The sequence below is a fragment of the Ranitomeya imitator genome, chromosome 10, assembly GCF_032444005.1.
Source record: "Ranitomeya imitator isolate aRanImi1 chromosome 10, aRanImi1.pri, whole genome shotgun sequence".
NCBI classification, from domain to species: Eukaryota; Metazoa; Chordata; class Amphibia; order Anura; family Dendrobatidae; genus Ranitomeya; species Ranitomeya imitator.
In genome coordinates, this window is record NC_091291.1 from 123629025 (window position 1) to 123851398 (window position 222374).

At 42.8% G+C, this 222374-nt stretch overlaps 1 protein-coding gene across 1 annotated transcript; it reads right to left on the reverse strand.

Annotated features, from left to right (window-relative positions):
- Positions 1-99013: 99013 nt before the first annotated feature.
- On the reverse strand, positions 99014-205947 carry TTC12 (tetratricopeptide repeat domain 12). Its single transcript, XM_069742862.1, has 25 exons — positions 205868-205947; positions 203983-204063; positions 193413-193474; positions 188731-188894; positions 186194-186212; positions 184543-184620; positions 178736-178857; positions 176362-176421; positions 172840-172869; positions 170113-170122; positions 165685-165698; positions 155818-155896; positions 151414-151602; positions 150099-150168; positions 124023-124111; positions 123754-123922; positions 119186-119278; positions 117958-118021; positions 116173-116313; positions 115928-116032; positions 114786-114854; positions 110508-110609; positions 105983-106082; positions 101563-101788; positions 99014-99216 (listed from the first exon to the last, which is right to left on the reverse strand). The coding sequence occupies exons 3-25, from the start codon at positions 193462-193464 to the stop codon at positions 99147-99149; spliced, it is 2115 nt and encodes a 704-aa protein (XP_069598963.1). The 5' UTR covers positions 193465-193474; positions 203983-204063; positions 205868-205947; the 3' UTR covers positions 99014-99146.
- Between the last annotated feature and the right edge of the window lie 16427 nt (positions 205948-222374).

The window sequence follows — 222374 nt, forward strand, 5'->3', positions numbered from 1 at the left end:
AGCTAGGCCGCGAGGCAGCCGCAGTTACCGAACCCCAACAGTCCTACAGGGGGAGCTGGGCCTACTGGCACTACAGAACCAGCCTTGACTACCAGTTCACGCAGCCCACATAGGAAGCTCCTAAACTGGAGGCACCCTGGAGTTGGCTAACTCGACCGCCCCACGACGGGGCAAGCATAGGCGTCTCAGTGAAGTTGACACAACCCGGAAACAGCTGACGGTGCTGAAACCAGGCTTGGCACGAGGGAGTACCTGTGACAAGAACACTGCCGAGAACCAGCTGGCGGTGCTGGAACCCGGATGCGTTGCCCCAGTGTGCAAGAGCCAATGGCACGACCGAGGACCAGCTGACGGTGCTGGAACCCGGTTACTAAGCTGTAGGTGCCCGCGCTTAAAAGCACTACCAAGGACCGCCTGGCGTTGGCGGAACTCGGATACCCAGGAGGAGGCACCTAAGCCAAAGGCTCGGCCCGGAACCAGCTGACGGTGCTGGAACCAGGTGGTGGACCCGAAGGCCCACAGGAGAGGAGAGAACAGCTAGGCCGTGAGGCAGCCGCAGTTACCGAACCCCAACAGTCCTACAGGGGGAGCTGGGCCTACTGGCACTACAGAACCAGCCTTGACTACCAGTTCACGCAGCCCACATAGGAAGCTCCTAAACTGGAGGCACCCTGGAGTTGGCTAACTCGACCGCACCACGACGGGGCAAGCATAGGCGTCTCAGTGAAGTTGACACAACCCGGAAACAGCTGACGGTGCTGAAACCAGGCTTGGCACGAGGGAGTACCTGTGACAAGAACACTGCCGAGAACCAGCTGGCGGTGCTGGAACCCGGATGCATTGCCCCAGTGTGCAAGAGCCAATGGCACGACCGAGGACCAGCTGACGGTGCTGGAACCCGGTTACTAAGCTGTAGGTGCCCGCGCTTAAAAGCACTACCAAGGACCGCCTGGCGTTGGCGGAACTCGGATACCCAGGAGGAGGCACCTAAGCCAAAGGCTCGGCCCGGAACCAGCTGACGGTGCTGGAACCAGGTGGTGGACCCGAAGGCCCACAGGAGAGGAGAGAACAGCTAGGCCGCGAGGCAGCCGCAGTTACCGAACCCCAACAGTCCTACAGGGGGAGCTGGGCCTACTGGCACTACAGAACCAGCCTTGACTACCAGTTCACGCAGCCCACATAGGAAGCTCCTAAACTGGAGGCACCCTGGAGTTGGCTAACTCGACCGCCCCACGACGGGGCAAGCATAGGCGTCTCAGTGAAGTTGACACAACCCGGAAACAGCTGACGGTGCTGAAACCAGGCTTGGCACGAGGGAGTACCTGTGACAAGAACACTGCCGAGAACCAGCTGGCGGTGCTGGAACCCGGATGCGTTGCCTTGCCTATTAAAGATTGTCTTCCTAGAGCCCCAACTAGCGGTGTTGGAGCAAAGGGTAAGCAGGGGGAGATGAGTGTAGGCCGAAGCCTGCACTGGAGGCAGCTTTGTGTCTGCGTTGCGTTTGCAGGACACTTTGCCGGCTACACACTGGGGGAACAGCTGGCGTTGCTGAACCCCACTAACACAATGGCGTGTGTTTTTATCTGTGCAGCTAGCACTTGCGGGCAAAAACTTGCGATGTTAGAGCCCGTGTTGAAGCAGGAGGAGGAGGAGAGGAGCAGAGTGTAGGCCGAAGCCTAGTTGAACCAATTTCAAAGGAAACCTTTAACCCCCCCCTCAGGTGTTACAAAGTACAAGAGACACACCTTGTGCAGTATTAATGCTGCACAAGTGAAAGGTTGCTCTATTAATTTGTCTACTTGCACACGCTGAATGAAAGACATACACAATTTACCCCATTCTACAGTAAAACTGTAGTGGATGCGTGACTTGGTTTTTTGATGAGACGCAGCACAGGTGTCCAAAATAACGCCTTGGTGCTTGGCGCAGCTTCCTGAGCGTTGTTATTTGCTGTACAGGAGTCTGCGCTCTTGTGTTATCCCTTGGCAATGCCCTGTTAGCGCTGCCCATCTTATGACCTCATTTCATGTTGGCCGTTGCGGTTAACGATGGCCATAAATCCCCAGACCCACAGTGGCTTTTCCTAAAGTCACACTGCGGTGCTGGGATTCGTGGCCTTGAGCAGTAAATATTTTGGCCGCTCACACACGTCCTTACACCTGCTTCAGACTGGGCGGCCTCTGCTGATCCCTTCTCGCATGCCGCGGCCATGAGGCTGCACAGTCTGAAGAAGGCGGAAGGAGATGAGTTAAGACAGGCGAAGATATGCACTGCTCGTGCCCATCAATCACACCCTCGCAGTCAAAATAATTAAGACAACGAGGAGCATTTTATTCAGGCAGGGCGGACGAACAGGCGCAAGTAGCCAACCAATGATGTCAGAAGACGGGAAGCGCTACCAAGGGGGGTGCTGCGTATCATTAGAAAGGAAAGTCACACCTCAGGGACAGTGGAATGGTCTCAAAGAGACACATTTTGTACGTGTTGAGTTCCACGTGGGCAAGGAGAAAACGTCAGCCACCTTGTACAAATGCAGCAGTACTGCTGTACAAGGTGGCTGTTATACATAGAAACACCTGGGGGGGTGGGGGGCAGGCTCCCTTCAATTTCAGTTCATGTGCCTGCGTGGCGTTTGCAGGTCACGTTGCAAGCTACACAGCAGGGGAACAGCTGGCGTTGCTGAACCCCACTGACACAATTGACTGGTGTTTTTCTCTGTGCAGATTGCATGTCCGGGCAAAAACTAGCGGTGTTAGAGCCCAGGGTCAGCAGGAGGAGGAGGAGAGGAGCAAAGTGTAGGCCGAAGCCTGCACTGGTGGCAGCTTTTGGTCGGTTGTGCCAGCGTGGCTTGTGCTGGACACGATGCCGGCTACACAGCGGGGGAACAGCTGGCGGTGCTGAACCACACTAACACATTGGCTGGTGTTTTTCTCTGTGCAGCTAGCATGTCCGGGCAGAAACTGGCGTTGTTTGAGCCCAGGGTCAGCAGGAGGAGGAGAGGAGCAAAGTGTAGGCCGAAGCCTGCACTGGTGGCAGCTTTTGTTCTGTTGTGCCAGCGTGGCTTGTGCTGGACACGTTGCCGACTACACAGCAGGGGAACAGCTGGCGGTGCTGAACCCCACTAACACATTGGCTGGTGTTTTTCTCTGTGCAGCTAGCATTTCCGGGCAAAAACTAGCGGTGTTTGAGCCCAGGGTCAGCAGGAGGAGTAGAGGAGCAGAGTGTAGGCCGAAGCCTAGTTGAACCAATTTCAAAGGTTACCTTTAACCCCCCCCTCAGGTGTTGCAAGGTACAAGAGCCACACCTTGAACAGCATTAATGATGCACAAGTCAAAGGTTGCTCTATTTAATTTTGCTCCTTGCACACGCTGAATTAAACACGTACACTATTTAGCCCATTATACTGTCAAACAGTTGTGGAGGCGTGACTTGTCTTTTTAACGAGACGCAGCACAGGTGTCAAAATTTGCACCTAGGTACTGGGCGCAGATTCCTGAGCGTTGTTATTTGCTGTACAGGAGTCTGCGCTCTTGTGTTATCCCTTGGCAATACCCTGTTAGTGCAGGCCGTCTCATGACCTCATTTCATGTTGGCCGGTGCGGTTAACGATGGCCATAAATCCCAGACCCACAGTGGCTTTTCCTAAAGTCACACTGCGGTGCTGGGATTCGTGGCCTTGTGCAGTAAATATGTTCGCCGCTCACACATGTCCTTACACCTGCTTCAGACTGGGCGGCCTCAGCTGATCCCTTATCGCATGCCGCGGCCATGAGGCCGCACAGTCAGAAGAAGGCGGAAGGAGGGGAGTGAAAACAGGGGAACATATGCACTGCTCGTGCCCATCAATCACACCCCTCGCAGTCAAAATATATGAGACAACGGGGGGCGTTGTGTCGGGCAGGGGGGACGCACAGGCACAGCCAGCCAACCAATGATGTCAGGAGACGGGCAGCGCTAACAATGGGGGTGCTGCGTGTCATTACAAAGGAAAGTCACACCTCAGGGACATTGTAATGGTCTCTAATGAGACACATTTTTTACGTGTTGAGTTCCACGTGGGCAAGGAGAAAAAGTCAGCCACCTCGTACAAATGCAGCAGTACTGCTGTACAAGGTGGCTGATATACATAGAAACACCTGTGGGTGGGGGGCAGGCTCCCTTCAATTTCAGTTCATGTGCCTGCGTGGCGTTTGCAGGTCACGTTGCAAGCTGCACAGCAGGGGAACAGCTGGCGGTGCTGAACCCCACTAACACATTGGCTGGTGTTTTTCTCTGTGCAGCTAGCATGTCCGGGCAGAAACTGGCGTTGTTTGAGCCCAGGGTCAGCAGGAGGAGGAGAGGAGCAAAGTGTAGGCCGAAGCCTGCACTGGTGGCAGCTTTTGTTCTGTTGTGCCAGCGTGGCTTGTGCTGGACACGTTGCCGACTACACAGCAGGGGAACAGCTGGCGGTGCTGAACCCCACTAACACATTGGCTGGTGTTTTTCTCTGTGCAGCTAGCATTTCCGGGCAAAAACTAGCGGTGTTTGAGCCCAGGGTCAGCAGGAGGAGTAGAGGAGCAGAGTGTAGGCCGAAGCCTAGTTGAACCAATTTCAAAGGTTACCTTTAACCCCCCCCTCAGGTGTTGCAAGGTACAAGAGCCACACCTTGAACAGCATTAATGATGCACAAGTCAAAGGTTGCTCTATTTAATTTTGCTCCTTGCACACGCTGAATTAAACACGTACACTATTTAGCCCATTATACTGTCAAACAGTTGTGGAGGCGTGACTTGTCTTTTTAACGAGACGCAGCACAGGTGTCAAAATTTGCACCTAGGTACTGGGCGCAGATTCCTGAGCGTTGTTATTTGCTGTACAGGAGTCTGCGCTCTTGTGTTATCCCTTGGCAATACCCTGTTAGTGCAGGCCGTCTCATGACCTCATTTCATGTTGGCCGGTGCGGTTAACGATGGCCATAAATCCCAGACCCACAGTGGCTTTTCCTAAAGTCACACTGCGGTGCTGGGATTCGTGGCCTTGAGCAGTAAATATTTTGGCCGCTCACACACGTCCTTACACCTGCTTCAGACTGGGCGGCCTCTGCTGATCCCTTCTCGCATGCCGCGGCCATGAGGCTGCACAGTCTGAAGAAGGCGGAAGGAGATGAGTTAAGACAGGCGAAGATATGCACTGCTCGTGCCCATCAATCACACCCTCGCAGTCAAAATAATTAAGACAACGAGGAGCATTTTATTCAGGCAGGGCGGACGAACAGGCGCAAGTAGCCAACCAATGATGTCAGAAGACGGGAAGCGCTACCAAGGGGGGTGCTGCGTATCATTAGAAAGGAAAGTCACACCTCAGGGACAGTGGAATGGTCTCAAAGAGACACATTTTGTACGTGTTGAGTTCCACGTGGGCAAGGAGAAAACGTCAGCCACCTTGTACAAATGCAGCAGTACTGCTGTACAAGGTGGCTGTTATACATAGAAACACCTGGGGGGGTGGGGGGCAGGCTCCCTTCAATTTCAGTTCATGTGCCTGCGTGGCGTTTGCAGGTCACGTTGCAAGCTACACAGCAGGGGAACAGCTGGCGTTGCTGAACCCCACTGACACATTGACTGGTGTTTTTCTCTGTGCAGATTGCATGTCCGGGCAAAAACTAGCGGTGTTAGAGCCCAGGGTCAGCAGGAGGAGGAGGAGAGGAGCAAAGTGTAGGCCGAAGCCTGCACTGGTGGCAGCTTTTGGTCGGTTGTGCCAGCGTGGCTTGTGCTGGACACGATGCCGGCTACACAGCGGGGGAACAGCTGGCGGTGCTGAACCACACTAACACATTGGCTGGTGTTTTTCTCTGTGCAGCTAGCATGTCCGGGCAGAAACTGGCGTTGTTTGAGCCCAGGGTCAGCAGGAGGAGGAGAGGAGCAAAGTGTAGGCCGAAGCCTGCACTGGTGGCAGCTTTTGTTCTGTTGTGCCAGCGTGGCTTGTGCTGGACACGTTGCCGACTACACAGCAGGGGAACAGCTGGCGGTGCTGAACCCCACTAACACATTGGCTGGTGTTTTTCTCTGTGCAGCTAGCATTTCCGGGCAAAAACTAGCGGTGTTTGAGCCCAGGGTCAGCAGGAGGAGTAGAGGAGCAGAGTGTAGGCCGAAGCCTAGTTGAACCAATTTCAAAGGTTACCTTTAACCCCCCCCTCAGGTGTTGCAAGGTACAAGAGCCACACCTTGAACAGCATTAATGATGCACAAGTCAAAGGTTGCTCTATTTAATTTTGCTCCTTGCACACGCTGAATTAAACACGTACACTATTTAGCCCATTATACTGTCAAACAGTTGTGGAGGCGTGACTTGTCTTTTTAACGAGACGCAGCACAGGTGTCAAAATTTGCACCTAGGTACTGGGCGCAGATTCCTGAGCGTTGTTATTTGCTGTACAGGAGTCTGCGCTCTTGTGTTATCCCTTGGCAATACCCTGTTAGTGCAGGCCGTCTCATGACCTCATTTCATGTTGGCCGGTGCGGTTAACGATGGCCATAAATCCCAGACCCACAGTGGCTTTTCCTAAAGTCACACTGCGGTGCTGGGATTCGTGGCCTTGTGCAGTAAATATGTTCGCCGCTCACACATGTCCTTACACCTGCTTCAGACTGGGCGGCCTCAGCTGATCCCTTATCGCATGCCGCGGCCATGAGGCCGCACAGTCAGAAGAAGGCGGAAGGAGGGGAGTGAAAACAGGGGAACATATGCACTGCTCGTGCCCATCAATCACACCCTCGCAGTCAAAATATATGAGACAACGGGGGGCGTTGTGTCGGGCAGGGGGGACGCACAGGCACAGCCAGCCAACCAATGATGTCAGGAGACGGGCAGCGCTAACAATGGGGGTGCTGCGTGTCATTACAAAGGAAAGTCACACCTCAGGGACATTGTAATGGTCTCTAATGAGACACATTTTGTACGTGTTGAGTTCCACGTGGGCAAGGAGAAAAAGTCAGCCACCTCGTACAAATGCAGCAGTACTGCTGTACAAGGTGGCTGATATACATAGAAACACCTGTGGGTGGGGGGCAGGCTCCCTTCAATTTCAGTTCATGTGCCTGCGTGGCGTTTGCAGGTCACGTTGCAAGCTGCACAGCAGGGGAACAGCTGGCGGTGCTGAACCCCACTAACACATTGGCTGGTGTTTTTCTCTGTGCAGCTAGCATGTCCGGGCAGAAACTGGCGTTGTTTGAGCCCAGGGTCAGCAGGAGGAGGAGAGGAGCAAAGTGTAGGCCGAAGCCTGCACTGGTGGCAGCTTTTGTTCTGTTGTGCCAGCGTGGCTTGTGCTGGACACGTTGCCGACTACACAGCAGGGGAACAGCTGGCGGTGCTGAACCCCACTAACACATTGGCTGGTGTTTTTCTCTGTGCAGCTAGCATTTCCGGGCAAAAAACTAGCGGTGTTTGAGCCCAGGGTCAGCAGGAGGAGTAGAGGAGCAGAGTGTAGGCCGAAGCCTAGTTGAACCAATTTCAAAGGTTACCTTTAACCCCCCCCTCAGGTGTTGCAAGGTACAAGAGCCACACCTTGAACAGCATTAATGATGCACAAGTCAAAGGTTGCTCTATTTAATTTTGCTCCTTGCACACGCTGAATTAAACACGTACACTATTTAGCCCATTATACTGTCAAACAGTAGTGGAGGCGTGACTTGTCTTTTTAACGAGACGCAGCACAGGTGTCAAAATTTGCACCTAGGTACTGGGCGCAGATTCCTGAGCGTTGTTATTTGCTGTACAGGAGTCTGCGCTATTGTGATCCCTTGGCCATGCGCTGTGAGCGCTTCCTGTCTTCTGACCTCATTTCATGTCGGCCGTTGCGGTTAGCGATGGACATGAATCCCAGACCCACAGTGTGTTTTTAAAAAATCACACTGCGGTGCTGGGATTCGTGCCCTGGTGCACTAAATATGTTTGCCGCTCACACATGTCCTTACACCTGCTTCAGACTGGGCGGCCTCATCTGATCCCTTATCGCCTGCCGCGGCCATGAGGACACCCAGTCTGAAGAAGGCGGAAGGAGATGAGTGAACACAGGCAAACATATGCACTGCACATGCCCATCAATCACACCCTCGCTGTCCAAAAAAATAAGACACCGAGGGCCGTTGTTTCGAGCAGGGGAGATGCACAGGCGCAGCCAGCTAACCAATGATGTCAAAAGACGGGCAGCGCTAACAAGGGTGGTGCTGCGTGTCATTACAAAGGAAAGTCACACCTCAGGGACATTGTAATGGTCTCTAATGAGACACATTTTGTACGTGTTGAGTTCCACGTGGGCAAGGAGAAAAAGTCAGCCACCTCGTACAAATGCAGCAGTACTGCTGTACAAGGTGGCTGATATACATAGAAACACCTGTGGGTGGGGGGCAGGCTCCCTTCAATTTCAGTTCATGTGCCTGCGTGGCGTTTGCAGGTCACGTTGCAAGCTACACAGCAGGGGAACAGCTGGCGTTGCTGAACCCCACTGACACATTGACTGGTGTTTTTCTCTGTGCAGATTGCATGTCCGGGCAAAAACTAGCGGTGTTAGAGCCCAGGGTCAGCAGGAGGAGGAGGAGAGGAGCAAAGTGTAGGCCGAAGCCTGCACTGGTGGCAGCTTTTGGTCGGTTGTGCCAGCGTGGCTTGTGCTGGACACGATGCCGGCTACACAGCGGGGGAACAGCAGGCGGTGCTGAACCCCACTAACACATTGGCTGGTGTTTTTCTCTGTGCAGCTAGCATGTCCGGGCAGAAACTGGCGTTGTTTGAGCCCAGGGTCAGCAGGAGGAGGAGAGGAGCAAAGTGTAGGCCGAAGCCTGCACTGGTGGCAGCTTTTGGTCGGTTGTGCCAGCGTGGCTTGTGCTGGACACGTTGCCGACTACACAGCAGGGGAACAGCTGGCGGTGCTGAACCCCACTAACACATTGGCTGGTGTTTTTCTCTGTGCAGCTAGCATTTCCGGGCAAAAACTAGCGGTGTTTGAGCCCAGGGTCAGCAGGAGGAGGAGAGGAGCAGAGTGTAGGCCGAAGCCTAGTTGAACCAATTTCAAAGGTTACCTTTAACCCCCCCCTCAGGTGTTGCAAGGTACAAGAGCCACACCTTGTGCAGCATTAATGCTGCACAAGTAAAAGGTTGCTCTATTTGTTTTGCTCCTTGCACACGCTGACTAAAACACGTACACTATTTAGCCCATTATACTGTCAAACAGTTGTGGAGGCGTGACTTGTCTTTTTAACGAGACGCAGCACAGGTGTCAAAATTTGCACCTAGGTACTGGGCGCAGATTCCTGAGCGTTGTTATTTGCTGTACAGGAGTCTGCGCTATTGTGATCCCTTGGCCATGCGCTGTGAGCGCTTCCTGTCTTCTGACCTCATTTCATGTCGGCCGTTGCGGTTAGCGATGGACATGAATCCCAGACCCACAGTGTGTTTTCAAAAAATCACACTGCGTGGCTGGGATTCGTGGCCTTGTGCAGTAAATAGGTTTGCCGCTTACACATGTCCTTACACCTGCTCCAGACTGGGCGGCCTCAGCTGATCCCTTATCGCCTACCACGGCCAGGAGGCCGCACAGTCTGAAGAAGGCGGAAGGAGATGAGTTAAGACAGGCGAACATATGCACTGCTCGTGCCCATAAACCACACCCTCGCTGACAAAATAAATATGACAACGAGGGGCGTTGTTTCTAGCAGGGCGGATGCACAGGCGCAGCCAGCTAACCATGATGACAAAAGACGGGAAACGCTACCAAGGGGGGTGCTGCGTATCATTACAAAGGAAAGTCACACCTCAGGGACAGTGGAATGGTCTCAATGAGACACATTTTGTACGTGTTGAGTTCCACGTGGGCAAGGAGAAAAAGTCAGCCACCTTGTACAAATGCAGCAGTACTGCTGTACTAGGTGGCTGTTATACATAGAAACACCTGGGGGGGTGGGGCCAGGTTCCCTTTTAATTTCAGTTCCTGTGCCTGCATGGCGTTTGCAGGTCACGTTGCCGGCTACACAGCAGGGGAACAGCTGGCGTTGCTGAACCCCACTAACACATTGGCTGGTGTTTTTCTCTGTGCAGCTAGCACTTCCGGGCAAAAACTAGCGGTGTTTGAGCCCAGGGTCAGCAGGAGGAGGAGAGGAGCAGAGTGTAGGCCGAAGCCTGCACTGGTGGCAGCTTTTGTTCTGTTGTGCCAGCGTGGCTTGTGCTGGACACGTTGCCGACTACACAGCAGGGGAACAGCTGGCGGTGCTGAACCCCACTGACACATCACCTAGTGTTTTTTTCTGTGTAGACAACACTTCCAGGTGGCAACTGACAGTGTTGAAACCCAGGGAATCAAAGAGGAGCAGAGTGTAGGCCGAAGCCTGCAGTGGAGCAAGTTGAAAGGGAACCTTTAACCCCCCCCCCCAGGCATTTGTTGCTGAAAGAGCCATCTTGTACAGCAGTAATACTGCACATGGAAAATGGTGGCTCCGAAAATTATGCTCCTTGCAAACGCTGAAGTACACACTCATATAATGTGTCCCCTCACACCGTCAAACCATCCCGGAAGTGGGACTTTCCTTTGTAATGTGACACAGCACAGCCGTCATTCCAACCCCCTTGGTGCCGGGCACCACCTCCTCAACGTTGTTTGGTTCTGTCACGGAGCCCGCACTGTAATGTTATCCCTTGGCCATGCACAGTTAGCGGTGCCCGTCTTCTGACATCATGTAGGTGTCAGGCTGGCAGTGCCTGTGCGTCCAAGCTGCCCGAGATCCAACCTTGCAGTGTCATCTAATGTAGTCCCACTGCGGGCCAGGGATCCATGGGCATGCGCAGTGCATATCATCGCCTCTCACTCACCTCCTTCCTGCTTCTTCAGACTGTGCGGCGTCACGGCCGTGGCATGCTATTAGGGATCAGCTGACGCCGCCTAGTCTGAAGAAGCGTGAAGAAGGGGAGTGAGAGGCTAGTATATGCACTGCGCATGGCCATGGATACCAGGCCCACTGTGGGATCACATTAGACGACACTGCGAGGTGTGATTTCGGGCAGCGTGGACGCACAGGCGCAGCCAGGACGACAACAAATGATGTCAGAGGACGGGCAGCGCAAACTGTGCATGGCCAAGGGATAACATAACAGCGCAGGGTCCATGACGGAATCAAACAACGCTAAGGAGGCAGCGCACGGTGCCAAGGGGGTAGCAATGACGGCTGTGCTGCGTCACATTACAAAGGAAAGTCCCACCTCCAGGACGGTTGGACGGTGTGAGGGGACACATTACATGAGTGTGTAGTTCAGCGTTTGCAAGGAGCATAATTTCAAGAGCGACCTTTCCCTTGTGCAGTATTAGTGCTGCACATGGTGGCTCTTTCAGTAACAAACGCCTAGGGGGGGGGGGGGGGGACAGGTCCCCTTACATTTTAGTTGTGCCAGCGTGGCGGTCGCATGACACGTTGCCGGATACACAGCTGGGGATCAGCTGACGTTACTGAACCCCAATAACAGAGGAGCGACTGTTGACTGTGCACACAGCACTTCCAGGCACCAACTGGCGGTGTTAGAGCCCAGGGACAGCAGGAGGAGCAGATTGGAGGTATTGCCGCACACACAGCTGGGGATCAGCTGACGTTACTGAACCCCAATAACAGAGGAGCGACTGTTGACTGTGCACACAGCACTTCCAGGCACCAACTGGCGGTGTTAGAGCCCAGGGACAGCAGGAGGAGCAGATTGGAGGTATTGCCGCACACACAGCTGGGGATCAGCTGACGTTACTGAACCCCAATAACAGAGGAGCGACTGTTGACTGTGCACACAGCACTTCCAGGCACCAACTGGCGGTGTTAGAGCCCAGGGACAGCAGGAGGAGCAGAGGAACAGAGTGTAGGCCGAAGCCTGATTGGAGCAAGTTGAAAGGAAACCTTTAACCCCCCCCCCCAAGACGTTTGTAGCTGAAAGAGCCATGTTGTGCAGCACTAAGGATGCAAAAGGAAAAGGTTGCTCTTTTAATTATGCTCCTTGCAAACACCGAAGTAAACACTAAAAATGTGTCCCTTTATACCGTTAAACCGTTCCGGAGGTGCGAATTTCCTTCGTAATGGGACACAGCACAGCTGTCATTCCTATCCCCTTGATGCCGTGCGCTGCCTCCTCAGCGTTGTTTTAAGCTGCCACGGAGCCTGCGCTGTTCTGTTAGCCCTTGGCCATGCCCAATTAGCGCTGCCTGTCTTCTGACATAATTTGGTGTCAGGCTGTCAGTGCCTGTGCGTCCACGCTGCTCCAGATCCCACCTCGCAGTCTCATCTAACGTAATCCCACTGCGGGCCTTGGAACCATGGGCATGCACAGTGCATAACCTCGACTCTCACTCCCCTCCTTCCCTCTTCTTCAGACTGTGCGGTGTCACGGCCGTGGCATGCTAGGGATCAGCTGACGGCGCACAGTCTAAAGAAGGCGGAGGGAAATGAGCGAGAGCCCGAGGGGAAGATATGCACTGCGCATGCCCATGGATCCCAGGCCCGCAGTGTGACTCAATCAGAAGACACTGCGAGGCGGGATCTCGGGCACCGCGGCCGCACAGGCGCAGCCAGCCTGACACCAAATTATGTCAGAAGACAGGCAGCGCAAATAGGGCATGCCCAAGGGATAACAGAACAGCGCAGGCTCCGTGACAGCTTAAAACAACGCTGAGGAGGCAGCGCATGGCACCAAGGGGGTAGGAATGACGGCTGTGCTGCGTCACATTACGAAGGAAAGTCCCAGCTCCGGGACGGTATAACGGTATCAGTGAACACATTTTATAAGTGTTAAGTTCTGCGTGTGCAAAGAGCTAAAAAAAAAGAGCTACCTTTTCCTTGTGCAGCATTACTGCTGCACAAGATGGCTCTTTCAGTAACAAACGACGGGGGGGGTGGGGGGACAGGTTCCCTTACATTTAGGTTGTTGTGCCAGCGTGGCGGTCGCAGGACACATTGCCGGCTACACAGCTGGGGATCAGCTGACGTTACTGAAACCCAATAACACTGGGTCGTATGTTTTTACTGTGCAGCCTGCACTTCTGAGCCGCAACTGGCGGTGTTGGAGCCCAGGAATAGCAGTTCAGGTGGTAGAAAGATGAACACAGCAGGAGACCTGGATGACACCCAATTACTTAATCAGGCAGAGGAGTGGCAAATTCCTGCGAGATCCAGGCCTGGTTCATTTTCAGGAAAGTAAGCCGGTCAACGTTATCGGAGGATAGTCGCATGCGACGGTCTGTTAGTACACCACCTGCGGCACTAAAGACACGTTCCGATAAGACACTAGCCGCAGGGCAAGCCAGCACCTCCAATGCATACTGGCTTAGCTCTGGCCATGTATCCAGCTTAGAGACCCAAAACTTGAACGGGGAAGAGCCGTCTGGGAGTACAGTAAGAGGGCAAGCCATGTAGTCTGTCACCATCTGACGGAACCGTTGCCTCCTGCTGACTGGAGCCGCCGGTGATGGTGTAGACATTTGGGGCGGGCACACAAAAGTGTGCCAGAGTTGTGCCATACTGGGCTTGCCTTGGGCAGAGGCACTGCTTCTGCTCCCTCTTTGGGCAGAGCCTCCCCCACTGCCTCGACGCACTGAGCTGCTTTGTAAAGCACTAGCAGCACTCCTCTCAGTTGGACAGGAGAAGATGATGGAATTCACCAGTGTGTCGTGGTACTCCCGCAATTTACGCTCCCGGGTCAACGCAGGGATGAGGTTTTGGACGTTGTCCCGGTAGCGAGGATCGAGGAGGGTGAACACCCAATAATCAGGCATGTTGAGAATGTGGTCGATGCGGCGGTCGTTTCTCAGGCACTGCAGCATGAAATCCACCATGTGCTGCAGAGTGCCAACCGGCCCAGAAACGCTGTCCCCTGCTTGAGACATGATCTCTGCCCGCTCGTCATCACCCCACCCTCGCTGTACACACTGACCACTGGACAATTGTGTCGCTCCCTCCTCTGGACGGAGCTCTTCCTCCTCCATTGACTCCTCCTCATCCTCCTCACAAATTGGCCCCTGCGTACCCCTTTGTGAGGAACCACGTGGCGCTGACTCTCCAGAAGCTGATGGAAAAGGTGACTCCTCATCCTCCACCTCTTCCACCACATCATCCCTTAACCCTTGCAAAGTTTGCTGAAGCAGGCAGATAAGGGGGACAGTCATGCTGACTAGTGCATCATCTGCACTTGCCATCCGCGTGGAATAATCAAAAGGACGCAAAACCTGGCAGACGTCCTTCATAGTGGCCCACTCTGTGGTTGTGAAGTCTGATCGGCGCTGACTGCGACTTCTTTGCGCCTGATGCAGCTGGTACTCCATAACTGCTTGCTGCTGCTCACACAACCGCTCCAACATATGTAACGTGGAATTCCACCGGGTAGGTAGGTCACATATGATGCGGTGTTCCGGAAGGCGGAATCGGCGCTGCAGAGCAGCAATGCGGGATCTGGCCAAGCTGGAACGCCGCAAGTGAGCACACTCTAGGCGGACCTTGTGCAGCAGGGCATCAAGATCCGGATAGTCCCTCAGAAAACTCTGCACAACCAAATTGAGCACATGTGCCAGACATGGGATGTGAGTGAGGTTGCCAAGGGCCAAAGCTGCCACCAGATTTCGGCCATTGTCACACACTACCATGCCTGGCTGGAGATTCGCTGGCAGTAACCACACATCGCTCTCCTGCTTTATGGCATTCCAGAGCTCCTGCGCTGTGTGGCTTCGATGCCCCAATGAAACTAGTTTCAAGACGGCCTGCTGACGTTTGGCCACGGCTGTGCTCATGTCGGTCATAGGTAAACGTTCACGGGTCCATGTGGGGGTGGACTGTGACGGATCCTGCAGAGAGGAATCAGAGGAACTGGTGTAAGAGGAGGAGTCGATGCGTACAGACTGGATTCCTGCAATCCTTGGAGTGGGCAGGACACGTCCTGCGCCACTCGCACGATCTGTACCTGGCTCAACAACATTAACCCAATGGGCAGTGAGGGAAACATATCGCCCCTGTCCATGCTGACTGGTCCACGCATCGGTGGTGAGGTGGACCTTGCTACTGACGGCGTTCAGTAGCGCATGTTTTATGTTTGCCTCAACATGCCTGTGCAGGGCAGGGACAGCCTGCCTGCTGAAGTAAAAGCGGCTGGGCACCTTGTACTGTGGGACTGCCAATGCCATCAAGTCACGGAAGCTGTCAGTCTCCACCAGCCTGAACGAGAGCATTTCCAGGGACAACAGTTTGGCAATGCCTGCATTCAGAGCCTGTGCTCGGGGGTGGTTGGCCGAGAATGCCCGCCTTTTCTCCCATGCCTGTACTACCGATGGCTGTAGAGTAGACTGGGAGTGTGAGGATGACTGGGAAGGTGGTGCTGTGGGTGGAATTACACAAGGTCTCTGGGAGGAAGCCAAACCAGCTGTGCGTGAGCTGGAGGAAGAGGCAACACGAGCTGAAGAGGTGGTAGCTGCCGCTGTTGGTTGGCCTACATCTTCAGTGTGTTTCTGTAACTCCACCGCGTGCCTGGTCCGCACATGTTTCCACATATTTGTGGTATTGAGGTTGCTGACATTTTTCCCTCTTTTTACTTTATGATGACACAGCTTGCATTTGACAAAACAAATGTTATCTGCAACTGTGTCAAAAAAGGACCAGGCACTGCAAGTCTTGGGAGCGCCCTTTTTGGCTTTGGAAAGAGACAGGCTCCTAACGGGTGCCAAAGTGGAGGCTCCAGGCTCCGCAGTCTTCCCCCTCCCTCTCCCTCTTTGGCCCGTAAGAGGAAGCTCTTCCTCTGAGCTGCTCCCACCACCTTCCTGTTCCTCACGCCACGATGGGTCAAGGACCTCATCATCTCCACTACCCTCTGCCACCAACTGCTCCTCCTGGGTAGTCTCAGCAGCACAGTACGCACGAGAAAGCGGCACCTGAGTTTCATCATCAGATGCGTACTGCGCTGTGGTCACCGGAGGCACTGGCCCACCTGCCTCTTCAGAGTCAGAGAGAAAAAGGTGTTGGGCATCACTGCACACTGCCTCTTCTTCCATTTCTCCAATGCTGCTTGGCTGGCCCCCTGTTTCCAAGCCAAGAGATTCAGAGAACAGAAGTAGAGACGGCTCCTGTCCTGGGCTCTCTGACTGCCTGGCCAATTTGGCAGGTGGTGAAGAGACAGATGGCTGCTCTCCAGTGCTCTGTGCCTGAGAGGATGTGGCACTAACTGAAGTCGATGCCGAGGCGTTAGCTGCCATCCACCCGACAACGGCTTCAATTTGGTCTTCACGCAGCAGCGGTGCACGGCGCTCTCCGACAAAGCTGCGCATGAAGGACTGTTCCCTGCTGAAACTGAGTGACGACGAGTCACCGGCGCCCGCAGCAGGCACAGAATCACCACGTCCTCTCCCTGCTCCTCTCCCTGCTCCGCGCCCACGCCCACGTGCCTTACTCCCTGCCCTCTTCATCTTGGTTGACAGATAAAGATAAGCAGAAAAGTACTAAGGCCTTAGTGTGCTTATTCCTGTAATGCTCCTCCTAACAGGTGTAAGAAACACTAATGTTGTAAATTGTGGACTAAACTTTATTATTTTGCAAATGTGGCCTACACAAGTGTAAGTTGTGTTTGGTGAACTTAACCTTTTTTTTGGTGCAGATCGGGCTACAGAGCTAGTTTAAATCACACGGAGACCGTGCAGACAGCCGTAAACGGCGCTGCAAGGCCAAGAAACCCTCCTCTCGGTTATCCTATATAGTGTTTTTCCACTATTTAGCTGGATACGAGTGGAAAGACACTAATAGGAATTTTTTTTTTCAAATTTTAAACTGGCTGCACTATTTGAAAAAAAGGAAATTGTTTTTCAAGGTATGAGGCAGTAACGCACCCTGAGCTGAATCCAACCGGCTATGGCTGCACACAGACTACAGGGCGAGCTGCGCTCACACAGAGACCGTGCAGACAGCCGTAAACGGCGCTGCAAGGCCAAAAAACCCTCCTCTAGGTTATCCTATATAGTGTTTTTCCACTATTTAGCTGGATACGAGTGGAAAGACACTAATAGGAATTTTTTTTTTCAAATTTTAAACAGGCTGCACTATTTGAAAAAAAGGAAAATTTTTCTCAAGGTATGAGCCAGTAACGAACCCTGAGCTGAATCCAACCGGCTATGGCTGCACACAGACTACAGGGCGAGCTGGGCTCACACGGAGACCGTGCAGACAGCCGTAAACGGCGCTGCAAGGCCAAAAAACCCTCCTCTCGGTTATCCTATATAGTGTTTTTCCACTATTTAGCTGGATACGAGTGGAAAGACACTAATAGGAATTTTTTTTTTCAGATTTTAAACAGGCTGCACTATTTGAAAAAAAGGAAAATTTTTCTCAAGGTATGAGCCAGTAACGAACCCTGAGCTGAATCCAACCGGCTATGGCTGCACACAGACTACAGGGCGAGCTGGGCTCACACGGAGACCGTGCAGACAGCCGTAAACGGCGCTGCAAGGCCAAAAAACCCTCCTCTAGGTTATCCTATATAGTGTTTTTCCACTATTTAGCTGGATACGAGTGGAAAGACACTAATAGGAATTTTTTTTTTCAAATTTTAAACAGGCTGCACTATTTGAAAAAAAGGAAAATTTTTCTCAAGGTATGAGCCAGTAACGAACCCTGAGCTGAATCCAACCGGCTATGGCTGCACACAGACTACAGGGCGAGCTGGGCTCACACGGAGACCGTGCAGACAGCCGTAAACGGCGCTGCAAGGCCCAAAAACCCCCCTCTAGGTTATCCTATGTAGTGTTTTTCCACAATAGAGCTGGAGACTGGTGGAAAAACACTAATAGGAAATTTGAGAAAAAATGTGCAGCAGGCTGCACTAAGAGCAAAAAAGAACAACTGTGTGAGGCAGTGTGAACCCCCCCTGAGCTGAATACAACCGGGTATATGGCTGCACACAGACTACAGAGTGAGCTGCACACACACACACACACAGAGACCTTGCAGAACGCTGTTAAAACAGCGCTGCAAGGCAAGAGCAAGGTGAACAGTGAAGAACACACAGCGTTTTGCTAAATTAGCCTTTGGAAAGGAAAATAAAGCAATTAGCTAGCTCGACTGGCCCTCAGTTAGAACACAGCGTCCTGTCCCTAACTGAAATCACAGCAGAGTGAGCGCAAAATGGCGGCAGCGCTTTTTTATAGTGCAGAGTGACATCATTTCAGCAGCCAATCCCAGCCTTGCCAGTACTTACATGCCCACCATGCTAAACAGGATGTGCCCACACTTTCATTCATTCCTCATTGGCTGCTGCGTTCAATTTGAATTCTGGGAACTTCCGATTCCGGTATCCGATACGCGGGAAGTATCGGAATTCAGTATCGGAATTCCGATACCGCAAATATCGGCCGATACCCGATACTTGCGGTATCGGAATGCTCAACACTAGTCACGGCAAAACAACCATGACCAATCAGCGACGGGCACAGTCCGGAAGAAAATGGCCGCTCCTTACTCCCCGCAGTCAGCGTCCGGCGCCCGCATACTCCCCTCCGGTCACCGCTCACATACGGTTAATGCCGGCGGTAACGGACTGCGTTATGCCGCAGGTAACTCACTCCGTGACCGCCGCTATTAACCCTGTGTGACCAAGTTTTTACTATTGATGCTGCCTGTGCAGCGTCAATAGTAAAAGGATCTAATGTTAAAAATAATAAAAAAAATAAAAAAAACATTATATACTCACCTTCCATCCAAGGGTGGTATGCAACAAGGACCTGCCATGACATCACGGTCATGTGACCGCGACGTCATCACGGGTCCTGCGCTACCAACCCTGGGAACGGAAGCTGCCGAGTGCACCGCACACAGGTACAGGACTACTAGGGCTCCTTTGGAAGGTGAGTATATGTTTATTTTTTAACCTGTGACATACGTGGCTGGGCAATATACTACGTGGCTCTGTGCTGTATACTACGTCACTGGGCAATATACTACGTAACTGGGCAATATACTACGTCACTGGGCAATATACTACGTAACTGGGCAATATACTACATGACTGGGCAATATACTACGTCACTGGGCAATATACTAGGTGGCTGGGCAATATACTACGTGGCTGGGCAGTATACTACGTGGCTGGGCAGTATACTACGTGGTTCTGTGCTGTATACTACGTAACTGGGCAATATACTACGTAACTGGGCAATAAACTATGTGGCTGGGCAATATACTACGTGGCTGTGCTGTATACTACGTCACTGGGCAATATACTACGTAGCTGGGCAATATACTACGTGGCTCTGTGCTGTATACTACGTCGTTGGCCAATATACTACGTAGCTGGGCAATATACTACGTGGCTCTGTGCTGTATATTACGTCACTGGGCAATATACTACGTAACTGGGCAATAAACTGCATGGCTGGGCAATATACTATGTGAGTGGGCAATATACTACATGGCTCTGTGCTGTATACTATGTCGCTGTGCAATATACTACGTGGCTCTGTGCTGTATACTACATGGCTCTGTGCTGTATACTACGTCACTGGGCAATATACTATGTGGCTGGGCAATAGCCCTGAAACCTGGCTCACCCCTTCTGACACAGCCTCCCCTGCGGCACTCTCTTACGGTGGCTTCCACCTTTCTCACACACCCCGCCCCAGCAGCAAGCATGGCGGAGGAGTTGGTTTTCTCCTGTCAGATAACTGCTCCTTCACCCCAATCCCACTGCCACCCTCTGTTACCCTCCCTTCCTTTGAGGTGCACTCTGTGCGCATCTACTCCCCCTCCAACCTCCAACTGGCTGTCATCTACCGTCCCCCAGGGCCAGCCACCACCTTCTTTGACCACTTCACCACCTGGCTACTCCATTTCCTCGCCGCTGACATCCCCACTATCATCATGGGCGACTTCAACATCCCCATTGACACTTCCCTCTCAGCTGCCACTAAACTTCTATCTCTCACTTCTTCCTTTGGCCTCACTCAATGGTCTACAGCCACCCACAAAGATGGTCACACACTGGACCTCATTTTCACCCGCCTCTGCTCCCTATCTAACCTCTCAAACTCACCTCTTACTCTTTCTGACCACAACCTACTTACATTCTCTTCCCTTTCCACTCCTTGTCTACAACCCCCACCCCACAAACTCTCACACCCTCGCAGAAATCTTAAACACCTTGATCTTCACTCACTCTCTGAATCCCTCCTCCCTCTCACAGACATAAGCTCCCTACAAAATGTGAATGATGCTGCCGCTCTATATAACACCACAATAGCTGCAGCTTTGGAATCTCTTGCCCCTCTCACACATACCAAAGCTCGCAAAATCAACAGACAACCCTGGCACACCAGCATGACCAAAGAACTGAGGCGAGCTTCCAGAGCTGCTGAGCGCAGATGGAAAAGATCCCACTCCAACGAGCACTTCATCGCATTCAAACAGTCCCTCACTACTTTCAAAACCATGCTCGCCACAGCAAAACAAACCTACTTCTCATCTCTCATATCCTCCCTGTCTCACAACCCCAAACAGTTATTCAACACCTTCAACTCTCTCCTCCGTCCCCCAGCACCTCCTCCCTCCCCACTCATCTCAGCTGAAGACTTTGCCTCATTTTTCAAGCAGAAAATTGAGAACATCACAGACAGTTTTAGTAAACAACCCCCAGAACCCTTCCTCCCAACTACCCAGCCCTCCACCTCCAAAACCAACTTCTCCACCATTACAGAAGACGGACTCTCCACTCTACTCTCAAGATCGCATCTCACCACCTGTGCACTTGACCCACTCCCATTCCACTTCATCCCAAACCTCACCACAGTCTTCATCCCAACCCTAACCCATCTCTTCAACCTATCACTAATAACTGGCATTTTCCCCTCAAGCTTTAAACATGCCTCAATCACACCTATCCTCAAAAAGCCCTCTCTTGACCCATCCTCTGTATCTAGCTATCGCCCTATATCACTTCTCCCCTTTGCCTCAAAACTACTGGAACAACATGTCCATCTTGAACTGTCCTCCCATCTATCTTCCTGCTCCTTCTTCGACCGCTTTCAATCAGGCTTCCGGTCACACCACTCCACTGAAACTGCCCTAACTAAGGTCACCAATGACCTATTAACCGCCAAGAGCAAGCGACACTACTCTATCTTCCTCCTCCTGGACCTGTCCTCTGCCTTTGACACAGTGGACCATTCCCTGCTGCTGCAGACCCTCTCATCCCTTGGAATCACAGAATTGGCCCTATCCTGGATCTCATCATACCTAACTGACCGTACATTCAGCGTCTCCCACTCACACACCACCTCCTCACCTCGCCCCCTATCTGTCGGAGTCCCGCAAGGTTCAGTTCTAGGACCCCTGCTCTTCTCCATCTACACCTTTGGCCTGGGACAGCTCATAGAATCTCACGGCTTTCAGTATCATCTCTATGCTGATGACACACAGATCTACATCTCTGGACCAGATATCACCTCCCTACTAACCAGAATCCCTCAATGTCTGTCTGCTATTTCATCCTTCTTCTCCACTAGATTTCTAAAACTTAACATGGACAAAACAGAATTCATCATCTTTCCCCCATCTCACGCGACCTCCCCAACGAACCTATCCATTACAGTAAACGGCTGCCCACTCTCCCCAGTCCCACAAGCCCGCTGTCTTGGGGTAATCCTTGACACTGATCTCTCCTTTAAACCACATATCCAAACCCTTTCCACTTCCTGCCGCCTCCAACTCAAAAATATTTCACGGATCCGCACATTCCTAAACCAAAAATCTGCAAAGACCCTAGTCCATGCCCTCATCATCTCCCGCCTTGACTACTGTAACCTCCTGCTCTGTGGCCTCCCATCTAACACTCTTGCACCCCTCCAATCTATTCTAAACTCTGCTGCCCGACTAATCCACCTGTCCCCCCGCTATTCCCCGGCCTCTCCCCTCTGTCAATCCCTGCACTGGCTCCCCATCACCCAGAGACTCCAGTACAAAAACCTAACCATGACATACAAAGCCATCCACAACCTGTCTCCTCCATACATCTGCGACCTTGTCTCCCGGTACTCTCCTGCACGCAACCTCCGATCCTCACAAGATCTCCTTCTCTACTCCCCTATTATCTCCTCTTCCCACAATCGCATACAAGATTTCTCTCGTGCATCCCCCTACTTTGGAATGCTCTACCACAACATATCAGACTCTCGCCTACCATCGAAACCTTCAAAAAGAACCTGAAGACCCACCTCTTCCGACAAGCCTACAACCTGCAGTAACCACCGATTGACCAAACCGCTGCACGGCCAGCTCTACCCTCACCTACTGTATCCTCACCCATCCCTTGTAGATTGTGAGCCCTCGCGGGCAGGTTCCTCTCTCCTCCAGTACCAGTTGTGACTTGTATTGTTCAAGATTATTGTACCTGTTTTTATTATGTATACCCCTCCTCACATGTAAAGCGCCATGGAATAAATGGTGCTATAATAATTAATAATAATAATAATAATATACTACATGGCTGGGCAATATACTACGTGGCTGGGCAATATACTACGTGACTGGGCAATATACTACATCACTGGGCAATATACTACGTAGCTGGGCAATATACTACATGACTGGCCAATATACTATGTCACTGGGCAATATACTACGTGGCTCTGTGCTGTATACTACGTTACTGTGCAATATACTACGTGGCTCTGTGCTGTATACTACGTCAGTGGGCAATATACTATGTAACTGGGCAATATACTATACAGTAAACGGCTGCCCGCTCTCCCCAGTCCCACAAGCCCGCTGTCTTTGGGTAATCCTTGACACTGATCTCTCCTTTAAACCACATATCCAAACCCTTTCCACTTCCTGCCGCCTCCAACTCAAAAATATTTCACGGATCCGCACATTCCTAAACCAAGAATCTGCAAAGACCCTAGTCCATGCCCTCATCATCTCCCGCCTTGACTACTGTAACCTCCTGCTCTGTGGCCTCCCCTCTAACACTCTTGCACCCCTCCAATCTATTCTAAACTCTGCTGCCCGACTAATCCACCTGTCCCCTCGCTATTCCCCGGCCTCTCCCCTCTGTCAATCCCTGCACTGGCTCCCCATCACCCAGAGACTCCAGTACAAAAGCCTAACCATGACATACAAAGCCATCCACAACCTGTCTCCTCCATACATCTGCGACCTCGTCTCCCGGTACTTTCCTGCACGCAACCTCCGATCCTCACAAGATCTCCTTCTCTACTCCCCTATTATCTCCTCTTCCCACAATCGCATACAAGATTTCTCTCGTGCATCCCCCCTACTCTGGAATTCTCTACCACAACATATCAGACTCTCGTCTACCATCGAAACCTTCAAAAAGAACCTGAAGACCCACCTCTTCCGACAAGCCTACAACCTGCAGTAACCACCGATTGACCAAACCGCTGCACGGCCAGCTCTACCCTCACCTACTGTATCCTCACCCATCCCTTGTAGATTGTGAGCCCTCGCGGGCAGGTTCCTCTCTCCTCCAGTACCAGTTGTGACTTGTATTGTTCAAGATTATTGTACCTGTTTTTATTATGTATACCCCTCCTCACATGTAAAGCGCCATGGAATAAATGGTGCTATAATAATTAATAATAATAATAATATACTACATGGCTGGGCAATATACTACGTGGCTGGGCAATATACTACGTGACTGGGCAATATACTACATCACTGGGCAATATACTACGTAGCTGGGCAATATACTACATGACTGGCCAATATACTATGTCACTGGGCAATATACTACGTGGCTCTGTGCTGTATACTACGTTACTGTGCAATATACTACGTGGCTCTGTGCTGTATACTACGTCAGTGGGCAATATACTATGTAACTGGGCAATATACTATATAACTGGGCAATATACTACATGACTGGCCAATATACTACATCACTGGGCAATATACTACGTGGCTCTGTGCTGTATACTACGTTGCTGTGCAATATACTACGTGGCTCTGTGCTGTATACTACGTCACTGGGCAATATACTATGTAACTGGGCAATATACTACGTGACTGGGCAATATACAACGTGGCTGGGCAATATACTACATGGTTGGGCAATATACTACATGGCTGGGCAATACTACATGGCTCTGTGCTGTATACTACGTCACTGGGCAATATACTATGTGGCTGGGCAATATACTATGTGGCTGGACAATATACTATGTGGCTGGGCAATATACTATGTGGCTGGGCAATATACTATGTGGCTGGGCAATATACTACGTGGCTGGGCAATATACTACATGGCTGGGCAATATACTACGTGACTGTGCAATATACTACGTAACTGGGCAATATACTACGTGACTGGCCAATATACTACGTCACTGGGCAATATACTATGTGGCTCTGTGCTGTATACTACATCAGTGGGCAATATACTACGTGACTGGGCAATATACTGCGTAACTGGGCAATATACTACGTGGCTGGGCAATATACTACGTGACTGGGCAATATACTACGTGGCTGGGCAATATACTATGTGACTGGGCAATATACTATGTAACTGGGCAATATACTACGTGACTGGGCAATATACTACGTGGCTGGGCAATATACTACGTGACTGGGCAATATACTATGTGGCTGGGCAATATACTACGTGGCTGGGCAATATACTACGTGGCTGAGCAATATACTACATGGCTGGGCAATATACTACGTGACTGGGCAATATACTACGTTACTGGGCAATATAATATGTGGCTGGGCAATATACTACGTGGCTGGGCAATATAGTGCAATATACTACATGGACATGCATATTCTAGAATACTTGATGCGTTAGAATCGGGCCACCATCTAGATTACTATAAAATAGGCCAAAAAAAGAAAATAATAGAATCCTATGTTTTTCACAACCTGCATAATAAGGAATAACTATGAGTCAAAGTTTTAACGCATCGGATATTAGAACACATTATATGCCTGGGCATAGTAAATATCTGTGGTTAGTTATAGCACCTCACTTCTCTTATTTTCCCATCACGCCTCTCATTCCCCCTCACTCCTCTCATTCCCCCTAACACTTGTCATTTCGACCTCACATCTGTCATTTTCCAATCACTCCACTATTTTCCCTCACTCCTCTCATTTTGCACTCACACCTCTCATTTTCCCCTCAGTGTATACATGTTTATCATCTCCCTTATATATAGTATACACCTGTATGTCATCTCCTGTATATAGTATACACCTGTATGTCATCTCCTGTATATAGTACAGTTAGGTCCATATATTTTTGGACAGAGACAACATTTTTCTAATTTTGGTTATAGACATTGCCACAATGAATTTTAAACAAAACAATTCAGATGCAGTTGAAGTTCAGACTTTCAGCTTTCATTTGAGGGCATCCACATTAAAATTGGATGAAGGGTTTAGGAATTTCAGCTCTTTAACATGTACCACCCTGTTTTTAAATGGACCAAAAGTAATTGGACAGATTCAATAATTTTAAATAAAATGTTCATTTTTAGTACTTGATTGAAAACCCTTTTTTGGCAATGACTGCCTGAAGTCTTGAACTCGTGGACATCACCAGACGCTGTGTTTCCTCCTTTTTGATGCTCTGCCAGGCCTTCACTGCGGTGGTTTTCAGTTGCTGTTTGTTTGTGGGCCTTTCTGTCTGAAGTTTAGTCTTTAACAAGTGAAATGCTGCTCAATTGGGTTGAGATCAGGTGACTGACTTGGCCATTCAAGAATATTCCACTTCTTTGCTTTAATAAACTCCTGGGTTGCTTTGGCATTATGTTTTTGGTCATAGGTCGTCGTTTCATACTACAAATGGACAATCAGTTTGGCTGCATTTGGCTGGATCTGAGCACACAGTATGGCGGCTCTGAAGACCTCAGAATTCATTCTGCTGCTTCTGTCCTGTGTCACATCATCAATAAACACTAGTGACCCAGTGCCACTGGCAGCCATGCATGCCCAAGCCATCACACTGCCTCCGCCGGGTTTTACAGATGATGTGGTATGCTTTGGATCATGAGCTGTACCACGCCTTCGCCATACTTTTCTCTTTCCATCATTCTGGTAGAGGTTGATCTTGGTTTCATCTGTCCAAAGAATGTTCTTCCAGAACTGTGCTGGCTTTTTTAGATGTTTTTTTTTATCAAAGTCCAGTCTAGTCTTTTTATTCTTGATGCTTATGAGTGGCTGCACCGTGCAGTGAACCTTCTGTATTTACTTTCATGCAGTCTTCTCTTTATGGTAGATTTGGATATTGATACGCCGACCTCCTGGAGAGTGTTGGTCACTTGGTCGGCTGTTGTGAAGGGGTTTTTCTTCACCATGGAGATTATTCTGCAATCATCCACCACTGTTGTCTTCCGTGGGCGCCCAGGTCTTTTTGCATTGATGAGTTCACCAGTGCTTTCTTTCTTTCTCAGGATGTACCAAACTGTAGATTTTGCCACTCCTAATATTATAGCAATTTCTTGGATGGGTTTTTTCTGTTTTCTCAGCTTAGGGATGGCTTGTTTCTACCCGCATAGAGAGCTCCTTTGACCGCATGTTTACTTCACAGCAAAACTTCCAAATGCAAGCACCACACCTCAAATCAACTCCAGGCCTTTTATCTGCTTAATTGAGAATGACAGAACGAAGGGATTGCCCACACCTGTCCATGAAATAGCATTGGAGTCAATTGTCCAATTACTTTTGGTCCTTTTAAAAACAGGGTGGCACATGTTAAGGAGCTGAAACTCCTAAACCCTTCATCCAATTTTAATGTGGATACCCTCAAATGAAAGCTGAAAGTCTGAACTTCAACTGCATCTGATTTGTTTTGTTTAAAATTCATTGTGGTAATGTCTATAACCAAAATTAGAAAAATGTTGTCTCTGTCCAAATACAGTGGGGCAAAAAAGTATTTAGTCAGTCAGCAATAGTGCTAGTTCCACCACTTAAAAAGATGAGAGGCGTCTGTAATTTACATCATAGGTAGACCTCAACTATGGGAGACAAACTGAGAAAAAAAAATCCAGAAAATCACATTGTCTGTTTTTTTATCATTTTTTTTGCATATTATGGTGGAAAATAAGTATTTGGTCAGAAACAAACAATCAAGATTTCTGGCTCTCACAGACCTGTAACTTCTTCTTTAAGAGTCTCCTCTTTACTCCACTCATTACCTGTAGTAATGGCACCTGTTTAAACTTGTTATCAGTATAAAAAGACACCTGTGCACACCCTCAAACAGTCTGACTCCAAAGTCCACTATGGTGAAGACCAAAGAGCTGTCAAAGGACACCAGAAACAAAATTGTAGCCCTGCACCAGGCTGGGAAGACTGAATCTGCAATAGCCAACCAGATTGGAGTGAAGAAATCAACAGTGGGAGCAATAATTAGAAAATGGAAGACATACAAGACCACTGATAATCTCCCTCGATCTGGGGCTCCACGCAAAATCCCACCCCGTGGGGTCAGAATGATCACAAGAACGGTGACCAAAAATCCCAGAACCACGCGGGGGGACCTAGTGAATGAACTGCAGAGAGCTGGGACCAATGTAACAAGGCCTACCATAAGTAACACACTACGCCACCATGGACTCAGATCCCGCAGTGCCAGACGTGTCCCACTGCTTAAGCCAGTACATGTCCGGGCCCGTCTGAAGTTTGCTAGAGAGCATTTGGATGATCCAGAGGAGTTTTGGGAGAATGTCCTATGGTCTGATGAAACCAAACTGGAACTGTTTGGTAGAAACACAACTTGTCGTGTTTGGAGGAAAAAGAATACTGAGTTGCATCCATCAAACACCATACCTACTGTAAAGCATGGTGGTGGAAACATCATGCTTTGGGGCTGTTTCTCTGCAAAGGGGCCAGGACGACTGATCCGGGTACATGAAAGAATGAATGGGGCCATGTATCGTGAGATTTTGAGTGCAAACCTCCTTCCATCAGCAAGGGCATTGAAGATGAAACGTGGCTGGGTCTTTCAACATGACAATGATCCAAAGCACACCGCCAGGGCAACGAAGGAGTGGCTTCGTAAGAAGCATTTCAAGGTCCTGGAGTGGCCTAGCCAGTCTCCAGATCTCAACCCTATAGAAAACCTTTGGAGGGAGTTGAAAGTCCGTGTTGCCAAGCGAAAAGCCAAAAACATCACTGCTCTAGAGGAGATCTGCATGGAGGAATGGGCCAACATACCAACAACAGTATGTGGCAACCTTGTGAAGACTTACAGAAAACGTTTGACCTCTGTCATTGCCAACAAAGGATATATTACAAAGTATTGAGATGAAATTTTGTTTCTGACCAAATACTTATTTTCCACCATAATATGCAAATAAAATGTTAAAAAAACAGACAATGTGATTTTCTGGATTTTTTTTTCTCAGTTTGTCTCCCATAGTTGAGGTCTACCTATGATGTAAATTACAGACGCCTCTCATCTTTTTAAGTGGTGGAACTTGCACTATTGCTGACTGACTAAATACTTTTTTGCCTCACTGTATATATGGACCTAACTGTATATACCTGGATGTAATTTCCCCTGTATATAGTATATACCTGTATGTCATCTCCCCTGTAAATAGTATATACCTGCTGTATGTCATCTTCTTCTGTATATTGTATATACCTATGTGTCATCTCCTCCTGTATATAGTATATACCTGTATGTCATCTCCTCTGTATATAGTATATACCTGTATGTCATCTCCTCCTGTATATAGTATATACCTGTATGTCATCTCCTCCTGTATATAGTATATACCTGTGTCATCTCCCCTCTATATAGTATATACCTGTATGTCATCTCCTCCTGTATATAGTATATACCTGTGTCATCTTTTCTGTATATAGTAGAATATACCTGCTGTATGTCATCTCCTCCTCTATATACCTATGTGTCATCTCCTCTTTTATATAGTATATACTGTACCTGTATGTCATCTCCTCCTGTATATAGTATATACCTGTATGTCATCTCCTATACATAGTATACAGTGGGGCAAAAAAGTATTTAGTCAGTCAGCAATAGTGCAAGTTCCACCACTTAAAAAGATGAGAGGCGTCTGTAATTTACATCATAGGTAGACCTCAACTATGGGAGACAAACTGAGAAAAAAAAATCCAGAAAATCACATTGTCTGTTTTTTTTATCATTTTTTTTGCATTTTATGGTGGAAAATAAGTATTTGGTCAGAAACAAACAATCAAGATTTCTGGCTCTCACAGACCTGTAACTTCTTCTTTAAGAGTCTCCTCTTTCCTCCACTCATTACCTGTAGTAATGGCACCTGTTTAAACTTGTTATCAGTATAAAAAGACACCTGTGCACACCCTCAAACAGTCTGACTCCAAATTCCACTATGGTGAAGACCAAAGAGCTGTCAAAGGACACCAGAAACAAAATTGTAGCCCTGCACCAGGCTGGGAAGACTGAATCTGCAATAGCCAACCAGCTTGGAGTGAAGAAATCAACAGTGGGAGCAATAATTAGAAAATGGAAGACATACAAGACCACTGATAATCTCCCTCGATCTGGGGCTCCACGCAAAATCCCACCCCGTGGGGTCAGAATGATCACAAGAACGGTGAGCAAAAATCCCAGAACCACGCGGGGGTACCTAGTGAATGAACTGCAGAGAGCTGGGACAAATGTAACAAGGCCTACCATAAGTAACACACTACGCCACCATGGACTCAGATCCTGCAGTGCCAGACGTGTCCCACTGCTTAAGCCAGTACATGTCCGGTCCCGTCTGAAGTTTGCTAGAGAGCATTTGGATGATCCAGAGGAGTTTTGGGAGAATGTCCTATGGTCTGATGAAACCAAACTGGAACTGTTTGTTAGAAACACAACTTGTCGTGTTTGGAGGAAAAAGAATACTGAGTTGCATCCATCAAACACCATACCTACTGTAAAGCATGGTGGTGGAAACATCATGCTTTGGGGCTGTTTCTCTGCAAAGGGGCCAGGACGACTGATCCAAGTACATGAAAGAATGAATGGGGCCATGTATCGTGAGATTTTGAGTGCAAACCTCCTTCCATCAGCAAGGGCATTGAAGATGAAACGTGGCTGGGTCTTTCAACATGACAATGATCCAAAGCACACCGCCAGGGCAACGAAGGAGTGGCTTCGTAAGAAGCATTTCAAGGTCCTGGAGTGGCCTAGCCAGTCTCCAGATCTCAACCCTATAGAAAACCTTTGGAGGGAGTTGAAAGTCCGTGTTGCCAAGCGAAAAGCCAAAAACATCACTGCTCTAGAGGAGATCTGCATGGAGGAATGGGCCAACATACCAACAACAGTATGTGGCAACCTTGTGAAGACTTACAGAAAACGTTTGACCTCTGTCATTGCCAACAAAGGATATATTACAAAGTATTGAGATGAAATTTTGTTTCTGACCAAATACTTATTTTCCACCATAATATGCAAATAAAATGTTAAAAAAACAGACAATGTGATTTTCTGGATTTTTTTTTCTCAGTTTGTCTCACATAGTTGAGGTCTACCTATGATGTAAATTACAGACGCCTCTCATCTTTTTAAGTGGTGGAACTTGCACTATTGCTGACTGACTAAATACTTTTTTGCCCCACTGTATATCTGTATGTCATCTCCTCCTGTACATAGTATATACCTGTAAGTCATCTCCTCCTGTATATAATATATACCTGTGTTATCTGCTCCTGTATATAGTATATATCTGTGTGCCATCTCCCCTGTATATAGTATATACCTGTATGTCATCTCCTCCTGTATATAGTATATACCTGTATGTCATCTCCTCCTGTATATAGTATATACCTGTGTCATCTCCCCTCTATATAGTATATACCTGTATGTCATCTCCTCCTGTATATAGTATATACCTGTGTCATCTTTTCTGTATATAGTAGAATATACCTGCTGTATGTCATCTCCTCCTCTATATACCTATGTGTCATCTCCTCTTTTATATAGTATATACTGTACCTGTATGTCATCTCCTCCTGTATATAGTATATACCTGTGTCATCTTTTCTGTATATAGTAGAATATACCTGCTGTATGTCATCTCCTTCTCTATATACCTATGTGTCATCTCCTCTTTTATATAGTATATACTGTACCTGTATGTCATCTCCTCCTATACATAGTATATATCTGTATGTCATCTCCTCCTGTACATAGTATATACCTGTAAGTCATCTCCTCCTGTATATAATATATACCTGTGTTATCTGCTCCTGTATATAGTATATATCTGTGTGCCATCTCCCCTGTATATAGTATATACCTGTATGTCATCTCCTCCTGTATATAGTATACACCTGTATATCATATTTTCTGTATATAGTAGTATATACCTGCTCTATCATCTCCTCCTCTATATACCTATGTGTCATCTCCTCTTTTATATAGTATATACTGTACCTGTATGTCATCTCCTGTATATAGCATATACCTGTATATCCTCTTCTCCTGTATATAGTATATACCTGTAAGTTATCTCCTCCTGTATATAGTATATACGTGTGTCATCTCCTCCTGTATATAGTATATACCTGTGTGTCATCTGCTCCGGTATATAGTATATATCTGTGTGTTATCTGCTCCTGTATATAGTATATACCTGTGTGTCATCTGCTCCTGTATATGCGTGTCATCTCCCCTGTATATAGTATATACCTGTATGTCATCTCCTCCTGTATATAGTATATACGTGTGCCATCTCCTCCTGTATATAGTATATACTTGTAAGTCATTTCCTCCTGTATATAGTATATACGTGTGTCATCTCCTCCTGTATATAGTATATACCTGTGTGTCATCTTCCCTGTATATAGTATATACCTGTATGTCATCTCCTCTTGCATATAGTATAAACCTGTAAGTCATCTCCTCCTGTATATAGTATATACGTGTGTCATCTCCTCCTGTATATAGTATTTACCTGTGTGTCTTCTCCTCCTGTATATAGTATATATTTGTGTGTCGTCATCTCCTGTATATAGTATGTACCTGTATGTCATCTCCTCCTGTATATAGTGTATACATGTCATCTGCTCCTGTATATAGTATATACCTGTGTGTCATCTGCTCCTATATATAGTATATATGTGTGTCATCTCCCCTGTATATAGTATGTACTTGTGTCATCTGCTCCTATATATAGTATATACCTGTATGTCATCTCCTCCTTTATATAGTATATATCCGTGTGTCATCTGTTCCTGTATATAGTGTCCTCTCCTCCTGTATATAGTATATACCTATGTGTCTTCTCCTCCTGTATATAATATATATCTGTGTGTCGTCATCTCCTGTATATAGTATGTACCTGTATGTCATCTCTTCCTGTATATAGTATATACCTGTGTGTCTGTGTGTCATCTGCTCCTGTATATAGTATATACCTGTGTCATCTGCTCCTGTATATAGTATATACATATCTGTGTGTCATCTTTTCCTGTATATAGTATATACGTGTGTCATCTCCTCCAGTATATAGTATATACCTGTGCGTCTTCTCCTCCTGTATATAATATATATCTGTGTCGTCATCTCCTGTAGGTAGTATGTACCTGTATGTCATCTCCTCCTGTATATAGTATATACCTGTGTGTCATCTCCTCCTGTATATAGTATATACCTGTGTGTCATCTCCCCTGTATATAATATATACCTGTGTCATCTCCCCTATATATAGTATATACGTGTGTCATTTCCCCTGTATATAGTATGTACCTGTATGTCATCTCCCCTGTATATAGTATATACCTGTATGTCATCTGTCCTGTATATAGTATATACATGTGTCATCTGCTCCTGTATATAGTATATACCTGTATGTCATCTCCTCCTGTGTATAGTATATATCTGTGTGTCATCTGTTCCTGTATATAGTATGTACCTGTATGTCATCTCCTCCTGTATTAGACCTCGTTCACACGTTATTTGGTCAGTATTTTTACCTCAGTATTTGTAAGCTAAATTGGCAGTCTGATAAATCCCCAGCCAACAGGAAGCCCTCCCCCCTGGCAGTATATATTAGCTCACACATACACATAATAGACAGGTCAAGTGACTGACAGCTGCCATATTTCACATATGGTACATTTGTTGCTCTTGTAGATTGTCTGCTTATTAATCAGATTTTTATTTTTGAAGGATAATACCAGACTTGTGTGTGTTTAGGGCAAGGTTCATGTGTCAAGCTGTGTGTGTTGAGTTGCGTGTGGCGACATGCATGTAGCGACTTTTGTGAGATGAGTTTTGTGTGGCGACATGCGTGTAGCTACTTTTTGTGTGTCGAGTTGCATTTGACAGGTTAGTGTAGCAAGTTGTGTGCAGCAAGTTTTGCGCATGGCGAGTTTTGCGCGTGGCGAGTTTTATGTGTGGTGCGTTTTGAGTATGTGCAAGTTTTGTGTGAGGCAACTTTTGCATGTGTTCCAACTCTTGTGCATGTGGCAATTTTTCCGCATGTAGCAAGTTTTCCATGAGGTGAGTTTTGCACGTGTGGCGAGTTCTGCGTGAGCCGTTTTGCATGTGGCGAGTTTTGCGCGTGGCGAGTTTTGAGCGGCGACTTTTGTGTTTCGACTTTTATGTGGCGAGGTTGGTGTATGTGTGGTGAAATGTGTGCTGAGGGTGGTATATGTGTTCAAGCACGTGGTACTGTGTGGCGCATTTTGTGTGTGTGTGTTCATATCCCCGTGTGTGGTGAGTATCCCATGTCGGGGCCCCACCTTAGCAACTGTACGGTATATACTCTTTGGCGCCATCGCTCTCACTCTTTAAGTCCCCCTTGTTCACATCTGGCAGCTGTCAATTTGCCTTCAACACTTTTCCTTTCACTTTCTCCCCATTATGTAGATAGGGGCAAAATTGTTTGGTGACTTGGAAAGTGCAGGGTTAAAATTTCGCCTCACAACATAGCCTATGTCGCTGTCGGGGTCCAGACATGTGACTGTGCAAAATTTTGTGGCTGTAACTGCGACGGTGCAGATGCCAATTCCCGGACACACACACACACACACACACACACACACACACACACACACACGGCTTTATATATTAAATATATTATACATTATATATTTTATTTTTTTTACATTTTTTTCTTACTACTTTACAAAGAAACTATGTATGTGTATATATATATAAACTTTATAACTTTTTAAAGTAGCAAAAAAATGGCAAAATATATATATTGTATGTGTGTGTATACAGTATATAAAATATATAGGAATATATATATAAACGTATATGATAAATATATATAAGTGTATATTTTTTCAACCTGTTTACAGTACTAGGAAAAATATTAAAAAAAACCCATATCTACTATATAGTTGTCTAAGGGTCACTTCCGTCTGTCTGTCTGTGTCTGTCTGTCTTTCTGTCTGTCTATCTTTCTGTCTGTCTGTCACGGATATTCATTGGTTGCAGCCTCTGTCTGTCATGGAAATCCAAGTCGCTGATTGGTCATGGCAAAACGCCCAAGACCATTGCCACGACCAATCAGCGACGGCCAGAGTCTGGCAGCGAAATGGCTGCTGCTTTACTGCCCTGCAGTCAGCACTGACTGGTCACACAGGGTTAATGCCAAAGTTAACGGACCGCGCTGTAATGCACTCCGTTAACGCAGCTATTAACCCTGTGTGACCAACTTTTTACGTAAAACGATCTAATGATAAAAATAATAATAATAAAAAAAAGGTTATTCTCACACTTCGACGTGGCGCCCTGTCCTCGGCAGTGCAAGCGGCAGGTTCTGGTGCCAAGGATGCTAAGCGAGAAGGACCTTCCATGACATCACGTGACCGCGACATCATCACAGGTCCTGCGCTCATACCAACCCTGGGACCGGAAGCTGCCGCGTGCACCGTACACAGGCACCAGGACTACAAGGGGCCCTCGGAAGGTGAGTATATGTTTATTTTTTATTTTAAGTCTTTTTTAACCACGCATATAGTGCCCACATTGCTATATACTACGTGGGCTGTGTTACATACTGCGTGGGCTCTGTTATATACTACATCTCTATGGTATATACTATGTCGCTGGGCAATATACAACGTGATTGTGCAATATACAACGTGACTGTCCAATATACTACGTGCTATATACTACGTAGCTGTGCAATATACTATGTGGCTGTGTCGGTTCTGCTATATACTACGTCAACTGTGCAATATACTACGTGGCTCTGTTATATACTACGTGGCAGTGCAATACACTACGATATATGACGTGGCTATGTTATATACAGTACTACGTGGCTGACCAATATACTACGTGCCTGTGCAATACACTACGTGGCTATGTTATATACTACGTGGCTGTTTTATATACTATGTAGCTCTGCTATATACTAGGTATGCTGTGTTACATACTACGTAGCTCTGTTATATACTACGTTGGTTGTGTTATATACTACATCACTGTGCAATATAGTACGTAGCCTGCGCTATATACTACCTACATACTCTAGAATACCCAATACGTTAGAATCGGGTCACCCTCTAGTAAATATATAAGCAGTGTTTCTGCTATTGCGACTTTTTTTGTTTGTCTTCACCATATGAGATAAATATTTTATATTTTATTAGTTTAGACAACTACACACACAATGATTTTACATACTTGTTTTTATTTTATTTTATTATCTTTTTTAGCATATTTTCAACTTGCTATTTGCATTAAAGGAGAAGGTAGATGTTTAAAACTTTTAGATTTTACTGGTGGGGGTGTAAGTATATATATATATATATATATATATATATATATATATATATATATATATATATATATATACTAGATGGTGGCACGATTCTAACGCATCGGGTATTCTAGAATATGCATGTCCACGTAGTATATTGCCCAGCCACGCAGTATATTGCCCAGCCACGTAGTATATTGCACAGCGACATAGTATATTGCCCAGTCACGTAGTATATTGCCCAGTCACGTAGTATATTGCCCAGCTACGTAGTATATTGCCCAGTCACGTAGTATATTGCCCAGCTACGTAGTATATTGCCCAGTCACGTAGTATATTGCCCAGCCACGTAGTATATTGCCCAGCCACGTAGTATGTTGCCCAGTCACGTAGTATATTGCCCAGCCACGTAGTATATTGCCCAACCACATAGTATATAGCAGAGCCACGTAGTACGGTACATTGCCCAGTCACGTAGTATATTGCCCAGCCACATAGTATATAGCAGAGCCACGTAGTATATTGCCCAGCGATGGAGTATATTGTCCAGCCACGTAGTATATAGCAGAGCCACGTAGTATATTTCCCAGCACAGAGCCACGTAGTATAGAGATTGAAAAAAAATGTATATATATACTCACCTTCCGAAGGGCCGTTGAAGTCCTGCTATACTCACCACGCTCCCGGGACCGCTCCATTGCAAGCGGCAGCTTCCGGTCCCAGGGCTGGTGTGAGCAGGACCTATGATGACGTTGCGGTCACATGACCGTGATGTCACGGCAGGTCCTTGTCGCACACCAGCCCTGGGACGGGACCGGAAGCTGCCGCTTGCAATGGAGCGGTCCCGGGAGTGTGGCGAGGAGCGGGAAAGGCGGCGGCTGGTGAGTATAGCAGGTTTTTTTTACTATTTTTAACATGACATATTTTTACTATTGATGCTGCATAGGCAGCATCAATAGTAAATAGTTGGGGACACACAGGGTTAATAGCAGCGGTAACGGAGTTCGTTACACCGCGGGCCGTTACCACTGCCAGTGGAGGGGATTATGGAGCGGGCGCCAGGCAGTGAGTGCAGGGGAGGGACTAATCGGACTGTGGCCGTCGCTGATTGGTCGCGGCAGCCATGACAGGCAGCTGCTGAGACCAATCAGCGAATGAATAACCGTGACAGAAGGACAGACAGACAGACGGAGTGACCCTTAGACAATTATATAGTAGATATATATATATATATTTTTTTTTTTACATGTTTATTAAAGATATTCCTTCACAAATGTTACTCTGGTAAACAGGGCCAGCATTAGAGGTAGGGAGACCAGGCAGCCCCCTAGACCCCCGCTCCTCCAGGATACCCCAGCCAGTGGCATGCTGCTAATAGCGACTGATCACGCGGCCGCTATGGGCCCCTGAATAAGAGGGGCCCGGCGCACCCCCCATCACGCATTCACCTTATCGGTGCTATACTGTGTGTGTTTGTGCAGGGGCTGCATTATACTGTGTGTGGGGCTGCATTATACTCTGAGGGCGCTACGTTATACTCTTAGGGGGCTGCATTATTCTGTGTGTGGTGGGACTGCATTATACTGTGTGTGGTGGGGCTGCATTATACTGTGTGTGTGGGGCTGCATTATACTGAGGGGGCTGCATTATACTTTGAGGGGGTTGCATTATACTCTGAAGGGACCGCATTATACTCTGAAAGGGCTGCATTGTATTTAGAGTGGGGGGCTGCATTATACTGTGTAATGGGGGCTGCATTATACTGTGTGTGTGAGGGGATTGTACTGTTCTGTGTGTGTGTTTGCTGGGGGGCTGAATTATACTGTGTGTGTGGGGCTGCATTATACTCTGAGGGGGCAGCATTATACTCTGAAAGGGCTGCATTATACTGTGTGGGGGACTGCATTACAGTCTGTGGGGGCTGCATTATACTCTGAGGGTTGTATTCTACTCTAAGAGGGGCTGCATTATGCTCTGAGGGGACTACATTACACTCTGAGGTGGGCTACATTATACTCTATCGATGACCATGGGGAGTGCATTTTACTATATGTATTATATGGAAACTGCATTATACTGTATCGTGGACTATCTGTACCAATCATCCTTCCTCAGCCAGAGTAAGGGTAGGTGCACACAATAAGTAAATGATGCGGGTTGGACGCTGCGTACTTGTGCAGCGTTGAGATGTTACAGCATAGTGGATGGGATTTCAAGAAATGCCATGGCCACTATGCGTCCAGACACCCGCAGCTCACCCACAGAGACGGACATGCGGCGCGTCTCTCCATACTGCAGCATGTCTGTAAGATTTATTTCACCTGTACAATGTATTGGACGCGGTGAATCTGCACGGTTCTATGAACACAGAGGATTCACTTGCGTTCAATAGCCGGCAGTGCTTTGGACACAGTGGACAAAGCGCTGCCAATTAATGACTGTGTGCACATACCCTAAAGATGCCGAGAAACAAGCATCGACAACTTCAATATTGTCGATTGCGCTCGTTTAGCGGCGTGAACTTAGTGCATGTAAATACAGCAGAAATGTTTCTGTGTGATGGTGCAATATGTGAGCATTTGGGGCCCCACTTTGTCTAAAACCGGCCCTACTGGTAATGTCGGCTGTGCGTTGCAGCCGCCACCTGTGTGGTCAGTTTTGGGCTCTGCTGCACGGAGTGTACAAAGCTCCTATACAGTAAATGTTCGATGGATGTCGCTAAAGGGTTAAACCAACCAGAGCGCACGTATTGTACAAATAATTTGTTTATATTCAGTATTTACTTTAATAAGCCGCTTTTTACTTGGCTGCCATGGAGCTTCATTATGTACCTGCATAGGAAATTATTTACTTATAGGGAGTGAAAATTGAAAGAGTGCCATAGTGAAAAACTTGGCAGAACTTATCTCCACAATCTCTTTTCATTACTCTATGGTGGATGACGAATAAATAAAAATGTGCAATAATATTTACCATTTGATATTTTGAAGGACACAAAGAATATAATTTACATTTTATTAAAGAGGTCGCCCACTACTTTTACATTGATTGCCTATCCTTAGGATAAGTCATCAATGTCTGATCGGCCGGGGTCCAACACCCACTCCAATCAGTCGTCACTGATGTCAGCAGCGGTCGGCCGGAAGTACCCAGTTGGCGAGCTGCTCCATCTACTTATAATGGCTGTGGCCGGGTACGGCACATCCGCCTCCTATTGATTTGAATAAGAGGTGGATGTGCAGAACGAAGACCTGGCCAGTACAAGTAGATGGAGCAGCTCGCCAACTTGGTACTTCCGGCCGGCACCGACCGCGGTAACAGCTGATTGGCACGGGTGCCAGATCCCGGCAGATCAGACATTGATGACCTTTCCTAAGGATATGATGACGAGAAGACCCTGGAAATGAATATGAAAACTTTCCCAGCAGAACAAAAACTCGTCAAATACTGAAATCATTTCACCTGAAGATACCAGGTATCAGCAATACAAGAGGGGATAGCCATTGGCTAGTCATAACTGGCTACTGGATATGATTGCAGACAACCATTTGGACCTGTTGCATGATCTCCTGGCCAATGAAGAGGGTTTCCATTTAACTAGGGGTGGTAATTTGTAGAACAATAAGACCTAGTACACACATCATTATACAAAAATTGACGTTTGGCCATTTATACACATTATACACAACAATTTTTGACAATGTGAGCATAGCCGTGTATTTTTTCGTCTTTCAGCAATTCAATACACAAGTAACTGATCACAAGAGTCAGGATTCACTTTAGTGGAGATGTCATGGTACCTGTGCTTGTGGAAATGAAGAATCCTCAATATAAAATAATGGTTTTTATGAACCAACGTGCTTCGGCACCGGACTGACACGGTTTTCGAGGTAAGAAAACTAATGCCGAAATGCGTTGGTTAATAAAAACAATTAATTTATACTATTGAGGATTCTTCATTCCCTCAAGCACAGCCCAAGTCCCATGATATATCCACTTAATGTCCCTGTAAATTTGCCATTAAACGGCATAGATCTTGTGTGGTCCCATTGCAGAAGGCTGAAAATATTCCAGATTCTCAAATGACTAGAATCCATCCACCTTCATAGTAACTGTTCTCCTGGTGATGTGAGGACATGGGCAACAATCTCAGCAAATCCCTGTGTACGGGAAATGACTATTTGGTGAAATGGATTATTATTATAGCCTCCGCAGTGGCTGATGTGTCGGAGCCCGAAGCGCGTTTATCAGACTTCTCATTGTTTGTTGGAATGAATGCACAGCGCTGGGTATTGTGTGGCTTTAATAACTTTACCTTCATTGTTCATCAGTACAAACCTCACAGACGGCCGTTATGAGCATTTTGTGATCAGCAATGAGATGCAAATTGTGACTTTGTAATTAGCAGAGACTTGTAAGAGGGCTGAAAACTGCTCTGCTTTCCAAATACCCTCTTAGGCCATGTTCACATGGCCGTATTTTCAGTCCAAACGTGATCCGAAAAAATGTTAGATCGCACTCAGACCAATGCTAGCCTATGGGGCCGAGCACATGTCTGATTCTTTTTTCTCTGACCCAGTTGGTGCTAGGTAAAGATCGCTGCATGCCCAAATTTGATCCAATATTTGGCCATCCAAGGCAATAAGACCGTGGAAACCATCAAACTGCACCCAGATGACATCTGAGTGTAGTCCGATTTCCACAGACTGCCAGAATGGATAAGATGGAGAATTATTTTTCTCCATTTTCAAAGTCCCCTCTAAAATGTAAAGTGCTGCGGAATATGTTGGCTCTACAGAAATAAAATTATTATTATTACTAGATGCAGCAAATGCCAAAAACATGGATGTCATAATATATTACACTGGTCTACAAAAAAAAAAAATTCTGGCATGGACTTTAAGAACAGTTTTAGACTAATTTGAGGGTGCTGAATTCAAATCTGATCTTATAATTTCTCTATCACATCACACTTTTGTGCTACAGGTATATAGCCAATTTTCATGAATTCCATGATAAATATAAGTAGTGTATGAAAAGTGTCGGTTTATACGGTTCACTAAGGTAAATTTAGTTTTCATTTAGTCTCCCAATAAATGTGAGAATATCTTTGTTTTCTTTGAACATGCATAATTCCCATTTGTTATGATAACACCCTTGTTTTCTGTGCTACTGGGACAGTAGAGCTACAGCAGAGCATTGGGTGAAAACTGAATGGCCTCAGCGGCAGAGTTTGGCATCTGGCGATAAGAATGTCATCCATGATCCTCTAGTGGACAGGAAGGAAATTGTCTTTCCTCCCTTACACATAAAACGTGGATTGATGAAGCAGTTCGTCAAAGCTCTCAATCACGGTGGAGAATGCTTTATCTATATATGTTCAAATTTTCCTGGTCTTAGTGAAGAGAAGAAAAACGCTGGAATATTTGATGGACCTCAAATAAGAACACTTATGAGAGACCCAAATTTCATCACATCAATGAATGAGACAGAAGAAAGAGCTTGGAGGCATTTTGTAATGTGGTGCAGAATTTTCTAGGGAATAAGAAAGTAGACAACTATGAAGAGATTGTTGAAGAGCTACTAATGAGTCTGCGAAATCTTGGATGTAGAATGAGTATGAAGATTCACTATTTACACAGCCATTTGGACTTTTTTCCAGAGAACCTTGGGGATGTGAGCGAGGAACAAGGGGAGCGTTTTCATCAGGACAATGGAAGAACGGTATCAAGGCCGGTGGGACTCACATATGATGGCCGACTATTGCTGGAGCTTGATGAGAGAAAACCCAGAAGCCGTACATCACAGATCAGCCAAGAAAAGAAAGTTCAAATAATAACGGCCATTAGTCATTCATCTGTGTGCCATATATATGTGTTTTATATTTTATAGTTTAATTCTGTAAGTATATTTGATTTGCTGTACATAGACTTTGTAATCTTTGTTATTTCTGGATTAAAAATATACAAAATATAGTACCGAAAATCATGTGTGTTTATCATAAAACATTAGGAATAATTTTCATCAAAAATTGAAAATATCTCGAAATCCTGATGTGATAGCCAAAAACGGAGTTCATATTCGTAATCAGCAGCCAAAATTGACTTAAAATATGTATTAAAACCTTTTGCCAGAAAAATTGCGTTGACCAGTGTTATAAGCACAGCTCCCACACTGATGTCCTATGGTGTTGTTTTATTACAGGAAAAGCCACACAAAATAACATTGTATGTTGCTGATGAAATCCTCATTCTCTGGAAGATGTCCAAGTACACGGCTGTGTTCACACTTTAATCACAGAATATGGAGCGCACAATCCATGCACCCATGGCCGCGCACCAGATGATGATCTTTGGATCATGAAGTGGTGGGTGAATTTTCTGTGTGCCTTCCTCATCTTCCATTACATCCGGAAGTCAATTATATTTGAGGTTGTCCCCCTCGATTAAATTACGCGCTGCTGACTGTCGGGGGCATTGGGTGAAGGGACATGGCGACATGTTTGTTCTGATAACGAGTTCCTGCTGGGATCATTTCCTTAATTTCCTGGGGCTTCTCATACTCCTCATAGAACACGCTACCATGAGAGATGATGAGTTCTCCTTCAATGGAATTCTTCAAACAGAGGCTGGACAGACATCTGTCTGAGATGGTTTAGTGACTCCTACATTGAGCAGGGGGTTGCACACGATGACCTTGGAGGTCCCTTCCCACTCTAACATTGGATCCTCTCCTGGATGACTGAAACAATGACAAATATCTGAGCACGTGATTATCTATTTTTTTACGTCTGGTATGGATCCTGTGTTTCACCACTTCTACCTCAAACCATCCATACTGCTTTTTGCCAGAAAAGGAAAGAAATGGACAGGCAAAACAGTTGTGGCCTTCTATGAGTGATCATGTTTGTACATAGGCCTCTGCAATCCCAATACGCCATGTTGGACACACTCACATAACACTTCTGTCCTTAAAGAAAAACAGCACGATAGACAGTGAAGGATACAAGGAGCCTCGTTCCTATCTTACTCTGTTTGGTTAAATGTGAACCGAGCTTGGGTTGGTTTGGCTTGATGCTCAAAGAATGAGGCCCGATAAGCATCAAGCCTGTGTAAATTTGGAAAATCTACACAAGGGGATCCTGCACCCAGGACCTCGTTTTGAGGCAAAGTGGAGAGGCACCAAAGAAAGACCCCGTACTTATGGATCTGGCCCATCCTCGTTCATCATCAGCTATTCATGTGAAGGTCGGCCACTACATTTCCACTGTCTACTGGTTAGTATACACACTTCTTAGAGTAGAGGTTGACTAGTCAAAGGGAAGTGTCATAGAAAATAGGTTTCCTTGAGATAATCTAAAAATATCTTGGAAAAAAAAATCCAAAATCCTCCCACACATGTCCCGATCCTCCTGCAATACTTTGTGTTATTGTTGACCAGGAAATATAAGTGTAATAAATCCACCTCCGAGAATCTATTTCTAGAACTAATCAAGATCCTCTATTTTGCAAGCAGTAGCTGTTGCACAATCAAGTCTGGGTTTCATCCTGTAATCCAGCAGGTGCTACAATTATAACATTGTGCTATCCGTGAAACTTGTAGGAATTTAGACACACTCACATATCATTAGCACAATGTTTAGATTACTGATACGTAATGTGTTGCTATAGAGGGTGTAGAGAACAGGGGATTATTTGTATTTTTGCCACGAATTCATCTGGAATATGGTTTCTAAAGAAGGATGTCAGAGTGAATTGGAAGGACACTGCACTCTGGTGTCCTTTCATTTACTAAAAAGACCTTATGCCCATTTCATATTTTTCTTAGCCTTTCACAGAATGAAAAACAGCTTTTTGTTAAAAAAAAAATTATTATGATCCACAATATGAGGATCAAAATAAACAAAAAGCACCAAGATTATGTTGGTATGTAACTCTGTTTGTCCTTTACTGTACACTGCCCTTGTTAAAGGAGTTATTCCAAAATCGCAAGTTATTCCCTATTTATATGATGCATAACATGCTGCTGATCACTGGGAGTCTGACTGTTGTAACCCCTGGGACCCTGGGAAGTAGACTTCAAAAACCCTGAGAAAGGAGTAGAGGTCTAGATGCCAAGCTTACACCATATTCATTGTCTAAGGGACTGCCCTAACAAAATGTCAGTGAATAGTAGGATTGATATCCGATTTGAAGGCTACCGACAATATAAATTCATTGACAGAGCAAAATTAATATTTACATGTCTGTTCATGCCCTGTGGAGGTGCATACAGAGTGAATTCTCCTTTGTTGCTTTTGCTTGAGCTTAGAAGGGTTCAAGCAAAAACAAGAAAGAAACTTGTGTCTCTGTGAAGGAACTGCTGCTGAAGTGTTTGCTAGCAACGAGATGAAAGTACTATCAGTGTCACCAGTGTTCGCTTATTGCTATGTACCACCAATCTATGTCTATTCAAGCCTATTACCTCTTCAGGAGACTTAACGAGTATCGAGCTAGTTGCTTCCTTGTAACTTATTCAAGGTCCAGAACAACCCCTGCTTGGCTTCTCAGTGCATAGCTGTAGATAATTGACAGTTCTCCACTAAAGTTATCACATACCATAGGAGTGATTATCAATCAAATAGAGCACAAGCCTAGTTAGGAGCCTCCCTATGGTCCTCGGCCGGGTCTTCAGACTATATTTTCTCTGAAATGCGGTCACAATGCCAGACTATTATTCATGATGCCTGTGGTTTAGGCAACATGGATTGACCGACAGCTTCCCTTTAAGTTCGAAACTGTAGATCACTTATTTATTAGTACAACAACCACAACCACTGTTGCTGTCTCCACAGTGTTTTCCCTTGACAGATAACTACACCTCTTCCTTGCTTCACACTTGTACACAGTGCTAAACACATACCCAATGATGTAGGACTATCCGTGGAGCTCAACAACAGTGCAGAAAACCTCACCATCAGCTATAAGGACCATATTACGTGTCAGATACCTCCCATAAAGCAACTGCTGCCTCAAGCCCCAATTCATACACAACGGGAAAGTAACAAGCAAACCTGACAAATGCTAAAACTGAAAGTCTTCAGCATGTGCCTGCTTGACTCTCATTGTGTTGAGTACTCTTCCCTTCTCCTCCTACCTCCACAAAGTTTAATATCCTGTGAAACCTGACCCCTCATTAGTCCTTCAATTTTTAGAAGGGTTTGATATCTGTTTTGAGAGTAGATGATCAGTGAAGGAGGCAAGGGGAAGGGATGAAGTAACTCATAAGTGGAGAAAAAAAACACATTTTTATGATCAAATATGTTACAAAATTTTTTTATTTGCTTGTACTATTGATTCTGTGTACATATTCTGTGTAACCTGACTCCTCACTGTATGGCCAGCCCTTCTTGCTTTTAGACAGATCTGATCTGTGTTTTGAGAGTGGATGATGAGTAAAGGAGGCAAGAGGAAGGGAAGAAGTAGCTCATAAATGGAGAAAAAACACATTTCTATGATTAAATATATTACAAAGTGTGTTTTTTTTAATTTGCTTGTATTATTGATTATATGTACTTATTCTGTGTAACCTGACCCCTCACTGTATTGCCAGCCCTTCTTCATTTTAGACAGATTTGGTGTGTTTTTTTAGGAGTGGATGATGACTAAAGGAGGCATGGCTAGAGGAAGAAGTGGCTCGTAAGTGGAGACAGAAGCAAATTTCTATAATAAGATATATTACAAAGGGGTTTTCTTTTATATTCGCTTGTACTATTGATTCTGTGTGTATATTCTCTGTAACCTGACCTCTCACTGTACTACAAGCCCATCTGGTCTTTAGATGGGTTACATGTTTTTTTTAGAGTGGATAATGAGTAAATGATGCAAGGGGAGGGAAAGAAATGTCTCATAAGTGGAGGAAGGAACACATTTTTATAAGACACTATAAAGTTTTTATATTTGACTACATTATTATTTAACCCTAGAACGCATACCTGGGGCCTCGCAGGCCTGCCAGGTTACTTGTTTTCTATTTTCTGTAAAAGTACTTTAGTTAGAATTTTGAAAATCTAGGTAATCCTCAGGTATATAGTTGTTAGCAATTTCCAGTTATTCATATATTTTTATGTTACAGACATTTCGGTATAACAACCTTTTTTTGGGACTACCCCATATTCACGCACCTGGGGCCTTTTAGGTCTGTACTAGGTATACATGTGATACTCAGTCTTTTTGTCTGTATTGTTGCTGGGGAAGAACTTTTATGACTCTGCTATTGCTGGGAAGAGTGTGGATTCTGCATGACAACATGGTCATGTGATCTTGGAAGGGAGGCAGATCCACACTACAAAGCTACTATGTCCATCAATAGATTTGAGGGTATTCGGAGATGCCTTTGTTTTGATGAAAAGAGAACTCGCCCTGTGAGGTTGGCAACCGATAAATTAGCCCCTATTAGCTATATCTGGAATCTTTTTATCAAGAACTGTACAAAGCTTTACCATTCCAGTGATAGTATGACAGTGGACGAGCAACTTCTTGCCTTTAGGGGACGTTGCAAATTCATTCAGTATATGCCCAGTAAGCCAGCTAAGCATGGCATAAAAATTTTCTGGATGTGCGATTCAGCAAGATATTATGGGATGAATGGTCTTATTTACTGTGGCAAAGAAGCTGATGCTCCAGTCCAGAAAGACCTATGTTCCGACATAGTAAAAACACTTGCTCTACCAATTTTCAATTCAGGAAAAAATATTACAATGGATACTTTACCAATTTTGAAATGGCCAACTTTTTGCTTCAAAAGTAACTTACACTTGTTGGTACTATGAGGCCAAACCGCCGCAAAATTCCTCCAATCATGAAGCACAATGCACAGCAAACAATCTACGAGAGTGTATTCAGTTTCTGCAATCAAGGAACAATGGTGTCTTATAAAGCCAAGAAAGAAAAATCTGTGATATTACTGAGTACAATGCATCATGATGGAAGTATTGACACCAATGACAGGAAAAAAAATACCTGAAATCATACTGCATTATAATAAGACAAAAGGAGGTGTCAACAAGATGGACGAAATGATTGGAGAGTATTCGTGGAAAAGGCAGACTAAACGTTGGCCTGTTACCCTTTTCTCCAATATCCTTGATGTGTCAGCCCTCAATAGCTACATTGTTTATTGTCAAACTAATCCAGAATTCCATGCCAACAGGAAAGACAAGAGACGTCTATTTTTGACAGAACTTTGTTATGAACTTTTGATGCCTACTATGATGGAGAGAAGCAGCATGATATGCTTATCAAGGCAAATTACGGAGGCAATGATCCGATGTGAAATACGCTTTCTGGAACATCCAGAGCAAAGAGAAAAAAAAAGAAAGCGCTGCTATATTTGTCCAGCAAAGAAGGAAAGAAAATCGTAGTGTTTCTGTTCTACTTGCAGACAAAATGTATGCAAGGAACATTCAGCCGAAAAAATAATATGCGAGAATTGTCGGGGGAATATGTAAAGTTACAAATAAATATTCCTGCACCAAGTTTGCTACAACCAAAAAATGTTTTTATAAAAAAATTGCATATAGAATGCCTATATTTGGCGTGCCCGTTTACTTACTTTTTTGTTGTTTTATGCACATAATTATGTTTTGAAATATACACATCTTAGGCTGTGTTCCCAGAAGCGAAGGGGATCCATAATGGATCTGACCTCCTGGTAACTCCAGCTAAGGCTGCCGGAATGGCGGGATTCCGCCAGCCTTAGCTGAGGTCACCAGGAGGTCAGATCCATTACGGATCCCCTCCTGGTGGACCCCAGCGCTAGTTGGAATGCATCCTTACCTTGCAATTGTAAAATAAATTTTGAAAAGTATTTTTATTTGAGTTATTCCATGTTATTTGCACAGAGGCCTAAAAGGCCCCAGGTGCGTGAATATGGGGTAGTCCCAAAAAAAGGTTGTTATACCGAAATGCATATAACATAAAAATATATGAACAACTGGAAATTACTAACAACTATATACCTGAGGAATACTTAGAGTTTCAAAATTCTAACTAAAGTAATTTTACAGAAAATAGAAAACAAGTAACCTGGCAGGCCTGCGAGGCCCAAGGTATGCGTCCGCCAGTCTTAGCTGGGGTCACCAGGAGGTCAGATCCATTACGGAATCCCATCCTGGCGGACCCCTGCGCTAGTGGGAATTGGCAATAAACTTTGAAAAGTATTTTTATTTGAGTTATTCCATGATAATTGTAAACAGACCTAAAAGGCCCCAGGTACATGAATGTGTAGATTTCTATGGGTATGCCTTCTAGGGTTAATGATTTATGCAAAGTTAGTTGAAATGTCAGTGACCATTTCTATTGGCCCATGTTCCAGGCACATCCCCCAGAGAAAAAAAACTTGCCCTTTTTTGTATTTTACTCTGACGACCCCATGAAAGAAAGTATAGCATCTGTTTTTGCACAGCATACTTTATAGAAATATCTGAAGTACACATGCATTGAAATAAAATAATTACCGTATATAAAAAAAAACCTATGCTAAAATGGCTAATTTGAATTATGAAGATATATCATCCTAATTATTTCTCGCTATTTAAATGTTATTGTGTTATGCTGGATTAATAGTCCTGTCTTATTCTTTCCTTGCCTTGCATTCCATATTAATCATTCACCCAGAAGACGGTTCCCAGAGTCAATCGTATGAAAGAATACATTCTAATTAGCTCTCACGTGTTTGTAAGCTGCAATAATTAACCTTGATGCTATGGTGGAAGTCTGATTACAGTAAACAGCCATTTACAATAATAACAATAGACCAATAGCCGCCATCACAGTACTGTCTTATGCGCTGCTATCCCATGCACATCTAGGCGCATTTTTACCAAGGATTAATACCAGTAATGATGATTTACCTGCTCATATTACATACAGAAGTGCTTTATAGCTGTGCATGGTTTTTTTTATTGTACCTGTCATGATCCAGACTGCGTTTTGAGTCCTGTTTTCCCTTTTTCCCGGTCTGGTCATGTCAAGAGTTAACCTTACACAGTCTCAGTCTGGGCTCAGGTTGGCTATTTATCACCGCTGCTTCCTGCAAGCGATGTCCATTATAGCTTTTGCCTTCTGCTGCTGTAGCTGACTCTGATTGCTCTGATTTGTCCTGCTGCATTTGCTGTCTGAACCCATGTCTCTGTTTTCCCCTGTTCCCGTCTTGTCTCAGTTTTTCCGTTTAGTGTGCAGATGCCCTGGTTTTGACTTGGCTCATATCCTGTTTCTATTCTTTGTCTTTTGGCTTATCCGCTCCTGACCATTACTGACCCCCGGCTTGTCTCTGACTGTGAGTTTGCTTATTCTTTTGGTACTGCGCTACAGTCTAGGATTTGACCCGGCTTGTTTGACTATTCGGCTACCACCTGTGGTGCTGCACTGCATGTCAACTCTGTTTAGGTGCAGACCTGCTTCCTCTCTACTGCCATCTAGTGAAGCCTGCATCTACCTGCATTGCAGCAGCATGACAGTACCTCCATGTGGCTCAAATTTCATAAGAAGGTATGTTAGGAGTCGAGTTCCTGCTGCTGTGCCCATTCCCGTGTCATCCACCGATTCTATGGTGGCAGACTGGGCAGTGGAGGCACGTGACATTTGGGACTGCACACAGGATTCCATCCGGGCTTCCAAGGAGAGAATGAGGGTTTCTGCTGATACACACCGGCGCCCCGCTCCGACCTTTGCTCCTGGCGACTTAGTGTGGCTCTCTGCCCGTAACATCAGGCTGCGAGTTGAGTCCACTAAGTTTGCGCCTCGCTACATTGGACCGTTCAAGGTTCTGGAACAGGTCAACCCTGTGGTCTACCGTTTGGCCATTCCTCCACGCCTTGGTATCACTGACACTTTCCACATCTCTCTTAAAGCCCGTCCATTTGTCCCAGTTTTCCGAGTCATCTGCCAGGACGTCGGGTTCATCCTCGGATGAGTTTGAGGTCAATGCTATCGTGGGGTGCAAGGTGGTACGTGGCAAGAAATTTTATCTGGTGGACTGGAAGGGTCACGGCCCAGAGGACAGAACCTGGGAACCTGTGGAGCACATTCGGGCTCCGCTACTCATTGCAGCTTTTGAGCGTAGCGAGGCTCAAGGAGGGGGCAATGTTAGGAGTCGAGTTCCCGCTGCTGCACAGGGGGAATCTCGAGCGATGTCTGCTGCGGTCTCCCATTCTGCATCAGCCGCAGTGGAGCCTGCTCAGCGGAGACGTCGGTCCCAGCGTCTCACTGAATCTGGTACTGTGCAAAGGGTTACTGCTGCCTCTCCAGGCTCTCCTATTGTACCCTGCACTGGTTTGCGGCGAGCCGGCTTTTCTGGGACTAAGTCCTGCTTTGCACACACTGAGCATGCCCAGGGTAAGTTCTCTCAATGGAGATCAAGGGTCACATGCTCAGGTACTGCAGCAACTTCCATTGGTCCTCCAGGAAGGCCCTGTACCTGATCAAGTTCTGTGGAAGTCTTTTAATGGTCCTTCTCGGAAGGTCCTGGAGTTACTGCAGCTATAAAAGGTTCTCATGACCGCACGGCCATGCGCTGGTATCAAATATATACGAGCTCAGCGCCATTGTGGTTGTGTATGTGGTCAGGGACCCGGCTGAAATAAGCACATAGAATGCTGGCACCTCCGGCGAGGAGTTTTGTGTGTATGCAGTCAGGGACCCGGCTGAAATAAGCCCCTAGAATGCTGGCACCTCCGGCGAGGAGTTTCTTATGTGTGAATTCAGGGCTGGCTAATAGCCATTAGAATTCCGGCTCCACCGGAGAGGAGCTGCGTGTTTGGTTTGGACTGCATGACCACTCTCGGCTCAACTCTGTAGCTGTGTCTCCTGTGAGCTAAACAGGGCACAGCGTTCTCTTTTCTACGGGCTCTGTGAAATAACAGAGTTTGTTTATTCTAATTTACTTCATCGCCTTACTTAGCAGCAGGTTCTTTCCTGCACAGTGGATCTCGGATTGCGAACGCACCTATCTCACTTAATAAATATATTCGGTGCGTTCCGCCAACCCTAACAAGGTATTTAATGGGATACTCCATAGAATGCTAATAAATTAAGGGGCTGTTCCAGAAGATAAAAGTAATCAAATCATCAATCCAGATCCAGATATGTAGAGGTCCCACCAATTGGCGTGTCAATGCGTATGCTCAACTGTTCTACTGAGAAAAAATGGAGAGGCAAGCGAGCATGCGCACCCCTCTAAAGCAGATAAGTGCCTTTCGATGGAGATTGATTCAAGTCCATGTACAGTCCATATGCTGTGCAATAGGTCTTATGAAGCCTGTAATGCATGGAGGTTGTGTACCTCTGTACTAAAGGGATTGGTCACTGCCACAAGGCCTCCAGGCCAGTGTTCTTGCACCCTTGCTCAATTAACTTAGGACTTAAATATTGATGGCAAATCTTTCGATCAGTGGGTGTCACCTGGCACCCCAACCAATCAGGTGTTTGAAGCTTCTGATTTACACAGCGTATATAATCAGTACAATATGTAGTAGCCGTTCTTGGATACTTCAGCTCAGCTGCCATTCACTTCAACAGGAGCCATATCTGAGAACAACCATTACACAATGTACCACACAGCTGCACTGTCCAGGCTCTGTACGCTGTGAAAGCTACAAATTGGAGAGCTAAGAATAGGTCATCTAAGTCCTGGAAAATCCCTTTGTGTTTCAGCAGACACACCCATAAATGTTGATGGTGTACCTGAGATTAAGTCATCAGATTTAGAATGCATGGAAACCCTGTAAAAAGTACCTGTGATATAAGAAGAATCTACCTCTCTACCATATCAATGAAAAATATCACTGGGGTGAACATTTTGTTGGATATGAGAATGGTGGTGAAATAAAATCCTGCAAACTGTGGATATGATTGATATACAATATCATAAGTCACAGAATCAAGTCTAGAGAAGCCATCGATGGAGGTCTGAATATATGTGAAGCTCAAGTCCATCACAATCCTATACAGTATACTTTGTATAGCTGTCAACCTTGTCTTGGAAATTAGATCTTTGAGGTGGAAGAAGAAAGCTGGTGGAAATTGGATGACTTCATGGAAAAGAAGATTATCTTCACATCGGAGAAGTGAGGGATATGGTTGTTTATTATTTTGTTGTTTTTTTTTTACAGGGGACATGGGCATCGGTGGGTTAGACTTAAGGTGAGTATTATGGTTGTTTATTATTTTCTGTCTTTTAGAGGTGACATGGGCATCGGTGGATTAGGCATAAAGTGAGTATAATTGTGCTTTTCTATTTCAAATAAAGGAGTCTGTGTTTATCTCTTAATTAAAGGATTTTATTTTGGCTGTGTCTTTTTAACAATCTAAACATGCAGTTAGTAATGGGGGTGTCTTATAAAACAGCTGACATCAACCTCACAACCATTACCCCACTTGCCACAGCACCAGAGCAACTGGGATAAGCCAAGCAAAGCGCCAGAATTTATAGATGTGCCTTTTCTAGGGCAGCTGCGGGCTGCTATTTTTAGGCTGGGGAAGCCAATATCTATGGCCCCTTACCAGTCTAAAAACACCAGCGCCCAACTGTTTGCTTTAGCTTGGCTGGTTGTCAAAAATGAGGGGATCCCATGCCATTTCTGAAATTATTTATTGAAATAATTAAAAACCCATGACATGGGATCTCTCAATTCTTGATAACCAACCATGATAAAGCTGACAGCTGAGAGTTGCAGCCCGCAGCTGTCAGTTTTGCCTTCACTGGTTATCAAGTATAGAAGAGAACCCATGTCATTTATTTTCTATTTATTTACAGCACAGGCACTGGCTGATGAATACTGCTATTAGCGGCGCCTGCTCTCGCTGTTATCAGTGACAGCAGGCGTAGGTTGATGGGAGTAGTACTCTCTCATCAGCCAAAACGTGTGACTGGAAGTAACCTTTATACAGCTGATCAGAGCCCTTGTTTGACGCGCTGTCATGCAGATGACATTGTGGCAAACAACTGATGTTCGGGACCCCATTCAGATGAATGGGGTCTAGTGTCCAGGTACCGTTCTGGTACCCGAACCAAACTTTTTGCAGATGTTCGGCCGAACTCTCCAGTCCCAAACATCCATGGGTTAGCCCATCACTAGTCACAAGATCATGGATAAGATTGGCGCTACAAGGCTTTATCAGTAAAACAAAGCTGCTGGTAAGTTGTAGTTGCCGCCATGCTGGCTACAAACAGAGGAAAACTTTTGGGAAAAGGCATCCTTTTCAACTGTGTATCCTTATCTTACAAAAGGCATCACTTTAGGGTCAGTAATTGTCCACACTCTACTGAGTATGAAGGCGTCATAACACTAGGTCAGCACCTCGTCTCACTCTGTTTTACATACACATCGGTGCTGGTCAGATAATTATTTTTCTTAAATTTGATTAGGCATTTCAAATTTTTCAAGATACAAATTCTATATGTTGTCACGTCATGCTGGCTAAACTTTTTAGAGGCAGAAACTCGCATCACAATCACTGGCCACATGTGGGTGGCCACATATAGGTTAAACGTTTCCTGACCGAGTATTCCAAAATCGTGCATTTGTAAAAGCTTGGAGTCCGATATCATGCATCTCGTAATAACTTATTCAGGAGAAAAGTTAGCAAAAACATAATGGTACCAATTTAAATCACTGAAATGATGGATGCATTACTGATTATGTGCTGAGATTATTTTTGCAGTCAAGCAAAACCGAACTTTCTGTATTAAGAAATATAGATGAAAAGGATAAGGACCCACAGCCCACAATAATGCGACCTGATTCACAACAATGGAAAACAGTTAAGAGAGATTTGAGTTTAATTAGGGATTATCTGCAGCGTAATGATTTGATTTCAAGGTCTGTGAGAACACCTCCCGTATTCTTACTATTTAATTAGCTATTCTTGCCATGTCTTACACATAAGTAGATGGATATAGCCGTGGTGTTCACACTGCATAATAACAATGGTACCATCATGTGGTCACGAATGAGCTGGTATCTGAATCTACTGCATGGAAACAGACCCAGGATGAGAGAAATAAGCAATGGAGATCTGTAGATTCTCTTTTATGGGGGTGTTGGGGGTGGTAACTTAGATTTTTTTTACGTTTTAAACCCATAAAATTTTATTATGTCAATTATCAAATGGAATCCTACATCTTACTCATTGAATTCAGATATCACATCCCTCGGTTTATAACATGCAGCACCTCGCTCCCTCAGTGTATAACATCCAGCCCCATATTTCCCATTGTATAACATCCAGCCCCTCCCCACCTCCTGGGGTATAACATCCAGCCCCTCCCCACCTCCTGGGGTATAACATCCTGCCCCTTTTCCCTAGATGTATAACATGTGGCACCTCGCTCCCCCAGTGTATATCATCCAGCCCCTCGCCACTTCCTGGTGTATAACATCCAGCCCCATATTTCCCATTGTATAACATCCAGTCCCTCCCCACCTCCTGGGGTATAACATCCAGCCCCTTTTCCCTAGGTGTATAACATGCGGCACCTCGCTCCCCCAGTGTATAACATCCAGCCCCATATTTCCCATTGTATAACATCCAGCCCATCGCCACCTCCTGGTGTATAACATCCAGCCCCATATTTCCCATTGTATAACATCCAGCCCCTCCCCACCTCCTGGTGTATAACATCCAGTCCCATATTTCCCATTGTATAACATCCAGCCCCTCCCCACCTCCTGGTGTATAACATCCAGCCCCATATTTCCCATTGTATAACATCCAGCCCATCGCCACCTCCTGGTGTATAACATCCAGCCCCATATTTCCCATTGTATAACATCCAGCCTCTCCCCACCTCCTGGTGTATAACATCCAGTCCCATATTTCCCATTGTATATCATCCAGCCCCTCCCCACCTCCTGGGGTATAACATCCAGCCCCTTTTCCCTAGATGTATAACATGCGGCACCTCGCTCCCCCAGTGTATAACATCCAGCCCCATATCTCCTGTTGTATAATATCCAGCCTCTCCCCACCTCCTGGTGTATAACATCCAGCCCCATATTTCCCATTGTATAACATCCAGCCCCTCCCCACCTCCTGGTGTATAACATCCAGTCCCATATTTCCCATTGTATAACATCCAGCCCATCGCCACCTCCTGGGATATAACATCTGGCTCCTTGCTGCCCCCTGCTGCACAACTTCCATCCCCACGGTGTATAACATCCAGCACCTAACTCCTCTGTGTATAACCTCGTGCCTGTCACATGCCGTCTACCGTTACTAACATGTGACAGTGCGGCCGGTGGTCCAGAGCTCACTGATACCAGCGCAGTCCTGTAATAGGAACCAACCGGTGCAACAAGTCCGTTCATGACATTTCGTCCCCCTAAATCTTCCCCCATCACCTGTGAGTGATATTATTGAGAAGCGGAAGGCACCGCAGCCATGAAGTGGAGACCCCGTAATGTTACATAGAAGGGGGCGAGTGCTGTGGAACAGAGGGCAGAAAAGTCACCGATGCTCTGCTGAATCCATGGGTGCAGAGTCCAGACCTCCTCTGGTATAACATCAGTACAAACACTGCGCCCGCGCCTGGAGCTTCATGCCCGAGCAGCTGCATGCAGCCGTACATCACCAAGCACAATGCCGAGCGTCTGATGTAGTGGTGTAAAGCCGCCACCACTGGACTCTGGACGAGACGTGTTCCGTGCAGTGATTGACCAAGCTTCTATATCCATCGCCTGACAGATGAGTCTGGGTTTGGTGATTCCAGGAGAACGTTACCCCCTGACTGCATTGTGCCGCTGTACAGATGATTGAGGAGGATGATGCTACGGACTTCTTTTTCAGGAGCCAACTAAAGCCCCCTAATTTCCGGTGATGGAAAATTCTTCAGCAGACAATTATCACTATTAGAACAAAAGCCGAATTGAAATAACTTATTAAGTAAACCTCAGAGGACTATGCAAAACAGGCAGCAGCTTTGGGGGTGATTGGATGGGGGCACGTTTAGAGATTTAAAAAGAATATATAATGCTTTGCTTTTTATTATTTTTTTTAATTGTTTCCATACAGAGAACACACACATCACATCAAGGACTGAAGGTGGAATACATGTACTAAGGCTCCTTCTGTGGATACCCAGATATTCAACATTCCTTAATTGTTGGGAAGTATCAGCACTAAATTGCTATAAGTCGAGGATGTGCAATCATTTCCCTTCCACCTACACAAAAGTTTAATTAATTTGGGCTTGGTATATGTGATGTCACTGGAGAAACAAATCCCTGGCACCAAGCATTCACCCAGCCGTATGAATGGGAATGGAATATATTGAGCATTTCCAGCACAGTATGTGAAGATGCGGATCTTGTAGAGTTCACATTTATTGCACAGTAATGTAAAAAGTGCTATAGTGTCAGCAGATGGGATATGTCGTCTCGTTTCCCTCCGCGCCTTGTGTCTGGATACTATACAGGGTCTATCCTGTACATGGTTTAATATGCAGTAAATTAATGAAAGCGCTCCTCATGCGTGTCGTCTTGAGGAGCCGTCACAATTTTTTTTTTTTTTTTTGTAAAGCAGTGATCAGTACCTTTTAACTCCAGAACGGAAGGAACCCTTCTCTTTATGGTGTACAATATATATATATTAGAGGCAGGAGGTCTTCTTTTCTATGGGGCCATTTCTGAGGGCAGAGCCCCATTCGGGTTGTTTCCATCCCCACTTCTACCGCGTGGTGAGGTCCTGGAAGGGACTGGCTTCTTCTGTGATAATAACTTCTCGGCAGACAATGCTTAAGAGGCACGAACGGTCTCTACAAGATAGAAAGCCACCATATTGCAGGTCCTCTTTCTGATTTTCAATATTAGTTTCCATCTGTTCTGTGTATGCCACTTAGCGTCTTATATTCCAACTAGCTGAAGAGCCCGGCGTTGCCTGGGCATAGCAAATATCTGTGGTTAGTTATAGCACGTCACTTCTCTTATTTTCCCATCACGCCTCTCATTTTCCCAATCACATCTTTCATTTTCCCCCTCACATCTCTCATTTTCTCCCTCACACCTCTCATTTTCTCCCTCACACCTCTCATTTTCTCCCTCACTCCTCTCATTCCCCCCTAACACTTGTCATTTCAACCTCACATCTGTCATTTTCTGATCACTCCACTATTTTTCCTCACTTCTCTCATTTTGCACTCACACCTTTTCATTTTCACCTCACACCTCTCATTTTCACCTCATCACCTCAGTATATACATGTTTGTCATCTCCCTTATATATAGTATACATCTGTATGTCATCTCCTGTATATAGTATATACCTGTATGTCATCTCCCCTGTATATAGTATATACCTGCTGTGTGTCATCTCCCCTATATCTACTATATAAAGCTGAATGTGTGTGTGTGTGTGTGTATGTGTGTATGTCCGGGATTGGCATCTGCACCGTCGCAGCTACAGCCACAACATTTTGCACAGTCACACGTCTGGACCCCGAGAGCGTCATAGGCTACGTTGTGAGGTGAAATTTTAACCCCGCGCGTTCCAATTCACCAAGCAATTTTGCCCCTATCTACATAATGGGGAAAAAAGTGAAAGGAAAAGTGTTGGAAGCGTCGCAGCTACAGAAACAAAATTTTGCAGTCACACATCTGGACCCTGAGGGCGTCATAGGCTATGTTGTGAGGTGAAATTTTAACCCCGCGCTTTCCAATTCACCAAACAATTTTGCCCCTATCTACATAATGGGGAAAAAAGTGAAAGGAAAAGTGTTGGAGGCGTCGCAGCTACAGAAACAAAATTTTGCACAGCCACACGTCTGGACCCTGAGAGCGTCATAGGCTACGTTGTGAGGTGAAATTTTAACCCCGCGCTTTCCAATTCACCAAACAATTTTGCCCCTATCTACATAATGGGGAAAAAAGTGAAAGGAAAAGTGTTGGAGGCAAATTGACAGCTGCCAGATGTGAACAAGGGGGACTTAAAGAGTGAGAGCGATGGCGCCAAAGAGTATATACCATACAGTTGCTAAGGTAGGACCCCGACATGGGATACTCACCACACGGGGATATGAACACACACACACAAAATGCGCCACACAATACCACGTGCTTGAACACATATACCACCCTCAGCACACATTTCACCACACTTACGCCAACCTCGCCACATAAAAGTCAAAACACAAAAGTCGCCGCTCAAAACTCACCACGCGCAAAACTCGCCACATGCAAAAAATAAGCTCACGCAAAACTCGCCACAAGTGCAAAACTCACCTCATGGAAAACTCGCCACACGCAAAACTTGCACATGCGGAAAAATTGCCATATGCACAAAATTTGCAACACATGCAAAAGTTGCCTCACACAAAACTTGCACATACTCAAAAGGCACCAGACATAAAACTCACCACGCGCAAAACTCGCCATGCGCAAAACTTGCTGCACACAACTTGCTACACTAACCTGTCACATGCAACTCGACACACAAAAAGTTGCTACACGCATGTTGCCACACAAAACTCATCTCACAAAAGTTGCTACATGCATGTCGCCACACACAACTCAACACACACAACTTGACAAACGAAACTCGCCCTAAAACACACACAAGTCTGGTATTAGCCTTCAAAAATAAAATTCTGATTAATAAGCAGACAAACTACAAGAGCAACAAATGTACCATATAGGAAATACGGCAGCTGTCAGTCACATGACCTGTCTATTATGTGTATGTGTGAGCTAATATATACTGCCAGGGGGAGGGCTTCCTGTTGGCTAGGGATTTATCAGGCTGCCAATTTATCTTACAAATACTGAGGTAAAAATACTGAGCAAATAACGTGATAACGAGGTCTAATACAGGAGATCACACAGGTATATACTATATACAGGGGAGATGACACACAGATATATACTATATACAGGAGAGATGACGCACAGATATATACTATATAAAGGAGGAGATGACATACAGGTACATACTATATACAGGAGGAGATGACATACAGGTATATACTATATACAGGAGGAGATGACACACAGGTATATACTATATACAGGAGCAGATTACCTACAGCTATATTCTATATACAGGAGGAGATGACATACAGGTATATGCTATATATAGAAGATGACATACAGGTATATACTATATACAGGAGGAGATGACACACAGATATATACTATATACAGGGGAGATGACACACAGGTATATACTATATACAGGAGGAGATGACATACAGGTATATACTATATATAGAAGGAGATGACATACAGGTATATACTATATATAGGAGGAGATGACATACAGGTATATACTATATATAGGAGGAGATGACATACAGGTATATACTATATATAGGAGGAGATGACATACAGGTATATACTATATACAGGGGAGATGACACACAGCAGGTATATACTATATACAGGGGAGATGACATACAGGTATATACTATATGCAGGAGATGACATACAGGTGTATACTATATATAAGGGAGATGACAAACATGTATATACTGAGGTGAAAATAAGAGGTGTGAGGTGAAAATGAAAAGGAGTGAGTGCCAAATGAGAGGAGTGAGGGAAAATAGTGTAGTGATCGGAAAATGACAGATGTGAGGTCGAAATGACAAGTGTTAGGCGGGAGTGAGAGGAGTGAGGGAGAAAATGAGAGGTGTGAGGGAGAAAATGAGAGATGCGAGGGGGAAAATTAAAGATGTGATTGGGAAAATGAGAGGCGTAATGGGAAAATAAGAGAAGTGATGTGCTATAACTAACCACAGATATTTACTATGCCCAGGCAACGCCGGGCTCTTCAGCTAGTATAGTATATACCTGAATGTCATCTCCTTCTATATATAGTATATACCTGTATGTCATCTCCTCCTGTATATAGTATATACCTGTGTGTCATCTCCCCTGTATATAGTATATATCTGAGTGTCATCTCCTCCTGCATATAGTATATACCTGCATGTCATCTTCTATATATAGCATATACCTGTATGTCATCTCCTCCTGTATATAGTATATACCTGTGTGTCATCTCCCCTGTATACAGTATATATCTGAGTGTCATCTCCTCCTGCATATAGTATATACCTGCATGTCATCTTCTATATATAGCATATACCTGTATGTCATCTCCTCCTGTATATAGTATATACCTGTATGTCATCTCCTCCTGTATATATATGTACCTATATGTCATCTCCTCCTCTATATAGTATATACCTGTGTGTCATCTCTCCTGTATATAGTATATATCTGTGTGTCATCTCCCCTGTATATAGTATATACCTGTGTGTCATCTCCTCCTGTATTAGACGTCGTTCACACGTTATTTGCTCAGTATTTTTACCTCAGTATTTGTAAGCTAAATTGGCAGCCTGATAAATCCCCAGCCAACAGGAAGCCCTCCCCCTGGCAGTATATATTAGCTCACACATACACATAATAGACAGGTCATGTGACTGACAGCTGCCGTATTTCCTATATGGTGCAATTGTTGTAGTTTGTCTGCTTATTAATCAGATTTTTATTTTTGAAGGATAATACCAGACTTGTGTGTGTTTTAGGGCGAGTTTCGTTTGTCAAGTTGTGTGTGTTGAGTTGCGTGTGGTGACATGCATGTAGCGACTTTTGTGAGATGAGTTTTGTGTAGCAACATGCGTGTAGCAACTTTTTGTGTGTCGAGTTACATGTGACAGGTTAGTGTAGCAAGTTGTGTGCAGCAAGTTTTGCGCATGGCGAGTTTTGCGCGTTGCGAGTATTATGTGTGGTGCCTTTTGAGTATGTGCAAGTTTTGTGTGAGGCAACTTTTGCATGTGTTGCAACTTTTGTGCATGTGGCAATTTTTCCGCGTGTGCAAGTTTTGCGTGTGGCGAGTTTTTCATGAGGAGAATTTTGCACTTGTGGCGAGTTTTGCAAGAGCCTAGTTTTTGCATGTGGCGAGTTCTGCACGTGGCGAGTTTTGAGTGGCGACTTTTGTGTTTTGACTTTTATGTGGCGAGGTTGGTGTATTTGTGGTGAAATGTGTGCTGAGGGTAATATGTGTTCAAGCACGAGGTAGTGTGTGGTGCATTTTGTGTGTGTTCATATCCCCGTGTGTGGTGAGTATCCCATGTCGAGGCCCCACCTTAGCAACTGTACGGTATATACTCTTTGGCGCCATCGCTCTCATTCTTTAAGTCCCCCTTGTTCACATCTGGCAGCTGTCAATTTGCCTCCTACACTTTTCCTTTCATTTTTTCCCATTATGTAGATAGGGGCAAAATTGTTTGGTGAATTGGAAAGCGCGGGGTTAAAATTTCACCTCACAACATAGCCTATGACGCTCTCGGGGTCCAGACGTGTGACTGTGCAAAATTTTGTTGCTGTAGCTGCGACGCCTCCAACACTTTTCCTTTCACTTTTCCCCATTATGTAGATAGGGGCAAAATTGTTTGGTGAATTGGAACGCGCGGGGTTAAAATTTCGCCTCACAATATAGCCTATGACGCTCTCGGGGTCCAGACGTGTGACTGTGCAAAATTTTGTGGCTGTAGCTGCGACTCCTCCAACACTTTTCCTTTCACTTTTTCCCCATTATGTAGATAGGGGCAAAATTGTTTGGTGAATTGGAAAGCGCGGGGTTAAAATTTCACCTCACAACGTAGCCTATAATGCTCTCAGGGTCCAGACGTGTGACTGTGCAAAATTTTGTTGCTGTAGCTGCGACGCCTCCAACACTTTTCCTTTCACTTTTTTCCCCATTATGTAGATAGGGGCAAAATTGTTTGGTGAATTGGAACGCGCGGGGTTAAAATTTCGCCTCACAATATAGCCTATGACGCTCTCGGGGTCCAGACGTGTGACTGTGCAAAATTTTGTGGCTGTAGCTGCGACGGTGCAGATGCCAATCCCGGACATACACACATACACACACACACACATTCAGCTTTATATAGTAGATTGAAGGAAAGAACTTATATGATTATTAGTTGTAGTAAAGTTTCGATTATTTCTGAGATACAAATAAAAAATTGTTAAAATTGAGAACCTAACCAGAACCCCTACTAACACTTCTTCTTCAATCAGAGCGTAGGAGATCATCCTTAAAATTTACCAACATATGTCACATGTACATACATTACTATAAAGATTTTAGACCTGATGAGATTGTTGTTTGATGCCCACTAGGGCCGTGGGGTACTTGGTCCGGGTCGGGCAGTTCTTCAGGGGGTTGTTACGGCAGTAGTGGCCCTGGGCACACAATAAAAATGATGAGGGAGAGTTTGACAGAGACTGAACACTCTTGAAGTCATGAGTTTTCGAACATTAAAGCTGGACTCATAAAATGTTCATTTTTGTATCAAGATCAAACAGCAATTCTACCATTGATTTTCAAAGAGCGTACACCAATATTTTAAAATCTCTCGATGGATCCTGTTTAACTTATGGAAACCTAAAAAAAAAACAACCACACTGTATTTATATCACATCAGCAGACAATATAAAAAATGTATGAACTTTAAACTTAAATAATGTTGATGCAAGTTACACGGGTCACGTTTTTCCTTACTCCTTGCTCCCATATGAACATCTTTGTGGTTTTGCTGCCTTCAGACTGAATGTACAATGTGCACATTCCAAAAAGGAAAACATGAACATTGCATGAACAGATGTGTCCATACTTCCGACTGCTACTGTCTATCTAAATATCTATCTACAGGCGCTTCTCACAAAATTAGAATATCATCAAAAAGTTAATTTATTTCAGTTCTTCAATACAAAAAGTGAAACTCATATATTATACAGAGTCATTACAAACAGAGAGATCTATTTCTAGTGTTTATTTCTGTTAATGTTGATGATTATGGCTTACAGCCAATGAAAACCCAAAAGTCATTATCTCAGTAAATTAGAATCTATATATAAAAATGAGTGTATGTGTGTGTGTATCGACAATGATGTCATAATGGTTGCCATGGTAACGATGATATGAAAGGTTGCCATGGCGAAGATGATGTCATAATGGTTGCCATGGCAACAATGATATCATAATAGGTTGTGATGGTTATGTCATAATGGTTGCTATGTTGACGGAGATGTCATAATAGGTTGTAATGGTGACGGTTATGTCGTAATGGTTGCCATGGTGATGATGTCAGAATGGTTGCCATGGCAAAGATCATGCCATAATAGGTATATGGTACGAAACTATGGGATGGATGGAAGATGTGTGATGGGTATATGGGCACAACACTATGGGATGGAGGATAATCATTATAATTTGCTATAACTAACCACAGTTAGTTACTGTGCACAGGCAACGCTGCGCTCTTCAGCTAGTACTTTATAATACCAGCTTGAAAAATGATTTTAAAATCCGAAATGTTGGCATACTGAAATGCATATTCAGTAAATGCACTAAATACTTGGCCGAGGCTCCTTTTGCATCAATTCCTGCATCAATACGGCGTGGCATGGAGGCGATCAGCCTGTGGCACTGCTGAGGGGTTATGGAAGCCCAGGTTGCTTTGATAGCAGCCTTCAGCTCGTCTGCATTGTTGGGTCTGGCGTCTCTCAGCTTCCTCTTGACAATAACCCATAGATTCTCTATGGGGTTAAGGTCAGGTGCGTTTGCTGGCCAATCAAGCACAGTGATACTGTTGTATTTAAACCAGATACTGTTTTTTTTTGCAGTGTGGACAGGAGCCAAGTCCTGCTGGAGAATGAAATTTCCATCTCTAAAAAACTTGTCCGCAGAGGGAAGCATGAAGTGCTCTAAAATTTCCTGGTAGATGGCTAATGACGTTTTCCCAAACCATCATTGATTGTGAAACTTCACACTAGACCTCCAGCAGCTTGGATTGTGGCCTCTCCACTCTTCCTCCAGACTCTGGGACCTTGATTTCCAAGTGAAATGCAAATATTACTTTCATCAGAAAACACCACCATGAACCACTGAGAACAGTCCAGTTCTTTTCCTCCTTGGCCCAGGTAAGACGCTTCTGGCGTTGTCTATTGGTCATGAGTGGCTGACACAAGGAATGCGACACTTGTAGCCCATGTCCTGGATACATCTGTGTGTGGAGGCTCTTGGCACAATGACTGCGGCAGCAGTCCACTCCTTGTGAATCTCCACCAAATTTTTGAATGGCGTTTTCTTCACAATGCTTTCAAGGCTGCGGTTATCCCGGTTGCTTGTGCACCTTTTTCTACCACACTTTTTCCTTCCACTCAACTTTCCATTAATATGCTTGGATACAGCGCTCTGTGAACAGCCGGCTTCTTTAGCAATGACCTTTTGTGGCTTACCCTCCTTGTGGAGTGTGTCAATGACTGCTTTCTGGACATCTGTCAAGTCAGAAGTCTTCCCCTTGATTGTGGATCTTTTTAAATGCTTAGGAAGCCTTTGCAGGTGTTTTTTGTTAGTTATTCTAATTTACCAAGCTGAAGACTTCTGGGTTTTCATTGGCTGTAAGCCATAATCATTAACATTAACAGAAATAAACACTTGAAATAGATCTCTATCTTTGCAATGACTCTATATGAGTTTCACTTTTCGTATTGAAGAACTGAAATAAATTAACTTTTTAATGATATTCTAATTTAGTGAGAAGCCCTTGTATCTATCTATCACCAATGATTACACAATCATCATTATCACTGTCCCCATTGGAGCTAGCAAGCTAAATCCCCTACCAGTTTGTTTTTGAAGTGTGTGAGGAAACCGGGTTACTCGGAGAAAACCCATGCAAATATGGGAAGAACATACAAACTGTTGAACTTGGCGGGATCTAAACCCAGGACCCCAGTGTTGCAAGGCTACCACCTGAGACACTGTGATGTGTGCATATATATATATCTATATATCTATATATATAATTGTCTAAGGGTTTTTCTGTCTGTCTGTCTGTCCTGGAAATCCCGCGTCTCTGATTGGTCGAGGCCGCCAGGACTCGGCCAATCAGCGACGGGCACAGCATGGCGATGATTATGTCATAAAGGTTGCCTCGACCAATCAGCGACGGGCACAGTCTGCCGCGAATTCTGGAATCATCATTGTCCATATACTACGGGGACATGCATATTCTAGAATACCCGATGCGTTAGAATCGGGCCACAATCTAGTGTGTATGTATATATATATATATATATATATATATATATATATATATATATGTGTATATATATATATATATATATATATATATATATATATATATATATATACTGTAAATACCGCAATGCTTTTAGGCAACAACAGCTTTAGAATAAATCTTGAAGGTTATTCATAGTGATGTGTGTGAATTCAGAGGCGTTGAGGAGGATGTGTCAATGACGTAGACAAAGAAGAGTGAAATGTGTGTCATTCAGACATATCTGCGATGGGGACAGAGGGAGAAGTTAGAGAGGATTTTAGGCTAATTCAACTTTAGGGAACATGTGAGTCACTTTTATGTGTGTCACTTATAATATGCTGCATTTCCCAGAGATATAAGAGTTACAGGAGGGTTCTCATCTTCTTTCTTCAGTAGCACTCCGCTCCCCTGCCTTCCGGCTTCCTGCTTTCCAGGGGGGCAGTCTGCTCCTGATGATTGACAGCACAGACCAGAAGCATGGCCGCGCAGCTGATCCAAGCTCAGAACTCTCCCATGTGGCAAGCAGAGGCACGTTGACACGTTAGGATTGTAGAAGCACAGGGGCACTGAAGATGAATGAGGCCAGCCATGTCGCCAGGTTCAGAACTGCGCTTCCAGGCTCGAAAGCCAAGAGTTTACAAGTGCACGCTCCTTACCTAGGGAATCATCCACCCCTGATACATTGTATAATGGCTGGTAATATAGGTAACGATAACGAGTCATTAGAACCCAATACAAGTAGTAAAAGGTAAATTGCAAAGTTGCTTGTTTTTACATTTTGCTTTGCAATTTTTAGAATTTAATAACTTGAGACAATGCCATTAATACTGCAAAACGTGTCTTATATTATAATGCATGAAAATGGTAATAAACAGCTCGAAATAACAGAATAGCCATGAAATATAACGATATGGCGGGAGCCTGACCGGCAATGTATTACACTGGTGCCATCTGCTGCCTGGAATGTGTCACTGCTCTTAAAGAACCAGGAATCAATTATAAAGCTTCTGTGCTGCTCCTGAGACCTTTTGCTGAAGGAGAACAAGGCAGTGAAAACTGCTACCTACTGATACAAGCAATGCCATGTAAATTCTCCCAAATCAATGCAGAAACTGCTGGAGCTGCACAGTACGTGTGTATGCCGTATGTACACAGGGTTCTGGATTACATTTGTAGATGTCAGAACACTGAGTAGAATATTGATATAGACAGATATGAGCCGCAGATCTAGCAGACGGTATACTGAGCCAGGTAACAGGACATAGGGACGTCCGAGCACAGACAGAAGCAGATGGATGGGTGGATGGCCAACTGCTGAGAGACTGATAGTGAATTGATAGACAGATAGATAATAGATAGATAATTAATAGATAGATTGAAGATAGATAATAGATAATGGATAGATAGATAGATAGATTATTATTTATTTAAATAGCATCATTGATTCCATGGTGCTGTACATGAGAAAGGGGTTACATACAAGTTACAGATATCACTTACAGTAAACAAACTAACAATGACGGACTGATACAGAGGGGCGAGGACCCTGCCCTTGCGGGCTTACATTCTACAGGATTATGGGGAAGGAGACAGTAGGTCGGGGATTGCAGGAGCTCCGGTGTTGGTGAGGCGGTAGCTTCGGTAGTGATGAGGAGGCAGTGGGATCAGTGCAGGCTGTAGGCTTTCCTGAAGAGATGGGTTTCCAGGTTCCATCTGAAGGATCCAAATGTGGTTGATAGTCGGACGTGTTGGGGCAAAGAATTCCAGAGGATGGGGGATATTCGGGAGAAGTCTTGGAGGCGGTTGGGTGAGGAGCAAATAAGTGTGGAGGAGAGAAGGAGGTCTTGGGAGGACCGGAGGTCACGTGAGGGAAGATATCGGGAGATTAGTTCAGAGATATATGGAGGAGACAGGTTGTGGATGGCTTTGTAGGTCAGTATTAGTAATTTGAACTGAATACGCTGAGGGAATGGGAGCCAGTGAAGAGATTTGCAGAGGGGGGAAGCGGAGGAGTAGCGAGGAGAGAGATGAATTAGTCGCGCAGCAGAGTTAAGGATGAACTAGACCGGTGCAAGGGTGTTAGTGTAAGGAGGATGCTTTCCCTGCTCCTTACCTGGAACACTTAGTCAGACAGCTGAGTTGTCGGGGGGAAGACTTTCTGCCCTGGACAGAAAGGATCATGTGACTGCTGGGGACAGAGAGGAAGAGAGGGGGGTGTGGTCATAAAAGCAGAAGAGCAGCGCGCGCGAGAGAGAGGGGACAGCGCACCAGAGAGAAAGCAGGCTGCAGCGCCGCGCTCCCCATGTGAGAGAGTGCTCCCCGTGAGGGCACTGAGGCTGAGATACCAGCCGTAGTGCAGGCTGGATGTGAGAATGTGGACTTGGAAGCCTCCATAATCAGAGAAGACGTATCCCCTTACAGTGACCTGAGCGCAGCCCCGGTGACCGCAGTGACAAGCCAGGACCCCTGAGTGTGACAAAGTAAACTGCTCAGTGTGTGTGTAGCATTGCTGCTGCAGAGAGAGACTGCCAGCCTAATATACAGAGACTCGCAGCAGAATGGCTGTGTGACTTCCTGCTTCACTGGGAGAAAAGGCTGCAGAGACTTAACCCCGGAGCCTCCAGTTCCCAGGAGACAGAGGAGAGACTTCAGGATCTTCAAGCGCTGCTGGTGACTGTACCGACATTGGAATAAGGACCCTCCAGTCAGGACCACCCTGGATTGATAAGTTACAAGAACATTCTTTAACCGTTGCGGTTCCGCTTAACTGTTTACTTTATCTCTATTAACCCCCTGTTTACTCCCTGCAAGGAGAATCTTACTCCTGTTAATATATTTCCCTCAACAGTTGATCTGTCTGTTCCATGGTGACATACTCAACCCTGCACTCTATTACATTAGCAGGGAAAAAAACACAAAAATTGAGCTAAACTTGAGTTGGTACACATGCAGAGATTAAACGCATGTTCACATTGGCCACAAAACATTAAAACCTACAAGAGAAAAAAGTAAGCGAAAACCCTGATGTAACTAAGTAAAAAAGCAAAAGTGCATTTAAATAACACAGAGTTTTTAGTAATACTGTTTTTTGATAAAAAAAAATAGCACGAAAGCCATCCCAGTTGGTCTGTCTGTTCCGTGGTGACATACTCAACCCTGCACTCTATTACATTAGCAGGGAGGCCACAGAAAAGGATGTTGCAGTAGTCAAGGCGGGAGATGATGAGGACATGCACAAGCATTTTAGTAGATTGACGATAGATATGGCATAACTTGAAATTCATTGGCCCCGATGCGAAAGCTCCAATGGGGCCCCCATATATTTTAAAACTTTAATAGCAATAGTCTTTTTCTATAGGCCAAAAGGACTTTTAGGGCCCCCTAGGCTCCAGGGCCCGGGTTTGATTGCAACCCCTGCACCTGTTGAAGTTACACCCCTGGAGATAGATAGATAGATAGATAGATAGATAGATAGATAGATAGATAGATAGATAGATAGATAGATAGATAGATAGATAGATAGATAGATAGAAAAATATTGAAAATAGCCAGCACTCCAGTAACTACCAAAGATTTAAAGGACTTGAATTTAGCCCATGTGGAGTGGTTTTGTGCAAATGAACCTTTTTCAAGCTTGAGATAAGTTCATCTGAACCGAAACATCACCACGCCACATGGACTAAATAAAATCTTTGGTAATTACTGGAGTGCCGGCTATTTTTTCTATTTTCTATATTTTTGCAAAAATACGGAGGTTTTGTATGGTAGGCCTTGCACCCATCTGTTACAATGTTTTACCTTTGAATAGATATGACATAGATTTGAGATCAGTAATATATCGATAATAGATAGAAACTAACAGATAATAGATAAGAGATAGATAATAGATAAATGGATAATTGACAGATAATATATAGATGATAAATAGATAATAAAGATATATAGCTCATAGATAATAAGTAATAGATAGATAAGAAATAGGTAATAGATAGATCTATAAATAAGTGTAACGAGTTGAATAAATAATAGCTTAAAACTACATTCCGTGCCCCCCTTTATCAGTGCTCAGTACATGCACATAATTTACCTAATATCATTCTTTTTCGCACAGGTGATTAGTTGTCTGTATTTTATAATCATAATTTCCTAATGTATTCGAACATGACAGATAATCCGATAATCTTCATGCTCTGATGCTCCGTGAACCTGTGGTGGGCTTGTGTTAAGGCACAGCAGCCAATCCGGGGAGACAGAGCTGCAGCGGGAGGGAAAGAACAGCAGCCTGAACCAATCATGAGGAAGGAGGCGTGTCTAAGACTACCGCAGACTCCCTGTAGACATTGTAGCTGAGTGTCTGGAGTCACAGATCACAGTAAAGCATACAAGTAGCAAGATTAGAGGGAAATATAGCCGGCGGCCGCCTCCTGTAGGTAGAAACATTCCTAACATTTTTTCACTTCTTACTCGACAGTTGATTTTAATGGGTTATCCATTTGACAAGTCATTAATACAGTGGGGCAAAAAAGTATTTAGTCAGTCAGCAATAGTGCAAGTTCCCCCACTTAAAAAGATGAGAGGCGTCTGTAATTTACATCATAGGTAGACCTCAACTATGGGAGACAAACTGAGAAAAAAAAATCCAGAAAATCACATTGTCTGTTTTTTTAACAATTTATTTGAATATTATGGTGGAAAATAAGTATTTGGTCAGAAACAAAATTTCATCTCAATACTTTGTAATATATCCTTTGTTGGCAATGACAGAGGTCAAACGTTTTCTGTAAGTCTTCACAAGGTTGCCACACACTGTTGTTGGTATGTTGGCCCATTCCTCCATGCAGATCTCCTCTAGAGCAGTGATGTTTTTGGCTTTTCGCTTGGCAACACGGACTTTCAACTCCCTCCAAAGGTTTTCTATAGGGTTGAGATCTGGAGCCTGGCTAGGCCATTCCAGGACCTTGAAATGCTTCTTACGAAGCCACTCCTTCGTTGCCCTGGCGGTGTGCTTTGGATCATTATCATGTTGAAAGACCCAGCCACGTTTCATCTTCAATGCCCTTGCTGATTGAAGGAGGTTTGCACTCAAAATCTCACGATACATGGCCCCATTCATTCTTTCATGTACCCGGATCAGTCGTCCTGGCCCCTTTGCAGAGAAACAGCCCCAAAGCATGATGTTTCCACCACCATGCTTTACAGTAGGTATGGTGTTTGATGGATGCAACTCAGTATTCTTTTTCCTCCAAACACGACAAGTTGTGTTTCTACCAAACAGTTCCAGTTTGGTTTCATCAGACCATAGGACATTCTCCCAAAACTCCTCTGGATCATCCAAATGCTCTCTAGCAAACTTCAGACGGGCCCGGACATGTACTGGCTTAAGCAGTGGGACACGTCTGGCACTGCAGGATCTGAGTCCATGGTGGCGTAGTGTGTTACTTATGGTAGGCCTTGTTACATTGGTCCCAGCTCTCTGCAGTTCATTCACTAGGTCCCCCCGCGTGGTTCTGGGATTTTTGCTCACCGTTCTTGTGATCATTCTGACCCCACGGGGTGGGATTTTGCGTGGAGCCCCAGATCGAGGGAGATTATCAGTGGTCTTGTATGTCTTCCATTTTCTAATTATTGCTCCCACTGTTGATTTCTTCACTCCAAGCTGGTTGGCTATTGCAGATTCAGTCTTCCCAGCCTGGTGCAGGGCTACAATTTTGTTTCTGGTGTCCTTTGACAGCTCTTTGGTCTTCACCATAGTGGAGTTTGGAGTCAGACTGTTTGAGGGTGTGCACAGGTGTCTTTTTATACTGATAACAAGTTTAAACAGGTGCCATTACTACAGGTAATGAGTGGAGGAAAGAGGAGACTCTTAAAGAAGAAGTTACAGGTCTGTGAGAGCCAGAAATCTTGATTGTTTGTTTCTGGCCAAATACTTATTTTCCACCATAATATGCAAATAAAATGATAAAAAAACAGAAAATGTGATTTTCTGGATTTTTTTTTCTCAGTTTGTCTCCCATAGTTGAGGTCTACCTATGATGTAAATTACAGACGCCTCTCATCTTTTTAAGTGGTGGAACTTGCACTATTGCTGACTGACTAAATACTTTTTTGCCCCACTGTATCAGAATGACAGGAGGCCACAATTCATCAACCCGACCAATCAGCTGGTAGCTTTTTGCCTAGTTTAGTAGCCACTGTCAAATACTACAGTGTTTATCATCTCCGATTTAGAAGGGATTGGTCATCAAAATGTCAAAAAGTCTTGAACAGCCCCTTAAGCTAAGCACCTGGTTAGCGGTGTAACAGCCTTTCCCACACCAAGTCAGTTCTCAGTGTAAAAAGGTCAGTGCGTTTTTTTTTTTTAACTCCGTATGCCCTGGTAATAACTGCCCCTTCAGGTGACTTTCGGGAATAAGTCATGTGTACATGAGGAATATCACTATTTTTCTCTCTCCTATGACTTGTATTCTGTAATCTTTAGCAATTTCTGCAAGGTCTAGTCACTCGAAGACTCAACAGCTTTTCTTTGTCTCTTTTTCTTTCCACCTCCACAGACTTCTATCAATAGCAAGTGTACTCTTATCCCTTGCTAAAGACAGATCTATAGACAGCAGTTTTTGAGATGGAATGATCAGTGCAGAACAAAAGAAGTGACAAATGAGTGGGGCAAGAAGCATTTATCCTTCACTGAAGACAGATCTGTAGACAGATTGGAGACAGAATGATCAGTGCAGGAGAGAAGCATAATTTAAATAGTGATCACCCCTCCATGAATTGTTAGGTTGTGAGCTGTAGCCTCATCAGTATTTTGCACCTGTGTTACCGCCATCTTTACTCTATGGGTTTGCTGCATCCAGATAGCGCATTAGTTCTGAGATCTTGGCAGCTAAATACTGCTGCCCTTTTTGCTGTGTTAATTTTTGAATTTTTGGAGGATTTGTTTATCCTTTTTTTATTCTGCTTTTTGCTTTTAATTTCAGGAAAGAAGCCACAAATAGGTTTGGAAAGAAGCATTTTATGCTTCACTGAAGACAGATCTGTAGATGGATTTGAGAAGTTTTGGAGGCAGAAGGATCAGTGCAGGAGAGAAGCACAATTTTAATACGGAGCGATTGCCCCTCCATGAATTGGTAGGTTGTCTCATCAGTATTTTGCACCTGTGTTGCCGCCATCTTTAGTCTATGGGTTTGCTGCATCCAGAAAATGCATTCGTTCTTAGACCTTTGCAGGTAAATACTGCTGCCCTTTTTGCTGTATCAGTTCTTGAATTTTTGGATGATTTGTTTATACTTCTTTTTTTTTATTCTGGCTTTTGCTTTTAATTTCAGGAGAGAAGCCACAAATGGGTATGGAAATAAGCATTTTATCCTTCACTGAAGACAGATCTGTAGACAGATTTGAGCAATGTTTGAGACAGAATGATCAATAGAGGAAGAAGTGGCAAATAAGTGGAAGAAAAAGCATTTTATTCCTTGCTGGTGACATATTTGAGCATTTTTTGAGACGGAATGATCAGTGCAGGACAGAAGCGACAAGTAAGTGGGTAAAGAAGCCTTTTATCCCTCACTGAAGACAGATCTGTAGACATATTTAGGTAGTTTTTTGAGACTGAATGGTTAGTGCAGGAAGATGTAGCAAATAAGTGGAGAAAGAAAGAAGCTTTGTCTAATAAGATATGTAACAAGATTTCTTATGTTCACTTGCACAGTTTGAGAAAAAATAATTAAAAGTGTAGTTACAATTTAAAAGACACCTGATGCTGCTATGGTAGTTGGGGCCGGACACAGAGACTGGAATATGGTTATAAAGTTATCATTTTGTAAGTTTAGGATACATAAAATATAATAAAAATATATACATTGTGCCATGTAAACTCTGAACCCACCATCTCCATTATCTGTCCCCATAAGCACAGAATATATTTCATCTTCCTGGAATTCCAATTGTATATAGTGCACAGAATATTAATATACCAATGTATTATGTGCTACAGTGCAGGACAATGTTGGAACATTGGAATATGATTTAGGAAGTGTATAGCGATCAGTTACTATGAATCAATTGGAACAAAGGTTGCTTAGCAACAGCAGAGAAGCCATTGAAGGGAAGGATCTGATAACGACTGGAGAAAAGTCATTAACCTACAGCATAGGCTTCCGAGGCGATGAAGCTCACAAGCGAATGTACAATCTACGGACAAACAACCACAGAAGGGTGATACCCCTAGAAGATGCAATGGACATGCTCACAACCCCTCCTCCAATAAACTGCAGGTGATTAACCTTTCTACACTTGAACTTACCGTTTCCCAATTAGAAGTTTTGTGTTTGGGCCTTTCTTTTTCACCAACCTCCCCTTTTGATTCTTTTTTAGCCACTAAAGACCTCCAATTATTCGCCTGCAAATTAGTTTTGAAAAAACTACTTTGAAAAATCTCGTGTTGGGGAAAATTGGACTGAAAAGGAGTTGCAAGCTATTTCAGTTTTCGAGGAATTAAGGGATGATCAACAAGATAACACAACACATTTATTCCACCCATGCCAAAAGAAATTCCCTCCCATCAATTTATATTAAAACATTGAATTATTTGTAAAAATAGTCAGGAAAGAATTTGAACAAATTAGAAGTTTTGGAACCAGAGATAATCTCACACAAGCGCAAAAAAAAGCATTAAAGGAACTGAAAAATCTTAGAGGTTGTTATAAAATCGGCAGACAAAGGGGGCAATGTCGTAATTTGGCCAGTCAAAATGTATGAAAAGGAGGCCTTTAGACAATTAAGAGATGAGACTGGCAACAAAAAAATTGACTTTCAATGCTTCCTTGAGTTTTCAAGAAGAACTGCAGAATATTCTTGATTAGGCCTTTGATCATGGCATTATAACTAAAGATCTTAGAAACCATCTGATATCTCCCTATCCCAGAATGGCATGTATCTATCTCATCCCTAAAATGCACAAAAACTCCACTGCTCCACCTGGACGTCCCATAGTCTTCGAAAATGGAAACCTCTGTGAAAATATATGTAAATACTTAGAATTTAATCTTAAACCTCTGCTTTTCGATCTTCCTTCATATGTTAAGGACACTAGTGATGCTTTGAAAGAAAACCTCTTGATGAGGATATGTGGCTAGTTACCATGGGCGTTGAGTCCTTATATACATCCATTCAACACCATGATGGGATACTGGCAGTTAGGACTTTTCTAACAATGACCGAACACAACCTTGATTTCATTGAATTCCTCCTTACCTTGCTCAAATTTGCATTAGAACACAATTTTTTTATCTTCAAGGAGAGCATTTATTTACAAAAGCAAGGTACCGCGATGGGGGTGGCCTTGCATCATCTTATGCAAATGTGTTTTTAGGTATGTGGGAAAGAAACATTTTCTTTTCTAAACCCGTAGCCATCATCGAGAGGGTCTTGTTCTGGGCCCGCTACATAGATGACAACCTTCTTGTGTGGCAGGGCTCAGAGCGGAAGCTCCTTGAATTCCTGGAAATCTTGAATGGTAATACCCAAAACATGAAATTATCTTGTAAATATAGCCAATCCACCATTGACTTTTTAGACTTCCAAATACCAGGTGGAAAAGATGGTTTTCTAGAAACTAACATCTTCCAAAAGGAAACTGCTGTAAACTCCTTTCTTCTGGCCACATCGTCCCACCCAAGACCCCTTATGAATGGAATACCCACTGCGCAATTCCTCAGGGCAAAAAGAATCTGCTCGAATGAACAAAATTTTACTGAACAAGCTAATATTCTCTCTACCAGATTCCAAGAAAGGGGATACTCAAAAAGAAGCATAAAGAGGGGCCTCAAAATGGCTGGTAAAGCAAATCGAATTGATCTACTCCAATCGCATAAAAAGTCTACGAATGAATCAAAGGTGAGATTTATTACTACATACAACAGTGTGCTGGAATGAAAAACGTCTTTGAAAAATTCTGGCCAATGCTCAAATTAGATCACACCCTTTCCAAATACCATCCTGATGATCCATCTATCACCTACAAGAGATCATCCTATCTCAAGGATCTACTTGTTCACAGCTACTACTCTGGACCCAAATTGGAGAAAGGGCCAAAATGAGTTTTTTACTCCTGTGGCAGTTTCATTGCCTGACCCAACATGTGTTGTGCTAATAATTTTGAGTCAAGCGACAGTAGGACAAATTTTATAATCTCTCAGCATATCACATGTAACACCATAGGAGTGATTTATTAAGCTTTTTGACCATGCCCTAAAATCTACGTGGGCCTTACATCAAGGCCCCTTAAAACCAGAATAAGGCAACATGATATAGAGGACACAACATTTCCCAAACCAGTACCCACACATTTTAAGACCTTCCACGACTACAATGCCAAACTATTAAAGGTCATAGGCATAGATAAGGTATACATCGACATAAAAGGAGGCGATTGGAGTAAGTCTTGCTCAGTTAGAGGCCCGATGGATTTCTAAGATAGGGTCAGTCCAACCATTGGGTCTCAATGAAGTCTTAATTTTTGCCCCTTTTCATTAATTTAATATACTTTTTAAAAATATATATATTTTTTATTATTATTTTTGCTTTCATCATGTTTTAACTACTCTTTTTCTTATGACAGTACTTCTACATATATATGTGCTTACTGTTGATTTCGTTGGCAAGTCCTCCGGCTGTCGCCCTACTTGGACCTGTTGGTGCCTGTTGTTTTTGTTGGTGTTCCACCATCTTTTGTCTTTCTGCTATGTGTGCATTTGGACTTGAACTTGAAGGAAATAACAACATGCATACAGTATATTGGCTGCTATTGTAATGACAAGGACTTTTTGAAGAATAATCACCTTTTTACTTTATTTTATTGTATCTCTCTTTAATAATTAATTTTATTGACTTATTCTTCACAAATTTAATCAATGTTTTTTTCAGCTTACTATAGCATTTATTGAACTTTATACACTTTTCCACTTTATTATGGAATTAGCACTTTTCATTTATCACATTTACATTTTAAACCTTTTTGATGCTCCACTAATTTATTCTGTGCCACTTTTTGATATTATTATTATTATTTATTATTATAGCGCCATTTATTCCATGGCGCTTTACATGTGAGGAGGGGTATACATAGTAAAACGAGTACAATAATTTTTAACAATACAAGTCACAACTGGTACAGGAGGAGAGAGGACCCTGCCCGCGAGGGCTCACAATCTACAAGGGATGGGTGAGGATACAGTAGGTGAGGGTAGAGCTGGCCGTGCAGCGGTTTGGTCAATCGGTGGTTACTGCAGGTTGTAGGCTTGTCGGAAGAGGTGGGTCTTCAGGTTCTTTTTGAAGGTTTCGATGGTAGGCGAGAGTCTGATATGTTGTGGTAGAGCATTCCAAAGTAGGGGGGATGCACGAGAGAAATCTTGTATGCGATTGTGGGAAGAGGAGATAATAGGGGAGTAGAGAAGGAGATCTTGTGAGGATCGGAGGTTGCGTGCAGGAGAGTACCGGGAGACAAGGTCGCAGATGTATGGAGGAGACAGGTTGTGGATGGCTTTGTATGTCATGGTTAGGTTTTTGTACTGGAGTCTCTGGGTGATGGGGAGCCAGTGCAGGGATTGACAGAGGGGAGAGGCCGGGGAATAGCGGGGGGACAGGTGGATTAGTCGGGCAGCAGAGTTTAGAATAGATTGGAGGGGTGCAAGAGTGTTAGATGGGAGGCCACAGAGCAGGAGGTTACAGTAGTCAAGGCGGGAGATGATGAGGGCATGGACTAGGGTCTTTGCAGATTTTTGGTTTAGGAATGTGCGGATCCGTGAAATATTTTTGAGTTGGAGGCGGCAGGAAGTGGAAAGGGTTTGGATATGTGGTTTAAAGGAGAGATCAGTGTCAAGGATTACCCCAAGACAGCGGGCTTGTGGGACTGGGGAGAGTGGGCAGCCGTTTACTGTAATGGATAGGTTCGTTGGGGAGGTCGCGTGAGATGGGGGAAAGATGATGAATTCTGTTTTGTCCATGTTAAGTTTTAGAAATCTAGTGGAGAAGAAGGATGAAATAGCAGACAGACATTGAGGGATTCTGGTTAGTAGGGAGATGTAGATCTGTGTGTCATCAGCATAGAGATGATACTGAAAGCCGTGAGATTCTATGAGCTGTCCCAGGCCAAAGGTGTAGATGGAGAAGAGCAGGGGTCCTAGAACTGAACCTTGCGGGACTCCGACAGATAGGGGGCGAGGTGAGGAGGTGGTGTGTGAGTGGGAGACGCTGAATGTACGGTCAGTTAGGTATGATGAGATCCAGGATAGGGCCAATTCTGTGATTCCAAGGGATGAGAGGGTCTGCAGCAGCAGGGAATGGTCCACTGTGTCAAAGGCAGAGGACAGGTCCAGGAGGAGGAGGACAGAGAAGTGTCGCTTGCTCTTGGCGGTTAATAGGTCATTGGTGACCTTAGTTAGGGCAGTTTCAGTGGAGTGGTGTGACCGGAAGCCTGATTGAAAGCGGTCGAAGAAGGAGCAGGAAGATAGATGGGAGGACAGTTCAAGATGGACATGTTGTTCCAGTAGTTTTGAGGCAAAGGGGAGAAGTGATATAGGGCGATAGTTAGATACAGAGGATGGGTCAAGAGAGGGCTTTTTGAGGATAGGTGTGATTGAGGCATGTTTAAAGCTTGAGGGGAAAATGCCAGTTGTTAGCGATAGGTTAAAGAGATGGGTTAGGGTTGGGATGAAGACTGTGGTGAGGTTTGGGATGAAGTGGGATGGGAGTGGGTCAAGTGCACAGGTGGTGAGATGCGATCTTGAGAGTAGAGTGGAGAGTCCATCTTCTGTAATGGTGGAGAAGTTGGTTTTGGAGGTGGAGGGCTGGGTAGTTGGGAGGAAGGGTTCTGGGGGTTGTTTACTAAAATTGTCCCTGATGTTCTCAATTTTCTGCTTGAAAAATGAGGCAAAGTCTTCAGCTGAGATGAGTGGGGAGGGAGGAGGTGCTGGGGGACGGAGGAGAGAGTTGAAGGTGTTGAATAACTGTTTGGGGTTGTGAGACAGGGAGGATATGAGAGATGAGAAGTAGGTTTGTTTTGCTGTGGCGAGCGTGGTTTTGAAAGCAGTGAGGGACTGTTTGAATGCGATGAAGTGCTCGATGGAGTGGGATCTTTTCCATCTGCGCTCAGCAGCTCTGGAAGCTCGCCTCAGTTCTTTGGTCAGGCTGGTGTGCCAGGGTTGTCTGTTGATTTTGCGAGCTTTGGTATGTGTGAGAGGGGCAAGAGATTCCAAAGCTGCAGCTATTGTGGTGTTATATAGAGCGGCAGCATCATCCGCATTGTGTAGGAAGCTTATGTCTGTGAGAGGGAGGAGGGATTCAGAGAGTGAGTGAAGATCAAGGTGTTTAAGATTTCTGCGAGGGTGTGAGAGTTTGTGGGGTGGGGGTTGTAGACAAGGAGTGGAAAGGGAAGAGAATGTAAGTAGGTTGTGGTCAGAAAGAGGAAGAGGTGAGTTTGAGAGGTTAGATAGGGAGCAGAGGCGGGTGAGAATGAGGTCCAGTGTGTGACCATCTTTGTGGGTGGCTGTAGAAGACCATTGAGTAAGGCCAAAGGAGGAAGTGAGGGATAGAAGTTTAGTGGCAGCTGAGAGGGAAGTGTCAATGGGGATGTTGAAGTCACCCATGATGATAGTGGGGATGTCAGCGGCGAGGAAATGGAGTAGCCAGGTGGTGAAGTGGTCGAAGAAGGTGGTGGCTGGCCCTGGGGGACGGTAGATGACAGCCAGTTGGAGGTTGGAGGGGGAGTAGATGCGCACAGAGTGCACCTCAAAGGAAGGGAGGGTAACAGAGGGTGGCAGTGGGATTGGGGTGAAGGAGCAGTTATCTGACAGGAGAAAACCAACTCCTCCGCCATGCTTGCTGCTGGGGCGGGGTGTGTGAGAGAGGTGGAAGCCACCGTAAGAGAGTGCCGCAGGGGAGGCTGTGTCAGAAGGGGTGAGCCAGGTTTCAGTGATGCCGAGAAAGGAGAGTTTGTTATTGATAAAGAGGTCATGGATAAATGACAGTTTATTGCAGACAGAGCGTGCGTTCCATAGTGCTCCAGATAGGGAAATTGGGGGAGTGGGGGCTGGATGAATGGGTATGAGGTTACTGTGGTTGCGAGGATGTGTAGAGGATCGTGGCAGGGGATTAGAAATGAGTGTGGGGATGTGATGAGTAGGGCCAGGATTTGGGGATATGTCGCCAGCAATGAGGAGCAGCAGACAGAGCGTTAGAAGGTGTGAGCTGGATAGGTCATGATGTGGCCGTGTGTGCCTGGCGAGAAAGGATTGTATGTGGAGGAACAGTTCTGTGGAGGAGGTGAGGTGACTGGGGAGGATTGAGGAAGAAATGACTAGTTCCTTACTGGGTGGAGGGATTACAGGAGATAGGAAGAAATAAAGTAGTATGGGGGTGAATGTTAAAAGAAAACGAAACATTATAGTGGTTTTCTATTCCTTTACCTTCCAGTCAATTCCAGTCCAATTCTAGTCTAATTCATAGCAATTAAAAAACTGCAATTTAAAAATGCAATTTCTAAGATGGTCAGACACGTCTGGTCAGACTCATGGCTATGAATTTATGTGCACCTAAGGGCTCACAGCTGAGAGGGAGGATGTGGGCGTGTGTGTGTCTAGAGCACATGTTCACAGTTAATCCAGGTCATAAAGAGGTATAATATATGATATAATATTATATTTAATATATTTTATGCTCCCAATTTTTTCTTTTTCCATTTTGTCCTTTTTTCCATTCCTCACATTCACCATACCACACAAATGTACAAAACACCCCCCCCCCCCTTTTTTTAAACACATTTCATTCAGACACCATCCTGCATCATTACACTACCACCACCACCACATTCAACCTAGATACTATTTATTAATCTGGTTTTGATTAGGTCCATAAATTCATTTACTTTTGCCCAACCTCTTCAAAAAAGCGGTGTGCTCTTCAACTAGCTTCCTAATTTGGCTTTGCCTGGGAGACGCGTTTCCACTGTGGTCGGTCCCACCTCCCCGCTTTGATGCGCCGAGCGAGGATGTGATCCTGCATCACATGATGCTGACTCGTGGTGACGTCAGGCGGGCTCACTGGCGGAAGCGCCACAACACAGCCGCTAGCACCAATAATACAAACATGATATATAAGCACCCGAAATGGATGGACGGTCATACTCTCCCCTGGATAAAGCTACACATGAAACGTGCGTCGGGGTATCCACCACCATTTAAAAGTAATGTGCCCCTTATCCTATATTTATCCATGAACAGGCTTATTAAATGTATGTATACTCTATGAGCTACTGTATGATATTAATGCATATACAGTTTATATGTTTGATCACCTCTTTTGCCCATCTATTTCATTTTCTATGGGCACACTATTCTCGCTTATAGTTATGTTTTAACAGTTAAGAGCACCTGCTCTTTTAAATACCATTTTTTCATGAATTGTTCTTATTGTATTCATTTACTTGGCCAATCTCACTTATATAGGAAGTTCATTGCTAACTCCTAATTTACGCCCTTATGACCTTTAACTACCTCATACAAATACATTATCCATTGTTTGGAATTATATTTTTTGGCATCCTTGTTACATCTTATTATTATTATTACCTTTAAAGTGTGGCTTATTTTTGCACAATGTGTTCCCACTTATGTACCTGGTTTATGGCATTTTTTTTTAATTGTCTCGCTAAAACTCTATAATTTTATGGCATATAGCTTCTCTTTTCTTCTCTTTGGATTTCTTATCACAATGTCTGCTTGGTTAGCCAACACCTGCTTATCCGTCTGGATCTTGAAGCCCCACAGGATTTTAGCCCTTTCATTCACCACTTTTTCTGGGGTCTCCCACTGGGACTTAGCCCATATGCTGTGCAGATGTTCCTGCATGCAATTCCCGCTACTTGGTTGTGGCGTTCGGTATAAGCTGGTTCCTGCTTGCATTTTAGACCCTGCCACTATGTGCTGGACAGCTTCTGAGGTTTCTTTGCATAGTCTGCATCTTGGGTCTTGTATTGTGTGGTAGATTCCTGCTTCTATGGATCTGGTACTTAGTGCTTGCTCTTGTGTCGCTATGATTAGTGCCTCTGTGCTGTCTCGGAGTCCCGCTTTCTCCAGTCATTGGTAGGATTTCTCCATGTCAGCCACCTCCATTATCTGTCGATGGCACAGCCCATGCAGAGGTTGTCTTGCCAAGGCGCTTCATATTTCTGTTCTTCCTTCCAGATCTGATGTTGTTGCTGCCTTAGGCTTTTTCTCAGCATCTCATCTTTTGGTGCCATTTTTCTGATGTATTCCTGGATACTCCTTGTTTCATCCATGATGGTGGCTTGGCTGTTTATCAAGCCTCGCCCACCCTTCTTTCTGTTGGTATACAATCTTTGGGTGTTAGACATAGGGTGGAGACCTCTATGCATTGTGAGGAGCTTTTGTGTCTTCACTAGTGGTGAGCGAGTGTACTTGTTGCTCTGGTTTTCCGGAGCATGCTCGGGTGACCTCTGAGTATTTATGACTGCTTGGAGATTGTTTTCATAGCGGCAGCTCAATGATTTACAGCTACTAGCCTGCTTGATTACATGTGGGGATTCCCTAGCAACCAGGCAGCCACCACATGTACTCAGCCTGGCTAGTAGCTGTAAATCATTCAGCTGCCACGATGAAAATGAAATCTCCGAGCTGTCATAAATACTTGGAGGTCACTCGAGCGTGCTCAGGAAAACCCGAGCAACGAGTATACTCGCTCATCACTAGTCTTTACACTTGCAGCTTCCATCTCTTGTTTTGGCCAGCACACAATGCCAGCAGGGTATCTGATAACTGGCAGGGCATATGTATCGATGGCGCGGATTTTATTCTTCCCATTGAGCTGACTCTTCAGGACCTGTCTTACACTTTGATGGTATTTGGATGCTTTCCTTGCCTCCTCATCATGGTTACCGTATCCCTGTAGGATGCCAAGGTACTTGTAGCTTGTGTGTACATCTCTTATGTGCCCTGCTGGTAATTCCACTCCATCAGTCTTCACTACCTTGCCTCTCTTTATGACCAACCGGCCGCACGTGCTTCCACTCTTGAACTTGTATCCATAGCCAGACTCTGTAATTATCTGACTGAGGGGGTTCAAGCCTATACAGAACAGCAATGGGGACAGAGCATCATTTTGGTAAATGCCGCATTTGATGGTCACTTGTTCTAGCTGACTTCCAATGTTGTTTTCCATTGCCACATTGAGTTTCTGAGGAAGGTTCTTAATTTCCTGTTGACATTGTAGAGAGCCAAGCATTCACAGATCCATGTGTGTGGCATTGAGTCATATCCTTTCTTGTAGTCAAGCCAAGCTGTGCTGAGATTAGTCTGTCTGGATCTTGAGTAACTGCTTTATCTACTAGGAGCTGGTACTCAGAGCCTCTGGTGTCGGCCTCAATGCCTTTCTGAGCTGGATTCATATACTGGTTCATATGGTTCTGTAGTTTGGTGGCTATGATGCCTGATAGGAGTTTTCATATTGTTGTAAGGCAGGTTATTGGGTGGTAGTTGGATGGAACTGTTGCTTTGTGAGGATCCTTCACGATCAGCACTGTTTTTCCTTGTGGAAATCTGAGTGGTGGCCTGCTTCTAGCAGTTGGCTCATCTGCTTTGCCATACGTTCATGTACGGCTGTAAATATCTTTAGCCAGTAGGTGTGGATCATGTCTGGGCCAGGTGCTTTCCAGCTCTTCATGTTCTTGACCCGATGTTGGATGCCTGCTTCTGTAATGGTGACTGGTTCTTGGTCTAGATGGTTGCTGTGTTTCATTCTCAGATCTTGCAGCCACATTGCACTGGTGTAATGTGTGTTTTTTCCTTCACCCATATGTTCCTGCAGTATTATTCAGTCTCTGCTATTGGTGGGGTTGCTGCCTTTGTACTGTTGCTCTGTAGTTGGTAGTTCACCTTGGATGGTTCTTTTGAGAAAATGTCATTTATCTTCTTTGCTTCAGCTTCTCTAGTATATCTCCCTAGTCTTGCAGCGAGTGCTGTGAGCTTTGCTTAGTAGTTTCTATGGCTTTAGTTTGGATATACTGTATGTACATAAATACATATATGTATATGTATTATAAGGTGCCAGCTGGACAGGTTGTGGATGGAAGGTATGTGTCACTGAGGTGCCAAGCCTTGGTGATGTAGGACCTGGAGAAGCAGGATCCAGCACAAATAGTACTGAGAGGTATTTTAATGGTCCTGGAGTATGGGTCCAGATCTTAAAAGCAGCTGAAAGAGCTGGGGGGGGGGAATTTCAGCTGCTCACTTACCCTCAGTCTAACTCTTGGAATGTCTGATTTAAGGAAGCTGGGGCTGTCTCACTTTGTGTGTTTTACAAGCTGAGGAGTCCTTGCATGTGCTCTTCAGATCCTATTGAAGTCTGAGAAAAAAAGATTCATGTGTACACCGGTGAACCTGTGTTTTATATGAACTGGTTGTTTTGTGTCTTTTTCTGTTAAGGTATCTTCACACTGAACAATTTAACAACGATATCGCTAGCGATCCGTGACGTTGCAGCGTCCTGGATAGAGATATCGTTGTGTTTGACACGCAGAAGCGATCAGGATCCTGCTGTGAGATCGTTGGTCGGAGCAGAAAGGCCAGAACTTTATTTCGTCGCTGGATCTACCGCAGACATCGCTGAATCGGCGTGTGTGACGCCGATTCAGCGATGTCTTCACTGGTAACCAGGGTAAACATCGGGTTACTAAGCGCAGGGCCGCGCTTAGTAACCCGATGTTTACCCTGGTTACCAGTGTAAATGTAAAAAAAAAAAAAAAAAGACTTCATACTTACAGTCCGGTGTTTGTCCCCCGGCGCTCTGCTTCCCTACACTGTCAGCGCCGGCCGTAAAGCACAGCGGTGACGTCACCGCTCTGCTTTACGGCCGGCCGGCGCTCACAGTCAGTGCAGGAAGCAGAGCGCCGGGGGACAGACACCGGAATGTAAGTATGAAGTGTTTTTTTTTTTTTACATTTACACTGGTAACCAGGGTAAACATCGGGTTACTAAGCGCGGCCCTGAGCTTAGTAACCCGATGTTTACCCTGGTTACCAGGGGACTTCGCATAGTTGGTCGCTGGAGAGCTGTCTGTGTGATAGCTCTCCAGCGACCACACAGCGACGCTGCAGCGATCGGCATCGTTGTCTAGATCGCTGCAGCGTCGCTAAATGTGACAGTAACTTTAGCCTCTTCCAGATAAACAAAAAAGGTACATCTTATTTTTCTTCACCCTGACGGTTTCTGAATTTTTAATAAACCTTTTGTTTGTTTTGAATTGACAAACTAAGTCCATTGTGTGTAGCAGTGTCTACCACAGAGCGGATCCCTAACAATATATATATATTTATATTGTGATAAAGTTGCTTGTAAAGTTATTCGCTTCAGTCATTTGACACCTAGAAGTTTGCTCCAGCACACTGTGTTGTGAGGGGTTATTTGACCATTTTAAGGGCTGGGTTTTGGTGGACAAATAGAGCAGGTGGGAGGTTGTCCGCCTTATCGTCACCCCATGGTGTGGTCTGGGATTTAAATAGTTGGCCTCCTGGGGCATTTAGGGTCCAGTGTGTCTAGAGTGGCTACCTACAGAGAAGCGGTTGTTTGTGCTAACCTGAACTGAGTGTTTTTGCTAACCCTGATCCCGCAACCACAAAGACTGTGCTGTGAGTTATTACTAGGGCTGTCTTTATTTTTACTTCACCATGGTTTATGCGGAATATATATAATAAATCCGTGAAGATCTTAAAGAGACAGTGTTCCTGTGTCTACCTCCAATCACAGCAGAGTGAGCCGTTCTACTACAATATATTATTATTATTCTTTATTTATATAGCATCATTAATTTCATGGTGCTGTACATGAGACGGGGTTTCCTCAAAATACAAATATCACTTACAGTAAACAAACTAACAATGACAGACTGGTACAGAGGGAAGAGGACCCTGCCCTTGTGGGCTTACATTCTACAAGATTATGGGAAAGGAGACAGTAGGTCAGGGGTTGCAGTAGCTCTGATGGTGTTGAGGTGGCCACGTGGTCATTACAGGCTGTAAGCTTTTCCAAAGAGATGGGTTTTCAGGTGTCTGAAGGATCCAAATGTGGTGAATAACCGGACGTGTTGGGGCACAGAATTCCAGAGGATGGGGGAAATTTTGCCGAAATCTTGTAGGTGATTGGGTGAGGAGCAAATAAGTGTGAAGGAGAGAGGAGGTCTTGGGAGGACCGGCGATTACGTGAGGGAAGATATTGAGAGATTAGCTTGGAAATGTACAGAGGAGAAGGGTTATGGATGGCTTTGTAGTTCAGTGTTAGTAGTTTAAACTGGATACACTGCAAATCCCTTCACTGGCTCACAATTTCCCAAAGAGGGAAAGCTGGAGTGTAGTGAGGAGAGAGATTAATTAGTCGGGCAGCAGAGTTAAGGATGGACTGGAGGGGTGCAAGAGTGTTAGAGGGTAGGCCACAGAGGAGGATGTTGCAGTAGTCGAGGCGGGAGATGATTAGGGCATGCACAAGCATTTTGGTAGTGACGGTTGAGTAAAGGACGGATTCTGGAAATATTTTTGAGCTGGAGGTGTTGAGAGCTTGGATATGCGATTTGAAGGACAGGGCAGAGTCAAGGGTTACTCCAAGGCAGCAGAAAGTGTGATTTCATTTATTGTGATAGATAGATCAGGTAGGGAAGATATGCGAGATAATTAGTTCAGATTTGTTCACATTGAACTTGAGGAAACAAGAGGAGAAGAAGGAGGATATGACTGATAGACACTCCGGGATTCTGGAGAGCAGGGAGGTGACATCTGGGCCAGAGAGGTAAATCTGAGTGTCATCAGCATAGAGGTGGTACTGGAATCCATGGGACTTTGAGTTGTCCCAGGCCAAGTGTATAGATTGAGAAGAGTAGGGGTCCTAGGACAGAGCCTTGGGGGACACCAACAGAGAGAAAGTGAGATGAGGAGGTAGTGTGTGAGTAGGAAATGCTAAATGTGCATTTGGTAAGGTATGATAGGGCAAGGTCTTTGACAGCAAAGGAAGAGAGGATCTGTAGTAGAAGACAGTGTTCAACTGTGTCGAAGGCAGAGGACAGGTCTAGAAGGATGAATATAAAGAAATGTTGGTTAGCTTTGTCTGTAAGAAAGTCATTATTAAGTTTGTTTAGGGCAGACTCAGTGGAGTGGTGGTGATGATGGAAGCCAGATTGTAGGTTGTTGAAGAGTTGTATGCAAAGTGAGAGGAAAGTTCAGCGGGGATGTGCTGCTCAAGGAGTTTGGATGCAAAGATATGGGCCGATAGCTGGACATAGCGCTTTGGTCAAGGGATGGCTTTTTGAGGATAGGTGGGTTTGTGGCATGTTTGAAAGCAGAGGGGAAGGTACCAGAAGTTATTGATAGGTTAAAGAGATGGGTTAGGGATGGGCTAAGTGTAGTGATAAGTTTGGGGTGGAGGTGGGATGGGGTCAAGCGCACAAGTGGTGAGGTGTGATTTTTAGAGATGATGAGCAAGCTGTCCTTCAGTGATTTTTGTGAGGGAAGTTATGGGCTTAGGGTATTGGCCTGGTATACAATGGGGTTGTGGTGGTCGGACAACAAAGACTTGCCTTGTTTGGTCTGTCTTATTTTTGAAGTGTGTGTCAAAGTCCTCAGGAGAGATTAATGAAGTTGGAGGGGGCAGTGGTGAGTGGAAGAGGGAGTTAAGTGTTGACCAACTGTTTGGGGTTGTGGGATAAGGAAGATATAAGGGATGTAAAGTATACCTGTTTAGTTGAGGTGCGAGCTGATTTGAATGCAAGTGTAGTTTGTTTGAATGAGGTGAAGTTGACTTGTGAACATGTTTTCTTCCAAATCCGCTCTGTAATAGTGGCTACTTGCTGAAGCATTTTAGTGATGTTATTATGCCAGAGTTGTCTTTTGATTTGTTGTAGTCTGCTATGCAATGACAGGGGGGAGCGAGTTGATGGCTGATGCAAGAGTGGCATTGTGGAAACTAGTGGCAGTGTCAGTGTGGTGGAGTAAAACTATGGAGGACAGTGGTAGAATAGAGTCAGAGAGCGTGTGAGTATGTCGATGTGCAAGGTTCCTGCGTGTGTGTGCATGTTGCTGGACATGGATGACAGGTGAGGAGGATAGTGATGAGAAAGTGATGAAATGGTGGTCAGAGGGAGAGGGGAGGCTGTGAAGTTGGATAGGGAGCAGAAATGGGTGAACACAAGGACTAATGTGTGTCTGTCTGTGTGGGTGGCTGAGGAGGACCACTAAGTAAATTCAAAAGATGAAGTAAGGGACAGGAGTTTGGAGGCTGTTGACTGAAGGGTATCAGTTGGGATTTTGTAGTCACCCATGATGATATTGGGAATGTCAGCAGAGACAAAGTTAATAAGCCAGGTGGAGAACTGGTCAATAAAGGCATTGGAGGGGATTTGAGGTTGGTATATAACAGCTACTTCGAGGGAGACTAGATATGGAAAGAGTGGACTTGGAAAAAAAGGGCAGATAAGGGAGGGTAGAGGTGGGATTGGGTTAAAGGTTCAGTTTGAATAAAGGAGAAGGCCCACTCCTCCAACATGTCTGTTACCAGGGTGATGATTTGTGGTGAATTAAAGCCTGCTGTAACATAGCGCTCAAGAAAGGCTGTGTCAGAGGGTGTCAGGCATGTTTTGATGCTGTCCAGGCAGGAAAAGGTCCAAGAGGTAAAGAGGTTGTGTGTCACATGGAGTTTATTGAAGATGTAGTGGGCTTACCAGACTGATCCTGAGAGTGGTAGCGGGGGGGGCGGGGAAGGCGTCAATGGCGTGGATTATACATTTGCAAGAGTGTTTGTGTTTAGATTGGGTTGTGAGTGATAGGAGGGGGAGTTAATGGGAGGTATGAGCTGTGGGGGCTCTGGATTGGGAGATATGTTGCCAGCAGTTATGAGAAGCAGAGAGAGACAGAGCAAGTGGGAGGAGAATGGGTGGCTTTTTTTCTGTTTTAGTATGAGAGGTGTGATGTTATGGTGGAGATCAGGTGAGGAAGCAAGAGGGAAGGAGACATTCGGACTTGGTTAGAGGTTGCTGTGGTGTGCGGCTAGGGTATGAGAGTGACGAGTAATGGTTTTCCAATGGTTTGGTTGTCTGTGAGCATGGTGTTGTAAAGGTTAGAGAAGTTGCAAAGCTATTATTTACCTTCATTCAAAGTATTTAGTGTTTTGTTGTGTTCTGTCCTGGTTCTCTTTCTGGTAATATTTCTGCTGCATACTTAAGAGACATACTTACGTAGACAGACCACGGTCAGGCAGACCTAGGAGACTCAATTTACAGCAAGCTAAGTGAACAGGAAACCAGCAACATGTGATCAGGAGGGAGGGGCAGCAGGGAGACTGATCAAAACCACAGGAGAAGACAATTAGCAAACACAAGGGAAAATGCAAACAAGAAAGAGTCAAACCCAAATGGCCCCCCAAAAAAGTCTTGGCAACAAGGAATTAGGGTGACACACATGCAGAGAAGAGAGGAAAATATATATATATATATATATATATATGTACACACAGTGAGGAGATACAGGCAGATACCTATCTATCATGCAATACTATCAGGGAAGTGTCAGATTGGAGTAAAATATATTGGACAACAACCCCAAACTTGCAGCCAATGTCATTAAACGCTTAACGACCACCAACATGCCTTTTCATGACAGTAGTTAAGGCTACTTAAACCACACCACACCCCCAGAGTTGAATTTGCTCCGTTGTCTCAGCTGCCATGGGTAGCCAAGACCCCCAGAGAACATGATTTAGGTCCGTTTTTAAAAACCCCAAGGTTACAATTGCTCTTATTAACCATATAACAGCAACCACAAACAAAAAAAAAATAATAATTTAACTTCTCTGTCCTCTGATGTGATCACACATCAGAGGAAAGAGAAATAGGATCCCCCAATCCCCCCTCCCCTGGTACCTCCCAATGTCCGTGGGTCCTCCTGCTTCCCACCACAGCCACTGACATCTTATTCCAGTAAGAAAATGGCAGGCACATACACATGGGCCCACCAAGATCTCCCAGCCAGCACCCAGCAACAATAGGAGAATTGGTTCATTTTGATCACTGTGATAGTGTATATCACAGTGAACAAAATAAACAATTTGACAAATCAACCCACCCATTTATCAACCACTTACTTAGGGAACAATAATTACCATATATACTAGAGTATAAGCCAACCCCCTAATTTTGCCACAGAAAACTGGGAAAACTTAATGACTCAAGTATAAGCCTAGGTTGGAAAATGCAGCAGCGACCGGTAAATGTCAAAAATACAAATAGATACCAATGAGAGTAAAATGAATTGATACATCAGTAGGTTAAGTGTTTTTGAATATCCATATTTAATCAGGAGCCCCATATAATGCTCCATATTCAAATATGGCCCATATAATGCTGCACAAATGTTGATTATGGCTCCATATAGACGTTTGCCCCATTTGCTGTTGCTGCGATAAAAAAAAAAACACATACTCACCTCTCATCGCTCAGGCCCCCAGCACTTGATATATTCACCTGCTCCCCGTTCCACTGCCACTGTGTCTTCTGCATCCTCTGCACTGACTGACATTGCGCCCTCTGACCTGAGCGTCAGTGCAGAGGGCGGAGAAGACGCAGTGGTGGCCAGCAGTAGTGGAACAGGGAGCAGGTGAATATCGCACACTATATACTCACCTGCTCCTGGCGCGGTCCCTGGTGCCGGCAGCTTCTTCCTGTAGTGAGCGGTCACATGGTACCGCTCATTACAGTAATGAAAATGCAGCTCCACCCCTATGGGAGTGGAGTGGGGTCCATATTCATTACTGTAATGAGCGGTACCATGTGACCGCTCACTACAGGAAGAAGCTGCCAGCACCAGGGACCGCACCAGGAGCAGGTGAGTATGATTACACAGCTGCTGCTCCACCTCCCCTGCCGACCCCTGGATATGACTCAAGTATAAGCCGAGAGGGGCAATTTCAGCCTAAAAATGGGCTGAAATTCTCAACTTATACTTGAGTATATACGGTAAATAAAGAAAAAATATTTACTTCCATTTTTCCATTACGGATAGAGTCGGCCTAACATTAGGGTTAGGGGTGTGTTGGAGGTAAGGTTAGAATTAGTGAGTTTCCACTGTTTAGGCACATCAGGGGCTCTACAAACACAACATGGCGTCCCATCTCAATTCTGCATTGAAAAAGTCAAATGGCGCTCCTTCACTTCCGAGCTCTGCCATGCACCCAAACAGTGGTTTACACCCACATATGGAGTATCAGCATATTCACAACAAATTGCACAACAAATTTTGCCCTTCATTTTCTCTTTTTACATTTGAGAAAATTTAAAAAAATGTTGAAAATAAAATGTTGCAGAAAAAAAGGGAAATATTTATTTTTTCATTCAACATTGTTTCAGTTCTTGTAAAGCACATACAGAGTTAAGAAACTTCTTGAATGTGGTTTTGAGCACCTGGAGGGGTGCAGTTTTTACAATGGTGTCACTTTTGGGTATTTTCTGTCATGTACACCTCTCAAAATGACTATAAATGTGATGTGGTAAAAGGAAAAAAGGAATTGGTAAATTTTGTCATCAAAACAATAAATCACTGGTCAACTTTGAACCCTTATAACTTCATAAAAATAATTACAGTCAAAAATTATGATGTAAAGTAGACATGTGGCAAATTTTATTTAGTAACTATTTTGTGAGACATATCTCTACAATTTAAGAACATAAAAACATTAAAGTTTGAGAGTTTTAACAATTCTCACCATATTTCAACATGTTTTCAGAAATAAACGCAAGTCAGATCAAACAAATTTGAAAAAAAAAAAAAACATGAAGTACAGTATGTCTCAAAAAAACAGTCTCAACATCAGCTGGTTCCATTGAAGCGTTCCAGAGCTGTAACCTCATAAAGTGACCGTGGTCAAAATTGACTCTGTCACGAAGAGGTTAAGAACTATCTACAGAGCAGAAAAGCACAAGGAGTCCTGGAAAATATTAAAGGTCCCACAGGTAAAGCCACTTTCAGTTCATATAACCCCTGGAGGAAGATTCTCTGTAAGATCTATGTCCGGCTGTAGCGGGGCTCTGGTCAGTACTCATCTGCTGTGTCCCAGCACATTAAATGAAAGTGAGGGTCCTGGCTGGGTGTGTGGACTTTTACTCTGAGGGTGCTACACTTGTGCAGGCTGCATGGATCGGATGTTGTTGGTTTGCCAGGACAAGATGTGTCAAAGTTCAATAAGGGAGGCCACCATTCAAAACTAAACTCTTTACACAAGAAGAACGGAGTATGAACTACGTACAGCAGATAGTAGGCTTTTATTTTCAAGGACATTTCTTTAGCAACAGACCTCATCACACACATTTTCTTCCTTGGAAACACTCGATCTTCCCCGCCTATTTCCTGCACTCTTTGCACAGCCCAGCACACTATCTTAGGAGCTTCCATTTTCCTCTATGGGGACCACAGTGGTGGAGGTGTACCGTTACGGCCCCTCACAGCTACTCTCAGATCCCAGATGACTAATGAGGACCCCACACAGTGGGGTTCAACTGTACAGCTCCTCAATAGCACTTCACTTCCAAAGTCCAATCCACGTGAGTTAGAGACGCCACATATGTATCCTCTTTGTCTTGTTTCCCTTTACTTTGGCCTTCCATTACGTCTCTGGCCGCAGACTCCATACTGTACTGCTAGGCTTCCGGCCCTAGGCCCAGAGATTCTTTCTTTCTTTCTTTCTTTCACTCTCTCCATCTCTTCCCCAATTCTGGACCGCTGCCTACTTCTCTGCTCTCTCTTCTCTTCCAGGCTCTTACTATCTGCTCCGGCAGTTCCTCTCTTGCTATAGTGACACCCACCGCATGCAGCATTGCTCACACTAGACCTAAGCTCTTTTCTCTGCACTCTCTGGGCTGTTTCTACCTCACTACCAGGAAACTTTGTGTCTCATGACCCCTCTCACTCTGGGCTAGTCCTAAACTTAACTCAAACTGTCCCTATTACCCATCTGTTGCTGGGCAGAACACAGCCTCATCACCATCCCAGATCACTACACATACAAACATTATCAATGCATATCACTATTCACATTACACCATACAATAAAACTGGTTTCTTCAAGGTGGAACTTGGCCAACATGTCCCTCTCCCTACAAGACCCATAGATCTTAGAAGCTCATTTATATTTTCAGAAAATTTGGATTTCTCTGGAATAAGACTTTGGTTTACAGATATCAATATACCATTTTATTCATCTTCCTATGTCCTACATATCCATGTACATAGATTAGGAGGGTTGATCCTATTGGCAGATGCCGTTTAATGTTCCGCATAGTGGGGCAAATATCGAGGATATACTTACAGCGCAGATCAACAAGTAGTAACATTCGATTCCCAGGTGGCTTTATGTGTTGTGAATTCTGTGGCTGAGTTCACTTCTGTGGTCACAAGTGGTATTGCAGTCTCTGGGCTTCCTCCCTCAGGTGTTTTGGTGAGCTCGTTGGCTGCCTTGCTATTTAGCTCCACCTGAGTCTGTCTTCCTTGCTCCTTGTCAATGTTCCAGTGTTGGATCTGAGCTACTGCATCTTTCCTTGGGCCTGCTGCTCTGCTAGATAAGTGCTTCTAGTTTGTTTTCTGTTTTTTCTGTCCAGCTTGCTATTAACTTTTGCTGGAAGCTCTGAGAAGCAAAGGGGTGCACCGCCGTGCTGTTAGTTCGGCACGGTGGGTCTTTTTGCCCCTTTGCGTGGTTTTCGTTTTAGGGTTTTTTGTAGACTGCATAGTTCTCTTTGCTATCCTCGCTCTGTCTAGAATATCGGGCCTCACTTTGCTGAATCTATTTCATTCCTACGTTTGTCTTTTCATCTTGCTAACAGTCATTATATGTGGGGGGCTGCCTATTCCTTTGGGGTATTTCTCTGAGGTAAGTCAGGCTTGTATTTCTATCTTCAGGCTAGTCAGCTCCTCAGGCAGTGCCGAGTTGCATAGGTAGTTGTTAGGCGCAATCCACTGCTGCTTCCAGTTGTGTGAGGACAGTTCAGGTACTGCAGTCTACAGAGATTCCACGTCTCAGAGCTCATCCTATTGTTTTGGGTTTTTGCCAGATCTCTGTATGTGCGCTGATTACTGCACGCTGTGTTGCCTGATTGCCAGCCATAACAGTACAAGGAGCCAATTCAATGATTTCCAATAGAGGGAAAAAAGAAATCCTGACATCATTTTTTTTTCTTAGCTCTGTCTTCAGTCTTTTTTTTCCCCTAGACATTAGAGTGCTTCAGGACACAGCTGTGGACATGGATATTCAGGCTCTGTGCTCCTCAATGGATAATCTCGTTGTAAATGTACAAAAGATTCAAGATACTATTGATCAGAAATCGATGCTAGAACCAAGAATTCCGATTCCTGATTTGTTTTTTGGTGACAGAACTAAGTTCCTGAGCTTCAGAAATAATTGTAAGCTATTTTTGGCCTTGAAACCTCATTCTTCTGGTAATCCTATTCAACAGGTTTTGATTATTATTTCTTTTTTGCGCGGCGACCCACAGGACTGGGCGTTTTCTCTTGCACCAGGAGATTCTGCATTGAGTAATGTTGATGCATTTTTCCAGGCGCTGGGATTGCTTTATGATGAGCCTAATTCAGTGGATCAAGCTGAGAAAAATCTGCTGGCTTTATGCCAGGGTCAGGATGATGTAGAAGTATATTGTCAGAAATTTAGAAAATGGTCAGTACTCACTCTGTGGAATGAATCTGCACTAGCGGCTTTGTTCAGAAAGGGTCTCTCTGAAGCTCTTAAGGATGTAATGGTGGGATTTCCTATGCCTGCTGGTTTGAATGAGTCTATGTCCTTGGCCATTCAGATCGGTCGTCGCTTGCGCGAGCGTAAATCTGTGCACCATCTGGCGGTATTGTCTGAGAGTAAGCCTGAGCCTATGCAGTGCAACAGGACTATGACTAAAGTAGAACGGCACGAACACAGACGTCTGAACAGACTGTGTTTCTATTGTGGTGATTCTACTCATGCTATTTCTAATTGTCCTAAACGCACTAGGCGGTTCGATAGCTCTGCCGTTATTGGTACTGTACAGTCCAAATTCCTTTTGTCCATTACCTTAATGTGCTCTTTGTCATCATATTCTGTCATGGCGTTTGTGGATTCAGGCGCTGCCCTGAATCTGATGGATTTGGATTATGCTAAACGTTGTGGATTTTTCTTGGAGCCTTTGCAGTGTCCTATTCCGTTGAGAGGAATTGATGCTACACCTCTGGCCAAGAATAAGCCTCAGTACTGGGCCCAGCTGACCATGTGCATGGCTCCTGCACATCAGGAAGTTATTCGCTTTTTGGTACTGCATAATTTGCATGATGTGGTCGTGTTGGGGTTGCCATGGCTACAAACCCATAATCCAGTATTGGATTGGAACTCTATGTCGGTAACCAGCTGGGGTTGTCAGGGAGTACATGGTGATGTTCCATTTTTGTCCATTTCGTCATCCATTCCTTCTGACATCCCAGAGTTCTTGTCGGACTTTCAGGATGTATTTGAAGAGTCCAAGTCTGATGCCCTTCCTCCGCATAGGAATTGTGATTGTGCTATCGATTTGATTCCTGGTAGTAAATTCCCTAAGGGTCGTTTATTTAATTTGTCCGTACCTGAACACACCGCTATGCGCAGTTATGTGAAGGAGTCCCTGGAGAAGGGACATATTCGCCCATCGTCGTCACCATTGGGAGCAGGGTTCTTTTTTGTAGCCAAGAAGGATGGTTCGCTAAGACCGTGTATTGATTACCGCCTTCTTAATAAGATCACTGTTAAGTTTCAGTATCCCTTGCCATTGATTTCTGACTTGTTTGCTCGGATTAAGGGGGCTAGTTGGTTTACTAAGATTGATCTTCGTGGTGCGTATAATCTGGTGAGAATCAGGCAGGGAGATGAATGGAAAACGGCATTTAATACGCCCGAGGGTCATTTTGAGTATCTGGTGATGCCGTTCGGACTTGCCAATGCTCCATCTGTTTTTCAGTCTTTTATGCATGACATTTTCCGTGAGTATCTGGATAAATTCTTGATTGTTTACTTGGATGACATTTTGATCTTCTCAGATGATTGGGAGTCTCATGTAAAGCAAGTCAGAATGGTTTTCCAGGTACTGCGTGCTAATTCCTTGTTCGTGAAGGGATCAAAGTGTCTCTTCGGTGTGCAGAAAGTTTCATTTTTGGGGTTCATCTTTTCCCCTTCTACTATCGAGATGGATCCGGTTAAGGTTCAGGCCATCCAGGATTGGACTCAGCCGACATCTCTAAAAAGTCTGCAGAAATTCCTGGGCTTTGCTAATTTTTATCGTCGCTTCATCTGTAATTTTTCTAGCATTGCCAGACCATTGACCGATTTGACCAAGAAGGGTGCTGATTTGGTTAATTGGTCTTCTGCTGCCGTGGAAGCTTTTCAGGAGTTGAAGCGTCGTTTTTGCTGTGCCCCTGTGTTGTGTCAACCTGATGTTTCTCTTCCGTTCCAGGTCGAGGTTGATGCTTCTGAGATTGGTGCAGGGGCGGTTTTGTCACAGAGAGGTTCTGGTTGCTCAGTGTTCAAACCATGTGCTTTCTTTTCCAGGAAATTTTCTGCTGCTGAGCGTAATTATGATGTGGGCAACCGAGAGTTGCTGGCCATGAAGTGGGCATTCGAGGAGTGGCGTCATTGGCTTGAGGGTGCTAAGCATCGCGTGGTGGTTTTGACTGATCATAAGAACCTTACTTATCTTGAGTCTGCCAAGCGCTTGAATCCTAGACAGGCCCGTTGGTCGTTATTTTTTGCTCGTTTTGATTTTGTGATTTCATACCTTCCGGGCTCTAAAAATGTGAAGGCGGATGCTCTGTCTAGGAGTTTTGTGCCCGACTCTCCGGGGTTATCTGAGCCGGCGAGTATCCTCAAGGAAGGAGTCATTGTGTCTGCCATCTCCCCTGATTTGCGAAGAGTGTTGCAGAAATTTCAGGCTAATAAACCTGATCGTTGTCCGGCCGAGAAACTGTTCGTCCCTGATAGGTGGACTAGTAAAGTTATCTCTGAACTTCATTGTTCGGTGCTGGCCGGTCATCCAGGAATCTTTGGTACCAGGGAGTTGGTTGCTAGATCCTTCTGGTGGCCATCTCTGTCGCGGGATGTGCGTGCTTTTGTGCAGTCCTGTGGAATTTGTGCTAGGGCTAAGCCCTGCTGTTCACGTGCCAGTGGGTTGCTTTTGCCCTTGCCGGTCCCGAAGAGGCCTTGGACACATATTTCGATGGATTTCATTTCTGACCTTCCCGTTTCTCAAAAGATGTCTGTCATTTGGGTGGTCTGTGATCGCTTTTCTAAAATGGTCCATCTGGTGCCCTTGGTTAAATTGCCTTCCTCCTCTGATTTGGTGCCTTTGTTCTTCCAGCATGTGGTTCGTTTACATGGCATTCCTGAGAATATTGTTTCTGACAGAGGTTCCCAGTTTGTCTCGAGGTTCTGGCGAGCCTTTTGTGGTAGGATGGGCATTGACCTATCTTTTTCCTCGGCCTTCCATCCTCAGACTAATGGCCAGACCGAACGAACCAATCAGACCTTGGAAACATATCTGAGATGTTTTGTTTCCGCTGACCAGGATGATTGGGTGTCATTTTTGCCGTTGGCTGAGTTCGTCCTTAATAATCGGGCCAGCTCGGCTACCTTGGTCTCTCCATTTTTCTGCAATTCTGGGTTCCATCCTCGTTTCTCTTCAGGACAGGTTGAGTCTTCGGACTGTCCTGGTGTGGATTCTGTGGTGGACAGGTTGCAGCAGATCTGGACTCAGGTAGTGGACAATTTGATCTTGTCCCAGGAGAAGGCTCAGCTTTTCGCTAATCGCAGACGCCGTGTGGGACCCCGACTTCGTGTTGGGGATCTGGTTTGGTTATCTTCTCGTCATATACCTATGAAGGTTTCCTCTCCTAAATTTAAACCTCGTTTTATTGGTCCGTATAGGATTTCTGAGATTCTCAATCCGGTGTCTTTTCGTCTGACCCTCCCAGACTCCTTTTCCATACATAATGTATTCCATAGGTCGTTGTTGAGGAGATACGTGGCACCTATGGTTCCATCTGTGGAGCCTCCTGCCCCTGTTTTGGTGGAGGGGGAATTGGAGTATATTGTGGAGAAGATTTTGGATTCTCGTGTCTCTAGACGGAAACTCCAGTATCTGGTCAAATGGAAGGGTTATGCTCAGGAAGATAATTCCTGGGTTTTTGCCTCTGATGTCCATGCCCCAGATCTTGTTCGTGCCTTTCATGTGGCTCATCCTGGTCGGCCTGGGGGTTCTGGTGAGGGTTCGGTGACCCCTCCTCAAGGGGGGGGTACTGTTGTGAATTCTGTGGCTGAGTTCACTTCTGTGGTCACAAGTGGTATTGCAGTCTCTGGGCTTCCTCCCTCAGGTGTTTTGGTGAGCTCGTTGGCTGCCTTGCTATTTAGCTCCACCTGAGTCTGTCTTCCTTGCTCCTTGTCAATGTTCCAGTGTTGGATCTGAGCTACTGCATCTTTCCTTGGGCCTGCTGCTCTGCTAGATAAGTGCTTCTAGTTTGTTTTCTGTTTTTTCTGTCCAGCTTGCTATTAACTTTTGCTGGAAGCTCTGAGAAGCAAAGGGGTGCACCGCCGTGCTGTTAGTTCGGCACGGTGGGTCTTTTTGCCCCTTTGCGTGGTTTTCGTTTTAGGGTTTTTTGTAGACTGCATAGTTCTCTTTGCTATCCTCGCTCTGTCTAGAATATCGGGCCTCACTTTGCTGAATCTATTTCATTCCTACGTTTGTCTTTTCATCTTGCTAACAGTCATTATATGTGGGGGGCTGCCTATTCCTTTGGGGTATTTCTCTGAGGTAAGTCAGGCTTGTATTTCTATCTTCAGGCTAGTCAGCTCCTCAGGCAGTGCCGAGTTGCATAGGTAGTTGTTAGGCGCAATCCACTGCTGCTTCCAGTTGTGTGAGGACAGTTCAGGTACTGCAGTCTACAGAGATTCCACGTCTCAGAGCTCATCCTATTGTTTTGGGTTTTTGCCAGATCTCTGTATGTGCGCTGATTACTGCACGCTGTGTTGCCTGATTGCCAGCCATAACATTTATGGTAAACTGGATTATGGAAGAGAAAGGGGTGCTCACTATTTTAAATAGGTGCTCAGGAGAAAACAAAACATAAATATCAAAATGAACTCCGGCACACAACAAAACAGTTCCAAATAAATGGTAAAGTTTATTAATCTTCTGTTTTTTTTTTCTCTTATTTCAAAATTTTTTTCAAGAATTCAGCTTGTCAATGGCCACTCTAAGCTGAATTCTTGAAAAAAAATTTGAAATAAGAGAAAAAAAACAGAAGATTAATAAACTTTACCATTTATTTGGAACTGCCTTGTTGTGTGCCGGAGTTCTTTTTGATATTTATGGTAAAATGATCATAATGTGAATTCATACAAGTCAATGATACAGTCGTCCAATACATACTCTTCTCAAATACTCAAAATAAATACATCAAATTGATTATCAAAACTTGAATTTATTGGTTTTATACTGGCCTCAAATCTTTGGACATTTCGATAAAATAACAGTATAGTAATAAATAAATTTTTAGACACAAAAAGTGATCCTTTAGAGAAGATTGACACCTAAGGGTACATATTTTTTTTTCATTAAATGCATATTCTTTGGCCTCAAAATCGTTTTTGCAATTGGGTTTGATCAACAATTTTGCACTGTTTGGCTTTTATCGGCTATTTTATACCCTGCACATTGCTGGCTGCGGAATAACATAACAAAGGATCAGTCAGTGAGCTGGTGCTGACGGGGAGTTTACATCTCTTTTCTCTGGCTTTTACTGGGCTTCTTAGTACTGATTTATTGAACCTCAGACCACATCGGAGTTGAGCTAAGCTTTGATGTGGTCAAAAAACAACTGAGAGGCTCAGAAAACGACAAAGGAAATGGTAACAAACTCCCCTTCAGAACAAGCTCGCTAACGGACATCTAGATAATTTTAAGATTCTGCAGCTAGTAATAGTCAAAAAAGCAAAGAGTGCTACATCTTTAATGAATCCCAAATACAAAAAAACATTTGGAGCCCAAAATGCTTGAAGTTAAGATTAAAAAACAAAATTAACAAAAATTATCTTACGATGCCCAACAATACTTTAATATTTTAATAACAAAGCAGGAAAAATAATTGAAGACCCAGTCCTACTCCAACAATGTACTGTATACATATACTGCATTCTGTAGGGGACGACACTGCTGCGGATACACAGATGTCCTGGATATTATTTAATATATTTCATGCAAGAGTTCAGGATCTCAATTCCGTGAAGTTCCCGAAGTTGCATCATGTATCTAAAAAAGTACAAAGAAAGAATGACAGACGTCAAGACATGGGTGCCATGGGTTCCACCTGTCCGGAGGATTGGCAGCTAAGAAGTAATTGCTCCTAAACATGCAAACTATGATTAAAATGGACAAACATTCCATTAAGACAATAAATTTACTTTTCTTCTTGGTTTAGATTTGTTTTTTTTTTTATTAATATAAGTCCTTAAAAGAGATCCGAAAGGATTGCATTCATCATAATGACATTTCCCATGTCTGCAACTACCAGAAGTCTAACTACGGATGACATGCCATCAGTGCAAGCAGCAACTGGGCGCCCGGGTCACATCAATACATGTTATTACATTCTGCTTACAGAGAAAGTTTTTGGAAATCTCCTCAAAATCGTAGGTTGCCTAGAGCCTACTGGATAACAACCTCTTGTCAGATTTCTATGTTTACCTTTTTCTTCATTCATCATGTTTTTAAATATTCTAAATTCATTTCTATAGTAAAAGCAAATTAATCAAAACTCTTGTAATTTTTATACTGCCCATTAGATCTTCCTCCTCCTGTATAATGACTGATAACACCTCTATATACAGTAGATAACACATGATCCACCATTCACAATAGGGGATGTCACAGCTCACCTCCTCCTCCTGTGCAATGACTGATAACATCTTTATATACAGTAGATAACACAGGATAAACCATTCACAATAGGTGATATCACAGCTTACCTCCTCCTCCTGTGCAATGACTGATAACACCTCTATATACAGTAGATAACACAGGATCCACCATTCACAATAGGTGATGTCACAGCTCACCTCCTCCTCCTGTATATTGACCTTTGATCAGATTAAATAAGGTTTGAGAAAGTATATTGCTGCTTGTGCCTAACAGGAAGTAGAAATCTTAATGGTAATGCTGTTCTGTTCGGTCTGGGGAGACCTATTTTGAACTTTGGTATTTTTTGGGGTGTTCAAGATGCGGTTCTGAAACTTGTGGTTGGTTGACTTAAATGAGGATGGGTCGGTCGGCCACGGGTTTCAGAGCCGCATCTTGAATATTTTAAAGAATATTGAAGTTCAAAGTCGGTCATTTTTGACCAACAGAACAGCAGGGTTAAAGAAGCCCTCCTCCTTCCCTCGTAAATTTTTCTATCCTCTTAATGTATTGCAGTCATCATATTATATAGCACTGTGTACTCACAATTGCTAATTTTCCCTTTCTATCCAGTTAATTCTTCTCTTTTCTCTGCTCTATGTAGAATTGTTGAGTCTATTTTCTCTGCATTTATCATTCCCCTGTGAACTCCGGTCCCAGCTGCTCACTCCTCCCCTCTGCCATAAACTTTTGCAGTGACTCATAACTTGTGCAGAGAAAACTGACCTCCTGTTTCTAAATAGAGCTAAGGCTAGGTTCCCATTGCGTTAATGGGACCGCGCTAACGGACAGCGTTACACGGCGAAATTAACGCCATGCAACGCGTCTGTTAGCGCGCACATTAACAGCAATGGGGACGCACATCACTAGCGCGTGCCATTTCGGCACGCGCTAGCGATGTGCCGGTGTTTTGTGGCTTGCCGCGGACGGATTCAGCTTTCTAATTGACTCACTTGATCTAAAAAACCTAATGGAAAAGAGAAGAATTAGTTGGGTAGGAAGGCAAAATGAGCAATTGTAAGTACACAGTGGTATATTATATGATGAATGCAATATATTGAGAGGATGAAAACTTTGATGGGAGGAGGAGTAATTCTTTAAATTAAGACTAGGGACCAGTGAGAAAATATAAGATTTCAGATTTTTTAGATTTTTTTTAACAATAGATAGTGGTTTGCAAAATAAATTAATCTGTTTTAGAAAATAAATTTACCATAAAAAATGATTGAAGCAACAGGTCATTTTCTAAGGACACATTCCCTTTAATTTTTAGGGGTCTGGTTTAAAATCTGAATTAATTCTGGTTTGGCATTTTCCAAATGACAACTAATAATGAATCTCAATGTACATAGTTCTACAAAGTTGACATATTATAAAAAAAAACAAAAAAACTTTAGTGTTGGTGTTAAGCTCAGATCCTTGCCTGACCATCAACCCAGGTAAGTGGACTTTTACTAAAACTAGGTTTTTTGTTTGATTTTTTTTATTTTTTTTTATTAAAGGCATTTTAAATAATGAGATGATCAGTATCAGAAAAAAGCCTTCATTCTTATCTGAATATTTTATTGAATTAATAGGTTCAATATTTTGTACCCCAAAAATAAAGCCCCTAGTACCAGCCTGACCTGGTGATGATAAAATGGTCACTGCCATAGACTTCCTGCTTCTGGATTTGATGGACTTTTTGGATGAGACACTTACTTTGGCTCTGCACAACAGAGTTTCCCGAGTGCTATGGCAGCATTTTGTTGCACAGAGGGTGTCTTGGAGTTTCCGCCAGCATGGTTCAAAAGTAATTTCAGGATATCCGTTTGCAACAAGGTTGAGGCTGCTCCAGGAAGATCAAAGCAGTTCCCCAAACACAAAGCAGCGTTCCCAACTGTGATCTCATCTTCGGAACATAGTAGGGTCACCAGGGTGCTAAAGCCTAAAAGCAATTATGGATGAGTTTTAACAGAAGGCGGATATTTTAATACACACTATTAATTGAAGCAAACATAATTTTGCCATCTTGGATTCATCTTTTTTAAATAAAATGCTACTTAGGTCATTCAGTCTTTGACTGGTCTGACCAACTGATTGGAAACTCCACGTAACTCTGGAAAAGTGTTATGTGATTTACGGCAATTGTTCTATAATTATTTGGAATGATCTGAGTGTCTTGGTTGAGTGCAATAATATTGTAAGTGACGGGATTCACTCCAACTGCTGGAGTTAAGAAGGATTTTTTTTCTCTACGGAAAAGAAAATTGGCCCATCTATAGAAGTCACTAACATACCTCAGCCTTCCCTTTAGAAAACCCAAATCATCCATGTAGTACATGGTTGATCATTCACAAGAATGGCCGCATTTCATATTGAAGGATGAATTTATGTGGCCATTCAATGGTCGAGCTGACATCATCTTCCCCGGCATGATCAGCCATTTTCCACCACGGCTTTAAAATGAAAATAAGGTTATCATATTCGACAATCGAGAAGATGGAATTTACAGAGATTTGTATTTGGAAGATTGATCTATTTTGACAGGGAAATTCGATTTGCATCCAAGTTACTTAATGCAAATTGAATGGTCCGACTCCTTATAATGCTCTGGCATCTTTCCAGACCGCAGTGCATAATAAATGTACCGTGTGAGATAAATGTAATAATCATCTCAATGCTCTACTGTCCTGCTGCCAACATTACAGCCCGCCATTGGGTCTCAACGTCCACTTTTGTATGACATCTTCTGTGGCCTTCTTCACTCTATGAAGGGCATTTTGGCTCTAAATAGGTCTCTGCCTTTGCTCTAATGTCCCATCGGGCATCGTCTGAGGTCCTGGCAAGCTCTTGGATAATGTTGAGATGTCATGACGTACACACCAACATCAGAGACCTACGTGACCCCAGAAGCCCCATCGCAGAGAGAAGGCCAAACACGATGTCACATAATGAGGTAAGCTAGAAAGATGTCGTAGGACAGGTGAGTAGTGAGGGATGATTTTTTTTTTTTAAACCCTTTCCCAACACTGTACAATTCAGCAAAACGTTGGCTGCCATTTGGTAAATTTGCAGAAAATTAATTGGAAAAAAATTTGGATTCAGGAGAATCCAATTAAAAAAAATGAATACAATTCACCTCGAACAAATTCGCTCATATCTATCAGGCAATCGTTTAGATACTACAGGCCAAAAGACTCAGGGCCAAAGTTTTTCTGTAATTATCTGGAATAAGCTGTGAATTCTGACCTCTATCCCTATCTTGTAAAAGCATAAAATGCCACTGCTTGTCCAACCCTAATCTTTTATACTGGCTGTGATTGTCCCCCATGATTGCCCGTGTAATGTGATAGCTGCACGACATTATGGAGAATGTTGCCTAGCCACATAGTCGTTATTAGGTCACTCTGTGACACTATAGCAGTGTGTGAAAAGGTGCTGGTCATTTTTTATTTCTTGGCTGATGCTCGTGAATCAAATCACGACCTGTTCACATTTTTTGATTGACATGATCATCTCTACAAGAGCTCATGCACACGACGGATTTTCCCGCATGAGTGCTATTTGCGGTTTTCGTGGATAGTACTTATACCTATGATATTTTATGGGGCTGTGCACATGTAAAATTTTTTTCCCAGGATCGAGTGGTCGGTGGAAAAAAAATGGAGACATGATCTGAATGTGGGATCAAACTTGGCAATTCAAATCTACGGGATCCATTTTCATGGACTCGCAGAATGGAGAAAGCGGGAAAGTTTGCTTTTTCACACCTCAGAAAAAGTGATGACAGAGTCTGATCAATATTCTGATCAGACTTATTCGAACGTTTTTCTCGGATGTTGAGAAACGATGGTGTGACTCTACCCTTATGAAGACAATTTTACTTCCCAAACATCTATTTTGATTCGATGCATCCACAGGACATTTGCTCCTTCTTTTTATCTTTTTCTAACAATGCATTTCTCAATAAGTTACAAGTAAAAGCATAAGCTTCTAGCATCTTACTATCCGTCACTTCACTTATCTATAAGTAGACAGACTTCACTAGTCAAGATAAATCTTCCCATGACGAAAGTCTAGACAAATTATGGATTTCCAGTTGTTACACAATCCTGACGTGTGGAGCACACTGGCGATAATGGTAACTCTAGACACAAAGGCACGGTCAAGTGACAGAGCATTTCAAAAACACATTGGGGAACACGGGTCTCCTACCAAGTTCTATTCGACCAGTACAGTAGCTGTTATCTTACACATTACATCTGTCTTTCCTCATCTTTCACTAAGCCTACATCGTCCACCAACTGGAAAGTATGCGTGTGCTGACCCAGCAGGGGAAAGTTTGTAAAGTTTCAACAAAAAGTGACCATTATTACCAGTAACTGAATAAATATACCGGTACTTCTGCAGTTCTACTCTATCGATAGATAACTAAGCAGAAGATTAAACTCCCGACCAGCCACCCTCAGGTTCAATAATTAATTAGGAAGTCTAGTCGTATTCAATCTCACAGAATTGCTTACTTTTAATTGGAAGTAAATTATGTGAGGGGAAGACAGATGAGAGATAATGTCTGCTTCAGCAATAGGTGTCGTAGATTTATACATCTTTGTGGGACCACTCTACTTACGTATTGATATGGTCAAAACACTGTAAATTTATAAGATAGGCTAAGCGCACTATATGGGTCACTCAACTCTATTTGAAGGGTCTTTTATACAAAATGTTAAAGGATAGACGTTGATGGCATGTATTTCTAGTATGTGCTATTAAAGGGTTGTTTCATCATTAAAAAAATGGCCATGTCACTAAATAACTCACCCATTGGATTAATTTAACCTAATAACCTCTCTGAAACCATAGCTTCTTGCAGGGGTTATGTGATCCTGAAGTAGTGGTTGATCATGTGTGCCACAGCCTGCTATCTGACTGAGGGTCTCGGGATCAAGATGGACATACCATTGGTGCATCCTGAGCAGTCACACACGGGCCCAAGAGGTAAGGCCACTTTTCACTTGCAACACAGGTGGAGTTGTGCTTTATGGTGAGCTGTTGGGTTGCAAAGAGCACCAGATATTGTTCTTACACAGGGGCCTAGTCTGTGTGCGCCCCTGCTGGGCATAATGTCTTAATGAGCATGTGCAGAAGCCTCAGCTTGAGTACAGCTCTTTCCTTCTCCATACTGGTCTACTGGATGGGTTCTGGGCAAACACTGTAGCCAAAATCCTGTTCTCTAGACACCTTTAGGGCAGCGGCGCCATGATGCTGCTGGCCTGAACTGTCAATCATGTAGGAGCACCCACCTAGCAAACAAGAATTCAACAATCAGGGCAGCGGGATGCACCTGAAACGGCATATTAGGAATAACCCTTTAATGCCCAAATATCTGAGGTTTGACTACTATGACACCCGCTAAATGCTAGAACAAAGTGTCAGCAGCTTTAGAAAACCATCATGTTACTTCATCTAAATTTGCTTTCTCAGGAGGCTTCATTATCACACCATTATAGGTAATGACAGACTTTGCAGTTTTTACGAGAAAACAAAACCACCAGGAGACTAGAACTTATGCTAATTTGTTCTCGTAATCTCTGATGATCACACAAGTTGGACCCCTACTGATCACACAAGTATAGAATACCCTCGCATTATACGACCAGTGACTGTCATGATAAAATAAGCCATCACTTTATCATCGAACGTGATCTGGAAATTACACATTTTATTCTCTAGCTTGAGTCTTTGTAATGTGAATCTCACTCGTGAGTCGTTCTCCCATACTGATTACTGTATTTTTGATAACTGACAGCTCATGATTACTGCGCCCCTAAGCTACTTATCTCCTATGCTGTCAAAATGAAAACCTTAATTTAGGCAATTTTCATGCAGCTCTCTAACAACACATTTCATATATACAGTCTGGCACTGTACATTGCATAGCTTATGGTATAAAATATGCAATCATGGCTTCCACAGGGCTACCTTGGGGCTTCTAGACTTGGGGGGCTTTGGACCTGGATGACTAGGGCTATATCGTGGGTGTACATGTATTATAAATGTCTATGCAGGTACCACATGTTTAAGAAATATAATTAGGTTGATGGTTGGTAAGATGGTTTGTTTTGCAAGATACACTTACTTTTATCATACTTTAAAACTTCCCGCTTTGCTTCGGTTTCCTCTTTGGTACATACAGCAAGAACTTTCATTGCATATAGTGATGTCTTATTTCCTCCGGCCTAAGTAGAGGGACAAACAATGTAAGTTGAAAGGAAGTAAAATCACACTGTCCATTGAGTAACATTACATAACGCCCAACCGTCCCAGACCCAGCGGGACAGACCCGATTTTGAGACTCTGACCCGGCCGGGATCTTACTTTTCCAGCACTATAAGAGAGGACTCTCTTCATCCACAGTCATACCCTCTATGTCAGTGATGGCAAACCTATGGCACGCGTGCCAGATAGGTCACGCAGAGCCCTCTCTACTGGCACGTGGCAGTACCAAATGTACTGCCGCTTTAAACTGCTAGCGCAATCGCTAGCTGTGTCGGATCAGAGCAGATATAGCTCCTCGCTCCAATACTGACTGGCACAGGAGACACGTTGAGGTCTTTATCAGTGGCATTATGTGTTTTCCTCTTCACCCTAGTAAATCAATTGTCCCTCTGTTGGAGCAAATGGACATCATGGCTTGAGCCAGAATGGCTTACACTCTACTGAACCTGGCACTTTCATGCACTACACGTTTGGCTCAAAAGTAATGCTTAATTTCCTCTGTAGCAGGCAATGCAGTGGCAATTTGTAGCCAGACCCAACTTAGAATGGTGATTACAGTATATGACTGTGACAACATCTATTTTCAATGACAAAATCCAATTTAGGCAAAACCAAGATAAGTGCAAGTGGCTTAGCTGTTGGTCATCTGAATACCATCTTCACACTCATTCTAATGGTCTAGATGCTGCTGTTCTCCTGAATCTGGTGTTTTTGGTCCTGCACCTCTCATTCCTATTTTTAGCCAAGTCAAATCTTCAATGTCTGACCAGGGGCCTCAGCAGTATGCAATCATGTGCATGTGCAGTAGGTCTTCTCCTGTCCAGCTGTCCATAAATGTCTACTATCTGACGAGTCTTGGGCATGTGCAGTCACCAAGATCCCGTTCTGTAAACCTCTGGCTCCATGCAACATCGGGAGAGAGTGCAACATCAGGTCAGTGACGATGGTTCTGTCTAAACAACAAGTCAAGATGTAGCGCCCACCAACTGGGAAGTCGGCAAGCTGAGTGGTAGGACGCACCTGAAAAGCAATAACCCTTTAATACTCAATTACTGTCACTGCCTTGAGTAATGCGCCCACTTGGCTAACAAAGCTAGATTTACAGACAAGGAAGTGGTGGCCATATTTTAGGAACGGAGTGACGCAGGAGAAAAAGAAAAATGATGCCAGATTCAGGAGAACAACACCATTTATATCCATTAAAAAATACATATTTATAGCAAGTGGCATGTCTTTTTTACACTTAAAGAGGTTGTCTTGTATTATAAAACATACCTGCCTTTTTTCCAGAAATAGCGCCTCCTCTAAGCTTGGGCTGTGCATGGAAGTGCAACTCAGCTCTATTGAAGTGACTGAAGCTGAGCTACAATAACAAGCACAACCCAGAGTGACGCTAATTCTGAAAGAAAGGAGCCATACTATTCTAATCTTGGAAAAGCTTGAGATCAGATCCTGTTGAGAAAAGCCCTTTTCCAAAACGCTTTGGTAACGGCGTTCCTGACTAAATAGGATGGGAGCTGTATTTGGAATACGGTCATGTGTCCGACGCTTTTGGGAGAAGAGCTCCATATAACGGAGCCATAGAATTTGCCTATAATTTCCTAGTACAGAAAGATAGGATGTGAGTGCCTCAATATAGACTCTGCAGTCCACATAAATCCCTAGGAATCATGCACACAGACGTACGATGATTGAGCTTTGTATGGAGCCATTAGATGGATTTCGTAGAGATACACAGGGCCTTAACTGTACTTCCATACCAAGGCATATATATATAAAAAACTATGGAATGTTTCAGTGACCACTGTATGTACGGTATACCTGGACAGGGGCTCAAAAGGTAAGGGGGCCACTACCACCTCCAAAACAGATGGAATTGTGCATTATGATGACCTATTGGACTGCAAAGGACCCATAGATTGTTCTTGCACAGGAGCCTCTTCTGTCCATGTCCCCCAGTGTGTCTATCGGGGTAGAAGACCTCCATTCACTGACGTATAGCCACCATGTCTACATGAGCACCTAAATGTTGGTTCTCAAATAAAACCATCCCACCACAAATCTGGAATAATAAAGTCTATATAAATAATGAAGACATTGCATGTAATAAAGATAGCTACAGTACTTTTCACTTTCTTAGGAAAAATGGTCTTGAAATATTAGTCTTCAGGCGTTTATTAAATAATGAGTTGAAAAGGGGAGAAGATTTCCTATTACATTACACATTTCTGCCGTGTTCTGGTGGAAAATACAACCTATAATAATGTTGGTTCTAATACCTGTATTTATGAGCTGAAGATTTACTTGTAGCTATGGGCGCATACATTGCCCTCCCTTCGACGGTACATGGCTTTGGAGAGCTACATTTTTCTAGGCTGAGGCACTATAATTGCACATATGCCAAGGGTTTTCGTTCCTCTCCAAGAACGAAATTCTGTAACCTGATCATTATAATGAGATAATAAGACTTATGTTTCTAAAGCGAATTCCCTCCTACAGAGAGTTTGATTTCTGTGCCTCGAATGGAATCATTTTGTATCCTGGATTTGTACTTCCTCCAGGCTCCTAAATGGGTCGACGTTGACTAATAGGGAAGCTACATCCAATTGGTGGCACTAGATAACCAGCTTTCTTTTGCAGGATCACTAATTTGAAGAATTGGTGTGAATCAATTCTCACAACCCATTCCATCGGCCATGACCGTTGTCGGTGGCGGCTGCACAGGAGCGGGAGAACCGCCTCCTACCTGTGGGCTTACGTGGTTCTTCTTTTGATTATCCAGCATGGCGTGATGTCACATGCATGTCACGCCATAACTATGCCATCTCACCAGACCGGCTAAACACAGGAGAACCAGGGATGACGGCAAGACAGTGGCGGTACTCCTGCTCCAAAGTCATGGCCGAAGGAAGGGGACATGTTTGGCCGAAGGAAGGGGACAGTTTGCACCAACTCTACTTATTTGCATTCCTTTTTCCAATGGAGCATTACCAGACCTATAAGTCGTCTTGTACCTTTTGGGCTGTTTCCACAAGGAGAAACAGTAGCCACCTACCATAATTACTAAAGCTACAGAACTCTGCACTAGAGTTGGGCAAAAAATTTAATACTCCAGTTTAGTGGCCACATCGGTAAGCTGTGGCAACCGGATGAAAAAATTAAACACCTCCTCTTACTTGTCAGCATCTCCTATGCAAAGTCATTGCTGCAGCAAAATGCAATAGTGCTCAACTCTACCACACACCTTTACTATAGTGATAGTTGCTGCAGAGCCCCCTCTCTTATATGTATGGTACGGACAGCCATGACTGCTTGGCCATATGCAGCACTGGCATGACGGGCTAGGCAGCCCACATAGGAAATAATATAACTGGGAACTGCAGTTGCTGGTATTTCTAGGCTTTGGTCAGTACTTCTTGGTTTCTATTTTCTCATGGCCAGTATAGGCTTCAGACACAGCAAAGTAGAGAACAATGGAGGAACACCAGAATGGTATGATTGGAGGACAGTTGAGCATTCGTGATACTCTTCATTCGAGGAGCTGATAAGGAGGAGCTCAGCTCTTTCCATTAGCCCCACAGACATTGAGTGCAGTGGTGGTTGAGCACGCACCCTTCATTCAAACTCCTCCTCACTTTGGTCATGTAGTGAGGAGGAACAGGGAACCCTAGTGATCATAGGTGGTGCAATTGGTGGGACCCCCAGTGATCAGGCATGTTTTTCCACAATATTTACTCATAACCACAGTGTTTTCGATTGTATATGAGCTGGGACCGGTCAGCAGGGAGCGGTGATGGGTTTTCTATGCAATTGAACATCTGTTAAGAACATTGCCCCAATATTTCAGATAGCAGCAGAATCTGCTTAACCTAGGACACAGTGATGCCCCCCGAAAATAGTCCCTCAGAAGTAGGGATGTATTTCCCTGCTGGGCCTAGTATGGATTTTCGTAAGTAAACTGGAATTTACATTTAATAGCCTGTTCAGTTATTCAATAAAAGCCATTAGTTCTTAGACTGATCGGCTGGAGGCGATGGGGAAGACACGCTCTACCATTACTCTCTAACCGTCTACCGGCAGCAATGACAGGTGACATCCCGATGTGCCCACCTCATATGACACACACTCCTAGCAGCTCGCCTCATTAAGCAATTATCAGTGTGACAGAGAAGTGTTCCAGGGCTAAGCTCAACGTGAAATGCGTCCAATTATCTACAATTCACCCATATCATAGGCGATCCCCCATTGCTCCCTACAGCTTCCTTGCAATGGATGGCATAGAAGTCAGGTGATTAAAGATATCACACCCATCCCCGTTATTCCTGGTGACAGTACGATTCCATCTCCCCAACATCGTTATTCTCATCGCTGATAATTAGACTTACCTTAAGCAATTTGATGAGCTTCTTAATAATGCCTTCTTTGATTGACAGCTCTACTGCTGCTCTGCATTGTGGAAGAACCCTGCTAAGAATACCCACAGTTCTCTGTAGGAAGATGATAAAATGAGAAAGTATGGTTATTATTATTAGTTTAATGTTTTTTTTAGTAACAATAATATATATTTTATCATAATAAAACTTTTATAATAGTAATAATAACATAACTATAATAATACTATTTTTTTAATAATATAAACAGTCTATAACATTATATTATTCACAGCAAAGGTGATTAAATTATATTATTATTAATAATAATTCACAGTTGATATTATTAATAATAATTTTATAAAAATAAATCAATGACTGTATATTAAAAATAATAATACAACTTTATAATTAATTATAGTAATAATATAAATGATATATTATAGAATACTATTATATAATTATTAAAAGCAATGGTGATTTATTTATATCATTATCAATAAATCACTGTTGCTATGAATATAATAATTATATACAATAATATAGGAAAAGGAGTACAATAGGAGCGTATCTGTAATCCGAAAGGTAACAGTACTTTATTAAATCACATAAATTAATATACAAGTGTAAATAATACCATCATAGAAAAATCAAACATAGCAATGTGCAAGGATGATAAAAACGATACATGAGTGGATGTCCCCCCGGTGCGCACTGACTATGGGGCCAATATACCAGCTGAATAATAGAAGCATGCTGCTATAGATATAGGATATAAACCAATAGATCCACAAAGCCCAGTGGCATGAGAATAATAGAGTAATACTCAGCAGCGCTTACCAGTACAAAGTCCCAGAGCCAGGCGCACCGGATGCGATCCACGAACGCGACCCCCGACGCGCGTTTCGCCCACAAGTTAGGTAGCTTTGTCAAGGGGAGATAGCGTTATCCGGGTTTAGCGTCATTAAATAGGGCCGGCCTGCCACCACATAGGACATCACCTGTTGTATCCCAGCCAATGGCAACGGGATAGTCGGCGCATGCGCGTGTCCTACACACCATGCACCGCGTCGCAGACAGCGTCATGCATCGCGAGGGCGCCTGGGACGAGACCCAGGGTGCACGCGCAACGCAGGAAAGACGCCGCTGCGACGGGGGGCGAGGGGAGAGGCACAGCGCATGCGCACCGCCGCTGTAAGCCGGCTTAGGGATATAGAACCTCCAACTACTGTGAGCCCCAGCGCCGGATCTAACAGGAGGATGGAAAAAGCACAATATGGGATACAATACAAACATACCAGCTCTCAAAATAAATGTTCAACGACAAATTTAAACACTACATGAGACCCGGCAGTGCGGTCCAGAATACTTGTCCAATCAAAGCGGAATAAGCCGCAACACACACAGGACTCATGTGATCGTTTGTATATTGAGGATGAGATGGTGGCGTTCCCATAAGGCTTGAAAGAGAGGTCCATTCCGGCCCATAATGTTGATAACCCGGTTATTGCTACAAATGGCTAAAAAACAATAAACATGTAGAAATGAATAAATAACAGATTAAAACATAATTAAAACCAAAAACACACAGAGGATCCCAAAAGGGGGCCCACTCAGAGGGGGAGATGCAAAAAGAATGGGGGGGCGACGAATGTACATCAACGAATTTCACATTATAATGTTAAAGTAGGTGAATAAGAGGCGTCATCAATAATATTCTAAATCTGGAAGGCAACCAAGCACAACGGTAGGGGCCCACGGATAATTTAGAGGAAAGAAGAAAAACTTAAGGACTCATTCAGTCCTTTAGGTGCCATAGTATCAACCCGAATAATCCAACCTGCTTCCCGCTGGGCAAGGGTCTTCTTGTAGTTTCCACCCCTAGCTCCGAGGTGGATACTCTCGATGCCCCTGACCTGAAGAGACCCCGCATCACAGTTACGTGTCCGTGAACACGTCAGGGACATACGGGCAGCGCGGGCCTTGGACGATGCCTCTGACCTGAAGACTATCCCCCGCCACTTTAAACAATTTCATAACATTATAATGTGAAATTCGTTGATGTACATTCGTCGCCCCCCCATTCTTTTTGCATCTCCCCCTCTGAGTGGGCCCCCTTTTGGGATCCTCTATGTGTTTTTGGTTTTAATTATGTTTTAATCTGTTATTTATTCATTTCTACATGTTTATTGTTTTTTAGCCATTTGTAGCAATAACCGGGTTATCAACATTATGGGCCGGAATGGACCTCTCTTTCAAGCCTTATGGGAACGCCACCATCTCATCCTCAATATACAAACGATCACATGAGTCCTGTGTGTGTTGCGGCTTATTCCGCTTTGATTGGACAAGTATTCTGGACCGCACTGCCGGGTCTCATGTAGTGTTTAAATTTGTCGTTGAACATTTATTTTGAGAGCTGGTATGTTTGTATTGTATCCCATATTGTGCTTCTTCCATCCTCCTGTTAGATCCGGCGCTGGGGCTCACAGTAGTGGGAGGTTCTATATCCCTAAGCCAACTTACAGCGGCGGTGCGCATGCGCTGTGCCTCTCCCCTCGCCCCCCGTCGCAGCGGCGTCTTTCCTGCGTTGCGCGTGCGCCCTGGATCTCGTCCCAGGCGCCCTCGCGATGCATGACGCTGTCTGCGACGCGGTGCGTGGTGTGTGGGACACGCGCATGCGCCGACTATCCCGTTGCCATTGGCTGGGATACAACAGGTGATGTCCTATGTGGTGGCAGGCCGGCCCTATTTAATGACGCTAAACCCGGATAACGCTATCTCCCCTTGACAAAGCTACCTAACTTGTGGGCGAAACGCGCGTCGGGGGTCGCGTTCGTGGATCGCATCCGGTGCGCCTGGCTATGGGACTTTGTACTGGTAAGCGCTGCTGAGTATTACTCTATTATTCTCATGCCACTGGGCTTTGTGGATCTATTGGTTTATATCCTATATCTATGGCAGCATGCTTCTATTATTCAGCTGGTATATTGGCCCCATAGTCAGTGCGCACCGGGGGGACATCCACTCATGTATCGTTTTTATTATCCTTGCACATTGCTATGTTTGATTTTTCTATGATGGTATTATTTACACTTGTATATTAATTTATGTGATTTAATAAAGTACTGTTACCTTTCGGATTACCGATACGCTCCTATTGTACTCCTTTTCCTATAAGCTTTATGGAGTTGGTTCTTGTGTTTGGTGAGGGGTCTTCTGGCGCTATCTAGCGCCTTTTTCTCCTCTTGCGTTTATATTATGTTGCCTGGTTCTGTTACGCTTATATACAATAATGCATAAATATTATCATTAATAATATGATATAATAACATTATTATAAATATACTCTCTCTTATTCACTTACTCTATGCAGCATCATCATATTTGATAACACTAGGCATTTTAAGGACACTTAAAAAAACAACAACTTTGCATGAATTAATATAACATCTAAAAATAACTAACTTTGTAAGATATCTTAACCAAGAAATAAGCTTCTTTCTCCACGCGTGAACCACATCTACTACCCCTCCCACTGCATCCTGAACTCATCGTTCCCTCTGAAAAGAGCTAAAATCCTATGCTGCTAAAAAGAAAGTGGGCTACCAACTCACAGAGGGATCAGATTAAGCTGTTTATTTATGCCTGTGGAGGAGAGAGAGAGATGGAAGCAGAGTGGAAGAGAGTCAGAAAAACACACAGAGAGTGCTGATTTTTTTCTAGCAATTTTTTAATCTCTTCCTAGTGCTGGATCTACAGCTACACTGCTCAGTACTGCTGTATAATGTCCTCCATGCTGCTGCTGCTGCTCCTAAACACATTCTACATAGAGAGATGAGAGCAGGAATCCCTTATATCTTAATGTGCTGTGTATGGGACACATTATAGCACAGGAGTGTCAAACTGCATTCCTTGAGGGCTGCAAACAGGTCATGTTTTCAGGATTTCCTTGTGATGCACAGGTGATAGTTTAATCACCTGCACAGAATGATTCCATGACCTGTGCAATACTAAGGAAATCCTGAAAACACGACCTGTTTGCAGCCCTTGAGGAATGCAGTTTGACACCTCTGTTATAGCAGATAGTCTCGGCATACCGGCTCGGAGAGAACTGAAAATTGGAAGTAGATCTTTGACAGAGGAAAACTAGTAAAACGAGAAAGATAGAAGTACTGAAAGGGTCAGAAATCGTGCTATTCCTAGTGTTGTTATCTATCAGGTTGGTATTTCGGCTGACCACCACATCGCTGTCAATCTAACTTGTCTTACTGATAAATGAATAATACTTACAGTAACAATGATTCCATCTTTATGGCGAAGCAGAGACAAACATCTTTTACTGATATCAACTCCTCGCTCCTAAGAAAGGAATCAGTAGTGAGAATAGCTACAGGAAAGTCAACTCCCTAAAATAATGTCAATCTGTTAACTGTCCCAGTCAAAGCAGTAAACGCTCCAAAAACCCCTCTGGTTACTCCAGTGTCCATCCAGGAGACCAGTGAAGCCATCACGAAAGAGCATAGGGGAGAGTTGAGAAACATTTACCGTAGGACACTCCTTTGTTAGAGGACACCTAGTTGACACTTGGCACAAACATGCATGACGAACTAAAAATCTTTGTTTCTTCAGGCCATGCTCCTACTAAGAACATCCACATCTTCTAACTTGGTGTCATGAGGTCACAAGAGTCAGAACAATGACATGAATTCTACACCATGTATAGGATTGAGATCTGGTCAACGCAAGAAGATCCGAAGCATAGAGTTCGCGAGTGCAGAATCGGTTGGGGAGCTGCAGGGGCAAGACAGGTGAGTATAATCTTTAATTATTTTAACCACATTCATCCCCTCCGTTTATTATGTTTTGGGGTCTGGAAAGACTAAAAGAATAATCAACTTTGTTTTAGTATTCGGGGAGATTTCGATTTGAACTGAATATAATTTCGACCAAAATTGAATCAAGTGAAAATAACCGAAAAGGGATTTCGGGAGATTCGATCATTTCTGGTTATTTCTTCTCTAAGTAAAAATAAATTTTTAACCCGTTAGTATTGATGGGAAAACATTCGAGATGAGAGGATCGATCAGCAGCAGAATCAAGTTTGAGATGAATTTCCTGAAATTTGCAGTTGGAGGAGAAATCAAACACTTTGGAATTCTAGTCGCGAGGATCTCAACAAAAGCAAAAAACGCCAAGCTACGGTTACTGCAACTGCAAATTGTACAAAAACAAACAAACCTAATAATCCCCTCATCGGTCACCTCCCCAGCCATCTATCACTACGATCAGGCAAATAATGGGCATGGCAGCTGAAAGAAGAGGTCTTGGGGACCGGATGACGTGCAGCAAACAGTGGGGCTGCCCTGGGAAATCCGGCAAACAGGCGAATTCCACTCATCACTGGATGACATGATACTTCATCCTTGTCTTACCTTGATTTCTGAATTTCTTTCAAGTGATACATTAAACATGAGTCCAAGTATGGCGGCCAAAATGTTACTGCATCCCTCTCCTAAAGAGGGTGAACTGCACTCGTCCTATGGAGACAAATAATGTGACGTTTGGGGTTTCTGGGCTAATGTACAAGGATATTGCAGTACAATCACCAATTTGTGCTAAGCCCTAATATGGCAGACATAAAAGTCTAATAGGATCAGATAATTAATGGGTCACTTACTATAGCCAATATACAGGAGTCCCAGAACTGCAATGAGCCTGCCATCTGCCTCCTTATAGCACCATCTTCAGTGAGATGTCCCATTATAGTAAGACATCGGAGACAGTCTTCCATATTTACTTGACCTAAATGCAGATTCTTCTGTAGAATAAGAAAAAAGGCAGGTTTCCTATACAGTGTGTACAGTTCACCAGCATCACCATATACTTAAATGAAAATGTCTGCTTTTTACCAAGGATGGTGCCATACATGTCCATTGAAATTAATAGGTCTAAGCTTAAATGGTGTGTACAACCTATGGACCGTTGTGGTGTTTTTAGAAGTAAGCAGCATGCAAGAGGTAAAAGAAAAAATTAAGGCAGAGTAATGTAAAAAGCCTAACACAGGTAATGTCACAGCTCACCTCCTCCTCCTGTACAATGACTGATAACACCTCTATAAACAGCAGATACCACAGGATCCACCATTGACAATAAGTGATGTCACAGCTCACCTCCTCCTCCTGTACAATGACTGATAACACCTCTGTATACAGTATATAACACAGGATCCACCATTCACAATAGGTGATGTCACAGCTCACCTCCTCCTCCTGTACAATGACTGATAACACCTCTATATACAGTAGATAACACAGGATCCACCATTCACAATAGGTGATATCACAGCTCACCTCCTCCCCCTCCTGTACAATGACTGATAACACCTCTATATACAGTAGATAACACAGGATCCACCATTCACAATAGGTGATGTCACAGCTCACCTCCCCCTCCTGTACAATGACTGATAACACCACTATATACAGTAGATAACACAGGATCCACCATTCACAATAGCTGATGTCACAGCTCACCTCCTCCTGTACAACGACTGATAACACCTATATACAGTAGATAACACAGGATCCACCATTCACAATAGGTGATATCACAGCTCACCACCTCCTCCTGTACAAAGACTGATAACTCCTCTATATACAGTAGATAACACTGGATCCACCATTCACAATAGGTGATGTCACAGCTCACCCCCCCTCCTGTACAATGACTGATAACACCTCTATATACAGTAGATAACACAGGATCCACCATTCACAATAGGTGATGTCACAGCTCACCTCCTCCTGTACAACGACTGATAACACCTCTATATACAGTAGATAACACAGGATCCATCATTCACAATAGGTGATATCACAGCTCACCTCCTCCTCCTGTACAAAGACTGATAACTCCTCTATATACAGTAGATAACACAGGATCCACCATTCACAATAGGTGATATCACAGCTCACCTCCTCCTCCTGTACAAAGACTGATAACTCCTCTATATACAGTAGATAACACAGGATCCACCATTCACAATAGGTGATGTCACAGCTCACCCCCCCTCCTGTACAATGACTGATAACACCTCTATATACAGTAGATAACACTGGATCCACCATTTACAATAGGTGATGTCACAGCTCACCTCCTCCTGTACAACGACTGATAACACCTCTATATACAGTAGATAACACAGGATCCATCATTCACAATAGGTGATGTCACAGCTCACCTCCTCTTCTTCAAATGGCCTTTGACAATAGAATAGTGCATACTCAGATACTTCTTCTATACAAACAAAAGGGGTCTTAGTGAGTTTAACATCCATGTGCAAGATTTTTTATTTTTATAAATATTCATGAGAAAATGCAAAAAAAAAAAAGGAAAATATACTGTAAAAATCCAATTTAAGCAATGGGTTATTTTCTGATTACAAAAAAAAAGTTCTTCTTACCAATAAATAAGTAAATGAGGGCAATATTCCTGATATGAAATTGGTCCTGAAATAAGATCTCAACCTGCAATGCAATAAGAAAGAAAGACAGTCTGAGAAAGAACGACTACGATGGTGCCGATCCGACGCTGTAACACGCAGAGAATCGTCCGTCCCCGGATTCGGGCTTGTACCAGGGAACACACGTTTCCTCCCAGTCGGAGAGAAGGATCCATCTCTTCTATTTCCCATCAGTGCGATTATCACCTCACTACAAGCCCAAATTATTGTCTTTAAAACATGGGAAAAAATGTTCTCTCATTAATTGGGCGGAAAGTCTGAGAGCGAGAGAGAGGGAAGGCAAAATGTAGAAAATTAAATTTCTTTACGGCATTTTTGGCAACAAGAATAGCGCAGTGCGCAGCATTGTTTTAATTTTTTATTTTTTTAAATTTAAAGTGGAATTGAAAATTTTTTTAGACTTTCAAAAGCCTCATTCATCCGCAGCTTATGAATTCTTTCAACGTATTTTTCTAAATGAATGGGAAAAAAAACAATAAAATAATGCATGTAAAAATGCAGGAAAAACACGTAGAAAAAAATGAGTGTACTGTATGCAGCGTTATTTCAGACAACACTGGTGCAGAAAAATCCTAAAAAATGGTGGACGTGAACATACCGTAAACCTGAAAAATATATATACTTTTTTTTTAAGAAATCATGGTTTTTTTTTTTTTTATTCTGGGTGAGGTTGTAAGACGACTAACTGAAGCAGGAGCCTCTCCCCTCTGAAGCAGGAGCCTCTCCCCTCTGCAGCAGGAGCCTCTCCCCTCTGCAGCAGGAGCCTCTCCCCTCTGCAGCAGGAGGAAATTATAAATTAGAGGAAAAGTATAATAGAAACATATGCACCACTTCTGTATTTATCACCCACTCCTGGTTTTGCCTTACAAATACTGATGTAAAATACTGAATTTGTGAATGTGGCCTAAGTAATTGGGTTAATAATAAAATGCAATTAGTGTATTGTTAAAATAGGACTGATGAAGAAAGAAACATAAGGCAGAAAAATCAAATGAGGAACATTTGGAAGAAACACTAAGCAATTTGAAAATATATAGTAATAAAAAAGCAAAAAAAAAACACCACAAAAAGAAAATTCCATAAAAATCACAAAATGATACAGCCTTTGAAACTGTTCATCAATGTGTTAGAAAACCGTTAAGTAGGCAAAAATAATAATCTGCATTACCTTTCCTCCTGTGTTAAGCGGTATAATATATCCATTGCCATACTCGCTCTTCCATCCTTTAATGTTACACATTTGATGAGACTTTCAAAAAGCCTATAAAATATAAAAGTGTCACGGACGAAAATAATATTTTTTAATGCATAAATGCAAATCAGTATACGAACCAGAGACTTGTCGGTATTTTTCATATGCCTATGAATAACAAATCCCAGCCTAGAGACCACGTACAGATGTAACATTTCTTAAAATGACAAACATCCCATAATGCAGAAAGCTGTCCTGATGCAGAAAAGTATAACTCGACACTAGTGATGAGCGAACGTGCTGGGACAAGGCGTTATCCGCCATGCTCGGGCGCTGACCGAATGTCTTCGCCGTGCTCGAAAAATATGCCTGAGTCCCCGCGGCTGCATGTCTCACGGAGAATGTTCGACAGCCACAACACTTGCAGGGATCGTCTAACAAACAGTCACTACGTGTTCAGGCTTCCTGTCAGCCACAAATCATGCAGCCGCTGGGACTGAACATAATATACGAGCACACCAAAGATACGGGGATAACACCCAATAAGACGTTATATGAGCACAGTCGCTCATCGCTAGTATTAGTGGTTAGCTGTTGTTTTTATTTATGCTATTTTGAGGCATATGAATATTATTTTGCTTTTTATTTCATTTTTGGGGTATTTGTGACAACTGAAAAAACATTATCCTAACATTTCAGTTTACGCAATTTTTCTTCTTTCAATTCTTTATTTTTGAAGTGGGAAAAGGCCTGTTTTGAATTTTTAAATAAACAAGTATATATAAATAAATATTTATTTTTATATAGTGCTAACATATTCCGCAGCGCTTTACAGGTTGCACACATTATCATTACTGTCCTCAATGGGGCTCACAATCTAAATTCCCTATCAGTATGTCTTTGAAATGTGGGAGGAAACCGGAGAACCCGGAGGAAACCCACGCAAACACGGGGAGAACATACAAACACTTTGCAGATGTTGTCCTTGGTGGGGTTTGAACCCAGGACTCCAGCGCTGCAAGGCTGCAGTGCTATCCACTGAGCCACCGTGCTGCCCCTAAAATAAATAAATAAATATATATATATATATATATATTCAGAAACATTTCCCAGATCCGTGCATTCCTTGACCATGAAACCACAAAAACACTAGTGCATGCCCTTATCATCTCCCGCCTCGACTACTGCAACCTCCTACTCTCTGGCCTCCCCTCTAGCACTCTGGCACCCCTCCAATCCCTCCTACACTCTGCTGCCAACTAATCTACCTGTCTCCCCATTATTCCCCAGCCTCTCCTCTCTGCCAGGCCCTTCACTGGCTTCCTATTGCCCAGAGGCTACAGTTCAGAACACTAACAATGACATACAAAGCCATTCACAACCTGTCTCCTCCGTACATCTGTGACATGGTCTCCCGTTACCTACCTACATGCAACCTTCGATCATCTCATGATCTCCTTCTCTACTCCTCTCTCATCTCTTCCCCCCACAACCATATCCAAGACTTCTCCCGTGCTTCCCCTATACTCTGGAACTCTCTACCTTAACACATCAGACTCTCTCCTACCACGGAAACCTTCAAAAGGAACCTGAAGACCCACCTCTTCCGACAAGCCTACAAACTACAGTGATCCCCAGTCTACTGAACCGCCGCATGACCAGCTCTACCCTCACCTAGTGTATCCTCACCCATCCCCTGTAGACTGTGAGCCCTCGCGGGCAGGGTCCTCTCTCCTCCTGTACTTGTGTGTGCCTTGTTTTACTCATGTTTATTGTTCACATGTAAAGCGCCATGGAATAAATGGCGCTATAAAAATTAATAATAATAAAATACTGTATATACTTTCACACAGTGGTTGAAATAAGTATTGAAAACGTCACAAATTTTCTAAGTAGATCTACTTGTAAAATTCCCACCAGATATCGGTAACAACCACCCAATCCTCATAGGCAAAGAAATTAAACCATATAGGTCTATAAATTTAAGTGATGTGAAATAATGGGAAATGACACCACAAATGTGCGTTGAATGGGATGAGGATTATCGGCCTCATTCTTCTGAACTACCTTATGTCCAACAGCCGCTTCAGGTTCACAAAAAAAAAATTAATTTGGTGCCCGGCAATGAGTACAAAGATCGAGGGTGCAATATTTGCTGATGAAAGTGTTAACAGAGCCGTGATGTCTTCCATCAGTTCTATACGCCGGTAAGAGATCGGAAAGGTGAGGACTGTTCATTCTGCAGAAGGCTCGGTTCTGATAGGATTCTCGGCATTGTATATTCTCTCTTGTGCCAGGTTTATTGCGTTTGACAATAACCATACACGCTGCTCCTTGTTCAAACCCAGCAGGAGCTTTTCTTTATCAATGTTATAACTGCCTCGGTTTGGAATCATGAATAAAAAGTAATTGTGGTTTGATCTTATTCTTATTCCCTTTGTTATAAGATATATAACTCACAGCTCTATGAAGAGTGAATTACAGCAGATCTCGGCAGGAGGCATCTCAGAGACTTAGTGTGGGCACCGGGTTATCTACAGGCGCAGGTTGAGGTCAGCATCATATTGGCGGTCTATACCTCGGTGAATCACCAGCATGCATGATAGAAGTCTAATCAGAACATGTTTTTCCCTAGTAAAAAGAATATCCACATTTGGGGATAATTTTCTTTTTTATTGGATTTAGGAGGACATTGGATCAGGTCTACCAGATTTTTGGCGTTTTTGATGGTCTGGTATACTTTTTTTTATATCTACATACCTTGATACTTCATTAGGTCTTTCACGATCACGTGACAGCTGTCATGTGCCTCTAACAGCCGTGGGTGGATCCGAGATCCACCCACGGATGTTAAGTTAAATGCCACTGTCAATCTTTGACCGGAAGCATGACGCAAGACATGCCAATCAGCAACCCTGTCACGTGATCACAGGACGCCGATGGGCTGTCATGACAGCCAGGGGTCTGCAGAAGATCCCAGTGCTTGTTATTGCAAACCTCCTATGAAAGCCTTGGTGGCCATTCATATGAGATTGTAATTTATGCTACACATAGCAGTGCTGAAGCCCTTGTATGTCTAGCCCCAGTGATAGGACGATCACAGCTTCAAGTCTCTAATAGGCTAGGTTCACATTTCGGATACGCTAACGGATTGCGCTAACGCAATGTCCAAAAAGGGATTGCGTTTGGCAATCCCGCTAGCGCAGATGCCCGATCTGCGCTAGCGAGGAACGGACCCTGAACGCTGCAAGCAGTGTCCGCGGTCCATCCAAAACTAACGGCACATCGCAGACGCATGCCAAAAATGGCATACGTTTGCGATGCATTAGGGATCCGTTAGCACATTGCAGTCAATGTCAATTAGCGTTAATTGCGACAATTGCGCCATGTAACGGAGTCCATTAGCGGACACCCACTAACGCAATGTGAACCTAGCCTAAAGAGGACTATCGAAGGCAATAAAAAATGAAAAAAAAAATGAAATATAACAATAAAACACTACAGTTCAAATCACCCCTCTTTTGTCCCATTCAAAATAAAACAAAAACAATACATATATTTTGTATTACTGCATTCAGAAATGTCCAATCTATCAAAATATATAGTAAATTAATCTGCTAGGCAAACATCGTAATGAGAGGGGGAAAAAATGAAATGCCAGAATTACCTTTTTTTTGGGGGCCGCAATAAAATACAATAACAGAAAATCAAAACTTTGTATCTCCCTCAAAATGGTATCAAAAAGTCAACTCAAGGCACAAAAAATAAACCATCACTCAGACCCAGATCACGAAAAATGGAAATGCAACGAGTCTTTTTTTTATTATTACAAATTTCGGATTGTTTTTCGCCACTCAAATAAAAAAGAATCCATACATGTTTGGTAACTACGTACTCGTAATGGCCTGTAAAACCATAATGTCAGGTCATTTTTAGCATTTAGTGAACATGGTAAATAAAAAAAAACAAAAAAACAATTGTGGAATTGCACTTTTGTTTTGCAATTTCATCGCAATGCTATTTTTTTTTACCATTTTCTTGTCCACTAGATGGTAAAACCAATGGTGTCGTTCAAAAGTACAACTCGTCCCACAAAAACAACCCCTCACATGGCCGTATTGACAGAAAAATAAAAAAGTTATCGTTCTGGGAAGAAGGGGAATGAAAAACGAAAATGCAAAAAATGGAAAATCGCCTGGGGGTGAAGGTGCTGAGCCCAGCAGATGTCATATGTGTCGGGAGAACTGGTAAGAAGAAGACGATGCACCTGGTGCTGGATCCATTGGAGATGATTAGCAACAGATAATTTTTTGTAATGTTTTTTTTTTTATACAACAGACTTTTGAAGATCAGCATTGGTTATTATATTACCATTGATGGACCTTTGAAGTTATAGTAGGAATAGGTTTTAGTTCTTTTCATCCATGTATTCAATACTGGGAACACATTTTCTTCTCAGTCGCCCTTCAGAATTTCAGCTCCACATTTCATCTCATTGTTCTCCTGCCATGTATTTGACCAAAATCATAAAAAGGTGAACATACCTAGATGGCGTCAGGTGTTTCAAGAGCAAAGATTTTCCTACTTCTGTTGTGGAATACACATTAAGAAGGGTCAAAGTCGTCTTCTGTATCTCAGGGATCGGTGAGGTCAACATTGTAAAGATCTGGTTGTTCACATCAGGGTGGCCGATCAATAAACGCTGGTTCTCTTCTAGCAAAAATAATAACAGTCATCTAAAAAACCTTCCAAGTGTTGATAAAATACAATGAAAATCCAAGAAAGATATCAAATCCTTGATGTGGTAACTTACCATTTTCACGACAGACTACATCCCATAAGGACAGGACAGACAGACATAAATCAATTTCTATTGTATCCATTTGTGTAGAGACCAAGCTCCTAAAAACAAATATGAATATCAGAGTGTTCTCATACAAAAACAAATATGAATATCAGAGTGTTCTCATAAAAAGATTTCCATAAATGTAATACCTATATATGACTATAAAGTACACAATATGTCAACTGACTTTGGGCCATAAATGAAAGTATAAAAACTTACACTCGGCATACTGTAGATCTTATCTACCCGCAGTGCACAAACACTCATGAACAGTTCTCCTGTCCTGGCTCCAGAGTCAGGCAATGCTTCTCCTAGAGCTGACTTTCTCTGTGCTAATCTATAACCCATAATACCTTCCTGTGATCCTGATCACCTCGGACATCTCCAACCAAGGACTTTTATGGCAGTCTCAGACAGCTGTTTGCTGCTTGGGTATTTAGGAATTATAGCACCTTGCGGATGTGTGCTATTGCAGGAGTTGCACTTACCTTGAACTAGTCTCTGCTTCACCAGAGTGGCTACGTCTTCCCAGTAAATCCCGTCTGCTTATCAGCTACAAGTTACAAATCTGTCTCTCTTCATACCTACAATTTTGTTGCAACAAGGTTCCTGATAACCAACTCATCTCAGCTACTTCTGATGATGTTCACACCTACTACAAAGCTGTCCCTGTGTTTAAAAGTAACCCTACTTGAACATACCAGACTGCATATAGATTTTTGTTATTCCTGTGATTAACTGCATCCCTTCTGGAAGATATCAGAATGCATACACATCTCTGTTATTCCAGTGATTAACTGCATCCCTTCTGGAAGACACCAGAATGCATACTGTATACATCTCTGTTATTCCAGTGATTAACTGCATACCTTCTGGAAGACACCAGAATGCGTACACATCTCTGTTATTCCAGTGATTAACTGCATCCCTTCTGGAAGACACCAGAATGCATACACATCTCTGTTATTCCAGTGATTAACTGCATCCCTTCTGGAAGACATCAGAATGCGTACACATCTCTGTTATTCCAGTGATTAACTGCATCCCTTCTGGAAGACATCAGAATGCGTACACATCTCTGTTATTCCAGTGATTAACTGCATCCCTTCTGGAAGACACCAGAATGCATACACATCTCTGTTATTCCAGTGATTAACTGCATCCCTTCTGGAAGACACCAGAATGCATACACATCTCTGTTATTCCAGTGATTAACTTCATCCCTTCTGGAAGACACCAGAATGCATACACATCTCTGTTATTCCAGTGATTAACTGCATCCCTTCTGGAAGACACCAGAATGCATTCACATCATCTGCAAAGAGTTTGTATGTTCTCTCCGTGTTTGCGTGGGTTTCCTCCGGGCACTCCGGTTTTCTACCACATTCCAAAGACATACTGATAGGGAATTTAGATTGTGAGCCCCATCGGGGACAGCGATGATAATGTGTGCAACCTCTGTAAAGCGCTGCGGAATATGTTAGCGCTATATAAAAATAAAGATTATTATTATTATCTCTATTAGTCCAGTGATTAACTGCATCCCTTCTGGAAGATACCAGAATGCATTCACATCTCTATTAGTCCAGTGATTAACTGCATCCCTTCTGGAAGATACCAGAATTTATTCACATCCCTGTTATTCCATGATTAACTGCATACCTTCTGGAAGACACCAGAATGCATATACATCTCTGTTATTCCAGGGATGTGTATGCATTCTGGTATCTTCCAGAAGGGATGCAGTTAATCACTGGACTAATAGAGATGTGAATGCATTCTGGTATCTTCCAGAACAGGTGCAGTTTATCACAGGAATAACAGGGATGTGTACGCATTCTGGTATCTTCCAGAAGGGATGCAGTTAATCACTGGACTAATAGAGATGTGTACGCCTTCTGGCGTCTTCCAGAAGGGATGCAGGTAATCACTGGAATAACAGGGATGTGCATGCATTCTGGTGTCTTCCAGAAGGGATGCAGTTAATCACTGGAATAACAGAGATGTGTACACATTCTGGTGTCTTCCAGAAGGGATGCAGTTAATCACTGGAATAACAGAGATGTGAATGCATTCTGGTGTCTTCCAGAAGGGATGCAGTTAATCACTGGAATAACAGAGATGTATGCAGTATGCATTCTGCTGTCTTCCAGAAGGGATGCAGTCAATCACTGGAATAACAGAGATGTATGCAGTATGCATTCTGCTGTCTTCCAGAAGGGATGCAGTTAATCACTGGCATAACAGAGATGTGTACACATTCTGGTGTCTTCCAGAAGGGATGCAGTTAATCACTGGAATAACAGAGATGTGAATGCATTCTGGTGTCTTCCAGAAGGGATGCAGTTAATCACTGGAATAACAGAGATGTGTATGCATTCTGGTGTCTTCCAGAAGGGATGCAGTTAATCACTGTTATTCCAGTGATTAACTGCATCCCTTCTGGAAGACATCAGAATGCGTACACATCTCTGTTATTCCAGTCATTAACTGCATCCCTTCTGGAAGACACCAGAATGCATTCACATCCCTGTTATTCCAGTGATTAACTGCATCCCTTTTGGAAGACACCAGAATGCATGCACATCTCTATTATTCCAGTGATTACCTGCATCCCTTCTGGAAGACACCAGAATGCATACACATCTCTATTAGTCCAGTGATTAACTGCATCCCTTCTGGAAACTACCAGAATGCGTACACATCCCTGTTATTCCTGTGATTAACTGCATACCTTCTGGAAGACACCAGAATGCATACTGTATACATCTCTGTTATTCCAGTGATTAACTGCATACCTTCTGGAAGACACCAGAATGCTTACACATCTCTGTTATTCCAGTGATTAACTGCAACCCTTCTGGAAGACACCAGAATGCGTACACATCTCTGATATTCCAGTGATTAACTTCATCCCTTCTGGAAGACACCAGAATGCATACACATCTCTGTTATTCCAGTGATTAACTGCATCCCTTCTGGAAGACACCAGAATGCATTCACATCTCAGTTATTCCAGTGATTAACTGCATCCCTTCTGGAAGACATCAGAATGCGTACACTTCTCTGCTATTCCAGTGATTAACTGCATCCCTTCTAGAAGACACCAGAATGCATTCACATCCCTGTTATTCCAGTGATTAACTGCATCCCTTCTGGAAGACATCAGAATGCGTACACATCTCTGTTATTCCAGTGATTAACTGCATCCCTTCTGGAAGATACCAGAATGCATTCACATCTCTGTTATTCCAGTGATTAACTGCATCCCTTCTGGAAGATACCAGAATGCATTCACATCTCTGTTATTCCAGTGATTAACTGCATCCCTTCTGGAAGACACCAGAATGCATACACATCTCTATTAGTCCAGTGATTAACTGCATCCCTTCTGGAAGACAGCAGAATGCATACTGCATACATCTCTGTTATTCCAGTGATTGACTGCATCCCTTCTGGAAGACACCAGAATGCGTACACATCTCTATTAGTCCAGTGATTAACTGCATCCCTTCTGGAAGATACCAGAATGCATTCACATCTCTGTTATTCCAGTGATTAACTGCATACCTTCTGGAAGACACCAGAATGCATTCACATCTCTGTTATTCCAGTGATTAACTGCATCCCTTCTGGAAGATACCAGAATGCATTCACATCTCTGTTATTCCAGTGATTAACTGCATCCCTTCTGGAAGACACCAGAATGCATTCACATCCCTGTTATTCCTGTGGTAAACTGCACCTGTTCTGGAAGACACCAGAATGCATATACATCTCTGTTATTCCAGTGATTAACTGCATACCTTCTGGAAGACACCAGAATGCATTCACATCTCTGTTATTCCTGTGATAAACTGCACCTGTTCTGGAAGACACCAGAATGCATATACATCTCTGTTATTCCAGTGATTAACTGCATACCTTCTGGAAGACACCAGAATGCATTCACATCTCTATTAGTCCAGTGATTAACTGCATCCCTTCTGGAAGACACCAGAATGCATACACATCTCTATTAGTCCAGTGATTAACTGCATCCCTTCTGGAAGATACCAGAATGCATTCACATCTCTGTTATTCCAGTGATTAACTGCATCCCTTCTGGAAGACACCAGAATGCATTCACATCCCTGTTATTCCTGTGATAAACTGCACCTGTTCTGGAAGACACCAGAATGCATATACATCTCTGTTATTCCAGTGATTAACTGCATACCTTCTGGAAGACACCAGAATGCATTCACATCTCTGTTATTCCAGTGATTAACTGCATCCCTTCTGGAAGACACCAGAATGCATACACATCTCTATTAGTCCAGTGATTAACTGCATCCCTTCTGGAAGATACCAGAATGCATTCACATCTCTGTTATTCCAGTGATTAACTGCATCCCTTCTGGAAGACACCAGAATGCATTCACATCCCTGTTATTCCTGTGATAAACTGCACCTGTTCTGGAAGACACCAGAATGCATATACATCTCTGTTATTCCAGTGATTAACTGAATCCCTTCGGGAAGACACCAGAATGCATACACATCTCTATTAGTCCAGTGATTAACTGCATCCCCTCTGGAAGACACCAGAATGCATACACATCTCTATTAGTCCAGTGATTAACTGCATCCCTTCTGGAAGATACCAGAATGCATTCACATCTCTGTTATTCCAGTGATTCACTGCATCCCTTCTGGAAGACACCAGAATGCATTCACATCCCTGTTATTCCTGTAATTAACTGCATCCCTTTTGGAAGACACCAGAATGCATATACATCTCTCTTATTCCAGTGATTAACTGCATCCCTTCTGGAAGATACCAGAATGCATATACATCTCTGTTATTCCAGTGATTAACTGCATCCCTTCTGGAAGACAGCAGAATGCATACTGCATACATCTCTGTTATTCCAGTGATTGACTGCATCCCTTCTGGAAGACACCAGAATGCGTACACATCTCTATTAGTCCAGTGATTAACTGCATCCCTTCTGGAAGATACCAGAATGCATTCACATCTCTGTTATTCCAGTGATTAACTGCATACCTTCTGGAAGACACCAGAATGCATTCACATCTCTGTTATTCCAGTGATTAACTGCATCCCTTCTGGAAGACACCAGAATGCATACACATCTCTATTAGTCCAGTGATTAACTTCATCCCTTCTGGAAGACACCAGAATGCATACACATCTCTATTAGTCCAGTGATTAACTGCATCCCTTCTGGAAGACAGCAGAATGCATACTGCATACATCTCTGTTATTCCAGTGATTGACTGCATCCCTTCTGGAAGACACCAGAATGCGTACACATCTCTATTAGTCCAGTGATTAACTGCATCCCTTCTGGAAGATACCAGAATGCATTCACATCTCTGTTATTCCAGTGATTAACTGCATACCTTCTGGAAGACACCAGAATGCATTCACATCTCTGTTATTCCAGTGATTAACTGCATCCCTTCTGGAAGATACCAGAATGCATTCACATCTCTGTTATTCCAGTGATTAACTGCATCCCTTCTGGAAGACACCAGAATGCATTCACATCCCTGTTATTCCTGTGGTAAACTGCACCTGTTCTGGAAGACACCAGAATGCATATACATCTCTGTTATTCCAGTGATTAACTGCATACCTTCTGGAAGACACCAGAATGCATTCACATCTCTGTTATTCCTGTGATAAACTGCACCTGTTCTGGAAGACACCAGAATGCATATACATCTCTGTTATTCCAGTGATTAACTGCATACCTTCTGGAAGACACCAGAATGCATTCACATCTCTGTTATTCCAGTGATTAACTGCATCCCTTCTGGAAGACACCAGAATGCATACACATCTCTATTAGTACAGTGATTAACTGCATCCCTTCTGGAAGATACCAGAATGCATTCACATCTCTGTTATTCCAGTGATTAACTGCATCCCTTCTGGAAGACACCAGAATGCATTCACATCCCTGTTATTCCTGTGATAAACTGCACCTGTTCTGGAAGACACCAGAATGCATTCACATCCCTGTTATTCCTGTGATAAACTGCACCTGTTCTGGAAGACACCAGAATGCATATACATCTCTGTTATTCCAGTGATTAACTGAATCCCTTCGGGAAGACACCAGAATGCATACACATCTCTATTAGTCCAGTGATTAACTGCATCCCCTCTGGAAGACACCAGAATGCATACACATCTCTATTAGTCCAGTGATTAACTGCATCCCTTCTGGAAGACACCAGAATGCATGCACATCTCTGTTATTCCAGTGATTACCTGCATCCCTTCTGGAAGACACCAGAATGCATACACATCTCTATTAGTCCAGTGATTAACTGCATCCCTTCTGGAAACTACCAGAATGCGTACACATCCCTGTTATTCCAGTGATTCACTGCATCCCTTCTGGAAGACACCAGAATGCATTCACATCCCTGTTATTCCTGTAATTAACTGCATCCCTTTTGGAAGACACCAGAATGCATATACATCTCTCTTATTCCAGTGATTAACTGCATCCCTTCTGGAAGATACCAGAATGCATATACATCTCTGTTATTCCAGTGATTAACTGCATCCCTTCTGGAAAACACCAGAATGCATATACATCCCTGTTATTCCAGTGATTACCTGCATCCCTTCTGGAAGACATCAGAATGCGTACACATCTCTGTTATTCCAGTCATTAACTGCATCCCTTCTGGAAGACACCAGAATGCATTCACATCCCTGTTATTCCAGTGATTAACTGCATCCCTTCTGGAAGACACCAGAATGCATGCACATCTCTGTTATTCCAGTGATTACCTGCATCCCTTCTGGAAGACACCAGAATGCATACACATCTCTATTAGTCCAGTGATTAACTGCATCCCTTCTGGAAACTACCAGAATGCGTACACATCCCTGTTATTCCTGTGATTAACTGCATACCTTCTGGAAGACACCAGAATGCATACTGTATACATCTCTGTTATTCCAGTGATTAACTGCATACCTTCTGGAAGACACCAGAATGCTTACACATCTCTGTTATTCCAGTGATTAACTGCAACCCTTCTGGAAGACACCAGAATGCGTACACATCTCTGATATTCCAGTGATTAACTTCATCCCTTCTGGAAGACACCAGAATGCATACACATCTCTGTTATTCCAGTGATTAACTGCATCCCTTCTGGAAGACACCAGAATGCATTCACATCTCAGTTATTCCAGTGATTAACTGCATCCCTTCTGGAAGACATCAGAATGCGTACACTTCTCTGCTATTCCAGTGATTAACTGCATCCCTTCTAGAAGACACCAGAATGCATTCACATCCCTGTTATTCCAGTGATTAACTGCATCCCTTCTGGAAGACATCAGAATGCGTACACATCTCTGTTATTCCAGTGATTAACTGCATACCTTCTGGAAGACACCAGAATGCATTCACATCTCTGTTATTCCAGTGATTAACTGCATCCCTTCTGGAAGATACCAGAATGCATTCACATCTCTGTTATTCCAGTGATTAACTGCATCCCTTCTGGAAGACACCAGAATGCATACACATCTCTATTAGTCCAGTGATTAACTGCATCCCTTCTGGAAGACAGCAGAATGCATACTGCATACATCTCTGTTATTCCAGTGATTGACTGCATCCCTTCTGGAAGACACCAGAATGCGTACACATCTCTATTAGTCCAGTGATTAACTGCATCCCTTCTGGAAGATACCAGAATGCATTCACATCTCTGTTATTCCAGTGATTAACTGCATACCTTCTGGAAGACACCAGAATGCATTCACATCTCTGTTATTCCAGTGATTAACTGCATCCCTTCTGGAAGACACCAGAATGCATACACATCTCTATTAGTCCAGTGATTAACTTCATCCCTTCTGGAAGACACCAGAATGCATACACATCTCTATTAGTCCAGTGATTAACTGCATCCCTTCTGGAAGACAGCAGAATGCATACTGCATACATCTCTGTTATTCCAGTGATTGACTGCATCCCTTCTGGAAGACACCAGAATGCGTACACATCTCTATTAGTCCAGTGATTAACTGCATCCCTTCTGGAAGATACCAGAATGCATTCACATCTCTGTTATTCCAGTGATTAACTGCATACCTTCTGGAAGACACCAGAATGCATTCACATCTGTTATTCCAGTGATTAACTGCATCCCTTCTGGAAGACACCAGAATGCATATACATCTCTGTTATTCCAGTGATTAACTGCATACCTTCTGGAAGACACCAGAATGCATTCACATCTCTGTTATTCCAGTGATTAACTGCATCCCTTCTGGAAGACACCAGAATGCATTCACATCTCTGTTATTCCAGTGATTAACTGCATCCCTTCTGGAAGACACCAGAATGCATTCACATCCCTGTTATTCCTGTGATAAACTGCACCTGTTCTGGAAGACACCAGAATGCATTCACATCCCTGTTATTCCTGTGATAAACTGCACCTGTTCTGGAAGACACCAGAATGCATATACATCTCTGTTATTCCAGTGATTAACTGAATCCCTTCGGGAAGACACCAGAATGCATACACATCTCTATTAGTCCAGTGATTAACTGCATCCCCTCTGGAAGACACCAGAATGCATACACATCTCTATTAGTCCAGTGATTAACTGCATCCCTTCTGGAAGATACCAGAATGCATTCACATCTCTGTTATTCCAGTGATTCACTGCATCCCTTCTGGAAGACACCAGAATGCATATACATCTCTGTTATTCCTGTAATTAACTGCATCCCTTTTGGAAGACACCAGAATGCATATACATCTCTCTTATTCCAGTGATTACCTGCATCCCTTCTGGAAGACACCAGAATGCATACACATCTCTGTTATTCCAGTGATTAACTGCATCCCTTCTGGAAGACACCAGAATGCATTCACATCTCAGTTATTCCAGTGATTAACTGCATCCCTTCTGGAAGACATCAGAATGCGTACACTTCTCTGCTATTCCAGTGATTAACTGCATCCCTTCTAGAAGACACCAGAATGCATTCACATCCCTGTTATTCCAGTGATTAACTGCATCCCTTCTGGAAGACATCAGAATGCGTACACATCTCTGTTATTCCAGTGATTAACTGCATACCTTCTGGAAGACACCAGAATGCATTCACATCTCTGTTATTCCAGTGATTAACTGCATCCCTTCTGGAAGATACCAGAATGCATTCACATCTCTGTTATTCCAGTGATTAACTGCATCCCTTCTGGAAGACACCAGAATGCATACACATCTCTATTAGTCCAGTGATTAACTGCATCCCTTCTGGAAGACAGCAGAATGCATACTGCATACATCTCTGTTATTCCAGTGATTGACTGCATCCCTTCTGGAAGACACCAGAATGCGTACACATCTCTATTAGTCCAGTGATTAACTGCATCCCTTCTGGAAGATACCAGAATGCATTCACATCTCTGTTATTCCAGTGATTAACTGCATACCTTCTGGAAGACACCAGAATGCATTCACATCTCTGTTATTCCAGTGATTAACTGCATCCCTTCTGGAAGACACCAGAATGCATACACATCTCTATTAGTCCAGTGATTAACTTCATCCCTTCTGGAAGACACCAGAATGCATACACATCTCTATTAGTCCAGTGATTAACTGCATCCCTTCTGGAAGACAGCAGAATGCATACTGCATACATCTCTGTTATTCCAGTGATTGACTGCATCCCTTCTGGAAGACACCAGAATGCGTACACATCTCTATTAGTCCAGTGATTAACTGCATCCCTTCTGGAAGATACCAGAATGCATTCACATCTCTGTTATTCCAGTGATTAACTGCATACCTTCTGGAAGACACCAGAATGCATTCACATCTGTTATTCCAGTGATTAACTGCATCCCTTCTGGAAGACACCAGAATGCATATACATCTCTGTTATTCCAGTGATTAACTGCATACCTTCTGGAAGACACCAGAATGCATTCACATCTCTGTTATTCCAGTGATTAACTGCATCCCTTCTGGAAGACACCAGAATGCATTCACATCTCTGTTATTCCAGTGATTAACTGCATCCCTTCTGGAAGACACCAGAATGCATTCACATCCCTGTTATTCCTGTGATAAACTGCACCTGTTCTGGAAGACACCAGAATGCATTCACATCCCTGTTATTCCTGTGATAAACTGCACCTGTTCTGGAAGACACCAGAATGCATATACATCTCTGTTATTCCAGTGATTAACTGAATCCCTTCGGGAAGACACCAGAATGCATACACATCTCTATTAGTCCAGTGATTAACTGCATCCCCTCTGGAAGACACCAGAATGCATACACATCTCTATTAGTCCAGTGATTAACTGCATCCCTTCTGGAAGATACCAGAATGCATTCACATCTCTGTTATTCCAGTGATTCACTGCATCCCTTCTGGAAGACACCAGAATGCATATACATCTCTGTTATTCCTGTAATTAACTGCATCCCTTTTGGAAGACACCAGAATGCATATACATCTCTCTTATTCCAGTGATTAACTGCATCCCTTCTGGAAGATACCAGAATGCATATACATCTCTGTTATTCCAGTGATTAACTGCATCCCTTCTGGAAGACACCAGAATGCATATACATCCCTGTTATTCCAGTGATTACCTGCATCCCTTCTGGAAGACACCAGAATGCATGCTGTATACATCTCTGTTATTCCAGTGATTAACTGCATCCCTTCTGGAAGACACCAGAATGCATATACATCTCTATTTATCCAGTGATTAACTGCATCCCTTCTGGAAGATACCAGAATGATTCACATCTCTGTTATTCCAGTGATTAACTGCATCCCTTCTGGAAGACACCAGAATGCATTCACATCCCTGTTATTCCTGTGATAAACTGCACCTGTTCTGGAAGACACCAGAATGCATATACATCTCTGTTATTCCAGTGATTAACTGCATCCCTTCTGGAAGACACCAGAATGCATACACATCTCTGTTATTCCAGTGATTAACTGCATCCCTTCTGGAAGACACCAGAATGCATTCACATCTCTGTTATTCCAGTGATTAACTGCATCCCTTCTAGAAGACACCAGAATGCATTCACATCCCTGTTATTCCTGTGATTAACTGCATCCCTTCTGGAAGACACCAGAATGCATACACATCTCTATTAGTCCAGTGATTAACTGCATCCCTTCTGGAAGACACCAGAATGCATACATATCTCTATTAGTCCAGTGATTAACTGCATCCCTTCTGGAAGATACCAGAATGCATTCACATCTGTTATTCCAGTGATTACCTGCATCCCTTCTGGAAGACACCAGAATGCATACACATCTCTATTAGTCCAGTGATTAACTGCATCCCTTCTGGAAGATACCAGAATGCATTCACATCCCTGTTATTCCAGTGATTACCTGCATCCCTTCTGGAAGACACCAGAATGCATACACATCTCTATTAGTCCAGTGATTAACTGCATCCCTTCTGGAAGATACCAGAATGCATTCACATCTCTGTTATTCCAGTGATTAACTGCATCCCTTCTGGAAGACACCAGAATGCATACACATCTCTGTTATTCCAGTGATTAACTGCATCCCTTCTGGAAGACACCAGAATGCATACACATCTCTATTAGTCCAGTGATTAACTGCATCCCTTCTGGAAGACACCAGAATGCATACACATCTCTATTAGTCCAGTGATTAACTGCATCCCTTCTGGAAGATACCAGAATGCACTCACATCTCTGTTATTCCAGTGATTAACTGCATCCCTTCTGGAAGACACCAGAATGCATATACATCTCTGTTATTCCAGTGATTAACTGCATCCCTTCTGGAAGACACCAGAATGCATACACATCTCTATTAGTCCCGTGATTAACTGCATCCCTTCTGGAAGATACCAGAATGCATACACATCCCTGTTATTCCAGTGATTAACTGCATCCCTTCAGGAAGACACCAGAATGCATTCACATCTCTGCTATTCCTGTGATTAACTGCATCCCTTCTGGAAGACACCAGAATGCATACACATGTCTGTTATTCCAGTGATTAACTGCATCCCTTCTGGAAGACACCAGAATGCATTCACATCTCTGCTATTCCTGTGATTAACTGCATCCCTTCTGGAAGACACCAGAATGCATATACAACTCTATTAATCCAGTGATTAACTGAATCCCTTCTGGAAGATACCAGAATGCATTCACATCTCTGTTATTCCAGTGATTAACTGAATCCCTTCTGGAAGACACCAGAATGCATTCACATCTCTTTTATTCCAGTGATTAACTGCATCCCTTTTGGAAGATACCAGAATGCATTCACATCTCTGTTATTCCAGTGATTAACTGAATCCCTTCTGGAAGACACCAGAATGCATTCACATCCCTGTTATTCCTGTGATAAACTGCACCTGTTCTGGAAGACACCAGAATGCATATACATCGCTGTTATTCCAGTGATTAACTGCATCCCTTCTGGAAGATACCAGAATGCATTCACATCCCTGTTATTCCAGTGATTAACTGCATCCCTTCTGGAAGACACCAGAATGCATATACATCCCTGATATTCCAGTGATTAACGGCATCCCTTCTGGAAGACACCAGAATGCATTCACATCTCTGCTATTCCTGTGATTAACTGCATCCCTTCTGGAAGACACCAGAATGCATACACATGTCTGTTATTCCAGTGATTAACTGCATCCCTTCTGGAAGACACCAGAATGCATTCACATCTCTGCTATTCCTGTGATTAACTGCATCCCTTCTGGAAGACACCAGAATGCATATACATCTCTATTAATCCAGTGATTAACTGAATCCCTTCTGGAAGATACCAGAATGCATTCACATCTCTGTTATTCCAGTGATTAACTGAATCCCTTCTGGAAGACACCAGAATGCATTCACATCTCTGTTATTCCAGTGATTAACTGCATCCCTTCTGGAAGACACCAGAATGCATTCACATCCCTGTTATTCCTGTGATAAACTGCACCTGTTCTGGAAGACAACAGAATACATATACATCTCTGTTATTCCAGTGACTAACTGCATCCCTTCTGGAAGACACCAGAATGCATACACATCTCTATTAGTCCAGTGATTAACTGCATCCCTTCTGGAAGATACCAGATTACATTCACATCCCTGTTATTCCTGTGATAAACTGCACCTGTTCTGGAAGACAACAGAATACATATACATCTCTGTTATTCCAGTGATTAACTGCATCCCCTCTGGAAGATACCAGAATGCATTCACATCTCTATTAGTCCAGTGATTAACTGCATCCCTTCTGGAAGATACCAGAATGCATACACATCTCTATTAGTCCAGTGATTAACTGCATCCCTTCTGGAAGATACCAGAATGCATTCACATCTCTGTTATTCCAGTGATTAACTGCAACCCTTCTGGAAGACACCAGAATGCATTCACATCCCTGTTATTCCTGTGATAAACTGCACCTGTTCTGGAAGACACCAGAATGCATATACATCTCTGTTATTCCAGTGATTAACTGCATCCCTTCTGGAAGATACCAGAATGCATACACATCTCTATTAGTCCAGTGATTAACTGCATCCCTTCTGGAAGATACCAGAATGCATTCACATCTCTGTTATTCCAGTGATTAACTGCATACCTTCTGGAAGACACCAGAATGCATTCACATCTCTGTTATTCCAGTGATTCACTGCATCCCTTCTGGAAGACACCAGAATGCATTCACATCCCTGTTATTCCTGTGATTAACTGCATCCCTTCTGGAAGACACCAGAATGCATATACATCTCTGTTATTCCAGTGATTAACTGCATCCCTTCTGGAAGACACCAGAATGCATTCACATCTCTGTTATTCCAGTGATTACCTGCATCCCTTCTGGAAGACACCAGAATGCATACTGTATACATCTCTGTTATTCCAGTGATTAACTGCATCCCTTCTGGAAGATACCAGAATGCATTCACATCTCTGTTATTCCAGTGATTAACTGCATACCTTCTGGAAGACACCAGAATGCATTCACATCCCTGTTATTCCAGTGATTAACGGCATCCCTTCTGGAAGATACCAGAATGCATTCACATCTCTGTTATTCCAGTGATTAACTGAATCCCTTCTGGAAGACACCAGAATGCATTCACATCTCTTTTATTCCAGTGATTAACTGCATCCCTTTTGGAAGATACCAGAATGCATTCACATCTCTGTTATTCCAGTGATTAACTGAATCCCTTCTGGAAGACACCAGAATGCATTCACATCTCTGTTATTCCAGTGATTACCTGCATCCCTTCTGGAAGACACCAGAATGCATACTGTATACATCTCTGTTAGTCCAGTGATTAACTGCATCCCTTCTGGAAGATACCAGAATGCATTCACATCTCTGCTATTCCTGTGATTAACTGCATCCCTTCTGGAAGACACCAGAATGCATATACATCTCTGTTATTACAATGATTAACTGCATACCTTCTGGAAGACACCAGAATACATACACATCTCTATTAGTCCAGTGATTAACTGCATCCCTTCTGGAAGACACCAGAATGCATATACATCTCTGTTATTCCAGTGATTAACTGCATCCCTTCTGGAAGACACCAGAATGCATTCACATCTCTGTTATTCCAGTGATTACCTGCATCACTTCTGGAAGACACCAGAATGCATACTGTATACATCTCTGTTATTCCAGTGATTAACTGCATCCCTTCTGGAAGATACCAGAATGCATTCACATCCCTGTTATTCCTGTGATAAACTGCACCTGTTCTGGAAGACACCAGAATGCATATACATCTCTGTTATTCCAGTGATTAACTGCATACCTTCTGGAAGACACCAGAATGCATTCACATCTCTGTTATTCCAGTGATTAACTGCATCCCTTCTGGAAGACACCAGAATGCATACACATCTCTATTAGTCCAGTGATTAACTGCATCCCTTCTGGAAGACACCAGAATGCATTCACATCCCTGTTATTCCTGTGATTAACTGCATCCCTTCTGGAAGACACCAGAATGCATTCACATCCCTGTTATTCCTGTGATTAACTGCATCCCTTCTGGAAGACACCAGAATGCATTCACATCTCTGTTATTCCTGTGATTAACTGCATCCCTTCTGGAAGATACCAGAATGCATTCACATCTCTGTTATTCCAGTGATTAACTGCATCCCTTCTGGAAGACACCAGAATGCATTCACATCCCTGTTATTCCTGTGATAAACTGCACCTGTTCTGGAAGACACCAGAATGCATTCACATCCCTGTTATTCCTGTGATAAACTGCACCTGTTCTGGAAGACACCAGAATGCATATACATCTCTGTTATTCCAGTGATTAACTGAATCCCTTCGGGAAGACACCAGAATGCATACACATCTCTATTAGTCCAGTGATTAACTGCATCCCCTCTGGAAGACACCAGAATGCATACACATCTCTATTAGTCCAGTGATTAACTGCATCCCTTCTGGAAGATACCAGAATGCATTCACATCTCTGTTATTCCAGTGATTCACTGCATCCCTTCTGGAAGACACCAGAATGCATTCACATCCCTGTTATTCCTGTAATTAACTGCATCCCTTTTGGAAGACACCAGAATGCATATACATCTCTCTTATTCCAGTGATTAACTGCATCCCTTCTGGAAGATACCAGAATGCATATACATCTCTGTTATTCCAGTGATTAACTGCATCCCTTCTGGAAAACACCAGAATGCATATACATCCCTGTTATTCCAGTGATTACCTGCATCCCTTCTGGAAGACATCAGAATGCGTACACATCTCTGTTATTCCAGTCATTAACTGCATCCCTTCTGGAAGACACCAGAATGCATTCACATCCCTGTTATTCCAGTGATTAACTGCATCCCTTCTGGAAGACACCAGAATGCATGCACATCTCTGTTATTCCAGTGATTACCTGCATCCCTTCTGGAAGACACCAGAATGCATACACATCTCTATTAGTCCAGTGATTAACTGCATCCCTTCTGGAAACTACCAGAATGCGAACACATCCCTGTTATTCCTGTGATTAACTGCATACCTTCTGGAAGACACCAGAATGCATACTGTATACATCTCTGTTATTCCAGTGATTAACTGCATACCTTCTGGAAGACACCAGAATGCTTACACATCTCTGTTATTCCAGTGATTAACTGCAACCCTTCTGGAAGACACCAGAATGCGTACACATCTCTGATATTCCAGTGATTAACTTCATCCCTTCTGGAAGACACCAGAATGCATACACATCTCTGTTATTCCAGTGATTAACTGCATCCCTTCTGGAAGACACCAGAATGCATTCACATCTCAGTTATTCCAGTGATTAACTGCATCCCTTCTGGAAGACATCAGAATGCGTACACTTCTCTGCTATTCCAGTGATTAACTGCATCCCTTCTAGAAGACACCAGAATGCATTCACATCCCTGTTATTCCAGTGATTAACTGCATCCCTTCTGGAAGACATCAGAATGCGTACACATCTCTGTTATTCCAGTGATTAACTGCATACCTTCTGGAAGACACCAGAATGCATTCACATCTCTGTTTTTCCAGTGATTAACTGCATCCCTTCTGGAAGATACCAGAATGCATTCACATCTCTGTTATTCCAGTGATTAACTGCATCCCTTCTGGAAGACACCAGAATGCATACACATCTCTATTAGTCCAGTGATTAACTGCATCCCTTCTGGAAGACAGCAGAATGCATACTGCATACATCTCTGTTATTCCAGTGATTGACTGCATCCCTTCTGGAAGACACCAGAATGCGTACACATCTCTATTAGTCCAGTGATTAACTGCATCCCTTCTGGAAGATACCAGAATGCATTCACATCTCTGTTATTCCAGTGATTAACTGCATACCTTCTGGAAGACACCAGAATGCATTCACATCTCTGTTATTCCAGTGATTAACTGCATCCCTTCTGGAAGACACCAGAATGCATACACATCTCTATTAGTCCAGTGATTAACTTCATCCCTTCTGGAAGACACCAGAATGCATACACATCTCTATTAGTCCAGTGATTAACTGCATCCCTTCTGGAAGACAGCAGAATGCATACTGCATACATCTCTGTTATTCCAGTGATTGACTGCATCCCTTCTGGAAGACACCAGAATGCGTACACATCTCTATTAGTCCAGTGATTAACTGCATCCCTTCTGGAAGATACCAGAATGCATTCACATCTCTGTTATTCCAGTGATTAACTGCATACCTTCTGGAAGACACCAGAATGCATTCACATCTGTTATTCCAGTGATTAACTGCATCCCTTCTGGAAGACACCAGAATGCATATACATCTCTGTTATTCCAGTGATTAACTGCATACCTTCTGGAAGACACCAGAATGCATTCACATCTCTGTTATTCCTGTGATAAACTGCACCTGTTCTGGAAGACACCAGAATGCATATACATCTCTGTTATTCCAGTGATTAACTGCATACCTTCTGGAAGACACCAGAATGCATTCACATCTCTGTTATTCCAGTGATTAACTGCATCCCTTCTGGAAGACACCAGAATGCATACACATCTCTATTAGTCCAGTGATTAACTGCATCCCTTCTGGAAGATACCAGAATGCATTCACATCTCTGTTATTCCAGTGATTAACTGCATCCCTTCTGGAAGACACCAGAATGCATTCACATCCCTGTTATTCCTGTGATAAACTGCACCTGTTCTGGAAGACACCAGAATGCATTCACATCCCTGTTATTCCTGTGATAAACTGCACCTGTTCTGGAAGACACCAGAATGCATATACATCTCTGTTATTCCAGTGATTAACTGAATCCCTTCGGGAAGACACCAGAATGCATACACATCTCTATTAGTCCAGTGATTAACTGCATCCCCTCTGGAAGACACCAGAATGCATACACATCTCTATTAGTCCAGTGATTAACTGCATCCCTTCTGGAAGATACCAGAATGCATTCACATCTCTGTTATTCCAGTGATTCACTGCATCCCTTCTGGAAGACACCAGAATGCATTCACATCCCTGTTATTCCTGTAATTAACTGCATCCCTTTTGGAAGACACCAGAATGCATATACATCTCTCTTATTCCAGTGATTAACTGCATCCCTTCTGGAAGATACCAGAATGCATATACATCTCTGTTATTCCAGTGATTAACTGCATCCCTTCTGGAAGACACCAGAATGCATATACATCCCTGTTATTCCAGTGATTACCTGCATCCCTTCTGGAAGACACCAGAATGCATGCTGTATACATCTCTGTTATTCCAGTGATTAACTGCATCCCTTCTGGAAGACACCAGAATGCATATACATCTCTATTTATCCAGTGATTAACTGCATCCCTTCTGGAAGATACCAGAATGATTCACATCTCTGTTATTCCAGTGATTAACTGCATCCCTTCTGGAAGACACCAGAATGCATTCACATCCCTGTTATTCCTGTGATAAACTGCACCTGTTCTGGAAGACACCAGAATGCATATACATCTCTGTTATTCCAGTGATTAACTGCATCCCTTCTGGAAGACACCAGAATGCATACACATCTCTGTTATTCCAGTGATTAACTGCATCCCTTCTGGAAGACACCAGAATGCATTCACATCTCTGTTATTCCAGTGATTAACTGCATCCCTTCTAGAAGACACCAGAATGCATTCACATCCCTGTTATTCCTGTGATTAACTGCATCCCTTCTGGAAGACACCAGAATGCATACACATCTCTATTAGTCCAGTGATTAACTGCATCCCTTCTGGAAGACACCAGAATGCATACATATCTCTATTAGTCCAGTGATTAACTGCATCCCTTCTGGAAGATACCAGAATGCATTCACATCTGTTATTCCAGTGATTACCTGCATCCCTTCTGGAAGACACCAGAATGCATACACATCTCTATTAGTCCAGTGATTAACTGCATCCCTTCTGGAAGATACCAGAATGCATTCACATCCCTGTTATTCCAGTGATTACCTGCATCCCTTCTGGAAGACACCAGAATGCATACACATCTCTATTAGTCCAGTGATTAACTGCATCCCTTCTGGAAGATACCAGAATGCATTCACATCTCTGTTATTCAAGTGATTAACTGCATCCCTTCTGGAAGACACCAGAATGCATACACATCTCTGTTATTCCAGTGATTAACTGCATCCCTTCTGGAAGACACCAGAATGCATACACATCTCTATTAGTCCAGTGATTAACTGCATCCCTTCTGGAAGACACCAGAATGCATACACATCTCTATTAGTCCAGTGATTAACTGCATCCCTTCTGGAAGATACCAGAATGCACTCACATCTCTGTTATTCCAGTGATTAACTGCATCCCTTCTGGAAGACACCAGAATGCATATACATCTCTGTTATTCCAGTGATTAACTGCATCCCTTCTGGAAGACACCAGAATGCATACACATCTCTATTAGTCCCGTGATTAACTGCATCCCTTCTGGAAGATACCAGAATGCATACACATCCCTGTTATTCCAGTGATTAACTGCATCCCTTCAGGAAGACACCAGAATGCATTCACATCTCTGCTATTCCTGTGATTAACTGCATCCCTTCTGGAAGACACCAGAATGCATACACATGTCTGTTATTCCAGTGATTAACTGCATCCCTTCTGGAAGACACCAGAATGCATTCACATCTCTGCTATTCCTGTGATTAACTGCATCCCTTCTGGAAGACACCAGAATGCATATACATCTCTATTAATCCAGTGATTAACTGAATCCCTTCTGGAAGATACCAGAATGCATTCACATCTCTGTTATTCCAGTGATTAACTGAATCCCTTCTGGAAGACACCAGAATGCATTCACATCTCTTTTATTCCAGTGATTAACTGCATCCCTTTTGGAAGATACCAGAATGCATTCACATCTCTGTTATTCCAGTGATTAACTGAATCCCTTCTGGAAGACACCAGAATGCATTCACATCCCTGTAATTCCTGTGATAAACTGCACCTGTTCTGGAAGACACCAGAATGCATATACATCGCTGTTATTCCAGTGATTAACTGCATCCCTTCTGGAAGATACCAGAATGCATTCACATCCCTGTTATTCCAGTGATTAACTGCATCCCTTCTGGAAGACACCAGAATGCATACACATCCCTGTTATTCCAGTGATTAACGGCATCCCTTCTGGAAGACACCAGAATGCATTCACATCTCTGCTATTCCTGTGATTAACTGCATCCCTTCTGGAAGACACCAGAATGCATACACATGTCTGTTATTCCAGTGATTAACTGCATCCCTTCTGGAAGACACCAGAATGCATTCACATCTCTGCTATTCCTGTGATTAACTGCATCCCTTCTGGAAGACACCAGAATGCATATACATCTCTATTAATCCAGTGATTAACTGAATCCCTTCTGGAAGATACCAGAATGCATTCACATCTCTGTTATTCCAGTGATTAACTGAATCCCTTCTGGAAGACACCAGAATGCATTCACATCTCTGTTATTCCAGTGATTAACTGCATCCCTTCTGGAAGACACCAGAATGCATTCACATCCCTGTTATTCCTGTGATAAACTGCACCTGTTCTGGAAGACAACAGAATACATATACATCTCTGTTATTCCAGTGACTAACTGCATCCCTTCTGGAAGACACCAGAATGCATACACATCTCTATTAGTCCAGTGATTAACTGCATCCCTTCTGGAAGATACCAGAATACATTCACATCCCTGTTATTCCTGTGATAAACTGCACCTGTTCTGGAAGACAACAGAATACATATACATCTCTGTTATTCCAGTGATTAACTGCATCCCCTCTGGAAGATACCAGAATGCATTCACATCTCTATTAGTCCAGTGATTAACTGCATCCCTTCTGGAAGATACCAGAATGCATACACATCTCTATTAGTCCAGTGATTAACTGCATCCCTTCTGGAAGATACCAGAATGCATTCACATCTCTGTTATTCCAGTGATTAACTGCAACCCTTCTGGAAGACACCAGAATGCATTCACATCCCTGTTATTCCTGTGATAAACTGCACCTGTTCTGGAAGACACCAGAATGCATATACATCTCTGTTATTCCAGTGATTAACTGCATCCCTTCTGGAAGATACCAGAATGCATACACATCTCTATTAGTCCAGTGATTAACTGCATCCCTTCTGGAAGACACCAGAATGCATATACATCTCTGTTATTCCAGTGATTAACTGCATACCTTCTGGAAGACACCAGAATGCATTCACATCTCTGTTATTCCAGTGATTAACTGCATCCCTTCTGGAAGACACCAGAATGCATTCACATCTCTGTTATTCCAGTGATTAACTGCATACCTTCTGGAAGACACCAGAATGCATTCACATCTCTGTTATTCCAGTGATTCACTGCATCCCTTCTGGAAGACACCAGAATGCATTCACATCCCTGTTATTCCTGTGATTAACTGCATCCCTTCTGGAAGACACCAGAATGCATATACATCTCTGTTATTCCAGTGATTAACTGCATCCCTTCTGGAAGACACCAGAATGCATTCACATCTCTGTTATTCCAGTGATTACCTGCATCCCTTCTGGAAGACACCAGAATGCATACTGTATACATCTCTGTTATTCCAGTGATTAACTGCATCCCTTCTGGAAGATACCAGAATGCATTCACATCTCTGTTATTCCAGTGATTAACTGCATACCTTCTGGAAGACACCAGAATGCATTCACATCCCTGTTATTCCTGTGATTAACTGCATCCCTTCTGGAAGACACCAGAATGCATATACATCTCTGTTATTCCAGTGATTAACTGCATCCCTTCTGGAAGACACCAGAATGCATTCACATCTCTGTTATTCCAGTGATTACCTGCATCCCTTCTGGAAGACACCAGAATGCATACTGTATACATCTCTGTTATTCCAGTGATTAACTGCATCCCTTCTGGAAGATACCAGAATGCATTCACATCTCTGTTATTCCAGTGATTAACTGCATACCTTCTGGAAGACACCAGAATGCATTCACATCCCTGTTATTCCAGTGATTAACGGCATCCCTTCTGGAAGATACCAGAATGCATTCACATCTCTGTTATTCCAGTGATTATCTGAATCCCTTCTGGAAGACACCAGAATGCATTCACATCTCTTTTATTCCAGTGATTAACTGCATCCCTTTTGGAAGATACCAGAATGCATTCACATCTCTGTTATTCCAGTGATTAACTGAATCCCTTCTGGAAGACACCAGAATGCATTCACATCTCTGTTATTCCAGTGATTACCTGCATCCCTTCTGGAAGACACCAGAATGCATACTGTATACATCTCTGTTATTCCAGTGATTAACTGCATCCCTTCTGGAAGATACCAGAATGCATTCACATCTCTGCTATTCCTGTGATTAACTGCATCCCTTCTGGAAGACACCAGAATGCATATACATCTCTGTTATTGCAATGATTAACTGCATACCTTCTGGAAGACACCAGAATACATACACATCTCTATTAGTCCAGTGATTAACTGCATCCCTTCTGGAAGACACCAGAATGCATATACATCTCTGTTATTCCAGTGATTAACTGCATCCCTTCTGGAAGACACCAGAATGCATTCACATCTCTGTTATTCCAGTGATTACCTGCATCCCTTCTGGAAGACACCAGAATGCATACTGTATACATCTCTGTTATTCCAGTGATTAACTGCATCCCTTCTGGAAGATACCAGAATGCATTCACATCCCTGTTATTCCTGTGATAAACTGCACCTGTTCTGGAAGACACCAGAATGCATATACATCTCTGTTATTCCAGTGATTAACTGCATCCCTTCTGGAAGATACCAGAATGCATTCACATCTCTATTAGTCCAGTGATTAACTGCATCCCTTCTGGAAGATACCAGAATGCATTCACATCTCTGTTATTCCAGTGATTCACTGCATCCCTTCTGGAAGACACCAGAATGCATTCACATCCCTGTTATTCCTGTGATTAACTGCACCTGTTCTGGAAGACACCAGAATGCATATACATCTCTGTTATTCCAGTGATTAACTGCATCTCTTCTGGAAGACACCAGAATGCATACTGTATACATCTCTGTTATTCCAGTGATTAACTGCATCCCTTCTGGAAGATACCAGAATGCATTCACATCTCTGCTATTCCTGTGATTAACTGCATCCCTTCTGGAAGACACCAGAATGCATATACATCTCTGTTATTACAATGATTAACTGCATACCTTCTGGAAGACACCAGAATACATACACATCTCTATTAGTCCAGTGATTACCTGCATCCCTTCTGGAAGACACCAGAATGCATACTGTATACATCTCTGCTATTCCTGTGATTACCTGCATCCCTTCTGGAAGACACCAGAATGCATACTGTATACATCTCTGCTAGTCCTGTGATTAACTGCATCCCTTCTGGAAGACACCAGAATGCATTCACATCCCTGTTATTCCTGTGATAAACTGCACCTGTTCTGGAAAACACCAGAATGCATATACATCTCTGTTATTCCAGTGATTAACTGCATCCCTTCTGGAAGACACCAGAATGCATTCATATCTCTGTTATTCCTGCGATTATCTGCATCCCTTCTGGAAGGCACCAGAATGCATTCACATCCCTGTTATTCCAGTGATAAATTGCATGCCTTCTGGAAGACACTAGAATGCATACACATCTCTGTTATTTCTGTGATTAACTGCATCCCTTCTGGAAGACACCAGAATGCATACACATCTCTGTTATTTCTGTGATTAACTGCATTCCTGCTGGAAAATACGAAACTGCACATAAATCTGTTATTCCTGTGATTAAATTAACCCCTGCTGGAAGATACCAGGTTGCACACACATCTCAGCTGTTCTTGTCCGCAGCAGCATTTCTGCAAGTGACCAGATTGCCTATATATCTCCTGTTCCCAGGTGTAACGGCACACGTGGCTCTGCTTCATCTGTTGCTTTCTGTTCTGCTTCTCTGTCTGCCCTCCTGCATATTCCGCTGTTCTGGTCCTTGTTTATCTACATGTTTTCCACAAAGATCAGCTGTGAAGCACCATCACCACTCGACTGTGCTGCTTACATGGACCTATAGCTTAGAGAATTGACCTCCTCATGTGAGGCCCTACCACCGATGTTCTCTCACTAGTCACCTCTAACACATTGGAAGATCCGGTTTGTTAGATCTCTATTCCACCTTCCCTATCTGACATCTCTACACTTTGCTTTCTTGCACCAAATCAGACTACAGAAGCCTTGTGTGGTCAGAAGGCCGTCTCTTGCCTCTTCAGCATAAGCACTATTATAATTCCCACTCTTCTTCACCTTCTTTTTTGTTGCGGAATTTCCAAGTTCTGTAGACTCTACTGGTTTGGAAGAAAAACTTGAGGCACACTGTATAGATTCCAGTAATGAGACGGTGGTGAAGAAGAGTAGTATAGAGCAAAGTGCTGATGGGAAAAAAGCCATAGACAGCACTTTTGAGTTGTATAGATCTGCCAGAAAGGGAAAGAGGAATAAAGGACTAACAAACTCGACCTGTCAATGAGGAACGATGAGAGAACATCTGAGATTTTTGCTTTTGAGGCTGTTTCTCCACTGTGAGGAGGATAAAATCTATGCTGAGATACTGATTTTCCAATCACAGCTCCGAGTCCATTTACATATTTAGACGTTGTAGAGTTGTAATATTGTAGCCGTTATGTTGCATTTTTAAAAATTAAGTTTATATGGTATATGGCTTTAATATTAAACATGGGATCCACCAGGACATGAAAATTTTATGATTATTTTGGTCTCCACGCATACTGTCCTCTGCATCTACGTAAAGTACTAATCGCAGAGGCCGCAGACTCAAAAAGGCTACCTTGGACAGACTTGGACAAGCCATGCCATCTGGCAGATTCCAGAGGAACATCGACCTTCACCCTTTAACTGCTTTACAGGGGTCTGGTCTTACAACTGGGTCTAATGGATTGTATCCATCGAAGAGCTTCTGTCCGGAGGAACGATCCAGAGACATAAGAATGGTCTGGTAGCCGGGTAAAAACCAGGAGGTCGGTTTAAGGGACAAAATCGTCAAGAAAGCGAATAGTCAAAAAACGAGCCGAGGTCAAAAATCAGGAATGTCCACTGGGAATAAAGTAAGGGACAAGTTCACAGAAGCAAGTCTGATTATAACTGGCGGTGGAGGGAAGGATTTCAGGAACTTAAATAGCTTGCAGCCTCACTGAAACCACCCAGCAGGGAGCAAACACTGATAGGAGTTAACTCCATACCTTCCAGCCTGCAAGTCACAGAAGACATAGAACTACAACAGTCTCCCCACGTCAACTGCCTGATGATGGAAGCAGAGACAAGGAGGGCAGGCATCGATACAGATGTCAAAATACTAATGTAGCAAACCACCATTAAACACAAAGCAATTCACTATTTGCATAGCCTGACCACTCTCATACATAGTAAATGAGTATCTGCCTACTCAGTATGATATTGACGAGCCTTCCTTGCTAGTTGAACAATTGCTACATCTGTACATTAATTTCCTAATTTTCATCAATGACAAATATCACTTACTGCGCCTCCTTTCTGCTTGGAGCTGAGCCCCCAATTCACTGGGCCCCATAACCCCTGCTACACCTGGTAATAAGGCTAGGCTCACATCTGTACTGGAGGCTCCTATTAGGAACTGACTGTAGTATTATTTTCCGACATAATGAGAGATACTATGACGGAAGCCCAACACTCCTTATGATAGTCAGTAAGGTCCATTGGTCACTTTTGGTGGCTGTCATGAGATGGAGACGCCATAGGAATAACAATAGTGGCGCAGATGTGAATGGCAACGTCACTCATGGCTAGAACTTAGTAAATGAAAGTCCATTAATGAATAGTTCTGTAATTCTTACCTTTGTATTACACAGTTGTCTCCTATAATATTGAATCCATTATTTGTTCTAAATAATGTTCGCGCTGTACCTAGCATTAACAAACAGAAAACAAAACCTATCAACACCTGCAATCACAGAGCAAAGTAAGCACAGAGATTATCATGGCGTAACATCTAGTTTACACCTCTGATTAGAGTCAAAGACTATGCACATCTTCACACAGAAGTGGATTGTCTATTTTCAAATTTCTAAATAATTTTTATTAACATTTTTTCTACTATTTTGCTACTTCAGAGTGTCTGTCTTTTATCAAGCTCAGCGCTTTTGCAAAAAACGTTACAAATCTGTCAGACATTCTGCTCAGTGCAGATGGCTCTTTCCGTCCTCCCGCTCCCTTCTCTCAGTGTTAGAGATAGCAGTTGGAAGGGGAGAAGGAGTTGTAAACAAATTTCAAGACTAGAGAGGGAGGAAAGTATCTACAGTCTCTGGGTGGGCAGAGAATACAGGCTGTGGATAAGGAGGAATGCTCATGGAGAAGGATAAAAGCGGTGGTCATACATGAGCTAATGAGGACAGCAGCATCCTGGATACACATAGACTTCACATCCAGCCTTTATTACTGGGAGAGACATTCCCACAAGAGAAAAATCAGGCTGCAAAACTGCATCTCAGGGGTTTTTCAAATTAATGAAGGAGTGAAGATTGCAGATGGAGACTTCGAGCCATTTTATTAACTAAAGGAAATCACTAACATTTGTAACATTAATTTTTTCTATGTCAAAGACATCCATAGCCTTTAAGGGGGTTATTGAATTGAAAAAAAAGTGTAATATTATATAAAACGATCTCTACCCAAACTAAAAATATAAAAAATACTTATACACATTTATTTGCAAAAGTGCCAACTTTCTAACTACCAATAATAATATTTTTTTTTTCATCTCTACAGCACCAACATATTCTGCAGCACTTTACAATTCACAGGAGACGTGTAGACAATGTCAGACATTACGAAGTAGTCAGCATCAGTACCAAGTTGCCGTTTTCTCCCAGGCTGAGACAGGAAAGCGTTTGCAGAGATGGTACGTCATCAGCGCTGGGCATGAAAGGGGCTTATTTATATTATTAGACCACTCCTTTTCTATGAATTGTCTGTAACAGAGAAGAGGGGCTGGTCTAGCTATTAAAATGAGCCATTCAGCCAGCCCCCTTCACACATACAGCACTTTACAACACAAAGTGGCAAAAGATCGTCTTAAAGGTTTGCTGTCAATTATGTCTCGTGATATGACTTATCCAAAGCATTGGAAGACACAGTATGGCGGAAACTCACAATCCTTTACAGCTTGGACAAGAAGCTGTATCCCTCCAGAGTAATAGAGCGGATTCTGCTCTTCTCGGGATAGCTTTGTAAGCAGCTGTGTGATAGATACCGCATCGGCTACCCCAGCTTCTAGATCCTGCAAGGCTTTCTGCTCCTGAATGTCCTTCTTCTCCTGTAAATCCACTTGACTCAAGTAGCCTGAGAGATAAGAGAACACAGACTTTATATATTTGCTATGAGTAACACATTTATACTTACATTCGCTGGCTATGTCCTGGTTATTATAGATATGATTCATCTGAAGCACAGTTGTGCCAAAGGCAGCAAAGAAATGAGTAGCCATGTGGGCTTTTTTGAATACTTGGCACCTGGCTGCTCCTCAGGGGCGGACTTATAAATGCTGCAGAGCAAGAAGCCACTATAATTCCAGTAAAAAGCTACTCTAGTCTATTCAAGTTAATAGAAAGATACTTCAATATTAAATTAAACCCAAACCAAAAAAGAACTAAGACACAAAAGTAGTAACAAATTTATTCCAATCTTCGAAAACCTCACATTGCACAATCTCAATTTCACCGGTCATATTGCGATATTGGCTGGACATTTCCCACAGAATAGACAGGATCAATAAGCTTAGTCTGAGTTACAACACAAAAAAAATAGCGGAAAAATTAGATTACTAACGGCAAAACGGCTACAGCAAATACACCGGGAAACCGAGGAATATATCCAGCTTCGCCCAATCTTTCCTTTTCATAGCTGTGAAATTGACCTCATTTCTTCCTCCCGGAGATATCCAATGACCAAGTGTGTAGTGACTACCAGAGAGTGGCCCCGGGGCGAAATATTTATGTGCTAGGAAGAGAAACCTCGCAGGCTGATCTTAAAAAAACACAACGTCAACCTGAATTAAGGTCTTCCGTAGTCTTCGTTCATCGCGTGTTAAATGGGATAAACCTTGCAAGAGCGGGATATTTTGATGCAGCCAACTATAAATACAGCTCGATTATTCATCCAGAAGTAGTGACCTGGCATTTGCAGAAATTACAGATGCATGAACTGCGTGCAGTTACAATAATTACCTATAAAAAGTGGAAAATAATCATGATCCACCGTAATCATGCACTCTTGACTAGGCCGTGATAACATCTTCAGGAATGAGCTGAAATACCGAGTCTACAGGCAGTTGGTTATTTCTCATAGGAATAAGTGATTGGACATCTTGATATTTAACATGCCCAATTACTTTTTTTTATTGACATATACCATTGCGGAACAGTCTACAGGTTCTTATACACATGTAATTGTTGAGAAGTCTTGTCTTTACTGGTGGGTTTAGCCAATCTATGTACAACTCATAGAGGACCTACCACCGGAAATACGCTATCTGTAAGTCATTACTCTCATCCCTCCCCCCAAAAAAATGTTTAGAAAAAAAATCTAAAAAAAAAAATGTATAAGTCATGAGATCGACCTTTATGAAAAAGTCATGTCAGAACTTTCAGGAAAGATAACCCTGCACACTTAGTCTATTCCCACAGCCGTAGTCTCATTGTCAGGACACGAGATCTCTCTGGTAGAGAAGAGCGAATTTCCCAAAATTTATTTTGGGTCTATTTCATCTGATTCATCCAAAAAAAAGTAATTTGGACCAAATCCACACAGTGTGAATCAAAAGTGCTCTAAAGACTCCAATTGCCATGAAAATATGGGTATGACACTGTAAGTAGAGAGGAATGAACTTGGGGTTCATACCGGACAGTTAGTGTCAAGTGCTAAACGCCGAACATTGACTTCTCCTGGAATTCGGGTGCAAATTTCATCGTTCTAGAGGAAGTGAGACGGAGAGAGAGATGAGTGAACTCGGGGTTCGTACCGGACAGTTAGTAGTGTCCGGTGCTAAACGCCGAACATAGACTTCTCCTGGAATTCGGGTGCAAATTTCATCGTTCTGGAGGAAGTGAGACGGAGAGAGAGATGAGTGAACTCGGGGTTTGTACCGGACAGTTAGTGTCCAGTGCTAAACGCCGAACATTGACTTCTCCTGGAATTCGGGTGCAAATTTCATCGTTCTGGAGGAAGTGAGACGGAGAGAGAGATGAGTGAACTCGGGGCTTGTACCGGACAGTTAGTGTCCAGTGCTAAACGCCGAACATTGACTTCTCCTGGAATTCGGGTGCAAATTTCATCGTTCTGGAGGAAGTGAGACGGAGAGAGAGATGAGTGAACTCGGGGTTCGTACCGGACAGTTAGTAGTGTCCGGTGCTAAACGCCGAACATAGACTTCTCCTGGAATTCGGGTGCAAATTTCATCGTTCTGGAGGAAGTGAGACGGAGAGAGAGATGAGTGAACTCGGGGTTCGTACCGGACAGTTAGTGTCCGGTGCTAAATGCCGAACATCGACTTCTCCTGGAATTCGGGTGCAAATTTCATCGTTCTAGAGGAAGTGAGACGGAGAGAGAGATGAGTGAACTCGGGGTTCGTACCGGACAGTTAGTGTCCGGTGCTAAACGCCGAACATAGACTTCTCCTGGAATTCGGGTGCAAATTTCATCGTTCTGGAGGAAGTGAGACGGAGAGAGAGATGAGTGAACTCGGGGTTCGTACCGGACAGTTAGTGTCCGGTGCTAAACGCCGAACATCGACTTCTCCTGGAATTCGGGTGCAAATTTCATCGTTCTGGAGGAAGTGAGACGGAGAGAGAGATGAGTGAACTCGGGGTTTGTACCGGACAGTTAGTGTCCGGTGCTAAACGCCGAACATCGACTTTTCCTGGAATTCGGGTGCAAATTTCATCGTTCTGGAGGAAGTGAGACGGAGAGAGAGATGAGTGAACTCGGGGTTTGTACCGGACAGTTAGTGTCCGGTGCTAAACGCCGAACATCGACTTCTCCTGGAATTCGGGTGCAAATTTCATCGTTCTGGAGGAAGTGAGACGGAGAGAGAGATGAGTGAACTCGGGGTTTGTACCGGACAGTTAGTGTCCGGTGCTAAATGCCGAACATCGACTTCTCCTGGAATTCGGGTGCAAATTTCATCGTTCTGGAGGAAGTGAGACGGAGAGAGAGATGAGTGAACTCGGGGTTCGTACCGGACAGTTAGTGTCCGGTGCTAAACGCCGAACATCGACTTCTTCTGGAATTCGGGTGCAAATTTCATCGTTCTGGAAGAAGTGAAAGAGCATTTTTTTTCCAGCTGCAAAGTTCAGGTCCCCATGCATTTCAATGAGGTTTGGGTAAAGTTCTGATACCCGTTCCGAACTTTGGACTTAAGTTCGAGTCGTGTGCAGGAACCTGAACTAACACGGGTCTGCTCATCTCTAACTATGAGGCCTCTAAGAACTTTTTCCAATACTGGGTGAGACAGTCAGACACTGAACATGTGCAAACAAATGAATGTCATGACACCCCAAATTTTAACAGACTGAGCTAAAATTAATGTAATTGTTTAAACCTGTTAGTATGAAAAACATTTTGTACAGGGAGCAGGAGGTGTTGGCATTCTGCACCTCCAAAGTAAATGCCCACCATTGTGGGATGCTTATTTATTTCCAATTTTGGACACTTTGTAGACACTGAGGCACTTTTTGCTCTATAGACTTTTGAGCAATATATACCTCACTATACTTTCCCCTTTGCAAGTACACTCTTCTGATGATATATCGTTACTGAGAAAGAAACGGGTTGGGACGGATTTTTTCTGGGGTAAACATCATGAGAGCTATACTTGGGTACTGCCCTTGTTAGGTCAGGAGCAAATGAATGAAGCACAACAGGGTAGATAGACATGACCATTTATACTGGCTACCAGTGTTACCCCATGGAATGTGACATCCCCACAGCTCAAATGGATGAGATCTACCCTTTTTATGAACTATGGTACTTTTTATTTGATGTGTCCTATACCCACACAATATCTAATAACACAGGTTCATCATTTACCAATGTATTATTGAAGATTCGATTTGTGAGTCATTATTGTTGTCTTGGTCTATTCTGGCCTGGGTCATTCCTGATTTTATCATTATTATTAAATATTATGTTTCAAGGAATCTTTTTGTTATGTATAGATTATATATCCTGAGTGATTAGATCATGTAGATATTAACAGGTATCCAAACTGTATACCTTATGCCCCCTTTCCTATTCCCATAAAATGGCAGTAGCATCTCTTACATGGGCTTTTATAGTGGCTATTAGTCCTTGGTGACCTCACACCTATAGTTTTTTATGACGGGCCGTGTTATAGGATGGTCGTCTTGCTGCTTGACAACATAGGCCCACTTCTAGCTGTGCCTACCGGTACTCCCTCTGATGGGCCAGTCGTGCACTATAAGAACCCTGATGTGAACTTGTACAATATATCATTGTAAAAGTGATCATTCTATTTGGAATATGTAAAAGCTGACTTACCTTTCACAAGTTTCTCCTTGGTATCATCTATGTCTATAATCTTCTTATAACATTGTCTTGCCTGTGAAAAATAACTGAACTCCATGATCAAAAATGGTGCCTACATTTTTACACAGTAGAATTTTAAAAAGGACCATACACATATGATAGCTGTTGGCCGAGTGCACATTTGGCCATTAGTAATCTCTCCCACTTTGCTTGGCGAAACATTCATGTGTTTTCAAAGAAGGGAACGGAGAAAGTCACCTCCAAAATGGCTCTGGTAGAGCCTCGTCTACTGAAGAACAAAAGGTTTGATTTTTCCTTCAGCCTGATTTTTCTCTCCCCCAATATTTTGTATTTTAAGACCCCCACACACACCAGATGGCCGGTTGGCCCCAAACAAATCAGTGAGTTCAGATGACTTTCGTGTAATGTGCGTGGGGGCACAAGATAAGCCATAAATGTCTGATAGACGTGGGACCAGAATGAAGAATGTGGCTCCATAACGTGGTAACAGTGGAGACGTGGCTGTGGCTGATAGTGACACAGAAAAAGATGATACTAGGTCAAGGAATACCGTATCAAAAAGTAATCACTTTATTAATCATTAATAAAAACAAAGACAACAAGTGTAAGAAAGGTGATATATAACAGGCGAAATCAATGAGGGCATCGTAAAGATAGCAGGAGGCACATACTCAGGAGATATAAGTCTACAAAAAATTATTATAAACTACCAATAATGATAACTAATTTCTTAATTATTGCCCATAAGATGTATCTGCAGGATATAAGAGAAATAATTGGTAATAAGGAATTTTCTCTGCGAGTGGAGTTCCGGGGAAAATATCTATAGACCACAGTCACATTAGAAGCTTCATTCAGCACAACAATCAACAACGTCACAGTGACAATAGTATATAGGACTAGTGGTAAAGACAAAATCTTCATAAACAAAAGTTGAAAAAGTAGCGGCACTCACCAGTCTGCTTCAAAATTATGTCTTTAATGTGTCTTCAATCCATAGTACAGATTATGCGGACACAATGCAGGTAGTTACGAGGGTGCGGGGAGTGAAGGGGGACGACGGCCGTTTCGTGCGCTCTGCACTTCGACGGGTCCATAGAGTTAAAATGATGTCATTTCCTTATAAAGGGTGTATGCACATCAAGCTAAATTACTGACACATGTTATTTTCATATATTACAACAAGTATCTAAACTTAATAACAAGATAACAAGATAACAAAACATAGTCAGTAACTAAATCACTATTTGCTAGTTGCAACTCCAGACGATTATTCAAAGGAATACGGCCATGTCTAATTTATCGTTTAGGCCAAGCGGTCCTTGTGCGTTAGTTCTAATGATCCATTTCCCTTCCTCCCTCAGGAGGAGTCTATCATGGTTACCCCCTTGGGGTGGGAATTTCACTATTTTTACACCGGCAAACTGCAAGAGTTCAGGATTACTTTTATGTTTCTCTTGCATGTGCGTTATGAGTCTCATACAACCCTTTCCTGATGTCACCGAATTATAGTGTTCACGGAAACGCACAAATAAAGGCCGTATAGTTTTTCCTATGTAATAAAAATTACACGGACAGAACATAACGTACACCACGAACTTACTTTTGCATGTTATAAAATCGGTAACTTTGTGTGTTATTCCTCCGATTTTTAGAGGGTTATCCAATTTATGCAAATGGAAAAATTTACAATTTTTGCATCTAAAGTTTCCTTTGGGGGAATCTTTCGTTAACCAATTATTTTGCGTCGGCAGCAGTCTATTATGCACTAATAGGTCACCCAAATTTTTAGTACGCTTGTAAGCGAATTGTGGGTCTAAAGTTGTTAATTTTGATAAATCTCTGTCGGTTTGCAATATGTGCCAGTTTTCTCTTACCGCAGCATAGACAGCTTTATCAATTGGGCTATGCGAAAAAGTAAAGGTGAATTTTCGGTTGCTGGTCCCTGTATATATTAACGGTTTACTTTTTGACCTTTTTAATAATTCTATTTGAGTTAATTTTCCAGCCCGTTCTTCCGCCTGTTGTAAAGTTTTTAATGGGTACCCTCTATTTAAAAAGCGGTTTTTTAATTCTGCCACTTGTTGTTTATAAATTTCATCGTTATTATTTATTTTTCTTAGTCTGACCATTTGGCTATAAGGTATGCTTTTTCTCGTGTGGATGGGATGGGCGCTGTCATAATGCAGGAGGTTATTAGTCGCAGTAGGTTTTCTAAATACTGTGGTGTTTATAGCTCCCTCCGTTATTTCGATTTTTACATCCAGAAACTCCAATGATTTTTTACTAAAACAATGTATTTTGATTTAAACATGTATAATGATGAAAACATGTGTTTCACCTCTTGTTTTAGTAAAAATCATTGGAGTTTCTGGATGTAAAAATCGAAATAACGGAGGGAGCTATAAACACCACAGTAATTAAAAAACCTACTGCGACTAATAACCTCCTGCATTATGACAGCGCCCATCCCATCCACACGAGAAAAAGCATACCTTATAGCCAAATGGTCAGACTAAGAAAAATAAATAATAACGATGAAATTTATAAACAACAAGTGGCAGAATTAAAAAACCGCTTTTTAAATAGAGGGTACCCATTAAAAACTTTACAACAGGCGGAAGAACGGGCTGGAAAATTAACTCAAATAGAATTATTAAAAAGGTCAAAAAGTAAACCGTTAATATATACAGGGACCAGCAACCGAAAATTCACCTTTACTTTTTCGCATAGCCCAATTGATAAAGCTGTCTATGCTGCGGTAAGAAAAAACTGGCACATATTGCAAACCGACAGAGATTTATCAAAATTAACAACTTTAGACCCACAATTCGCTTACAAGCGTACTAAAAATTTGGGTGACCTATTAGTGCATAATAGACTGCTGCCGACGCAAAATAATTGGTTAACGAAAGATTCCCCCAAAGGAAACTTTAGATGCAAAAATTGTAAATTTTGCCATTTGCATAAATTAGATAACCCTCTAAAAATCGGAGGAATAACACACAAAGTTACCGATTTTATAACATGCAAAAGTAAGTTCGTGGTGTACGTTATGTTCTGTCCGTGTAATTTTTATTACATAGGAAAAACTATACGGCCTTTATTTGTGCGTTTCCGTGAACACTATAATTCGGTGACATCAGGAAAGGGTTGTATGAGACTCATAACGCACATGCAAGAGAAACATAAAAGTAATCCTGAACTCTTGCAGTTTGCCGGTGTAAAAATAGTGAAATTCCCACCCCAAGGGGGTAACCATGATAGACTCCTCCTGAGGGAGGAAGGGAAATGGATCATTAGAACTAACGCACAAGGACCGCTTGGCCTAAACGATAAATTAGACATGGCCGTATTCCTTTGAATAATCGTCTGGAGTTGCAACTAGCAAATAGTGATTTAGTTACTGACTATGTTTTGTTATCTTGTTATCTTGTTATTAAGTTTAGATACTTGTTGTAATATATGAAAATAACATGTGTCAGTAATTTAGCTTGATGTGCATACACCCTTTATAAGGAAATGACATCATTTTAACTCTATGGACCCGTCGAAGTGCAGAGCGCACGAAACGGCCGTCGTCCCCCTTCACTCCCCGCACCCTCGTAACTACCTGCATTGTGTCCGCATAATCTGTACTATGGATTGAAGACACATTAAAGACATAATTTTGAAGCAGACTGGTGAGTGCCGCTACTTTTTCAACTTTTGTTTATGAAGATTGGTATTACCTTATTAGCTGAGCACCGCATCTCAGTGGCTTTTTGCATACCGCATGTGTGAGCGATCCATGTAATGAGTGCGAGGAATATAAAGCTGCAATTGATATCCTAGTGCCATTCCCTTCTCCAAGGAATTTTCTAGACATTATCTTGTTATATATATTTTGGAATTGAGCACAGGACATATCTGCATATAACCCGCTTTTTTCATTATGGATGTTCAAAGTGAAAACATTACTGACTTGGAATTAGACTCCACTGCGGATTCTGGGCTATTAGCAGGAAGAGAGGGTGCGGTGGAATTTTTTGCAAGTTGCAACATGAAAGACGAATTGGAAGTAATTAGCACGAAAACTCTTGAAACTAAAATCGGCTTTTTGGCAGAGAAAGAAACCAAATTATTTTGGACGATTAAATCATTAAATTCATACGTGGAATGCAATCGAGTGCCGAGGGGACTTCGTGTTTACAAAGAAATTTCGCAGTTTAAGGATGATCCTAGTTTCCAACATGAATGGGAACAAATACATCTAGAATGTTCATTAAATCTCTTAAAGCTCGTCATAAGACAGAATGAAAAAGAATATATGGCTCTGTGTAATCAATTGGAGAAATCGAAAAAAGAATTAACAACAAGAGTAACAGCGGAACAAAATAAATCCTTTTTAAAAAAGTTGGAAAAGAAACTAATTGTAACACAAATGGACACTAAAGAAAAGAAGAAAACAAAATTCTTAAGAGATAAAAATGACTATACTTCCGGCCAAATTTTTAATTGGAATAAAAATAAACAAAAAAGATTTAATGGGAAACCTTTTACATCTTATAAAAATAAAAATAAAAAGAAGAGTTCAAGAGATGGATGGATCACTGATTCTGACTCTAGCGGTATGGATGATTTGACAGAAGATCGAGATAAAGCCACAACTTCAAAACACCCAGAAATCCCTTTAGAAGAAAAACACGGAGGGGAGGCCGTAAACACAAGGAGAAAGCGAAAACAAGTATCGTGGAGAAATTAACAGCTCCTGAAAATGCCTTTCAAATAATAAATTTGTCGACAAGGATATTGACAGACGATCAAGAAAAACTCCTCACCCGTGGTTTAAATTTTTGTATACCAGAAGACTTCAACGCTACGGACTTTAAAATTGACTTCTTCAAAAACATAAGGAAACTTCACCTTCACAAATATTATAGTAATTCAAAAGATAAAAGAACTGATATTTCCCTTTACACTACGGATGTTCCAGCTTCTATAGGAAATTTAGGATTTATAGCTTATCCCCCTGCGAACCCGCAGGACATTGAAGATGCTGTTTTACTTATGAGTATTAATGAAGATAGTATAAATATTACATCGGAGGATGACCAGAAAATTGAACCATTCAAGGGAGGAATTCAATCTAAGTTTGTGCCCCCGACGCCTCCAGGCAATGTAATAGACATCTTTCAGAATGCTGTTTTGAAGGATGTAGAAGCGTTAGTCTATCCGAAATCCCCTAAAAATTTATCAGAGGGTGAATTGAGAGCGTTACGAGAAATACGGAGCTGGGACGACATAATAATAAGAAAATCGGACAAAGGTGGGAATTTAGTCATCTTAGATAAAAACTATTACATCAGTGAGGCGCTATCGCAATTGAATGATAAAAAAACATATCAACCTCTGGATAGTAATCCCACAAATAAATACAAAGAAAGATTGAGAGCTTTGTTGAACAAACATGTGGAAAGAGGAATTCTAAGGAAAAATAGGGCGGAAAAACTTATACCAGAATTCCCTAACATACCTCACTGGTATAGCATACCAAAAATACACAAGTGTGCAGAGAAACCTCCCGGTCGCCCAATAATCTCGGGCTTAAACTCCATCACAGAGCCATTGTCTCAATTTCTTGATTGGTTGCTAAAACCTCTATTAAAAAAGATACCCTCATTTGTCAAAGATAGTGGGGATTTTCTACGAGTGTTGAAAGACATAGATTGGCAGACTAATTTCTCTCTTGCCTCTATTGATGTTGTAAATTTGTATACAAGGATTCCACAAGATCGAGGCATCTGTGCGGTCGAAAGGATTTTACAGAACACAGGCAAAGATCAAAACTTTATTTCATTCATCATTGAAAGCCTCTCCTTTGTACTATCGCATAATGCATTCAAATTTATGGATAGATGGTATGCGCAAAGCACCGGTACCGCGATGGGTACACCAGTCGCTTGCGTATTCGCAAACCTCTTTCTCGCAGCATTCGAGGAGAAATACATAACCACAATCGACAACCCTTATTTAAAGCATATCCGAACGTATTTACGTTTTGCCGACGACATTTTTATTATATGGGACGGCACAGAACAAGATTTTGATAACTTTGTTTTTGATTTAAACATGTATAATGATGAAAACATGTGTTTCACCTCTTGTTTTAGTAAAAAATCATTGGAGTTTCTGGATGTAAAAATCGAAATAACGGAGGGAGCTATAAACACCACAGTATTTAGAAAACCTACTGCGACTAATAACCTCCTGCATTATGACAGCGCCCATCCCATCCACACGAGAAAAAGCATACCTTATAGCCAAATGGTCAGACTAAGAAAAATAAATAATAACGATGAAATTTATAAACAACAAGTGGCAGAATTAAAAAAACGCTTTTTAAATAGAGGGTACCCATTAAAAACTTTACAACAGGCGGAAGAACGGGCTGGAAAATTAACTCAAATAGAATTATTAAAAAGGTCAAAAAGTAAACCGTTAATATATACAGGGACCAGCAACCGAAAATTCACCTTTACTTTTTCGCATAGCCCAATTGATAAAGCTGTCTATGCTGCGGTAAGAAAAAACTGGCACATATTGCAAACCGACAGAGATTTATCAAAATTAACAACTTTAGACCCACAATTCGCTTACAAGCGTACTAAAAATTTGGGTGACCTATTAGTGCATAATAGACTGCTGCCGACGCAAAATAATTGGTTAACGAAAGATTCCCCCAAAGGAAACTTTAGATGCAAAAATTGTAAATTTTGCCATTTGCATAAATTGGATAACCCTCTAAAAATCGGAGGAATAACACACAAAGTTACCGATTTTATAACATGCAAAAGTAAGTTCGTGGTGTACGTTATGTTCTGTCCGTGTAATTTTTATTACATAGGAAAAACTATACGGCCTTTATTTGTGCGTTTCCGTGAACACTATAATTCGGTGACATCAGGAAAGGGTTGTATGAGACTCATAACGCACATGCAAGAGAAACATAAAAGTAATCCTGAACTCTTGCAGTTTGCCGGTGTAAAAATAGTGAAATTCCCACCCCAAGGGGGTAACCATGATAGACTCCTCCTGAGGGAGGAAGGGAAATGGATCATTAGAACTAACGCACAAGGACCGCTTGGCCTAAACGATAAATTAGACATGGCCGTATTCCTTTGAATAATCGTCTGGAGTTGCAACTAGCAAATAGTGATTTAGTTACTGACTATGTTTTGTTATCTTGTTATCTTGTTATTAAGTTTAGATACTTGTTGTAATATATGAAAATAACATGTGTCAGTAATTTAGCTTGATGTGCATACACCCTTTATAAGGAAATGACATCATTTTAACTCTATGGACCCGTCGAAGTGCAGAGCGCACGAAACGGCCGTCGTCCCCCTTCACTCCCCGCACCCTCGTAACTACCTGCATTGTGTCCGCATAATCTGTACTATGGATTGAAGACACATTAAAGACATAATTTTGAAGCAGACTGGTGAGTGCCGCTACTTTTTCAACTTTTGTTTATGAAGATTGGTATTACCTTATTAGCTGAGCACCGCATCTCAGTGGCTTTTTGCATACCGCATGTGTGAGCGATCCATGTAATGAGTGCGAGGAATATAAAGCTGCAATTGATATCCTAGTGCCATTCCCTTCTCCAAGGAATTTTGTAAAGACAAAATCACCTATCAGGCCATAGTCTAACATAAGCCGCCGCATAAATTACCCACCGCAATGCAGGTACTCACTCCTGGGGACGTGCCTCCGCCCCAACGCGCGTTTCGGAAAACACAACCTTCGTCAGGGGGGCATGATCTCTTGATAGAGAGTAACCGAATTTCCAGCAGCAGTCAATGACTGGAATTGGGTCGGGTATTTGTCTCTGTTAGCAACTACATGCCTATTAGTGGTTAGTAATTTTTTTAAATTATTACTGCGTTTGATTTATATACTGTAATATATCCATATTATTTAGAGTCCAACTAGCTCATTGGAAGATCCAACAGCAGGCCCAGGCGCACAAATAGACCCAACTCAAAACATCCAGAAGAAGACAACTCGAGCTGAATTCTAGAGCTAGTCACTTGTCCCGGGGCTGTTATATACATTGTTTCTAGAGATTAGCAAATTGCTTGGTGGTAAATCAAATTTCGCTCAAATTTTTCAGAAAATTCAGACTCCAAATTTATAGGGATCGGATTCAAGTGAAACCAGCAAAATGACAGCCGGACAACATTTGGCTAGATTAGAATTGGCTGGGAAGGGGTCACAAAACTACGAATAGTCACGTGGTCGTCACCTGTATTGTTTGGTACAGTCTACGGTCAAAGGGTAATTTTTATTTTACTCTTTTTTTATCTAAGTTATTATGCTCTTGTATTTGGAGAGACAACATTTGAGTCTCATCAACTAAATTCAATAAGAAGTGAATTTCCTGGCTGAATTTAACTTCTCGGCAGATTCGCTCTTCGCTAGTTAATTCCTAAGTAGACTATCAGACTTTAGTGAAGACATTCTGTGTCTGATTTTGCAGAAAATAAAATTGAAGTGGTTTCCTCTTTTTTCTTTTGCTACCTGGGACACATGTTATTTCATGGTTTTGCACCCGATATCTTTTTCGCCATGGCTGTTGCTGACATGATATAGCCTTTTAGTACCGGCTTTCCTGAAGATTATGGATTTAGTTGGGGCAGTGCCGTCCATATGCTATTTTTTCTCTTTTATTCGGTTTCCTCTTGTAGGCCATGGTCAGACAGACTCTAATATGGAGAATTTCATTTCCACAGCTGAGTTGACCTGATACCAGACTCCATCAATACAATATCTCCGCTCCACCTTATATCTACAGTCATTTATATCATACATCATTAACTTTTCTCATTTTTGCTCCTGGTAATGAGAAGATAATCTCCCAAAACCACAAGTAAAAGAATGATCATTGCGGATTCTTTACAGTCTGTGTATAATTTTTGGCCTTTATGTAAGCTTCAATGCATTTGAAATAAATACTGTCAATTGCTCTGACTGCGGGTTTTACTATAGCCATGGGCGTAAAAATAAATATGGTGAAGTGCTGCAACTGTGGTTATTTATACCTCAGCAGTACTGTAAACCACTTCTGTGGTGAATTTAACCATACAAGTGGGAGCACTTATAAATATTGTATGCAGCATACTATGGACGTGCAAACTTCCGGGGGAGAGCAGAGACCGGAGACATTGTAAATTAATTGACAACATTCTTATATACACTCTCATGGCTTTTGACTTATTCATTATTTGTCAGCAATTGTACAAATAATATTTATATGTATTAAATGCAATACACAGGAGGTAACTTTTTGTCATAGGCCCAAATCCTCGAGACATGAGATAGGTGTTGTTGTACTGATTTGCTGCGTTTAGTTTTTGCTAAACGTGGCAAAGGTTAATACAGCCAGAGATCTCTACTTTGGTCTTCTCTGTCTGTCCGTAGGACATTGTTCCCGAAGTCTTATGGTTTGCTCTGATGTAACTTTACAAACTTTATCCATACTGCAGTGCGCAGTGTAGAAAGAAGAGGCTTTCTCCTGGCAAACTTTCTAAACAAGCCATAGTTGTTCAGTCTTTTTCTAGTTGTACCATTATGAACTTGAATATTTAAAATGCTAAGACCTTTAGAATCTGAGCTTTAGCTCTTGGGTGTTTTTATAACTTCTCGAAACAAAACACAGTATGATTTTGAGGTAAATTTGCTAGGACATCCACTCCTGGAGAGATCATCAATCGTCTTCAATGTTTTCCATTTGTGACTAATCGTTCACATTGTAGAATGATAGACTTCAACTTGTTTGGAAATGACCATATAACCCTTCACAGATTGACAAACAGCAACATTTGCTTCTCTAAGATTATTAATAATGTCCTTCCTTCTTGTCTTGGAGTTAACAACTATCTTAATACTATAGAGCAGCAATCTGCCCAAGCTTCTATTTTTATAGAGGCGATCAGTCACACTTGCTGATTAACAACTATTTAAGACCTAAGACACTCTGTTTTAGTCGCCGTGGCTGCCTGTATTGTGGCTCTTCAACAGCCACAACACATGCAGGGATTGCTAACAAACAGACCACGAGAAATGCAGCCACTACGAACTCGAACATATTAATCGAGCATGCCGAAGATATTCTATTAGAACACAAGCATGGCGGATAGCACCTTATTCGAGCACGCTCACTCATCACTAGTCCTGATATGTAAAACCATAGCACTCAAAGAGGGTGTATTTAGTTTTTCTCATGACCTCACATACAGTGCCACAAGTTCGCTCTGCCAATGGACCAGCTGCACATGCAGTATGTCCTCTCTTGATACATAAATATGTGCCAACATAATTTGTTATTGACGTTGTTCAATTTATATTCATATGTATATATACACATACCTTCAAAAGTTTAGGGTCACTTAGAAACTTCCTTATTTTTGTTAGAAAAGCACAGTTTTTTCCAATGAAGCTAACATTAAATGATTCAGAAATACACTCTATACATTGTTAATGTGGTAAAGGACTATTCTGGCTTCAAACGTCTGGTTTGTAATGGAGTATTTTTATAGTATTTCCAACAACCAGCACTCCAGTGTTCTTATGGTACTTTGTGTTTGCTAACTGTGTAAGAAGGCTAATGTATGGTTAGAATACCCTTGAAAACCCTTGTGCAAGTATGTTAGCACAGCTGAAAACAGTTTGGCTGATTAGAGAACCTATAAACCTGACCTTCCTTTGAGCTAGTTGAGAATCTGGAGCATTACATTTGTTGGTTCCATTAAACTCGCAAAATGGCCAGAAAAAAAGAACTTTCATGTGAAATTCGACAGTCTATTCTTGTTCTTAGAAATGAAGGCTATTCCAATGCGAGAGATTGGCAAGAAACTGAAGATTTCCTACAACGATGTGTACTACTCCCTTCAGAGGAGAGCACAAACAGGCTCTAACCAGAGTAGAAAGTGAAGTGGGAGGCCCCGCTGCACAACTGAGCAACAAAACAAGTACATTAGATTCTGTAGTTTGAGAAATCGACGCCTCACAGGTCCTCAACTGGCAGCTTCATTAAATGGTACACGCAAAACGCCAGTGTCAACGTCTACAGTGAAGAGGCGACTCCGGGATGCTGGCCTTCAGGGTAGAGAGGCAAACAAAAGGCCATATCTGAGACTGGCTAATAAAAGGAAAAGATGAATATGGGCGAAAGAACACAGACATTGGACAGAGGAAGATTGGAAAAAAGTGTTAGGGACAGACAAATCTAAGTTTGAGGTGTTTGGATCACACAGAAAAACATTTGTGAGACACAAAACAACTGAAAAGATGCTGGAAGAGTGCATGACGCCACCTGTCAAGCATGGTGGAGGTAATGTGATGGTCTGGGGTTGCTTTGGTGCTGGTAAAGTGGGAGATTTGTACAAGGTAAAAGGGATTTTGACTAAGGAAGGCTATCACTCCATTTTGTAATGCCATGCCATACCATTTGGACAGCGCTTCATTGGAGCCAATTTCATCCTACAACAGGACAAAGACCCAAAGCCGCCTCCAAATTCTGCAAGAACTATTTAGGGAAGAAGCAGGCAGCTGGTATTCTATCTGTAATGGAGTGGCCAGCGCAGTCACCGGATCTCACCCCCATTGAGCTGTTGTGGGAGCAGCTTGACCGAATGATGCAAAAAGTGGCCATCAACCCAAACCAACTTGTCAGAGGGGCTTCTGGAAGCATGGGGTGACATTTCTCCAGATTACCTCAGCAAATTAACTGCTAGAATGCCAGAGGTCTGCAATGCTGGAATTGCTGCAAAGGGAGCATTCTTTGACGAAAGCAAAGTTTAAAGAAGAAAATTATTATTTAAACTAAAAATCTTTTTTTTCGAACCTTGTCAATGTCTGGACTAGATTTTCAATTCATTTGGAAACTCATTTGATTAATAAAAGTATGGGTTGTCATGGAAAACACAAAATTGTCTGGGTGACCCCAAACTATTGAATGGTAGTGTATATATATATACCCCAGGACAACTTCAGAGCAGGTCTTGTGGATTCCATGTCATGATGGCTCAGATATGTTTTGATGGCTTGTGAGAGTATGACTTGCACAATACTAGGTAGGTGGTTTTCATGCTGTGGCTCATCATTGTACAATGTATGAGGTTTTATTTGTGAAAATCTTGCTGATTCTTTGATATGTTCTTTTTTTTTTCTTTAACGCTGGTCTGACTTTTGAAACTTCCAGAATTAGCAGCTATATCTAGGGATTTTTTTATTCAAGATAAAGGTGTTACCAAACAGCTACTGAAATAGGTCCACCAGAACCTCAGCCAAAATTTGCTAGCATTTCTTTGCATAGACTCATACGTGGGGAGGTCCCCTCTGTAAGACATTTATACGCCCTGAAAAGGGACTGTTTAGTTGAAAAAAAGTACAGTTAGGGCCAGAAATATTTGGACAGTGACACAATTTTCGCGAGTTGGGCTCTGCATGCCACCACATTGGATTTGAAATGAAACCTCTACAACAGAATTCAAGTGCAGATTGTAACATTTAATTTGAAGGGTTGAACAAAAATATCTGATAGAAAATGTAGGAATTGTACACATTTCTTTACAAACACTCCACATTTTAGGAGGTCAAAAGTAATTGGACAAATAAACATAACCCAAACAAAATATTTTTATTTTCAATATTTTGTTGCAAATCCTTTGGAGGCAATCACTGCCTTAAGTCTGGAACCCTTGGACATCACCAAACGCTGGGTTTCCTCCTTCTTAATGCTTTGCCAGGCCTTTACAGCCGCAGCCTTCAGGTCTTGCTTGTTTGTGGGTCTTTCCGTCTTAAGTCTGGATTTCACCAAGTGAAATGCATGCTCAATTGGGTTTAGATCTGGAGATTGACTTGGCCATTGCAGAATGTTCCACTTTTTGGCACTCATGAACTCCTGGGTAGCTTTGGCTGTATGCTTGGGGTCATTGTCCATCTGTACTATGAAGCGCCGTCCAATCAACTTTGCAGCATTTGGCTGAATCTGGGCTGAAAGTATATCCCGGTACACTTCAGAATTCATCCGGCTACTCTTGTCTGCTCTTATGTCATCAATAAACACAAGTGACCCAGTGCCATTGAAAGCCATGCATGCCCATGCCATCACGTTGCCTCCACCATGTTTTACAGAGGATGTGGTGTGCCTTGGATCATGTGACGTTCCCTTTCTTCTCCAAACTTTTTTCTTCCCATCATTCTGGTACAGGTTGATCTTTGTCTCATCTGTCCATAGAATACTTTTCCAGAACTGAGCTGGCTTCTTGAGGTGTTTTTCTGCAAATTTAACTCTGGCCTGTCTATTTTTGGTATTGATGAATGGTTTGCATCTAGATGTGAACCCTTTGTATTTACTGTCATGGAGTCTTCTCTTTACTGTTGACTTAGAGACAGATACACCTACTTCACTGAGAGTGTTCTGGACTTCAGTTGATGTTGTGAACGGGTTCTTCTTCACCAAATTAAGTATGCGGCGATCATCCACCACTGTTGTCATCCGTGGACGCCCAGGCCTTTTTGAGTTCCCAAGCTCACCAGTCAATTCCTTTTTTCTCAGAATGTACCCAACTGTTGATTTTGCTACTCCAAGCATGTCTGCTATCTCTCTGATGGATTTTTTCTTTTTTTTCAGCCTCAGGATGTTCTGCTTCACCTCAATTGAGAGTTCCTTTGACCGCATGTTGTCTGCTCACAGCAACAGCTTCCAAATGCAAAACCACACACCTGGAATCCACCCCTGACCTTTTAACTACTTCATTGATTACAGGTTAACGAGGGAGACGCCTTCAGAGTTAATTGCAGCCCTTAGAGTCCATTGTCCAATTACTTTTGGTCCCTTGAAAAAGAGGACGCTATGCAATACAGAGCTATGATTCCTAAACCCTTTCTCCGATTTGGATGTGGAAACTATCATATTGCAGCTGGGAGTGTGCACTTTCAGCCCATATTATATATATAATTGTATTTCTGAACATGTTTTTGTAAACAGCTAAAATAACAAAACTTGTGTCACTGTCCAAATATTTGTGGCCCTAACTGTAATTTACATAGTACCTCTCATTTTACGTAACTTCTTAAAATAAGCTGTCGTGTGTACACCTGAAAAAACAAACAATTGTTTTTATTACTTGTATCTTGTCCTTTTTTTTCTCTCTCTCTAATTTCCAGTTGTCTCTGAAATGTTAGTTTAAGGCTGGCTGTTATAAAGTCCCCTATAATGTACAGAAACAAGTAGACTTCCTATATTCTTGTCTCTATGTAGAATAAAGGATATACTGAGAAGTGTTGCTGTGCATCCAGCACTGTAGTGAGATAAAACACTCCCTACAAAGCTTCAGCAGCACCACCATCTCTGAATATCTTCTTTCCAGTCTCTCTCTTTGTTCTTCATCTGTCCCTTGCTATATACATTAATAGGAAGCTATATTCTGATCCTTCAGAGCTGGCTATCTTAAGCAAGGTGTTTTTTTTTTGTTTTTTGGGTTTTTTTTAGAGTGAATGATCAGTTTGGAAGGCCAAGGGGTGAAGTGGCTCATCAGTGGAGACAGATTATATTTCTCTGAGATTTTTATACTCGTTCGTACTATTGATTTATGCAAAGTTTGTTGAAATGACAAGATTTGACCATTTAAGATAATTAATTTCTGGTGTAATGCTTATTGTCATGAATTAACACCTGGAATGTAGACGTTTGCTTTCACGTGCTTTATGCATCATCTTTTAAGAAGCTTTTTCTATCTTCGCTACTCAAACATTAATTTCATACAAATGGAAAAGAACCAGCGCGGATAGTTTTAATGGCCACTGTGATATGGACTACTCTGAAATTTTAATTACCTCAATTTCAATGACATAAGGTTTACCAGAGCCGTCAAAGTTTCGGGAGTTAGGAAAGAGTTTACTTTTATTAGAGAAGCTTTAATAATGACTTTTTTACATTTCCATTGACTGTGGAGGGAACTGAGACTTAATTTCAAAGTGCTTAAAGGACTTTCTAATGACACCCACGGAATTTTGAATAAGAATTTTTCAGTGAACAGACATTTTATGCTTCAATTTCTAAAGGTATTATAATCATTTAATTGTTGGATCCCAGCAGCTCTGTCATTTTCACTTATTTTTACGATACTGATTGTTGGTTTCTAACCTCTGAAGTCTGGATTTTAACTCAAATCAATGTCGAAATGTCTCCTTGAGAAGTTTGTCGTTGGCAACCATAATCTCTGACAACTATGTTGATATTGTAAAAGAGAACCTGTCAGCAGTTTTGGCTGATATAAGTTACGGCCATCACCTTTGAGGGCTTATACACAGCATTCTATAATGCTATATATAAGCCCCCAACCCGACCTGGAAGAACTAAAAAATAAGTTTTATTATACTCACCTGCGGGGCGGTCCTTTCCGATGGTTGTCGCTGGTCTTGGTCCAGTGTCTTCCATCTTCTTATGATTGCCGCCCTTCTGCTTGCTTCTTGTGGATGACGCGACCCTGCATAATCCACACAGGTTCCCCGGCATTGCGCTCCTGCGCAGGCGTACTTTGCTCTTACCTGTGGAGGGCAGAGCAAAGTACTGCAGTGCACAGGTGCCTGGAAAGGTCAAAGAGCCCCAACACCTGCGCACAGCAGTTCAGCCCGGCTGTGAGTGCAGCCACAGTGACCGGACGTAACCTCAATGACGTCACCGCCGGTCACTGAGGCCGTGTCCGCGTTGTTCATTCTTCAGTGATTCTCGACCTTGATGGTTGCATCTTGGCACCGTCTAGGTTGAAAACTATTAATCCCCCAGACATGGATTATGGTGTGGGACGGAACGACAGACAAGCATGGTATATTGTTTTTTTTATTTTAGTTTTATTACAGAAGAACGAGGGCTTCAGTGGAATTAGGTGCTAAGTGAGTATAACTGTTTATGTTATTTTTAAATAAAATGGAAAACTGTGTTTAGTCTGATTTCTAATAAAGGACTTTATTCTGGCTGTGTCTTTATTTACCATACAACTATAGGATTAGTAATGGATGGGTGTCTTATAGACACCTCTCCATTGCTAATCCGTGGGCTTGATGTCACCTGACAATACAAAGGCAACATCAACCCCACAAATATGAACCCCGCTTGCCACTGCTACAGGGCAAGTGGGAAGAGCTGGGCAAAGTGCCAGAGTTAGCGCATCTAATAGATGTGCCTTTCCAGGGCAGCTGCGGGCTGCTATTTTTAGGCTGGGGGGCAATATCCATGGCCCCTTGCCAGCCTGAGAATACTAGCCCCCAGCTGTCTGCTTTAGCAAGGCTGGTTGTCAAAAATAGAGGGGACTCTATGACATTTTTTTGTAATTATTTATTTAAATAATTAAAAATACAGCGTGGGGACCCCTCTCTTCTTAATAACCAACCTTGCTGAAGCTGACAGCTGAGGGTTGCAGCCCTCAGCTGTGAGTTTTGCCTGATTGGTTATCAAAAATACAGGGGAACCCTTGCTGGTTGTTTCTTTTTTTAAATTATTTATTTACAGCGCAGGAGCGACTGATGAATACTCCCATCCGCCGCTCCTGCTCTCACCTCCCATCAGCTGACACAGGTTACCGGAGGTAAACTTTATACCTGTAATCACAGCTGAGTGCTCACGCTGTCTTCTGACAGCGCGGGAACCATGGCTCTCTGACCGATGGGGATGATTTCACCGCCGATGAGAAGCGCTACGCTGGAGTTTCCCACATTGTCACGCAGCGTGGAAAACACCGGCATTTGTGCTGTGTATGTTCGGCTATATTCAGCGATTTAATCAACGGTTTAATCGACAATTAAATTGGCGAATATTGCAAATTCGGCGATAGTGAGCCGAACCAAACATTGAAATATTCGCTCATCTCTACTGGACAGACATGTGTCTGAGTTGGTTTACTGAATATTACATTGAGCAGGGGGTTGCACACGATGACCCTGGAGGTCCCTTCCAACTCTAACATTCCATGATTCTGTACATGACCATAAGCACTCCACTTCTGCTGTTAGATAAATGATTATTCATTGATCATTCACCGTGTCTGCGAATTGAGATACTAATTTGGCTTTTATCCTAAGTCATATTGCATGACTCATTAAAGGGTCGATTGTGACTTGTAGGATCGCTACTTCCAAGGCAAACAGGATCATGGGGTGCATTAAAAGAGGTCTGGATACACATGATGAGAGCATTATACTGCCTCTGTACAAATCCCTAGTTAGACCGCACATGGAGTACTGTGTCCAGTTTTGGGCACTGGTGCTCAGGAAGGATATAATGGAACTAGAGAGAGTACAAAGGAGGGCAACAAAATTAATAAAGGGGATGGGAGAACTACAATACCCAGATAGATTAGCGAAATTAGGATTATTTAGTCTAGAAAAAAGACGACTGAGGGGCGATCTAATAACCATGTATAAGTATATAAGGGGACAATACAAATATCTCGCTGAGGATCTGTTTATACCAAGGAAGGTGACGGGCACAAGGGGGCATTCTTTGCGTCTGGAGGAGAGAAGGTTTTTCCACCAACATAGAAGAGGATTCTTTACTGTTAGGGCGGTGAGAATCTGGAATTGCTTGCCTGAGGAGGTGGTGATGGCGAACTCAGTCGAGGGGTTCAAGAGAGGCCTGGATGTCTTCCTGGAGCAGAACAATATTGTATCATACAATTAGGTTCTGTAGAAGGACGTAGATCTGGGGATTTATTATGATGGAATATAGGCTGAACTGGATGGACAAATGCCTTTTTTCGGCCTTACTAACTATGTTACTATGTTACTATGTATGTTACTATGTTACTAAGTCCTCTTTTTCTCAGAAGAGGCAATTTGCATATTTAATTTCCCAGAGGAGCATTGCACGGTGAATAAGCCTCCTTACCTTGACGAGCCAGAGATGGTATGTCACTCTCCATAAGGAGAAACGTTACCCCTTAGACCCCGGTCCAGAGCCTCTCACCTAGCCAAATCAGTTCTCATGCTTCGCACTGATGAGGGCCAACAGCCCGAAACACCGTGTCTGCGAATTGAGATACTGATTTCGCTTTTATCCTAAGTCATATTGCACGACTCGTTAAAGGGTTGATTGTGACTTGTAGGATCGCTACTTCCAACAGGTGGCGCTATAGAGTTTAAGTCCTCTTTTTCTCAGAAGAGGCAATTTGCATATTCATTGGTCAGCTTTCTCCCCTGACTTCAATATACAGAACAATGTTTGACTACAGCAGCAGCCAATTTCAAGAGAATAAAAGGATCAGCCATTTCAGTTTCAGCATACTGGGTCCTTCTTTTCCCCCAACATCAACTGTCAGCCCCCATACACATTGGCCGATCTTGTCGGTAATGGTGGGTATGGCCGACATTTGTCTAATGTATGTGGGGAGCCCCAATGGAAATATAGAAGCCCCAGTCCTTATTTTTGCATCAGAACTCAAGTCTTATCTGACCATATCCCTATTTTTCAAATACGGTCAAACCAACATATTACAACATATTACTAAAACATAACAACATTATAACACCATTGGAGAAGTTACATTTCCTTTCTCTTAAGCATCATCGTCTTTTCGAACTACAATCCTTACATAACATGATTATATAAGCTTTGAAGATATCATATAGCAACACAACACGATGATCCAGAACGTCATTGTTGCCTTTTTCTTTTTACAAGGAAATTCTAAAGAATCAAATGACTACCATGTTGTATTGTAGAGTTTTAAATATGAAAAGCACAAAAATGCCCCAACTAAATAAAAATGTCATCAATAATAAAAGAAAACCTATATTAAACCGTCACGCATTTGGCTAAATTGGACAGTGAGAATACAGGAATGCAATTGCGAATTCCGCCATAAACAGGTTTTAAGAAAGCCCCCGTGATTGAGCAATGGAGACAACATATTAAGGCCATGACAGCTGTGGTGTCATACAAAGGGAGAATGAATTCTTTACATATATAATTGCAGGTTGCTGATCTAATGTCTCTTGTTGTCTGCGTCATTTCCTCCCCCACATAAATATATTCAGCCTCCAGTCACGTAATAATTAAAGCTGATAAAAGACACATCTTCACCTGCTCATATCCTTAACCTGCAAGTGTCTCATCAATGGATTGAGCCTATGGAGACCTGTCAAACGATTCGCAAACTAGAATATGTCCCAGGGGTACTAAGTTCTGGCTGCTATGTGCGGAAAATTTAGTAGTTTTCACTTTGGTCACTGAGTTTTTCACTTTGGTCGCTGAGTGTGATATTAGGCTTCTCATTCTGCAGAGATCACGTCTCGGTAACCATCTCATCATCATCATGGAAGGTGTCACCTACTCAAAACAGATGAGTTCACAGCTCCCCTCCTCCACTTCCCTGCCCAATGACCTCTGCGTAAATCATGCCTAGAACGTTGATAAGGTCAAAAATTAGCCTAGATGATGGCTCAGCGGAAGAGGTAAGACTTTCACATGGTGTCATTAGATGAGCTCACTGATGGATTTAATGAAAACTAGAGTTGAGCAAGAAGATTTGCCGGACCCTGGTCCACTGGCCATGTTGGCAATCCTTAGCCATTGGACCAGACCACTGTGAAGCTCCTCCTACCTGTGACATCCCTAGGCCAAATGTATGATACCATGGTGGCAAGATGAGGTTCCGAGAATGTCAGGTGCCGTAGTTTACAGTATTCTGGTCCGGTGGCCAAGGACTATCACTGTGGCCACTGAACCAGGGTCCTGCAAATCTTTTTGATGAACTCTAGTTACCATTAAATCCGTCAGCAAAGTCATTTGGTGGAACAGTGTGTAATAAGTCTTATCTCTCTGCTGCTGAACCATCATCTAGGCTGATTTATGGGCACATTGAAGTTCTAGGCATGCTCTATGACTTGTGCAGAGGTCCATAAACAGAGTGGGGGAGATGAGCTGTCTGATATTAAGTGTTGATACGTTCTAGGATGATTACTGAGAAGTCATCTCTACAGAATGACAAATTTAACATGAGACTCAGTTACCAAAGTGAAAACTGCAAGATTTTAAGTACATAGTAGCTAGACAAGATAACTCTAGTTATTATTAAATCCATCAGTGAGCTCATCTACTGACAACGTGTGAAAGTCTTATGCCTCTTCTGCTGAACAGTCATCTAAGCTGATTTATGACCTTATCAAAGTTCTAGGCATGCTCCATGATTTGGGGTAATTCATAATTGAATTCTTTTATTAGCGCCATCCAATTTAGCCAACTGCACGATCAGAGTCCTTCAATTTATTATCCTCATCTCATTCTTCATTCTGCTAAGTACAGTGACACATAGAGGCTGTAGAAGCCGAACAATCCAACATTTTCAATTCAATAAATGCTTATTAGTTAAAATAAAAACATTTAATTTAAAAATGTCCCCCGAGTCAGCCAAAGGTAAAGTACGCTTTATACATATTATAGATCTACTAGTTTTCATTATCTAATCATGTGTAACAGGAATAACTTACCTTTAATGCCCACTCGCAATCACTTATAGCGTTATCGTACTTTTCTAGTTTTATATAAGCCTGTGGCAAAAGAAAAAGTGTATAACATAAAGAATATAAAAAGACAAAGGTAGATATTGGACAGTAAAAATTTTACAGTAACAGTAACAATGTCAAATTTTATGGCAGATTTTGTCTTCCCTGTGTGGATGAGATTTCATGAATTCCCATCCACAAGGCTGGTACAGGAATATGTAGGCAGTAAATATTCTTCATGTAGATGTGAAAAATAAAATCCACTGTGTATACCGTAAGTATAACACCTCTATATACATTAGCTAACACAGAATCCACCATTTATGAAAGGGTATGTCACAGCTCACCTCCTCCTCCTGTACCATGACTGATAACATCTCTATATACAGTAGATAACAGGATCCACCATTCACAATAGGTGATGTCACAGCTCACCTCCTCCTGTACAATGACTGATATCACCTCTATATACAGTAGATAACACAGGATCCACCATTCACAATAGGTGATGTCACAGCTCACCTCTTCCTCCTGTACAATGACTGATAACACCTCTATATACAGTAGATAACAGGATCCACCATTCACAATAGGTGATGTCACAGCTCACCTCTTCCTCCTGTACAATGACTGATAACACCTCTATATACAGTAGATAACACAGGATCCACCATTCACAATAGGTGATGTCACGGCTCACCTCCTCCTCCTGTACAATGATTATTAACACCTCTTTATACAGTAGATAACACAGGATCCACCATTCACAATAGGTGATGTCACGGCTTACCTCCTCCTCCTGTACAATGATTATTAACACCTCTTTATACAGTAGATAACACAGGATCCACCATTCACAATAGATGATGTCACAGGTCACCTTCTTCTCCTCCTGTACAATGACTGATAACACCTCTATATACAGTAGATAACACAGGATCCACCATTCACAATAGGTGATGTCACAGCTCACCTCCTCCTCCTGTACAATGACTGATAACACCTCTATATACAGTAGATAACACAGGATCCACCATTCACAATAGGTGATGTCACAGCTCACCTCCTCCTCCTGTACAATGGCTGATAACACCTCTATATACAGTAGATAACACAGGATCCACCATTCACAATAGGTGATGTCACAGCTCACCTTCTTCTCCTCCTGTACAATGACTGATAACACCTCTATATGTAGTAGCTAACAAATGAGTCACCAGTTACAATAATCAGTAGTCACAGCTCACCTCCTCCCCTTCCCCGCACATCTCCCTTTGGCCTGATAGGATCATGCAGATTAGCAGCTCAAAAGGCTTCTATATAAAGGGCTTCTTAAAATACGCCTAGTGGCCAGTGTGAAAATGCCGAGATATTTTAATTTATTTTTATTTTTGGAAATATAGATAGCAATATGAATGAAAAATTAAACAGGAAAATCTTGAAAATTTGAGAAAAAAATTAAAATAAATTTTACATGAAAAAACCCTTTTTAATTATAGATCATTTTCTGACAACACATGCCCGAGGCTGCAGCCTTGCTGGTGAAAGCATTTACTGGGTAATGACAAATACAGTGGAGAGATACGTTATGGAGATTTTCTCCAGCATTGATTTTCGCACTAAAGCCCGATATCTACCGTAAAATAATGCATGTCGTTATATACTATATTGGCCTAGTACGATATACAGTGTATAAGACGGGCTGAGTATCACCCAGCTGCACCCTGCAACTCGTGAAACTGGTCGGGCGTCATTTCTCGATGTCACAAATGTTAAGTATGTATATTGGGGCAGTTATTATACTCTTACTGTCTATTTATAATATGGGTAGTTAACATATTTTTTGACAGTATGTAGAGATGTATCACATGACCATTTTTTTTTATAAGAGGTGAGTGAATTGAATTTGTGTAGAATTTTTAAGACTTTGTTGAACCCAGCAAATTTGAACAATTTTTTATTCACTTGGCACAAATCATCGAAAATGACTGCCACCATTTCATTCATTGCAGAAGATTGGATCAGCCAGAGAAGGGTCACGGATAGGAAAGCTTCCCCATGGCGCATTGTAGCTATCACCCCACATAGTATAGCATTTCAAATCAAAAGAGATTATGATAGCCAGTATAAAAGCCAAAGTAGGAAATGCAGCAGCTATTTAAAGTCAAAATAAGGAAAAGTATTACAGATAAAGTGTGACAGCACAATAGTGAAGAACAGTCCATATGTATACCCATAGCCGTATATTTTTAGGTCATTTTGACATTACTAAGCTTGAAAAGAGTTAAATACAGTCCTATGAGATCTCAGAGTGTTTGACACGTCTTTTCAGTGCAGCGTTTTATCTTTAGATACTTACCTGAGCTCGGTTTGTATACAAGACCTGCATGTCTTTTAGTTTCTCAAGCCCTTCACTGTACCGTTGAATTGCACTTTGATAGTCACCTTGTGCAAATGCCTGATTTCCCTGATCTTTCAGTGCTGTAAAGCAGAAAGTACGTAAGACTAAAATATATGACACCTTTAGAGACATTTCTAACTTAAACTGCATGCATTTTTGGCTAACAATCATGTTTGCAATTGGAATGTAGTTAAAATTTTGAACCCTTAGTTTTACGTTATCCATTGTCAGACTGTAGAATTTCTAGTGAATCCATCAGAGAGCAGATTTGATGGTCAGGTCTGTAACTTATCTCTCTTCTCCTGAGAAATCCTCTAAGTTTATTTACGACTACATGAGAATTGAACTTTCAGTTGGTCAAAAAACAGCTGAGAAGATGATTCAGGAGAAGAGAGATGAGTGTTACAAGACCCTGCCTTTTGAACACGCTCACGCATGGATTTGAATGTTACAAGCCAATTTAATGGTCAGTCTGTAAATTGTATCACCTCTAAGATAATCTACGACCACATCAAAGTTTAATTCAGAAATCATCTTAGAAGATGGTGCAAGAGAATAGAGATAACAATTAGAATCCTTTATGCTTGGATATAGATTGAACTTGATGGACTTGTATCTTTGAAGCCGTGCCATCAGCACACGTTCACCGAGAGATTTTATTGTTACGAGTCCATCTGATAGCTGGATATTTAAACCTCATTTACCTTTTTCCCTGAAAGATCCTCTAAGATGATACATGACCACATCAAAGTGGAACTTTCATATGCTCATCAATCAACTTAGAACATGATTCAAGAGCAGAGAGATAAGAGTAACCGAGGTAAAGAATGGTAAACAGCTCACCCTTGTGAAAGTTTTTCTAAAATTCTTGGCATGAAGAAAACCATTCTTGCCCAGTGTGGCTCTGCGAACATTCAAGAAAAAGGAAGCTCCATATAAAACGGTAATCATTATTCCAACATCTTTTAAATTGGGACATTCTCCAGTATATCCAAATAAATTGTATTCTTTTCCTACATGTGTCAGAGCATAACTAGGTCTTTATTCGTGGTCGCAATTTTAAAGATGTTTGAATAAAGCTTACCGTGAGAGCAACAGACCCTGCCGTTAGAACAAGCTCACTGACGGATTTGACGGTTAACTCAATCTGCAGTCTGCTATGTACTGTGATACATAGAGGCAGTAGAAGCTAATCGTTGGAAATATTCTCTAAGGAAAGCCGATTGCAAAAATTCTTGCCAAGTTAAAAAATTGCCATCAAGACTACAAAAGACTCATCACCGCCGAGACTCACAGATATGAGTACACCATATTCTTTGTCAATGGTGATTTAAGAAAATGTGCAATATTTTCGTTCCTATTTTTATTGCTACTCATCACGTTTGGACTATAGTTTTGTGGCCTATATCAAAATAGTGCGTTTGTTAAATTACGTCTACATTAAAACTAAGCTTGAACTAACCCTCATCGAGCCACAATGAACACTGATCCCACTTCAGTTAGGTTTTAGTAATATCTATTTTTTAATTAATACTTTCCAATTTGTTGCCCAAAAGAGTAATCATATTTCATATCAGTTGACTTAACCTGGTTTGTGACCCTATAAATTATCTTTATCTTTCAGAGGCAAATAATAATCATTAAAAAGCATCCTCATTGTGTGTGTGGGTTCATTTTTTTTTAAGAGGGTGCAATGTCTAATTAACTTTCGTAATGACGGGTCTTTTGCGCAATCTTAAGGTGATGTCTAAAGTCCAATTTTCATCCACTTTGAAGAATAAATAAATACATAAAACCTCTTGATAAGTTTGCTTTTCATGGTCTTAATTATTTAATTACATTTTAATCTGAATATTGCTTTCTGTTTTAAGTTTCACTTAAAGATCTGGCTATGATCTGACTTTGGTTGGAGAAAAAAAAAATGTTATGGTCCCCATGAAGCACTAAGACATTATCAGATGTCAAAAATTATTTTGCTTGCTATGGCGCTTGATAAAACTCGAACTGTTCGTGCAAGCCAGGGGAAGAGAGAGGGGTCTCTAGGACCACCTATTAGAAGTAGCCTATAAGTCAATATATGTTCTTTATAGAGATTGTCGAAACCAGAATCTCTGTTTACATATAGCTGTTTCATGGTTTTTGCCCCTCATCAGTGCAAAGTACAAGACTGGTTCGCTGGATTAGAAGCCTTCAACGAGGGGACCGAAGAGGTAAAGTTTCTCCTTAATGCCTTAAGGAACAGGACAATTATATTCATTTTTGCCTCTTCGTTTGTAAGCAGCCATACTTTATTAATTTTTTCTGCGACTGTGCTTTATGCAGTATAAATTATATTATTTTTAGAGCTGTTTTGATAGTGAACACATGACAACACTGCTACAGAGGAAGTCGTGCTTGAGGAAAGAGCAATAGTCCTATAATACGATAATGAAGACCTCAGTACCGAAGAAGACAAAAGCAGTACATTTTGCTGCAAATACATTTGTGTGAATCTGGCAATAAAGAAAAGACAAATCTCATCCAGCGATTCAACCAATAAATGGTCTTTATCCAGGAACTCTATGTTGATAACAGCCGGACATAAGGAAGGTGGTGAATAGGTAAGAGCTATATGTCATACGGCTCTTACCTATACACCATCTTCCTCATGTCTGGCTGCTATCAAAACATTGGACGCTATCTATCTTTTTTGACAGATTCAAATAAATATGTTTGCAACAAGATTCTCTGCTTTTGTCTTCTGCGGTGCTGAGCTATTTTGAGGTACATATCAATTACTAGTTAATTTTTATATTTTTTTGCTGCTCAAATACAGTAAAAACTTTTTTTTTTTTCATATTTTATTTTTTACTTTGCAGGTTTCAAACTATATAGCCGGTTGAATGAATGCTACAGGTTATAACAGACATATGGATTCCTGTCAAATATGTGTAATAAAATATATTTTACGTGAAAAAAAATCAGATTTTTTTTTAATTTTGGGGATGGAGTCCTATTACTTTAATATTTTTTGCAGATAGTGTGTATATATATATATATATATATATATATATATATATTACATTTAGTACTTATACCAAATATATATATTACTCAGATGTTGTCCCTTGAGAGATCATCAAAGATTTCTGGGGAAAATTAGTTTTTTTCTTTCACTGATCATTTTTACACTGTTACTGGGGCGTCCATAAGAGCCCAAATTAAAAGGACAAACAGCCAAGGTAGTGACATTATTGAATGGCAGAGATGTTGATCTAGTCGGCTCTGCTATTCCGGCAGACACCGGTGATCATCAGGTGTTACAGGAGCATCGGCGGTGTTGATGCTTCTGTACACTACATAGCACTCATTAGTTTTTGCACAATAAAACTGAATTATGCTCCAGTCACTGGCTAAAGTAATGTTTCTGGCGGTGGCGCATGAAAGTTGAACGATGATGTGCCCATAGGAGATGTTCACCTCTTAATGAATTAGCGCATCTACTGCAGTGAACAAACCTCCAGTCTTGATGAATCGGGGCCAATATTTCGTTTTATAGAACACAATTAACCTATACTCTAAAAATATGTATAAACAATACCTATTTTATTAATTACATGAATCCATAAAACAACCACAGACATAATAACACAAACAACCGTGCTCTCTACCTAGCCCTAAGCACAGGGCCCTAAATGACCCCTACCTGCCAGCGGAGGTTGGCACCCTACACACAATCGAGATTGGCGCCCCCGCTCAACGTCGGCTAGCCTTGTTACTCCTGTTGATGCCCTACAAAAGTGTCACATTTGGGCCTCCATTTACTCAACAGGAAATGATAGGGTAAAGATAATTCAGCAGCCGATATATAGCCCATAATGATATGGGGCTACCAAAAAATTAACAGGGTGAGAGACACAGACTCACAAAGTGCAAAACAGTGCAGAAAATAAAGTGCTCGTAGTGAAAAAAGTCCTTGCTATACTGCTCCCTATAATCTTAATACCTGCCTAGCCGCGGGGGTTGGCACCCTACTGTACAGCGGAAATGGCGCCCCACTCCACGTCGGCTGACCCTGGGAATCCCTATGAGTGACTATATCAATAGGCAGGAAAAAATACATATAGCTCTTAATTTCATAGAGGTTGATATATGTGAAGACACAATATGGCAGGTATACTGATAGAATAACACATTAGCTGGAATTCAGACTAGGCCTATATACACAAGCAACAACAAAAAAAAAAGTTAGAAAGGAAATGAAGATACCTGAGCGCAAGAGGATGAAATGCGGCTCAAATAGCATGCTGTTCCTAATGCTGTAATTAAAGGCCACTATAACATGGACGAGCCACTACTGCATTAGCGGTGTACTATAGATATCAACATATATGTGAGACGCCATGTTGTCAAGGCTCAGCCCGTCCCATGTTCAGGGACTCAGTCATATTTAAAATGAATACCTCACATGTGCTCTAGCGTCTCTGATGGTGCCGGCGTACCTGACATGTGAGGTATTCAGGTACGCATTTCATCCTCTAGCGCTCAGGTATCTTCATTTCCTTTCTAACTGTTATCGGTATCTATATAAGTGTGAGCTTTTGGATGACTCCATGACACATCCATTCATCTATGCCTCCTGATGATCCGTTAGGTGAAACGCGTTGAGGCGCACTATGACATCTTCTGAACGATGAGTATCATTTCCTTGCTAACTGCTCCGTAGTTTTATTACTACATTATACGCTATCAGACTAAAGTGGTCAATCAAGCTAAGATGATTTATACATATGGGATTTCTTATGACATCTAAGTTATTTTATCTTTGATATGTGACCTCCAACTGTGTGCAATATCAAAGCATACTAGTGTATGTAGGCACATTAAGGACATTTTCCCAAATCATCTGGATATATATATATATATATATATATATTTTTTTTTTTTTTTTTGTTGCTTGTGTATATAGGCATAGTCTGAATTCCAGCTAATGTGTTATTCTATCAGTATACCTGCCATATTGTGTCTTCACATATATCAACCTCTATGAAATTAAGAGCTATATGTATTTTTTCCTGCCTATTGATATAGTCACTCATAGGGATTCCCAGGGTCAGCCGACGTGGAGTGGGGCGCCATTTCCGCTGTACAGTAGGGTGCCAAGCCCCGCGGCTAGGCAGGTATTAAGATTATAGGGAGCAGTATAGCAAGGACTTTTTTCACTATGAGCACTTTATTTTCTGCATTGTTTTGCACTTTGTGAGTCTGTGTCTCTCACCCTGTCAATTTTTTGGTAGCCCCATATCATTATGGGCTATATCGGCTGCTGAATTATCTTTACCCTATCATTTCCTGTTGAGTAAATGGAGGCCCAAATGTGACACTTTTGTAGGGCATCAACAGGAGTAACAAGGCTAGCCGACGTTGAGCGGGGGCGCCAATCTCGATTGTGTGTAGGGTGCCAACCTCCGCTGGCAGGTAGGGGTCATTTAGGGCCCTGTGCTTAGGGCTAGGTAGAGAGCACGGTTGTTTGTGTTATTATGTCTGTGGTTGTTTTATGGATTCATGTAATTAATAAAATAGGTATTGTTTATACATATTTTTAGAGTATAGGTTAATTGTGTTCTATTAATTTTTGCTGACCTATAACCAGTATTATTTATTGGCAATATTTCGTTTTAGTCATAATATTTTTTTTTCACTCAATTAGTTAAGGTTAATGCCACCTTCATCTATGGATGATGAATCAACTCATAAAATTTTAGTCTCCTTTTTTTTCTAGTTACCATTTGCGAGTGCCTTGTTCTGCTTTCTTTTTTCAGCACGTTCACAGGCGTCTTTTTCCAAAAGCGCGATGAAGCTATCTAGCAAAAAAAAAAAAGACAAAAGAACCATGATGTTATTTTATTAAAAAAAAGTTGCCGAAAGAGTCAGTGCGTATGTACCTATGTGCGTATGTGCGTATGTGGATTTTATGGATCCATGTTGTATGGATTTATAATACACACATATTTCCTGATATAATCTAATATTGTACCTCTGCGCGCGTTCAGGTATATGCAGAGGTACACAAATGGCTCTTTTAACAGAGGCATTTTATAGAGTTACACAGAGTAACTATGGGATCATAACGGTAAAAAACTCACAGAAACTTTACAGTATGTACTATCTGTGCATTTAATAATGCCCGTGTGTATTGATGGGGTATCCTGGCTCTGCTTAATTCTGCATCGGGAGGTAAAAGGAGCAGATTTCATCACATATAATTATACCTGTCAGGATGATTGCATGACCAGCGGATAACGTGCACCTGTCCTGATGTACAGATTAAAACAAGAGCAAGATACCTGACGTCTCTATGAAATATCTGTCCATGCAAACATGACGGTGATCACCAAATGAATGTTCTATAGTCGATTATGCAGTAACAGACCAACTGCCCAAATACACCACAAGGGTATATTCATATGTTGTGGATTTGCTGCATAAACTATTCACGGGGAAGTCTGCAGCGGCAGATCCACACCAAAAGTTTTCCGTTCGGACTTCATCATCATCTTTAAAGGTTTTCTTTCCAAAATTGCAAGTTATTCCCTACCAACAGATCCAAGCACCGAGAAAGGAGGCGTGGACGTGGGCATGTCCATGTCCGACCTCTTCTCGATTTATTGTCAAAGGGACTGCCGGATATTGCTCAGTGCTGTACTCTGCTTTCTCCTGCAGACCAATTGACAATGACGGGAGCGAGAGGGGGGTCTACAATTTCAAGGTTCTGAATCCCCGGTGATCAGCTGATTATCCTACAAATAGGGGATAACTTGCAATTTTGGGGAAACCACCTTAAAAAAAACACACGTCTTATGTCACTCCTAGCAGTGTTTCCATGTCAGTCTAGGTTCACACCTGTGATGATGTGACAGCTACTGGTCTGATTGTCTGTATTTGCCAGATCGGACCATTACTGGAAGAAAGCGTGCACCAAGATTGACATGGAAAAACTGTTGGGAATTTGGCTGCAAAAGTGAGAATGATGTATTTTTTTTATTTTACTAGTTTAAAAACCTTTATTTAGTCTAGGTAACCCTACTATCTGCAGTAAAGGGGCTTACAGTGGTAGTACCACACTAAAACTACAACAGAATAAATATATGCACAACAGAATTGGACATGCTACCGATGGGACTTCTGCTCTCGTGAATAGTAAAGGTCCCACCAACAATATGATGGACAGATGATACATTATAATTATAGTGAAACCCCTTAAAGTATCTAGAATGTATCTCCCAGGCATTCTTTGGGAAGAATAAGAAAAATCTGCAATACTAAAACCCATGATGTCCATGTGTGGAGCAGTTTCTGTGAAAAACAAAAAATGAAGACCGTTTTTCCAGTCCTAGATGTTCTCTGTGAGGCTTACTATCAGCCAAATGTTCTTACCTTGACTCATCTCTGACTTCTTGATTGCATAAGAGGAAGGGACCGAGAAAGAAAGATAATTCTAGTGAATGTACATATCATTGGAGGTGGTTGCAAGAATTTGTTAAATATAGGAGATGATTTCCACCTATTTCTTTACATGTTGCGGTACCCTCTTCTCGCTGTTTCTGGCTCTGACGAATTTCAGCTCTGATTATGATCATAAAGTAATCAGCACGTTATTCATGGCAATTGCTGTCTTAGGCGCCATGTAGTAATTCCCCTTAACCCTGCTGTTGTCTTCGGTCAAAAACGACCGACCTTGAACTTCAATATTCTTTAAAATATTCAAGATGCGGCTCTGAAACCCGTGGCCGACCGACCCATCCTCATTTAAGTCAATCAACCACAAGTTTCAGAACCGCATTTTGAACACCCCCAAAAATATCAAAGTTCAAAATCGGTCTCCCCAGAACGAAGACAACAGCAGGGTTTAAATAAGCAATTATATACTGCATATAATTGTAATGACACATCACCTAATGCCGTAACATTCACCTCTTTATTACTTTCCATGGAATAAGCTATCAGCGGTTATTAGAGGTTGATTGTTGCATTATATAACATTTATTGTAGAACATCTGTGGTATGGCATGATTCCACATAAAATATGAGGATGTAAGGACCCACCAGGTGCAGTGTGGGGCCCCTAGGGTAAGCTGTACAGGTCAGCTCTAGGAAAGAACCCTCCTGTCTCGAGAAAGTCAGACACGATACAGTTCTTACATCATTGGTTCAACTTTACTCTTCTTCATGTCTTGATCACTAAAATGTTGAAAACAATATTTACAGTCTCTCTGGTGTTAAACCACAGACCTCTTCTCATCCACCGCCTGAACACGGGACACTCTTGGGCCAACATCACAGATGGCTTTATTCCTCAGCCCTTACTAAAGACTCTGTCCCTGTCTCTCACACCTTATTTGCTTGTCTCTGTACTAGCAGTAAGGCCTCTCCTGATTGTGGAGGTCCACCTGCAAGCTGCTTGTGCTCTCTGCAACTGACCATAACTGCAGGAAGCTTTCCCAAAAGTAACCCTACCACATTTGCCATGCATGCTTGTGCTACTACTCAGCCACTCTCCATTAAACAACTTTACTCAAAAAGAAACTGATTCATCTAGGACTGGGCACGCCCTGGCTCCTGTCGCTAGCCTCAAGCCATGCTGTAATTCCACCTTTCCACCTTCCACCCTTCAAAAGAAACAGCCCACGGTCGAGATCAAGCAACAGCAAGTTATAAAGTAAACAGTTTCAGGGCTAACCATTCAACATTTGGTCATAATGTACAATTGGGATGTAACGTGGAGGGGCTATAAACAGAGCAACTAAGTGGGACCCATCTATTTGTAAGAGGATCTCAATCCTTTTGTAAGGAAGTAACATAAGCAAGGATTCCACGTGTTTTTTTTCCAAGTTCCTGTCAACAAAAAGACCACCATTAACAGCAGTCATTAGTAGACTGGTAGTTTACATTAGTAGCCAATTCTCCTAGAATAAAGTAGAGGATCCCCAAACAAGGAGACCTCCCAGACTGAAACCATAGATTCCTACAACAGCATTCTGGTTTCATCCATTGACAGGGCATGTAAGAGGTGTGAAGGGAGTGAAAAAGAGTTATGGGGCTTGAAAAAAGGAATGTGGCTATGTGGAATCTATCCGTAATCCTGCGATATATGAGCCGTATTGCTGTGTCCTACCGGAAGAACCTTAAGTTGAAGTGAAGGACAGCATCCAATCCAGGTGAAAAAAATGTCTCTTTATTGTGCCAAAAATGCAATTTTTGGCACAATAAAGAGAAATTATTTTCACCTGGATTGGATGCTGTCCTTCACTTCAACTCATGGTATGTACTCCTCCACTTGGGTCCAGTGGAATTAGGACGGGCATCCGCCTTTGTCAGTTGTGCTGTCAGCCGCCATTTCTCTATATTCTACCTGAAGGACCTGTCTAAAAGTGTGATAATATCTAATAGGAAACCGACCATAGACTGCCATAAAATAGCCTAAATTGAATAATGTCACAGCCGGGGGGCCTGTTAGAGGCTTCTGGGACCCAATCCAAGATCTGTAACAGAATCTCCACAATTTACCGCTACAGGTTCTCCTCCTTTGTGAAGCACTGCCTGCTTGTTAGTGCAGCCTTCCTGTTAGCGTTTCCTAATGAAGACTGCACAGCTTTTCCCCTCTCAAAATAGCTGCGGATGTATTAGCAAGTGACCAAACCTGTCCAACTACATCCTCCAATCAAAGCACACTGTACATGATAAAAATGTTTCTTAATTGGAGGAAGCTGATGGCTAGGACTGGCTACATGTGCCTCCATCAGTGACCATTTTGTGGACGGGAGAACTGTACAACCGGAGAGGAAGGTACTTACCGTATATATTAGTAAGTAACACAAACTCATATCTCCAAAATATCTGCCCCTTTAAATTCATTTAGCACTGAAAACAAAAGAAACTTTAAAAGAGAAATCAAAAAAATATGTAGTACTTACGGACGAAGCACCAGATCCATTAATGAGTGTTCTGTTTGTGTTGGTTCTGGTTCCAGCTTGGTCATCTGCATTTTTCATTAAAAAAGCAAGCTTTTCATCTGCTCTTAAGATGGACCTTTCTTGAGAAGATGCGTCTTCAGAGTTTAGACCTTGTAAAATATCAGCTTCAAAGGAGAAGTGTTTGTAAAGGAACTGAGAAGTTAGGTCATTGCCATGTACAAGACGACACAGTGTCCTTTATTAACAAATGTTAAAGATGATTCTGCAAAACTATGATGATTTAGTTGATAGAGTTGACTAAATGCTTTACCCCAAGTGCCCACTGGCTCCTTTTTGCTGAAAAGCATGCACGAAATATGCTATCACTTTCTGTCTAATAGGAATGCTACTTTAATGGAAGTCCGTGACCTATTTTAACTCTAAAACTGCTGACCGGTTTAGGAGAGAGCAGTGTAAACATACCCGGAGTGATGGCCATATCTCCTTTCCTCTGAATGACAGCTGAGTGTTCAATCAGGAGATCGCTAACACCATCAATGATAGGTGTGGTAACATAATGGAAGGTCTAAGGCTAGTTTCACACTAGCGTTTTGAGGAGCCGCAGACTTCCTCTGTGAAGCCCCGCCCTCGGCCGCTAGCTCCGCCTACTTCTGCATGCGGCCTGCGTACCTATCTTTAACATTAGGTAAGATTGACGATGTGGAGAAAAAAAAATTGCTACCAGCTGCGTCCTACGCTGGTCGCCGCATCATCAAAATGACACATGCAGAAGCATCCGCATACAGCCGCATATTAAAGATAGGTATGCAGGCCGCATGCAGAAGTAGGCGAAGCTAGCAGCCGAGGGCGGGGCTTCACGGAGGAAGTCCGCAGCCGTCCGCAGCTCCTCAAAAATAATGTGAAACCGGCCTTAAAGGGTTATTCCAAACAATTAAAGTTATCACCTATGCAAAGGATAGGAAATAACTTGAGGATTGGTGAAGGTCCGATCACGTATGCGCAGCACCCACTATATTCCAGATAGTGCACTTTAGAACCCTGTTCTACCTATTCTTTGATAGCTGATCGTTTTTGCACTTAAATGTTTCCTCGCAACATCCAAAGTTATTAGGAGAAAACTAAAAAGGTCTGATTTTGGAAAACCAGTGTTTCTCGACTGCAGTTTATTTAAAAAAAAACAAACCCAACTTTACTTATCCTACACGGGTCCAGTACTAAGTCTCTACTGCTACTACAATTGCCTGCTATTGTGTGCAGTGCTGACATCACATCGACAGCACTGCAGCTAATCAGTGAGCTCAGCAGCTCTGAGCGGCTTGTGAAGACATTAACAGATGAGGAGAAGAAGAGGAGACTCAGCGTTGGACCCAGGAGACATTAACAGATGAGGAGAAGAAGAGGAGACTCAGCGTTGGACCCAGGAGACATTAACAGATGAGGAGAAGAAGAGGAGACTCAGCGTTGGACCCAGGAGACATTAACAGATGAGGAGAAGCAGAGGAGACTCAGCGTTGGACCCAGGAGACATTAACAGATGAGGAGAAGCAGAGGAGACTCAGCGTTGGACCCAGGAGACATTAACAGATGAGGAGAAGCAGAGGAGACTCAGCGTTGGACCCAGGAGACATTAACAGATGAGGAAAAGCAGAGGAGACTCAGCGTTGGACCCAGGAGACATTAATAGATGAGGAGAAGCAGAGGAGACTCAGTGTTAGACCCAGGAGACATTAATAGATGAGGAGAAGCAGAGGAGACTCAGCATTGGACCCAGGAGACATTAATAGATGAGGAGAAGCAGAGGAGACTCAGCATTGGACCCAGGAGACATTAACAGATGAGGAGAAGCAGAGTAGACTCAGTGCTGGACCCAGGAGACATTAACAGATGAGGAGAAGCAGAGGAGACTCAGCGTTGGACCCAGGAGACATTAACAGATGAGGAAAAGCAGAGGAAACTCAGCGTTGGACCCAGGAGACATTAATAGATGAGGAGAAGAAGAGGAGACTCAGCGTTGGACCCAGGAGACATTAACAGATGAGGAGAAGCAGAGGAGACTCAGCGTTGGACCCAGGAGACATTAACAGATGAGGAGAAGCAGAGGAGACTCAGCGTTGGACCCAGGAGACATTAACAGATGAGGAAAAGCAGAGGAGACTCAGCGTTGGACCCAGGAGACATTAATAGATGAGGAGAAGCAGAGGAGACTCAGTGTTGGACCCAGGAGACATTAATAGATGAGGAGAAGCAGAGGAGACTCAGCATTGGACCCAGGAGACATTAATAGATGAGGAGAAGCAGAGGAGACTCAGCATTGGACCCAGGAGACATTAACAGATGAGGAGAAGCAGAGTAGACTCAGCGCTGGACCCAGGAGACATTAACAGATGAGGAGAAGCAGAGGAGACTCAGCGTTGGACCCAGGAGACATTAACAGATGAGGAAAAGCAGAGGAAACTCAGCGTTGGACCCAGGAGACATTAATAGATGAGGAGAAGCAGAGGAGACTCAGCGTTGGACCCAGGAGACATTAATAGATGAGGAGAAGAAGAGGAGACTCAGCGTTGGACCCAGGAGACATTAACAGATGAGGAGAAGAAGAGGAGACTCAGCGTTGGACCCAGGAGACATTAACAGATGAGGAGAAGAAGAGGAGACTCAGCGTTGGACCCAGGAGACATTAACAGATGAGGAGAAGAAGAGGAGACTCAGCGTTGGACCCAGGAGACATTAACAGATGAGGAGAAGCAGAGGAGACTCAGCGTTGGACCCAGGAGACATTAACAGATGAGGAGAAGAAGAGGAGACTCAGCGTTGGACCCAGGAGACATTAACAGATGAGGAGAAGAAGAGGAGACTCAGCGTTGGACCCAGGAGACATTAACAGATGAGGAGAAGAAGAGGAGACTCAGCGTTGGACCCAGGAGACATTAACAGATGAGGAGAAGCAGAGGAGACTCAGCGTTGGACCCAGGAGACATTAACAGATGAGGAGAAGCAGAGGAGACTCAGCGTTGGACCCAGGAGACATTAACAGATGAGGAAAAGCAGAGGAGACTCAGCGTTGGACCCAGGAGACATTAATAGATGAGGAGAAGCAGAGGAGACTCAGTGTTAGACCCAGGAGACATTAATAGATGAGGAGAAGCAGAGGAGACTCAGCATTGGACCCAGGAGACATTAATAGATGAGGAGAAGCAGAGGAGACTCAGCATTGGACCCAGGAGACATTAACAGATGAGGAGAAGCAGAGTAGACTCAGTGCTGGACCCAGGAGACATTAACAGATGAGGAGAAGCAGAGGAGACTCAGCGTTGGACCCAGGAGACATTAACAGATGAGGAAAAGCAGAGGAAACTCAGCGTTGGACCCAGGAGACATTAATAGATGAGGAGAAGAAGAGGAGACTCAGCGTTGGACCCAGGAGACATTAACAGATGAGGAGAAGCAGAGGAGACTCAGCGTTGGACCCAGGAGACATTAACAGATGAGGAGAAGCAGAGGAGACTCAGCGTTGGACCCAGGAGACATTAACAGATGAGGAAAAGCAGAGGAGACTCAGCGTTGGACCCAGGAGACATTAATAGATGAGGAGAAGCAGAGGAGACTCAGTGTTGGACCCAGGAGACATTAATAGATGAGGAGAAGCAGAGGAGACTCAGCATTGGACCCAGGAGACATTAATAGATGAGGAGAAGCAGAGGAGACTCAGCATTGGACCCAGGAGACATTAACAGATGAGGAGAAGCAGAGTAGACTCAGCGCTGGACCCAGGAGACATTAACAGATGAGGAGAAGCAGAGGAGACTCAGCGTTGGACCCAGGAGACATTAACAGATGAGGAAAAGCAGAGGAAACTCAGCGTTGGACCCAGGAGACATTAATAGATGAGGAGAAGCAGAGGAGACTCAGCGTTGGACCCAGGAGACATTAATAGATGAGGAGAAGCAGAGGAGACTCAGCGTTGGACCCAGGAGACATTAACAGATGAGGAGAAGCAGAGGAGACTCAGCGTTGGACCCAGGAGACATTAACAAATGAGGAGAAGTAGAGGAGACTCCGCATTGGACCCAGGAGACATTAATAGATGAGGAGAAGCAGAGGAGACTCAGCGTTGGACCCAGGAGACATTAACAGATGAGGAGAAGCAGAGGAGACTCAGCGTTGGACCCAGGAGACATTAACAAATGAGAAGCAGAGGAGACTCAGCGTTGGACCCACGGGACATTAACAGTTGAGGAGAAGCAAGAGAGACTTAGTGTTGGACCCGCGGTGGATGAGTTTAAAAAAAAAAACTGCAGCTATTGGACAGAGGTTTTCAAAAACTGGAAAACTACTTTAAATACATTTATTTGTGAATTCTAAAGAAAAAAAAGAGAAAGTGCGCCATAATAGAAAATGAAAACATGGTAAGTGTGTAAATAAGGATCAGGAGAAAAATGTTTTAATAAAAACTAAAGAAAAGAGCAAGAGTTAAATTTATGTATGATATGGTAATAATTATGATTATGAAGAAGATCCCTACTCAAATTATCCATGATAAAGGAAGAAGTCATGAAAGATAAATACATAAAATGACTTAATTAAGAAACATTTATTAAAAAAAAACTGAAGACAAAGGCATAAAAATGCATTAGGAAAATACCCTAAACTGTTTATATGATTAGTTAATTCATGGCACTTACATATCTCATCCACATTCATCAAGAACTTCTCTAGATTGTGGTCTTCGGACATTTTGTTGAGCCTTTGAAAGAGTAGAAAGGTCAAACATTCACACTGAAGTGCCCAGAGAATTTTGCACTTTTCTATTCTATGGTTTCCAATTTCGATCCAATTGATGCACAACAGAAAAGAATTCCAACTTTTTCCAGCCATAGTAAAATATCTACAAAGGCCTGAAAAGCTCAATTGCACCTCACTACGGCTTAGTTCACATTTATACTTTGCTTTATGCTGAGCATTTGAATCAGGGTTTACATCTAAATCCAAAAAATGTGATCGAAACAGGCCCTCCAGAGAGCACCAAAAATGGAGCCATTGAGTATTTTGGAATAGACAGCCACCGTGGACTCCGGTTGTCTCTCATTCAAGTGTTTTCCCCTTCTTTTTTTTTTTTTTAGCTGGACACAATGATGTGGTAGACTACAATTTTGTTTAAGCCTAAAGACGACCAGAACAAAGGCCAAATGGAGTGCAAATTAACTCTGTTTGTCCCATTATGCTCAGTTGAAAGTTCCATCCCAATCCCATTTTTCGAAGATGTAGATGAAAACCCAGATGCAGTGCTCAGTATTGTGCTTCCACCAGAGGCCTCACAATTGATTCCCTTTAATGGAGTTGTCCAAAACTATGACATTAATGACATGTTCTTAGGATAGCTCATCAGTATGAGATCGGTGGGAATCCAACACCTGGCATCCACATTGATCAGCCGGTAGCTAGTCCTCCAGAGCCAGAACACCACATTTCTGTATATCCTATACATGTAGTAGACATTTTGGGATAATGCGACCACAACACAATGTGCAAAGCTGTGCCAGTCCGGCTATGTATATTGGATACATGCAAAAACAGTTGACTATCGGAGAAAATAATCACCCTTCACCAATCTGATATTGATGACCTATCCCAAGTATTAATAGCAAAATATGTCGGGAGCACTACCAATAGACAAAGAAATATATATCAACTAGGGTGCTACGCAATGCATGAAAAATATAAATACCAAACAAAAAAGAAGAAAGACATTGCATAAAAAGCGTGCACACCTATATATATGAATAATACACAACTTTATTAGAAAACCAGCACATATAAAACGTAAAAACATATCCAATAAGGATCAAAAAAATATACAACACACCAACCACTTATATAATGTAATGTAAAGACCCACAACATAATACAGTTATATAATGTAAACCCAAATGAATCAAGTATACGCTGTGGGTTTAATAATCAGACCACAAACCCTGATAGCATAAGGGCGTCTGTTATGAAAGGCAATTCAGTACTACAATGGACATAGCGGTCAGAGCACATACAGTGATCTGACAATAACCCAAAATCATAGAACGAGCTCTGAGACGTGGGAACTCTGCAGACCGCAATCCCTAATCCTCTCCAAACAACACTAGAGGCAGCCGTGGATTGCGCCTAACTCTGCCTAGGCAACTCGGCACAGCCTGAGAAACTAACTAGCCTGAAGATAGAAAATAAGCCTACCTTGCCTCAGAGAAATACCCCAAAGGAAAAGGCAGCCCCCCACATATAATGACTGTGAGTTAAGATGAAAAGACAAACGTAGAGATTAAATAGATTCAGCAAAGTGAGGCCCGACTTTCTTAACAGATCCAGGATAGAAAAGGTAACTTTGCGGTCTACACAAAACCCTAAAGAAAACCACGCAAAGGGGGCAAAAAGACCCTCCGTACCGAACTAACGGCACGGAGGTACACCCTTTACGTCCCAGAGCTTCCAGCAACAAATTAGACAAGCTGGACAGAAAAAATAGCAAACAAATAGCAAAGCAGAACTTAGCTATGCAGAGCAGCAGGCCACATGAATGATCCAGGGAAAAGCAAGTCCAACACTGGAACATTGACAGGAAGCCAGGATCAAAGCATTAGGTGGAGTTAAGTAGAGAAGCACCTAACGACCTCACCAGATCACCTGAGGGAGGAAACTCAGAAGCCGCAGTACCACTTCCCTCCACCAACAGAAGCTCACAGAGAGAATCAACCGAAGTACCACTTGTGACCACAGGAGGGAGCTCTGCCACAGAATTCACAACAGTACCCCCCCTTGAGGAGGGGTCACCGAACCCTCACCAGAGCCCCCAGGCCGACCAGGATGAGCCACATGAAAGGCACGAACAAGATCGGGAGCATGGACATCAGAGGCAAAAACCCAGGAATAATCTTCCTGAGCATAACCCTTCCATTTAACCAGATACTGGAGTTTCCGTCTAGAAACACGAGAATCCAAAATCTTCTCCACAATATACTCCAATTCCCCCTCCACCAAAACCGGGGCAGGAGGATCAACAGATGGAACCATAGGTGCCACGTATCTCCGCAACAATGATCTATGGAATACGCTATGTATGGAAAAAGAATCTGGAAGGGTCAGACGAAAAGACACAGGATTAAGAACCTCAGAAATCCTATACGGACCAATGAAACGAGGTTTAAACTTAGGAGAGGAAACCTTCATAGGAATTTGACGAGAAGATAACCAAACCAGATCCCCAACACGAAGTCGGGGACCCACACGGCATCTGCGATTAGCGAAACGTTAAGCCTTCTCCTGGGACAAGGTCAAATTGTCCACTACATGAGTCCAAATCTGCTGCAACCTGTCCACCACAGTATCCACACCAGGACAGGCCGAAGACTCAACCTGTCCTGAAGAGAAACGAGGATGGAACCCAGAATTGCAGAAAAATGGCGAAACCAAGGTAGCCGAGCTGGCCCGATTATTAAGGGCGAACTCAGCCAAAGGCAAAAAGGACACCCAGTCATCCTGATCAGCAGAAACAAAGCATCTCAGATATGTTTCCAAGGTCTGATTGGTTCGTTCGGTCTGGCCATTAGTCTGAGGATGGAAAGCCGAGGAAAAAGACAAGTCAATGCCCATCCTACCACAAAAGGCTCGCCAAAACCTTGAAACAAACTGGGAACCTCTGTCAGAAACGATATTCTCTGGAATGCCATGTAAACGAACCACATGCTGGAAGAATAATGGCACCAAATCAGAGGAGGAAGGCAATTTAGACAAGGGTACCAGATGGACCATCTTAGAAAAGCGATCACAGACCACCCAAATGACTGACATATTCTGAGAAACGGGAAGATGAGAAATAAAATCCATAGAGATATGTGTCCAAGGCCTCTTCGGGACCGGCAAGGGCAAAAGCAACCCACTGGCACGAGAACAGCAGGGCTTAGCCCGAGCACAAATCCCACAGGACTGCACAAAAACACGCACATCACGCGACAGAGACGGCCACCAAAAGGATCTAGCCACCAACTCTCTGGTACCAAAGATTCCAGGATGACCAGCCAACACCGAACAATGAACCTCAGAGAACTTTATTGGTCCACCTATCAGGGACAAACAGTCTCTCCGCTGGACAACGATCAGGTTTATTAGCCTGAAATTTTTGCAGCACCCGCCGCAAATCAGGGGAGATGGCAGACACAATTACTCCTTCCTTGAGGATACCCGCCGGCTCAGACAAACCCGGAGAGTCGGGCACAAAACTCCTAGACAGAGCATCCGCCTTCACATTTTTAGAGCCCGGAAGGTACGAAATCACAAAGTCAAAACGGGCAAAAAACAGCGACCAACGAGCCTGTCTAGGATTCAACCGCTTAGCAGACTCAAGATAAGTCAATTTCTTATGATCAGTCAATACCACCACGCGATGCTTAGCTCCTTCAAGCCAATGACGCCACTCCTCGAATGCCCACTTCATGGCCAGCAACTCTCGGTTGCCCACATCATAATTTCGCTCAGCAGGCGAAAACTTCCTGGAAAAAAAAGCGCATGGTTTCATCACTGAGCAATCAGAACCTCTCTGCGACAAAACAGCCCCTGCTCCAATCTCAGAAGCATCAACCTCGACCTGGAACGGAAGAGAAACATCTGGTTGACACAACACAGGGGCAGAAGAAAAACGACGCTTCAAGTCTTGAAAAGCTTCCACAGCAGCAGAAGACCAATTGACCAAATCAGCACCCTTCTTGGTCAAATCGGTCAATGGTTTGGCAATACTAGAAAAATTGCAGATGAAGCGACGATAAAAATTAGCAAAGCCCAGGAACTTTTGCAGACTTTTCAGAGATGTCGGCTGAGTCCAATCATGGATGGCTTGGACCTTAACAGGATCCATCTCGATAGTAGAAGGGGAAAAGATGAACCCTAAAAATGAAACCTTCTGCACACCAAAGAGACACTTTGATCCCTTCACAAACAAAGAATTAGCACGCAGGACCTGAAAAACTGTTCTGACCTGCTTCACATGAGACTCCCAATCATCCGAGAAGATCAAAATGTCATCCAAGTACACAATCAGGAATTTATCCAGGTACTCTCGGAAGATGTCATGCATAAAGGACTGAAACACTGATGGAGCATTGGCAAGTCCGAATGGCATCAATAGATACTCAAAATGACCCTCGGGCGTATTAAATGCAGTTTTCCATTCATCTCCTCGCCTGATTCGCACCAGATTATACGCACCACGAAGATCTATCTTGGTGAACCAACTAGCCCCCTTAATCCGAGCAAACAAATCAGATAACAATGGCAAGGGGTACTGAAATTTAACCGTGATCTTATTAAGAAGGCGGTAATCTATACAAGGTCTCAGCGAACCATCCTTCTTGGCTACAAAAAAGAACCCTGCTCCTAATGGTGACGATGACGGGCGAATATGCCCCTTCTCCAAGGATTCCTTCACATAACTGTGCATAGCGGCGTGCTCAGGCACGGACAAATTAAACAGTCGACCCTTTGGGAATTTACCACCAGGAATCAAATTGATAGCACAATCACAATCCCTATGCGGAGGTAGGGCATCGGACTTGGGCTCATCAAATACATCCCGGTAATCAGACAAGAACTTTGGAACCTCAGAAGGGGTGGATGACGAAATTGACAGAAATGGAACATCACCATGTACACCCTGACAACCCCAGCTGGACACCGACATGGATTTCCAATCTAATACTGGATTATGGGCTTGTAGCCATGGCAACCCCAACACGACCACATCATGCAGATTATGCAACACCAGAAAGCGAATAACCTCCTGATGTGCAGGAGCCATGCACATGGTCAGCTGGGTCCAGTATTGAGGCTTATTCTTGGCCAAAGGCGTGGCATCAATTCCTCTCAATGGAATAGGACACTGCAAGGGCTCTAAGAGAAACCCACAACGCTTAGCATACTCCAAGTCCATCAAATTCAGGGCAGCGCCTGAATCCACAAATGCCATGACAGAATACGATGACAAAGAGCAGATCAAGGTAATGGACAGAAGAAATTTTGACTGTACCCTACCAATGGTGGCACACCTAGCGAACCGCTTAGTGCGCTTAGGACAATCAGAGATAGCATGAGTGGAATTACCACAGTAGAAACACAGCCCATTCAGACGTCTGTGTTCTTGCCGTTTAACTCTGGTCAAAGTCCTATCGCACTGCATTGGCTCAGGTTTAAGCTCAGGTAATACCGCCAAATGGTGCACAGATTTACGCTCACGCAAGCGTCGACCGATCTGAATGGCCAAAGACAGACTCATTCAAACCAGCAGGCATAGGAAATCCCACCATGACATCCTTAAGGGATTCAGAGAGACCCTTTCTGAACATAGCTGCCAGCGCAGATTCATTCCATTGAGTGAGCACGGACCACTTTCTAAATTTCTGACAATATACCTCTATCTCATCCTGACCCTGACAAAGAGCCAGCAATTTTTTCTCTGCCTGATCCACTGAATTAGGCTCATCGTACAGCAATCCGAGCGCCAGGAAAAACGCATCGATATTACTCAATGCAGGATCTCCTGGCGCAAGAGAAAATGCCCAGTCCTGAGGGTCGCCGCGCAAAAAAGAAATAACAATCAAAACCTGTTGAACTGGATCACCAGAGGAGCGAGGTTTCAAGGCCAGAAATAATTTACAATTATTTTTGAAACTCAGAAACTTAGTTCTATCTCCAAAAAACAAATCAGGAATAGGAATTCTTGGTTCCAACATAGCTTTCTGATCAATAGTGTCTTGAATCTTTTGTACTCTTGCCGAGACCTGATCCACAAATGAAGACAGACTTCTAATGTCCATCGCTACACCTGTGTACTGAACCACCCAAATGTCTAGGGGAAAAAAAAGGCAAAACACAGTGCAAAGAAAAAAAAATGGTCTCAGAACTTCTTTTTTCCCTCTATTGAGAATCATTAGTACTTTTGGCTTCCTGTACTGTTATGAAAGGCAATTCAGTACTACAATGGACATAGCGGTCAGAGCACATACAGTGATCTGACAATAACCCAAAATCATAGAACGAGCTCTGAGACGTGGGAACTCTGCAGACCGCAATCCCTAATCCTCTCCAAACAACACTAGAGGCAGCCGTGGATTGCGCCTAACTCTGCCTAGGCAACTCGGCACAGCCTGATAAACTAACTAGCCTGAAGATAGAAAATAAGCATACCTTGCCTCAGAGAAATACCCCAAAGGAAAAGGCAGCCCCCCAAATATAATGACTGTGAGTTAAGATGAAAAGACAAACGTAGGGATGAAATAGATTCAGCAAAGTGAGGCCCGACTTTCTTAACAGATCGAGGATAGAAAAGGTAACTTTGCGGTCTACACAAAACCCTAAAGAAAGCCACGCAAAGGGGGCAAAAAGACCCTCCGTACCGAACTAACGGCACGGAGGTACACTCTTTGCGTCCCAGAGCTTCCAGCAACAAATTAGACAAGCTGGACAGGAAAAATAGCAAACAAATAGCAAAGAAGAACTTAGCTATGCAGAGCAGCAGGCCACAGGAATGATCCAGGGAAAAGCAAGTCCAACACTGGAACATTGACAGGAAGCCAGGATCAAAGCATTAGGTGGAGTTAAGTAGAGAAGCACCTAACGACCTCACCAGATCACCTGAGGGAGGAAACTCAGAAGCCGCAGTACCACTTCTTTCCACCAACAGAAGCTCACAGAGAGAATCAGCCGAAGTACCACTTGTGACCACAGGAGGGAGCTCTGCCACAGAATTCACAACAGGCGTCCCCAGAGCTATCGTGGAACCAAGGTAGATTGAATCAGATACCTGAAATAACACGTAATGAACAAAGACCAGCAGAGGGGGATAGCCTGAAAGGCAATAAATATATGCCCCGCAGCTATAGCTAAACTATGTAAAGGCAGTAACTGAAAAGTGAGATGACCCAGAATAGTAAAGAGAATTCACCAATGCAGGAATAGCTAGGTAATAAAGCAAGAAAAAGGGGGAGAAAAAAACAGGTCTGCTCACCAGTTACATGAATGGAAGCCACAGTCATGATATGCCTATAGCTACCATAGAAATAATCCCCATGCTGGCAGGTCTGAAGAAAAGAAGTGAGAAGGTGTGGGAGAATCCCACGCGTATCGCTGCCCTTGGCAGCTCCCTGACGAAGCTGCCAAGCGCAGCGATACGTGTGGGATTCTCTCACACCTTCTCACTTATTTTCTTCAGACCTGCCAGCATGGGGATTATTTCTATGGTAGCTATAGGCATATCATGACTGTGGCTTCCATTCATGTAACTGGTGAGCAGACCTGGTTTTTTCTCCCCCTTTTTCTTGCTTTATTACCTAGCTATTCCTGCATTGGTGAATTTTCTTTACTATTCTGGGTCATCTCACTTTTCAGTTACTGCCTTTACATAGTTTAGCTATAGCTGCGGGGCATATACAGTTAGGGCCAGAAATATTTGGACAGTGACACAAGTTTTGTTATTTTAGCTGTTTACAAAAACATGTTCAGAAATACAATTATATATATAATATGGGCTGAAAGTGCACACTCCCAGCTGCAATATGATAGTTTCCACATCCAAATCGGAGAAAGGGTTTAGGAATCATAGCTCTGTAATGCATAGCGTCCTCTTTTTCAAGGGACCAAAAGTAATTGGACAATGGACTCTAAGGGCTGCAATTAACTCTGAAGGCATCTCCCTCGTTAACCTGTAATCAATGAAGTAGTTAAAAGGTCAGGGGTGGATTCCAGGTGTGTGGTTTTGCATTTGGAAGCTGTTGCTGTGAGCAGACAACATGCGGTCAAAGGAACTCTCAATTGAGGTGAAGCAGAACATCCTGAGGCTGAAAAAAAAGAAAAAAATCCATCAGAGAGATAGCAGACATGCTTGGAGTAGCAAAATCAACAGTTGGGTACATTCTGAGAAAAAAGGAATTGACTGGTGAGCTTGGGAACTCAAAAAGGCCTGGGCGTCCACGGATGACAACAGTGGTGGATGATCGCCGCATACTTAATTTGGTGAAGAAGAACCCGTTCACAACATCAACTGAAGTCCAGAACACTCTCAGTGAAGTAGGTGTATCTGTCTCTAAGTCAACAGTAAAGAGAAGACTCCATGACAGTAAATACAAAGGGTTCACATCTAGATGCAAACCATTCATCAATACCAAAAATAGACAGGCCAGAGTTAAATTTGCTGAAAAACACCTCAAGAAGCCAGCTCAGTTCTGGAAAAGTATTCTATGGACAGATGAGACAAAGATCAACCTGTACCAGAATGATGGGAAGAAAAAAGTTTGGAGAAGAAAGGGAACGGCACATGATCCAAGGCACACCACATCCTCTGTAAAACATGGTGGAGGCAACGTGATGGCATGGGCATGCATGGCTTTCAATGGCACTGGGTCACTTGTGTTTATTGATGACATAAGAGCAGACAAGAGTAGCCGGATGAATTCTGAAGTGTACCGGGATATACTTTCAGCCCAGATTCAGCCAAATGCTGCAAAGTTGATTGGACGGCGCTTCATAGTACAGATGGACAATGACCCCAAGCATACAGCCAAAGCTACCCAGGAGTTCATAAGTGCCAAAAAGTGGAACATTCTGCAATGGCCAAGTCAATCTCCAGATCTAAACCCAATTGAGCATGCATTTCACTTGCTCAAATCCAGACTTAAGACGGAAAGACCCACAAACAAGCAAGACCTGAAGACTGCGGCTGTAAAGGCCTGGCAAAGCATTAAGAAGGAGGAAACCCAGCGTTTGGTGATGTCCATGGGTTCCAGACTTAAGGCAGTGATTGCCTCCAAAGGATTTGCAACAAAATATTGAAAATAAAAATATTTTGTTTGGGTTATGTTTATTTGTCCAATTACTTTTGACCTCCTAAAATGTGGAGTGTTTGTAAAGAAATGTGTACAATTCCTACATTTTCTATCAGATATTTTTGTTCAACCCTTCAAATTAAACGTTACAATCTGCACTTGAATTCTGTTGTAGAGGTTTCATTTCAAATCCAATGTGGTGGCATGCAGTGCCCAACTCGCGAAAATTGTGTCACTGTCCAAATATTTCTGGCCCTAACTGTATTTATTGCCTTTCAGGCTATCCCCCTCTGCTGGTCTTTGTTCATTACGTGTTATTTCAGGTATCTGATTCAATCTACCTTGGTTCCACGATAGCTCTGGGGACGCCCTTATGCTATCAGGGTTTGTGGTCTGATTATTAAACCCACAGCGTATACTTGACTCATTTGGGTTTACATTATATAACTGTATTATGTTGTGGGTCTTTACATTACACTATATAAGTGGTTGGTGTGTTGTATATTTTTTTGATCCTTATTGGATATGTTTTTAATGTTTTTACGTTTTATATGTGCTGGTTTTCTAATAAAGTTGTGTATTATTCATATATATAGGTGTGCACGCTTTTTATGCAATGTCTTTCTTCTTTTTTGTTTGCTATCCCAAGTATTAATCATCATTATCCAAGTCTATTACATGTGCTTTACAGACGTGAACCGTGGTTAGGGGATTTCTTTTTTTTTTTGCTTATCTATACACTTTTATGTTACTTTTGTGTATGTTGTAAATAATTTAAACATAAAATCAGACAGGAAATAATAAATTACTGTGTAATTGACTTATCTTGCTAGAGAAGAAAAGGAATATACAGCATTTTGGGGTCATATATCTTAATCAGAGAGCCATCATATATATTTATTTTTCTTCTTCGCGTTTGTCTCGAATGATATAAAAGGCACTTTACACATATACCTCTAACACCCGTAACATGACGAACAGCTAGGATAGGTAAGTGATTTACAACTCTGTGCTATCTGATAATAATGGTTTCGCAGTGCACTTGCAAAGAGCTCCCCAATTGCTTTGGTCTTATTATGATTTGTTACTGAATTTCCAGGATGGCAATATAATGTTTTAGATGTCAAAGTCAATATGAGACTTAGAAGAAGCATGAGAGGCTCCGGACATAGAGGGGAAAACGATCATCGTCCTTGGCACATCGGTCTTAACAAATGCATTTATTTGTCTGGTTAATGTTGTAAGACTTATAGCAGAAAAAAAGTAGCAAGAGGTTTTTCATCCATCTTCACTGTCGGATCATCACGTGTGAAATGTGTTGAAAGGCTCATCGCCCAGTGACATGGCTACGGTGAAAGTGCTAAAATTGATGTATAGTATAGTCTTGTGGAATGATTACCCTGCAATCAATGGAACACCTTGAAATCACGCCAAGAATCGTCTACAAATCGACGGACACTGGTGGCATATTCCAGGAAATCTAAAAGAAAATACTTTTATGCATCTGACTCAGTTTTTCATGTTGGAGGCATATAAAGGAGCATAAAGAAATGCAAACCAAAAAATGTATATATTTGAGGGGGAATAGTCTATTTTCTGGATTAGAAAACGCCAAAATTTTGGTGCATTCTGTATTTGTGCTACAGTTTAGATCTTTTTTTACTTTCTCATCATTTTTAATAAAGTGGTTTAGCTTAATTAAAGTCCATCAGTCGGACGAGTTAACTATTATACAGTCATGGCCGAAAGTGTTGAAATTGTACCAGAAAATAAAGTATTTCTCCCAGAAAATTATTGCAACTACACATGTTTTTATTATACACATGTTTATTTCCTTTGTGAAAAAATGGCAAAATTGAGAGAATTTTACACTAAACCCCAAAGATGGGCTGGACAAAATGAAGTCCTAAGTAGTGATGAGGAAATTTGCTCAAATAACATCTTATCCGATCATGCTCGAGTGTTATCCTATCATCTTGGAGTGCTTGTATGTTTTTTTCGAGTCCCCGTGACTGCATGATTTGCGGCTGTTAGACAGCCTGAACAAATGTGGGGATTGCCGGTTTGTTAGAGAATCCCCACGTGTTGTAACTGTCTAACAGCTCCTCCTTCTTGCTTCGTGAGGATTACACGTTCCTACATCATTCACACAGTGTCCCCAGCATAGCGCTCCTATGCGGGCGTACATCTCTGCCCTGATAAGGGCAGAGCAAAGTATTGCAGTGCACAGGGCTCTGTGTCAGGGCAGAGAACTACGCCTGGCAAGGAGTGCGGTATGCCGGGGAGACTGTGTGGATGACGTAGGGATGAAAGAAGAAGGACGGCATCGCAATAAGAAGGGAGGTGCCAGACCAAGACCAGTGTGTCAAACAGAAATCAGTCCCAGGAGCGCTGAAGGAACCTCAGACAACATATGTAGTTTACCACAACGTGTTTCGACGGTAAACACCGTCTTCTTCAGGTGGGAACAAGACGGTGTTTACCGTCGAAACACATTGTGGTAAACTACATATGTTGTCTGAGTTTCCTTCAGCGCTCCTGGGACTGATTTCTGTTTGACACACGCTCTTATCCTCCTTTGGAGGTATTCAGCTGGAGCTGCGGTGGTGCTCGACAACTGGGTCGATTCCTCTGCGCTCCCCTCTGACTGCTTTCACTTATCTTGCTTCTTCAGACCAAGACCAGTGACACCCCCAGACCGGACCGCCCCGCAGGTGAGTACAATAAAAGCTTTTTTACTTGTCTTGCATGTTGGGTCGGGGGCAAATATACAGCATTATAGAATGCTGTATATCAGGTCTGAAAGGTGGTTGCCGTATCTTATATCGGTCAAAATCTGGTGACAGGTTCACTTTAAAGAGAGAATTTTATAGCTCAAAAGTTTAGGTCCCCGTACATTTCAATGGGTTTGGGTTCGGGTACCCAAACCGAAATTTGGACTAAACTTCAGGTCTGGTACCAGAGCCTGAACTTCCATGGGTCCACTCATCCCTAATTCTGCAACATCAAACATGTACCAAAAGCTCATCATGGTAACGTAGCCTTAAACTTGCCTAAAAAGTTCTAAATTTTCGTCAAAAGTTCTAAACGTGATTCAAAAAACTTGTCCTCAAAAAGTCCTAAATGTGCCTTAAAAAGCTTTAAACTTGCCCCATACTAAAGTTATTAATCTACAGCCAATGCTAAAAATACGATTCCTGAGAAATTTTAAAGGCGCGAAAACAAACCACAAAAATATAAACTTGCATTTGGCATTTAAAGCCGAATTCAGTAAAGTTACTTACCAGAAGCAGCAGATGAAGTGTGCCCAGTCCTGCTCTCAAACACGGCAGTCGCTCACTGTACACTGCTGACGAGGGAGTTCAGTCGCCTAGCAACATGTAAACCAAGCTGAGGCCTAGCTCTGAATTACACAGCTCCCTCCTCCCTATTGTATTGTTTTCCACCTCAAACACACAGGCGGCTTTCTGTGTAAACTTCACTCATTGCTTTTCACATGGAGGTGACGTTAGTCACTCTTCGTTTCCTAAGGGGTTGAATTTGGGATTCATTGTGGTAGTTTCATAAGAAGTCAGAGGCCTCATATAGACGTCCGTTTTTGACGTTGATGTTTTTCACAGATACAATAACTGCTAGTGATGAGTGAACGTTCTCAAATAAGGTGTTATCCGAGCATACTCGACTGCTAACCAAACCCTTTTCGGAGAGCTTGAAAAATATTTTTTGTCTGAAACACGTTAACGTCTGTTTTTTTTTCCACAAAAATAAAACAAAACATATCCATTCTTGGCCAAACGCACGGATCCACCTCAGTCAATAGTAAAAAAAATAGACAGCAGACGGATACCGTCCATGTGTCATCATTACGCTGTCCGTTTTTTACTGTGAGGGCGCAGTCAAACGACCATATCACTCGCTCGAGGATCGCATTGCAATCCTTGGACTGGCCAGTAGCTCTTCTGTTTGTTAGGCAATCTCTACGTGTGTTGTGGCCGTCGAACAGCCTCGAGACCTGCAGGAGCGGAAATTTGAACATATTTTTCGAGCACGCCGAAGTCATTCGGTTAACATATAAGCATGCTCGGATAACACCTCATCCAAGCACGTTCACTCGTCACTAATAGCTATCTAATATAGGTGAAGACATGTTAACATTTGTTTTTAGATGTACAAACTGGCACAATCCGATCAGGAGAGAGGACCACAAGTCCGAGGAGTGCAATGGGATCCTCAGACGAGCAAAATGGCCGTCTGACTGTGCCCTTAAGCTGAGTTCAGACAGTCATTTAAAAAAAAAATGGACTACTACTATACATGTACTAGTTTGGTCCATAAAATGCTGTGATTTTTTTTCACACAGACCACAACTGGTAATTGGCTATGGTCACACGTTCAGTATTTGGTCAGTATTTCATATCAGTATTTGTGTAGGCCAAAACCAGGAGTGGGTGATAAATACAGAGGTGGTGACGTGTTTCTATTATACTTTTCCTCTGATTGTTCCACTACTGGTTTTGGCTTACAAACACGGAGGTAAAATACTGACCAAATACTACGGTAGTTATTATTGGTGCAGTTGAGCCCATGGACAGCGCACTGACTAAAAATACGGCAGTCTGAACTTAGCCTAATTAGTAGGAGAACCTTCGAATATTTGTTTTGCAGATTAGAAAAATTGACATACCAATAGTAAAAAACAGACATATGGACCAAAAGTGTATGAAAATCAGATTCAGCACGCTAATGAAAAATTGAACATTTTTCTTGTATGAGTGAGTCCTGGCAAGAAGCTGTGGGATGATACACCCAGAGGCGTAATTCATTTTGTCTTACAAAAAAAAAAGACAGATTTGGCCTCCTTTACGCAGACTGCAGTTTTTTTTTCTGGCCTGTAAATACTGTCATAATATTTATAAGTTTTTACAAGTGTTCATCTGTGGCCTTTTTTTTTTTTTAACTAACCATGCATTTCTTTTACAGCCATTGTTTTCCTATAATGAAGTCTATGGGAAAGTTCATGAAAAATAAAGGCCACATCTCAAGCAAAAGAAAAAAAGAAATGCTACAAAACCACCACCATCATGTTTACAAAAAATGTGTGTGGAATCACCGTAATGGTAATTTTACGTAGCTTTTGGGGAGAATCTGACCATTTTTACTCCAATTGATCTCAAGAACCTGGGTCTACAGATCCTCATCTCAGTGGAGTTATACATGCCCACAGTAGTACGGTCATGTCTCCAAAGTATTCCAGGAGTATTTCAAAACAATGCCAGGTCATATATTGTTTGTGCTATTGTGAGCTCTAAAGCACCTCAATGGCCTGCAGGACCGGACTGGTCTCCCATCAAGAACATCTGGGACGTCATTGGTCGGCAATTGCACAAGGAGCTGCCAGCAGCGGATCTTGATGCTTTTCTCAAGTGCATTCAGCGCAGCAGAACATTCCTCAGACAACCATTAATAAACTCAGTGATAGCACCCAAGACTAAGTGCGGGAAGTTCTGCGAATGAATAAATAGATATGTTTTAAAACGTTTGCATCCATTTTTTTTCATCATTTGTATATCATTAACATGTCTGCGCACCCGGAGATTTTCATAATTGCACAACTTTTTCTTCTTGGTGTTGCAATTTCAATATTGAGGAATATATATGGCACCATATATGTTATATTGTAGTATGTGATACTTAATAAATAAAATCCTGTTCACAGAAAACTTCTAAAGACTGTTAATTTCAATGCATATATAAGAATGCAGTATTAACAATAGCTTTCTTAAGTAAATACACTAAATATAGTGGGAGGATTTGTGAAGAGTCCAGCACCACTGCCAGCAAAAAAGTTGCGTTTTTTACTGCAAGTTGTAAAAAAAAAAAAACTGACGTAAAAGAAAAATGTGGAAATTATAGGGGGCTTCAAAGTTACATAGAGTTTGACTGATTTAGCAAATTTTCTACCACTTTTGTAACTTGCGTTATCCGGCACAGTTTGAAGCCCTTTTCAAGATTTATGAGTCCTGCTGATTTATGAGTCCTGCGTTCTGTACTACATACTGAGGCAATTCTACAATTTCCCTTGGGATCAATGAAGTGTATGGAATCGTATGTACTGCAGAGGCGTACCAACTGCATGATATATTGGTATTAATAAACCATTCTGATGTGTAGAAAACTCAATATTCTAATATTGAGTAAATGAAAACACCAGGAAAGCATGACCTAAAGGCTGTGTGTAATTCAAGACATGAAAGATATGCAATTCCTAAATAAAGCTCTACGTAGGAGAGAAATGATTACTGTCGCCACAGCCCAGGACGTAGAGAATGGACACATCAGACTAAAGTAATCAATGGAACCAGCCTTGCTTCAGGCCTGACCGGACAAGTCTATAGACACCTACAGGACTCTATCGATAACTACTTTGCAGTCATTTATTAGTCTTTGAGAAATTAGAGGAAGGGATGATCCTTTATTCTCATGTCAGTGGTAGGACCATTGACATTAATAAATGGGGCCTATACACTATGGGGGTTGGTGTTTTGCTGTAGAGTAAAAAATCCCTTTATGTAGGACTGTTGGGAAGAGTTTGCACAGGACGCACATAGGGCATTAGGGGAGCTTAGGAACAGGCACTAGTTGGTGTAAGGAGTAGAGATGAGCGAATTTGTTCGGATTCAGTTCCAAATATGATCGGCTTCCAATATTATTTTTGCAATATTCGTTGAACACAGCTGAACGCCATTATAGTCAATGAGAGTAGAAATTACCAAATATGTTCGGAACCAATCATAAGATATAAATTCAGCACAAATAGTGTTCGAATATGGTCCGAATATGTCAAGATCAGATTCGGGGCCCAAAATTCGCTCATCTCTAGACAGGAGTAGAGATGAGCGAATTTTCTCCCCGAATCTGATTTTGACATATTTGTGCCATATTTGAACACTATTCGTGCTGAATATTTGTCTTATTTTCCGTTCCGAACATATTCAGTAATTTCTACTCTCATTGACTCTAATGACGTTCGGCTGTATTCGACAAATATTGCAAAAAGAAAATTCAATCCCGATCGTATTCGGAACCGAATGCAAACAAATTCACTCATCTCTAGTCAGGAGGTGTCCCATCCCTCGCTCCCAACTCTTAGGGCCTTCCTCTCCCATTTCCATCCCATTCCATTTCTATGCTATTGTCCTCCAGACTAACCAGTGTCCGAGAATGACACATTGGCTGAGCTGTTTATAAAAGAAGACCCCAGACAAGTTCCTCTAAACCATTAGGAACTCCAAACCAAACTCCTTAAACTACTACTCTCCCAAGACCGGAATTGAATTTTATAAAAACGTAAGGCATCTCACCACTCGATGTTGATAAATGAAACTCTACTGAAGCGTCCTTGTAAAATCAGGACTTTTGATTTCTTTACCTGTAGCAAATGCTCTTTGATGCATCTAGTACAATTTTACAGGCATTGACTTGTTCTGGCTACAAGAATTTGATGGACTCAGCTTTTGCACCACTCTAATTTCTTCTAGAATTTTTGTAGGATTTCTGTACAAACCTCAGTTGTTCTAAAACATAAAACTGTACCTAATGCAAAACCATTACAAGATCCAGATTCCAGTAATTTTTGTTATTAAATATTCTCACAAGATTAAAATCCAAATTTAGAGCAAAACAATAAAAACAGGAGCACAGGTTGCACAAGCCCAAACAAAGGTTTCGCCACACAGCTTCATCTAGGATCGTTGAAATCGAGCATTTTCTTCGGGTGGAAAAAAGAAGCATCATTTGACAACATAGAGAACTGTTATGTTTTTATCATTTTCATTCTGGGAAATATTTTTGGACTTCAGTAGCAGACCCCAGCCAGCTCTGTTGATAACTTTTGGTTAATATTTATTCATAGTCATGGAAATATCTACGTGTCTTGGAAGGGTCAAGTATGGCAGACATATAAGCCAGTGTTTAATGTTGCCTGCAGCAGGTCTGGGAGAAGAAAAAATCTGCACAAAAAATAATGTGAATATTTAGGCAGGATGTGGGACCGAGTAGATACTTCTATTGTTCTAGGTGTCTCCTCTATTTTGTGAGTCTCCTAGACATTCTGGGAAAATGTGCAAGTATGGAGTTAAATACTAAAGATTGTTACTAAACTTTTATCTGTTAAAGTCAACACCTAATTCAATAGTCTAATAAAAACTAAATGTTTTACCCCTTTTTTCCTACTCCACCATGTCCCATACAATTAGAATTCTGATATATTACTTTCCCATATATTGCATATTAGGCATGAAATGTATATGAGCTAATATACTATTTGCATAGTAATATACCAACCTTATCTCCGGAGTGGGCAGGTTGGGTATTCCTTGCCATTCACAACCAGATTTAATTCCAGAAAGTCCTTGAATTATGTCACTGTGACATTTCATTTGCTCAGGGGATATGCATACCGACTCATCAGACTCACTACAGTTCATAAAAGAATAATTTATTCTGTCCTTAACACGTGCCATGATTGATGGTAGCACAAACGTGCCAGACTATAGAGATGTCACATTGATTTAAAAACCCAGTTTTCATCCAAATATCTAGACTAGAGCCAGGTGCTTTCCTAGTAAGTGGAGTGGCTGCCCGAGTGACCGAGTAATAAGCCTAATAGTAAAGTTGTCACACTTAACGGGGCACAATCGAAAGAACAGCAGATATCTCAGCATGTTCTGGTTAGTTGATATGTAATGATATGTTATTACCATGTTCTTCCTCAATCAAAACTAAATGTTGAAGCTTTTGCATTGCAGATAGCAGTTACACATAGGTCAACAAGCCTTTCCTCGCATTTTCTTACCTGGGTGGGCTCTAGCCTGTATTGAAATACCAAGGATATGTGATTTGCTGTTGTAAGGTAGCAATCATATCAGGTATCACAAAGAAGACAAACAACAAACAGTTCTTGATTCAACTAAAAGAAATTAAAGTAAATCTGTCATGTCCCAAAAGGCTATTAACCTGTAGACCTCGCTGTCTCGGGGTATTCCTTGACACTGATTTCTCCTTCAAACCGCATATCCAAGCCCTTTCCACTTCCTGCCTCCTTCAACTCAAAAATATTTCACGGATCCGTACATTCCTAAACCAAGAATCTGCAAAAACCCTAGTCCATGCCCTCATCATCTCCCGCCTTGACTACTGTAACCTCCTTCTCTGTGGCCTCCCCTCTAACACTCTCGCACCCCTCCAATCTATTCTAAACTCTGCTACTCGACTAATCCACCTGTCACCCCGCTATTCCCCGGCCTCTCCCCTATGTCAATCCCTTCACTGGCTCCCCATTATCCAGAGACTCCAGTACAAAACCCTAACCATGACATACAAAGCCATCCACAACCTGTCTCCTCCATACATCTGTGACCTCGTCTCCCGGTACTTTCCTGCACGCAACCTCTGGTCCTCACAAGATCTCCTTCTCTACTCCCCTCTTATCTACTCTTCCCACAATCGTATACAAGATTTCTCTCGCGCATCACCCCTACTGTGGAACTCTCTACCACAACACATCAGACTCTCACCTACCATCGAAAGCTTCAAAAAGAACCTGAAGACCTACCTCTTCCGGCAAGCCTACGACCTGCAGTAACCACCGATCGACCAAACCACTGCACGACCAGCTCTATCCTCACCTACTGTATTCTCACCCATCCCTTGTAGATTGTGAACCCTCGCAGGCAGGGTCGTCTCTCCTCCTGTACCAGTTGTGACTTGTATTGTTCAAGATTATTATACCTGTTTGTATTACATATTCACAGAAATTTGCTCAATCGTATATATTAAATCCCCTCAGGGAAGCAATGTACCATACTTAACATAGTATAACGTGTGGTCTGATCATACCAGAACAATAAGGATGACCTTGACCATGGTACTCGTAAAAAACAATAATTTTATTAAGATATAATTTGTAAAACCAACATATAAATACAGGGATACTGGACCATACAGAAACAAGGGACAAAAATTGCCATAGGCTACATCCTAAACCTGGGCCAAATTTCCATACAGATGCATAATATCTATATGAAATGCATATTATAATGTCTAGTTATAAGTTATACATGTAACATATATATTGAAAAATCATGGTATGCCAAATGTCACAGTACACTATATGGAGAAGAGTAATCTCTGATTTACCAAGATAACATATGTAGCTCTGCATTAAAGAGATAGATATATGAATCCTCAAGTTAGCACTATCTCAACCTTGGAACAGACTGGTATAGTGAAAAAGTAACAAGGCTACCTTACAATCGGCCACAGGGGTGAAGTCCTCGGCGTCCCTCTGCCCCGACGCGCGTTTCGCACTGCTTCTTCGGGAGGCGTCAAGATTATTATACCTGTTTGTATTACATGTAAAGTGCCATGGAATAAATGTTGCTATAATAATAAATAATAATAATAATATGGAGTCAATCTGCATGTTTATAATGTTCCAAAGCTGGGCAGCCAGCGCTCTTTTGCCGGGAGGAAATTAACATTATTCTTCTCGGCAGCATCCGGCTTTCAGTCATAGACACAAAGTCGGCACGGCTTCAGTCACGGCTCAGTACATAGTCCCTGTTGTCCGCAATATGTTCGAGAATTAGAGTACTTGTCCTCCATAGTTAATGCGTGTGCAATGCAATCTTCGCTCATGCATGCGCAGTATGCTTTGCCCAACTGCGGGCAAAGCTGAAAAGCATTACTGCGCATGCGCCCACGCACTATGTCCCAGAACACCGCAAAATACATCCGGGACATAGTGCACGGGCGCATGCGCAGTAATGCCTTTCAGCTTTGCCCGCAGTCGGGCAAAAGCATACTGCGCGTGCGCAAGCAAAGATTGCATTGCACATGCGTGAACTATGGAGGACAAGTACTCCAATTCTCGAACATATTGCAGACAACAGAGACAGATGGGAAGGAGAAATGAAGACGAAATGCCGCCCATTGGACCGGAAAAAAAGCATTTACATATCCCGCCAATTTGAGGTGACAGGTTCCCTTTAGGAAAAAGCGTTTAACCTCAAAACATAACAACAAATAACCAGCATATAATTTCTCTCGGGTCTCCAACTCCATCCATCCATTGTCATCTCTGTCCAGGAAACAAATGATGTAGCCCATTTTTTGCAATTATCATTTATTTTAGCTGTTTTGGCTTTGTATGACTTAAAATTTGACAATGTTGGCTAAATTTGCACCGATATTTTGATTCTAATTTTTGGTGCAAATTAAGCCAATCAAAGGGTGGTGTAAAATTAAGAAAAAGTCCAACTTTATTCTCCAGCATAAGTCAGTGTAATAAATTTCGTCCAACTTTTTGGAGGCTGATCCAAGTTTATGCCATCTAAACATTATGCAGGATGAGTACATGTGTCCCAATGACAAATTAATATTTCTTAGGAGAAACTGTTATAAGTGACGGTTACAGTATGCATGGGAACATGTGATGAAAGCCTGAAAGGTAACTTATGAAACCTATGGCCCATAATTGGTAAGAGACCAGTGGGATCCCGTCTCACCTATCCACAAACGAGAAAAATGGAGAAGGAAGGAGAAGAATGGAGAAGAGGACCTACATGCAAGGGAATCAATTTTCTACACGAGATCAGAAAAAAAGCAAGTCATTGCTCTCACTTTAGTAACCTAAAACAGAAAGCCTCTTTACATAATACTTTTACAGATCTTTTTTACTTTATACACCAGACCAACATCCAAAAAAAACCAACCCAAACCAGTAGGAGACCATAAAAGCCAGGCATTTATCTTCTGCTGCAGTAGTAAGCCAAATAATGTTCTGCAGCAAAACTGCACGTCCCCAATAAAGTTTGCAAATATCATTACTTGCGAAATGTGACAGAACATTAAATGTGAGTTAGAGGCGAGCGGCGTCTGTTGTGTCCGTTCTCAGGAGCGATCGGGGGCGCTTCAAAGTTAATCACATCGGAAATGGAAATAGGAGCGATCGGTACAAGCCACCGGTGGGAGGGTAGGACGAGAGGAATGATAACTAAAAGTGCTATCACCTATTAGATAAGTCGCTTGTCACCGGAATGCTAATCGTACGGCTAGAAGTGACTGCACTGCTCATGGAGCTGATGGTAAACACACTCAGTCATTAGGAGTCTTATAAAATTACGCAGATTAATGACTTACACGTCGTGGGCTACTATTATAATTCACCAGGGATGTACTAACAGCATCTGCTCTGGTGATTGCTCCCATAACACATGCCAGAAACCCTCCATTTACCATAATGATGGACATTATGATTATTTGTTATAATTTCGCTCAGTTGGGACCCTGATGAGCTAAAATACATCTTATTAGACACCTATACGCAATTACCGTAAGCCTTTTCTTATATTACTACATACATAGCCAAAAATATCCAAACCTATATATCCATCTACACTCCTCTTGGAGGAGCTTTTGGTCCAGGTTTCCTTTCCGAGGCCCCAAGGTCAGATGTCTAATCCCCCATATTTTGAGGTCCAAGGGACTACTAGCATGTACACTCCTAATATGTATCGAAAGTGGTGTGTCGATTTTCGCTGAAGAGATTGGAGACTCTTCTCCAAGAGGAGATGGATACACAAGTCCTTATGGTCTTAATGAGGGCTTTATATTTTCAGCCTTCCTTCAGGATTGAAGGTCAATGCCCTCTTGGTAAATATGATGGCAATCGTTACGGTTTGAGTTCTCACTCTATAATCTAGCTTATGCCTCCGACCGTAGGAATTTTGATATGAAATTGATAGTCTAAAACATGGTCTCCTGCCATTAAGAAGAGTTACGGTATATTGGGGATAATAGGCACATGGCTATGAATATAATTTTGTGATTGAGTAAACATGGTCAATGTTGGGGTCATAACCTTCAGTTGAAGATGAGTTTTGAATATAAATTATGCAGTTTTAGGATATCTCCATTGGCATATAATAAATGGTATTCAACAAACAGTTTATTCATTTTTGGTATTCCAAACAGGGATTTTTTATATATACTACTCCATTGCTGCCATAAGTTTACTGTTGGGATGCGGCTCGGCACATTCCGTCTTTTGGTTTCATAGTAGATATATTCTTGTGTCCTATTACCTAAAGTGAAGGTTCTAACAAAAGAAGAATAACCAGAACATTTTTTTATAAATGCCTTTATATCACATAATCCTATGGATTTTGAATCCTGGCAGTGTATATTGAATAATATTCATCATTGGGAGATGCCGCACCTATTGGAAGATATGGAGTATAATCCTCGGGACATGTCTTTGTGTAATTGCAATCTTCCTGTTTCTGATATGCGCAGTTTGTCCCCCTCGGCTGTACCACAGGCGCAGATGCACACATGTCATCGAGTAGACCCAGAAGCAACATGCGCATGAGCGCTGCATGAAACTACTGCTTGTAGCGTATGGAGTAAGGCGCAGGTGCGTGCATGCGTGCACACGGTTATGACCAGAGGTAGTCCAGAGGAATATTACGCCCCCGAGGAGCCGTGTGGATTCACACTGGGTCTCTCTTACTCTAAACATTAATATAAGCATGGGATATGTGGTGTCATTGTGATATAACTTGTATTTGAGCCACTATGGTCGCACAGCATTTTCATTGGGAATCCCTTTGACCTAAATGTATTATGTTAAAGGACCTCGGATTGGTCCAGTTGATGGAGTATCCTGATTTATTGACTCTTTCTGATGACATCAGACCCAAAACTTTGAAAAGTCTGGTAACCCATGTGCTAGCTCATTATAGCCTCAACCCCCTGATGACGCCAGTCCATCCGGTGAAACATGATGGGGAGGCTTAGTTGCTTATTTTAGTGGATAGTCAGTGTATCTATGGGAGTGTATAGGCGGCGGCCGAGCCAAATATATCCTTGCCGCTAAAAGAAATACTGTATGTTAGGACATTTATGAATCTTATGAAATAAGCAATATACTCATGGTCACAGACATATATTCAATATACTGACTATGCGTATTTTAATAGCTTTTTTTCCTTTAATGCTCCTATTAAAATTGAATTTTTATGGTCTTTAGTTAGGGTCCAATTGCCTTTGGCAAGTTGTTAATAACTAGCTGTTTCCAGCCAGCTAACGCTCGGCACGCTCATTGCTATCTAATTAGCACTGCTGGTGATTAAACTAAAGTAAATAATGACAACATTCAATGGCGCTTACACAGGTGGTAAATTAACTTAAAATGAAGTTAATAACAATAATAATCATTAAAAATCTGAAAACTAATAATACATTTTATTCACAGTGTAAAATCAAAAACAAACTGGATTCAGTAAGATGTGCGTTTTTTATTCATTCCAGCATCTAAACAAATTTCATAATGAAACATAAATTAAGTAAAAATTTATCTGTAAACACAATCACATGTGTGGGGACGGAGCCTTGTGTGGTAATGTGTGGGGACGGAGCCTTGTGTGGTAATGTGTGGGGATGGAGCCTTGTGTGGTAATGTGGGGGACAGAGCCTCGTGTGGTAATGTGGGGGGGCGGGATTATGTGTGGTAATGTGGTGGAGGTGGGATTATGTGTGGTGATGTGGTGGGAGACGGGATTGTGTGTGGTAATGGGGTGGGGGGTGGGATTATGAGTGGTGATGTGGTGGGCAGGCGGGATTGTGTGGTGATGTGGTGGGGGGGCGGGATTATGTGTGGTGATGTGGTGGGGGGCGGGATTATGTGTGGTAATGTGGTGGAGGTGGGATTATGTGTGGTGATGTGGTGGGCAGGCGGGATTGTGTGGTGATGTGGTGGGGGGGCGGGATTATGTGTGGTGATGTGGTGCGGATTGTGTGTGGTAATGTGGGGGGGCGGGATTGTGTGTGGTAATGGGGTAGGGCGGGATTATGTGTGAGATGTGGTGGGGCGGAGCTACTGTGCAGGGGGCGGGATTAGCGAGTAATCACGATGCCTCTTATGTATAGATTCGTATGATTACCCTGCGCTGACTATTTGAACAGCATTAGTTGTAAATTGGTAGGATTGCTGCTCCCGACACGTGGAGCTATAGAGGTCGAGTCCTCTTCTTCTCTGAAGAGGCAATTTGTATAGTGAATCTCCCACACTTCAAAGACATACTGATGGGGAATTTAGATTGTAAGCCCCGATGGGGACAGTGATGAAGAGGTCTGCAAAAGCGCAGTAGAATTAACGGCGCTATATCAGCAAGAAAACTCCGTAATACATGGAAAATGGTGTGTAATCATCATTGACTGGCAGATGCTACCTAACACATACATGTAACAAAATACTTTGGGAAGGTGACTGTAATAAAGCACAACTGAATACATGCCGTAAGTAGGGTTGTCATCGGCTATACACCCCACAAAAGATGAATAATACTGCAGCCCCAAGGTAGCTGCGCAGAGAACACCCATTGCTTGTGTTTCGCAGGAAATGCTTCATCTAGGGAATTTATGCCTAATTTTTTTTACAGATGTAAAATTGAATATTACAGCTCCTGATAATAGGAACAATTAAATTAATAACAATAAATATAAGTACAACATTAACAATTATAATAAGATCGAATCATTGTGATAATTTATCATTCTTAAAGTGACACGCCAAAGGAAAAAAAAAATAATGGAAAAGTGAAGAAATAAAACAATCTGTCCATATCCATCTTTCTTTCTTGTACATTTTTTTTTTCAATGTTATTTAACGACGTGTATAAATAAAATTTTCCAACTAACCTGATGATGAACGGTTCCCTCCAGAGCTGAAAAATAATAAGATGCACACAGAATTATGTTCCATTCTGCTGGTTTGTGATGTTATTGGATTTTATGAAAAGTTGTTTCCTAGATAAATTTCTATCCAAAAGATTAATAATAATAATCTTTATTTTTATATAGCGCTAACATATTCCGCAGCGCTTTACAGTTTTGCACACATTATCATCACTGTCCCCGATTGGGCTCACAATCTAGAATTCCTATCAGTATGTCTTTGGAATGTGGGAGGAAACCGGAGTGCCCGGAGGAAACCCACGCAAACACGGAGAGAACATACAAACTCTTTGCAGATGTTGTCCCTGGTGGGATTAGAACCCAGGACCCCAGCGCTGCAAGGCTGCAGTGCTAACCACTGCGCCACCGTGCTGCCCTTAAGATTGTGACTGTTCATCCTGATCTATAAATCTCAATGTTCTTTTGTTTCTTTAGTCACTTGGACTTCAGAGAATAGAGCGGAATTATTTCAAATTGACGACTTAGAACTTTTTTCAGACTTTGTCGTCAAAGTTAGGAGACATTTTATACATTTGCTGTGTTACACCAATTGAAACTTTAGTTGATTTTTTTTAAAGCGACCCCTTTGAGCCATTCAGAATGAAACATTGACTTAAAGGGGTTACTTCAACATGAACGATGGGTAATAAACTGTGAAGTGCTTGTAAAGAGAAACACTTTTGCAATTTACCTCTTATTAAATATTTTCTCTGTTCTCAAGAAGAGAGGGACTTTTATTCCTATAGTTTATTGCTCATTGCCATCAATCCAAACTGTCAATCATCAGTATTGCACCAGCAACAAAAAATCCAGGAGGAAGGGTTTGGCTGCGCTCCTCAAGATAGATCTTGAGACAATCCTTTAAAGGGTTATTCCCATATAATATGGTGATAGCAAAGTCATGGAATATACTAGTGATGTACTATCTACTGTGTGAGGATTAAGGGGCCGCAGCACTGGTTTAGCACCATTCATTTAAACTAACCTGGCCATTATTGACCTATAACTAAAATGGAAAACATCCATCAAGTGTCGTGTCTCCCATCCCTCCCACAACTTCCTCTGGCTCACTCTCCACATTTGACTCTGTCACAGAAGAAGTCTCTAGGTTGCTCTGTTCTTCTCATCCTACTGCATGCACTACTGACCCCATTCCCTCACATCTCCTCCAGTCTCTCTCTCCAGTTGTCACTACGCACCTAACTACAATCTTCAATCTCTCCCTCTCCTCTGGTATTTTCCGCTCCTCCTTCAAACACTCTATCATTACTCCAATTTTTTTTAACAAAACCTCAGTCAACCCATCCCGTACCAATAACTACCGAACAGTATCCAATCTGCCCTTCATCTCTAAACTCTTGGAATGCCTGGTCTACTCCCACCTTACCTGTTACCTCTCCACTCACTCTCTCCTAGATCCATCACAGCCCGGCTTCCGCCTCCTACATTCTACAGAAACTGCACTCATCAAAGTGACCAATGACCTTTGGACAGCAAAACATTATGTTGACCAATCTGCTCATTCTTCTCGATCCTCTTTGCAGCTTTTGACATTGTTGACCACCATCTCCTACTCTCTATGCTCCAATCAATCGGCATTAAGGAAACTGTTCTCTCCTGGTTTTCTTCCAATCTTTCTGACCGCTCCTTCAGTGTATTATTCACTGGCTCCACTTCTCCTCTTCCTCTCACTATTGGGTCCCTCAGGGTTCAGTCCTTGTCCCCTTCTCTTCTCTCGTGTGTGCCCAGTCGCCCAAATGCATATTTCATTGTTACTTCATCAGGAAGTACTTCATCACGCCTCCTGGTGAAGCAGCAACGAAACGTGCGTTGGGGCACACACAGACTGACACTTGTTTTTGCTTATGCAATACTGTTACACTGCCTTAAAGCGATAATGGATTAAGTGTGGCTGTATTACCAAAGGCTACACCTGTATTTGGCTGCATACAGCCTCATTGTTGTCTAAGACTTGAATTTTGGTTATTCCCTGCACTAGTATCCCTGATGCACATAGAGTGGTTTTTTGTTTCTTTTTATATTTTGTTTCTTCATACATTTTGTATAATGGAAATATTGTATTATTTGCATTTATCATTTTCTATATTGTCATGCACTTTGTTGTGTCAGTCTGTTTGTTCCCTATAGTGAAGCTCACCAGCATCTGTATTTTAATCTTAAATAATGTTTTCATTTTTTCTAATAAAATTTGTTATTTTAGGATTATACTCCATGAGCATTCAGTTCTTTTTTTGTTAATTTTACATGTGTAAATGTATGTATGTATGTATGTATAAACCTGTGTGTATGTGTGAGTAAGACTATATGTGCATATACAGTTAGGGCCAGAAATATTTGGACAGTGACACAAGTTTTGTTATTTTAGCTGTTTACAAAAACATGTTCAGAAATACAATTATATATATAATATGGGCTGAAGGTGCACACTCCCAGCTGCAATATGATAGTTTCCACATCCAAATCGGAGAAAGGGTTTAGGAATCATAGCTCTGTAATGCATAGCGTCCTCTTTTTCAAGGGACCAAAAGTAATTGGACAATGGACTCTAAGGGCTGCAATTAACTCTGAAGGTGTCTCCCTCGTTAACCTGTAATCAATGAAGTAGTTAAAAGGTCAGGGGTGGATTCCAGGTGTGTGGTTTTGCATTTGGAAGCTGTTGCTGTGAGCAGACAACATGCGGTCAAAGGAACTCTCAATTGAGGTGAAGCAGAACATCCTGAGGCTGAAAAAAAAGAAAAAATCCATCAGAGAGATAGCAGACATGCTTGGAGTAGCAAAATCAACAGTTGGGTACATTCTGAGAAAAAAGGAATTGACTGGTGAGCTTGGGAACTCAAAAAGGCCTGGGCGTCAACGGATGACAACAGTGGTGGATGATCGCTGCATACTTAATTTGGTGAAGAAGAACCCGTTCACAACATCAACTGAAGTCCAGAACACTCTCAGTGAAGTAGGTGTATCTGTCTCTAAGTCAACAGTAAAGAGAAGACTCCATGACCGTAAATACAAAGGGTTCACATCTAGATGCAAACCATTCATCAATACCAAAAATAGACAGGCCAGAGTTAAATTTGCAGAAAAACACCTCAAGAAGCCAGCTCAGTTCTGGAAAAGTATTCTATGGACAGATGAGACAAAGATCAACCTGTACCAGAATGATGGGAAGAAAAAAGTTTGGAGAAGAAAGGGAACGGCACATGATCCAAGGCACACCACATCCTCTGTAAAACATGGTGGAGGCAACGTGATGGCATGGGCATGCATGGCTTTCAATGGCACTGGGTCACTTGTGTTTATTGATGACATAAGAGCAGACAAGAGTAGCCGGATGAATTCTGAAGTGTACCGGGATATACTTTCAGCCCAGATTCAGCCAAATGCTGCAAAGTTGATTGGACGGCGCTTCATAGTACAGATGGACAATGACCCCAAGCATACAGCCAAAGCTACCCAGGAGTTCATGAGTGCCAAAAAGTGGAACATTCTGCAATGGCCAAGTCAATCTCCAGATCTAAACCCAATTGAGCATGCATTTCACTTGCTCAAATCCAGACTTAAGACGGAAAGACCCACAAACAAGCAAGACCTGAAGGCTGCGGCTGTAAAGGCCTGGCAAAGCATTAAGAAGGAGGAAACCCAGCGTTTGGTGATGTCCATGGGTTCCAGACTTAAGGCAGTGATTGCCTCCAAAGGATTTGCAACAAAATATTGAAAATAAAAATATTTTGTTTGGGTTATGTTTATTTGTCCAATTACTTTTGACCTCCTAAAATGTGGAGTGTGTGTAAAGAAATGTGTACAATTCCTACATTTTCTATCAGATATTTTTGTTTAACCCTTCAAATTAAACGTTACAATCTGCACTTGAATTCTGTTGTAGAGGTTTCATTTCAAATCCAATGTGGTGGCATGCAGAGCCCAACTCGCGAAAATTGTGTCACTGTCCAAATATTTCTGGCCCTAACTGTATGT

What these genes read in the sequence shown, in the direction of transcription:
- TTC12 (XM_069742862.1), bottom strand. Translation starts at nt 193,464, where the DNA reads ATGTCCGAAGACCACAATCTAGAGAAGTTCTTGATGAATGTGGATGAG. An exon ending in GATGAATGTGGATGAGATAT is followed by an intron (nt 188,895 to 193,412) that starts GTAAGTGCCATG and finishes TCTCCTTTGAAG; the next exon opens with CTGATATTTTACAAGGTCTA. An exon ending in AAGATGGAATCATTGTTACT is followed by an intron (nt 110,610 to 114,785) that starts GTAAGTATTATT and finishes ATCTTCCTACAG; the next exon opens with AGAACTGTGGGTATTCTTAG.